Raw genomic sequence first — 230,753 nt, forward strand, 5'->3', positions numbered from 1 at the left:
AAAGAAAGAAAGAAAGAAAGAAAGAAAGAAAGAAAGAAAGAAAGAAAGAAAGAAAGAAAAAGAAAATAGGAAGGAAGGAATGAAGGAAGGAAAGAAAGAAAGTGCGCCTGGGTGGCTCAGTTGGTTAAGCAACTGCCTTCGGATCAGGTCATGATCCTGAAGTCCCAGGATAGAGTTCTGCATCGGGCTCCCTGCTTGTCAGGGAGTCTGCTTCTCCCTCTGACCTCTCCCCTCTCATGCTCTCTCTCTCTCTCTCAAATAAATAAAATCTTAAAAAAAAAAAAAGGAAGGGAAAGAAAGATCCACTAAGTATTATGAATACATTATTTTAAATGGTTACCCTTGGCTGTAAATCTAAGGAGAATTACTTATAATGATTATTTAATAATTAATGCCCATTGTCATTTTAGGCTGGCGGGGCTAAAAGAAAGCATTTCTGCTTTACCTTTTACTCGAGATTATAGTATTAGTAACCCTGAGTCTATTTACAAAAGGCCACTGGAATGGTGTAATTATTCAGATAAGAAACCAAGATAAAGACTAAGTTTTTTCTAATTCTCTTAACTGCGCCTTTTTTTTTTGGAAGACCCTGTTTCTGTTCTCAGAAAAAAAAGCAAACAGTAAGCAAGTTGAAACTAGTCTTGCCTGCCTCTCACTTGCAAGCACCGCTAAGCACTGGTCTTATTATTTCTCGCTTTAAAAGGAACTTCCAGAATGCAACCTTTACCTTTTCCTGCCCAGTTTCTGCTTTTTACAAGCCCAGCCTACTGCCTGTGCCCTTGAGGCCTTCCTTTCTCTTGCTCAATGAACTGACCTGTCTGTTTTCATCTTCTTTCTTGTCCTTCACCCATAAACATGTTAATCTTTCTCTCAATCTAAAAATAAAATAAAATAAAATTAGACCCTGCCTTTTCAGTCACACATCCTTTATACATTATCCTTCTCATGTCCTTCACAGCCAATTAAAACAAATGATTTGTTTCTCCCACTCTGAAGTCCATTATATTCTAATTTCAGCTTCAAACCCTCTGCTGAAACTATTCTTGTTAAAGATACGGGAGACATTACTATTGCCCAAGTCAGTGATTCGCCCCAATCCAAAGATAACTTGGTTTCTCTTTATGCATTCGATGCTGTTCCCTTTTCCTTAATATTTTTTAAAAGCTTTTAAAAAAAAACCCCAGAAATTGACTCTCATTTTGCAAAATTAGCAAATACAAAGAAGCAAAAAGAAACAAAAATCAGAACATTCCATTACTTAGGAGAAACTACCAGAAACAGCTGGGTGTGTATCTTTACACCACTAGGTATGCTGGCTATGAGCGTGAGCGCAGGCGCGCGCGCACACACACACACACACACACACAGACCCCAAGAATGTGCTATTTATTGTATTTGATATTCATTAATGTTTGTGTGAAATTTGTTCCATGTCAAAAGGCATTTTGTCAATGTTTAGAACTTATTTTTAACTTAACTCAACTCTGAGGAATATTTTTTTTTTTAAGATTTAATTTATTTATTTATTGAGAGAGCGAGCACGCACGAGCAGGGGGGAGGGGCAGAGGGAGAGGGAGAAGCAGACGCCCTCTGCCCAGCAGGGAGCCTGATGTGGGGCTCGATCCAGGACCCTGAGATCATGACTTGAGCAGAAGACAGCCACTTAACCAACTGAGCCACCCTAGCACCCCTCTGAGGAATATTTCTTACAAATCCTTTCTAACCAGTTGAGGACTATACAAACAACAAACAAAATAAAGCACATATAGCTATATTAACATCACAATACATAAAATTTTAAGCAGAAACATTACTAAGAGATTAAAGAACTTCATTTTATAATGATTACAATGAATTTCCTGGTTTAATTCACCAGAAAAACTTAACAATTCTTTATTTGCCTGCCAGTAAAATTATAGCCTTAAAATGGATATAAGCACTTCCAACTCCCAGGACAGAGACATTTTCATTGCTTTGGTTCCCCAAAGATGAGATATTTCCTTCCTCTTTTCCAAATGTGCTCCCCAAAGTTTCCTGGTTTCTCCTAGATATGTTTAGTTTAAATTTCCATGTATCACAATAATAATTTCTAACATCTATATTTTCTAACGATATTGAATAATATAATTAAGAATTTTCAAGTCCTTTATTAAACCAGCAGAGGTAAATTTCAAAAGGGAAGCTCTTAAATAATCTATTTGTGTGTGTGTGTGCGCGCATGTATATGATTGCTTTTATATTTGTAGAAGTATTTAGAATTTCACCTAAATATGAAATACACACACGGGCCCCCTGGGTGGCTCAGATGGTTAAGTGTCTGCCTTTGGCTTGGGTCGTTCGAGCCCCATATTGGACTCCTGGCTCAGCGGGGAGCCTGCTTTCTCCCTCTCCCTCTGCCTCTCCCCCTGCTCATGCTCTCTCTCTCTCTCTCTCTCTCTCTCAAATGAATAAATAAAATCTTAAAAAAAAAAAAAGAAATACACACACACCTCAAATAAAAGAGAAACAGACTCCTTTTAAAAACATGTGGCAAGACAGGTTTTCGTTCCTTCTTACAGCTCAAAGACCCATTGCCAACACCCAGAGCTAGAGTTCTTAGTTGCAGAAGTAGGGGGCTTTTTGTAACACAGGAAAGGAGAAAATCAAAAAGAAAAAAAGAAATAGAAAGTATCATTACTAATGTTACACAAATTCTTTCAGATACTATAATAGAGGTAATGTTTCCCAGCTAATTTTGTAAAGTCTATATACTCTTTGGAGATATTACAAAAAAAGAAAAGAAGAAAAATTACAAATTAATATTCCTTATAAATGTGCATACAGGGGCGCCTGGGTGGCTCAGTCATTAAGCGTCTGCCTTCGGCTCAGGTCATGGTCCTAGGGTCCTGGGATCGAGCCCTGCATCGGGCTCCTGCTGGGCAGGAAGCCTGATTCTCCCTTTCCCACTCCCCCTGCTTGTGTTCCCTCTCTCACTGGGTCTCTCTCTCTCTGTCAAATAAATAAATAAAATCTTTAAAAAAAATGTACATACAAAAGTCCTTAACAAGATATAAGCAAATCGAATATAACGACATAGAAAAAGCATAATACATTGTTGGTTTAACACAAAAGTTCAACAATGTGATTTAAATATTAAAGAGAAAAGTTATATGATAATTCAGTAGGTCCAGAAAATGCAGTTATCAAATTTAAGCTCAAAATCATGATCAAAAACTCTCTGCAAAATAAGAATGGAAGGAAAAATTCCTAGTCTAATGAGAGGCATCTATTAAAAATTGGAGAGTTAATATCATTCTTACTAGTGAAATACTGAATGCTCTTCTTCAAAGATAGGGAAAAGGTATAGATGTCCACATTTTTTAATAGATTTACTTTCAAGAACAGTTTTAGGGGTACAGCATCATGGAGAGGAAAGTAGATCCTACACATCCCTGGCTTTCACATACACAGCTTCCTCCTTAGCAACATAAGGTGTTACATTTGTTACAATCCGTGAACTTACATGGACGTATTATCATCACCCAAAGTCGAAAGTTGACATTAGGGCGCCTGGGTGGCTCAGATGGTTAAGCGTCTGCCTTCGGCTCAGGTCATGATCTCAGGGTCCTGGGATTGAGTCCCACATCGGGCTCCCTGCTCCTTGGGAGCCTGCTTCTCCCTCTGCCTCTCTCTCTCTCTCTCTCTCTGTCTCTCATGAATAAATAAATAAAATCTTAAAAAAAAAAAAAAGTTGACATTAGGGTTCATTCTTGGTATTGTACATTCTATGGATTGTGACAAAAGTATAATGACATGTGTCCACAATTGTAGCATTGTCCAGAATAGTTACATTGCCTAAAATCCTTCGTGTTCTACCTATTCATCCCTCTCTCCCCCCAACCTCTGGCAACCACTGGTCCTTTTATGGTTTATATAGTCTTGCTCTTTCCAGAATGTCATATAGTTGGAATCATAAAGTATGTAGCCTTTTCAGATTGGCTTCTTTCACTTAATAATATGCATTTAAGGTTTTCCCATGTCTTTTCATGGTTTGATGGCTTATTTCTTTTTTGCACTGAATAATATCCAATTGCCGGGAAGTACTAGAGTTTATTTACTTATGCAGCTACCAAAGGATATTTTGGTTGCTTCCAAGTTTTGGCAATAATGAATAAAGCTGCTATAAATATTCTTGTGCCGATTTTCCTGTGGACGTAAGTTTTCAGTTATTTTGGTAAATACCAAAGAGTGTGATTGCTGGATCATATTCATTTTTTTTTAAAGATTTTATTTATTTATTCGTAAGAGACAGAGATGGAGAGAGGCAGAGGGAGAAGCAGGCTCCCCGTGGAGCAGGGAGCCCGATGCGGGACTCGATCCCAGGACCCTGGGATCATGACCTGAGCCGAAGGCAGACGCTTAACCATCTGAGCCACCCAGGCGCCCTCATATTCATTTTTTAATAACCTCCCAAACCATCTTCCATAGTGGTTTTACCATTTTGCATTTCCACCAGCAATGAATGAGAGTTCCTCTTATTCCACATTTTCATAAATATTTGGAGTTAACAGTGTCTTGTATTTTGGTCTTTCTAATAGGTATGTAGTGATATCTCATTGTTTTAATTTGAAGTTCCCTAATGACATTTGATGTTGAACATCTTTTTATATGCTTATTTTCCATCTGTGTATCTTATTTGGTGAGATGTCTGTTTGGGTCTTTTGCCCATTTTTAAATCAGGTTGTTTATTTTCTTATTGAGTTTTAAGAGTTCTTTGCATATTTTGGATAACAGTCCTTTATCAGATACGTCTTCAGCAAATATTTTCTCCTAGTCTGTGGCTTATCTCCTCATTCTCTCCTAGGATGTCCACTTTTACAGCTTCTATTCAGAACTGTCCTGGAGGTCCTATCTAGCACAATACAGCAAGAAAAAGAAATAAAAGGGGCACCTGGGTGGCTTAGTCAGTTAAGCATCTGACTCTTGGTTTCAGCTCAGGCCATGGTCTCAGGGTCCTGAGATCTAGCCCTGCGTCCCCGGGCTCCATGCTTGCGGGTGGCAGGTGGGGGGTAGTGGTGGTTATTGAAGATTCTCTCTCTCCTTCTCCCCCCCTGCCCTTCACCCCGCTCAATCTCTCTCTCTCTAAAATATATAAATAAATCTAAAAAAAAAGACATACAGATAAAAAAGGAAACAATAATGCTGCCTTTCTTTGCAAATGATATAATTGTACTTGTAGAAGTTCCTAAGTAATTGATATAAAATCTACTAGAACTTATAGGTAAATTTAGCCATGTTATAGTATCAAAGCCAATTTGCAAAAATAAATTGTATTTTTATTTCCCCAAATTTGAATATAAGATTAAAAGTATTTATAATAACACCCAAAACATAAAATACTTAGGAATAAATTTAATAGGATTTGTGTTAAAACTCTACATTTAAAAATATCAAATATTATGAGAGAAATTAAAGAAGACCTTGAAATATGTGCAGAGACATATTTGTGAATTATAAGACTCAGCATTGTTAAATATTCAGTTGTCCCAAAATTGGGCTATTAATTCTTTGTGATCATAATCTTAGCAGACTTTTTAAGAGTAAAAGTTGACAAGATAATTGTAAAATCTGTATAGAAATTTAAAGAACCTAAAAGGAGCAAATGATTTTTTTAAATTTTATTATTATTTTTAATTATATTATGTTAATCACCATACAAGCAAATGATTTTTTTAAGTAAAATTTTTTTTCCCAATAAATGGTGCTAGAACCAGTAGACATCCATATGGAAAAATAAAAAGATCCTGATCTCTACCTCAAGTCATACACAAGTGCTAATTTGAGAGGAATAACACACCTAAATGCAAAAGCCAGAACTATAAAGTTTCTAGAAGAAAATATAGGAGACTGTATTTGCAAGTTCGTGCTGTGCAAATGTTTCTTAGAAATGAAACAGAAATAAAGGTAAACTTAAAAATATGATAAATTGAATGTTAAAATTTAAAACTGCTCATCAAGAGACATTACTAAGAAAATGAATATACAGCCACAGATGGAGAAAAACACTCACAACACATGAACTTGAGACTAGGAGTGGTATTCAGAATATAGAAACAATTGCTACATTTCAATAATAAAAAGATAACCAGCCCAATATAAAAATAGATACAAGACTTGAACAGATACTTCACAAAAAAGACGTATGCATGGCCAACAGGCATATGAAACTGTGCTCAATGTTCTTTTTTTAAAAAAATAGATTTATTTATTTGATAGAGCATGAGCTGGAGGGCCAGCAGGAGAGGGAGGGACTCTCAAGCAGACTGCCCTGAGCAGGGAGCCCGACATGAGGCTCAATCTCACAACCATGAGACCAGGACCTGAGCAGAGACCAAGAGTCGGATGCTTAACCGACTGCGCCACCCAGGCACCCCTCAATGTTCTTAATCATTAGACGAATGGAAATTAAAACTACCATGCAAAATAACCACATAACCACTAGAAAGGCTGAAATAAAAGCATAATCATATGTTGATGAAGGTGTAATGCAAAAAGAACTCTCACGCATTGTTGATGGGTGTGTAAAATGCTACATCTATTTTGGAAAACTTGTAATATTTGAAAGATTTAAATGTATTTCTACCCTCTGACCCAGCAAGTCCATTTTTAGGTTTTTATTCAAGAGCAATGAAAATATATATAAAAAATAACTTTCACAAGAACATTCACAAGCAGCTTTACTTACAAAAGACTGAATCTGGAAACAGTCTAGTTTCCATTAATGGAAGAATGAATAAAAAAATGTACAATGGAATGACATTCAACTATAAAATGGAATAAATTGTAGATGCATACAACAGCACTATACAGAGTGAAAGGATCCTGACATAAAGAAATACATACATACAGGAAGTCGTAGAACAAGAAAACCTAATTTATGGTGATGATGAAAATCAGAACAGAGCTATTTCTGGGTGGGAACAGACTGACTAGAAAGAAGCATAAGGGAATTTTCTGGGGCCATGAAAAGGAACTATATTTTAATAGGGTATAGGAATATATATGCATTTGTCAAAACTGATAATACTGTACCTTTAAGGTCTGTCTACTTCACTGCAGTAAAATAGACTTCAGTAAAATTCTTTTAAATGGCCAAAAGCAAATACTGATGGGCAATTAAAATTCACAACACAAGACACTTAATTTTCTGTAGATACTCTCTACCAGGCAGGCAGACTGCTCTAAATGCCTCCTCCTCTGGCCCCTCCCCACCCCAAACCCTTCAGGATCTTGTTTTCCTTTTGTCTCATTCAGCAGATCCCCGTAGAGCAGAAAATGACTGAGAGGCACGCTGGAGGTCGAGATATGGTCTACCTTAGTGAGTCAGTGGAAATGTGGGGACCTCCCTCTTTGTGCATGGTGTTTCTGATTCTAATAGTCTACCATTACAGGTTAACCTTGACTCTGACTCAGTACACATCTATTATATTACAAAATATGATTTCTCAATATGATCCAGGGATTGGTCACTGAGTCTGCTAAGATACATTTCTTCCTGGTCCATAGATTACCATTCTTTTCTGGGCACAGTGGTCTTTGACGTGACATTTTTTTCTCCCAGAAATCTTAAGGTCATAAGACTGATGTATAATTTGTGGTGCAGGTTTTTGCTACAATTCATCCTTGTCACTTTCTCTTTGATTCCGTGGTACACAAGGAGAAATGACTGACAAGCCTTTCATTTCTTAGGTTACAGTAAAAATTCTACTTTGTATCCTATTGTGTTTTGTAAGCTGTTGTTTACTCATGGGGTGAGCTTGACGAAATAGTACTAATCAGTAACAAGTAGAACCATAAAAACTATGCCCCAGGCTAAAGGTATATAGGAATTCTGGGATGTGCAGTCTAAAGCATTTTTTCTTTCATTTTATACAGATATGTTCCAAAAGAGAAAATAAAGAATTTGCAAATTTCTTGTAATAATTTGAGTCTACGCACTGATGAAAGAGACATTTTTTTTTCTACGAATATAGTAACAAAGTGCTGACAACAATTTCCAGAAGTCACTTCCTGTCTTGAGCGTGCTGCTTAATATTGTTTAGGTTTTGGGTATGTGCACAAATATTTGGTGACCTGAATTGTTTTTGTTACATGGTGAACAACCATAGAAGTGATGTGGGTTCTAATGCCTACTCATTCAACATCCTGTGAGAATGAAATGTTTGAGGGGGTTCTTGTCTCCTGGCAATTCTTGTACTTATGAGTCTTTGAAGAGAGAGAAAAAGACGTCATTGAATAAACTTAGGTGTAGCCAAACTGCAATCATGACCTCTGCTAGCGATCTGGCTGCGTAGATTGGATTTGCCTGAAGCTTAATCTCTTGGGATTTATGTGCCTGAGCGTTCTGGAACACATTTTCCATTCAAAACTAAATGCAATTATTATTCTTTAATATTTATGTATCTGGGCAGCCCAAGCCTGATGGAACTGACCCCCAGCGTGTTGACAGGGAAGGTTGGGTGAAAGACAAGTAATTCACAGATTTACCATCATCTCGCCTATGAAGCCTTCTTTGTTCCACTCCTTTACCCCCAGTCCGTCCCCAGCCCCCCTTACATTTTGTGCATATAACTAGATTTGCACTTATTGATACATTATATTTATTTATTTATTTTTAAAGATTTTATTTATTTATTTGAGACAGAGAGAATGAGAGACAGAGAGCATGAGAGGGAGGAGGGTCAGAGGGAGAAGCAGACCCCCCGCTGAGCAGGGAGCCCGATGTGGGACTCGATCCCGGGACTCCGGGATCATGACCTGAGCTGAAGGCAGTCGCTTAACCAACTGAACCACCCAGGCGCCCCATTATATTTATTTTTTAAACAGTTCATCGAGATACAATTCACACACCACAAAAGTCACTCCTTTAATGTGTACATATGGGTGGTTTTTAATACATCCCCAGAGATGTGCAACCCTTGTTACAGTCTAATTTTAGAACATTTTAAACAGCCCTGAAAGAAACCCCATATTCATTAGTAATTAGTCTCCATTTCCCCCCCTCACCCCAGCCTTTAGAACCACTCAGCTAATGCTGGTCTCTCGGGATTTGCCTATTTTGGAAATTTCTTATAAATGGAACCAAACAATATGTTGTCTTTTCTGGTCGGCTTCTTTCCTGTAATGGTATTTTTAAGATTCATCCATGCTATCGCACATGTCAGCACTGCATTCCTTTTTATGATCAAATAATATTCCATTGTATTGATATACTACACTTTGTTTATCCATTTATCAGTTATGGGATGTTTTTGCTTTTGACTATAATGAATAATACTGCTATGGCTATCTGTGTACCAGTGTCTTAGTGAGCATATGTTCACATATGTGTTTATTTCTCTTGGGTAGACACCTAGGAGTGAAGACGCCGAGTAACAGGATAACTACATTCAACAGTTTGAGGAACTGCCAAACTGTTCAGTTTCTCACTGCATCATTTAAGGTTTCTACCAGCAGTGTATGAGAGGTGTGGATTTCTCCACATCCTTGTCAACTCTTCTAATTGTCTGTCATTTTGATTAGAGTCATCCTATTGTGTGTGAAGTGGTCTGTCATTGTCATTTTGCTTTGCATTTCCCTAATGACTAAAGATTTTGAGCATCTTTACATGAATCTATTGTCCATTTGTCTATCTTCTCTGGAGACATGTCTATCCAAATCCTTTGCCCATTTTTAAATTGTGTTATTTGACTTCTTGTTATTGAATTGAAACATATACACTCCCACAAAACCATACCATGGAGGAAAAATAAATCCCCCCCAAAAGAGGATACCCTCTTAGGAAAGGGGAACAAATGCCAAATAGCAAAAGTAACTGTAAATATGCTCTGTGTTATTCACTTCCTATTCTCTATACCATTGCATCAAATGCCATTCTCTCAGGATCTCTCTTCCTGAGAAATGATAAAACTCTACAATAAATTGGTTTAATGACTTTAGGTAGTTGACATCTGAAGATAGTGATCTTTCAGTCATCCATCCATTCATCCATCCATCAATTCAGTCATTCACACATTCATTCATTCCACAATACATTGAGGACCCAGTACTTGCTAATCGCTGGGCTGAGTGCTTAAGAAAAGGGCCAGTGAAAACAGACATGGTCCCTGCCTCATGAAGCTCATTGTGTGGGACTTAGACAGTCATCAACTAAGTAGACAAATCAAGAATAGTGATAAGTGGGGGCGCCTGGGTGCCTCAGTCAGTTAAGCGTCCGACTCTTGATTTTGGTTCAGGTCATGATCTCAGGGTCATGAGATTGAGCCCTGTGACAAGACTTTATGCTGGGCTTTATGAAGCCTGCAGAAGGTTCCCTTTCTCTCTCTCTCCCTCTGCCCCTCCCACCCTGCTCTAAAAAAAAGGGGGGGGGGTAAGTGCCATGAAAGATGTAGGGATCTGATCCAATTTATCAAGTCAGAGTAGGATTTCCTGAGGAAGAGATATTTGGATAATTTGAAGGAAAAGCAAAAGTCATTAAGTGAAAGTGCATGTGAGAGGGGTTTCAGGCAGATGGAACAGTAAGTGGAATGGCCCTGCAGTGAGGAGGAGGGTACATTCAGAATTGGAAAGAAGCCAGGAAGCTTGAATAAAGAGTGAGGAAGAAAGCAAGCAGGCAAGGAGGCTGGGGCTGAGGTGATCTAGGGTTCAAGCAGTCAGACCACCAGAGGACATGTTAAGGAGCCTCTTCTTTATCTTAAGAGCACTGTGTTACCTTTGAATGGTTTTAAGAAGAAAGAGAACATAATGAGACTTATATTTTAGTCAGCTCACACAGTCTCCTGTGTGGGAGAATCAACTGCAGAGAGCAAGGGTTGTACAGGAAAACCAGATTAAGAGGTTACTCTGGGAGACCTTGTTATTTGAATTAGGAGCGGTGACAATGGGGAGAAAGAGAGAGATGTGCCTAGATTCAAAGATATTTTAACGGTGATATCCATCGACCTGGTGATGGGCCTCTATCCTTAGAAAGGGGTAAGATGTCAAGGATGACAATGACATGTATATGCTATTCCCAGAAAGAGGTGACACCAGGAGAGGACCAGGTATGAGACAAAGGTTACGGTTTGTTTTTTTTTTTAAAGATTTTATTTATTTATTTGAGACAGAGAGAATGAGAGAGACAGAGAGCACATGAGAGGGGGGAGGGTCAGAGGGAGAAGCAGGTTCCTGCCGAGCAGGGAGCCTGATGCGGGACTCGATCCAGGGACTCCAGGATCATGACCTGAGCCGAAGGCAGTCGCTTAACCAACTGAGCCACCCAGGCGCCCAAAGGTTATGGTTTTAAGTGGTCCTCATATTGAGTTTGAGGACTCTTTAAGACATCTAGGTGGAGATATCAGACACAGAGATGGACACATATGTCTACAGCTTGGAATTTTAGGTAACTTGGAAAGCTAATGAGGGGAAAGACTTTTAGCCTACTATATCTCATAAAGAGGAAAAAATCTTTATTGCAATGAGTAATTATCAACCTTAAATACAAGATTAACTATAATCGTTTACATATGGTGAGTTTCCTGGACTTTGCTATAAAAATGCAAGAATAACATAATATCCTGAATTAGTATCCACCTCCTTCATGAAGCCTGGTCCCTCTGTTCAGTCCTTTATGGTACCACAGCAAGCAATTCTCTTGGCTTCTGTTCTAAGCCTACTACTAATCCTTTCCTTTTCTAATCATAAAGCCTTTTTATGATGCACTTCACAGCTTTAGTTATTCACGAGTTTATACTTGCGTCTGATGTGTTTCTACATTTTTCTACACTTTTTCATTATAAGCTTTTTAATAGAGTAGCAAAGGTTATTGTTGTTTACTGAAGAAATTACATCATCACAAATAGATAACAAACCCCTGAGTAAAAAAATTAGGGTTCTTCAAAGTAAAATAAGCAAACATAATCCAATAAGTCATGTAATCTCAAAAACCTTAATAGTCCCATCACTATCAGTATGCTCGTGCTAAGTCGGCCCACTCACTAGGCTGTTTGTTTTCTGGTTTCTAAAACATCAGTAAATATTTACTTATCTTATTCATCTTTGTTAGGTTGTAAATCCCTTGGGAAGAGGAATAGTCCCCTTCAAGTGATTCTTTATCAGCCCAGAGCTCCTGTGGGAGTTTGAACAGGAAAGCATAACTCATTTTAAATAGTGATGTTTGGATTTCCAAATGGAACTCTTGACAGTGTTTGGCAGTAGGAAATTTTACAAAGTTAGTCTCAGAAGCCAAAATTTTAATTCAAGTAAGAGGTATAAGCATAGTGGTCTGGGAAACTTTGATATTTGCTGTTTTGGAAGGAACCTTTTATTTTATTACTGCATACTCTACTTTAATTTCTACGGGCTTTTTTTGTTTTTGTTGACACAGTTGAAAGAACTCACAGGTGCTATGGGAATGAAGTAAGGAATGATCTGGTCTGGATCACACAAATAAGGTGAGACAGAACTAGAAGTACATGTTGGGTGTCCTCAGTCTTAATCCAAAGCTCTTTGCACAGCACCATGCGGTTGGGTTCAATCATTAGGAAGAACATGGTATAAGGACTTGGGGCTACGTATGCATGTGGTAGTTGTGATCTCTGTGACCGGTGTATCAGGGGACCCCACTTACTTACTATCCTCTCCTCCCCTCTGCCCCTGCCTCTCCCTACTCCCAGACCCTTTTCCCAAGAGATGCTGAAATATCACCATTAGTGAATTTCACCAATAGTATTTCATTTCTTTCTATTAAAGTTTCTATTTCTTGATGCAGATACTTCTAGGAATGGTAATTAATAAAACATAATCCCTCAGATATACGTTAGTGACACTCTGTGAATCAGATAATTTCCTAATAGGCATGTTTGACCACTAGATGGTTAAAAGGGGGTTGGTTGGGGTGGTGAGGAAGCCAGATCAGAGAAGGCACCAGGGATGAAGTAAAAAGGGAAAAGTAAAAAGAGGCTCCTGGTGACTGGAGACAAGCTTTATAGCAGATATAAGCTTCATATCAAACCAGATTTCCCCTTTCTCATACAGAACACTCCTCACTGGGCGCCTAGGTGGCTCAGTCGGTTAAGCGACTGCCTTCAGCTCAGTTTGTGATCCCAAGGTCCTGGAATTGAGCCCCAACTCAGGCTCCCTGCTCAGCGGGAAGCCTGCTTCTCCCTCCCCCAGTCCCCCTGCTTGTGTTCCCTCTCTCTGTCAAATAAATAAATAAATAAATCTTAAAAAAAAAAAGAGCACTCCTCTCAAGTGTTTTCATCATTTTTTTACTTACAGATTCCAGTATTCCAGAACCTCCAATTTAAGATCAGTGTCACTGATAACTCAATTGATAAAACAAATGCAGATACACTCTGTACAAACATTTCTCAATATGACCTTGTAGATAATTCAGGGCGAAACATGTTTTCCATTGTAAAAATACAGGACATTTTGAACAGATTGTTTATTATGAGGGGAAATCATAATCAGAGAACCCAAGTTCTTACCCTTTGTTCTGTTTCCATAACTGATTTGATAATGGTGGAAATGTCTTTTAAGCTAGTGAGATTTTGTACATTTGCACTATGATTTAGCTCTGCTTCAGTGACATGACAATCACGTTCAATTGTTAGAGAAGAAGGATGAAATAGAATAGAAAGTGGAACAAATTAAAAATATTAATCTGGAGTCATTAATTATATTACTTTTAAATAACTAAAGCAATGCAAAATGATACCAGTAATTACTGAGCTGGAAAATTCAGGAGTTGCCTAATTCCTTTTAAACTCTCAAAGTTTACCTTAGCCATTGGGTAAATAATACATTTTTGTTTATTCATAGTGTTATAAGGTTAATAACACTGTCATTTATAGTATTATGAAGTTACTGCCCTTTTTAAAATGGTCCTTATTGATTGTTTCTGGATTGTTCTATTCTTCTTTTCCTTACTTATCTTCTCTTTCCCTTTCCTTCTCCTCTCTCCCTCCCACCCTCCTTTCCTGAACTGATTTACAATCACCATAGAAGTCATTTGTCTACTCATAGACTCTTGTTCAGGTTTTCTGCCCACATTTTTCCTTCCCATACTTAGAAAATACCGTATGTGAAAGATATTAAAATAAGGAAAATTTTTTTTTGTTTTTCAGCTTTTCCCTTTATAAAAAAAAATCAGAATTTATTTATTTGATGTATCTTCATGTTATGATGCAAGCAAGGATATTACCACCTAATGAGCTTATTATACTTTAGCATAACCCATACATTTATATGTATTTTATAAATAGTATGTGATTGTTGAAGAATATATATATATATTTTTAATTACAGGTCTATTGTGATTGCGGTATTATGTAATATTGCACGGTACGTAGAGCATAGCAACGTACATCATCATGCTAGACAGACCTGCCAATCTTTGTCATGAATCAAAGCATAACAAAGGCTGTTTCACTGCAATCTGCCACCATTACCAAGTCACTGCTTTGAGGACAATTAGACTGGAGGACAAGTATAAAAATGCATTGTGCATACAAGAAGCCATCGTTGTGTTGCCCTAATCCTCATTCATATCCTGTAGATCTCCTTCACCTTGGTTTTAGGATTGCAGACATCCACATTCCTAAATCACACCATTGCCTCCAAACTGATCTGTCTGAAAATGTTATCACACTTACTGTGTTCAGTTAAACCATATTTTTTAAAAAAAAGATTTTATTTATCTATTAGACACAGAGAGAGAGAGCACAAGAACAGAGGGAGCAGGGAGACCCATGCGGACTCTATCCCAGGGTCCTGGGATCGTGACCTGAGCTGAAGGCAGACACTTAACTGATTGAGCCACCCAGGCACCTCTAAACCATATTTTTTATTTTATTTATTTTTTTTAAAGATTTTATTTATTTATTTTATTTTATTTATTTATTTTTTAATTTTTTTATTCTTATGTTAATCCCCATACATTACATCATTAGTTTTAGATGTAGTGTTCCATGATTCATCGTTTGTGCATAACACCCAGTGCTCCATGCAGAATGTGCCCTCCTCAATACCCATCACCAGGCTAACCCATCCTCCCACCCCCTCTCCCCTCTAGAACCCTCAGTTTGTTTTTCACAGTCCATCGTCTCTCATGGTTCGTCTACCCCTCCGATTTCCCCCCCTTCATTCTTCCCCTCCTGCTACCTTCTTCTACACTACAAAACATTAAAATTATTATTGCAACTTATTCTTTGGTCGCCTTTCTGGAGTTTGACCAAGCCCATTGTTGAACAATGGCATACAACACAAAAGAATATAAATAAGTGAGAAAAATTTTAGTTAATTGGGGTGCCTGGGTGGCTCAGTCGTTAAGCGTCTGCCTTCGGCTCAGGTCATGATCCCAGGGTCCTGGGATCGAGCCCCACATTGGGCTCCCTGCTCAGCAGGAAGCCTGCTTCTCCCTCTCCCACTCCCCCTGCTTGTGTTTCCTCTCTCTGTGTGTCTCTCTCTATCAAATAAATAAAATCTTAAAAAAAAAGAAAAATTTTAGTTAATCATTAATTTCCAAAACTAATTAAAAACATATCAGTGATCAGTGACCAGTGAGGTTGGAACCACACTGTCAATCAATATGTTTTCTTCCTTTTACTGTGTTACTCATAGAATAAAAAATTTGGTTGGAGAAGTAGTTATTATAGGCAAAACATGGAGACACTCACAAGAAGTGCCTAAATCAAGTAACTTCATGACCTTGATTTCAAAATGCCAAAAGATACTGATGATATCTTTTCTTTTGATTCTTTATTTGGCCAAGTAGACCAAAAGAAAACCTGTGATGTGTTCTAAACTTGCTTTTTAATGCAGTATTTGGTGGAAGATCAGGAGAGACTCCCATCTCTGTATTGAAACCGAGGGAATTTATTTGCTTTTTTAAGATAACAAAATATTAAGAACATCAAGAAAAAGATATCAAGCACAAATATTTTTCACCATGGCCTCTTTTTATAATTTACTCAAGATAAAATTAAGCATAACTATCAAACATCACCCCCACTGATTCCTTAGCTCTCTGCCCATGAGGTTGCTTTCTTTGCTTGAAAGGTTCTTTCTTTTGCAACCAGTTGTCACCAGTTATCACTCCTTTCTCATTTGGGGTTTTGGCAAGCAGACTTCTGCATTTCTCACATAGAAACATTACAACAATCGGTGGCAATGTGTAATGCTCCTCTTCTTCCATATGAAGGTAGAATTGAGATAGAGCAAATGGCCAGGACCGTTGCTATTCATCTGCTAGATGGAATTTTCTAATGGTCTTCAGGAATATCTCCCAGTTGAGAAATGTGGAGATTAGACATTCCTAATTCCCAATGCTGGGGAATATCTCTTCCTTTAGGTTTTAGTCTCTGCTTACATTGCCTCAAGCTGCCCCCACTGAGAGGTTTTCCAAGTAACATTTCTATCTCTCTATACTACCTCTCTTCACCCTTAGGGAGCAGCTGCTATTCTGAGAGCCTAACATGCACTGGTTGGTTCGGGGCAACATTTTTCCGATAAGCGGGAGCCTACTGTTAAAGGCAGGTGTCCTGTATTAGCCATTTATTTGTATTGCTAACACCTGGTCCAGCTCCTAACAAGTTTTCATGTGGAAAACTGTAATATTCTGTAAATCAGCAGGTATGATTATTCAGGGATGCACAGATCAGGGATGGGAGTGTTTTGAAATGAGAGCACATTTTGGATTTCTGGAGTCTGAAGTTCTCAGTGCAGAAGATAGCAGGGGTGGATAGAGAAGAGCAATGCATTGGCTCAGACAAAACTTCTATGTAGTCTTGGGCTTCTTTCTGCCTAGGTCTTTTGTATTCTGCTTTTACTTGCCTACAATTACTTTCAAAGAATGGGCCGTCTGTATATTAAACTGGTTATTCTTAGAAGTTAAGAGGATGGTGTGACATGTCTTTATTTACTTATTTTCAGGGCTAGGTTTGAGTGGTGGGAGTAGAAAATGTGGTCCCAGTGGGCCTCAGAAGGAAGAGTGAATGCTGTTTAAAAAAAAGGGAATAGTGACGAAGGAGAGGTTGGAGATCCTTAAAACCAACATCTGAGCTTCAAATTTGACAATTTTGCTTGTTTTGCTGTTTGCTGTTATTTCCTGGAGAAAAGATCAGTTTCTGTCTGGCTTTTTTGTGACAATATGGCTTCAACCATAGCATGAACTCTGAGTAGCAGAACTCGCTGACATCTTGGTGCATTACAAAATGTACTAGAAACTAACAAGCCGTGTTTTTTTCAGAATAGTTTATAAATTGAAGTACTTATGAAAGAACACCAGAGACCCCACTCAGAACAATGAAGCTGCACGCACTGCAATTATTCCGAGTGAGCGAGGCTTTAATATTCAGTATGTGTGTCAGAGGCCTGGGTCTCCATAACAGGATATTGCAATTTGGTAATTCCCTTGGGGAAAGGGAAATAATCATATTGTTACTCTTTAACCATGGACAAGCTTTGAAATGATTGAATAGGGTATTCAGAAACCTAATGAACTATGATGTTTCGAGGCAGGACACGGTTATTACGCATTTTCTGAAGGGCATACAAGGTTATTCATACTACTGCCTCTTGATTACCTACTCCCCCTAACCCCCAAATGTTGTGGGTTTTTTTTAAGATTTTATTTATTTATTTGAGAGAGAGAGAATGAGAGAGAGCACATGAGAGGGGGGAGGGTCAGAGGGAGAAGCAGACGCCCCGCCGAGCAGGGAGCCCGATGCGGGACTCGATCCCGGGACTCCAGGATCATGACCTGAGCCGAAAGCAGTCGCTTAACCAACTGAGCCACCCAGGCGCCCCCCAAATGTTGTTTTTAACCAGTATCCACATCGAGCACACATAAAAGTGGGCATTTTTAGTGCAATATAAGTGCTTTGGAATAACTGTGTTCCAGCACTGTGGACATCAATGGCTTACTCTTGGAGCATTCTCTGACAATGTATAATGAATCAACTCATTGAAATGTCGCCAAGCACCCAATATTTAGACTTCACTGTCTTTCAGGTCTTGTTCTCAACGTTAAATAGGTAAAAAATATATATTATTTACGTAGGCCGTATGCATACAGGTGAATGATTGGGTGCAGAGTTAGGTTAAACAAACAGAAACCCCCACTTTTTTCCACATTTGGATTCCTTTCCTTGAGAAACATTGACCTTTATTCAAAAGTTTATGAACGGTCCTAATCTGTCACCTAGATCCAGATTGCCTGACCCACTTGAGGAGTAAAATCACCAAGCTGATGAAAACTACTTCCACGATCATGAATGGGTCAGACCTATGTTTTTTGTTTGTTTGTAAAGAGTTTGTTTGTTTGTTTGTTTGTTTGTTTGTCAGAGAGAGAGCACAAGCAGGGAGAGCAGCAGGCTCCCTGCTGAGCCCAGGACCCTGGGATCATGACCTGAGCCGAAGGCAGATGCTTAACCAACTGAGCCACACAGGCGTCCTGGGTCAGACTTATGTTTATCTATTAATGCAAAAGACATTATATACCTAGTTTACTTTCTACAACCTCTTAAACACAGTTTAACTTAAACCTCTTAAACCAGTTGCTAACATCAATTGAGTTGCAATCACTGGGAAGTCAGTGGTAGGTGAGAACAAGTAGCTAGTATGACAGTGTAGGATGCTAAGCCCAGCTTCCTAGTTTCCATCGGTATACAAACAGAATGAAAAGAATGTAGGCTTTCCCTCTCTTATTTTCCCTCAAAGAGGGTTTATTTGTTTGTTTTCTTCCACTGCAGTAGTCCTCCATTAATCAGTGGTTTCACTTTTCAGGTTTTAGTTACCTGAGTCAATGGTCTGGAAGCGGGTGATTCTCCTTCAGATGTATAATCAGAAGGTCAATAGTAGCCTAAGGCTCCATCACAAAACCCATTATTCCCCTCACTTCATCCCATCACCTAGGCATTTTATCATCTCATACCATCGCAAGAAGGGTGAGTACAGTACAGTAAGGTAATTTGAGAGAGACCACATTCGCATAACGTTTATTACAGTATATTGTTATAATTGTGCTATTTCATTATTATTTATGAACAATAGTTCATTTCTTACTGTGCCTAATTTATAAATTAAACTTTGTCATAGGCATGTATGTATAAGGAAAACACAGTCTCTAGAGGGTTCGGTACTAGCCACAATTTCAGGCATCCACTGGGGGTCTTGGAATGTATCCCTCATGAATAAGTGGGGACTACTATAATTTTTTCAGGTTTTAAAAAAACAAATTGCAGGGATGCCTGGGTGGCTCAATCAGTTGAACGTCTGCCTTCGGCTCAGGTCATGATCCTGGGGTCCTGGGATCGAGTCCCACATCAGGCTCCTTGCTCCGCGGGGAGTCTGCTTCTCCCTCTCCCTCTGCTGCTCCCCCTGCTTGTGCTCTCCCTGACAAATAAATAAAATCTTAAAAAAATTAAAAATAATAGAAAAGTATGAAGGGATAAAGAAGATGTGGTAGATATATACAATGGAATATTATGCAGCCATCAAAAGGAATGAAATCTTGCCATTTGCAACAACATGGATGGAACTGGGGAGTGTTATGCTGAGCGAAATAAGTCAATCAGAGAAAGACATGTATCATATGACCTCACTGATATGAGGAATTCTTAATCTCGGGAAACAAACTGAGGGTTACTGGAGTGGAGGGGTGTGGGAGGGATGGGGTGGCTGGGTGATGGACATTGGGGAGGGTGTGTGCTATGGTGAGCGCTGTGAATTGTGTAAGACTGTTGAATCACAGATCTGTACCTCTGAAACAAATAATACATTATATGTTAAAAAAAAAAAAAGAAGAAGAAAATAGCAGGAAGGGAAAAATGAAGGGGGGGAAATCGGAGGAGGAGACGAACCATGAGAGACTATGGACTCTGAGAAACAAACCAAGGGTTCTAGAGGGGAGGGGGGTGGGGGGATGGGTTAGCCTGGTGATGGGTATTAAGGAGGGCACATATTGAATGGAGCACTGGATGTTATACGCAAACAATGAATCATGGAACACTACATCAAAAACTAATGATGTAATATATGGTGATTAACATAACATAATAAAATAAAATAAAATAATAATAAAAAAATAAATTGCAAACTATTTCCTCTTATATTTACCCCAGCTAAGCATTTTATATATATATATATATATATATTTTTTTTTTTTTAAGATTGTATTTATTTATTTGAGAGAGAGAGAGAACAAGCAGGGGGAGCACCAGAGGGAGAGGGAGAAGCAGGCTCCCGCAGAGCAGGGAGCCTGATGCCGGGCTCGATCCCAGGACCCCAGGATCAGGACCTGAGCCGAAGGCAGAGGCTTAACTGACTGAGCCACCCAGGCGCCCCCCAGCTAAGCATTTTATATTTGTTCTTAATCTTGTTTTACAATTAAAATGAAAAAAATTTCCTCCAGCCTCAGTTTCCCAATCTTGCCTCACTACCCCTCTGTTGTCTCTGTGCGCCAGATTGTCTTGGTACACCCACCCTGACTGTGTGAGCCTCTTTCAATATGTCATGCCAAGATGCAACTGTATAGAGTATCAGTTGCATCTCTTAGTATGTAATTTGAATTTCACAGAGGAAAATGCTGCCTATTTGTTAGTAATATAACCACTTTTCTCAAAGATCTTATATCATTGCACTCTGCAATGCTCCTCATTACATGAGGAATTCTGTAGTTTTTCCTGAGCTGATTTTTTTGTTTATTTGTTTCTTTGGAAAAGCATGATAAACTAGATTCAATCATATTTTTAAATGAGTTGATTTTTCTGACAGTGATAAATAAGGACGTGTTTGTAAAATATAAGCTAAGAATTTTTAATATTTAAATATTAAATGTTTAAATATTTAATATATTTATTACAATATTGTGCTTTATAAGAAATATATAGGGGTGCCTGGGTGGCTCAGTTGGTTAAGTGTTTGCCTTCAGCTCATGTCATGATCTCAGGGTCCTGTGATTGAGCCCCATGTAGGGCTCCCTGCTCAGCAGGGAGTCTGCTTCTCCCTTTCCCTCTGCCCCTCCACCCCCACTCCCATGCTCTCTTTCTCTCTCTCTCAAATAAATAAATAAAATCATTAAAATATATATATATGTGTATATAGTCTGCATCAGAGCTCATAGCTCCCTAAACTTAGAATTTCCTGAGCAATAAGGGCAGTGGAAGCACCTTTTGTCATAATATTTGGTCTCTTGTCCTCAGTTGCTTCAGAGCCATAAAGGGAAAATAAGTGTCTTGTTATTCATAACAAGTCCTTTCCACAAAAACAGTGTTTATGTTAATGAAGGTGACTAAGGTTGGAGGCTAGTTGCCGAGAGAACCAACTGGAAATAGAGGTTTGGACCTTCTAGTTCTACCCTCTGATTTCTGGGAGGTGAGGGAGGCTGGAGGTTGAATCAATGGCCAATGAGTTAATTAGTCATGCCTATCATAATGAAACTTCCATTAAGAACCCAAAAGGATGAGGTTGGGGTGGGAGGTTTCCATGTTGGGGTACCAGAATACTTCGACATGCCACCATGCTGGGCCCCAAGTTCCATGAAGGCAGAGGCTCCTTTGTTCTAGACCTCAACTTATGTATCTCTTCATCTGGCTGTTGATTTGTATCCTTTAATATCCTTTGAAATAAATCAGTAATCTAGTGAGTAAATGGGTTTTCCTGAGTTCTGTGAGTAATTCTAGCAAATTAATCAAACCCCAGGGATTGTTGGAACCTTCAATTTGTAGCCTGTAGGTCAGAAGCATAAGTAATAACTTGGTGTGGGGGGTGATCTTGTGGGAGTGGGTTCTTTATGAGTAGAATCTGATTCTATCCCCAGGTAAATAGTGTCAGAATGGAGTTGAATTCTAGGACACCCTGCTAGTGTCCAAGAATTGCTTGTTGGTGTGGGGAAGCCTCCACACACACATTGGAATTGGGCCCAGGAACCTAATTTTTTTATGTGGCAATGTATTCACTTTCTACAGATGTCTAGGAAAGTAGTTCTGAAAATCAAAACAAAACATTAAATAAATGGAGGGAAATGAAGTACAAGTTGTAGCCATCGTGGATGAATTTCATTTGAATGCTTTGTTCATTGAAAGATTTCTTCTGCAACTGCAGGAGTTTACCATTAGAGCAAGAAGTCTGGTGGCCTGACACCCCCTGCTGACCTGTAAGAGAATGCTGTGTCCTTACCTTTCAACATGTACTGACAGGACACATTTCTAGGCCTTTTTCAAGCGGTCATGATGGTGACTGATGACACATTATATTCCTTTATCCCAGATTACAGGGAAAATTGGTAATTTGGGGTAATCCTAGAAGTTGGTTTGAGACCCTTTCACACTCTCATCCTCTACTTTTAGATTTTATGACACCAAACTGTCCTGTAAATTAACTAGTTCTAGCCATGAACACGCTATCTTGCAATTATACCATATTGCTAGCTCTGGATAATCCTAAATTACTAGGCCAATTTTATTAGACCAGTTTTACAGATACAAAAACTAAGTTTAGTAAACAAGACAGATAAGATGATTCAGTGCTACGTCTAGAGAAACTAGTGTCTTGGTTTGTTGGGTTTTGGGTCATTGGTTAGATCATCTAGATTAGTGTGATTGGAGCACACAGATGTCTCCATAGTGTCTAAAAGATTTTTCTATATTCCAATGCCTATATATAACTCAGTACCAAAGGCCCACTTACTAGCCACATCCACAGAGGGAGCATCTAACCTAATAGCCCTTCTAAATAACTCTTGGCTTAGAATTTGAGTCAGATCTAGGTTTTCTTTTAACGGGCACAGACCTGAGGTCATTTTGTGCACTTTAAAATTTTTCCTTTAATTTTCTAAAGCCCCCCAAAGTTAGTGGTTTATATTATGCAGTAACACCTAAAGACAATAGCAGAGCTGGAATTGGAATTTGATTCTAAGCTTGTATAAGCTTTTTGAAGATAGAAACTAGATCCTCCTAAAATTGCTATACCAGTAAGTAGGCATAATTTCTTCTAAGACTTTTGGTTAATTCCTTGACAACTGGAGGAATTAGTGTTAAGAATTGGGGAAATTGGGGCACCTGTGTGGCTCAGTCAGTTAAGCGTCTGCCTTTGGCTCCGGTCATGATCTTGGTGTCCTGGGATCAAGCCCCACATTGGGCTCCCTGCTCAGAGGGGAGTCTGCTTCTCCTTCTCCCTCTGTGCTCTCTCTTTCTCTCTCTCTCAAGCAAATAGATAAAATCTTAAAAAAAAAAAAAAAAGAATTGGGGAAATCTTATTCTAATTACAGTCCCATAAAAATGTTGACTTTTTCATAGTTTACCACTGCTATCATTTAAAATACATACAGTTGACCTTTGCACAACACAGGTTTGAACTGTGCAGGTCTACTTAATATGTGGATTTTTTTCAATAAATACAGTGCAGTACTATAAGTGTATGTTCTCTTTCCTATGATTTTCTTAGTAACATTTTTTCTCTAGCTTACTTTATTGTAAGAACACAGTATGCAATCCATATGACTTACAAAATTGGTGTTAATTGACTCTGTTATCAGTAAGGCTTCCAGTCAACAGTAGGCTATTAGAGGTTAAGTTTTGAGGGAGTCAAAAGATATACATGGCTAGAGTTAAAAAGTGCTCCATCCAACCTGCCCCACTCGGCAGGAGTCCCTCCAAAACAGTGCCTGATGTGCCTCATTCTGCAACAGTGGACAGCACCACTCCAAAGTTACACGTGCCCTGCAGAGAGGGCAGATAACCATACACACCAGTTAGACTGCAGCCCCAGCAGTGGGTTGGGATCAGACATCTAATCTGACTGCTAGTCCCACCCACCATCGAAAACCTCACAGGGGGCAGCACAGAGAGAGAGCCCTGTAGTTCAGGGTCACTGCAATCCAAAAGACAGACTGGGGACAGACATCTGGTCTGACTGCCAGCCCTGCCCATTAAAGCCTCTTAGGAGACAATGCAAAGTGAGTTTGATGTAACCATAGTTCCAGCAAACAGGTTGAATGCAAGCATCTGGTCTGACCCAACTACAAGCACAAGATGACCCCAGACTGGCCCCTTAACAGCACAGGGACCAAACCCTGCCCACAACAGGCAAAGAGGGCCATTGTAGCTGACTGCACTAAAGGCATGTGTGGCTCAGCCACAACAGTAGGGGGCACACAATACACATAGGGGACACCACTGAAGTTCCAGGTTCTAGTAAATAGGGGACATTGCACTACAAGGCACTATAGGACCTCTTCTTCATAAGGCCACTACTTTCAAGATCAAGAGACATAGCTGACTTTCCTAATACAGAGAAACAGAGAGTTAGACAAAATGAGGAGACAGAGGAATATGTCCCAAATGAAAGAGCAGGACAAAATCACAGCAAAAGAGCTAAATGAAACAGATATAAGCAATATGCCTTATAGAGAATTAAAGTAATGGTCATAAAGATACTCACTGTACTTGAGAAAAGAGTGGAGGATATCAGTAAGATCTTCAGTACAGAGATAGAAAATATAAAAAAGAAGCAATCAGAGATGAACTCAACAACTAAAATTAAAAATACACAAGAGGGAGGGGCACCTGGGTGGCTCAGTCAGTTAAGCCTCTGCCTTTAGCTCAGGTCATAATCTCAGGGTCCTGGAATCAAGCCCTGAGTCAGGCTCCCTGCTCAGTGGGGAGTCTGCTTCTCTCTCTCCCTCTGCCCCTCTTCCCCACCCTGCTCCTGCTCTCTTTATATCTCTCTCTCTCAAATAAATAAAAACTTAAAAAAAAAAAAGAAAGAAAGAAAGTGAGGGGGTAGAGAAATATTTTTCATGCAAACAGATGTCAAAAGAAAGTCGGAGTAGCAATATTTATATCAAACAAACTAGACTTTTTTTTTCTTGTATGGTTTTTGTCCTGCTTCAATATCAGGATAGTACTGGCCTCATGGAATGATTTTGAATGTGTTCCCTCTATTCTTTTATTTGTAAGATTTTGATAAAGGTGGTCATTAATTTTTATTTTTTTAATGTTTGATAGACTTCACCAGTGAAACTATATGGTCTTGGGATTTTCTGTGCTGGAAGATTTTTGATTTCTAATTTAACTTTCATTCTTGTTATTGGTCTAAGATTTCATACTTCTTGGATTCAAGATTCATGATTCAATCTTGATAAATTGTGCATTTTTAGGAATTACCTGTTTTTTTTTTCCTAAGGTATCTGATTTGTTAGTGTTTAATTGTTTATAATAATTTGTTATCACACTATGTATTTCTGTGGTTATCTGTTGTATTGTTTTCTCTCCTGTTTCTCATTTTGGTCTTTGAGTCTTCTCTCTTTTTTTTCTCAGTTAATGTAGTTAAAGCACTACCAATTTTGTTTATTTTTTTGGAAAAGCTGGTCATTACTTTCAACGTTATGTTATTATTTGTTCTGGGCTCTATTTTGTTTACTTATTATTTTTCTTTGTTGTTTCTTTCCTCTACTAAATTTCAGTTATGTTTCTTCTTTTTCTAGTTCCTTGTGGTGTAATGTTAAGTTGTTTATTTGAACTTTTTTTCTTAATATAAACATTTATAGCATAAATTTCACTCTAACATCTGCTTTTGCTACATCCCATAGGTTTTGGAATATCATCAACAGTTTTGAGATGTATTTTGATTTGCTGTTTGATTTCTTATTTGGCCCATTGCTTGTGCAGTAGTGTGTTATTTACTATTCATATATTAACTATTTAATATTTACATTGTAGATTCCTCCTGCTTTGTTTTATTGTTGATTTTTAGTTTTGTACCAATGTGGTTAGAGAATATATTTGGTATGATTTCAGTCCTCTTAAACTTGTAATATATATATATATATATATATATATATATATATATATATATATATAAAGATATAAAGATATAAAATCTTTTTATAATATATATATTATCTTTTTATGTGACTTAACCAGGGGATTCTTCTGTGTGTACTTGAAGAAAATGTGTATTCTATTTTTCTTGTATGGAATATTTTATATATATCTTTTAGAATGATGTATTCTGAAGAATGCTTCAAGTAAAAAATGTTCTTGTTGAAAAAAATAATAACTTTAACTGAGGGTACTCATTTAACATAAAACATATCAGAGGGGAGAGGGTTGGGGGACGGGTGAAATAGGTGAAGGGGATTAAGAGCACTTATCAAGATGAGCACTGAGTAATGTATAGAATTGTTGAATCACTACACTGTACACCTGAAACTAAAATAACACTGCATGTTAACTACACTGGAATTAAAATTTAAAAACTTAATAAAAAATAGAGTTAATATTTATTCTTTTCAACCTGTTCCAAAAAAATAGAAGAGGAAAGAAAGCTTCCAAATTCATTCTACAAGACCAACATTATTCTGATACCACAACCAGATGAAGACACTACAAAAACAGAGAACTAAAGGTCAATATCCCTGATGAACATAGATGCAAAAATCCTCAACAAAATATTAGCAAACCAAATCCAGCAATACATTAAAAAAATCATTCACCATGATCAAGTGGGATTTATTACAGGGATGCAAGGGTGGAACAATATTTGCTAATCAATCAATGTGATACATCACATTAAAAAAAAAAAGCTACACACAGATTTTCAACTATGTGGGGTGTCAGCACCCCAACACCTTCATTGTTTAAGGGTCAACTGTACTGTATTTATTTATTTTTTTATTTAAGATTTTATTTATTTATTTAAGAAAGAGAGAGAGAGGGAGGGAAAGGGAGAGTGAGAGGGAGAAGCAGACTCCCTGCTGAGGGAGGGATGTGGGACTTGATCCCAAGACCCTGGGATCATGACCTGAGCCAAAGGCAGATGCTTGACCAACTGAGTCATCTGGGCACCCTCAACTGTACTTTAGATCTCAAGTTACTTAGAGCATTTATTCAATGTGTTCTGTTGAAAAGTATCACAACATTATAGTCTACCTCTTCTTCCACTCTGGCACGTTTATATTTCTCATTAAAGTAAAAAAGATGTTAAATTCAGATTTTATTTTATTTATTTATTTTTTATTATGTTCAGTTAGCCACTGTATAGTACATCATTAGTTTCTGATGTAATATTCAATGATTCATTAGTTGCTTATGACACCCAGTGCTCATCACAACACATGCCCTCCTCAATACCCATCACCCAGCTACCCCATCCCCTCACCCCCCTCCCCTCTGAAACCCTCAGTTTGTTTCCCAGAGTCCATAGTCTCTCATGGTTCATCTCCCTCTTCGATTGCTCCCCCTTCAGTTTTCCCTCCCTTCCACTATGGTCCTCCTTGCTATTCCTATGTTTCACATATGAATGAAACCATATGGTAATTTTTTTTCTCTGCTTGACTTATTTCACTTAGCATAATCCCCTCCAGTTCCATCCATGTTGATGCAAATGGTGGGTATTCATCCTTTGTGATGGCTGATTAATAGTCCATTGTATATATATACCACATCTTCTTTATTCAAAATTTAACAAAACAGGAAACAACAAATGTTGGCAAGGATGTGGAGAAAGGGGAACCCTCTTACACTGTTGGTGGGAATGCAAGCTGGTACAGCCACTCTGGAAAACAGTATGGAGGTTCCTTGAGATGTTAAAAATAGAGCTACCCTATACCCAGCAATTGCACTACTGGGTATTTACCCCGAAGATACAGATATAGTGAAAAGAAGGGGCACAATCACACCAATGTTCATAGCAACAATGTCCATAATAGCCAAACTATGGAGGGAGCTGAGATGCCCTTCAACACACAAATTCAGATTTTAAATAACTCAGTGTTTAGAATAGAATCTGGCACATAGGAAGAGACTATAAACATTAGCTATTACCAGAATGCTCTAGAGGAACGGTAGCTGGAATGTTATACGTGGATACCCATGGGTCCCTAAAATCCTATCAGGAGGTCAACAAGACAAAATATAATAGTACTAAGGTATTATTTTTACATTATTTATGTAACCATTACTATAAGTCATTGTACTCTTCACTATTAGTATGGGCACTTGTGCTATTGTCATTGACTATTTTACCACCATGCAATCTCAATTAAAAAAAAAAAAAGTCAGTGTCACTTAAGAATGGCCTTTATGAAGTATTAAAAGTAATTTTATTAAATCTCAACTCTTAGGCACCTGGGTGGCTCAGTCAGTTAAGAGTCTGTCTTTGGCTTAGGTCATGATCCCATGATCCTGGGATGGAGTCCTGCATAAGGCTCCCTGTCCAGCGGGGAGTCTGCTTCTCCCTCTCCCTCTGCCCCTCCCCCCTGCTCATGCTCTCTCTCTCTCTCTCTCTCAAATAAATAAGTAAAGTCCAAATTACAGACAAATTATGGTTATTTAGACTTTAATATTTGACATTCATTTTCTCAAAATGAATGAAGTGAGCCTGTGACTTCCAGAAAAATAACCAAGTGTTTGTTGCCAATAGTAGCATTTGAAGTTTCACATGAAAATTAGAATTTTGGAAAACTTATATCCAGCACTGAGAGCTTGAGAGCTTCTAAATACTCAAAGACTTTTCTAATGAGATTGGTAGTAATAGTAACAAATGTGATGTTTTATTTTCTATAATGAAATATGTTGGCATTTTAAAGAGCTGCATAATCCCAGTGAACTTATATTTAACAAATGACAAACATTCCAAAATCCTGCATGGCTGAAAGATCTGGGTAAGACAGATCAATGGATTTATTTGAAGACAGAAGAGTAAGTTTGTTGGTTTCAGCTTTCCCATTTCAGTTCACCTTTAAGAAATTACCACTTGTTATCAATACCATGTGTGGTATCAAAGGTAATTTTTAAGAAGACTATTAAAATATCCCTCTTTTTCCAGTAGCATATCTGTGTGTGGTTGGATTTTCTTCATTGATTTTAACTGAAATGATAGATTTCAGCTACTTCTCTTCAGCCAGATATTAAAGAAATCTGCAAAAGTGTCCAATAATGTCACTCTTCTCCCTAAAATTTTTTGGTTGAGAAATGTTATTTTCATTTAAATATATATTTACATTTATTATGGTTAATCTTTTAAAAAGATTTTATCTATTTTTTTAGAGAGAGAGTGCATGAGCAGGAGGGGCAGAAGGAGAGGGAAAGAGAATCCCAAGCAGACCGCCCTGACATGAGGCTCAATCTCACAACCTTGAGGTCACCACCTGAGACAAAACCAAGAGTCAGAAGCTTAACCTACTGTGCCACCCAGGAGCCCCTATTATTGTTATTTAAAAATGAATATATAGATAATTGTTTCAAACATTTCTGTTTTGATTTCAAATGTAGTAGATATAAGCCATATAATCAAAAACTTTCTTGGGTCCTCAATAATTTTTACAAATGTTAAGGGTTCCTGAGACCAAAAAGTTTAAGAGCCACTGGTGTAGAATAAATGTCTATTGGATAGCTCTTTCACACCATATAATCCTTTCGGTCTAGGACTCTAGAAGATAGAATGAGGACTATAATTCTGTACATAAAATAAACTGGAATAAAGCAATAATGTGGTAATCAGACATGATTCTAGAAATTGCTTTGACATAAGAAGAAAGGAACACTTTGTTGTGACTAAATGTATGTGATAATTAATGAATAAAATGTTTTCAAAAAGTTATTTATGAATTAAGAGATTTATGGATTGATTTCAACTGGAATGTTGTCAAGCTGCTATTTACTCTTCTTGTCAATGCAAGGGTAGTTATAATCTTACAAAATGCCCAAGATAATATTCTTATTATCTGTTGGTTTGGAGATATCAATAGAGGGATAATGGATTTCAGTAAGTTGTTTTTTTTTTTTTTTTTTAAGATTTTATTTGTCAGAGAGAGAGAGCGTGAGAGCACAAGTAGGGGGAGTGGCAGGCAGAGGGAGAAGCAGGCTCCCTGCTGAGCAAGGAGCCCAATGCAGGACTCGAACCCAGGACCCTGGGATCATGACTGAGCTGAAGGCAAACGCTTAACCAACTGAGCCACCCAGGCGTCCCTGATTTCAGTATGTTTGAACATTTTTTTTTTAATGTACTTGAGAACATGCCCATTCCTGCTAGTTTATCATTTCTTAGATTTCTTTCTTCACTCTATAAGCTGGAGTGGCTTCACTATAGTCTTTCTGTGTTCTTATTAGAGCGTTTACCCAGGCTTGAAAGCTCAGTGAGGTCTTTGACTCTTTTTTCTATTCTATTTCTAATCAGCTGCCAAATTGTACTGTCTTTTCTTTTCATATTTGTTTCACATTTGTTCCTTTCTTCTCCATCCCCATTGCCCTCCTCTAGTCCAGATGGTCATCACCAAAACCTGGATTTTTAGAGCAGTGTCTTAGGTAATCTTTCTGCTGCTAAGTGCATGAAATATCTGACTAAAGCAGTGATTTATTTGATCTTGTCACTTTTGAGCATAAAACCCTCCAGGGGCTCATGATTGCCTATAAAATAGTTCCTCAGCCCAGCATTCAGGGACATGCAATATTACTATTTGTCACCAGACTTTGTATTAGAACATCTTTTGCTACAGCTCATCAGGTGAGGAAGATTTCCCAATGTCCTGCCTAAGACATGCCTACTATAGAAACTAGAGCTTTACTTTTGTAATCCTATAGACAGGAATGTCCCTTCCCTCTCCCAGTTACAAGTCCCATTGTCCAGAGTCCAAGTCCCAACTTTTCCTTGAAATATTCTTCCCTTTCTTATAGAATTTAGAAATAAAAATATTAATAATACAATTAGAGTGCTTCCTCTGTGCCTCAAATCCTAATACTATGTGATACGGGTGACTTGAGGCAGAGAGTAATGTACTATTTTTTCATCGTTGAGGAGCAGTGTGGAAGCAATAGTCTTTGGAGTTAGAAGACCAATTTCAAACTCCGGTTATGAAAATTTGGACAAGTCATATCAACTTTTTTTTTTTTTTAAGATTTTGTTTATTTATTTGACAGAGAGAGACACAGCGAGAGAGGGAACACAAGCAGGGGGAGTGGGAGAGGGAGAAGCAGGACTCCCGCTGAGCGGGGAGCCTGATGTGGGGCTCGATCCCAGGACCATGGGATCATGACCTAGGCCAAAGGCAGACGCTTAACGACTGAGCCACCCAGGCACCTCAAGTCATATCAACTTTTTGTACTTGGTTTTCTCATATGTAAAATGAGGATGATAATAATATCTATCTTACAGGGCCATTATAGGATCAAATAAGAGAATGTCTGTTGAAAATGGCAAAGCTCCATAAGGCTTATTATTACAATTACTGTTACTACCACTACTACTATGATTATTATTATTGCTATTATTGCTTTTTTCATGTGTGTATGTATTTTCCTTATTTTTTAAAAGATTTATTTATTTATTTGAGAGAGAGAGAGAAAGAAAGAGTGGGGAGAGGGACAGAGGAGGAGGGAGAGGGACAAGCAGACTCCAGACTGAGCACAGAACCCCGCTCGGGGCTCGATCTCATGACCCTAAGATCACGACCTGAGCCAAAACCAAGAGTCAGAGGCTTAACTGACTGAGCAATCCAGGTGTCCCTCATGTGTGCACATATTTTCATGCCCTTAATTAGGATATAAGGTTTTGAAAGGTAAGTGTTGAGTCATTCTTTACTTTTTAATTCCCCCTCCTTAACAAAAGATCTGAATATAAGAATGAATGTTTACATGGGCGCCTGGGTGGTTCAGTTGGTTAAGCGACTGCCTTCGGCTCAGGTCATGATCCTGGAGTCCCGGGATCGAGTCCCACATCGGGCTCCCTACTCGGCGGGGAGTCTGCTTCTCCCTCTGACCCTCTTCCCTCTCGTGCTCTCTGTCTCTCATTCTGTCTCAAATAAATAAATAAAATCTTTAAAAAAAAAAAAAAAAGAATGAATGTTTACAAAAAGAGAAGCTAGAAGGGTTGTGGTAACCCACAAATAAATTTTTGTTTTGCTAAGAAAAAAAATATGGAGTGGAAGATTTACAGTGCCAAACTTAATTCTGCTTTTATTGAGGGATTGTCTCATAGTGACGAGAATAGTCTTACTACTAAAAAATTTTGAACCACAAGAATTTTTAAAAGATTCCAAGATAAATAATTTATAGCTCCTCAAGGGAGAATGAGGTTAAAATTCTGTAGGAAAGGAATGAAACAAAAGAGCAGAGACTTAAGTATGAATCAACATGAAAAATAAAACTATAATAGAAAATAAGGTTGGTTAAATTCTGGGAAGGTGGCTTACCTCTTACACAAAATAACTTATTACAGAGATTAAAGCTTAAGTCATCTATACAGTTAAACTTCTAATGTTCAATCAACTGAAGGGTTGGTAGTGTATATGATAAATTATGGTGTTACAAGGAAACTAATGTAAAATTAATAAATTTTCAGTGCTTCCAAAATTATAAGAAATGCTATTAAACTTTTAATAACCACATGCTGACTTGAGTTACCCCATACTATAACTAAAATTAAATCCTGAGTGAATGAGAATGTTCAAGGTTAGGAATAGCTGGTAAGAAGAGGATTGTAGCACCATACATGTGCATGTCTGAGTGAACAGCCTCATACACAGAGGGATCAATGAGTATGATGAAATTAGGGGGCCACGTAAGGAATGTCTTGCCTGTCTTCTGCTCACTGCTTTTCTCCAACCTTTATACTTGGACCTACTTGACTTCTACGTGCAGTGCTCAGCTGTACTTCAAACTCTGGAATGAAATAAAGGGAAACATAATGAACCCTAGTGAATAGTTGGCAGGCTCAGCCTCAAATAAAAGGTGTTACTAATCCCTCTCTGACTTTGAGCCTCACCTAGTTCTCACCTTTCTGCCTCTTATATGATCAAAGAAAGTCCGTCCTTTGCTTCCTTTGTTCCTAAGCCCTGGTTAATTTGGCATCTAGTCAGTAACACACTACTTTTCACCACTTCTCTTTGTCACGAACATGAATTGCTTCTTCTAATTCTGGGGCCCCTTTTTGCCCTCTACACAATATAGGCAAATAAATGTTTTAAGATTTTATTTATTTATTTGAGAGAGAGAGAGATAGCGAGAGAGAGCACAAGCAGGGGTAGGGGTTGGGCAGAGGGAGAAGCGGGCTCCCCGCGGAGGGCTCCATCTCTGCACCCTGGGACCGTGACCTGAGCCGAAGGCAGAAACCTAACGAACTGAGCCACCCAGGCACCCTAAATTTTCAAACTATAAACCAGATACATTGAAGAAGCACCTTAAATATGATCAATTTAATTTTCTTCCCATTGAGGAAAGAATGGACTTTCCATAGTAACAAGTAAAAGAAAGTTAAGAGGAAAAGAAGTTAACAAGGCAAAGAAGGTTACGTTTTGGTACTGAAGCACAGACCCCACAGACGTGGTCATCTGCGCTCGACCCGTTGAGCAAGCACAGTCAAACTTTGTGATGATTCCACGGAAGCCAAAGCAGTAGCACCAGCATTTCAGGACCATGTTCTGAGCTGTTGGTGGAGTGAAGGATCTGAACGATGCATCACAACAACCTTTGGAAACGCGATTTCTTTATTTTGGTCGTCAGTGAAGTTTTCTTGAACTTCTATTATATGTCAAACAATGTGCTAGCTATTAGGAGTTCATAGATGAAGGGGACTGGTTTCTGCCCTCCAAGAGCTCACTGTCCTGGTAGATGGGGAGAGGGGTTCTGATGCATTAAAAAAAAAAGAGAGAGATCGAGGTGAGAAGATTTGGGATTTGGTGACATTGAGCCACTCTGAAGAGTCACCACAAGTAAAATTGTGTCATGTCAATAATAATTAGGATGCAGTTTTATTTGAAATTCCTTACTTTTTATCTCCTGAGGAGAAATCAAGAAACTGTGATGGGAGGTACAGTTTTTTAAAAAACAGAGAGCTAAATGATAACTAGTTTAAAACACTTGGAGAGGGCACCTGGGTGGCTCAGTCGGTTAAGCGACTGCCTTCGGCTCAGGTCATGATCCTGGAGTCCCGGGATCGAGTCCCGCATCGGGCTCCCTGCTTGGCAGGGAGTCTGCTTCTCCCTCTGACCCTCCTCCCTCTCATGCTCTCTGTCTCTCATTCTCTCTGTCTCAAATAAATAAATAAAATCTTAAAAAAAAAAACAAACACTTGGAGTGTAGCAAGGGAAAAACAAATATGTATGTTCAGTGATACAAAAAATTAAAATCAACACTAAAAATTACAATATGGTACAGCTTGAATAAACTAATAAAGGACATGATTACAGGGAGATCTCATTTGAAGATGATTGGAGAAGACTTTGAGAGTAGTTCTTTTTTTTTTTTTTAAAGATTTATTTATTTGTTTGAGAGAGAGAAACAGAGAGAGTGAACAGAGGGAGAGGGAGAGAATCTCAAGTAGATTCTGTGCTGAGTGCAGAACCCAACACAGGGCTCGATCCCAGGACCCTAAGATCATGACTTAAGCTAAAATCAAGAGTCAGGTGCTTAACTGACTGAGCCACCCAGGCACCCCCTTTGAGAGTAGTTTTTGACCTGAACCTGAAGGTAATGATAGAAATTCTTACACCATAATTAAGTCTAACGACTTGTCCCAAGGCCCAAAGACAAATATTAGTAAGTTTGGTTGAAGGAGGACAATGAAACGTTGTTGGCCAAAGTAGAGGATTCAAATTGCTAATTAATAAAATATGAATTAAGGGTTAGGCTGGGGAAGATAATGGGTGACCTTGAATTATGGACTCATGTGGACACATGTGGATTCATGTGGATCTATAAGATCATAAGAGTTTAGAACTAGGAAGCAGAGGAATCTAGTGGTTCTGAGAGCCTGGGGAGCAGGAATTTGATCAACTGGCAGAGCAGAGATATTCATTCATTCATTTACTCATTCATTAATCTAATGTTTATTGACAACTTAGTATGTTCCAAGAAATGTTCTGAGCACTTGGATAAGCCCTGAAACCTTATGGAACTTACATCCTCATGGAAGAAATCAGAAACAAACAGATAAACATATAAACAAATGAAAATATTGCCCGATAATAACGGCAATGCAGAAATTAAAGGGAATCATATGGACGAGAGACTGATTGTTCTTTTATATTTGGGGGTGGGGAAGGGACGGTAGTAGGGGAGGGCTCTTTGAAGATGTGGCATTTAAACAAAGACCTGAAGTCAAGGAGTCACACGCATATAACCAGGGATGTGTGGCTGGGATGAGAAGAGTCTGATGGAGCAATTCCCAGCAGACAGACTAAATCCAAAACCCTGGGAGGCCAATGTGGTCAAGAAGTAGTAGGCAAGAAACAAATGGCTTAAGTAAGCAAGCTGGGTAAGAGACGATGAGGATCCTATGAGGAAGGATCTCAGGAACTTAAACCACAATTCTGAGGTATATAGAAGTTGGGAGCTAGCTCAAAGAGGAGGGGTCCAAGACCTGCGTGTGGGCATGCGTGTGATTCAGTCATGGATAAACTGAGCAATGTTAGAATTCAGTACAGTTGGGGTGCCTGGGTGGCTCAGTCAGTTAAGTGTCTGACTCTTGATTTTGGCTCAGGTCATGATCTCAGGGTCCTGGGACAGCCTAGCATGGGGCTCTGCACTCAGCATGGAGTCTGCTTCTCCCTCTCCCTTTGCTCCTCCCCCCACTCACATTCTCTCTCTCTCTCAAATAAATAAAATCTTAAAAAAAAAAAACACACAAAGAATTCAGTACAGTTTGCTGTAAGTAAGAAACCAGAAGTTAGCTTGGATCTGAGACAGTGTTTTCTGGTATAGGACTTTACAATAATAATAACCACAGTAATTGTTCTAGTGATCTACCACCTACCTGTGACAATCTTGTTTCCTCTTTGCCTTTATAACTTTTACTCATCTTTGCTTATTGGTTGAAATCAAGTGTCCCATCCCCCTTGACCCAACTCCCAAGTCTTGTTAGAGTTTAGGAGTCCTTACTCAGGGGTCCCCGAATACACTATTGCTATTCCCATATAGTCACATTGCTTTATGTTTGTATTTTTATTTCTGCTACTATGTGAGGGTTTTTCAGGGTGAGAGATTGTATCTTATTCTTCTTTATATCCCAAGTTGCTAATATAGTGTCTTGCACCAGGATGTTTTCAATATACATTTTTTGATTGAATAAATGAATGAAAGAATGAGTAGATGATAGCTTATTCAAATACTTTGTGAAATTAGGCAGGGCAAATATATAAAATAAGAGTAAAGGGCGCCTGGGTGGCTCAGTTGGTTAAGCGACTGCCTTCGGCTCAGGTCATGATCCTGGAGTCCCGGGATCGAGTCCCGCATCGGGCTCCCTGCTCGGCGGGGAGTCTGCTTCTCCCTCTGACGTCCCCTCTCTCATGTGCTCTCTCTCATTCTCTCTCTCTCAAATAAATAAATAAAATCTTTAAAAAAATAAAAATAAAATAAAAAAATAATAAAATAAAATAAGAGTAAAGTGTATGAGTATGTTGATACATGCCAGGTTCTTCACTTAAACCATGTCTCTTAATTCTCCCAGCAACGTGGTGGAGAGTGAAATCATCTATCCTTTAGAGAGAAATAAACTGCAGTTCAGAATCCATAAAGACCAGCAACAAGGTGGTAAACCTAGTGATGGGCAAGGCTGGGAGACAATGCTGGGTTCTTTCCAGTTTGCCTAAGATCACAGCATGGATGATGTTGAACTCACAGATATGTGTGCAAGAAGGAAAATTTCCTGCCAGGGAGCACGCAACTCCTGATTGCTGTGAACTTCTTTGGCTTACTAGGGCGATGGAGAACGATTTAAGTTTCTGAGTGATAGGATAAAATATATTATGCTATGATGGACATGATCTTTGGGATAATTATTCTCACTATTCTGGCTACTCTGTACAGGCTGAATTACAGAGAGAAGCTGGGGGTTGATCACAGTCCAACAGCTGTGGAGTTGTGAAGAATACAGTTGTCTGTGTCCCTGGAACTGGGAAAGAAAGAAAAAATAATTTAGGAGATATGGAGTAGGAAAAAAAAATGGCAGAACTTAAAAAGTCTCATTCGATGTGAGATAACAAGGAGAGAGTTCATTCAATTATAACTAGGGTGTCAAGTCCACAGATCGTAAGGGCATCTGGGAGTTTGGGATGGCACCTAATTTAAGGCATGTGCTAAATGCTGCTTGAAATTCATTACATTTTTTAGACATCCTAATGGTCCACTAAAAAAAACATGGAGTGGGTGAATGCAAATCAGTGTGCAATTCATGTCTCAGTTCCTCATCTAGAAACTAGTAAGAGTTTTCTTAGATGATTTTCAGGGTCAATGTCTTGTAAATTTACAACATTCTTGAATTGGAGCAGTTTCTTTCCTTTATATGCCCCTCTTTTTCCTTCCCTCTTCTTATTTCAAAATGATAGCCCTGAAAATGATCATTATCTGGATGAACAAATATGTTTAAAACAAGTATATAGTTAGAAATCCTTCCCAGGTTTTATACACACAAAGTGCATTTTTTGGTTTGCCAGTCCTGGAAATGTTTGTGACAGCTTCTTGGCTTTTAGTAAGCATTGCTCAGCACAACCACCTGCTTTCTTTCTTTTCTTTTTTAATTGCTGGGGATGGGGCTGTTTTCTATCATGGATTTTTCCATTTGATAAAGCTTTTTTTCTGTTTACCTTACTTTGATTCATCTCACTGTAGCACAGCCCCAGACATGGCCAAGAAACCCTGCAGTCATCAATCTTCTAGTTTAAGTATGTTGCAGAGTCTTAAACATTCATTCTAGAATCTCAATATGGGCAGTAGCAACATACCAGTTTGTGTTAATCATGCCCCAAAATTCACTGTACCTTACTTACTTAGGAAAAAAAAAAAAGTTCAACCGGAATTTGAGAAGCATGATTTGGTAGCACAAAGGAGAAACATTAGAGGAAAAACACATTATTATCATATATTAAATCCAGAGCAGTGGAGCCTTGGAAATTGGAATATTGATTTGTAAACTATCTTTTGAAATAATCAAGATGTGTTATTGAAACTAATACCCAGAATAAAAAAAAAGTAATAAGAGAAAAGGACTTAGAAGACAAAGCAGAGGAAATTCATTAATTTGAAAATATTTATTGAATACCAGTTATTAAGATATGGAGGCATCCTGTTAGACATTGGTCATATAGAAGAACATAAAACAGTCCCTTGCCCTTCCAGAGCTTACAGTGTAGAGTGGGAAGCTACAGGGAATGTAGGTATTGCATAAATGATTAGAAGTTTTAAAATGGAGAACTGCAAGTGAAACAGAAGGAAACGGAACTTGACTTTGGGCAGAGGACAGAGGGATATTGTTGGCCTGGTAAGATCTTTTAGCAAAAAGTAATCGTGAAGTTGAAAACTGAAGGTTAGGTAGGTGTTAGTTAGCAAGGCAGAAATGTTGGGAAAGGAAAGGGATGGGATAAGTATGAAGGTAATTAGACAGGAGCTGAGATATTCTTGGAATTGAAAGAAGTCCATTTCTCCTTTCTTCTTCTCATCACTCACAGATGAGACTTAGTCAAGATATTTTGAGACCATATCAAAGAGAACGGGTAGCATCCCAAAGGAAGCAGGGAGCCACTGAAGGGAAGTGATGAAAGATTTGTGTACTGAAATGATCATGATCATGGTAACTGCTATTGGAAGGGAAAGAGTGAGAGTGGGAAATGTACATGTGTATACATGTAGCCTCACAGAAAATAATGTCTACTTGCCCTAAATCTAGGCGGTAAAGACGTGCTACTTGGGAGATGGCATTAACTGAAGAAAGAACAGGGAGAAGTTTAGGATAATGGTTTATCACATTATTAGGCAGCCTGGTGAAGTTTTCCTCCTTAATGATAACCCTTGTTATGAGATGACAAACATTTGTACAGCTGGAAAGGCAACAAGAGCAAGGTTCCCTAGCCTTTCTGAAAAATCATGGTTCCCAAACTTGAATATCGGGGATCAGGAAATCACTCCACTCTCTCTTTAAAACCAAAAAAAAAATAAAACCCCAACAAACCCAATAACCTGAATAAAAATTTGGAATGCCATTTTAACATCATAATTTCAGAAGAATATAATTTCACAATAAATGGTAAGCCTTCTAATTTCCCTGGAAGGATAGTAACATTTTTGTGCATATGATTTTCCTTATTTTTCTAGTTTGTCCACAAAACTATAACCTTTTGTCACATTCACAATTTCCCAGAGACTTAATTTTGTAAACCTTAGCTCCACCTATCACAGAGACAGGATAAAAACTGGTATGGCCTTTATCCTTGAACTAATTATATCCAAGGTCCTTTAAGAGTTGAAATACACTTTAATTCCACAGCTGTGCCTTTTAGGATAGACCAGAAGAAGACTTAACCTCTGACAAAGCATGATTAGTTGCTTATTCACTGAAGGAGGGCAAATGTTTCTCAGAATATTCCTTTTGCTTGATGGCTACTAGCTTTGTAAATATACCCCTGGAAGAAACAACACAATTCTGATGAGTCATCGTGCTTTCATATAAAGATGCTGAAAAGTAACCTCAGAATAGGAATAGAAACTGAAAACCTATTTTAAGACTTCCCTGATTTGAGGCAATTTTTTAAGGAACATACACATGAAATAAATTCACTGCATATATGTTAGTTCAAATTGAAAATATTTAGAAAGGGATACCTGGGTGGCTCAGTCGGTTAAGCGTCTGCCTTTGGCTCGGGTCATGATCTCAGAGTCCTGGGATGGAGCCCTGCATTGGGCTCCCTGCTCAGTGAGGAGTCTGCTTCTCTCTCTCCCTCTGGCCCTCTCCCCGCTCATGCTCTCTCTCTCTCTAATAAGTAAAATCTTTAAAAAAAGAAAAGATTTAGAAAATAAAGATCCAGTAAGCATCTCTGAAAATGTTTCATACCATAGATATTATGTTTTTAGTTTTACAATTAAGAGGGTGAAGTAATAGGGAGGTGAGAAACGCTGATGAGTAATGACTTATTTTTCCTTTTATTCTTAATTATAATAGGTCTTATGGTGGAAGAGAGCTTTGGTAAGAGGAAAATGTGATTTCCATCTCTATATAAAGCAGGCATAAGAAAGTTTGTGAGTTTAGTCTTAATCTGGAGAGGAGTAACACTAGCACACCTATTAACATACTAAGAAGAGTTTTTCCAAAATAAACAAATGGGAATACATCCGATTAAAAGCTGCACAACAAAAGAAATGATTAACGAAATGAAAAGACCACTTATGGAATGAAAAATTTATTTGCAAATCACATATCTACTAAGGGCTTAATATCCAAAATATATAAAGAATTCATGTAACTCGATAGCAAAAAAAAAAAAATCTAATTAAAAGATGGACCAAGGACCTGAATAAAAGAAGAAGGCATGCAAATGACCAATAGGTAGATGAAAAAGTGCTGAGCATTACTAATCATTAGAGAAATGCAAGTCAAAACCACAATGAGACGTCACCTCACATCTGTTAGAATGGCTATCGTCAAAAAGGCAAGCAATAAAAAATGTTGGCAAGAATGTGGAGAAAAGAGAGCCCTTGTGCGTGGTTAGTGGGATTATGAAGTGGTCCAGCCACTATGGAAACAGTACGGAAGTTCCTGAAAAGAATTAAAAATAGAACTACCATATGATCCAGTAAATTCTAATTCTGGGTATTTATCTGAAGGAAACAGAAATACCATGTCAAAGATATCTGCCTTCCATGTCTGTAGCAACATGATTCACAATAGTCAAGACAAAGAAACAACCTAAGTTGTCTATCAACAGGTGAATGGATAAATGAGTTGTGAGTCATATATATATATATATAATGGAATATGGTTCCGTTATAAAAAAAAGGAAACCCTGCCATTTGTGACAACATGAATGGAAATTGAGAGCATTATGCTAAGTGAAATTAAGTCAGAGAAAGACAAATACTGTATGTTCTCACTTACATGTGAAATCAAAAAAACCCCAAACCCTCAAATTCATAGAAAAAGAGATCAAATTTGTGGTTACTAGAGGCAGGGGATGGAGGGTAGGGGGAATTGGGTGAAAGGTGTCAAAAGGTACAAAATTCCAGCTATAAGATAAATAAGTACTGGGGATGGAATGTACAACATGATGACTCTATTTAACACTAGAAAATTTAAATAAAATCTTTAAAAAAATAAAATAAAATTAGGGACTTTTGTGCCTTCTACATAGTATGTAATACATATTACTATGTAGTAATACATAAGTAATACATGGAGATACATATTAAGCATTAAAGAATACTAAGATTTAATCTTCAAATTGCCATTTACTTCAAGAATTAATACATGAAAAAGAAAACCAGTTTTAAAGATTTTATTTATTTATTTTTGCAAGAGGGAGAGCGAGCATGAGCAGGGGGAGGGACAGAAGGAGAAACAGACTCCCTGCTGAGCAGGGAGCCCGATGCAGGACTTGATCCCACCCTGGGATCGTGACCTTAGCTTAAGGCAGACGCTTAACCGACTGAGCCCCTCAGACACCCAAAAGTCCCTAATTTTATTTTTTATTTTTTTATTTTTTTATCTTTTTAAGATTTTATTTATTTATTTGAGACAGAGAGAATGAGATACAGAGAGCATGAGAGGGAGGAGGGTCAGAGGGAGAAGCAGACTCCCCGCTAAGCAGGGAGCCCGATGCGGGACTCGATCCCGGGACTCCAGGATCATGACCTGAGCCGAAGGCAGTCGCTTAACCAACTGAGCCACCCAGGCGCCCCCAAAAGTCCCTAATTTTAAATGGAATTTCTGAATTATCAATCTTCTTTTTAATGCATTTAGCAGCTTTTTTAAAAATTGAAGTATAGTTGTCACAATGTTGCATTAGTTTCAGGTGTACAACATAGTGATATGAAACTCTATGTTATGCTGTGCTCACCACGAGTGTAGCTACCATCTGTCACATGCAACACTATTATAGTACCACTGACAACATTCCCAATGCCGTCCCTTTTATCGCATGACTTAGTCATTCCATCACTGGAAGCTAATACCTCCCATTCCTTTTCACCCATTTTGCCCATCTCCCCACCACTCTCCCCTCTGGCAACACCAGTTTGTTCTCTATATTTATGGGTCTGTTTCTGGGTTTTGTTGTCATTTATTTATTTACTTTGTTTTTTAGATTCCATATATAAGTGAAATCATACAGTGTTTGTCTTTGTGTGACTTCTTTCACTTAGCATAAGGCTCTCTAGGTCCATCCATGTTGTCACAAATGGCAAGATCCCATTCTTTTCTGTGGCTGAGTAATATTCCATTGTATGGATTTATCACATCTTCTTTATCCATTCATCAATGGATGGACACTTGGGTTGCTTCCGTATCTTATCTATTGTAAATAATGCTGCAAAAAACATAGGGATATATATACATACATCTTTTTGAGTTAGTGTTTTAATTTTCTTTGGGTAAATACCCAGTAGTGGAATTACTAGATTGTATGAATCACCAATCTTATGCAAATTGTCTTCTACCATATAGCAGGATAGCCATTCCCCAAAAGTCTTGCCACCTAGTCTTGATCTGAGGGATGGGGGTTACCAATACTCTAAGTACACAAATCAGCTGGATCCTTTCTACCTTGTCTCCATGTTTGCTTCCTCTCATAATCCCCTATAAGAATTGGGCCTTTGCAAGGGCACCTGGGTGGCTCAGTGGGTTGAGTCTCCAACTCTTGATTTTTGTCTTGGGTTGTGATCTCAGGATTGTGGGATTGAGCCCCGCATAGGCTCCGCACTCAGCGTGGAGTCTGCTTGCCCTTTGCTCTTCCCCCTAGTCTCTTTCTCTCTCTTAAATAAATCAAATCTTTAAAAAAGAAGAAGAATTTGAGCTTTGCAAACATAATTGGGCGGGGAGTTGGAGGGAAGTAAGGAGTTGAGGTTAGTAATCTCCATGATTTGTACTGACTGCTTTCGTCGTCCTGCAGCTTGAAAAATTCTTTGTCAGTGGAACAGAAAGTCATGATTTGGAACAGAGAAGGAAAAAATACCCACGGCTGGGAGAACTAAACACAATAAGATGACATGTGCATTTTCAAAATGTTTAACAATGAGCTTGTGACCCATTTAATATGAATTTTTTAAAAAACAATAATTTAGCAGGAAAGAAAACAAAGCATGTATATATAAAAACTCCAAACTTTCTCATTTCCTATTTCCTTGGGAGCTTTTTCTTTGACTTCTCAGGCTCATTTAATTTACCTGTGAATAAGCAATGGGAAATGGCTATAAAAAGACATACATATTTTGAGGTCAAAGGTTTGGTTTAAACTCTGACTCTGATGTTCAATCTTGGGTAAATCACCCACTCTCTGAGATCCACGGTGTTCTATTCTTCTATTGGGATGATAACAAGGTAGGCTGGGGCAATGCTCTCAGGATCCCAGTTCATCCCAGAGGTCACCTGCAACTCCCATACACTGGGAAGACTTTCTTCCTTAAGCACTCATATCTGCCTCTCTGAGGACTTAGAAGCAGAAGACACGTTTTGTAATCCCAAATCTCCTTGTTTCTTAAACTTCTTTTCCACAACTTTCAGGTGGCAAAACTGATTCCAACTAAGAATAAACTACTTGTTCAGATGTAAGTTCACGAGGTAAGCAGCAACTTGAAGATTAACTCTTAAATCTCAATGTGACATTATTCAATACACACAATGTGTAAAACATTTAAGTCTCTAATTTTGAACTGAGTCTCTTCCTTGTTAATTAATTCAGCCATCTTCCCCTACCATGTGGTGTGTGGTATGGTTTATTCATGCAGTTGACTTTTGTCAGATGTTTTCAACCCTCCACTTCCATCCTTTCCATCCTGACAGGCCTGCTCTTCCTCGGAGAGTACACCACATTTCTTGACACAGTAATCACTTTGGCTTCTCTCTCCCTGCATCACCATCTCTACTCTTCAATCTATCCTGTTGTCTTCCAGAATACTAGTTTAAAAGTGTCATTCCCCTGCTAAGATCCAAAAAGACCAACATCCATCTGTGACAAAGAATCAACTACCAAAATTAAAACAAAACAGGGCAACTAACCACTACCATCTTTGATGCCTGGGAAATTTCTTATTCATTGCACAAAATTGTCTAAATTTCTCTATTACTAAAGAATTTTTAAAGCCCAACCCCCAACGTACATTTCTAAGTTTACCTCCTACTGCTTTCCCTACAAACTCTCCTCATCTAGAATTGCCTTTGTACCTCCTATGAACCAGGAATGCTGGCCTTTACCTTTTCTACTTAAATTAATAACAATCCATCAAATTCCAATCCTAGTTTCACAGCCCAATTTGGATTTTCAGATTTAATATAGTGCTCCCTTGTCTCTGTTTCCTCCCTCTAGCACTTCTTGTTCAAGACATTTTTAATGGTTTTCAGTCATACGTATCTTTCATATTTCATACGTCAATACAGGTTTCTGAACTTGTACATTTCTCCTACACTCAGTTTCATGGCTGATTGGCTTATTTTCATCTTTCAAATCTCCATTGACATGTATCCTCAGAGAGGCCTTTCCTAGACATGTTGAGTTTTTTTTTTTGATGTCATTATCCTATTTATTTTGTTCTTTGTATCCCCTGTCTACTAGGATATAAGCTCCATGAAAATATGAACCTTGTCTATCCAGTTTGTTCTCTTTCTTTTTTTTTTTTAAAGATTTTATTTATTTATTTATTAGAGAGCGAGCGAGAGAGAAACAGCATGAGAGAAGAGAGGGTCAGAGGGAGAAGCAGGCTCCCTGCTGAGCCGGGAGCCCAATGTGGGACTCGATCCCAGGACCCTGGGATCATGACCTGAGCCGAAGGCAGTTGCTTAACCAACTGAGCCACCCAGGCGCCCGTGTTTGTTCTCTTTCTAGTCCCTAACAATATGCTAGGCGCATGATAAGTAGGCAAGACTGCAGGGGAATGGCTATGTAAGCCCTTGGTAAAGTTGGATTATGTTTTCAGGTCTTCCCAGGAGTCAATTTTATCACAAAAGCAACAGATAAGCTTCTTACTTTCAGGGGATGAAGTGGCTTGGCCAATGGGTTTATCAGTAGTAACCTGTGCTTACTGAATTTAGTTTTTGCCTCCCCAAGTAAATTATGGATTTTTAAAAGAATCTTCCAGTATAGATATTTAAAAATCATTGTAAATGAGTGATCAAATGAATGAATGAATCCTATTATTGGGTGAATGAATGCTATTTATTAAATATATGTTATATCCAAAAAGAATGCTGTGTAAGGGATGGTAGAACATTCCAAAACAAATGACCATATATAACTTAAACCGTGAATTTATTACAAATATCAGAATGGGTGTTAAGGAAAATAGAAATATCTAGAGAACCAAATGAAAGGGAAATTGTTTTTCTAGAACTACTATTTAGAGTAAAATAGTCATACCCTTTTCTTTCTTCCTATTTTAGTGATAAAACATTATTTGATATTGCAGTGCTTTGTAGCAAGTTATAAACAAGAATGGACATACAATTGGTTAGGATACTAGTCCTTTCTTTTCTTAATTCAGTTTTTGGACCAGTCTGCTATTTTCAGGACAGTGAAAGTATCTCAGTAGGATATTAATTAAGAAATATTTGGGGCACCTGGGTGGCTCAGCCAGTTAAGCGTCTGCCTTCAGCTCAGGTCATGATCCCAGAGTTCTGGGATTGAGTCCCCGCATCCAGCTCCTTGCTCAGCAGGGAGCCTGCTTCTCCCTCTCCCTCCGCTGCTCCCCCTGCTTGTGCACTCGCTCTCTCTCTTTCTCTCTCTGTCAAATAAATAAATAAATAAATAAATAAATAAATAAATAAATCTTTAAAAAAAAAAGAAACATTTAATTTTTTGTGTGTCCGCAATGTTTTCCTCAATGGTCCTATCTATATAAATAAAACGGTTGGGTCATTTTGCTAATTTGGAATGGATTTGATTATGATGAGTGTTTTGTTCTCTCATAGCAGTTTTTGGAATTTTGTTATAGTTGTGAATTATCCTAAATTTCACTCTACCCTAAAAAACAGATTTGGGACAAACTGAGATTAAAGGCTAGATTACATGTAATGAAACTAAATTCTAATATGTGACTATCTTTGTTAGTTGGGTGAAGATTAAGAGTTACTTGCTATTCTTTGCTGTGTTTTCTTTTTTTCTTTTTTTTTTTAAAGATTTTATTTATTTATTTGAGAGAGAGAGAGAATGAGAGAGAGAGAGCACCTGGGGGGGAGGGTCAGAGGGAGAAGCAGACCCCTTGCCGAGCAGGGAGCCCGATGCGGGACTCGATCCCGGGACTCCAGGATCATGACCTGATCTGAAGGCAGTCGCTTAACCAACTGAGCCACCCAGGTGCCCCTTTGCTGTGTTTTCAATCAGAGAACAATGACATACATATATTGGGAATGAAGGAAGACAGATTTTTCTCCAAAGAGAAATTGTTGGACCTGACAACATATTTGGACAATCATATAGTAAAAGTGCTTATGAAGATGTGTAGTCACTGCCTTTATAGACAAATACAGGAATGCTCTTACTATCTTGGTCCTCTTAAGAAAACACTACTGACATCTATAAGAGCTCGGTTACTTGAAGAACTCTGGACATTCACTGAGCAGTAGTAATTCTTCCTACTCAGGATTACCTTCAAAGCAAGGGACACAGGCTCAGATTCTATCACGGTCATCAGCACATCTAAATTCCAAGAGTACAAATATTTGAAAAATTCTGTCAGGTGCCAGCAAGTCAGTTTCTGAGCTGTGTAATTGGGCTGGTGCCCATTCTGACAGAATTGCTAAAACTAGACATGCACTTGCTTTACCAAATTTAGAGGGATCTTGGAGAGCAGAAAACAACTTGCTAAATTATTTCCAGAGTAGGTAAAATGAATTAGGACAACTCGGCTTTGTCAAAAGTTCCTCAACATGGTTTATCTACAGTCAAAATTTTCTACTATGTATTAAGTTATATTAATTGTTGACTGTAGGATCCATCCCATTTGTACAAGATAAATTTGCAATTCTTGATAAATTCTGAAGGGATCCCAATTTGATTTTCACTTCTACTTCATCTACAAAAGAAAAAGTATAAACTACTAAATAAAGATAATAATGCCTAATTTCATGATTGTAGTGATTAATGATACTGTAAACGTAGTAATAATACAAACTACCTGGCTCCTTATAGGCTCTATAAATAGAGCCTATAAAGAATAAAGAAGAATAGATAATTTATATAGAAAAAGAAGATAAAGAAGAATAAAGAAGATAAATTTTAGTGTTTTTTTTTTTTAAAGATTTTATTTATTTATTTGACAGAGAGAGAGAGCAAGAGCAGGAACACAAGCAGGGGGAGTGGGAGAGGGAGAAGCAGGCTTCCCACCGACCAGGGAGCCCGATGTGGGACTCAATCCCAGGGCCGTGGGATCATGATCTGAGCCAAAGGCAGATGCTTAACGACTGAGCCACCCAGGCGCCCAAAAAGAAATTTTTTTTAAAAGATTTTATTTATTTATTTGACAGAGAGAGACACAGTGAGAGAGGGAGCACAAGCAGGGGGGATGGGAGAGGGAGAAGCAGGCCTCCCACTGAGCAGGGAGCCCAGTGCAGGGCTTGATCCCAGGATCCTGGGATCATGACCTGAGCTGAAGGCAGATGCTTAACCGACTGAGCCACCCAGGTGCCCCGAAAAAGAAATATTTTTAAGGTATAGGAATATAAGTCGATAGGCTGTGGAGAAAACTGCATAGTATGAGTCTGACTGTAAAATGATTTGACTTGTAGTAAAGTTTTTCTGGGAATGAAGTCTAGGATGATTTTTTTTTTTAAGATTTTATTTTTTTTATTTGAGAGAGAGAGAGCATGAGTGGGGAGGAGATGGAGAAGCAGGCTCCCCATGCAGCAGGGAGCCTGGCGCAGGGCTCGATCCCAGGACCCCGGGTTCATGACCTGAGCCAAGGGCAGACCCTTCACCGACTGAGCCACCCAGGTGCCGCAACTCTAGGATGATTTTAAGAGGGGAAAGGACATGCAAGAGTCCCGTATGATAGTATATGTAAGTAATAGCAATGCAAGGGTATAAATTAACATTTTCACAGCAAAATGAAAAGGAAAATGTAGATATAAAAATTTTGAATATAGAAACCCAATGATGAATGAAGGAGTGGGGGGTGGGAAGGATAGGCAAGAGAGTAACCATGGCTGATGAGGAAGAGAATGGTGGAAGGTTCTAGCCTCGGCACTTCGAGGTTTCATTTTCTACCAATGGCTTCACCACCACCACTATCAGAGATTTGATTGGCTTGGGACAAAGCTGAAAAGATGGTCAAACAACACTTGCTATGAGATCGTATGACATACTGGAAAAATTGTGGGGTTTGGAGTTGGACAGACTTGGTTTGAAGTCCTGGCTCCACTACTAATAATCTGTGCTTATGTAATATTAGGATTTTAAATAAAGATAATAATGCCTAATTTCATGATTGTAGTGATTAATGATACTGTAAACGTAGTAATAATACAAACTACCTGGCTCCTTATAGGCTCTATAAATAGAGCCTATAAAGAATAAAGAAGAATAGATAATAATTTATATAGATAAAGAAGATAAAGAAGAATAAAGAAGATAAATAAAAATATTTATATTTTATTTATTTATTTTATATATATGAATAAATAAATAAACAATAAAGAAGAATAAAGAGTAAAAGAATAACAGTGAGGGACGCCTGAGTGGCTCAATTGGTTAATCGACTGTCTTCAGCTCAGGTCATGGTCCCAGGGTCCTGGGATCAAGTCCCGCATCGGGCTCCCTGCTCGGTGGGGAGCCTGCTTCTCCCTCTCCCCCTGCTTGTGCTCTCTCTCTACCTCTCTCTCTGCTTTTTTATTTGATAAATAAAAAAATTAAATAAATAAATAAATAAAAATAAAATAAAATAATAAAATCTTTTAAAAAAATAAAGAGTAACAGTAATATTACCAGTGCTTTATTTCTTATATTTCTCTTCCTATATCTAAAAAAAAAAAATTACAAAGAAAAACATTTTTAAGAAGTAGTAATAATCTGCCTAACATGTTCAATTAGAAAGCAGTAGTTAAGAGAAAATTACTGCTTCCACTTTTCAGGTCAAAGTATTGATGTAAATGTATGGCTGTAGTAAATGTACATGAAGAGGACAGGTGATTACTAGTAGATATTTAACTGTTAAAATATAGTTCTTATTGCTCATAAATACTCTCTAGATCTGTTCTTTCATCATAACATGTAATTTTTAAATGCATTATAAATATATCTTTTTAAAAAATAGTTTACTTATTTATTTGAAGAGAGAGAGTGTGTGTGAGTCGGGGAGAGGAGCAGAGGAAGAGAGAATCTCATGCAGATTCCTCACGGAGCACGGAGCGCTACGCCCAGCTCAGTCTTAAGACTCTGAGGTCATGACCTGAGTCTAAACCAAGAATGCAGTGTTCAACCGACTGAGGCACCCAGCTGCCCCTCATTATAAATATATCTTAATTCGAGTCCGTTCCACCCCTAATCTCGGTTTAGCTTCATATTACCAGTAATTTTACCAGTGTGGGAGAGGAGAGTAGAAAAACTAAACTTTCTCTTCTTTAATAATGATGAAAATAGCAGCCACAAGTAGAATGTTACCTGAAGGTCAGGTTTAAGGTATCTCTGAACCCACTATCATAGATAACAAATGCAAAAACATCCTGTGAACTCCTAGTGTAATGTGGATTTGGGGAGTGGGGGAAAGGGTTGATGAGAATGTAGAAGGCTTGTTTCCTGTCATCATAGAGCATAAAATATTTTTTCTTTTATAGCCAAGTAAAATACAAATTGATTAGCACTCAAATGAATGTTCTTTCTCAAGTGAAAGATTATTTATATCAGAAAGGGTAGTGGGTACAAAAATTTTCCAGACAAAGTGGTAATTGAGTTAAGACTTTCAGGATGAAGATGATTTCAGTGGAATTTAAGGGAAAGGTGTGCAAGGAGAATTAGTTTCTGTGAGAGAGAGAGCATGAGAGAGAGAGAGAAAGAAAGAGAGAGCATGAAAGGTTGAGGAGGGCAGAGGACAAGGAAGAAGCAGACTCCCCGCTGAACAGGGAGCCTGACTCAGGGCTCCATCCCAGGACCCTGGGATCATGACCTGAGCCGAAGGCAGATGCTTAACCGACTGAGCCACCCAAGCACCCCAACATCAAGTTCTTTTCCATTTTTTGAGCCATGGGTTTTGACAAGTAGGTACTTCCTTGTTAATTAATTCAGCCAGTTTTAGGACTGTTCCATTTGCTTACTTAACCGGTGCTAATTATTATTAGGGCTTACTTATTCTCAGTCTAAAATGTTAAGATGTTGATTAGTAACAAATGGTATGAAACTCATTGACTAGTAATAATGCAAAAGGACGGACTGTGTTTAAAGAGGCTGCTACCATACTCCTCAGTTTTAGAGGGGTTTCACATGCAGTCCTCCTAAATGACCTTCATTGATCACAAGCCCAGGGAAGAGGGGTCTTCAGATCTAATTGGTCATACGGACTGAGGCAGGCTATGAATGCAGTGTCTCTCTTACCTAGGGTGGAGGCAGAGGTCCCTGGAGCCAGTAGGCTAATACCGGATATCATTTTGGAGAAGATGGGACAAAGTAAAGATAGTAAATCTGAACTCATACCATTCATTTAGGGGTCTATGCGAATAGGGAAATGGGTAGGGAGCCAAACTGGAGGCCACAGAATGGGGCGATGGGAGGTGGTCTATGTCATACTAGAAAGCAGTAGTTAAGAGAAAATCACTGCTTCCACTTTTCAGGTCAAAGTATTGATGTAAATGTATGGCTATAGTAAATGTACATGAAGAGAGGGAGAGACATACTTGCAGAAGCTTTTATTCACTACAAGTGTGGAGATAGTCTCATTTAGTAAGTTTGGAAAGAGGCAAACATCTCCCCATATGTTTTAACCCTAGCCATAGCATATACTGAATTTTTCTTTAAAAGCCTTTAATCAAAACATTTTTCTATTTTTAATATATAACATATTAGAAATCCTCCCTCTCCAAATATTGAAAGCTATGATTTTTTATTATCAAACTGACTAGAACACTACAAAGCTAATGAAAAGGGAGTCTTTCTTTGCCAGAGTCTCAGGCTAAACATGCCTTGCAAAACATATTCTTTCACCAGTTGTATCTGGGGAAGGGGTGAAAAATAGCAGTGTGCTCTCTGCTTCTCTATTTCACACACACCACCTTTCAAGAATCTCGGGGTCTTCTTTGAAAACCAAAAGATCTGGATCCCATGAGACACTAAAGGGTTTTTTTTAGGAAGGAGAGAGTTATAATATGCCAGGTTGAATTTATGGGGAAAAAAAAATAAAAGGAGTTGATTCTTGGGTGGCAGAAAGCAGATAATCCAGCAGACTTAATGATGAAATCTGCAGAAGATACATTTCTTTGACAGTGTTATAAGAGAGCTAGGAAGGTGTGCTCAGTATTCGATTAAAGGCAAAACTAGAAGATCCTGTGTTTGAAAACAAGCTATCCTAAATGAATATGTCCATCTTTAAAGACACTGATCCAGTGGCATTTGGATAAATTTAGACAGTACACCTTCTTTATTACAGTGATATGGGGTATTTGAATTTGTATTGCCAATTTGTAATTCAACGTTATTTGATCTTTGCCTATCTCAAAATATGCATTACAGTCTTTGGTATGCCTTTAATCTTCAATTTACAAACACTGGGTTATCAGGTGTTTTGAGTTTGGGGAGGAAATATTTGAATAGATTTTTTGAAGTGCTCTTATATCTTTCATCTTCAAAATGTACACAGCTTATATTTTGGGTTTGTTATAAACTTCGCTTTTTTAAAGAATGCAAAAATGCTCTAGGTTATTCATCTTTTCAACTTTGTTCTTACTTGTTTGGCGGGGATTGGAGAGGAAGCAGTGACTGCTTAAGGACAAGACGTGCTCCCACACACAAACACACACACGGGCACACCCAGGAGCATCCATGTGATTTACACCAGTTAATTTACAGATTATTTTTACGCACGTTTTGTGACTTCAGACTGATCAGTAAACATTCACGTTTAAGATATCCGCTTCTTGGAGAACACTGCTTTCCCCCCTCTTCCTCTTTCATGCCACCTTAAAAACAGCTGCAAAGTCTAAAGGAAACCAGCCCACAGTTTAGCCCCGCCTACCAAGGATTAGACTTGAACTTCTCTGCAGTCCCGGCGGAAAAAAGGATCCTGACAGAAAGCCAGAGGCAAAAAGGAGCCAGAAGAATCTCATATAACTCTGGGAACAGTAAGCAATATACTTACTCTTGCCCGGCTCCACTTCCCTCCCCTCATCCTCCTGCGCTTTTTAAAGTTTGTATCTTACTTGGCAGGGAGAAAGGACGGAGGCAAACCTGGGATTCACTGCTTTACCAAGTCTGCGTCTCCTCTGCCCTTTGGAAACGAGACACAGGTCAGGGAATTTAATTTCTTCCTAACAATACCACTTGCTTTCTGGGGTCTGGAGGTGCAGGGGGGTGGGACGATCAGGTGTTTGTTTCCCTTGCTTAGAGCCCCGAAAGAAAGCGAGCGTTCCAGGGAGGTGCCTCCGGTTAGAGCTCCACGTGATGCCACCCGTGGTGACCCAGCCCAGACTGGAGCGGCGCGCTGTTTGACAGCCCCAGGGCCTTGTTAGCGATGGAGTTTGGGGGCCTCGGTGACGTTTTAATTAAAAAAAAAAAAAGTCATTACGATTACTTATGCAAAGCATTCCTGGGTTTTTCATAAGCTGCGGTGCTGGGCGAAAAGAAAGACAATGGAGAAAAGAGAATTGTACACCACCTGGTATGCTGACTCGCCCTGCCCTAAGTTATTTGACGGGCTGGGAGATCAGAGCTCCAAACTAGATGCTGCGAAAGACTTGAGCGAATAATAAAGTTAAGTTTTGAGTGTGAATGCTATTTTGGTCATTTCTTTTTAGAAAAAGAAGTTTAAAAGGGCATTTGGATTTGAAATAAGAGTGTATTAACATATCTAACGCTCCTACAACTTCTGTTCATGGTAGTGTTAAAAAGAATGATTTTCATCTCAAAAACTAGAGCAAGAAATGCTCTTCACAAGGGTTGATGATGTAAGCATTTATTCAGCTAAGGTGGTTGAAGAGTATGCTAGAGGCATCTCATTTGGATGGGTATCAATTCTCACTTAACGAACGATATTTGCATATATAACCTTTGAGTTCAAGGAGAATTTGTGTTGTGCTTTGTTTCTGTTTGTTGCAGAAATTTGGAATTGTGGCCCAAGAGATATTTGCAGGGAATAGTAGTGAAACAAACCCTGTGAAGAATTTTTAAATTTTATTCCAGAGGAGCCGGATATTGGGATAGGAAACAAGTATTTGCTTCTGTCCTCGAGCCAAGGAAGAGTTAAATTTTAAATTAAGCAATAATTGTGAAATGCACAGAGAAGTGTGTATTCTGCGTTTGTTCAAAGCAGCTTTACAAACTTCCTGAAAGGGCAGCACATTTTATGGGACAAGAAACTAAGAAACCTATTTAATAATTTTCCTTTTTCTACTTAGACATAAATGCAGAATACCCCAGTGGTGATTTACAATGTTAAAAAGATGCATACTTTGGAAGTATTTTGCATTTGCGTTTTGCATTTGTGTTTAATTAGGAAAAGGAAAATTATTAAATAGATTTCCTAGGACCTGATAAAGTTCATTCCGGAGAGATAATTTGGCTGTGTTTTTAACCCATCAGTATCTTTCCTGGTGTCACTACTTAGAAAGCAAAATCATGAAACCAAGCATTTGCGTATTAAAACATAGGTTCCAGAAATAAAAAAGAGGAAGACAGAGTTAGCTCAGGTTCCCTTTCCTCTCATAAGCCTTTTATTTACCTTCCGTTTGTTTCCCTCCTCTCACTTGCAGACTTCATAGCTTTAGTTATTCGCAACTTTTTTTTTTTCAGTCGCAGACCCTTTTACAAATCCTAGGAAAGCTGTAGACCCCTCCCCAGAATAATGCACGAATGCCGCTCCAACAGGCACAGATTTGGAAACACTGTTAGGAAGATCACAAACGCTCTGAAACAATTCATGTCACATGAACATGGAGTGTTTTTTAGAACTTCGGAGTTTTCTGCTCATATCAAATAATTAGCAAATCCTTTTGCTTATAAGAACTGTTGAATGGTGAATATTGCAGTGCCCATACTCTCATTTATTCATTAGTGTTTTGGGACTCTAAGCAGTTTGGTGTAATGGAAAAAACTACTTGCCTGAAAACCAAGTGACCTAGATTCTTGACTCAACCCTTGTAATAACTAACTGAACAATATTAAGCTTGCCTTTTTCTGTAACATCTGATATTTTTTATTGCTGAATGCAGTAAGTAAAACAAATAGGACAATAAGATACAAGTTATATTTGATTGGATTATGGGATGTCTGTATTTACTGCTTTTATTCCAAAATTCCTAACAATATTTCCCAGCAGGATTGTTTTATAATCTTTTTTTATAAAATATTTTATTTATTTATTTAGTTGACAGCGAGAGACACAGCGAGAGAGAGGGAACACAAGCAGGGGGAGTGGGAGAGGGAGAAGCAGGCTCCCCGCAGAGCAGGGAGCCCGATGTGGGACTCGATCCCAGGACCCTGGGATCATGACCTGAGCCGAAGGCAGACACTTAACGACTGAGCCACCCAGGCGCCCCTACAATATTCTTGCTTATTACAAAGATAATTCCTGCTTACTGTTTAAATTTCCTTAGATATAGAAAATTGCAAAGGAAGAAAGGAAAAAATGACTTCTAATCCCCTCAAGGGATAACTCTTTTTAAAATGTCATTCATTCATTTATTCAGTCAACAAATATTTATTAACTATTATGCATCAGTACAGAGACAAAGAGACACAAATTCATGTATATACATCTGTTTATACTTCTAGGCTTTTTTCTATCCTTACACTCACATGTAGATTTTACAAAATTGTGATTATATTTGTTAAAAGCTAAACTGAGACCTATCAAAATTTTAGAGTTTATTTGAATAAAACTCGATTGGAATGGGACAGTGCCAAAGGGAAGTGGATAGAAGTGCTTCCCGGCAGGATCTCCAGAGAGGGACTTTTGTAAAGAGTGGAGTCAACCTAACGAAATTATTGTCTATAGTTTAAAGCTTAGTTGGCTGTTTGTGATTGGCTGTCCTTATGTTTCAATTTTGTAGGTTTAGTTTTTAGACCGGTTTAGATTTTGGTTTGTTTATCTAGGCCACCAAGGCATTCAAGTCACATTGTCTAATGGCTTCCTTGTTTCATTAGTTTAACTCACTACTCTTTGCTCTTTTATAACATGCTTACTCCTCAGTCATGAAATTTTCTGTTAAAACATGATTTTCTTATACTCGTGTATAATTTTGTAATCATTCATATCTGAAACAAATATTATTGAGGCCCTACTATGTGTCAGGCACTGTGCAAGTAATGACAATCCATCCATGAGCAAGAGTGGTTCTCACCATGATGTAATTTTTAGTCTGTGGAAATGTTATATTGGCTGATTATAAATTGTTGGATATTTAGGTGGATTAGTCTTCTATTATAAATAATGTTTCAGCTAAGACCCTTTATATAAATGTTTGTATACATCTTTGTATGTCCTTTGGGTAGATTCTTAAAAGTGTATGCCCAGGTTTTAACAAAAGCTCCACTACTTACAAGTTGTGAGCTCATAAGCCAGTTGTTTATCAAACCATTCTTTGCTCAACTGTAAAATAGAAGTAATCATAATAATTGAGTATTTGGGGGATTCTCAGAAACATTTAACAAATGTCATGGAATTATTTTTGCCATTTTGCTCTTGAGAAAAATTGTATCAATTTTTTAAAAGATTTTATTTATTTATTTGAGAGAGAGAGAGATCACAGAGGCAGAGAGAGAGGGAGAAGCAGACTCGCTGCTGAGCAGAGAGCCCGATGTGGGGCTCGATCCCAGGACCCCAGGATCATGACCTGAGCCACCCAGGTGCCCTGAAAAATTGTATCAGTTTATAAGTCATATAGGAGAGTAGAATTTCTCTACACTAACACTGTGTAATCACTCAAACAGAACAAACAACAGATCCAAAAACTTAGTCAATTGTTGTATAAAATGGTATCTTGTTTAAATCTACACTTTTTTCAGAAATAAGGTTGGGCAATTTTATAATGGCCACTCAATGTGTCTATGTTTATGAATTGCCTCTTTCAATGTGATTTTTAAATATTTTATTTTTCAGTTTTAATTTCTAATATGGTATCAATAGAAATAACTCACATAATCCAAGTCCCTTTAAGGTCCTCAATAATTTTGAAGTGTTTGGGGTCTCAATATCAAAGGCTAAATGTTAAGCCAGAGGCAGAAATTCTATAAATACTGCTTTTCTCAATTTTGGAAGATTGCTCTTATTTTGCCTGAAGCCTGTTCTTTAAAGCTGGGTGAGATGCATAGAAAAATTAAAGCAAGTCATTTTTGTTCTCATAGACTGTCATAGTCTACAAAATCAGAGAAATTGAAGAGGGTTCAAAGAGGGCCAAAACCCTTATAGAATTTCCCACAGCTCTGGGAACATCCAGACTCATGACATGTAGAGAAGATGAAGATAGGACTAAGGATTACATGATTCCTTATAAAGGTTTTGTGAGAAAAATAGTGTCCGTTTTTGTCAAGAAACAACTCTGAGAGGGGATGCCTGGGTGGCTCAGTTGGTTAAGCGTCTGCCTTTGGCTCAGGTCATGATCCTGGGGTACTGGGATCGAGTCCCACATCGGGCTCCCTGCTGAGCAGGGAGCCTCCTTCTCCCTCTGCCTGCCAGTCCCCATGCTTGTGCTCTCTCTCTCTCTGACAAATAAATAAAATCTTAGAAAAAAAAAAAAGAAAGAAAAAAAAACCGACTCAGAGAAAATAAATTTAATTATCAGTATCTCTTCATCTCCTACTCCTTGATGATTAGGGCAATGACAGTTGGGGGAACCCAAAGGTTGGTTGGTTCTGGAGTCCTTTCCAAAGAACAGAAAATAGAGCAGATCCTGATCTGATCTTTTGATACCTTCACCTGCCTGAGAAAAAAAGAGATGTGCCAAAATTTTGCTACTCTTGCTCTGGGAGTCTGTGTTTTGATCCTCTTTGACCCTTACAACATTCTTGGAAAATACAGTTTATCTCCCCTTTGTACAACTATTAAATATGAAAATATGAAATAATTCAGGGCTCACCCTAAGCAGATTTGGAAGGCTGCACTACTAGTCTAATTACTTATTTAATGAATTCAAATGACTTGAGAGAAACTCAGCAAGCTGGTTAAGTGATCCTTATGCCCGTTTGACAGCCACTGGGATAGCGAGGAGAGGCTGCACCCAGTTTTCTTGTTTATTCTCTTCTCAGTGCATGCAGTAGTGAAGACCCGATCCCCCTTCCTTAATCTTCTTCCCCTTGACTTCTGGAGTGTGCAGGGAAATTTAGGCATTTTAAGTAACAGGGGGTTTTGAATTAGAAAACAAATATCCATCATATGGGTAACTTCATGATCTTATAATACATAAAACTCACGTATATATAATACTTAGCTTATCTTGCTTAGGTTTTGATTTTACTATTTAATTTACAATTTGTTTTTTGATTACTCAGTTGGAAAATATATCAGTGGGCCAAAAATACCTTTCTTTCTTTCTTTTTTTTTTTAAGATTTTATTTATTTATTTATTTATTTATTTGCGAGAGAGAGAGAGAGAGAGAGAGAGAGAGAGAGAGAGAGCACGAGCAGGGGGAGGGACAGAGGGAGAGGGAGAAGCAGAAGCAGACTCCCCACTGAGGACAGAGCCCAATATGGGGCTTGATCCCAGGATCCTGAGATCATGACCTGAGCCGAAGGCAGATGCCTAACCAACTGAGTCGCCCAGGTGCCCCCCAAAATACCTTTCATTTGCATAGTATTTTGTGGTTTATAAAGAAGTTGCTTAAGAACTTCATTCCCACAGTAACCATGTAAGTTAGCAGAGCAGGTATTTACATTTTACAGATGTGAAAAGAAAGATACAGAAAAGTGAAATTGTTTAATGTCCAAGTCTTATAATTTCCATTTTCATGCATTTTGTATGCTTCAGGTGATTAATTGATTGAGTTATATTTTCAGTTTTGATGCATGCTATTAAGGCTGTCAGCTTATTCTGATTTTTATTAACATCAGAAAAATTATAGGGAAAGAACCAGAAAATACACATCCCAATTCCATAGTAACTCAATTGTTCTGCTAACTGGGCTACTGATTAACATAATAGAGGAAGTTGCACAAACATTTAAAAAACGATTGAAAAAGTAGTGTATGATTTAGAATTTCTTGTCTTGGAACTATGTAGCATTTTATATGGATATATGTCACTTCAAGAAAATAAAGAATATGAAGTTTTAGCCAAAAATATGAAATAGACACACTATGAGTTATATAAATACTAAATTTACCAAAGGTTTTACTTCGATTTGGTAGTGGCTCATTCTCTTAGAATATTCTAAGTATAACCTACAGAGCCTATTGCTCTTTTTCATTCTTATTAATCCTGGAAGTCAGCCTAAAATGTTTGTATCAAAATGGTTACTCTGACCTTGGATTTATCATTTATAGGAAAAAAAAAATCATCATTATTTTACCTTTCCAAACAATCCAGGAGCTTATGGTAAACCAGATACTCCTTTTCAGGGGTGAAAAGCAACTTTAGTTACAAAATGGCTTATTGTGCATATGCATAATTTCATAGTAACTAATGCAGAGCTGGGGCAGGTTTGACTGTTGGATGCAGCTGTACCACTGGAAACGCGGGTCAGCAAATAGCTTCTGCATTTCAGTCAGTAAATTGACACATTTCCAATTTGCTCCACACTTGAATGCCCACAGCTTTAATAAGATGAGCGGGTTGAGTGCAGTACAGAGACAATAAACTGGGATGTTAGACCCCTTAAGGAAGGAGGTATTCTTGCTGACTGCTGGATCCGTAATTATAGAAGAGGTCATGCCTGCCTGGGGTAGGCTGAAGGCAGATAGATCAACGGTATCTTTAGTTTCCTTCGGGTTCTCATTTTTAATTTATTGAAACAAAAGAGTAATCCATTTTGTAGACTTTTTTCATGTATTTGGTTCAATATTATGAAAGTATTGAGAAAAGTAATTTAAAGCAATTTTGTAAGAATTTATAGAAAAGCAATTTGGGGAAAAGTGCCTAAAGGTGCATGTACTTATGAGGACATGCTGTATGGACACCTGCATCTGTAATTAAGATTTGTTAATATCCATCAGTCCCGGGGCGCCTGAGTGGCTCAGTCAGTTGGGCGGCTGCCTTCGGCTCAGGTCATAATCCCAGAGTCCTGGGATCGAGCCCCACGTCGGGCTCCTTCCTCAGCGGGGAGCCTGCCTCTTCCTCTCCCTCTGCCTGCCACTCCCCCTGCTTGTGCTCTCCTTCTCTCTATCTCTATCAAATAAATAAATAAAATCTTTAAAAAAAAAATATCCATCAGTCCCTTGTTATATATACCACAAACCTCAAACAGGTATTGTATTCCTTTCCATTCAACTGTCATGAGGAAAAGGCAGATGGATTTAAAATTGATTGAAGTCACGAACTTAGATCTTAAAGAGGTAACAGTAGAGTCTTTCCACAGTTCATGACACAGTCTTCTAAATCACTACTTTCAATATATAATGAGAATTCATGTTCAGGTAATGACACCAAAGTATTGTTAGATCCTTGATCCTTAGAAGAAGATGTTAGTAACTTACTTCAGGAAGATTCCACACAGCAAACATTCTAATTTAAAGAGGTTTCTGGGTTAAAAATTTAATTGCACTGTCTTAAGATGGTTACTTATAGGGGCACCTGGGTGGCTCAGTTGTTAAGCATCTGCCTTCGGCTCAGGTCATGATCCCAGGGTCCTGGGATCGAGCCCCGCATCGGGCTCCCTGCTCAGTGGGGAGTCTGCTTCTCCCTCTCCCACTCCCCCTGCTTGTGTTCCCTCTCTCGCTGTGTCTCTCTCTGTCAAATAAATAAAAATTAAAAAAAAAAAAAGATGGTTACTTATAATCTACTACTTGGTACTTTTTTTTTAAAGATTTTTATTTATTTAGGGAGAGAGTGTGTGTGTGTGAGCAGGGGGAGGGGCAGAGAGCCATCCCAAGCCAACTCTATGCAGAGCCAGACATCGGGCTCAATCCCAAGACCCTGAGATCCTGACCTAAGCTGAAATCAAGAGTCAGAGTCGATGGCTTAATTGACTGAGCCACCCAGGTGCCCCTACTTGGTACCTTTTTTTTTTTTTGAGGTGGTGACTACCAAGGATTTATATTTAAAATACATAAAATTCACAATAGCTACATGGGATTTTTTTCCTTATCCTCATCACTAATGATGCCTCTGCTGTCGATGAAAAGCAATAAAAGAATCCATTTTGTGAGACCCATTCAGTGTTTGCAAAAATTCTTACTGTTTAAATTATGTTTTAGAGTGACAGATTGCTTTGGTTGAGTAATACCTTGTGAACTATTGTCAGAGTGAAAAGAACCCTCGTATAAATTACAATTTTCCGTGAGGAAAAAATAATTTCCAGCTTTTTATTAATATGGTATATAGCGTGCCTAGGAAAAATGTATTTTTTTAATACTTAGAAAAAGAACAGGTATTATAGGAAGCAATTTAGAAAATCTGTGCTCTCTCTTTCACTTAAGAATTTTACCTGTTGGGTTTAAAAAAAAAAAAAAATCCAGATGCTAATATCAGCCAGGAATTGTTGATCACTGGGCTAGGTACATATTTATTCCTTCACCAATTCAGGAAGTTTTCATTCATACTGACTACTTGCTAGGCACTGTGCAACCTTTAGGGCATACCTGGGTGAATAAAGCAGGGATGGTTCATTCCCTCGTGGAGGAGAGAAGCAATAATTAAGCCAACAATAAACAGATAATAAAGGAAGCAACCTGGTTTCAACAGTTGGGAATAACCTGGGGAGGGGAAGGATGGAAAGGGTTCACTGAGATGAAACGTGAGCAGAGCTGGGAGGGATGAGAAGCCATGCGTGGGAAGTGAATGGAGTGAGCAGGGTGTGGCTCAAGCTGAGGGCTCCAGGCAGAGCATTTGTACCCAAGCCTGCAAAAAAGCACCAAGGGAGCTGGATGGAAAACCAGGGATTAGGGTGATGTCATGGGCACAAAGGAGGGAAAGTGGTTCCAGGCAAACAGAGGAGAGAAAAGTGACTTCATTTGAAAACTCGGAGGTCACCAGTGATCTTGATTAAGAGCAGTTTCAGTGGAGTGCGGGGGACAGAGTGTGAAGGAAGTGGAAGCAAGGTGGCAGGTGGATGGGAGGTGAGGAGTCTGGGGACCCGATACAGTGTGAGCAACAGACCCTCTAGAGAGCTCTGTTGGTAAACTCGGCAGAAACATGGAGGCATGGAGGGAAAGGAATATGGAACAGAGGGACTCTGACAGGCTCGCCAGTCAGGTCATCCAGGAGAAAGTCCTTTTGTGCAGAAAAGAAAGGCATGACTATCATGTACTTGCAGAAGAGAGAGGGATTTTGTGTCCAAAGAGCCACATGAGGGACAGGTGTCTAACAGGAGGAGGAATTCTGCCTCCTTTGTGGCAGGAGGAGAACCCAAAAGTACAGGGAGTTTGCTGATTTGGTGGTGGGAAGATAAGAAACTTCCCTCTCGGGCTGTTTTCTCAGTGAAGGGAGATAAGGTCACCCGCTCTGAGAGGGCACGGTGAGGGATGGTGAGAAATGAGCGGGAGAAGAAAGCCATTTCTAGAATGGGAATGCAAGTTCACAGAGAAACTGAGAAAGATGCTGTGTCCCGTCCAGGGCTGTTGAGAATGTGAACCGAAAATAAAACCAGTCTGCCAGGTTATGTGGGTGTTCTCCAGCTAAATGCTAGGAGGAAACTCAGAAAAGCTATAATGGCTGAGTTCTTCTAAAGTGGGAGTTTTGAAAGCAAGCAAGCAAGCAAATGCTTATGATAAACAACCAATACCCTGAGCAAAAACACAGAACAGAAGCAAAGCACCTAAGACAAAAGTGCATAGAAGTTTATGAGCTAATCAAATACAGATCCTTTTATCTAAGGTAATTATTAACTAGCAGGCATGGTTACAAGTTGGCTTGATTTCCAGCATGTAGTAGGAAGGGATTGGGTCTTCTTGCTTTCGCTCCTGTTGAATTCCTACTATACCAGTTGCTGGAACCTGCTCCAGGAGCCATCACAGCTGGGTTTGTTTTTCTTCTTGTCCTAGTTGCTAGAACTGTTGTTGTCATTTTAAATTTGGATTAACAAGGGCGCCTGGATGGCTCAGTCGTTAAGTGTTAAGCATCTGCCTTCAGCTTTGATCATGATCCCAGGGTCCTGGGATGGAGCCCCGCATCGTGCTCTCCCACTCCCCCTGCTTGTGTTCCCTCTCTAGCTGTCTCTCTCTCTCAGTCAAATAAATAAATAAAATCTTTAAAAAAAATTTAGAAAAATAAATTTGGATTAACAGTTAGTGTGCCTGCGTTTGTGGGGTGCCTAGCTAAGTCCTGTGTCTGTCTTCTATCATCCCCCGTCTGCTTTCCCTCAGTGTTTGCTTACTTCTCCAGGCTCCTGGAAACCATCAGCTCCCTCAAGAGAATGCTTGATAGAATTTGAACCATTACAGCTCTATAGTATAAAGATGGCTAAAACATGTAATAGTAGTAAATGACTATCAGAAAAGAAGGTTTTCTTCTGCAGCCTTGCTATCGGGATGTTCTTTCTTCAACCTGACATAAACTCTTCATTTTGCAACTAAAAGTCATTTCCTTTTCATTTTCAATCCTTAGAGGTTTGGAGAACAGCTGGTTACTACAATCAAAATGTTTTTTTCAGGAATGAAAATAATATTATTGAAATATTGGCTCTTAACATTTCTTCAAAGTTTCAAAGAAAATCTTGTTCTTTTTAAATTCATTATTTTTCACAAATCCTCTCTTTTTTAAAAAAATTGTTTATTTATTTATTTGAGAGAGAGAGAGCACAAGCAAAGGAGAGGAGGGGCAGAGGGAGAGGGAGAAGCAGACTCCCCACTGAGCAGGGAGCCGGATGCAAGACTCAATCCCAGGACCCCGGGATCATGGCCTGAGCCTAAGGCAGATGCTTAACCGACTGAACCACTGAGGAGGCCTTGTAAATCCTCTTAACATTAGGGGAGCCAGGCACTTCATGAATGGAAGCAATGAGTCTGTGTGGGTCAAGCTGGGCAGTACAGTGAGGCGTGGAAGCTCTTTGTGGCCAAATGCATTTATGTTTGCTTCTGGCTCCGACCTTTCCCAGATGCACCGCCTGGCACTTTTACACAGCTCTTACTCCTGCAAAAGACTGGGTTTCCAGTTTATTTCCAAAGTGAATTGCCATTCACAGTATCTGGAAGCACATTTCTAAGGCTGCTTACAACCTGAGAAGAGAACGGTGAATTTGAACTCCTATTGCATGTAACACTATCCAGGGCATGCAGAATGCTCGTCTCCACTTTAGTGGTTTAACTTCCCGGTAGTGCCTGGGATGGGTGGGTGTACAGCGCCTCTGATCTTCCACAATCCTACTATATTTATTTGTCATCTTTTTCCACTTTAAAATCATAGTCAACATCCCTATTTTAACTGCAAGGTCAACCTCACTAGCTTCCTGAAATAATTATTGTGTTAGTTGAAAAGTAAAACAAACCCAAAGTGTTGATAATTTAATTCAGTAAGAAAATAGTTCTCATGAAATATTTAAGTCAGTATGACGGTTTTCCTGGGGCTTTTCCCTGGACTGTTTCCTTTAGAAGAAAAGATATGGCTTTCCCTCCTGTGGCAATCTTGAGTACGTCATGAAAAAAGGCAGCAATTAAGGAGGGAGTGAAACCCTCAACAAAACACAAACATTCCCTAGGGGAGCATTTTTGTAGACTGTCTAGTCTGGAGAGAGAAAGCTGTAGAAGTAAATATGCTTCTCAAAACATTTTTTTTTCTAGCATTTTGTGTCACATCATTAGGTATATTTAAATAGATGGTAAGGGTGCCTGGGTGGCTTAGTCGGTTAAGCATCTGCCTCCGGCTTAGGTCATGATCCCAGAGGCCAGGGATTGAGTCCCGCCTGGGGGGGTCCCTGCTCAGCGGGGAGTCTGCTTCTCCCTCTCCCTCTACCCCTACCCGCTGCTTGTGCTCTGTCTCTCCCTCTCTCAAATAAGTGAATAAAATCTTTAAAAAAAATTAAAAAGCAGTAACACCAAGTTCATCATTGTTATCTGTTTCTTTTAAGTAAAAGATAGAACATTATTCTACATTTTCTGAAAATGAACATAATATAGTTAACACTTGTCAATGTGGTATTATTCCATAACTGCCTATGTGGGAAGAAGAATTTTTAAAACAGTGCATCTGGTATTTGCAAGTAAAGATCTTATAATTCAAACCTAGAAAAGTGTAGAAGATGAAAATGACTCTTTTAAAGTTTTATTTGACCAAATATAAATTCAGTTTTTAATTTCTTTCTAATTTATATCTTGAGTCTACTGTGCACCACGTGAGGGGCAAGGGGGAGGAAGAAGTGTGGTAGGGTATAGAGAAAGAGTACCTGGTTGAAAGTGAGGGGCTGTGTTCAGCTCTTTCTCCCATTGGGTGAACTTGACTAGTGTAGGAGAGGAAAAATTTCTTTCTGCCCTTCAAAGTTCTTCCAGCTGGTCTAAGAATTAAATTGGCATGAGGCAGATTAACAGGAGAAAAAGCCCCAAAGTTTAACTATATGTGCGTAGAAGCAACACCTAAAGAAATGACCAAGACAGGCAGTTTTTTTTCTTTTTAGACAGAGACAATAAGTCTGTGAGGAATTGACAGGACAAAGAAACTTCTGTTTAGGTGCTTCAATTAGTAAGGACTCCTAAACTAATTTGGCCTTGGGTACTAAATTAGTAAAAGTAACAAGGATTGTTCATACAACCTTTTCAGCTTTGAATTCCCTATCTTTGGTGATATCTCTTTACCTTCTGGTACAGGGAGGGTACCTTTCACCTAGGAGCTTTATTTCCTGCTTTCTGGAGACAAAGGTAGGGATGGGAGGGTGGGAGGTGGGGGTCAGAGTGTTCTTTTTGCATTGGCTGTTTCTTAAGTAATTTTTATATAAAATAATCAACATGCCAAAGTGGCGCATTTTAGAGCAGTCTGCCCTTAGCCCCTACAGGTTTGTTTGCATCTTTGGGCCTCAGCTTATGTATTTGCACAAGGAAGTTCTGTCTGCGTGGTGGTTGTGAATATTTCTTCCAATTTTGTGAACTTAAAATATGGTGAGAATGGTGGCTTGGTTTTGGCCACCAAGAGGTGGAACAATGGAAAATAATAGCAAACGAGATGGTCAAGGAAAGAAAAGTCAAAAACTGGCTCGGGGTGAGGAGACATTCTTGCTTTGTTTGTAATGCAATGTGTGAAACTGGGCCAGCCAGTTTCCTAGCACTTAAAATAGGCAGGTTCACCTGGATTAGTACTTCCCAATTGTGAAGGGGTAGAACAAACTATTATGTATTATGTTTCATTTATAGAGTGTGTGTGTATATGCACGCACATGCATGCTCTTTTTAAATAACCAGATGAGGGAGGCTGGCCCATGTAAGAGATGCTGTGGTCTTTCCTCTATCACATCCACAACTCTAGTTTAGGTGCATTTCCTATCACATCTGACCTCCAGCTGGTTATGTCCGTGCCTCCTCAACACCACATTTTTCCATTAACAATTGTATGCTTCTTTATTTAACTGCTATGTTTATATTATTGGTGTTTTTTGGTTTTTTTTAATAGATTTTATTTATTTGTCAGAGAGAGAGAGAGAGCACAAGTAGGGGGAGCAGCAGGCAGAGGGAGAGGGAGAAGCAGGCTCCCCAAACAGCAGGGATCCCAATGCGGGGCTCGATCCCAGGACCCTGGGATCATGACCTGAGCCGAAGGCAGACACTTAACCAACTGAGCCACCCAGGCGTCCCAATATTATTGGTGTGTTTTAGATGAAATTGTGCTCCCCCTCCATTGATATGTTGAAGCTCTAACCTCCATATCTCAGAATGTGTCTGCATTCAGAGATAGGGCCATTAAAGAGGTGATGAAGCTAAAATGATGCCCTTAGGATGGCTCTTAATCCAATCTGACTGGGTTCCTTATAAGAAGAAGAAATTTGGACACACATAGAGACACCAGGGATGTGTGGGCACAGAGGAAAGACTGTGTGAGGACATGGGGAGAGGTGGCGATCTATAAGACAATGAGAGAGGCATCAGAAAAAAGCAAACTTGCCAACACATCCATCTTAGACTTCCAGCCTCTAGAACTGTGAGAAAATAAGTTTCTGTTTGTTTAAGCCACCTCCTCTGTGGCATTTCATTACAGTAGCCCTAGCAAACTAATACAAAGTGTCCCCTTCTATCATGTCATCTCCCTGCTAAGATTTCTCTCATAGGCTGTTGCTTATTATATAATGTCTCCGAATGTCTATCTGTCCTTCGGGGCCTTTTATGGAGTGGCAGAATGGTATAGAAAGAAAGAATTTGATAGGAGGCCGAAGGTCAGGATTCTAGGGCCAGCTCAGCCCCTGTGAACCCAGCTGACCTGGGAAAATTTCTTAGTCTTCCTGGAAGACTGTGTTCTCTTGTAGAGCATGGTAAGGGAGACTGTCCACCTCCATTTAAGTTGTCAATTAGGCAAATCACTTAACCTTTCTAAAGGTTACTTTTTTTTTAATCTCTAAAATGATGATAATAATCCTTCTCTTATTATGAAAATGAAATGAGGTGGTGTATACAAATCACTTAGCTCGGTACCTGGCCCCTAGGAAATGTTTAATGAATGCGAACTTTTAAAATTAAGTAAGCAGGGGCACCTGGGTGGCTCAGATGGCTAAGCGTCTGCCTTCGGCTCAGGTCATGATCCCAGGGTCCTGGGATCGAGTCCCGCATCGGGCTCCCTGCTCCTTGGGAGCCTGTTTCTCCCTCTGCTTCTCTCTCTCTCTGTCTCTGTCTCTCATGAATAAATAAATAAAATCTTTAAAAAATAATAATAAAATAAAATAAAATTAAGTAAGCAAATTAGCAATTGCTAAAATATCTTGCAGTTTGTCATTCTAGGATCTATAAATAGGCTTTGCTTCCCCTTGATTATTTCTCAATACAAGACCTTGTCTGTGGTACCCGCCACCCCCCCCTACACCATACAAATTCCCAAGTTTGTTCATTCATCTCTTCAGTTCCTAGTAATTGAGTGATCATCTGGGGCCCAACAGGAATACAGGGAGAAGGAGATAGAACTCGCCTTATGTTGCGCACAGTGAGGGGATGCAAACGCCGCGTGTAATGGAAATGTAACGTGTAACAGTGTGGTGAGAGATATCAAGAAGAAATACAGGGGTCCTAACCTGGTAGATAAAGAGACAGTTTACTTCAGAGAGTGAGTTTATGGCAGAACCCTGAAGGACAGGCAGAGATGGTGAGAGGACAGGGGAGCAGCAGGAGGGGAGCCTGAGGTTGGACAGAGTGGAAGTGTTTCCATTTCCCCTTTCTATGGATCGAAGCTTGATCGTGAGTTCAAGTACCAGCTTAGTGACTTACCTTTTCTATCAAGCCTTTTTTTCTGTTTGAAACCACTTGACTCTTCCTTCTCTGAAACCCTAGTAGGTATTCCATACATACTTGTCTGCTTATTTTTTTTTTAATTTTTAAAGATTTTATTTATTTATTTGTCAGAGAATGAGAGAGAGAGAGCGTGAGCAAGCAGGGGGAGCAGCAGGTAGAGGGAGAAGCAGACTCCCCGCCGAGCAGGGAGCCCGATGCGGGGCTCGATCCCAGGACTCTGGGATCATGACCTGAGCCGAAGGCAGTCGCCCAACCAACTGAGCCACCCAGGCATCCCTAATTGTCTGTTTAAATAATGACCTTTCAGTAATAGAAATTTGAGAGAGAAAGAAGCAGTGCCAGAGACCGAGGAATAAAAACAGCAGAAAAAGTCATTTCAAAAGGAATAGCATGGACATTAGCCACAGGGACTGGGTGTCTCTCTGTGGGATCTAGAAGGCAAGTTCCATACCACTGGGTTCCTATCTTAGGAAACAGACATAGTTAATTAATCTGCGTCTTTGTATCTGGTGGCATGCTTTTAGATTTCCTTGGGAATAGGGAAGTTCTCTTAACAGGTTTTCCATACTAAACTGAGAATATGGCTTGAGAGACATTTCTAATACAAAGCAGCTCATTTACTTATCTTAATTCCTGTTGTTTATTTCTCTGTGCCTGTTGATGAGAGCAAACTCTTTGCTTAGCCCAAGTTTTAAAAAAGTTCCAGCAAAATAATCCAAAAATTAAAACTTTAGTCATGCCATTGTGACTATATATCTATACAACGATGAAGATGATGGGAACACTAGTGCGCTGCTCTTTTTGCCTTTGGAACCTCTTTCTATCTCCAGCATAATGGAGAAAGCTTTGAGTTTGGAAGCAGACAAGTAAGTGGCCCAGTATTTCAGATCAGAAACAGAAGTGTTTCTTAATCTCTGTTAAAACTCATGTTGAGGGGGCCTGGGTGGCTCAGGCAGTTAAGCGTCTGCCTTCAGCTCAAGCTATGATCTCAGGGTCTTGGGATGGAGCCCTGCATCATCAGGCTCCCCGCGGGGAGCCTGCTTCTCCCTCTCCCTCTGCCTGCTCTTCTCCTGCTTGTGTGCTCTCTTTCTCTTTCAAATAAATAAATAAAATCTTTTTTTTTTTTAAAGATCTTATTATTTATTTGACAGAAAGAGACACAGTGAGAGAGGGAACACACGCAGCGGGAGTGGGAGAGGGAGAAGCAGGCTTCCCACCAAACAGGGAGCCCGCTGTGGGGCTCGATCCCAGGGCCCAGGGATCATGACCTGAGCCGAAGGCAGACGCATAACAACTGAGCCACCCGGGCGCCCCAATAAATAAAATCTTTAAAAAAATAAATAAAAAATAAAACTCATTGTTGAGTATGAAAATGTACAGTCTTTATAAGAGGTGCTTAACAAATTTGCCTACTTGAATTTCTTAGAAATTTCCAAAGAGCCAAATAAATCTCAGGAAATTGGAGCAATTTGAGGGGAAAAGCACCAGTTTCATAAGCAACAACAATAATAACAAAATGATAATTTTGTGTAGTTATGACCTGCTGGGTACTGTGCTTGATGATTGACATACATTCTTTCATTTCATCATCCGACTGCCTCCGTGAGGTGTGGGGGCCGTTTCCCCCGCTTTACAGATAAGGAAACTGAGGATCAGGATCCTACAGTCAGAGAAACGAGGAGACAGGCTTGAACTTAGATCAGTCTGGCTCCGGCAGGGAAGCCTGCTCCCACTTTTTGTGCCGAGCCCCTTATTACCTCCTGTGTTCTGTTACACAATGAAATGACAGGAAAGAGAAGAGGATCCTTTGCTTTTCTATCCTTATTTCCAACAGATGCCACAAACCTAGTAATAGCGCCTTCTCTTCCTGTTGTCCTATCGCTCTATGCAGGAAAGAGAATTGACAAAGCACTCCAGTCTGTGTTTCTGGTTCTTGCTCACTTTTCCCAGAGAAGCCCGTCTTGTCCTGACAACATGACTAAAAGGGTTTTGGACAGACCACACACTATTAAGCATTCATGGAAAGCCAAAAGTTGCATTGCACAGGCAAGTATGTTAAAAAGCGTATCCAAATTTCCCTCTCATTAATGTTCCAGAAAGTTTCTAATGATAGGGCAGCCAAAAAAAAACAAAGTAAAGAAAGAAATTAAAGAAAACATGAGCTTTCTGTCTCTCTCTTCAGACTTAAAAGACTGTATATACTCACCAAGACTGGTCACTCCCCTTAGTTATAAAAACAAAACACAAAACCCCCCAAACTACTGTTTTATGAGCATTCATGATAATGGTTGTGCAACCTAGTTGCAATAAGATTTCCAGGACTGAGCCAGTTGTGGGGGAAAAAACATTTTCCCAGTGTTTAATGTGGCTAGCTGGACAGAATGCTTTAATTTCACAAAAAGCTAAAATATCTACTAGTACTACTACTAGGGGGGAAAAAAGGGTGAAAGGATGCCTATTTGTAACTGGAAGTGAAAATGCTGTCACTGTCTTAACAATAATGACCAGTAATTTTACCCTCAAGAAAGTAAACTTTAGTCAGTTTTCCCCTATGACTGTTTTGTTACTTCTTTGGAACTTAACTTTGGAATGAAAATTGCCCATATAAACTAGATCCATCCACATGTATTGGATTTTTAAATAACTTTTTGATTTTGAAATAATTTAAGGTAAGAAATTACAAAAATATCACAGAGTTCCCATATACCCTTTAGCTAGATTTCCCCAGTATAACATTTTACATAACTATAGTACATCATCAAAATCAAGAAACTGACATCAGTATAAAGCTATTAACTAAACTACAAATCTTATTTGAATTTCATTGTTCTTTTGCATGTATTCGGTTTTCTCCAGACTGACAATCTCTGCCTTTTGATTGGAGTGTTAAATCCACTCACATTTAATGTTGTTATAGTTATGGTTACATTTCCATCTGCCATTTTGCTTTCAGTTTTCTATATGTCTCATTTCTTTGTTGTTCCTGTATTTCCTTGTGTTAAGCAGATAGTTTCCAGTGGACCATTTCAGTTCCTTTGTTGATACGTTAACTGTATTTTTGACTGATTTTTGTAGTGCTTTCTCTCTAAGAATTATTTCTAGATGCACCTTAATTTATTATAGTCTACTTTACATAAATAATAACTTAATTCAGGTAAAATATAGAAACTTTGCTCGACTGTAGTTCCAGTCCTCCTTTGTGCAATTATTATCATATATATTAAGTCTGTATATTGTTATAAGCCCAATAATACAGTATTGTGACTGATTGCTTTATACATTCAGTGTCTTTTAAAAAAGCTTAGAGAAAAAAAGAGAAAAACTATATAGAATATTTTATATCAATTACCATCTGGTATTATACCTTTACTCCATTACAGCTGCATATCCTCCCCCATCTTTTGGACTATTATTTGCATATTTATAACATCTTTTTAAAAAATTAAAAAAAATTTTTTTTTAAGATTTATTTATTTATTTGTCAGAGAGAGAGAGAGACAGCGCAAGCAGGGAGAGCGGCAGGCAGAGGGAGAAGCAGGCTCCCCGCTGAGCAAGGAGCCCGATATGGAACTCAATCCCAGGACCCCGGGATCATGACCTGAGCTCAAGGCAGATGCTTCACTGACTGAGCCACCCAGGCGTCCCTATATATGACATCTTTAAATAAGCCCAACAATACAATTTTATAATTATTATTTTAATGCAATTGGCTTCTAAATCAGTAAGAGAAGAAAATAGAAAGCTGTATTTTTGCTATCTTGTAAAATTGTTTATATGATTTATAGGCTCTCAGTTTCTTTGTGTGGATTTGAGTTACTGTCTGGCATCACTTCTTTCCAAGCAAAGCTTTCCTTACTATTCCCGTGAATGCTTTTCTCCAGCGAAAAATCCTTCCAGGCCATTCCTGATGCAGGAATGTCTTTATTTCTCTTGATTTTGTTGGATATAATATTCTTGGTTAATAGTTTTGTTCTTTCAGCATTTCGAATATGTCCTCACACTGCCTTCAAGCCTCTGTTCTGATGAGAGGTCAGATTTTAATCTTATTGTAGTTACCTTATACACGATGAACCTTTTTTCTCTTGCGACTTCTAAGATTTTGTCTTGGATTCTCAACGGATTGACTGTGATGTGTGTAGGTTTGGATCTCTTTGTATTTCTCCAACTTGCAATTGGTTGAGCTTTTTGACATGGTTTTAATGAAATTTGGGGAATTTTCAGCCATTATTTCTTCAAATATTTTTTCTTTCCCTTTTTTTTTTTTCCTCTCTTCTCCGCTGAGATTCCATTTACAGATTAGTATGCTTGATGTTGTCCCCCAGGCTTTAAGGCTTTGTTCATTTTTCTTCATTCTTTTTATTTTTCTTTCTGTTCTTCAGATTGAATAATCTCTATTCATGCATCTTTAAATTTTCTGAAAGCTTAAACGTGCTGTTTATCCTCTGTAGTGAATTTTTCATTTCAGTTATGTTTTAACACCAGAATTTCCACTTGGTTATTTTTTCTAATGTCTACACCTCTTCATTGCTATGTTACAGTGTCATACTTTCCTTTCATTCTTTCTGGTTTCCTTTAGTTCCGTGAACATGTGTGTAACAGACGCTGTGAAGTATTTGTCCGTTAGGTTCATAATCTGGAGTCCCTCAGAGATAGTTATTATTGGTTGCTTTTCTTTCCTGTGTCTGGTTCACATTTTCCTGGGTTTGTTTGTTTTGTTTTGTTTCTATTGTTGAAAACTGAAACTTTTAGGTTAGATATTGTAGCACCTACGGAATCTCATCCTTCCTCTGGGTTAGTGCTGCTGTTTGTTCTAGCAACTTCTTCAGCTTGTTCTAGGGAGTCTAGAACCCCTCCAGGGTTCAGACTCTGATACTCTGATGTGTTAGCTCAGTTTTCACTTTTCATTTTTATTTTTAAGCCTGGTTTCCTAAGCGCTGCCCCTGGGTTAGCATAGTTTTGCTGTCAGCCAGTGATAGCCAAAGATTCACTTAGGCATCTTGAACAATTAAGTCTACCTTTTGCTGTTTAATCGTTATGTGGCCTGGGGAATACTTTCAAATACAGAGAAATTACAAGTTCTCCCTGGTTTTTGCTTTCTGCATTTTGCAAGGCCTCACTTTTGGGGAGTATTTTGCTAAGCCCTCTCAGCTTTCTTCATAGGAGGTGCAGCCTTGCATTTACACACAGCCTTCCAGACCGGGAATAAGTGTGCCTCAGCAACGTGCTCTTTGCTTATCTCCTCCTCCCAATCTTACTACATTTCTGAACGGTCTGCAGATTGGTTGCTCGCCCAACCAGTATGGCCTGATGCTAGCATTAAACGTCCTACATTGTTTGCTACTGTATCTCTATTGTTTTTGACAACATCTCTGGGCATGGAACTTTCCAAGCTTTGTTCCAAATAACAGTTACCTCCTCTCTCCCCCAAACAGAAAGACAACAGAGCTATAAATCCTCAGGACTGCCCTATCTTCCCAGCTAGAACTTCTATGCTGAGGAGCTGGAGGATGGTAGGAGCAACTTCTTGCTAAAATGTCACAGATTTCTCATTGCTCTTACTGAGATTTAATCGATTTTTTTAAAAAAATTGAAGTGTAGTTGATACACAGTGTTACATTAGTTTCAGGCGTATAACATAGTGATTCAACACGTCTGTGTGTTATGCTGTGCTCACAAGTATAGCTCCAGCTGTCACCATATAATGCTATTACAATACCATTGACTAGAGATTTAGTAGATTTTTTAAAAAATAAGTGCTTTTCATGTGTTCTATGTCCTCCAGTTAGTTTCCAGAGTTGTTTAGAACTCTGACCAGCTCAATCTGCTTTTTAGAAAGAGGATTTCCCAAGTTCTTCATTCTGCCATTTTGGAAGTTGGCACACCTATGTATTAAACTTTAAAGTGAAACTTTAGGGTGCCTGGGTGGCTCAGTTGGTTGGGCGACTGCCTTCGGCTCAGGTCATGATCCTGGAGTCCCTGGATCGAGTCCCGCATCGGGCTCCCTGCTCAGCAGGGAGTCTGCTTCTCCCTCTGACCCTCCCCCCTCTCATGTACTCGCTCGCTCTCATTCTCTCTCTCTCAAATAAATAAAATATTAAAAAAAAAAAAGTGAAACTTTAAAGTGGAAGCTTTGGTCAAGACTCTAAGATATAAGACCTAAGATATCAAAAACTAAAATAGGTTGTGATACAGCCTATCCTTTTACATTTTGGAAAAAAGCAGGTGGACGAGAACAGTATTTAACTTTAAAATAACATACTAACTTACTACCTACTTCACACAGTAGAGATGTGGGGAGGACTTGGAGAGTTTTGTGTTCTTGTTGTTTGTTTGTTTGTTTTGGAGAGAACTGCTTGGAGTAGAATCCTTCTTTTGGTGAGGAGATCTGGAAGGAATATACCTCCTAACCCCCAATCAAGACAGGGGCCCTCAAAGAGACTACTCAGAAATTTATCAGAGAGTTTACTATGTGTCTCCCCCATAGGCTGATGTCTAGTCAGACTTGAGAAACATAAAGGGGCATAGGTAGCAGAATAGAGAGTTTCATTTGGGAAGCAATTGCATTCTCAGTCTGTTGAAGAAAGAACAGTTACGAGTATTCTCTGTGGACTGAAGAGGACCGTGGGAAAGGATCTTAAATCCTATACAGGGGTTTTGCCTGGTAGAGTGAACGAACCTCAGAAGACCTGTGGACGTAGACCACAGGATGCATGGGGGCTTAGAAGAAAGTGCAAGTCTCCAGCTACAATAGAGATGCATTGCTACATGCCAGAAAATACAAGGAAGAGATCTTGAAAGTAGAGTATCTCAGAAGAATTCACAAAAGCATCTATTTATGAGATAAAGAATCGGTTTTAATATATTCCAGGCCCAGAGATCACAAAGCCTGGTTATGATAGTACAGTGAAGTAGTAAGTTTTTTGCTCCTGTATCTTTGCCAGCCTTCTCCTGCCATGAGGGGATAAAAACCAGCGTTCACGAGTTAGAAGGGTTAGACTGTAGACAGAGGTGGAGAGAAGCCAATGGCCTTATCTTTCCCTATAGGCTCTAGTTTAGGGAGGAGAAAACTTCAACTCTAAATCAAGTTTAATTTTGGATGAATACATGGGCCTAGCATTTTAATTTCTAAATATGTATATTTTGAAATTATATATATATACCTCAGTTTTTAATAGAAACATTCTGAGGCTGATCGAGGTTTCACCAAGGTTGGAGAAAACATAGCCCTGAATGGATTTAAAGTGCAAAAGCATGTTGCTCCAGGATTAACTGCCATGAGTTATGTTTGTTTACTATCTATTTACCTTTTAATGTCTAACCTAATGGACATGGACAGTTAGCGATCATAAACCTATTTCCTGCTTTTGGTTTTAATATTGGGGGTGCCTCTATCCAGATCTTGCTGCAGGATACAGGAGTAACAGTGGTGGCGAATAGTTAGGAGTTAGGTGGTGAGCACAGTGATTATGAATGGAGTTGCTGGAAATGAGAAGAGGAAAGAAAGTTGCTGACGCCAAACTTTGGGCACCAGCAACACATTTCCTCTAAACATCTTGAGTACTAGTCTCTTCTCTTCTGAAATATCAGTTCTGCTTTTTGTTAAAAAAAAAAAAAAAGAGAGAGAGAGAGAGAGAGTTCATTTCACGTTTGCCTCTCCAGACACTGGAATAGTGCTTGACATGCAGGAGTTATGCCTTAAATATTTGTTGAGTAAATGGACGGAGAAAAGTGGTAGGTTACAGCCCTGAGTGGACAAGAATATGACACCATTGAAGAAAAGAAAGAAAACAGTGTGGCCGTAGCATAGAAAGAAAAGGGGAGGGTGGGGGGATAAGACAGAGGAAGTTGATAGAAATCATCTTGAAGTCATTAGGCCACTAATTTCAAACTTCCATTAGTGGGTCATGAAATCAATTTGGTGAACTGCTATCAGATTTAAACACATGAAATAGAATAAAACTTAGGATATACTGTTCTTTGTAAAACTGTCAAATCAAATTTGCTTCCATATTTTATTTATATATGTGTGTATATACATTTGTGTATTGCGATAGCAAAAGCTGTTCCTACTTTGGTTTGCCATAAATAGGTATGAAAGCCACACAGTAGGTATGGAATAGAGAGAAAGATTTCTAACTTTAGAATAAAGGAGTAGGAAACCACTGGAAATATTTTTATAGAGGAGTGAGTTTCAAGATTCCAACTCTAGACATTAATTACAGAGAATGGTGTTACTTTTGCAACATATGAGCATGGAGTACCAGGCTAGGCTGTAGTTACTGTCACCCCTACGTTACCTTATGCTTATTGAAGGCAGAAGCCAGGCCTTATTCACCACTGCATTCTCGTGCCTGACATAGACTAGGTAGATGATCTCCTGTGGGAAGCTACTGTTTGTGAATTGAAAGGCTGTAGTGCTTTCTGAAGAGAAGAGACTCTTCTGCCATGTTACTGTCATTAATACTGCTTTTAACATGCAAATTTTGGTGAGAATAACGACGTCCTGCTGACCTTTCAAGGTTCCACGATGGAGAGTATCAAGTAAAAGTCTAGAGGACTGCAGTCTCATATTACACAAATGGTCTGGCTCACCACTTGCTTCCTAGTACAAAGTGTTTTATAGGTATATTGTAGGTATTTGTTTGTTGAATGATGAATCCATCAACATGTTCTGATTTCCCAACAATAATTACAAGCAAACAGTATATCTTTCAAAGGAAATGTATAGTTATTAGTGGTCTGTCTATGTAATCTTGATCTTAAAAAGGGAACTTGCAACACAAAAGCAGTAAAAATGAATATTTCTGTACAAAGTCAATGAACTCACAAAAAAAGATATAAAATTTAATATATCCCAGGGTTCCTGGGTGGTTCCGATGGTTAAGCATCTGCCTTCAGCTCAGGTCATGATCTCCAGGTCCTGGGATTTAGCGCCACATTAGGCTCCCAGCTCAGCAGGGAGTCTGCTTCTCCCTCTGCCCCTGCCTCTCCCTTTGCTTGTGTTCTCTCTGTCTCTCTCCCTTTCAAATGAATAAATAAAAAACTTTAAAAAAATATAATATATACCTAAAATGTGGGGAGGGATGGGGAAAAGAATGAGTTCAAACTTAAATGACCATCAACTTAATAAAGACTGCTATATGCAAAAGAGGATATATACAAACCTAATGGTAACCATATATCAAAAACCACTAATAAACATGCAAAGAATAGAGAGAAAGAAATCCAAATACATCACTGAAGAAAATCAGCAAAACATCAAAGAGAGAAAGGATCAGAGAATATCTTCAGAAACAACTGTAGCACAATAAAATGGCAGTAAATACATATCTATCAATAATAACTTTGAATGTAAATCAACTGAACACTCCAATTCAAAGACATAAGTTGACAGAATGGATTAAAAAACAGGGCCTATCTATATGCTGCCTACAAGAGATTCATTTTAGATCTAAAGACACCTGCAGATTGAAAGTAAGGGGATGGAGAAACGTCTATCATGCAAGTGGATGTCAAAAGAAAGCCAGAGTAGCAATATTTGTTTTGGACAAAATAGATTTTAAAACAAAGACTGTAACAAGAGACAAAGAAGGACACTATATAATAATAAAGGGGGCAATCCAACAAGAAGATATAATAACTGTAAATATTTATGCACCCAACATAGAAGTACCCAAACACATAAAACAGTTAATAACAAACCTAAAGAAACTAATCAATAATAATACAATAACAGTAGGGGACTTTAACACCCTACTTACATCAATGGACAGATCATCTAAACGGAATATCAATAAGGAAACGATGGCTTTGAATGACACACTGGACCCAGATGTATTTCACAGATATATTCAGGACATTCCATCCAAAAACAGCAAAATACACACTATTTTCAAGTGCACATGGAATGTTCTCCAGAATAGATCACATATTAGCCCACAAAACCAGCCTCACCAAATTCAATAAGATCGAAGTCCTACATGTATCTTTTCTAACAACACAATGAAACTAGAAAACAACCACAAGAAAAAAATCTGATGGAGGTTAAATAACATGCTACTAAACAATGAATGGATCAACCAGGAAATAAAAAGAAGAAATTTAAAAAGTACATGGAAACAAATGAAAATGAAAACACAATGGTCCAAAACCTTTGGGAGGCAGCAAAAGTGGTTGTAAGAGGGAAGTTTATAGCAATACAGGCCTACCTCAGGAAGCAAGAAAAATCTCAAACAACCCAACCTTTCACCTAAAGAAACTAGGAAAAGAATAACAAACAAAACCTAAAACCAACAGAAGGAAGGACATAATAAAGATTAGAGCAGAAATAAATGATATAGGAACTAAAAAAGCAATAGAACAGATCAATGAAACCAGGAGCTGGTTCTCTGAAAAAATCAATAAAATTGGTAAGTTGTAGCCAGACTTACCAAGGAAAAAAGAGAAAGGAGTCAAATAAATAAAATCACAAATGAAAAAGGAGAAATAGCCAACACCACAGAAATATAAACAATTTTAAGAGAATATTATGAAAAACTATATGCCAACAAATTGGACAACCTAGAGGAAATGGATAAGTTCCTAGAAACATAAAATTACCCAAACTGAAACAGAAATAGAAAATTTGAAAAGACTGATAACAAGCAGGGAAACTTAATCAGTAATCAAAAAACTCCCAACACACAAAAGTCCAGGATCAGATGGCTTCACAGGCAAATTTTACTAAAAATTTTACCAAACTTTTAAAGAAGAGTTAATACCTATTCTCCTCAAACTATTACAAAAAATAGAAGAGGAAGGAAACCTTCCAAATTCATTCTTTGAGGCCAACATTATCCTGATACCAAAACCAGATGGATACCACTTTTTTAATATCCCTGATGAGCACAGAGGCAAAAATCCTCAACAAAATACTAACAAACCAAATCCAACAATACATTAAAAAAAATCATTTACCACATTAAGTGGGATTCATTCCTGGGTTGCAAGGTGGTTCAGTATTCTCAAATCAATCAATGATTGATTATATCAATAAGAGAAAGGATAAGAACTATATGATCATTTCAATAGACAAAGAAAATGTACTTGACAAAGTACAATATCCATTCATGATAAAAACCCTCAACAAAGTAGTTTAGAGGGAGCATACCTCAACATAATAAAGGCCATATATGAAAAACCCACAACTAGCATCATCCTTAATGGGGAAAAACTGATGAGCCTTTTTTTTTTTTTAAGGTCAGGAACAACACGAGGATGTCCACTCTCACCACTTTTATTCAACATGGTACTGGAAGTCCTAGCCACACCAATCAGACTACAAAAATAAATGCATCCAAATCAGCAAGGAAGAAGTCAAATTTTCACTATTTGCAGATGACATGATGCTTTATATAGAAAATCCAAAAGACTGACTAAAAAACTGTTAGAACTGATAAATGAATTTGGTGAAGTCACAGGATACAAAATCAATGTGTAGAAATCTGTTGCATTTTTATGAAGCAGCAGAAAGAGAATTCAACAAATCAGACCCATTTACATTGCACCCAAAACCGTAAGATAGCTAGGAATAGACCTATCCAGAGTTGAAAGACTTTTTTTACTCTGAAAGCTATAAAACACTGATGAAAGACATTGAAAACAATGCAAAGAAATGGAAAGACATTCAGTGCTCATGGATTAGAAGAAAAATATTGTTAAAATGTCTATACTACCCAATCTACACATTTGATGCAATCCCTATCAAAATACCAACAGCATTTTCACGGAACTAGAACAAACAATTCTAAAATGTATGTGGAACCACAAAAGACCCCAAATAGCCAAAGCAACATTGAAAAAGAAAAAAAGAGCTGAAGGCATCATAATTCCAGACTTCAAGTTCTATTACAAAGCTGTAGTGATCAAAACAGTATGGTACTGGCACAAAAACAGACACACATACCAATAGAACAGAATAGAAAACCCACAAGAAAGACTATCCCATGGGAAAAGGACAGTCTCTTCAACAAATGGTGTTGGGAAAACTGGATAGCAACATACAAGAGAATGAAACTGGACCACCTTCTTATACCATACACAAAAATAAATTCAAAATGGTTAAGGACCTAAATGTGAGACCTGAAACCATAAAAATCCTAGAGAAGAACACAAGCAGTAACCTCTTTGACCTCAGCTATAACAACTTCTTTCTGGATATGTCTCCTGAGGCAAGGGAAACAAAAGCAAAAATAAACTATTGGGACTACATCAAAATAAAAAGCTTCTGCACAGCTAAGCCAACAATCAACAAAACTAAAAGGCAACCCACAGAATGGGAGAAGATATTTGTAAATGACATATCCTATAAAGGGTTAGTATCCAAAATATATAAAGGACTTCTCAGGGCGCCTGGATGGCTCTATCAGTTAAGCATCTGACTGTTGATTTTGGCTCAAGTCATGATCTCAGCGTCATGCGATGGAGCCCCACGTACATGGAGCCTGCTTAAGATTTTCTCTCTCTCCCTGTCCCTCTGCTCCCTCCCCTCACCCTGCTCCTGCTTCCCCTCTCTCTCTCTTAAAAAAAAAAAAAAACTTCTAAAAATCAACACCCAAAAACCAAATAATCCAATTTAAAAATGGGCAGAAGACGTTAACAGACATTTCTCCAAAGAAGACATCCAGATGGCCAACAGACACATGAAAAGATGTTCTTCATCACTTATCATCAGGGAAATGCAAATCCAAACTACAATGAGATATCACGTCACACCTGTCAAAATGGCTAAGATCAACACCACAAGAAACAACAGGTGTTGGCAAGGATGTGGAGAAAAAGCAACCCTTTTGCACTGTTCGTGGGAATGCAGACTGGTGCGGCCACTGTAGAAAACAGTATGGAGTTTCCTCAAAAAGTTAAAAATAGAACTACCGTATAATCCAGCAATGGCACTACAAGGTATTCACCCAAAAGATACAAAAACACTAATTCAGAAGGATGTATGCACCCTTATGTTTATTACAGCATTATTTACAATAGCCAAGATATGGAAGCAGCCCAAGCGTCCACTGATTGATGAATGGATAAAGAAGGTGTGGTGTGTGTGTGTGTGTGTGTGTGTGTATATATAGTATATATGTATACATATAAACCATATATGTATACACAATGAAATATTATTCAGCCATAAAAAAGGAAGGAAATCTTGCCATTTGCAACAACATGGATGGAACTAGAGGGTATAATGCTAAGTGAAATAAGTCAGTCAGAGAAAGAAAAATACCATATGATTTCACTCATATATGGAATTTAAGAAATGAAACAAATGAGTAAAGAGGAGAAAGAGAGAGAGAGAGAGAGAAACAAACCAAGAAGCAGACTCTTAACTCTAGAGAGCAAACTGATGGTCACCAGAGGGGAGGTGAGTGGGGGGATGGGTGAAATAGGTGATGGGGATTAAGGAGTGCAGTTGTCATGATGAGGACCGGGTTCTGTATGGAATCGTTGAACCACTCTGTTGTAAACCTGAAATGAATATAACACTGCATGTTAACTAAGTGAATTAAAATAAAATTAAAAAAAATTTTTTTTAAAAGAGGAAGCTTACATACATTGAGTATTTACTGTGGGGCAGGCACCTTTCATTATAATTAATTCATTAGTCCTCAATACAACATTGAAGGGAGTACTATTTCCATTTATGGTGAAATACACTGGATCTTAAAATGTGAAACTGGAATTTGAATCGAGGTCTTTCTGATCCCATATCCGGTGTTGTTTTTACCAAACATGCTACTTCAATAAAGAAAATAATCTGATTTTTCCTCAGGCATTGAGACCCTGATAGTTGTACCCTGGCATTGCTGTACACTTGTACAGACTTTGCCAGTTTCTAGAAAGGGGACATATATTTCTCAGGGATTACCCCCGCTGCAGCAACATAAAGGCTTTGTGCTCCTGGGCCCAGGAGCTTCACATGGCCTATCATGTACTTGAAAGAAGAATTTTATTAAGACATTGCTTCACTAACGGGCGCCTGGGTGCCTCCGTTGGTTAAACATCTGCCTTGGGCTCAGGTCATGATCCCAGGGTCCTGGGATTGAGTTCCGCGTCGCAGGGAGCCTGCTTCTCCCTCTCCTTCTGCCCTGCTCATGCTCTCTCTCTTTCTCTCTCTCACTCTCTCTCAAAGAAATAAATTTTTAAAAAATTTAAAAAAAAAGAAATTGCTTCAATTCTAAAGGGTAATGATAGAGAGGAAATATAGACTGTTTCATCTTGATGAAAATGTGTATGAGAAGATAGAAATCAACTTCTAGGAGCTTAGAAAGTGATTTAAATAAGTAAATCTTTTATTTTAAAAAGTTTTTTTCTCCGGTAAAAATAGTGATTCTTGATAAACCAGAACAAGGAAGAAGGGAGAATTTCATTTTATAGAATTTTTAAATAGGGGACTATGAGTGATTTTTGTCTTTCTTATAATATTGGTTCATATTTTTCATATTTCAAAATAATGAAGCCAGGCTGGTAGAAAATATTTGCAAAAGACACACCTGAAAAAGCACTGTTACCCAAAATATATAAAGAACTCCTAAAACTTAACCATAAAAAAAAACACCTAATTTTTAAAATGGGCAAAAGACCTTAACAGATATTTCACCAAAGAAGATTTACAGGTGGCAAACAAACATGTGAGGAGAAGCTCATGTCATATGTCATCAGGGAAATGCAAATTAAAACGAGATAACATTGTATAACCTATTAGAATGGCCAAAATCTAGAACACTGACAACATCCAATGCGGGTGAAGATGTGAGCAATAGAAGTGTTAAATATTGCCAGTGGGAATACAAAATGGTACAGACACTTTGGAAGATAGTTTGGTGGTTTCTTTTCTTTCTTTCTTTTTTTAAGAGTTTATTTATTTATTTGTCAGAGAGAGCGAGCTCACAAGCAGGGGGAGCGGCAGGCAGAGGGAGAAGCAGGCTTCCCGCCGAGCAGGGAGCCCGATGGGGCTCAATGCCAAGACCCTGGGATCATGTCCTGAGCAGAAGGCAGACGCTTAACTTACTGAGCCACCCAGGCGCCCGTTTGGTGGTTTCTTACAAAACTAAACATATTCTTACTATATGATCCAGCAATCATACCCCTTGATATTTACCCAAAGGAAATGAAGTTTTATATCCACACAAAAAGTTGTACATAGATGTTTATAGCAGCTTCATTCACAATTACTAAAATTTGGAAGCATCCACGATGTCCTTCAGTAGGTGAATGGATAAATAAACTGTGGTATATCCAGACCATGTATTATGTAGTTCTAAAAAGAAATGAGTTATAAAGACATGGAGAAAATTTATTAAATGCATCTCACTGAGTAAAATAAGCCAATCTGAAAATGCTACATACTGTATGATTTCCAACTATGTGACATTCTGGAAAAGGCGAAACTATAAGTGGTTGCCAGGGCTTGTGAGATAGGGAGGGATGAATAGGCAAAACAAAGAGGATTTTTAAGGTGTGAAAATACTCTATGATACCATAATAATGGGTACATGTCATTATATATTTGTCAAAACCCATAGACTGTAGAACATGAAGAGTGAAGCCTAAGGTAAACTATGGTCTCTGGGTGATGATGATGTCATTATGTATGTGTGGGGGCAGAGTACGTGGGGAAAATCTCTGTACCTTCTGAATTTTGCTATGAACTTAAAACTCCTCTAAAAAATAAAGTCTTTAAAAATAAATGAATGAAAAAAATAAATAAATAAAAAAAATAAAAATAAATGAATGAATGAATGAATAAATAAATACTATTCTTTTTGCTTAAAAAATGATGAAGTGAGTTTAAAAGTTCAAGGGCACTTTGTAAGATCCCATTTGTGTAAAAAAATTCAAATCCTTTCTTTTCCTTTTTACTCTAAATATATGAATATGCATTGGATAGTCTGGAAGGATATACATCAAAATAGCATCATGATTACACTTTATTCTTTATTCACTTTGATAGTTCATATTTGTAAAATTGAGCATGAATTATTTTTTATAATTTTTAAAATGTAATTGTTAAAAAGAAAAAAGAACACTTTAATTTTTAAATTTTCTTTATTCTGAAATAAAAACATATTTTAGACTTTACATATTAATCATAAATAATAAAGGTATTTGAAATGTTCCAAATTAGATGTGACATATAGAATACTAACCTATAATAAATATATGTTGTTTTATAGTCTCAAAGGAAAAAAAAATGTGTGATCGAGGAACAGATGTTCATTGAATAGTTTATTTGATTTTAAATAACATGGAGTAATTGTAGAAGAAAGCAAAGTATAGAAAGTATTTTTTCATATTTTTCATTCATTTTTATTTAACTGCTTCCAAATTTAACTGGTTATTTTAGAATGAATAAACTTTTTTTTTAATATCCACACTGAGTTGAAATTCAACATGAATATATCTTTAAAGTTCTTAACAAATAGCTAAGGTAAAAAATTGTTCCTTTCTTATCATGAATTTGTGTAACACTAGCCCAACTGAGAAAACAAACAATGGCGTGTGCTTTTTAATTATAAACAGTTCAAACATAATTTAAATTTTTCGTAAGTTCAGTGACCTTCCCATAAGATACTTGGCAAATGCAAAAAAAAAAAAAAAAATTCTGGAGTTTCCTAATAATTACTGACAGAATAAATTTGAACAAATAAATGTGGAAAATAAACAGTACTATCAAATAAGTTTACCCTTTCCCTAAGTTATACGTGTACACTTGGTCTTATAAACAACTGGAAACTCAATCTATCTGGTCCCCTTGGGTGGACTTTGACTTCCTCAGGTTCGTATTCATCATGATTTAAATCTTGGAACTGCATCCAAGAGGAAGCTTAACAATAGTGATTGTTTATTTTGTAGGTTTTAAAGAAGCTAGAGTGCCAGAGAAGACCTTTGAAGTGTGAAGAGATTTCCTGTAATTGAAACCAAAATGTCATTTATAGATCCGTATCAGCACATTATAGTAAGTCATACTGTTTATATATCTTTTCTGGGAGGGAGGCTGATACACTTCTGCAGGAGTCTTGCTGGCATTGGCCAATAAAGTACAACTCTAAGACAAATCCAGAACAGAGGTACTTGGAGGGAAAAAAAAGTCCAAACCATGTGTAACAGTATAGAACTTTCACGGAACAATAAAAGATGTAGTTACCACTTAGCACTTATCAGTCTGTGTAAGTTCTACCCTTCATATGCACTGAGAGAAGATAAAGGAATTCTTGAATTGAAGGCTATATTTGGGTATGTGTTGCCAGGGTAAAGTGTTCTGTAAACTTTCCCTTCGCTGTTCTTAAACCAATTCTTCTGTAGGTGGTTAGTTCATAGTAAAGAGTAATTTCAAATTTTAGTATGTATTTTTCCAAACTCAGTTTTCTGATTAAAAAAAAACAGGATTTCTTTGCTGAATTCAACGATCCAGTTAGGCTTATATGGACTAGAAATAGTTTTTATGGACATTAAGGAATAATCCAGAGCCTTATTGTTACTTCAAATGAAGCACTTGTTCTCTTACCCTTCATCCTTCTCTAGCTACCATCCTCTCTCTTTCCCTGCCTGGAGAGCAAGGATTAACATATTACAAGTGTTTTCTAGTGCCTTCTTCCCCTCTATTCACAACTTGAGTCATTAAAAACTGCACTCAGCTTTCCTACTTCACAAAGAAGCCTCATCAAGGACCTCTTTTGGTGCTGAATTCAGTGGACTCTTCAGTACCCCCATCCTCCCCCAACATCCCACCCTGACCTCCCCCAACCCCGCTGGTCATTCTCTTCTTAAAACTCTTCTTGGGCGCCTGGGTGGCTCAGTTGGTTAAGCGACTGCCTTTGGCTCAGGTCATGATCCTGGAGTCCCTGGATCAAGTCCTGCATCGGGCTCCCTGCTCAGCAGGGAGTCTGCTTCTCCCTCTCCCACTCCCCGTTTGTGTTCCCTCTCTCACTGTGTCTTTCTCTGTCAAATAAATAAATAAAATCTTTAAAAACAACAACAACAACAACAACAACAACAACAAAAAACTCTTCTTGATGGGGTGCCTGGGTGGCTCAGTTGGTTAAGCATCTGCCTTTGGCTCAAGTCATGATCTCAGGGTCCTGGGATCGAGTCCCGCCCGCATCGGGTTCCCTGCTCAGCCGGGAGTCTGCTTCTCCCTCCCCCCCAACCCCCTCGTGCTCTCTCTCTCTCAAATAAATAAAACCTTTAAAAAAAAAAACTTCTTGATTTTTCTGTGGTTCTGTTTCAGATTTCTCTGGTTTCGTTTCCTATTTTCTTGCAATTGGTTCCTTCTTAGTTTTCTTTGCAAGCTGCTGTTCCTGTTGGACTCTTTTTTTTTTTTAATCGATGTATAGCATACATAAAGTGCATAAATCTTAATTGTTCAGCTTATGGATATTAACCTATGTATTCCTCTCATGAAACCACCATCCAAATAAAAATACACAGCATTAAAAGTAATGCAGAAGAGTTGCTCATGTCCTTTCCAGTCAGTAAACTGCACAAAGGTAACCAACATTTGACTTCTATGACCATAGATAAGTGTTGCCTGTTTTTGACCTTCATAGGGATATCTGCCTTCCACATTACATCTGTGAGATTCATTCATGTTGTTGCAAAGCAGCAGAATTGCACACTTTTACATTGCCGTGTAGCATTCCCTTATCTGAATATACTATGAACTCTCTAGTCCCCTGGTAACTCATCTCCTCGCTGAATGGCCATGGCGCCGCTACTGGAAATCAAGTAGCCATATGTGAGTGGCTTGATTTCCATGCTGTTCTATTGGTCTATTAGGCTTTGTTATATAATGACAGTTGTACAACATGTCTATCTTAATTTCTTTTTTTTTTTAAGATTTTATTTATTTATTTGTCAGGGATTAAGAGAGAGAGAGAGTGAGAGAGAGAGAGCACAAGCAGGGAGAGTGGCAGGCAGAGGGAGAAGCAGACTCCGTGCCGAGCAAGGAGCCCAATGCGGGGCTTGATTCCAGGACCCTGAGGTCATGACCTGAGCCGAAGGCAGATGCTTAACCGACTGAGCCACCCAGGTGTCGCATCTTAAATTCTGTAGCTTTGAAATGTATCTTATATATGGTAGTGTAAAATCCTCCAGCTTTTTCTTCTTCAAGATTGTCTTGGTTATTTTTAGTCCTCTGCATTTCCATATAAATTTTGCAATCAGTTTGTCAGTTTGCACACACACACACATACACAAAACTGCTGGGATTTTTATTGGCCCTGTAATGATTTTATAGACCAATTAAGGGAGATATGATATGACAAAGATATTGAATCTTCCCACCCATTAATAACACATGAATCTAATCCAAAACTAATGTTATTTAGATTACCTTTAATTCTCTCAAAAGTGTATTGTAGATTTCAGTAGGATATCTTTTATAGTATTCCCCCCATTACCTGCAGTCAGACCTTATACAGAAGCAGATGATCCTCCTTCTGACGTATCATCAGGTCAGTAGTAACCTAACACTACGTCACAAAGCCTGTGTTATTCACTCACTTCATCTCATCACCTAGGCATTTTATCATCTCATATCATCGCAAGGAGAGTGATAATACAAGATTCTTTGAGAGAGAGCGCACATTCACATAACTTTTATTACCGTATGTTATTATAGTTCTATTTTATTATTAGTTATTGTTGTTAATCTCTTACTGTGTCTAATCTAGAAATTAAACTTTATCCTAGGTATATATGTACAGGAAAAAACAGCACATAGAGAGTTTGTACTACCCACGGTTTCAGGCATTTATGGTGGGGCACCTGGGAGGTTGCTTGGAATGTATTCCCTGAGGCTAAAGAGGGATTATTATATATCTTTTTTTAGATGTATTTCTTGATAGTTGATGTTTTAGCATCATTATTTGTAAATTTTATTTTCCAATTAGTTTTTGCATTTATATCAAGATACAATTGATCTTTGTAGATCTAATAAACTTACTGAATTTCTTTATTAATTTTAATAGTTTGTAGGTTCTTTTGGATTTTCAACTTACACATTCCTGTTATCTGTGAATAATGCCAATTTTACTTCTTCCTTTTAAATTTTTAAATATTTATCTTTAGAGCTTTATTAATTGTAGACCATCTACTTTAGGTATAGCACCTAGGTTTGGGAATGTCACATTTTCATAATTGCTCAATGAAAAATATTTTCTAACTTTTTCTAACTCAGTCCCTGAACTGAGCTTTGACTCAGGGGGTACTTAGACACGTGTATATTAATTTTCAAACAGTTGTCTTTGTCTTTGATTTCTAATCTAATTCCACTCTGTTCAGAGAACATACTCTTGCATGATTTTTTGTTGTTTGTAATATGTTTATACATGATTATGGCCTAGCATATTGTCTGTTTGGGTAAATGTTCCATATACAACAATATGTTTCCATTTCAACTTTTGCTTTATGAATTTTGAAGATATGTTATTAGTGCATATAACTTCTGGATGTATGTATTTCTCTAATTGATGTTTTATCATTATAAGTCCTTTTTTTATCTCTAATGATAGCTTTGTTCTAAATTTTACTTTGTCTTTTATTAATTTGACTTCTTCCAGTTTCTTTGATTGGTGTGTATGCATCCTTTTATGTTCAATTTATATTTTTCCTTTTATTTAAAGTGTGGTTTTTGTGAAAAGCATATAATCAGGGGTGCCCGGATGGCTCAGTCGGTTAAGCGTCTGCCTTCAGATTCCCGAGAGGAATTCCCTAGAGGGAGTGACATGTAAGCCTAGACCTGAAGGTTTAGCACAAGGGAAGTGAAGAAGGAGAAAATTACTTTTCTGGATTGGAAAAAAGCAAATGTGAGGTAATCTGGAGATGAGAAAGTTCATTTAAGGAAATGAAAGAAGTTCAGTATGGTTGGAGTATAATACATTTCAAAGAATATAATTATTTCAAATACCCTTCCTCTCATACCTAAACCTGACCAGGCCTTCTTACTGACCGCTGTATAGTCTCCACATGTCTCTTGTCAGATGACCTTGTGAGCTGGCCATTTAGTTTCTTCTCTTAACGTGGCAGAGTATATTTAAAAATCAAACGGCACTCTGGATATTTTAACTCATTGCTGTCACCTTTTCTCGCAAATTTTAACTATAGCTAAATATTTAGGACATAGTAATTACCGACGCGTCATCTTAATATGATGAAGCTTGAAAACCACATATCTGTATCACGGTTTTCGTTACCTTTCCCAGCATCAGAGTGGGACATTTAATTCATATTCCAATTTATAGCGCTTTTAAATGAGGATCCCTAAGAGCTTTGTAGTTTTGTTCTTCTTGTTCTTTCTGTGTATGTATGAAAAACACTGTGTGTGTTTGTCTATGTAAATTGTTTTAGTGACAAAATTCCCTGCCCTGGTTTTCACAGAAAGATACTTTTCAAAATATATAAGTGAGCATACTCAGCACAGAATAGTTTTAGTAAAAAGGAAAGATGGGGAAAACTAAGTCAGCTAACTTGTAATGAGTGGTACCAGACGGGCCAACACCGTTTTGGCACAGAAGTTTGGCCTTATATTCCCCACACCTGTGATGCAGTGACATGTTGGGGAATCCCTTGGGCTGATGCAGCAATTCACAGCCAGCAAGTTCTCTTGCTTCCCACAGTGCTGGCTTTTAAGAACCTGGTAGAAACTGGAGCGATAAACATATGGCAGAATTCAGTGTCCATATGCTCAGAGTCCTCGTGAGGTACTTTCTAACCTGAAGAATGTTTGTGTCTCCAGGATTTATTGAAATTCTTTTGGACCAATCTTACAAGGATAGGTCAAGTATAAATTATTTATAAAAATTTCCATCTTTTTACTCTGAAAATGAGTCACTTCCCTGGAGTGAAAAAGAATCCACACCTCTTCCCACCACCCTATTAGCAGTGGAGGGCCACTGTCCCACATCCACAGAACCCAAGGTTGTCTTCACATTAGACATAGTCAACCACATGGGTGTGCTAGCATGAGTGCTTGCTAAAATACAGGGACCTTTGAGAAACGTCATTGTGGGTGACTGGAAATTTTACCGGGAAAGTAGAAAGATATTATTCTAGATTATTATGGTAACATGGTGGGGGAGGGGTGCAACACAGGGTAAGGAATCAAAGAGCTAGTATTCTAGTGCTATTTCCCGTCTTCAGTTACGTGCTCCTGAGCACTGAAACTGAGTTTTAGCGGCTTCGTGTGGAAAAACAGGGTATGAATAGTACCTGCTGTGTCTGCTTCGCAAGGCTTTTATAAATAATAAATTGCCATGTGTCTAAAAGTATTCTCTAGACACAGTAAAGAAAGGTATTTCCAGCTAAGGGACATCAGAGGGTGAGACACGGCTATTGAGAAATCAGAAATATTAAAGGTGGCCAAAACCTCCTGTTGCAAAGCCTAATGCAGTGCGAAACTAACAATGAGTTTTAGGGCAAATAGCACATTTGTTGTTGTTGTTCTAGAAAAGTGAAAAAGAGGATGGTTAGTGATCAGCTTCTCACCTTTCCCTGATACCAGTCATTCTTTAGGGTGCAGTCTATGGAATTTTCAACTTAAAACGGGGTTGGTTTATGAGGGTACTAATCCTCAGAAGGCTCACACTCTCTCGAGGCTGCTCAGTCTCAGCCTCTTCCTCTCTGGATCAGCAAAAACAATGCTTACCACTCTGGTTTTTGGTGCTCTCTTTGATTTTTGATCTCTTTCCTGGTAGTTAAGACCTTTCTATCTTGTTAGTTCTTTGTTACTCTATTAGTCCATGTTCTCCAGAGAAACAGAATCAATAGGTGATAGAAAGGTAGGTAGATAGATGGAGTCTTAATTTAGCTTATAAACAACAGAAATTTGTTGCTCAGAGTTCTGGAGGCTGGGAAATCCAAGATCAAGGTACCAGCATGGTTGCATATGGTGAGGGCCCTGTTCCCTGGTTTGTAGCCATTCTGTCCTCACAAGGTAGAAGAGGCAAGGAATCTGTCTAGATTTTCTTCTATAAAGGCACAAATCTATTCATGAGGGTTCCTTACACCTCCCAAAACTCTAATCTCATAATCTTTGAGGGGTTAGGATTCCAACATATGAATTTGGGGGGGGGGCACAAACCCTCAGACCATAGCAGTTAGATCTAGATACAGAGACTTATTTTGAAGAATTGTCTCATGTGGTTATGGAGACTGGGAAGTCACACATTCTGCCATCTGCCGAATGGAGAGCCAGGAAAAACAGGGCTATAATTCAGTCCACTTCTGACAGCTTGAGAACCCAGGGGGCTAATGGTATAAATAGCAGTCCAGGGTCAGGAGAAGATGACATGAGGGGTTTCAGCTCAAGCAGTAAGACTGGAAGAAAAGAGGCAAATTCCTCCTTTTGTTCTATTCAGGCCCTCAACAGATTGGATGATGCCAGCCCACACTGGGGAAGGCAACCTACTTTCCCAAGTCCCTGATTAAATGATAATCTCATTTGGAAAGACCCTCACAGACACACCCAGGAGTAATATTTAATCTGAGCACCCCGAGGTCAGTCACAGTTACTTTTTGGAAAATCTTTACTTATTTTGTAAAACCTTATTCAGTTTTTAGTTATTTTCTGTGGGAAGTGTTTATGTCAGAAGTGTCTTATGATTGTTTAACCTACCATTATTACAAATGGAGTTCCCCCATTGTGTTTACTTTAGATCAGTGGTGCCTCTAGATAATCCCCAGAAGATAGATTAAAAAAAAGTTTCATCTTAAAAGATTTCCACAAATGGTAAAATTATCCCCCCAACTTGACGTTCAATATTGATCTCTGTGAAATTTTAATGTTGGAGGCTGGGTTGGTTTCAGGGGATTGGCGATATAATTTCATTTTACAGATGTGGAAACCAAGGCAGAAAAACTGAGTTGAAATATCAGGCAGTTTATTATAAATATCCTTGTCTTTTAGTTACGAATCTTTCACTTACTGCTTAATGGCAAAGATGAACTAAGACCAAGAGAAGGTTTTGAAGAAGGTCCTTAAAATAAATTACCCCAGGGGCGCCTGGGTGGCTCAGTTGGTTAAGCAACTGCCTTCGGCTCAGGTCATGATCCTGGAGTCCTGGGATCGAGTCCCGCATCGGGCTCCCTGCTCAGCAGGGAGCCTGCTTCTCCCTCTGACCCTCCCCCCTCTCATGTGCTCTCTGTCTCTCTCATTCGCTCTCTCTCAAATAAATAAATCTTTAGAAAAATAAATAAATAAATAAAAATTACCCCAAATGGCATCTGTAAATATATCTATATTTTCAAGTCTGTTTGATCTACTAGACTTAACATACACATCTGAAAATCATCATTGCAAAGACATCGTAGATTTGAACAAACATGGCATATCCACTAGGTCAGTAATTCCAACCTACATAAATATTTCTGTTACCCAAAGCATCTTTAAGAATGTGTGGGGGGAAATGTTCAAGCATGCATCGTGCTTCATGTGTTCTAATGAGCCCCTCCAGGACAATGAAGGTGTACTTCTCTACCTCCTGGTCTTAACTCAGCCATAATTACTGTATAGATTTCTTCAGGAGAGTATAGATTTCTTCAGGAGTATTGCAGTAGGAAAAAAGCTGATGTTAAAAAAAAAAAAATCTGTGTATGTGGTACTATGGTACTCAGTTACATTGGACCAGAGTCTATATCTCAATTAAAAGTTAGGTGCTAAAAATTTGGGTGACTTGAATTTTAGGTATCTTGAAGATGTTATAGTCACTATAAATTTATGGTAAGTATGTCATTAAGTGAGTATTTTATTTTATTTTATTTTTTAAAGATTTTATTTATTTATTTGAGAGAGAGAGAGCACATGAGAGGGGGGGAGGGTCAGAGGGAGAAGCAGACTCCCTGCTGAGCAGGGAGCCCAACGCGGGACTCGATCCCGGTGCTCCAGGATCATGACCTGAGCCGAAGGCAGTCGCTTAACCAACTGAGCCACCCAGGCGCCCATTAAGTGAGTATTTTAGATGCAAGCTGTCACCATCAAATATTTCTTTTTTGTACTGGTTTTCTGCTAGGGCAGTCTCAGTAATCCTGATTAAAATAGGACTTAAAATCTTTTAACTTCAGTGAAAATGAACTCTATATTTACTTTAATTTTTAAATATATATACATATTTATTATGATATATATTATTACTGTATTTAATATATATATTTTCGTGTAAGTGGGGAAAGCTTCTTGTTCACGAAAGAGAAGAAACTCAGATTTCTGATTATGATTTTCTTTTAATAAAGAAAAATCTGGCTCTGCTGGAGCTAACAAATTCTGTTGACAAATTAGGTGCTTGGGACATTAGGATAATTTATGCATATGGCAATCCATGACTGAGAATTCTTTTTTTTTTTTTAAGATTTTATTTATTAATTTGACAGAGAGAGAGAGAGCACAAGTAGGCAGAGGGAGAGGGAGAAGCAGGCTTTCTGCTGAGCAGGGAGCCTGATGCAGGGCTCGATCCCAGGACCTTGGGACCATGACCTGAGCTGAAGGCAGATGCTTAACGACTGAGACACCCAGGTGCCCCCATGACTGAGAATTCTTAAAGCAAGCTTAGAGAGCATTATAGATTGTAAATAGATGAGCTGGCCACTCATAAAAAATGTGAGAGAATAGTAACACAATGCCTGTGCCTCTCAAAGTATTAGAATGAAACTCCACACCAGGAAGTGAAACTAAAAATAGGTATCTTATCTAAAAAAGTATCCTAACTCCTAGATGACATCAGTGCAGAAATTCATTTGAAACATTTCTGAGGTCTGTTTGAAATTGCCTGTTGCTGATTGTGATGATCACAATCTCTGGGTTCAGTAATGAGATTCTCCAGTCTTTATCACACTAACAGTCTTTGGTTTTAGTTTGAGTTAAAATTAGGCAATGGCAGTTAAGTAGAGAAAGATACTTGCATGCAGACTCTACCTTCTCTTCCATCAGATTTTTGGTTCTTCCTTTAACAGCAGGACTTTCAGCAGATTAGAACAATCATCAAATTGATTTTGTACAAGCTGACTAGTTCTTTTTTCCAATGCCCAGTCATTTTAGTTACAGATGGTAATGTAATTCTCCAGAATGAACTTAATACAGTAACTATTTTCCTAATGACTGGGGAATTGGAATTGCGAAAAGAAAAAGTTGTGATTTTCACTATGGAAAAGATTAGGGATGAGAAAAGACACTCAAAGTCAGGTAATCCAAGACCTGAAGGCAGAGCTTAATCTTGTAGCTGAGTTAGTGTATTGAGCTTATATTTGACATCTCAATTGAAATATGGCATCTCTTTTTGCCAGCTACCAACTAGCATTGTGCTGAGTCATTACTTTCTTCCAGAGAACACTGGTTGTGGATTCAATAATATCATTTCCTCTGGAACCACCCCTGAGACATAACCAAAAGTCTCCTATCCAAGTCGGAAGCTAGCCTAGTCCATACTAATTTGAACTTATATGTGATACTGGCCCCAGGAAACAAAGAAAAGAATTATCAAAAGATGTTTGGATAGTTATTGATTGACACTAAGCATTTTTCTCTAAGAATTTGTACTTACTTTATAGATACTACAATTTTTACAGCTCTAAGAAAGAGATGGGCATGATTTTGACACTCCGGTTCTGAAAATAACTTACAGGTCATCTGAAGATTTATGATATTTCCAAAATTAACTTATAAAAACCAAGAAAATGATTGATTTGCGCCTTATTTCCTGTGAAGAGTATGCAAGTATTTCATTCATTATAGTCAAGACAGAGTTGAGGCTAATGGAAATAAAAGCAGATTAAAACAGAGCCGAATGATAGAGGAAATAACTCAGTTAAAACAGGAACTTCAGATCAATAACAGATATAATAGACTAGATGATAACTGTACCACTTTAATAAGTGGAAACAGCCTTTTTCACTATTAAGGTATTGGTATTTGGTATTATTCTCTGTGTAAGTCAAGGAAGACATTCTCTGTGTAAGTCAAGAGAGTGAAGACATTGGGGGCAGCAAGAATAGGTTCTAATTCAAATTTAACTTTTACTATCTATGAGATACTGGGAAATTATTTAACCTCTCAGACTCTCACTTTAGTCATATATAAATATAAATAATACCTATTTTATAGGGTTGTTGCAAAAATTAAATGAGGATTCACATCTAGAAGAATATGTAACATATGGTTCATACTCAATGAATCCTTATAACATTATCATCTCTCTGTATGTTTTTTTTTATAATGTTGAGCTTTTTTTTTTTTTTAATATTTTATTTTAAGTAATCTCTACACCTGGTGTGGGGCTTGAACTCCAACCCAAGAGAGTGGAGGGTATTGGTGTAATTTCTTCCTTAAGTGTTTGGTAGAATCTATCTGAGCCTGGTGCTTTCTGTTTTGGAAGGTTAAGTATTGATTCAGTTTCTTTATACTGATTGTCTGTTTCTACTTGTGTGAGTTTTGGTGGATTATGCCTTTCAAAGAATTGGTCCATTTCATCTAGATTATTAAATTGTGGGCTTAGAGTTGTTCATAGTATTCCTTTATTATTCTTTTGATGTCCACAGAATCTGGAGGGAACGTCCCTCATTTATTTATGATATTTGTAATTTGTGCTCTTTTTTTTTCTTATTTAGCTTAGCTAGAGGCTTATTGATTTTGTTGCTGTTTTCAAAGAACCAATTTTTAGTGTGAACGATTTTCTCTATTGATTTTCCATTTTCAATTTATTCATTCCTGCTCTATTTTTTACTATTTTTCTTCTGCTTACTTTGGATTTAACTTGCTTTTCTTTCTCTAGTAGACACTTAGATGATTGATTTTAGATCTTTCTTCTTTTCATATATGCATATCATGAAATAATATATGAAATATACATGTGTATGAAATAATAAATATATCAATATACATATTATTTAATTTCCTTCTAAGCAGTACTTTTACTGCATCCATCTTAATTTTGCTAAATTGTAGTTTCATTTTCATTCAGTTCCAGATATTTAAAAATTTCTCCTGAGACTTCTTCATTGACATATGTGTTATTTAAAAGTGTGTTATTTAATCTCCAAGTACTTCGTGATTTTCCAGCTATCATTCTATTTTGGTTTCCGGTTTAATTCCGTTGTGGTCTGAGAGTATACACATTGTATGATTGTCCCACATGATCTTTTTTTTTTTTAAGATTTTATTTATTTATTTATTTGACAGAGAGCCAGTGAGAGAGGGAACCCAAGCAGGGGGAGTGGGAGAGGGAGAAGCAGGCTGCAGAGCAGGGAGCCTGATGCGGGGCTCGATTCCAGGACCCTGGGATCATGACCTGAGCTGAAGGCAGACGCCTAACCGACTGAGCCACCCAGGCACCCCTGTCTCATATGATCTTAAGAAGAATCTGCATTCTGCTCTTGGACAAAGTAGTCCATACATGTCAATTATATCTAGTTGACTGTTGGTGCTGTTGTGTTCAACTGTATTCTTACTAATTTTCTGCCTGATCTTTCTTTTTTTTTTTTTTAAGACTTTATTTGTCAGAGAAAGAGAGAGAACACAAGCAGGGGGAGTGGCAGGCAGAGGGAGAAGCAGGCTCCCTGCTGAGCAAGGAGCCTGATGCAGGACTTGATTCCAGAACCCTGGGTCATGACCTGAGCCAAAGGCAGATGCTTAACCGACTGAGCCACCTAGGCGTCTGAGATCTGTCTATTTCTTATAGGGGGGTGTTGAAGTTTCCAACTATGATAGTGGATTCTTTTTTTTTTTTTTTTTTTTGGTGGGGGCTGTGTGTGTGATTTTTGGTTATATAAAGCTGAGTAAGGGACAGGTGGGGCTAGGTAGGGAGAGATAGATAGGGGGCTAGGTGCTCAGGCTCACAGAAATCCCAAAAATGTGGCAGTGTGAGGAAACCAGAGATAAGGGAACAAACCAGACCACCCTGCCCTAGGCATGTGGGGTGGGTGTCTTTTTTATGATAATCACCTGTGACCAACAAAGAATAACCAGACCCTAAAAAGGAAGTAAGCCATTGAAAGTGTTATGACTAGTCCTAGCTCAATGGTGATATCATTAGAGATGTTAAAAGGATTTAAGTTCCCTGGTTAGCTTCTATAAAAGACCAACCCTAAAGGCCCTCAGTGGCAACCCTTGTAGGGACTCCTCTCACTCTTGAAGCTTTTTCTGTATCTTCACTTAATAAACTTGTATCGCTTTACTCACTCGCCTTTGTCCACAAGAATTCATTCTTCCACTCAGTGAGACAAGAACCTAGCTCTCCCGCTTCAAAGCAACACACTTTTTTGTAAGCATTCATTTCATTTATAGTAATTTTACTTATATGGAGGAAAACTTTGGCTACTCAGAGCACCCCTAGACCTAGAAGTTATTTCTCTTCAATAATAAACTTGAATAAGAAATATCCTGAAACATTTTACATGCTTCTCTGCCTTTTTAAACAAAGTATGCTCATCATTAATGACTTCACCACTTCTTGATGCTGTGTTAAATCTGAACACAAATTATTCTATTGATTGATACCTTCAGAAACTGTTGAATGCTGTGTAACTGTTGATCCTATATCTCACTACTGCTGGTCCTTACGAATCTATGTTTTTGTAACTTTTTTCCAGCCACCTTGATTTTAGACTGTCGTTACTCATTTATCAGTATTGTCAGTATTTTAGCTTTTTAAAGTCAATTATGGGCTTCTTAATCAGTGAAACAAGTCTCTTAAAGTTAGGAAAGATAGGAGAGGCTTATAAGTGTGGGCCTCTTCTAAGATTAAACAGGCTTGAGCTTTAGATAAGGACTTCACAATTTTCAGTTGCTCAGAGAACTTTGTAAATTCCTGCTTCCTTATTCTGCTTTGGTTGATAGAGTTGTTTGGTAACTACTTTCTAGTTAGGTGAAGTATTTAATAAGGTCTTCTAGAAACTTTTAACATTGTTGCATATGGTTTATAACAAATGCATTAAAATTAATATAAGTAGTTCACTGGTTATGGCCTTAGGTCCAAAGGATTTTGAATACTGCTCTGGAAATGTCTTGCCAAAAAAAACTTTCATTGAACAGTAACAATAAAAACAAACAAATCTGAATAATGCAAACATCTGGCTCTGACTTTGCCTTTCTAAGCCCAGGCTTCCTTGTCATTCTATACAAAGCCTGATTGTCTTCCTAGAAGGCCTGCGGTCCTCATTTACATTTTCCCTCCAGCTTGGTAAACCTGACAGCCAAAAGCTTCCAGTAGTCCAGTTGTAGTGACATTTTAAAGAATGATCTAAACTTCTCAATAATTCTGTGGTGGGAGAGAGGAGAGACTCGAATAAGAAACAGCCCTGGGATCAAAGGATGTTTCTGGTATGAATGTTACTTCCCTTCAACCTGAATGTTTTTAACTAGTCTCAAGGAAACAATGAGAACAGTTTGCTTGGATTCTATGTTGGAAGCTTGCTTTTAATTTACTGCTATTTATTTCCAGGTGGAGCACCAGTATTCCCACAAATTCACAGTAGTGGTGTTACGTGCCACCAAAGTGACCAAGGGGGCCTTCGGTGACATGCGTAAGTGTCCTTATTTGCTTTTCTGTTGAAAATGAGTAATTGCGGTTCACTCTTTAGTTGCTCTAGTTCTCTGATAAGCGGGGGGCTGTCCCTCTTTCAAATGTGGTTATCTTTGTCCAGATCTTTAAATGACGACATTTTGAAAAGTTCTCTGTCTGATCTCTGTCAGAATAGTGTTTTATCTTGACTTTAGATTAATTGAGAGTACTTGGAGTCAGACAAAATGATGTCTTAGGACATACAGATTTTTGGAATTAAAATTAATTCTATTTTGGAAAGAGTGCTGAGTCAAGAAAAAGACTTCATGCAAGCTGCCTGAGGCATGGTGCCTACAGGATTTAAAAAAATGCAGTTTCTCTAGTTCTTATGCCTTTGAGTGTTTTTATTATGTGTGGCAATAGCTATAGAAACTGGTGGTAATGCAGCTGGAAACCACACAGCCTGAGGATAATGGTCAATTAGCTTGCCGGCAGGATCCCTCTCCATGCTTTGTTTCCTGGTTAATCTCCCCACTCAAATGGCTGGGGGTCACGGAGGTGGGAATCCAAAGCAAGATAAGGATTATGATGGACGAATTTGGCAAAGTTTTAGATTATTGCTAAAATATGGGAATAGGCAATTGACCCCTCAGAAGAGGTTTTGGAGAAAGAACGGAGGTTGCAGTTAATGGGTCTGGGAAACAGGGAAGTCTGCCCTGCCGGTACTCAGAGAAGAGAATCTTGGCGGTGAGAGTGCGGAGAAGTCCCAGGCTGAGCAAACAGCGTGTTCAAAAGCGAGAGAGCAGAATGCTTGTGAGGACCTAGAACAGGTCCAGTGTTGTTAGAGAACAGAGAGCAAAGGGGAAGGGGGACAAGCACTAATAGGACAAAGTCCAAGATTGCAATTTCATCAGAAATGCGATGGGGAAAATTTTGATGGCATTTGACTCACGAGTCACACGATTGGATCTTCATTTTAAAAAAAATGTTTTTTCTGGCCATATTATGTTAAATAGATTGGAAGCAAATGCGGACTATACTTTTTATTTTTAAGAATACAAATAATAGGGGAGCCTAGGTGGCTCAGTTGGTTAAGTGACTGCCTTCAGTTCAGTCATGATCCCAGGGTTCTGGGATTGAGCCCCGCATTGGGCTCTCTGCCCACTGGGGAGCCTGCTTCTCCCTTTCCCTCAGCTGCTCCCCTTGCTTGTGCTCTCTCACTCTCTCTCTGTCAAATAAATAAATAAAATCTTAAAAAAAAAAGAATACAAATAATAATACAAGAATAAAAATGAGTTTGTTGAAATGGGCCAATGGAGAAAAGTTAAATACTAAGAAAAAAAAAACGCAAGCTCGGTGCTCAAGCCTTCAGTGAATGAAAAAGCGTGTCTGGGGAGTGGGTAGAAGGTAGGAGTAAAATGGGAAACAGGACGTAGAATCTAAGGGTAAGAGTTTTGGATGAGCAGAGATTTTCATGAGAGGTGAGGGAACAAGGACAATTTCTTCAACTTTCATCTGGACCAAGGGTTTATATTCTAAATTTTATCTCCTACTTCTGTCCAACCCATTCGATCACACTCTTGTCAGTGTTCTGAAGTGATTCTTATTTTACATTTTCTAATCCTTTGCATTTTCATCATTTAAATGATAGTTCACTGGAAGAAAGAGAAGTCACATCAGAAGCCATATTTAAAAACCGGCATATCCCCCATGGCCTGGGGAAAAGGCATAGGCTTTACAACTCAAGAGCTCCACTGTTAGAAAAGCTGTTCTTAATTCACCAGAAGCCTGTGTCAGGAACTCGCCAGGCATCTAAGTTACTGACCTAATTTGACTTTTAAAAAAATATAGTTTTGTCATATACAAAGCAGCAGCAACTCCTTCCCGTAGTGCAGGGCTCTGTCGAGCAGAGACAGTGGGTATTACTGTGTTTAAGATGAGCCCCACCGGGTACCTGGGTGGCTCAGATGGTTAAGCGTCTGCCTTCAGCTCAGGTCATGATCTCAGGGTCCTGGAATCGAGTCCCTCATCGGGCTCCCTGCTCTGCGGGAAGCCTGCTTCTCCCTCTGCCTCTCTCTCTCTGTCTGTAATGAATAAATAAATAAAAAATCTTTAAAAAAAAAAAAAAAGATGAGCCCCACGGCAGTCCAAACTCTGCTCTGTGAGTTGCCTTCAGCTGGTATGTATCTGATTTCCTAGCTGCTTCCCCCATAGGCACAGGCACTTGGCCTGTGGTTATTTGAAGGAAGGCGGGGACTTACTTCTCATCGTTCTCATTGTTTCCTTGAGACGAGTTGTGGTGACATTGTAAAGCATGTCACCATTGTGTAGCAAGTGTCATTTTAAACTTAGAGGAGTGACATTGATAATAATACAAATTAACATGGGATATTAACTCGAATCATGAAATAGGAAACAGGTGCATTTTGAATCCCCCACTGTGTACCTAGCACAGGTTAGACCCATGGTGTCTAGAAGTTTCCTTTTGAAAAGGAAGGACCCATGGAAGGAATAGCCACTGGCAATTAGTCTCAGTAGGAGAAAGGGCAGTATTACGACATTCTGCTAAGATTTTTATTCAGCATTTGTAATTTGATTTTAGTTCACTTGAGTTATTACATAATTTTTTTGAAGTGAGGGAGGGAATTGTTGTCAACCTTTTATATCACTTTATTGAATTTATCGAAAGTCAGGAGGAGATAAGAAGGAAGAACAAGAGAAAGTCTTAGAGAAATGAATTCATTGAGAAGGTTAGCATGAAAAAGTAAAGGGATAATATACAGTGCCAAGCACTTTATTTTTGAGAAGTTGTAGGAGATTATTACAGTGAGAAAAGGGATTGGCATTAGCTGTCACTTTTCTAAGAGGAGTTTTGATCATATTGTTTGGTGAGCTTGATCAATACAAATTACCAAGTAAACTGAATTTGGGATCTCTGTATATAGAACTTCTTTCAATATGGACAAGGATAAAGCTATAAGAAATGTCCTAAGGTCCGTGAAGACCATGATAACAGAAACCTACACTCTTTTCTGTTGTTGATAGTGTCTGCATTTATTTAGAAAGGCAAATTTCCATAAAGTTTTACATGTTGGTAAAGAAGAATGACAGAGGGCGCCTGGGTGGCTCAGTTGGTTAAGCGACTGCCTTCGGCTCAGGTCATGATCCTGGAGTCACAGGATCGAGTCTCACATCGGGCTCCCTGCTCGGCAGGGGGTCTGCTTCTCCCTCTGCCCTCTTCCCTCTCATGCTCTCTGTCTCTCATTCTCTCTCTCTCAAATAAATAAATAAAATCTTAAAAAATAATAATAAATAAAAATTAAAAAAAATAAAAAATGTTGGGGAAGGGGAGGGTATGTGCTATGGTGAGCGCTGTGAATTGTGTAAGACTGTTGAATCACAGACCTGTACCTCTGGAACAAATAATACATTATATGTTAAAACATATATATATATATAGTAGGAAGGGAAAAATGAAGGGGGGGAATCGGAGGGGGAGACAAACCATGAGAGACTATGGACTCTGAGAAACAAACTGAGGGTTTTAGAGGGGATGAGGTTGGGGGATGGGTTAGCCCGGTGATGGGTGTTAAGGAGGGCACGTATTGCATGGAGCACTGGGTGTTATACGCAAACAATGAATCATGGAACACTACGTCAAAAACTAATGATGTAATGTATGGTGACTAACATAGCATAATAAAATAAAATTGAAAAAAAGTGTTGGGGAAAACACAAATCATATATGATAATGGAGGCTAGTCTCAGAATTCAGAACTATGGATACCGTAGTGTTTTTGTTTATCTATATTCTAAAGATTTATTTATTTATTTTAGAGAGAGAGAGCGCCAGCCTTGTGGGGGTGGTGGGCAGAGGGAGAGGAAGAGAGAAAATCTCAAGCAGACTCCCTGCTTGAGCGAAGAGCCCAACCTGGGGCTCGATCCCATGACCCCGAGATCATGACCTGAGCCAAAATCAAGAGTCGGAGGCTCAATGGACTGAGCCACTCAGGTGCCCCACCAGTGTTAGATATTTTTAATGTCCGAATTAAGAACATATACTAAGGATTCTTGTCTGGTTACTTAATGGACACTGAACTCTTTCTCTTTACTGAATTATCGTCATCAGCATTAGGGTTTTAAGGATAGTTGTAGGATGGCAGATGGATCTTCTTTAATATTCAGGAGAATGCAGAGCTTAATTCCAACATTTAAACTTTAAGAAAAAATAAATATACTTGGGAGAATTATGAGCTCATTGTATTGAAACCAATTTTTATAAGATTGTATTGCTTAATATCTTAAGGTACTCTTTTAAGGTTTTTTTTAAGAACCTCAAGCTTTTATTTTTCATCATGTCTCTCTCTGTGGGTAAATGATTTATTGCAGGTAAACTCACAGCAAGATCTAGACCAAGTTCCTAATTTTTAAACAGCTGTGCCATTTGCAGGTCCAAGGCTGACCTCATCTCCCCACTTAGAGCTTTTCAAACATTAATATCCATATGAATCACCAGGGATTCTTAGTCAAAGTGCATATTCTGATTTAGTAGGTCTAGGAAAGGTCTCCCTCTTTCCTCCAGTCTTCCTCTCCCAAGCAGCAGCCTCGATCCTCTCACCTCTAGGAACACCAAGAGGATTTAGCCTCTTCAAAGGACATGACTCTCAAACACATAGGGTTAATAATTCGCTGGGAAAGGAGCTTAGAACTCAACCTTCCTATGGTACATGTTTGCCTGAGAGGCAGGGTGTTGGGTGTGTATGTACAAAAACATTATTATTTAATTTTTTGAGAATCTTCATCAGCAGCAAAAGCAATGTGGAAATTACTTTGAGAATGTATTATCCCTCTCTGGTAGATATTCTTGAATAGCACAGTGATCAAATCTCTAGGGAGAGCATATTTATGAAAGAATGTGGTCTCCAGAGGCAAAACACTACTCACCAGTGCCGTGTCCTTGAGCAAATTTTCTCTGTCTTCTTTTTTAATCATAGAGATGTTAGGAGAATTCAAGGAGTTGACTAATGTGAAGTACTCACATGCCTGATCCACGGTACACACTCAATGTGTTACCTATTATGGCTAAAATTATTTCAGATCCCAACATCAGAAGACATTTATTTCTTAAATATAATCTCTGTGTGAGCTGAAGAATATTCTCTGGGGATAGTCTGTGCACTGGGATAATTTTCACTTTTTCATCTTGGAGACAAGAAATTTCCATGGTGAATGTGTTGAGCAAATCGCTGGATCCTTCTTTTTCAGCTTGGAAGAAAGAAATGGTGGAATGGCACTTCCGTTGTCTTTTCTGATACACTTGGGCACAGTTCACTCCTGTGTTCCTCTCACAGCAGTCCAGACTCTGTTTAACACTTGTCACCTGGGCATCTAATCAAGCATTTGTAAAACTGTGGCCTGTGTCTTACTCACTTTTTAGAAAATCGGTGCTTAGCCTTGAGTCTGGCCTAATAGTTAGATCTCAGAGAATTTTGGATTAATGAATAGAATGCACAAATGTGTGTAATTACACCTTTCTTCTTGGATATTGCTTTCTTTTTGCCTCACTAAAGAGAGAATTTTTTTTAATGTTTTTTATTTATTCATGAGAGTCAGAGAGAGAGAGAGAGAGAAGCAGAGGCAGAGGGAGAAGCAGGCTCCCCACTAGCAAGGAGCCTGATGCGGGACTCGATATCCCAGGACCCTGGGATCATGACCTGAGCCGAAGGCAGACACTCAACCATCTGAGCCACCCAGGTGCCCCACTAAAGAGAGAATTTTAAAAATAATTTTAGGGATGCCTGGGTGGCTTAGTCGGTTGAGCATCTGACTCTTGATTTTGGCTCAGGTTATGATCTCGGGGTCGTGAGATCGAGCCCCTTGTCAGGCTCCATGCTGGGTGTGGAGCCTGCTTGGGATTCTCTCTCCCTTTGCCCCTTCCCCCACTCCCCTCTCTAATAATAATTTTATACTCCATCTTTTTTTTTTTTTTTTAAGACTTTATTTATTTGTTGGAGAGAGAGAAAGAGAGCACAAGCAGGGGGAGCGGCAAGCAGAGGGAGAAGCAGGCTTCCCGCAGAGCAGGGAGCCCGATGCGGGGCTCGATCCCAGGACCCTGGGATCATGACCTGAGCCAAAGGCAGAGGATTAACTGACTGAGTCACCCAGGCATCCCTATACTCCATCTTTTTTGTAAATTATAAACACTGCTGCTATTTCTATCCATAGCTATCTAGAATTTTCCTGGGTTTCAATGTACAGAAACTTTATAACACCTTTGGATTAATATAATCAATCTTTTCTTAGATTAATTATGGTGTTTCAAATATATATATATTTTTTATAAGTGGCGCTGCTGTTAGCCTATAGCCGCCTGCTACCCTTAAGTATATTTTTCTGAAGTCAGATATTTCCCTAGCATTAGCCCTTAAGTTAATGATGAACATGAGTTTTGGTTTACTAATATTTTTGGAATGTTTTGAGTATCCACCCAAGGTTTTAAAAATTCTATGTATAATGAAACTGTTTCCCAGTGGGATTTTTATGGGAGATAATTTCGAGATGAATAAAATGTTCCAGAACATGCCTGTCTCTGATCTCTTATCTTGTATTTTCTGTAAAGTTGAGAAATAGATTGTGTTAGGAGGGCACTACTGTTCTTTTTTCATTTCGAATGTCACGTAGTTTATTAAATGGACAAATGTTTTATGAGTACAGTTAGTCCTTTTTATCTTTATTTAAATGTCATAAGATTTTGTGTGTGTGTGTTATATGTATATATTTGTGTGTCTAGGTCTGATGAGTACAGTAAATACTGTCCTATGATATTTTGGTAATATTAATCAGTCCTTGGGTAGATTTTTACCACATTTATTCAATAAGATTAACAGCTATATTGCAGTTGTATATTTGATAGCAATGCTTTTGAGACATAATAAAAGCAGGTTCCCATCAAAATGAAGAGTATGTTACCAGCACTCATAGGGACACAATCCACATGTTCCCTCTCTTTTTTTTTTATTTATTATTATTTTTTTAAAGATTTTATTTATTTATTTGAGAGAGAGAGAATGAGAGAGAGCACATGAGAGAGGGGAGGGTCAGAGGGTGAAGCAGACTCCCTGCCGAGCAGGAAGCCCGATGTGGGACTCATCCAGGGACTCCAGGATCATGACCTGAGCCGAAGGCAGTTGCTTAACCAACTGAGCCACCCAGGCGCCCCCCTCTCTTTTTTTTTAAAGACCTATCACTGATTGAGCCTCCTTATTATTTTTTTTTATCATATATGTCTTATACTTGGGCTTCTTTGTCTTAAAATACTTTTTATATTTTAGTGTGTATACATATTTTAATGTATATAAAAATTATATATTAACATGTATACTTTAACATGTTAATGTTATACCGAGTGAAGGGAAATCTTCATTCTAAAAACTTTTTAAAAACTGAGTGATATGCAAACTTCTTTTCATATGTTAAGTAAATTCTCTTTGCCAAAAATCACATACCACTTCTGTATTGAAAAGGTATGATTAATATCTCATGGAATTAAGTTTAAAAGTAGTTAAATGTTTCTTAAATTTCCTCGAAAAAGTATGCTCTTAAACTTTTTATGTCAAAGAGAATACCTCTGCTGCTCTAAAAATTTAAACATGTGAAAACATTTATCATTATATTATTTTAGTATATTTCCATATTTTAAAATTTTTCTTAAAAATTAAAAGTATATAATGTAGAGATTGAAATGACTAGTAAGTGAAATGATTAATGAAACTTAGCCAAGGGATAGTCTGGGGATTTTTGTAAATGTTACTGACTCCTTAGAAGTATTCTTCCATTGCATCAATTCCTCCCGATGCATCAATATATTTTTTATGAACTATTTTAGATAAAATTCTAGACAAAATTATTTTAAGTTGATGTACAAGGTTAATCGAAATCTGCAGATGCAAAATGAAATAACAGCTTTGAACTTTTAACTTTGCAAAAGAAATGTTACAGAAATATATAATGCGTTATAAATGTCCATTATTAACATCCTCATTGATAAATGCTGACCATCTGCTGTTTATACCTCGTACTCCCCAGTGCCTTGAGAAATACAAAAGAAATAAACATAATACGTGTGGTAGATAACTTTATTGAATGCCTGTCCCATACCCAAGAGGAAGCATGGCTTAGAGATCAGAGCAAGGACTCTGGAAGTAGCTTGCTTGGATTCAACTCTCCCTTCTATTTATTAACCACATGATTTTGGGTAAGTTACTTACTTTTTCTAGGCCCCAATTTCCTCAGTGGTTAAATGGGCGTAATAATTATACCTTCCTCATAGATTTTTTTTATGAGGATTAAATAAGATTATAGTGTTTAGAAAGGGGCTTGATGAATAGTATACACAATACATGTTAAATAAACAAAAATGCGAAGGAGAGTTCTTAGAACTTAACATCATACCTCATTTATTCAGTTTAGTAACATGAGAAGATATGTGCTGTTTTTATTTTAATTTTACAGATACAAACATTTTTAAAAAGACATTAAATAATCTAAAATCACACAGCTGTTAGGTTTTATGGCTAGAACTTGAACTTATCTCACTCTGATGCGTACTTGTGCAGCAGCTTTGCCTTTGAGCTATTTGTGGTCTCGATGAAAAGATGAAATAGATATGAATAACTCTGGAAGACTAGCCCAAGAAGGTATGCACTCAGTAATTGTGTGTTTAGGCGATACGATGTTACTGTTGAAAAGTGTTGGCAGTAAGCTTCGCAGAAGACTTCACAGCTTGAATGGAGATTGAGATAGGTTTTATAACTAAGTAGAATTTTAATATGTTATTATTAAATAATTCTGACATTTTAGTTTAGAAAAAAATCATAAAAGATTTTAAACATGGGACAGGCATAGTATGTGTACTATACATTATTAGGGAATCTGGCCATTTTTTAATGGTTTATGCTAATGAATAAATGTGAGGTAGCAGGGATAATGCCTTGTTTGAGTACAGTGGGTCTAGGCAGGGGTAGGGGGTCAGTTTTGCTACACAGGGTACACTGGGTCATAATATCTAGTGACATTCTTAATTGTCACAGTTAGGGGATCCTACTGGCATCTCATGTGTAGAGGGCAGGGAGCATCGCAGAGCAATGCTCTGACCCAAAATGTCAGTATCGTCAGGTTGAGAACTCCTTTTTTTAATGAAAAATAAGAATTGTTCTTGTGTAGAGTAGAATGCGTATCTACAGCTAAATCCATATAGCCAACATTAACCATATAAATTAATGTTTTATAATACTACATAAGAATTTTTGGAGAATTACTCTCTCTCCAACCCAAAGAGATGCCAAGAAACATTCCTAGATGCTAAACTTTTAAAAACATTCCAAACATAGATAAACTGGTAACAAAGGTATTTTTAGTTTCCTTCCAAAAAGGTATCCCAGAGATTTAAGTAAAAAGACAATGCAAGTAGTAACAAACATTTCAGTTCTATTCTAGATTGACATTTTGCTTGCTTTGGGTTGTTTTGAATTGAACTTTCTCTGTTTTCTCATGAATATCAACATTCTTTACAGTAAGTTTTGTTTTGTTTTTTACTATATGCCTGATGGGAGCCCGCTTCATTAATGTACTGAGTCAGTTGTTAGTTCAAGCTGTACACAAGTCAAGCTGACATAAGTCAGTTGTGTATAGATGTTACTGGGCTTTCTTCCTGGCATCCAGTTGGCTGATGCTACATTCTGATAGTTTCTTGTCCCTTTGCAAAAGGAAACGTGTGACCCAAGAAAGCGCTTTCATAGATCTGAGGCTGTGAGAAAAAGAAAAATGAAAAAAATAGGGAGAGTTCAAATTGGAGACTCTGCCTGATCAAGGGATTCAAAAATAGTGTTAATAAAACTGCTTTGTAATTTCCAGTGAGGGAAAGATATTGTATGATGATCTGGGTTCCCAGACGATGCTGCTGCCGTGGTAAGGGCTTTGCTTCTCTCTCTCTCCAGTGTATCCGGACTCACTGCTGAAGTTCTGTGTCACGAAACCACACTGAATTCACTAACTTTTCCAGCTTCTGCATTTCCAGCAATTTGCAGGGACTACCCTTCAGCATCTAAAGCCATCACAGTTCCAACTCTGAGCCTGTTCTGGAGGAAGCAGGGGCTACTCTCTACAAACAAGTCCCTTGACATTCTCCTCTGTTCCTTGGAATTATTAAGGGGGGCAAAATGGGATTCAAAGGTTTATTATTATATTTGCATTTAGAACTTGAAAATAAAGGTTAAATGCAAATGCACTTAGAAGAAATGACTGGCATTGACTTCTGTACAAATGAATGAGATGAGACAGAGCTCCAGGAAGGTTGAGACATACTAGGCAAGGGTAGAGAGAAGTTAGAGAGGGAAGATTGTTGGGCCTAAAGTAAAGGTCACCCCTTCTGCAGTATTGCTCAGGTTTAGTCCATCATCCATTACTTCAATAATATTTATATGTTCCTATAATGTTTCAGACTTTATGCTAGACTCTTAGACATAGTAGTGAATAGGAAGGATGTGGTTCCTGCCATCATGGAGCTTATAGTTTACTAGAGGCAAAAATAGGTAAGAGTTATTAGTGTTGGTATATTTGAAAGAGCAAGGAATTTGGCTTCAGAAAGACTAGGCTAAAATCCGGTCTCTGAACGACCTTGCTCAGCATACTAAATGCCTCTGAGTCTCTGCTTCCTCACCTACGTAATTGGGAGAATAATACCTAAATCAGCAAGTTGAAGCTTGATGTGGAATTATTTTTATTTTATGCGTATGTATATAGATGTAGCCTCCAGGGTTTATAGTGATTTATAGTGGCCAATTTTACTTGATAAGAAAACAGAACAACTAGTTGACGACGGATGTATGAACTGGATAAGGGAAAAAAGAAGAGCTCATTCCACTCATCCTTTATGTGTACAGTATTTGGACTCTTGAAAATTCTTAGGACAAGGACACAACTTAATGTTTAGTTATCAGCTAAAATGTCAAAAAGAAAGCATAAGGATATGCACAAGTAAAAGAGAAGCCATGTTTTCTTACTCAGAATGGATGCTTCTGCCATCAGTGTGACTGTATGGAATGTTCAAAATGTATGGATTCCAGGGATGCCTCGTGGCCTAAATGTTGACTCTTGAGGGTGATGCTGCTGTGCATGGTGGAGGAGGGTCACTGACTGGAAGGAGAACCTGGGGTCCAGTTGGGGGAGCTCTGCAGCCCTCTCTCACCACGCTTAGGCCTGCCCTCCCAGTCCTAGTCAGTGAAGGACAAAAGTGTGTTTCACAAAGACAATCGTGGTATTATGGTGGAGGCATTACAAAGAGTGGTTTGAATGTGGGGAAAATAAGCAACTATGAGATTATATGAAGAGTCAGGTGAGAGGTATTGCTTAATTGAACTGGGGCGGTGATATTTTGAGTGGGCTTGAGGAAGCAGAATTGATGACCACGTGAGGGGTGGAATAGGTGAGGCAGATGAGACAGAGAAGCCGTGAAGAAAAGAGAACAATTCTTGTGTTTCCTGCTCTGATGGCTGGGAGTGATGGATCCGTGAAGTAAATTAGGAAAGTTAGGAAAAATAACAAGTTTTTACTTTTAGGTTTTTGGTTTATTTTGCTTTATTTTTCTTTTGTCTTGCGGATAAGGAAAGAAAGATGGAGAGAAAATAAATTTGTTTTGTACTTGTTGAGTTTGAGGTATTTTCAAGGCATTCAAGAACAGATTCAAAATCTCAAAGGAGAGAGGGGCTCAGAGATATAGATTAGAGACAATGTCCTATTTCTGTGACAACTAGAGCTAAGAGAGGATTAAAGGACTTCCAGAATTGACAGAATGGTTAAAAAAAAGATGGAAGCCTTTAAAAATGTATCACTCTGCAGTAGGATTTATATGGACATGTGATCAAGAATCTCGTATCTGTCGAGTTTATACCATCTCCTTCTTGCAACCTTGAGGGAGTGAGTGAATGCATCATGACTGCCCTTTAAACCTTGAAGATGATCAGCTTTAAAGGATATGAGATTAATCAAACTGCAGGATTCATGTGTGCCACATGATCTGAGAGGTACATACATATTGAGTGTGTTTTTTAAGACTCTGTAAATAACAGATAATTCCTTAACAAGTTGGTTTTGACCACATGAGCATTCATTTTTTTTTAAGGGGTTCACTTCATCTTGAAGGACTCTTTTGAAGGATTTGTAAGAGATACGACATGAAAGCCCACAAGTTAGTGTGAGCTGAGGGGAAGACGGTAGAGAAAGATACACTGAGGGAACATTTACAGAACTAGGTAGGAAATCACAAGTCATGATATATTTTATTTGCACAAAGGGTATTGCACTGAGAAAAAGCTCATTGAGTTCTATACTGAAGCTATGATACGGCATGATGGTTGCCAGGAACTCGGGGAGTGGGAGGCGGGAACAGAGAGATGTCGGTCAAAGGATACAAACTTCCAGTTATAAGATGAATAAGTTCTGGGGATCTAATTACAACATGGTGATCATAGTTAACAATACTGTATTATATATTTGGAAGTTGCTAAGAAAGTAGATCTTCGATGTTTTCATCACAAAAAGAAATGGTATTTGTGTGAGATGATAGAGGTGTTAACTACCCCTACTGTGAACATTGCTTGGCAATATGTGTATCAGATTATCATGTTGTACATCTCATATCTCAATAAAGCTAAGAAAAAAGTTACAATAGGGAGAATAACTGATTATGTAATAGAACAAGGTGGAGCACAATGGGTCAGAATTTTACAAGGTGATGGGAATAGAAGCAGTAAGTATAGACTACATTTTTAAAAAAGATTTATTTATTTATTCGAGAGAGAACAAGAACATAGCAGGAGGGGTAGAGGGAGAGAGACAATCTCAAGTAGACCCCCATCTGAGTACGGAGCCTGATGTGGGACTTGATCTCAGGATCCTGAAATCATGACTCGAGCCGAAACCAAGAGTCGGATGCTTATCTGACTGTACCACCCAGATGCCCCAGTATAGACTACACTTATTTTTCTAAACTCTTTGCTGAGGATAGGAACGATCTTGAGGAATTGGCAAAATTAATGAAATCTTGTTTATTTTGTTATTGATCAACATTTGTTTATAGGTTGAGAAGATTTGGCCAGGGCAAAGCAAATAATTACAGATTAAATTTGGGCTAGGGATGAATGAGAAATAGAAGAGGTAGAGAATAGTATGAAATTGAGAGAAGAGGGTATAGAGATGTTTTCTTCTAAGACCTAAAGGAAGAACTTAAGTATGAATAAATACATTTTCTAATTATAAATTTTGCTTTATGGTTGTGATGTATGTGGAAGGGAAGTTGAATGAGTACATCTAATCCTCTTGTTTTGTTTTCCCAGTGAAGGATGAGTCTGAGTTGTGTCCTCGGATGAGGAGTAGTGGATAGGGTAGGTGACCTGAGAAATGCAGTAAATTTCTGGACAGTCATGTGAAGAGTGGAAATAAAAGGAATAGGGATTAGTATATGTTGGGTCAAGTTAATGACTCAGTGGTCATTGGACTATGCTGAAGTAACTAACAGCAGAGCATTCATTTCCCCTAAGTGCAACTTAGAAACCACAGATTAAATTAATTTTTAAAATGTCTGAAGGATTGAAAAGCCACTGGTCAACTGGGATGTTAAGGACCAATATCCCAGAGAAGTCGTTGAAGTATGCCCAGCATTCTGCAAGCCATTTCCCCCCTCAATCCATTGCTGGATCTAGGTGATTTGGGGGATAACAGGGAGACAGGGATGTGGAAAGTAGCCAAGCAGTGAAGAGGCAGAGAATCCAACAGAGCTTTGGCAATCTCGAAGGACATGGGGACACAAAAGCTGCATTTCAGAACTAAGCCAGTTAGAATTTGAGGGGCAATATCTCTGAGAGAGGGGAAGCCCATAGAAGCTGAAAGACAGTGCCTTCACTGTGTGCACTGGCCAAGTCTTAATCTGTGCAGGGCAACAGGCTGAGAAGCAAATATAAAATCCCCCGAAAACAAAGCAGAGGTATTGGCAGCCTCATGGTGCTAAGAGGGAAAAAAACTGGAGATCAGAACTGCCAAATGTAAGCCTACTTCACAGTGGGAATGAACAAGAGGTAGGCTGAACATTACAAAGCTTTGAGTCAATCTCCGATTTGAGACTTTGGGTTAAATTGAGGCGATCCATCCTATTCTCACTGCCTGCCAGAAGATAAGATGGGTCCTCTGTGGAAGTAGATCTAGCAGCCTCACAAATTTTCATAAAAAGTTCTGGCATTCAGCAGAGAATTGCCGGGTGTACCAAAAAACAAGATCAAGAAAAATAAATAGTTCTCCACATAATACCTAAAATAACTAAGATTAGGGGCGCCTGGGTGGCTCAGTCGGTTAAGCGTCTGCCTTCGGCTCAGGTCATGATCCCAGGGTCCTGGGATCAAGCCCCGCGTCAGGCTCCCTGTTCAGTGGAGAGTCTGCTTCTCCCTCTCCCTCTGCCTGCCTCTCTGCCTACTTGTGCTCTCTATCTCTGTCAAATAAATAAATAAAAATCTTTAAAAAAAAAAACCCTAAGATTAATATGCCTTTGGCTCAGGTCTTGATCCCAGGGTCCTGGGATCGAGCCCCACATCTGGCCCCCTGCTCAGCAGGGAGTCTGCTTCTCCCTCTCCCACTCCCCCTGCTTGTGTTCCTTCTCTCGCTGTGTCTCTTTCTGTCAAATAAATAAATACAGTCTTTAAAAAAATAAAAAAAAACTAAACTGCTGTTGAAATTCGTACATTTATCATGAGGCTAACAATTCCTTTCCTGGCCAGCCACTTGGCCAGCATAGTCCAGGGAAAGTGAAAAGGCTGGCTATCACAAACCCTTTAAGTTTTAAACCTTTAAGTCAAAAAGCTTTAAGTTCTCCACATAATTAGCATGATCAGGAAATCATAAACATTTCAAAGGAGGGACGACATTTGAGGACAATTCAGAGGCATTTATTTCAACAAATTATTATTTAATTTTTGGTCTTACTATGGTATTCCTATTTTGGTGGTGATGGAAGCAGAATGCTTGAATATCAGCCTGTCACCTTATATAGATTGCCATCTAACACACCACACATACTTTATTCTTGGATTTGTTTTCGTGTGGCCACTTGAAAATGTCTTTAATGGCTGGAAAGACACGGAAGTGAATTACTGGATTGTGCTTAATATAGTCTATGGCAGAATAACTCCATGACAGAAGGTCAGTAAGCCTATTGATTTCTTTTTTTTTTTTAAAGATTTTATTTATTTATTTGAGAGAGAGAGAATGAGAGACAGAGAGCACGAGAGGGAAGAGGGCAGAAGGAGAAGCAGACCCCCTGCTAAGCAGGGAGCCCGATGTGGGACTCGATCCCAGGACTCCAGGATCATGACCTGAGCCGAAGGCAGTCGCTTAACCAACTGAGTCACCCAGGCGCCCAAGCCTATTGATTTCTCAATGCCAAAATGTTTCTACTTTTCTGTGGGTGTTATTTACATCATTGTTGTTTAGTCGATTTTAATAATATATACTTTAATTTTTTTTTTTTTTTAATTTGAGACAGAGAGAATGAGAGAGAGAGAGCACATGAGAGGGGGGAGGGTCAGAGGCAGAAGCAGGCTCCCTGCCGAGCAGGGAGCCCGATGCGGGACTCGATCCAGGGACTCCAGGATCATGACCTGAGCCGAAGGCAGTCGCTTAACCAACTGAGCCACCCAGGCGCCCAATAATATATACTTTAAACCATGTTTTTCAAACTATGTACATAAGAATCACCTGGTCAAGCTGTTAAAAATGTAGATTTCTAAGCCTGTGCTCTGACCGAAGATACAAGGTGTTTGCATTTTTGATGCTCCAGATGATTCTGTGAAGATACTTTAGAGGACTGCATTTTGAGAAACCCACTTCAAGCTCACCATCAGCAGTAACAGCTCTTTGGAAAGTAATATTTTGACTGTGAATTTGGGAGAACTATTCCTTTGGGGATTTTTTAAATGCTGTTTATTACAAGAATTATAACAGGTTATAGGTCATCTTTATTTATAGTGGAGGGTTTAAGTTGTGGAGCAAAGTGGATATGAGAAACCCAATGGAGGACATTTAAAATAGAACTTAGAGAGTATAGAAGCTGCCATCAGCCCCTATCATGAATCACATAATATTTTGCTCAGACAAAGCTGAAATGACAGATGGACCTTTTATTAATTTAGGTAGGCACTCCTTAAACTACTAAAGTTTATGAGAGGTTTTACAACTCAGGAATTCTGAAGCTATTTCTGGTGCATGTAGTTTCATGTCATCTTTATGGGAGCAAAAAAAGATCTGTATTCCATACCCCCAACATTTTTGTTTGTCAAGATTTAGATAAAAGGATGAGAGGTAAGAATGTCTTTGCCCACACACTACCTCTTTGCTTTACCACCTATTTGGCTGGAATGAATCAAGGTGAAGCCGAATCAGTGATTCAACATCCAGTTACCCTATAGGCATTAATTCACAAAACTGTGAAATAAGTATACAGGAGAAAAAAACACCGAACATTTCTTTTCCTGCATTTGCCTTTTTCTACCCCCCCCCCCCCAAAGCACCGGGCTTGGTTTTGCCGTCAAAATGGGCTGCTCTCCCTTTTCAAGATTTTATTTATTTATTTGAGAGAGAGAGAATGAGAGAGAGCACATGAGAGTGGGGAGGGTCAGAGGGAGAAGCAGACTCCCTGCCGAGCAGGGAGCCTGATGCGGGACTCGATCCCGGGACTCCAGGATCATGACCTGAGCCGAAGGCAGTCGCTTAACCAACTGAGCCACCCAGGCGCCCTGCTCTCCCTTTTCAAAGCTTCCCTGCAGCTTTCCCTTTCTGAAGCCAGTGAAGATTATAGATGATGTAAAGAAAGTGAGCTATGTGATTATCGTAATCTGATTTTAAACTCGTGTCCTAAAACTCCTGTTCATCCTGCAGCGGATGCTACATCCTGCCACCGCTACGGATGGTTCTCGGCTTGCAGAGATCAGCCGTGATGCCGACTGCGGTATCAGAGCTTGCAGCTGGCTGTGCTTTTCCACTGCCCAGCACCTTTTGACAACTTAACGTTGAGGTCTCTTGCTAATGAAGCAAGGAGAGAAGCTCACACAACTAGCACTTTTGACAAGAGCTGTAGAATATTGATTGCATTTAAAAGTGAAAAGCAGAATCCAAAGTGAATTGAACAGGATTCTAATTTGCTTTTTAAAAAGGTCTGTCGATCAAGATATCCACTGATCTATTTGACAACATTGGTAATTGGGGATCTTATCTAAGGGGTGGGACCATAACCTGGGGCCTCATACTTGTTTTATGTTCATCCTTTTGCATATGCTGATGCATGTACCCGTTTGCTGCCCATCATGACCCCCTGGAGCCATACCTCGGGCCCCTGGACTGACCCCTGGATAGATTCTAACTGCCACACAGCCTGCCGCCCCATTTCAGTGGTCATCGTCCCATTCCCTAAGGGCAGTTAGGGTTACTATTCCAGGAGGAGGAATGAGTAAGGGACAGGGGGCTAGGTAGGGAGAGATAGGTAGGGGGCTAGGTGCTCAGGCTCACAGAAATCCCAAAAATGTGGCAGTGTGAGGAAACCAGAGATAAGGGAACAAACCTGCCCTAGGCATGTGGGGTGGGTATCTTTTTATGAAATCACCTGTGACCAGCAAGAATAACCAGACCCTAAAAAGGAAGTAAGCCATTGAAGGTGTTATGACTAGACCTTGCTCAATGGTGATATCATTAGAGATGTTAAAAGGATTTAAGTTCCCTGGTTAGCTTTCTATAAAAGACCAACCCTAACGGCCCTCAATGGCAACCCTGTAGGGACCCTTCTCACTCTTGAGAGCTTTTTCTGTATCTAACTTCTATCGCTTTACTCAACAAAAAAGGGGGCTGTTGGTCGATGTTTTGATACAGAAATGTAGTGTTGGCATCTTGTATTCTCTTTTCATCATCATTTTGTCAGAGTTAGAATTGGCTAAAGTATATGATCCAGACGGAGCACCCAGAATGGCTTAGAAGATGCTTATCTCCCTGACTGACTGACGCTACTCGGTTTGCTGCATCCTTTTCCCACATGGCTTCTCCCAAGGAACTTAACTTTCTGTTCTCTCCTTGTTTGGCCCAAGAAAACCTCCCCCTCCTCTCCTCAGATTCAAATGAAGACCAAGCCTCAAAGGCAATTTTGCCGCCTACGATTTGACTTTATTTGTGGGTGATAATCTGAGTGACTGAGTTACTAGTCACTGGCATAGTGTATCTGCTTGCCTCCCGTTTACTCTTGCCTCTAAAATTAGGCTGTTAGCATCTGACTCACTTCCATCGTTCAGATCTGCAGTTTTGCGTTGGGCTGCTCGGAAAGCCAAACTGCTTCTTGACAGGTAGCTCCTGGCAGAGAGCAGGCACTCAAATATTTGTTGAATGAATGAGTGATGTTTACCGTTTGCAGGCCTCCTCCTCCCAGACACTTTTTGTTTTCTAGATTGGTTTTTTTGCTTGGTTTTGGATTTTCTCATGTTTGGGGGAAACAACTAGAAAAGAGCATTAGCCCCATGAGAAAGCACCTGCCCTATGGGATGAAGAAGGGTTACATTTTTATACATTTAATGTGAAATCCCAACTGAATCTTTTCCTTTAAATCATGTGCTGACTTTTACTCAAAAGAGGAAAGATATTTTTCTTGATGATCTTCTACCACCTGCTGTTCTAAATATGTCATTTTATTTCTGACTTGACATCTTGAGCTCTGGCGCCATGGGAGAAATATGGTTGAGGAAAAGGAACGTCTCCAGGTTGAGGAGGTGCGAAGAGTCACCTGGTAGCATGCCCTTCTCTTCTTTGGCCCATTTCCCCTTGCCTTGCTTCCTGCTCAGTCTTTTTGTTTTCTAGCTTGTCTTCCATAGTCCTATTGAAAGATAGAAGCATTGAGTTAGAAATTGCAATATGTAAGTGTATCAGACCAACACATTGGATTCCTTATACTCACGCAATATATGCCAATTATAGCTCTGTAAAAATAAACAATACATAAAATTCCAATAACTGCCTATTTCCTTTTCTCTAAAGCAGGATATCGAAAGTGTGAACAGAAGATGACCTACATCAGTATCAGCTAGAATATTTGTTTAAAAATGCAGATTCCTAGGCCCTTTGCACATCTACTGATCATAGGTCTTAGGGGATGAGGGTCAAGGGTCTGCATTTTTAACCAGAACTCTAGGCATTTATATCGTACTCTTTTGAGACTCAGCTGCCCTTGACCAATGATGCATTAAGTCCAAGTGAGGAAATTAAATAAAAGACAATTCCAAATGCATATACCTCGTGTGTAGGCCTTTCCACTTTACAATAAAAATGCACACTTAATGGGCGCCTGGGTGGCTCAGTTGGTTGGGCGACTGCCTTCGGCTCAGGTCATGATCCTGGAGTCCCAGGATCGAGTCCCGCATCAGGCTCCCTTCTCCTTCTGACCCTCCCCCCTCTCATGCTCTCTCTCTCTCTCTCTCTCATTCTCTCTCTCAAATAAATAAATAAAATCTTAAAAAAAAAATGCACACTTAAAAAATGTAATCACCACATAGAACTATGAACAGTGCTTGAAAATTAAGTGAAGGGCATTGGTTAAATTGTTTGATGACCGTAACTATTGTTGAAAGACAAAGTATATTTTTTTAAAAATGTTTCTTTGAAAAGCAAGCATTTGAGAACTATTATTTTTGCTTTTCCTTTGTTTTCAATGTTTATATGTTTCTGTGTGGACCTCTGCACCACCTTCTCTCTCTCTCCCTCTCCCCTCCCACCACTGCTCATATTCCTAACTCTCTCACCCCCCTCTCTCCCTGCCCCCTACCTTCCTCCCTCTATCCTTCCCCCCTTCCCATAACTCTTAAGTCCAGCTCCTCTTTTGATAGCAAGGTCTACCTTATGATCTCATCTTTAGCACTTAAAAGAATGATTGTTGCAGCCAGATCTTCCTCTGAGACTTACTAGCTGGATGATATTAGACATATTGCTTAACATCTCTCATTTCCTGTTGCCTCAACACTGAAACAGAGCACTTAACCTTGTAGTGCCTTTGGGAGATTTAAACCAGACTAATGTGTGTAAAGCGCTTAACAGAGATCCTAGCAGTCATTACTCAACTGTAGGTTTTTATGGTTATGAATTTCAATGATTGCATGGGAAAGGATGTGTTAAAGAGAAAAGTTGAGTCCTTAAGTTAGGAGATTTTTAAGTATTGTGATAGTTGTTAGGTTCTGAAGAGATACAGATGAGTAAGAGTTGATCCCTGCCCTCAAGTTGTGGAGTCTTGTAAGGAAAAGACAGATAAATGTATAATTACATCCATAAAATACAGTGTGTACAATGTTGTAAGATGGTGAAGGACTCAATGGAACCACTAAGGAGGGAGTGATGAGTGTTTCCACTGCTTAGTGTCAGTTGCCTTGTTGCTATGTGAATATATAATGGGAAGAAACTTAAATAGCCCCTTTATTTGCCATTGCTTCTTTCTATTTAAAATGGCACCCACATCATGCCCTGACTCCAGCAGGCCTTTCTGTACAAGAGAAAAAGCTGTCACTTCCTTGAGACACCCACTTCCATCTGATTGAATACTGCTATAATAAATATGGAAATATATGTTGATCACGAATACAAATGCCAGCCCGCTAAGGGTTGTTCAGTGTACAACCTGTACAGCTATACCAGGCAACCCTATAACTACAAACAATAGTTATCTCACACCGACTTTAATTATTTTGCTTGGCAAATAAAGTAGTTAGGATAATTTTTGTACTGTAGACAAGCACCATCATCCTGAACCCATGATCTTGTCACCATCATTGTCCTGGGGTGAAGGTTATACTGTAGTTAGCTGGGTGAGATTGTTCTCATCATTTAGTAGTTCCCCTGAGGTGTTGCTGATCATGTTCTTTAAGTGAATAGAGGAATTCTGAGTAAATCATCTCATAAAAGATTCCTTCTCACGGGGCTATTACGAAGGGCAGGGACATAATACATAAGAAGTATCTAACCTGTAATGTTCTTCCGTTATAGCGTATGTTGTCTCGGACATTTTAAATATGCTACTCCAGATTCATTAAAAATAATCTGACAACACATATTAATAAAACCAAATTAGGGGGCGCCTGGGTGGCTCAGTTGGTTAAGCGACTGCCTTCGGCTCAGGTCATGATCCTGGAGTCCCAGGATCGAATCCCGCATCGGGCTCCCTGCTCGGCGGGGAGTCTGCTTCTCCCTCTGACCCTCCTCCCTCTCATGTGCTCTCTCTCTCTCTCATTCTCTCTCTCTCAAATAAATAAATAAAATCTTTAAAAAAATAAAAAAAATAAAACCGAAGTAGGAATTATGGATCATATTTTTTCATCCTCCTCACTTGTGTTTACTGTCTACAGTTGACACTCCAGATCCGTACGTGGAACTTTTCATCTCCTCCACCCCTGACAGCAGGAAGAGAACAAGACACTTCAATAATGACATAAACCCTGTGTGGAATGAGACCTTCGAGTTTATTTTGGATCCTAACCAGGAAAATGTTTTGGAGGTCAGTGAATCATTTGCGGACCGTTAGATGGTCCTCATTCATGTTGAAGTTGGTGTTTGAGCTTGTCCCTTTCATGCCATCTTTCTCCTTGGGCAGGTGTGGCTGGGGTCCAGCTGTGCAGCCTGGAACACTGGGCTCTAAGTGGTGTACATCAAGTGATGTGAGTGCCCAGTGGTAACGCAAGAGTTAGGTAGCGCTGGGAAGAATCTTTTATCCTCCTCGTGTGCTTTGGAGAAAACATATTTTCTGTTATAAAGAGGAGGGTCCAAGTACAACAGAATAACAATATCGTCAATGGATTCCTACTTTAAAATAAGTGAACTTTGTTGACGTAAAGTTTCTAACTGAAAATAATTAACCTGAAAATAAGTTAAAATAGATCTTTCCCAAAATGGTTACATGGATTTTCTACATTAATTTATTTCTCATACTCCAAAATAGCATTTCCCCTGGGGGCGGGGGGTAAGGTTCCATTTTTGAAAACATGATAATGATTAAGTCAATCAGGAAAGTGAAAAAGTTAATGACTGCCTTAGTGGCAAATGTGTCAGAAAGAAAAGACAAAGAATTATAACCAGTTGAATATTGAGGCCCTCAAATGACTATTAAATATCATTTGAGAACTTTGATTTTTTAAGTGTGGTGGAAATTTTCGATATAATATCCAAAGATCCAAGAGAAATTATATTCCTGTGTTCTACTTTTTAATCTCTACAGGTCACATTAATGGATGCCAATTATGTCATGGATGAAACTCTAGGGACAGCAACATTCCCCATATCCTCTATGAAAGTAGGAGAGAAGAAAGAGGTTCCTTTTATTTTCAACCAAGTAAGTGACACAACAGGATTATTTTTCAACGTTATGTCAGATAAAAATCTATTTATTCTGGGATCTATTTTATTTGTTTGTTGGGATGTTTCTTTTTTAAAGAGAAAATTTTGTGTCCCTTTTACTTCTTGTCCAAAGCTTTTTATTGTTCTGATATTTATAAGCTTTGATTGAAGTATTACACTAAATAATACAGAGACATTAATCTCTGTTGTTGCTCTAAGTGAGGCAATGGCTTTAGGCCCCCCACCCCCGACCCCACAGGAGGTCTAATAAAACTTTTGAGAAGATAAAGGAAGATGTAAAATCTGAGAGGAATGGCAGAGAGAAAGAGAGAGAGAGAACTCAAAAAGAAAACTGTTGGGGGGGCCAGTCATTTAAGCGTCTGACTCTTGATTTCGGGGCCCAGGTCATGATCTCAGGGTCATGGGATCGAGACCTGCATCAGGCTTCTCGCCCAGCAGAGAGTCGGCTTGGGATTCCCTCTGTCCCACTCCCTCTACCTCTCCCCCTCATTCACGTGTGCGTGTGCACGTTCTCTCTCTCAAATAAAAAAAAAGTTGTTTTTTTTTTTTTTTAAGAAAACTGTCGGAACATCCAAACTGTTCCAAAATTACATGTTTAGCAATAAATTAAGCCTCTGTGGAGGGATATTTCTGTCTCAGATAATCCTCAAATAATTAGGGCTGCAGCAATGAAAAGTCAGCAGGAATAGTCTTGGGTTTTGTTTTTTTTTACACTTCTAGGTATGCTGCGTTTCTGAAATGTCAATAATTTAGGAATCACAAAGCCCTAGAAAGATTACTAATACAGAGTAAACATTGGATTTTGAATTTTATAAGAAACTAATTTAGAAGTTTACAGTGAGAAATGTAAACAACTGATGGACCAGTATCCAGAAGGCTGGTTATTGTATTAATTTCTTGTTGGAAGAGGCTCTGTGTTTTTGCTTGTCCTTGGAATGACTTCAAATTGGCTGTCTTCCCCCAAACCTGCCTGTTCCTTAACTCTCACCTCCTTTCTGTTACTATCCCAAGTGACCTCCTCCTTCTCTGAAGCCCTAAGATAATTATCTATGGTATTCACTGGGACTGAGGCATTTAAATTGTTTGATTTCTTATCTTCCTCCCTCTCCCCGTAAACTAAAATCCTATAGATCAGGAATACTGGTTATGCATGCCTAATTACAGAGCTAATGCATAGTTTATATTTACTGGATGAATGTATACCTATTTAGAAACCAACTTAAGCCCGAAGGTCTACCTGACCGGTTCATGCGAGCGGGGCAGCCCAGGTGCCTTGAGGACAGTCTAGTCCCACGTGCCCTGTTAACTCCTTCAGCTGCTCCAGGAAGCATGTCTTCTGTATGTCTTACTCCCGTGCCAAGAGATACACTGCCCACAGTTCTGTTGACTTTTTTTTTAAAGTTCTTGCATTCATCCCTCTTGTAAATGTTTATTGAAGTCCACCGTGTACCAGCCACTGTGCTTTGTGCAAGGAATATAAAGAAGAATAAGACACAGTAGGCTCTTCCCTCAGTTACCTCCATGTGGGGTAGAGGTGAGGTAGGGGTTGGGTTAGGAAGTGGGCAGAGGAGATAGAAACATGTGAGAAATGAAACCACCGTACGGTGAGATAAGCATCAATCAGGAATGTGTGGTAGGAAGACAGAATAAAGACAGACTGTTGTCAGGGGAAGCCAGCGACCGCTGCATACAAGTAGGTGATTTTGAATAGGTTGAAGAGTGAACATAGTGGTTAATGCCTTGGCATTTGAAGCTAGGTTATTTGGTGTTTAAATGTCAGCTCTGCCCCTTACTATCTGTTTCATCCTGGTGAAATCACTTAGCTCTTCCGGGCCTTGATTTACTCATCTGTAAAATGGAGATGATATCTCATAAGAGAGTTTATGATAATGCATTTATGATTAAATGACTTAATTTTACTTATATATAATATAGCCATATGATAATATATACTGTAATTATATTACATATACATATATTTTAAATACATTTAGATGTAATTATTTGATTATACTTTTTATAGTATATTACATAAGATATAAATTATATGTTACTTAGTTTATATATTTATTAAGTATAAAATTTGAAATGTATATGAAATGTATACGGTGGGCACCTGGGTGGCTTAGTCGGTTAAGCGTCTGCCTTCATTTCAGGTCATGATCCCGGGGTCCTGGGATTGAGCCCTGCATTGGGCTCCCTGCTTAGTGGGGAGTCTGCTTCTCCCTCTGCTTCTGCCTCTGCTCGTGCTCTCCCTCTCTTTCTCTCTCTCAAATAAATATATAAAATCTTTAAAAAAAAAGAAATATATAATAATGCTTGGTTATAGAAATACATATCAATACTGTATGCACAGTCAGTCGCTGCTCAGAGTCTGCTAAGGTTTCTCTCTCCCTTTCCCTCTGCCCCTCCCCACTCTGTCTCTCTAAAATAAATAAATCTTAAAAAAATACTGTATGCACATGAATATATCTGTACATAATTATACTTTTATATGGTTTATTACATAAGATATAATGCGTTGCTTAGTTTATGTATTTATTAAGTATAGAATTTATTATACATTAAATGTATAATGATGCTTGGTTATAGAAATATATATCACTAATGTATGCACATGGATGTACCCGTACATATATATAGTGCTTAGAACATATTAAGTACTTTATAAATGCAAAGGCATGGAATCTTGAAAGAAGAAAGCAAGTCGGGGCCTGGCAAGTTACAAGGCCCTGCAGACACATGTTGATGCATGGTGGGGTAAAGTTTAGAGTTGGTCAAAGGCTAATATCCCGCAACCTTCCTAAGGCGTGTCTCTAGGACTGGGTTCTCAATAAATGTTTATTGAGAGCGTTGTAAGCATGGATTGGCCTTTCCACAGTATGTTTTCCCCCATCTTCAGTCTGATTATGGGAGAAGATATTGGAGGGAAACATGCATTTCCTCTCCTCCTGTCATTTCCTATGGTTAGCTGTGTAACCTCCGGGCTCTAAAAAAGACTTTCTACATTCCTGAATTTAAAGTAGCTTACATAATTAGTTTCTTTAGTGCGGCTGAGAAAACAGTTGGCCAAACAGCTTTTCTTCATCACTCTGTTCTTTTTTTTTTTTTTTAAGATTTTATTTATTTATTTGAGAGAGAGAATAAGAGAGAGAGCACATGAGAGGGGGGAGGGTCAGAGGGAGAAGCGGACTCCCCACCGAGCAGGGAGCCTGATGCAGGACTTGATCCAGGGACTCGATCCAGGGACTCCAGGATCATGACCTGAGCCGAAGGCAGTCGCTTAACCAACTGAGCCACCCAGGCGCCCCATCACTCTGTTCTTAAGAGACCTTTGAAGTTTGTATCTGAAGGACAATTGTTTGCGTTGGTGATCTGTGATGGTAGAGGGGAGAAAGGTAAAGACGCAGGGTTGGGTGGAGAGCCCTTGGCATTCCCCAGATCACGTGGCATGCCCTGTGCACGCTCTCCAGCCTCACCTCACCTCTGCACCCCATCTTTCAGAGGAGCATGGGCTTCTTTCCAGTGTTTAAGGAGGTGAGAGAGAACAGACTGTGAGGGAATAGTGTGGGAAAAGAAGTTTTTAAACGATTCTTGAAGATGATTATAACAGTCTGGAACAATAAAGAAAGCACTTGGATTTGACAAAGAGAGAACACAGGTTTCCAGCCAAGACATTATTAACAAAAACTTCTTCAAAATTTTGTCATCCAAAAGTTAATACTGAGTCAACATAGAGTGATTTCTGTGGCCAGCAGCCAGCTAGAGAAAGAAAGGGAGTCTCCAAATGGAGATTGCCAGATTCCCACGGGCTTGCACTACCCACTCAGGGAATCGGGAGATCCATTCTCTCATTCTGTCTTGGTCACTAATCTCCCTCTAGAATGTTTGATTTGTCACTCTTTCTGCCTTATACTCTTCATCTCTAAGATAGAAGTTTTGATTAATGTAAGATCCTTTCTAATTTATAAGGTTCTGTGATCCAGAAAGAATACCTTTTTTATATGATCATTTTTATTCAAGAATTTTTAATTCTTACCATTTTACGGATATGGAAACAAAACAATAATAAAAATCTTTCATTTTGTGTGCACCCAGGGACCACACACACAAAAATCTTCATTATGTGATTTTAAAATACTGACCTATCAGTAGATTCTTTTTTAAAGATTTTATTTATTTATTTGAGAGAGAGAACAAGAGAGAGAGCATGAGCAGGGCCAAGGGGTAGAGGGAGAGGGAGAAGCAGACTCCCCGCTGAGCAAGGAGCACAATGCAAAACTCCATCCCAGGACCCTGGGATCATGACCTGAGCCAAAGACAGATGCTTAACCGACTGAGCCACCTAGGCGCCCAGTAGACTATTTTTTAATATGAGAATTTGAGCAGCTAAAATTTTGCAGCTAATACTTTGCTAAATGTTAAGAAAGCCACAAAAAGTTCATTTTCAAGGAACTAATAATCTGTTTGGAAAGGAGTAGACATTCATGTATAAACTGGTAAGTAATACAGTAAGCAGTATCATGAGGCATCTATTCATTAATTTACTTACTTGGGCGTTATTAAACATTTATTATGTTCTAAGTAGTATTCTAGGTGATGGGCAAACAGTAGAGGACGTGCTCGATGATGTTCTGGTTCCCAGAGAGCTTGCTTTCTAATGGGGAAGGTAAATAGGATCAGAAAGCCAAGGACAATCAATACAATATCTGCTAGTACTGTGAGGAAAATAGAACAGAGGGATGTGATAGGGAATAGTTGGTGGGCAACTGAAGTTTATATAGTCAGGGAAGGCCTTTCTAAACTGTTATATTTTTCTCCAAATGTTATTATAAAAATTTTCAAACATAGAAAAAAGTTGAAAGATTGTATAACTGCCACGTAGACTCTACGATTGTTTTACTGTATTTACTTGGCCACATATCTCTCCATCTATCCATCCATCAAACCATCTTACTTCTTAAATATTCATTTATTTATTTTAGAGAAAGAGAGGGAGAAAGAGGGTGGGGTGGGAAGGGGCAGAGGAAGAGGGAGAGAGAGTCTTAAGCAGACTCTTCGCTGAGCATGGAGCCCTACGTGGGGCTCAATCTCACAACCCTGAGATCACGACGAGCTGAAACCAAGAGTTGGCTGCTTAACCGACTGTGCCACCCAGGTGCCCCAAACCATCTTATTTTTTTGATGCATTTAAAAACAAATTGGAGAGGCGCCTGAGTGGCTCAGTTGGTGGGCATCTGACTCTTGGTTTCTGCTCGGGTTGTGGTATCGAGGTCATGGGATCCAGCCCTGTGTTGGGATTCTCTCTCTCCCTCTGCCTCTGCCCCTCCCCCCACTCCTGCACTTTTTCTCTAAATAAATAAATAAATAAAATCTTATAAAAAATAAAAACAAATTGCAGACAGCACTATGTTTCACCCCTAAACACTTAAGCATATCATTAACTAGAGCTTAGTATTATATAGTATAATTTTAAGTGCCAAATAGTGTAGATAAGATATATAGTGAGCATTATAAGAAGGAATTATTCATTCATTCATTTCACAAATAACTATTAAACACCTACTGATGTGTCAGGCAAGTCTTTAGGAACTACCTATTCAGCAGTGAACAAAACAGTAAGAATCCCTCCTCTCATGGAACTCATATTCTACTTAGTAAGAGAGACAAGAAGCAAGATAAATAAGTAAAAGTTACTTGTGTTAGGTAGTGATAGCAGTAAGTGCTGAATAAACCAGGGAAGGAGGAAAGAGGTATTTGTGTATGTAAAGGGGGTTGCAAATGCAGTTCCAAAAATATGGTCAAGAGCATCTCTGATGATATCGGGGTGGGGGGAGGCAGGGGGAAGGGGGGCAGAAGTTGCCCCGAGTAGAAAAGTCCTGCAGTGGAACACACAGAGAAAGAGTGGTAGGGATTGTGGTAGGAAATGAGGACAGGAAGGTGAAGGGGCATGGGGTTTCAGTGAGTTACAGTGGATATCAATGGTTTAGGCTTGTACTTAAAGGAAGGATGTGGTTGGATCACCAACGGGGTGGAAGGCCATTCTGGTGGGGAGAATAGCCTGAGCCTTTGCTCACAGTCATGGGACTCGGAAGGACCAGTGTGTTCAGGAAACAGTGTCTAGACCAGCGTGGTGAGAGCAGAGCATTCGTGCATAAAGGAAGAATAGATACACAGAGGTCAAACTATGACAGAGCTCAAATTTGAGGTGTTAGAATTTGGATGTTTTCCTACCCACAGCAGTGAGTTATGGAAGGTTTTTGACCCGGTAATAGGGAATTTCGAGCCAACAGGATTTGGCTTCTTCCTCAGATGGATTAGTAAGCAGCAAGTTAGTAGGTAAAGAGACAGAGTCTGTTTCCTAGTGAAAACAAAAGGGTTGATGCAGCTTCAGCAGACTTCTTCTGTGGCCAGGGACAAGTATGAGGAGTGCAGGGTGACTTGAGCTAAGTGAGCATAAGCCGCAACTCTCCGGTGTCTGCAAGAGGATCGCTGGGGGCCCTGAGGACCAGCTGCAGCCACAGAGAGGGAATTTACAGCGGATCCGGCCCTTCCCAAGACTGATTTATTGCTCGATTTTTGAACTTTTTTTGTTGTTTATTATTATTTGTTGTTTTTAGGAAAAAGCCAATCTTAGGGCTGGATCCACATTTTGTTTTGTTTTGTTTTCTTGCTGGTATTTAGGGTTAGGTTGTGTTTATTGGAGTCACAAAGTGAGAGAGCATCACAGTTGTCATTTGAAAGAAACTGGCAGGACCTGCTCTTTTTGACCCCAGGCTCAGAGTCAGCCAGCCGCTGCCTGGGTTGGAATCATGATTCTGCTACTTATTGCCCATGTGATGTTGAGCATTTTTTTTTTTTTCTCTCTGCCGTGCATCCTCATCTGTGAAACAGGGTTGTATATAGTACCTACCTCTTTTTAAGGTTGTGGTTATGGTTAAATTAATTAATACATGGAAAGCTTTAGAACAGTGCCTGGTCCAGTAAGCACTAAATAAATATTCGATATTCTTATTATAACTGGCCAGATTTAACTGTCATGTGCTTCATGAAACTGACTTACCTATTAAACTTAATTGTTTGAACTTACCAAAATGAACATATATATATAAACATATATATATATAAATATGTAGAGCCTTTAAGTTTAGTGATCATTTGCTTTAGTGATCATTTCACACAGTTCAAAAATGCTCCAGTCACCCATTACTGAATATATCAATGTGAGGCTATGGGTTACAGAATCCCATTTTAAAGTGGAAAGATCTAACATCTTCAGAATTTGCTGTGTTTTTTGTAAACAAAGTAGCCCACTTCAAGAGAATCTTAAAAATCCTGAGGTTTTGAAGTACGGTAGAGAAAGATTACACTTCTTTATTCTCTAGATGAAATTAGTTTGTTTTGGCCAATACCTTGAGGAAGATAGCCTCCCAAGCTTACGTGGTATGGTGTTTTTATTTGCCATCTTTAGTGGTATTGTTTAAAAATAGCCATGTCTCATAGCTTCTGTGGCATCTGATTCTGACTGATTGCTTTCTTTGATTGTTGCTTATTCATGATTGTAAACTTGAAAATGAATGAGGTAGTTCTATAGAAGAGAGAGTGGCAAAGCTTTAAAAAGATGGTAGTTTTGATGCTGAGTTCAGAATGTGAAGTTAGTGTCAGGATGATTTCTTTGGAAAACTATGTCTTGATGTGTGAAGACTAGGACTACAGTTTAGCTGAGTGAATGACAAAGAGTTTGGAGGGGAAACAAGAGGACTATATACTTTTATGAGAAGTCTGGGGGATCTTTGGCTAAGATGTGAATGCTGTCAGATGGAGGCGGGTTAGAGTTCAAACAGAGTTTAAACAATTCCTGGCTTTAAGAGAGAACACATTTTTTGGGGGGGATGCTAGCAATGGAAACTTAAGTCTTTTTTGACACTTTCACAATTTGTAACTTTTAAATTATAGGGCCTTTTAGAATGTTCTTGTCTTCTTGGGTCCTCTACTGTACCTAAGTTCCATCAAGGAGTAGAATACATTTCAGCTTAATTATTATTGCATACCTATCCTGATACACATTAGGTGCTTGAGTCATTTTTGGATGAATGGATAAATGAATGCACTTATGAGAAATACAGAAAATCTGGGAAGTGGTCCGACAGGAATAATGAAAGTAAATTAAGTTTAAAAGGAGAAACTAGAGTGTGAGAGATTCCCATTTGGTTTGGTACTATTGCTCTAGGAAATCTGGTTTAGAATTTCCAATGTCTAAGTAAGGAAAAGGGACCTTAAATCAAGGAAAGAGAGATCATCCTCAAATGTAAGGAGGAACCCTGCATGATAGAGTGGAAGATGACTATAGGGGAAATAGTGTATTTTTTAATCTTTCAAATCTTTTAAAGACCATTTGGGGGGCCGGGGGCACAATTATCCTGAATTCTTGGGTGAATGGATTAGATGATTCCTGGTAGTAAATGTGAATTTCATTTTATTAAGAAATCATATATGGGGGCGCCTGGGTGGCTCAGTTGGTTAAGCCACTGCCTTCGGCTCAGGTCATGATCCTGGAGTCCCTGGATCGAGTCCCGCATCGGGCTCCCTGCTCGGCAGGGAGTCTGCTTCTCCCTCTCCCGCTCCCCGCTCTTGTGCTCTCTCTCTCTCTCTCTCACTCTCTCTCTCAAATAAATAAATAAAATCTTTAAAAAAAAATTTAAAAAAATAAAAAGAAATCATATATGTTAACTAGACTTACTGTGGTGATCATTTTGCAATATATAACAATGTTAAATCGTTGTGTTATACATCTTAAATTAATATAATGTTAAATGTCCCTTACATCTCAATTTAAAAAATAAACATCATATATATTTTTAAAAGTGACTTTAGCAGTACCCCATTTAATTTTAAACTTGCGAAATTTACCTAGATGAGATCTGGCTTGTATTGGTGGAATTGTGAATTTCTGCTCTACACTTGAATTCCTCTTGTGAGATCTACATCTGCTTCCTTCTTCATTGGTTAGGGTTACAGTGTATGTAAACATGATTTTTAGTAAAAGTGGCCCTTATTTTTTAAATATAATTTTATTTTATCTTGTACAGGTCAGGTATATATAGATAAAGCAGAAAATACTCTGTTATTCTCTCAAAAGATGTAAATGATTATTGAATCTGCCTGGTGATCAGTTGCTGTTTTATTTTACTCGGCGGGGGGGTGGTAGGGAAGAGTGCATTGACTCAGGAGGGATCAGAATTCAAAGTAATGTTTTATTGAAAGTAAAGGTTGTAAATGCTGGAGTATATTAATAAGCAAAGGCATAGCCTATTTGAAGAGCTCTTTATTAATAGGATAGATCCTCAAGTTTAAAAACATTTGTGTGCATCTTTTCATAATAATTTTAAACGACCTCCTTAATGCCAGGCACTATGCTTGTTGCTTTAACTTTATCATTTCAAAATGACCCTGGAAAGTTTGCAAGTGAGTTAGCAGGTTACGTACTTTAAAAAGCTATTTTTAAGGGGCACCTGGGTGGCTCAGTCAGTTAAGCGTCTGCCTCCAGCTCAGGTCATGATCTCGGGGTCTTGGGATCAAGTCCCGTGTCTGGCTCTCTGCTCAGCAGGGAGTCTGCTTCTCCCTCTCCCTCTGTGCTCTCTCTCTCTTGCTCTCTCTCTCAAATAAATAAATAAAATCTTTTAAAAAATAAATTATTTTTAAATCTAAAGTGGCTTCTTTATATAGTTTCTCTCCTCTAGGTCCTTACCTTCTCCCCCGGGTGAACATCTCCCATTGTAAGCATCTAAAATTGCTTTCCACTGTGGAAATCAAAGATGATATTGTTGTTTTCCATAAGAATGTACAATGAGTACAGTCTGCTTCTTACATTTATAATTCCTAGTAGAGGTGGAGTTATTCTCATTTGTCTGGCTTCTAGCTAGGTGTTACGGGGTTGGGGAGAGCCAGAGAGACTGGATAACCTTTCCTTCAAATTGTTTTGAGACTGCAAGCAATGTGGAAGACCGTGATGCGGTGTGTGGGAAGGAATTTCCAATTCTTGTTTAATGCCTCACAGGAAGTACATTTTGCAAAACATTTTGTGGCTATTGCATCTGAATGACATGTTTCAGGTTAAAAAGTGTGGGGAGATTGTAAATGTCAGCTTCATAGCATGTCTGAGCATAGCACATCAAGTGGGAGAGTTTAAAATTTCCTTCAGATGGTGGGTGATCCACTTGGGCCACATGTGGAAGTGAGGATCCCAATCCATGTGATAATTTCCACCACAACACATTCTGTATGACTGTACGTGGCGGGAAAATCCTGTGTCTTCCCTTCTCTCATCCTGCCTTCATTTAAGAAGTCTTATCAGTCAGTCTTCTAGGATTATCAATGTCCAAGAAGCACTGTGGGTGGCTATAGAAGGGACATTCTGTGGAGAAGACAAATATGACCATGAACATAGCACAGTTGATTTTCCTTTTATTTATTAAGTTGTCAGGACAAGTAGGCATTAGATATAGCCAGGCATTGATTATCTTAATAGCTAAATTGCTTAGGGACCTGCCAGTCGGGGAGCCATCTTTTTTCTCAAGTCTGTCATCATGTGGCACATTGGACTAAGAAGCCCATTCCAGCTTTGAATCTTTCCATTGGTTAGAATACTTCACAAAGAGTTATAATGTCGTTCTTTGAGTTTCCATTCTTCCGTAGTGTTTTTGCCCTCTGGAGATGAAAACAGTAAATCTAAGTCTTGTTTTAATACCAGCTTTCCTATATTTTTGGGGGGGAAAAAAAAAACAGACCATGTTTTACCCATGTCTTGTTTTTTCACTAAATATCCAAAGCAACCTCATTCACTATAAAGTTTTCCAAGCCCTCTTTGGGAAAGACTCCGTTTGAAATTTAGAAATAGGGAACAGACACGATGTGCTGCTGAGGTGTGGTCTGAGCAGGTCTACCACTGGTAGAACAGACAGCAGCTCCATTAATTGTTTAGAAGCCAGTCACCTTTTTGACTTATAACTGAACTCTGATTCATCGGGGCATGTGTAATTCCACTTGTACTGGGATTCTTGATTATTTTGTTAACTTCAAAGTAATTTGATATGCTGCCTTGATGAATAAAGGTCATAGGATTCCAGAGGAACTGCTATGTGTGTTAGACTAACCCATGATTTTATGTTTAGCAGCAATGAAATGTTTCTTGACACGGAAAGATTGCCTCATGTGCTCCCCTCACACTCACATGCACAGTAATTCAACAGGTATCTATTGATTATGTGTTGAATACCAAACACTGCAATGAACTGTAGTAGAGATCTATATAAGATAAAGCTTATAGTTTAGTGGGAGAGGCAAATTCTTATACAGATGATTTCAGTACCTTTTTCTTATTCATAAAATATAGTCCTGAGAATTAGCCATGAACTTATTTTAACCTTTTGGAAAGCTCCTTCTAGCTTGTTTTTTTCCATCCTCTGAAACCAAAAAGAAAACAAAGCCAATAATCTATAGCATTTTATGTTGCTTCCAAAAACATCTTCTTCACTTTTAAGAGGCATATCCGAGTTCTGTTCTATCCGAAGGTATTGGGCAGGTTCACTCTTAACTATAGTCTATGGTAACTGATATAATAAAAATAATAGCACCATTTTACAATTATGCAGCAAACTTCAAAACATTTTCTCATTTGGTTCTCATAACAATCTAAAATTACATTATTGATAACTAATGGCAGGGGTAGTACAGAGAAGGTCTTTCCATACAATAGATGTATAGTCTCTGGAAAGACACCTTTTAATATCCCTTCTTCTCTGTGGATATTAATCACTCTCTTTTCCATTAAACCACAGTTGGCCCATTGGCAGGATAGGGTCCTCCCATAAATTTGGTTGGCTCACACAGTGTTGAAAAAATGAAAACCTGAGCCCACCTCCCATCTGTAGATGTTTCCTGAGCTGACCACAGTTGGCTGGCCCTGGTCCTGCTGCCACCTTGGTTAGGTGTTCTGTCTCCAGTTTATTACAGCCCACACTTGTCACAAATGCACCTGTGTGTATTTTCACCCAGGCTTTTTTGGCCCAGGAATAGTTCCCAAATAATAGGCACATATTCATAGTTTTTAGAGCTCAGGCAATTTTTAGGTTTCACGCATAATGATTGTAGAACTCAACTACTTCATTTTAGTGAACGAGGAAAACAACTATGCAGAGGCAATTCTTATGTTTATTAAAATGACTGATTAGACTTATATTGTGAAAAATAGCAAAAAAAAAATATATATATATTTGTTGAAATACATCCATAATTTAGGGTCTTCATGAAGCTATGTTACTTTTATTTTTAGGATTCTTTTAGGTTAAAAATAATCTGGCACTCAAAAATTGTTTTGACCTTGTTTGCATTATATGTAACACACATCCATTTTATGACCTAATCTGATTAATACATCTGTCCTAGGTCACTGAAATGTTTCTGGAAATGTCTCTTGAAGTTTGGTAAGTACATTTATTTCATTGGGTAGAGTGATCCACTGACATTTTAATTGTTAAAGGGTAAACTTCTAAAATATGAAATAATTCTGACAGCTGTATAAAAGCACATTAGACTTTTCTTTAGCTCTTCCCTAATAGCTACTGCATCAAAAAATAATAAATTTAATATCTTTGCTTAATTTTCCTATAGTTTGGTCTTTGAATAATAGAGTTTAAGGCTTATAAGGTGAGTAATAAGAGCTTTTAGAGAGTCCTCCCTAAGGTTCATTTCCCATAGAAATGAACAAATATGGTTATTTAAGTCTCTTTTTCATTGTTGATTCAGATAGATATTCAAAAACATGAAAGTAAACATAAACAGGAAACTATAAAAATGAAAAACTGAAAATTGAGACTGGTTTTGTTCATGGAGATCAGCAGGACTACTTTAGTAAAGTTCCATGAAGCATGTTGCTCTTTCAAAGTGGTCTCCAAAAAAAAGGTTGGGAAATCATGTATTTATTTTCAAATGGTGCATCTTAGAGGAGTCAGGCCTACCTGGAGAATTAGCTGGATCTAACGCTGAGTTCACTACATCGCACCTCCCTCAAACTTTCTGCGTCTCCTTGAACTTCCCTGTTGAAGTGGGTTTTACCAAAGTAACTAGTACACATTTAATTTACCCAAACATCACATGTATTAGTATAATATTCTCTTATCGTGTGATTTGCCAAATGAATGAGAATGGATACATTGACATTGGGTTAGGTATTTCTTTCTCTTATTTTGGTTCCTGTAACATGTTGCTTCAACTTAGTAAATTATTACATAAATTACTACTGTCCCTCAAGATATGTCAGGAAGTATCAAAGGACAGACCAAGTAATTGAGTTGTGTTATTCTGCATTGTGTTGATTCTTGCTTAAAGTAGTATGTTTTATAGCATGAGATTAGAAAAATTTTTATTTGACAAGGAAGTCATGCTATTTATCTTAGGAAATGGTCTTCACTGCTATAATTAGGCCTATAACATGTAAAAGAAATTCACTTTAACAAAGTGTAGTTATCAAAAAATGTAGGAAAAAACTCAGCTAAATAAGGTACATGTGTCCAGAAGCAATTTACTATATGTTTATAATGAACTTTAATCAAACTCTATTTTTATATGTTCATTTGTCTTGACTCTGAAATGGAAATGTTCTTCAAAGAAAAAGTCAACTTTCCATGGCATGTCTTCCATTAGATATAAAACAAAATCATGAAAGAAATTTAGAGTTAAAAATAATATATGAGGGGAACCTGGGTGGCTCAATCCGTTAAGCATCTGCCTTCGGCTCAGGTCATGATCCCAGGGTCCTAGGATCGAGCCCTGCATCGGGCTCCCTGTTCGGCCGGGAGCCTGCTTTTCCCTCTCCCTCTGCTGCTCCCCCTACTTGTGCTCTCTCACTCTCTCTCTCTGTCAAAAAAAAAAATCTTAAAAAAAAAAAAGATAATACATGAAAGAAGAAATAAATAAATGAACCAAGCTTCTCTTTCTATATTTATAAAATTACTCAATATTTTGAATTTTCTTTTGCATTTCATGCTAATATCTTCTAAACATCTACGTTTATTGCTCTGTTCATAGATTTTTTAAAAAAACTAAGATAGTGATTAGCATAGTATATTATAAGGAACATGAGTTCCAGAATGAGAAGTCCTAGTTTTAAATCTGCCTCTTGCTAATTGTGTGAACAGTTGAAAGATTTTTAAACACATTTTTACTCATTTGTAAAATAAGAAAACAGTGCATTATAAGCATATCGTGATGATTTAATGACATGTCCTTTAGAAAAAGCAAAAATTGTTTTATATTAATATAAAATAGAAAAGTTTTCCACATGTGCACCACATGTTCATAGTAAAACTGTAATAGTTTACAGAAATTAGAAGCAACCTCAGTGTTCATGGATAAATAAATTACACTCTAATAATATAATGGAAATACCCCATAATAGTAAAAATGTTTTAATTATTTCTATTTATATATCTGTTTATGTGAATCTCAAAAACAAAATGTTCTATGGAGAAGAAATTACAGAGTACATACAGTTGATAGCATTTATAAAAAAAGTTAAAAACCCATAAAATTCTATATATCATTTAGAGATATAAATATATACTGTAAAATTATAAATTAATACATTGGAATACTGAAGAGCAAGTCTAAGGTAATGGTTACTCTAAGGAGCAGAAAAGGAAACACAATTGAGGTGGGTTCACAGAGACAACTGTGCAGGTGAGATTTTTATTTCTTAAAAATGGTTAGAAGGTACTCAACCTAATATATTACAATAAATAATAACAATAGAGAGTTTACCCTAAGCCTTGACTTAAAAAATGCTCCTTCACTCCTATCTCTTTTCCTCCTTGTTACCTAAACCTCATAATAATCAAATTTAATAACTGTGTAATCTGTGCTTTAATATACTATACTGACCATTTTTTATTATTGGATAATATGGTTAAATGATCCTTTCAAAATTCACAGTAAAATAGAATTACTCAGTCAAAGGGAATATACATTTTAATTATTTTTGGTGCTCATTCGCTTAATCACTTTCAAAAGTGTTTTGCAAATTTTTATTCCCAAAATGAACTTATGATAACAGTGTTACTTTGCCTTTTCCAGGTACTGGAAAATATCATACTTCAAATGTTTCTTAAAAACTATTAATAATAGCAGTATTTTTAAAATTTGCTAGTGAAACTAAATATTCTTGTTTTTTATTTTTAATCATACATGCTCTTTTGTGAGTTGTCCATATTTGTCTTTTGGGAAGTAGTAATTAAAATATTATTTGCAATGATTAAAGATCATTACAGAGTACACAGCCCAGAGACTATGGAGTGTCTTCTTTTGGAAGAAATACACTGAATAAGGGGCGCCTGGGTGGCTCAGTGGGTTAAGCGTCTGCCTTCAGCTCAGGTCATGATCCCAGGGTCCTGGGATGGAGTCCCGCATCAGGTTCCCTGCTCAGCGAGGAGTCTGCTTCTCCCTCTGCCCCTCCCCCTGCTTGTGCTTTCTCTCTTTCTCTCTCAAATAAATAAATAAATAAATAAAATCTTTTAAAAAAATACACTGAATTAGGAGAAATGATACTTCAACTTAATTCATTCTGAAGGGAAAGACTTACTTTTATGAATAGTAAAGAGACAGTATTTGACTAGCGAACTTCTTGCTTTCTACATTTGGATTTCTTCCCATCACGACATAGATTTCTGGGTTTTCTTGTTCTGGTTTTTTTTTTTTTGTTTTTTGGGGGAGTTTTTTGGTTTTCTTTTGTTTTTTTACCAGTAGCTGGTTTCAGAGTTCAGTATTGGACCTGTAACATTTGTGAGGCATTGTTGAGTTGTGGAAAAGACATCACATATTTGCTCTGTGATCCTAACCTCTCAGAGCTTCAGTGTTTTTGATCTGTGATACGGAGTTATAAAAATAAAATATTATATAATAATGTGTAATACTTACTCCCATTATTTCTGCAGTGGTACATACCTATATATCTAGTGTGGTTTCTGGCATAGTATAAGTATCTGAGAAGTTGCTGCTGCCATTATTAGAAAGGAAGGGTGTACAATGTAAGGGTCCTGAAATCCTCCAGCCATAGGCTTATTTGTGGTTGTCTAAACTTCTACCATTAGAAGTTCCTCTTTTGGTCACAGGGGGACATCTCTGAGACAGAGCAGTTCATTAAAGATGGTATTTCTACAGGTGTGCCTCTCGGAACACAGACTCTTTGGAATGTTAGTGTTATGTCATGGAGAAGGGGGGATGGAGGGCCAGGGGAAGGCATTCTTGATCATGTACAGTGCGGGAAATACTGTGCCAAAGAGATGTAAACAGGTTTATTCTCTGAAGCGCTTCCCGAAGTCTTGGCTATGATAAGATGAATTTATCAGGGTCTGTTTGTTTGCTTGTTTTTGTTTTTGTTTTTTTAAAAACATCTCCTACTCCTTATTTTCTGGACACATGCCTTGGAACCCGCAGCTTTAAGACATCCATCATTTTATACCCTTGTTTCGGGTTCCCTTCTAGTAAATGGCTTGAGGGGAGCAATCAGCATATATCAGCAAAGCTACCGGAGACTGGGTGATTTTTAACAAGGCTATCGGGGACACTGGCTCATGACTCTGTGTTTTTTATACAGTTCATCCCCAGACCTCCGATTCAGTATGGCTCTGTGTGATCAGGAGAAAACTTTCAGACAACAGAGAAAAGAAAACATAAAGGAAAACATGAAGAAACTCCTGGGTCCAGAGAATAGTGAAGGCTTGTATTCTACACGTGATGTGAGTTGGAAATGTTTCGAATGTTATTGTAATTTAATAGTCATGTTGTTAGTACTCTCTCCCAAATTGCACCCAAATGTGGAAATACTGAAATTGATTGAGCATTATATCTTCAGCTTTTTAAGATAAGGTAAGTGTTTTGTAAATACAAATTCTTTGAGGAAGATCATCACAGATGCTGCCCATATTTAGTAATATTGATCAGATAGAGTTTTAAAAAGATGCATAGGCATACTTGTGCACAAACGAGATGTTTATTAGTAAGAAAAGTTTAGCCTCAGATGTAAAAGGATCATTGAAATTTATTTGTATTGTTTTTTAATTGAAGTATAGTTGACATACAATGTTCCATTAGTTTCAGGTGTACAGTATAGTGATCCAACAAGTCCACTGGTTACGCTGTGTTCACAAGTGTAGCTACTATGTGTTACCATACATTATTACAATATCACTGATGCTGTTCCTCGTGCTGTACCATTCATTTCCGTGATCTATTCATTCCATAACGAGAAACCTATACCTCCCACCCCCTTCACCCCTTTTGTCCTTCCCTCCAACCCCCTCCCCATGGGATCGTTGAATTAACTTTATATTTTTTTAAGATTTTATTTATTTGAGAGAGAAAGAGCAAGCACGAGCAAGGGGAGGAACAGGCAGAGGGAGAAGCAGACTCCCTGCTGAGCAGGGAGCCTGATGCGGGGCTCGATCCCAGGACCCTGGAATCATGACCTGAGCTGAAGGCAGACGCTTAACCGACTGAGCCACCCAGGCCTCCCTGTAACTATTCTTTGGGTGTTCATTTCCTTATGAAGATTCCTATGTCACATAAAACTTACCTTAAATAAATCCGTATGCTTTTCTCCTGTTAATCTCTCTTGTCAGTTTAATTTTCAGACCCAGCCAGGGACCTTAAGAGGGTCAAGGAAAACCTTTCCCTCCCCTACAATGGCAGGTCCTCCTGGAATTGAAGACTGTTAGTTGGTCAGGCCTAGAGGAAGGAAAGAGTTTGCTAGGGGAAAAAAAAGCAGGAAATGGCTACCTCTGTTAATTTCTGGCCATCAATTTCATTTGCAAAACCCTGTCTTGCACTCTGTGTTTCCCTGCCTCGCTGCTTTCCAGTTATTTGCAATAATTATTTCTTTCACTCCCAGCTGCTGATCTACCCTCTGTTCCCCTCACAACTGATAGACTTGCCTCCTAATCAAAGAGAGGTCAGTAGGCATCAGATGACAAAACGTTCCTTTCTTGCCAGAGGATTAACATATTCCATAAGTTATGCTATTCTTTGCTGCTTCCCTCTTGAATTCCATGGAGGAAACAGCTCCTCTTTCAAATGCAGATCAACTGCAGATATGATTGCCAGCCCCAAACAGGAGCCCTATCAATTGTCTCAATTGTCCAGTCCTCCCAGGACCACTCCCCTCCCCCAACTTGTCTGCCTCTATCTCTTTATGAATTTTTACAGTAAAAATATCAACTCCGACACAAAGGGGAGAAAGGGAACAACCACAAAGTCTGCCTGGAATATACCTTCCCTTCTCCTGTCTCTCCACTTCTCTCCTTATGTTCACAGACTTCTCCAAGTTCCTACACCATCTCGTCCTCTTTACTCACTTTCTCAGGCTTCTGACCTCATGATTCTGCTGTGGTTGCTCTACCAGTCGCCCGTACTAATAAATGCAAAAGATCTGGCCCTGTCTCCCTCAACCCATTTGGTGCAAATGACACTCGTCTCCCTACTTTGTGAAACATTCTCTACCCTTCACCTCCTGCCTCCTCTTTGTTTTCATCTTGCCTCTTTGGTGCCCTGTAGAGGATCTTCCCCCCCGTGCATTCTTTAAATATAAGAGATCTTCACCCTAGGCTCTCTTTCTCCTCATTCTGTGTTCTTAAGAATTTTCTCTCCAGGGGCGCCTGGGTGGCTCAGTTGGTTAAGCGTCTGCCTTCGGCTCAGGTCATGATCCCAGGGTCCTGGGATCGAGCCCCGCATTGGGCTCCCTGCTCCGCGGGAAGCTTGCTTCTCCCTCTCCCACTCCCCCTGCTTGTGTTCCCTCTCTCGCTGTGTCTCTCTCTGTCAAATAAATAAATAAAATCTTAAAAAAAAAAAAAGAATTTTCTTTCCAGGGGCACCTGGGTGGCTCAGCTAGTTAAGCGGCTGCCTTCGGCTCAGGTTGTGATCCCGGAGTCCTGAGATCGAGTTCCGCATCGGGCTCCTTGCTCAGCGGGGAGCCTGCTTCTCCCTCTCCCTCTACTGCTCCCCCTGCTTGTGCTCTCTCTCTGTCAAATAAATAAATAAAATCTTTTTTTAAAAAAAGAATTTTCTCTCCCTTGCATGATGTCACCCAGCACCTGTGTCCGAAGAACTTCCCATGTAGATCAAGGACTTAAAACCTCCCTTCTGAGCTTCAGAGCTGAACATCTATGCATCTGCTTGATTTCTTCACTGGTATCCCTCCCATCTCAAACTCAGCACGTCTAAAGGGGAACACAATACCTCTCTTTTCTGCAGTTCCACCCAAGCCTGTTCTCCCTCTCCCTACCTTCTTGTTCGCTTTCAAACCAGAGCTGAAAATCCTTCCACTGCTCTCAGGATTGGCCTCCCAGCATCTCTCCAGCTCCCATTTTTTCCAGTTCACACCACACTCCTTCATTGGGTTAACTCCACATCTCCTCAGAACCCTTCCCCAGCTGGTGCCTTTCCAGACACTGTTCCTTCTCCCTGTAACGTGCTTTCCCTGTACCTGCCCTCTCCCCACCCCACCTGCTTTTCAGGTAACTGGCACCTTCCCTCCCGTTTTTTAAGCAGTACATATGTAGCTTCTTCTGGGACTGTCCCAGTCACCAACAGCCTCCATCCTTCCCCCCATGTCCATTAGGTCTCAGTTATATTCTCAGTGGCACAAATACGCACCTTATCTTCTCAGCATTGATGACACTCGGACTTAAAACATACATGTACAGATACTCATCTCATGTCTGTTTCCTCCAGTGGAATATAAGCTTCATGAAGATCAGGACAGTGTCTGTGTTATTTACCTTCATATTCCCAGCACCTGGCATGGCTCCTAGCACATGGTAGACACGCAGTAAATCTTGTGTTGTGTGAGTCAGGGCACAGATTTGGGCAGTGGCTTGGTGCTGCATCCAGGGGATGAGTTAACTAGGGAGAGGGATCAGGGACTCAGAACTGAAGAACACAGTATCGGGTTGTTATGGAGGAGGCACAGGTTGAGGAGAGGGTTTGGATGAAAAGATCCCAGTGTGAACTGTTCCATTAGAAATGTATGTGGGACATACTGGTGCAGATGTCCCGTCAGCCTTTGTCCTCAGGTTTTCCTTTTGCAAAGGGAAAGTTGCTGCTGCAACCCCCCTATGGATTCCTTGTTTTGTGGGAAAAGGAGTCTTCCTGGGAAAATGAAACTTGGCCTAATATTCGTACAAACTGGCTTTTCTGCAACAGATGGAGAATGAAGTAATTATGTTTCTCTCTGGAATATTCTTCAAAAAATGTTAAACTCATGTTTTTGGAAGTCATTCTTGGAATTAAAGCTGTTACTGTAGTTGTTTTTGGTTGGCCTAGAGTTTTTTTCTCTTGTCCAAAATAATTAGTTTAGATATATTCAGAACCACCCAGTCCCACAACACACATGAGAGTTTCCCGTTTTTATGTTACTCCGTGGTCAGGGGTCTCTTAAGCTCCCAATTCCCTTGCTCTCTGATGAGCCTTCACCTTCTAGTCAGTTCTGGCTAATCATCCTCCTTACAGTATGTGGAACAGGCTGTCATGTTGTCATGCTCAACAAAGAAAGAACAGTCCTACTTAATTCTCGGTGCAGGGACTGTGTTTGTCTTGTTCCCAGTGTTCAACAAACAGACAGCATCCAGCTTAGGACTTCAGTGTCAAATTAAAATGTTGAATACATTTGGGCACTATAAACTAGGACACATTCCTTCCCTTCTGTGCTTCACTTGTAAAATGGAGACTATGTCTCTTATTAGGTGAAAGGATAAGTACTACTGCTTATAAGCTTCCAGCACAATCTGTAAGGGCACATAGTAGTTGCTCAATAAAATAGTAACTATACTACTTGAGTGTTGCTGTTCTGCTGTATAACACCCGAGGGCAATCATTGTTAAATTCAATAAAATCTTAGCTTTTCTGTCTATAAGACATATTATGATGAATTAGTCAAATAATTAAGGTGCCTCATAACCCTCTTAAGTACTCAGACTTTTAAAAATATGTATTCTTGGGACACCTGTGTGGATCAGTCAGTTAAGCATCAGCCTTCAGCTCAGGTCATGATCCCAGGGTCCTGGGATCCAGTCCCGCATTGGACTCCTCGCTCAGCAGGGAGCCTGCTTCTCCCTCTGCCTCTGCCCCTTCCCCACCCACTTGTGCTTTCTCTTTCCCTCTCTCTCTCTAATAAATAAATAAAATCTTAAAAAAAAAAATGTGTTCTCAATAAAAAAAAGTTTTAAAAATTTATCAATTTGAATCATTTGGAGGGAAGTCTTTCTAAAATATGTCACTCCTTGCCCAGATTGAACTGATCTGAATGTTCTCATGTCGGTTTCATTTGCAATCAACTGCCATTTCTCCATGCTTTATGTGTTTCCTTGAAGTAATTTCTTCAAACCACTCCTTTCTCTTTCAGCTTTATTGTTGTGGAATTCAAATCTGATAAGCAAGCTTGTTGTTAAAACAGTGTCTCTGATTAGTGTAATTTCTCTATGAATAGAGGCCTGGAATCTTACCTGTGAGTAAGATCTGTAAGACTGAGTACATGGGGATTTTTGGCATAGTTGGATTGTTTAGAGGCCATTCTTATAAATTTTCTTGTCTGAAAATAGCTTTTGGTCAGATGAAGTTTCCAGATTAGAGTCTTATGTGAAGGGAAATGCTACTCTATAGTTTTTGTTCCCTAGTAACTGACCATAACAAAGCCAAGCTGGTTGGGGGACTAAAATCTAAGAATTGGAATAGTGGGGAAGCAAGAGAAGGGAATTCTACTTTAACCTTCATCAGAGAGTAAAAGAGAAAGTGTTTCAAGGCAGACTATATGAAATAACTTCATTTTAAACAGATAGATGGCGTTGGGTGAAGTATAAAGTGGACCTTAAATAATAACATTTTGTGAGTGCTATTCTGTACTTGTTTGTCATATAAATTAAGTGAAAAACTAGAGCAAAGAGAGCCCATCTGGTGATAGAGGAGGAGGCAAAGCAAAACAGTTCCTGAAGGAGGTGATAGAAGTCAGGTTTGGGTAGTCAGTGAGAATTTGTATTCCTTGTATATGTTGTTTCCATTTTCCAGAATATTCTACCTCTTGCTTCCTACCTTGGTTGTGATGACAGAACTTTGTACTATCAGTTCTTTTTTTTTTTGAAGATTTTATTTTATTTATTTGACAGAGAGAGGAGGAGCAGGAGGAGGGGCAGAAGGAGAGGGAGAAGCGCCCCCCGCCCACCCCGCACCTCACCTGAGCAGGGAACCTTATGCGGGACTCGATCCCAGGACCCTGGGATCATGTCCTGAGCCAAAGGCAGACGCTTAACCACTGAGCCACTCAGGAACCTGTACCATCAATTCTTATTCCCCTCTCAAATTGCAAATATTGCAGGGCAGACAGTGTGGAATTCCTAATAGTGGAGGACAGGGAGGTGCACTGAGCAGGTGTGGGCTTCCAAGGGTCAAGTTTCAGGACTCACGAGGTGGACTTAGGGTTTTTCTCATCTGAAGTAGTGGTAGGATGTGAATAGCCAAGGAATAAGAGAGCTGGAGTTGGTCTAGAAAGTAGATGTCCAAGAGACCCAGACTCTACTCTGTAGGGTTGTCCACTATAAGGCAGGTGACTACTGAATACTACAGAGCTCTCAGGGAAACAGGCTCAGGGGGAGGCACGCAGGAACACACGTGTCCAAGCAAGGAGGGAGGAGGCAGATGGGGACAGGTGCTGGATTTGCTACAGGTTTAAATTTGTTTTATAAATCAAATGGGCATTATGTGAGGGAGCTTACTGGGTTCAAAGGGCCGGGGGCTGGATGAAAACGAAATGCTAGTAACAATAATATATTTTAATTTCATGTAAACTCACTTTCTAAATTTTGCATGTGAAATTATGGCTATGCTGGAAAAAATTGTAAATAGGTTGAAATGAGAGAATATGTACTACTTTTTGTACATTTCTTGAAGCAAACCAAGTCAGCGAGTTCCTCCCCTTTGTGTACAAAGGTTGCCTAAGTTCCTGACCAGAAATGGACCAGACAGCACCTTCGGAGGGCCAGTACTGGGCACAGGATGATGGGGAGGCAAAGCCCACTGTGGGGATTACCATTTACCCAGTTGGGCAGACATGTCCACTCCTACTATTCCAATACTGTGGAGATGCACTGGGAAATCAGACTCAATAATTGTCATCTTTGCTTCTATCCTCTAATTAAAAAATAATGATAATCATAAATAATAATAATTATTATGAGTAAAGACCTAGGATGCACAAACAAGCAGTCTAAAGCCTAAACAGTTTTAATATTGGGATAATCACTGTGATATGCTCATTCAATCTTTTTAAAAAAATCAGTGCTACTTTTTTTGGTTCTCCTTTATACTTACAGGGTTGGTGCTCTCATTTTCAATACAGCTTCTCTGACCCATTTTATAAGTTGGTGGGGAATGATCAGTTGAGGGTTGCAAAACTAGGTCTTGGCTACTTCCTTCAATGTATGTTCAGGTGTTTCGACTTGTGCTTGGGGTCCCGGAGGCCGGGAGCTGGTTGGCACTTTAGAAAATTGACTTTCAGTAAAAACAGAGGTAGAAAGTGTTCTGATTTGACATTAGTACCATATTTTTCTCCAAACTGGCAAGAACAGAAAGATGATTTGGGGCAAATTAAAGGGCATAGAAATCAATTTCAATAATGTAGAGTTTGTGGCATCTTCATTCTTTATTTGCCTGATTTTATCCACAAGAAGAAAAAAAAGGAATTATTTGTAAGTGATAATTTCTAACAAAACCCAAACCCAAGTACATAACAATTCAAATGATTATAACCATCTATTATGATACTAACAAGGAACTGGCATAGGAAATTCTAATACTTAACTTTTTTGACTTATAGTCCTCTTTCATACTAGTCAATAAAATGATAAACTCTCTTAGAAATTAAAAAGTGTATTTAATCAACTGGACTTGGTGTTTTAAAAAGTACTGTAAGTAAAATATTTTAAGTCAGTATCTTACTAAATACTTTGTAATGAAGTGAACTTTCATATAATATCACTAGAGTTATATATTAAAAGTACTTTTTTCCCACTTAAGTGAGAAGTGTTTGTTAAATGAATAATTTACCAAGGAAAAATTTTTCTCTTTGTATTTTTCATAATTTTGAGCATCGTTTTTAAGACTTGATAGTTTTGGCACAGAGGTAGTTACATACTTTTCTCTTGCCTCTTTAAAACATGAAATGGGGTGATTTTAGGTGAGATTAACATTCAAGTCAGTAAATTGCCATCCATAATGTGGGTGGGCGCTGTCCAATCACTTGAAGGCCTGAATAGAACAGAAAGATCAGCCTCCCTGAGCAGGAGGGAGTTCTCCAGCAGACTGCCTTTCTCTTCATCTGCACCATTGGCTCTCCTGGGTCTCTGCCTGCTGGCCTTCAGACTAGAACCACATTATTGACTTTCCTGGTTCTGGAGCCTGCTGGCCCATACTGCAGATTTGGACTTGTCATTCATCCTAATTTCACGAGCCAATTCTAGATAATAAATCTCTTTCTAGATACGTAGGTAGCTAGATACATCTTGTTGATTCTGTGTCTCTGGAGAAGCCTGACTAATACAGGAGCCAAGGAGGCAAAAGTCTTTACATAATTTTCAGACCTTAAAAATCTATGAAAATGTAAAAAAAAAAAAAATCCGTAGGCACTTGAGAATTTTCTTTTGCCAGAGAGGAACTTAATAATATCCATATGCCCATGCATCAAGGTAATTTAACCAAAACCACAGGATTTTTGGTAAGTGAAAATTCATTTCCTGTTATCATATGAGAAAAGTATGAGAGATATTCATTGATATCATTTATGCACAAATACTGATGCTATTAGGTCTAAATATAAGCTAAAACCTGTCAACAACATTTCTTTGATTCTTTTAGATTTTGAGCCAGGACTAACAGCTGCTTCTTATAACTCCTCAGTTATTTCTTTGAAAGTTATTTCAGAATGACCAAGGCTATTAAAACATCCAAATTTAGCTTTCATTTATTACGTAAAATTCGGCTGATATCATCCGAAGTGACACATGAATCTGAAATATAAATTAACTAAATATCAAATGGTTTCTTTCAGCAAAGATTACTCTTTTTTTCTCAACACTGAGTAAAAGGAAAGAGTGAATTACAGTGTCGGTGACACTTTAGTTCATGTCGTGGTTCTACGACCAATTAGCTGCGTCTGTGTGTGGACGAGGTATTCGTGTGCATTGAGTACATCATCATCTGAAAAATGGAAGTGATGATCTCCTTTCAAGGGCTGGGAAAATTAGATGAAACAAATTGAATGAAAGTGCCCGTGCTCATGCCAGACATACAGTATTTTCTTGATAAGTCGAATCTCCCTTTTTTAATGTTAATAAAAATGTATACTTTTATAGTTTTATAATTCATATTCTGTATGAGTTATAGAATCTGGAGTGTTACTAGTAGCTAAAGGCCTCAAGGTTGTTAATTCTACCCCATATTTCTACATTTAAGGAAACAGAGTGCAAGGAGGATTTTCTTTGCTTTGGGTCACAAGGTTAGTTGTAGGGAAAGCTTTCGGAGATCAAGGAGCAGAGTGAATTAAAAGCTTTGGAAAAGAAAACATCCAGCTTTGAGTCCACAGGACATTACTTTCTAGCTTTGTGATATGGAAAAATTAACTTCTTTGTGTTTCAATTATTTTATCTTTAAAATGTAGGTAATAATATATACCTCATAGAGTTGTGAAAATTAAATGATACACATAAAAACAGATTAATTCATGTGTAGTAAATGCAGATGAGATTTTTAATCTCCATAGTCATTCAAGTATTTGATTATTCAATTTTTATGTACAAGTATCTGATACTTCTTTCACCTGCTAGCAGCTCAGATATCTGACTTTAAAATCTTACCTGAAAACTCTAAGAATTTACTGCAAAGCAATAATGAAAACAATGGGTTATATAAATAACGAATTCCAGTTTAGTAAGTGGCTACTTCCAGAAAATCCCTAACAACATAGACATTCATAAATATGTGTTGGGCTAGTGGCTTATGAAGAAGGACATCTGGGGAGCTGTTTTCTCAGCATTAGAGAAAGTCTTATGTTCAATTTTCCAACTTTTCTTATTAAATCTGACGCCGAACAACAGTGCAGTTCTGTGTTGTATGTTGAACAGTGTAAGCTGTTACTAAGAATTTTCTTATTCTAACGTATCTGATTTGTATTGGGTTTAATGTTATTTTCAATAATGCAATGTTACAAGTAACCAAATCAACAGGCTCAAATGCCCCTAAATGAGTTTTGAATATAAACAGTCTTCTTCCTTCTAGAATATCAGCCTTAATCATTTTTTTCCCTTAAAGCCCTTCTTAATCTTATTTTTCCAACTCCCTAGTATATTCCTGCTGCAATAGGAAAACTGATCTTTTGGTCCCCAAATCACATGCCCTTTTCTGCTTATGACTGTCTTGGCCTGACTTTAGACTCAGTACTTGGCACATGACAACAGGAAATGTTCACTGTTATTATTACATTGCCCATAAACTCAAGTCTTCTTTCAAGGCCTAATTCAGATTCCTCCTTCTCACTTCTTATCTGGCCTGCTTACAACTACTGTGACAGCTAATACTGTGTTGTGCTCCATTCACCTGCTTTATAACCCACTTCCGTTTCCTATCTTAGCTTTCTTTCCTCTCCAGACAAGTTTTTAAGAAATTAGGTATTTTACTTTATTTACAACTTAAACATTTATGTTTGAAAGCATTCTGTGCATCTAAACATACATAGGTTCAGAGCCATTTAAATTGCTCCATTGCACCAAATGCTGGAGTGTGTTTTCATGAATGAAGTCTCCAGTCTGAACCTAATTAGGATGCCTAGGCTCTTCCAGTTTGGGGCCACTCGGTATTAGAGAAGAACCCTGGATTAGGAAACGAGTTCTAGGTGTCCCACTCTTCACTTCCTACCTCCACTAAGACCTAACTTCTACAGATTTCCCTTTCTATATATAACAGTTCTATAGTCTTTTTGGTCCTTCCGGTTCTAAAATAATAATTCCATGGATAGATGTATTTGTCACATTGGTCAGTGAACACCCAAGGATCAGGATCCAAGTGCTTGCAACAGAATGCGTTCACGTCCTGTATTCTGCATTTCTGAGATTGAGTACAGTGTTCCCCTTCAGCTAGCCTGTGCCCTGGGGTTTTTCTGGGTAATGACAGTGTCATCTGCTGAGAGCAAAGCTAGAAAACCTAACAGTCTACCACCCTCCTTCCTCTTTTATGCCTAACAGCGGCTCAGTCACCAGAGTCTCCTTGTAAATGTGCCTTGATTCTATTTCTCTCCTCCTAAGCTCCGCTCTAGGGGTAGAAGAAAGGAGGAATTGTTGTCTCCCATTCATGCCTCAGAAGAAAATAAAACCATGACTATTAGAGATAAGATAGAGCTGTCAAAAGTGGGGGGCCCAGGTGGCTCAGTCGATTGATCATCTGACTCTTAATCTCAGGGTCTTGAGTTCAAGCCCCACACTGGGCATGGAGCCCACTTAAAGAAAAAAAAAAAAAAAGAACTGGCAAAAGTACTTGAGCTCTTCTCTGCACATGCACTCTGTGATTTGTACATTTATTTTCCAAATGAGACTTTGTCACAAATTCAGAAAATAAAACCTGGTAACAGTATTACAATTTTGATTTCACTCCAGTCAGAACATCATCCCCACTCACTTCAGCTTCTGCTCTTCCACCCATGGGGATTTCTTTCTTCACTTTGTTTCTTATAAAGCTTTGAATTCCTTCGTGATTTAATACATTTGCTCCCTCTTTGCTCAGTCTTCTAATTTTCTTTTGCTAATAGTTATTATTGGGAAACAACATCAAACAAAAGACACCCTTACTCCCCAGCAATCTGACTGTTCTTCCACGTCAGCCTCTGTCCGTCCAGTAAATATTTCCATCCATCTGCTCCCTATTCTCTTGTCTGTCTCCCCACCACCCTTATCCTCAACAGGCTCAGAATTTTCCGGGAAGATGTTAGATTGTACTCACCACATGCCTGGTATTCTGGAGCAGTAGTTATTCAACTTTTTGGTCTCAGAAATGCATTATACTCAAAAAATATCAAGAACTTGTAAGAGATTTTATTTGTATGGGTTACACCTATGAATATCTACCGTATGAAAAACGAAAACTGAGAAAACTTATTAAAATACATACTTTATTTTAAACAAGTCCTTGTCATGTTAATATAAACGACATTTTATGAAAATAACCATATTTTCAAGAACCAAAAAAAGTGAGAAGGGCAGCACTGTTTTACATTTTTACAAGTATCTTTGTTGTTTGACTTAACAGAAAGCAGCTGGATTCTCATATCTGCTTCTGAATTCAATCCCTTGCTATATCGCACATCCTATAATTTCTAGAAAACTCCATCATAGACTCATGAAGTAATGAGAATGAACAAAGGCAAATAACATCTTACTGTTTTCATGAAAATAGTTTTGACCTTGTGGACACCCAGACAGCTGTGTACATTTTGAGAACTGTGCCCGAGGGTAGAGAGAAACCACCAGCTCTCTTGAGCAATAATGGTCCAGGACCACAAAGAAAATGACAGTCTCTCCCTCTCCAAACAAGCACTTGTGTTTTAGTCACGTTGCAGACAGACTCTGCTTCTCTCCTGCAAAAACTCTTGGTTGACTCATGTTGCTTCCATTTCCAGAATGGCCTCCTTCCCTGCCCTCATCCCTCCCTGTTGAATAACTGTGCATCTTTAAAATTAAGCTCAGGTTTCTTTTTTATTTCTGAAGCTTTCTTCACCACTTCAATTTCTCTGACTGGAATTGACCAGACTTTCTGGACCTCATGTACTCCTAGGCTGTAGCCCTTTATTTTAGGAAGGCATATTAGCATGAGCCTGGATATAGGAGTTTGTGGTTTAACTCCTGACCGCTATTTACTGGTTGCATGACTCTGAACAAATCTTCAAGGTCTTGCTTCCAGGTGCCTTGGTTCCTCACCTATAAAATAGATGCTTCATAGAAATTTTGTGAAGATTCAATGAGACAGTTTCTGTAAGGTGCTAAGAACAGTTCCTGGGGCGCCTGGGTGGCTCAGTCATTAAGCGTCTGCCTTCGGCTCAGGTCATGATCCCAGGGTCCTGGGATCGAGCCCCGCATAGGGCTCCCTGCTCAGTGGGAAGTCTGCTTCTCCTTCTCCCTCTGCTCATGCTCTCTCTCTCTCAAATAAATAAACCTTTAAAAAAAAAAAAAAAAGAACAGTTCCTACCAGGTGGTAAGAGCGCAACAAATGTCATCTATCTCATTTTTATTGTTGTCATAATAATTATTTTTAAAAAAGATTTTATTTATTTGAGAGAAAGTGAAAGAGAGAGAGAGCACGAGTTAGAGGAGAGGGGTAGGGGGAGAGGGTGAAGCAGACTCCACGCTGAGCAGGGAGCCTGAACTAGGACTTGATCCTAGGTCTCCAGGATCATGACCTGAGCTGAAAGCAGACAGTTAACCAACTGAGCCACCCCGGCGCCCATATTGTCATAATTATTATTACATTTCTGCCTCACTTAAATAAACTCTATTCTCCGGATCTGCCTGTGATGCCTGAAAGAGAACACTCAGTCAGATTTATTTAACAGATTAAAGAATAGATTTTGTAGATCTTGTCTTTTTTAATAGTGTATATTTTGAAATGAGTCAGCATAAAGAAGCACTAAGAATTCTGGACCAAGAGGGCATGGGGCTTACTTAACTCCAGATTACCAGCAAATAGATCTTACACAAATAATATCAGCATTTTAGAACTTCCATCTACAAAATGAGCAAAGACATTTTTGCTCACTTTACAGGATTTTTGAGAGAATCAAAAAAAAAAAAAAAAGTGCACCCAAAAGCAAGCCCAAAACTGCAAAGGGTCAGGCAAATACAGAGTTATGGTTGTTGTTATTTCTAAATAGAGTTACTTGGTATTTGAGTAACATCTGCCTTCTAATAGACATTAATTCTTAATTTTCTTATATGAAACATTTTCTTTTTTAAAAAAATTAGATATTATCAAAGTAGGAGTGAACTTACAATTCTTTATTACCAAATGTGGAACATATAACGTGAAAAGTGAAACTAAAAGGGAATATATTTTATGACTTTAGAAATGATCTCTGTGTTTCATCACTCCAGGTGCCTGTGGTGGCCATATTGGGCTCAGGCGGAGGGTTCCGAGCCATGGTCGGCTTCTCAGGTGTGATCAAGGCACTGTATGAAGCGGGAATTTTAGATTGTTCTACCTACATTGCTGGCCTTTCTGGCTCCACATGGTTAGTATACATCTTAAATCTTAGTTATATCATGCAAAATGTTTAGCATTTATCTACCTGAAACCTTAGAAAAGAAAGGATTTAGAAAATTGAAACTTAACTTCAAATTGCTGAAATGTTCCAGCTTGATGCAATAATTTGTTTCTTAAAAATGTTTTTTAAGGCAAATTCATACCTAATGATGACTCATCATAAATTTACTCCCTTTAAGCCTATTTGTAACTTAAAATGTAGTTAAACATAAAATTAAAAAATAGATCAATTGAAATTCTATGTAAATATCACAGAGGTGAAATAACATGCTCCACCCATAATTAATTTAATCTTCTATAATTTGCTGATTTGTAATCTTTCAGCAATCGTGTCTAAGTCTACATGATTCACTAGGTATTCATTTTCTTCTCTAGGGCAAATAGAATGAAATGCAAGATACCTTAGTATATGGAAGAAGAAAAACAACTTTTGAATGTAGAAACGGAATGTTTCACTGATTCACATCTAATTATGAAATTAATCCTTTATATGCATTTAAGCTCAGCTAAATTTGGATAGAGATGTAAGACATCTGTACATAAAATATTTGTACACTGTAGATTTGCCTTTTCACAAACATTTATGAAACATGTTCAAAGAATCTACTATGTACTTTTTGGTTTGCCTAACCCACGGGAGCACACTGAAAATCAAATATTAGTTCTTCCTCAGGTGTCTCAACTATGAGTGTCACCTTATTACAAAATGTCTGACTTTGACTTACAAGTCTTTTTAATCATTCAGCCATAGTAAAGTTCATCTATCATAATACTATATTATGTATGTCTAGCATTTGAAGATTTCTGTACTTTCTCATCCTGTGAGATGGATCTGAGGTTTTTCATTTTTCAACTAAAGAAAATTTGACTCAGAAGCCAAGGGATTTGTCCAAGATCACTAGCAGAACCAGCATGTAAAGTCAGGCTTTTGATTCCCTAGTCTAGGATTCTTGGAACTAAACCATAACCTTCTCTTGGACAGCTATATGTTCTTACATAGAGATTCACGTATAAAGAATCTATAGTTTCTTAAATATTTGGAATCAGATTCTTTAACTAAGAAACAAAAACTTAGAATGATGGTTGCCACCTTCTTTGTGTGTACCCTCAAAACGATTTATCTCTTTTGAAAGAAGGGTGTAACCCATCATTGTTCTTTCCCTTGAAGTAAAGAGCAGGCACCTGCCTGTTTAATGAGTAATATGACAGAAAAACTTGGACCCTTAGATTAATTTGCCTCCTCAAGCATTTTGTTATTACTCTTCAAGTGGTTTTCTTTCTCTGAATTCACTATTTGTTAGATTCCTGTGGTCCATCACAGACTAATACATTGCAAGGAGCTTACTTACTTTCTTAAACTCATCTAATAAAGACAGTAGGTATGATTTGGGGTGCTGATTTGAGGGTATAATAGTGTGTGTTTAGGCTTAATTAGAGCTGCAGTCATTGCTTTAGTTATGGATTTAGGGCAACATCTTCTGTTCTCCTGTCAGGTTCTAAAAACAAGTCCTGCAAAATGTAATTAAGAGAATTGTAAATGTTACAGGCCAATCATTTAAATATCACAGGCCACACATTTATATGTACATAAACTTCTCCTCTATCCTTCATTGTCTAATTTCTCCAAGATTAGCCTTCTCTTATTCCATTTCCTTCAAGGCCACTCACTCCTAAAATCCTTACAATTGACTTTCACCGAGCAACCACCTAATTTCCAAATATAATGGTGTCTTTTGAAGTTCTTTTCCTCCTTGACTCTCTGGTGGAGTCCGGGAGGATGAGGTTGGGTGTTGGGACATTTCACACAATAACTGTCCCTGTTTCAAATCCCTCCTCCTCTGCCTTTTGGTTTTTATTTCATCCTCTCTGACTGCTCTGTCCTCCATACTATCTTCACTATTTTCCCTGCTTTACTCCTAATGTGAGCTTTCCTCCAGGACTTCCCTTTTGTTCTGTTATATCTACACACCGCACCCTTGGCAATTTCACCAACTTTTACCACTTCCGTTATTACCACCAATAATTTAGTTCATGGAACTCTAGAACATCCCAAAAGTTAATGGACCAAAAAAGGAAAGGCTGGACAATACAAAGTAGCCGTTGGAGAAGAGAATCAAGTAAAAGATGACCCAGACGTCAAGGGTGGAGAGTACTTCAAAAAGTAGTGGGTTTTTTAATAGAACGAAGCATCTGTGAACAGCTTAGCTTAGAGCTGGGTTTGGAAATCTTTAGTGGTTTTTTTTTTTTTTTTTTAAGATTTTATTTATTTATTTGACAGAGAGAGACACAGCGAGAGAGGGAACACAAGCAGGGGGAGTGGGAGAGGGAGAAGCAGGCTCCCCGCCGAGCAGGGAGCCCGATGTGGGGCTCGATCCCAGGACCCTGGGATCATGACCTGAGCCGAAGGCAGACGCTTAACGACTGAGCCACCCAGGTGCCCCTCTTTAGTGGTTTTAGCAAGAATCACTGAAGTAGATAAAAAGGACTTTTGACCATGAAATTGCAAATAAGAAGTGAATAGAAGATGAAAGGAAGAAAGATGGGTGGGTAAACCTACTAGGAGCTGTTTATTCTTTCAAGAAAGGGAATATAGGAATCAGGGAAGCGTCTTGGTTTTGTTTTGCTTTCAGAATTTAAGAAACTTGGACATTTATGTAGAAGTCTGAGGTAAAGGAAACAGTGTAGAAGGATAGATGGAAGATAAAGAAATAGATGGTTCATGGATAGAAAAAGATTCAGACCGAGACAGGACAGGACAAGATAAAAAACACAAGTGAAAGCTGCTCATCAGGGAGAGAAGAGATACTTCCTGAGACAGAAGAAAAGGTGGTCAGGATGATTCATGTTAATTTTCTCTTGAAAAGTATAGGTGAGAAGGTAAAGTTCAAAGGAAGGAATTCGGAAAGACTTGGATAAACAAATTACACTCTTGTGTTGTGTAAGTTTTTATATTCTGCTGACACATGACCATTACTTGACACAAATGAGGTAATACGGAAATATTTGGAGAAGCCCTAGACCTCCCAAAAAGTTTTCTGTGATCACAAAAGAGAATTTTATGTAGGACAAAGGCTTCCCTTGTAACTGCTACTACCTTTAGGGTGATTATTTCCGAAATTATTTTTGGATGATACTTGTTATTCATTGCATGTAAGTATTAGCCAACCAGTCAGCACAACTCTCTTCCCCAGTACAGCTTCATTTGTAGAATCCTGAGGGGTTATGGGCTCTTGACTGCCATGTTTGTATGGAAATACCATCTAAAGAGAAACGAGAGCAGCTCTACATCTGTAACAATAGGGCTCAGTTCATTAAACTGACTAAAATGGAATTCAAGAATGAGAACTTTCAGTTCGACAGTCTGAAGAATTCTTGCTGCACTGCAAAATGAAACAATATTAGGAGATGTTGCCACATAAGAGGTGATAGACTAAAAGATCAAGATGTAAGTTAGAGAAAATATGTTGTTTGGGGCAGGGGCGGGGCACTGTGCTTGTCGTGTTCACTAGTGGGTCTCTCCAACTTACCACATATTTAATGACTAAATGAAGATTTGCATAAGTAACTGCATTTTGAGGGGGAAATGAATCTAGAGATTTCTTTACAGTTTTAGGCTATTCACTTTACAAATGTCAAGAGTCTTCTCAAGTCATTCCAAATTTTAGTTACTTTTGAGACTTGATTTTGACACTTATTTAGGCATAGAAATTCTATATGTTTACCCCTGAGGATGCTGATTTGGCAAGTCCTTGGAAGCCTGGCACGGATATTTTAAAACATTGGCTATGTGATTTGGAAGAAGGGATTGTACTGAGAATTCCTTGTGGAATTTTTTTTTTTTTTAAGATTTTATTTATTTCAGAGAGTGCATGCATGTGAGTGAGCACACGCATGGGCAGGTCGGGGGAGGGGAAAGGGAGGTGGAGAGGGACAAACAGACTCTGAGCATGGAGCCCAAAAGGGCTCAATCTCATGACCCTGAGATCATGACCCGAGGCGAAATCAAGAGTGGGACAGTTGCTCAACCGCCTGAGTCACCCAGGCACCCCTCCTTGTGGACTTTTGACATGATTTAGCTGTTAACATTTCACACTTAGCCTAAAATGCATTCATATGAAGAGAATGATGTGTCCCATCATATAAATATGTTGAAAAATTAGAGGCAGATATTTTCAGATTTATAGAGAAATAAATTGAGGATCCTTTCATTCATTACATAACTATTTATAGAGGCCCTGCTATGTCTAAGACACTTAGTTTTAGAAACTTGGATAGACCCTGTATCTCTCAAACAATCTAAGCTGTATTTTTTATAGATATTTGGTGATTATACCAGGCTCGAGTTCAGAGTAAATCTTTTTGATTTATCTTTATCACAAGTTTTTGGGAAATATTACAAATCCAATTTATGTAATAAAGATCTTTTAAGAATTTTTATTGTTAAAAAAATTTTTTTTCAGAGCATGTGTTCCATTTTAGGTCTCTCATCAGTCTCCCTTTGTTGACGTATAATTATTGTTCATTTGTCTCCAAAGAACTCTGAATCCAATAACAAATTATAATTTAATGTAAAGTGGAAGTAGTTTGATCTCTAAGAACTGAAATCTTATTTAAGACATTAAGAAAAAAACAATAAAACCTATCAGGGGAGAGGACACATTTTAAAATTCTAGTTCTGGTATTAATTGGGGGAACTGTGAACATTTATTTAAATGCATCAATCCTCTCTTAGAAGTATTGGAAGCTATTGTGTTTCTTCAAGGTAACAGCTTATGCAGTTAACCAGCCCAGGCCTAGAGCATGGCAGGGACCCATTAAAAGTTAGTTTTTTCCTCTCCCTAAAGGAAAGATAAGTCATTATAATAGGCGTTTTGATTTGAATGTCAAGGAAACAGGAGATTAAACTATGTGCTATTTTATGTACTCTTTGGTTGGATGACATGGTGGATATTTATTGCTTTCATTATTTTGTTCTCTTGGTTCAGTAGTTCAAAAAACCATGCTTTCCACATTCCAGGCATTTGCTAGTCATTGAGGCTAGAGAAGATGAATAAGCAAAGTTTTCCCTGGAGGAGGTCATAATTCAGTAAGGGAGACAGATACGTAAAGTCATACTTCATGTTCAGTATGGAGAGCTGTAATACTAGAGATATTGGTGCACAGGAAGGAGGGTGGTAACTGAATGTTTATTGTCTAAATATCAAACACCAAGGTAGTATCTACTGATTTCCGGTTTCATTAGAAGTGGTCAAATGGCTGGTGGCCAAGAATCTCCACAAGAAGGCATTTACCTTAAAGACTTCTTTCTCTCCAGAATTTCACCATCAGATTTAGATGCGCAGAAATTGAGACCTACAATTGGCAAGACTTAGGATTCTGCCCAGTTTGCAATGAACAAAACAAACCAAAAAACCCACATTTGTCAGGAAAATTAGGCATTCAGAATAGGTTAGTTAAGACAGTGCATTTCCTACCTATAGATTATCATTATGGAAAGTCAAATTATCAGATTACTTGACTAGTATTACCTCCAGACAAGTCAGTTTATTTACATGGCTCAAATATGTTGTATTCATTGGTCTCTGATAGTCTAATAGGAATTACCCATTCCCAGAGGCTAGACAGTGCACCATAAGCCTGGTAGGACATCCTCCTCTCTGGATTGGGCATGGGAAATCCACTGTTTCCCCTGAGACCTCTCTTTTACTTTGCTTCCATTGTAGACCAGCTCCTTTCTGATTGATACATTCTTTCCTTAAATGGATTAATATCTTCAGTCAGATAATTAAGTAAACCAACTATTTGTAACATTCTTTTTTTTTTTTTTTTTAATTTTTTATGACAAAGAGTACCTGCCTTCTTTGGAGACTACCATGTAATGCCCTTTCTCTTCACTAATCATCTTTTGTTTTCTTTATAGGTACATGTCAACCCTATATTCTCACCCTGATTTTCCAGAGAAAGGGCCAGAGGAGATTAATGAAGAGCTAATGAAAAATGTTAGCCACAGCCCCCTTTTACTTCTCACACCACAGAAAGTTAAAAGATATGTCGAGTCTCTATGGAAGAAGAAGAGCTCTGGACAACCTGTCACCTTTACTGATATCTTTGGGATGTTAATAGGAGAAACACTAATTCACAATGTAAGCCCTGACTCAACCTACAGTCCTTTTAATACAAGTAGACCTTGTATATCATAATGTTTTAATAAAACAAAATGATATATTTTGTAAAAGTCACTTGATTCAGTGGATCCTATCAACAATGTTTACTGAGCACATACCTCCCTGCCAGATATAACACTACATTTCCAGCTAGTGCTCACTCATTCTGTGTAACAGTTTTGATGTATAGCGAAGTACTTTGTATTCTTTTTCTTTGGAAAAATACACATTTTAAACCTTAGCCCTCCACCCCCCCACCGCAATGGCTGTCTTTTTAAATCAGGAAATGAATACAAGTAATATTTTAATGGCAGAGGAAAAATGGAGGTTGCCTAAAAGAGAGTCAGAAAAGGGAATCACTTGGAAAAAGCCCATTTGACACATGACTACAGTGTGACTTTTCATCGGAAGATAAAGCAGGGGAGATAGAGTCTGTGCCAGGAGATCCGGGGTCCAAATTCTTTCTTCATAGTTTCATAGCTGCCACGTTGTTCTTCAGCTCAAATGTAGATGTAGCCTTTAAGGTTGTGGTTGTTTTTAGAATGAAGATAATTACCTCCCTAGAGCTTACTCTTGTTGTTTATTTGGACTCAGAGATTTCTAGAAAAAGTAAGACTTATTTTTATTATAAACATTTTAAATGTCTTGATAGGAAGTCCTATTTTAAATAGCTTTCTATCTGTGTTTGTTTCTATATTTAAAACCATGTCTTTATTTCTTTTGTGGACAGAGAATGAACATTACCTTGAGTAGTTTGAAGGAAAAAGTCAATTCTGGTCAATGCCCTTTACCTCTCTTCACCTGTCTCCATGTTAAACCCGATGTTTCAGAGCTAATGTTTGCAGGTATGTAATTTCCTCTTTCAAAACATTTCCTCGAACCCTTGAGCTGCGGTTTCTCATGAGTTTCATTAGCGGAAGATCATAAGCAATTTTAGTTGTCTGTTTCCATATATTTTCTGTAACATGAACACATTCAAAGATACAAGAAAATATTAAGCTAGGTGATTTTCTGGTTGTGGAGAATATTCCATGAAGTTAATTACTAATATATCTTCATTTAAATTAGTGAAATAGGAAATATAAAAAAGTCATGACTGTAATCTCCTCAATTTTAGTTACTCATTTCTCAAGGGCTTTTAACAAAATAGTGTGCCTAGTGCTTCCAGACAATGCATATTCTTTTGCTTACTGCTTATATTTTCATTAAATTGGACAACATGATATATGTTTATCATTCAAAGCACTGTTGTAATTTTTATAGTGCAGTACTTAAAAAGTACTAGTCCGTACTTGTGGCATCTGGTGAACAAAATGCCTCATTTTGTTAAATCTCAAATGTAAATATTTGTTTCTTCTGTAGCTTTGCTTCTCGTTGGATGCTCTCAGAGCATGTGATCTCATGCTTCTGGGGGCCTTTGGCAGTCCTAATCTGCAGGGTGGAAACATTTCTCACTATAGCTGGTAGGGCTCATTGTAATTTTAGGAAAAGGACCTCAGGGAAATCAGTCACACCATGAGCTTAAAAAAAATCACTGTGAATGGCATGTAATTAACAGATTTATATCCAGAATCCTTTTGCAATTTTACAAAGTCTCACTTTTTTTCAACTGACCACTCTCAGGCAAGAAGAATTTTGAATTATTTGTAAAAAGCAGTGCACCTGGAATTCATCCATTCAGATGTTTACCAGTTAGATTGTCTAAAATGTTCATCACGCTTACGGTTCAGAAATCACTTATCATATTTATTATTTTATTGAACTTTTGCTACAACTCAGGAAGTGAGGTATTTTTATCTCTGTTTCATAGAAGAAAAAAAAAAAACCTCAGAAAGATTAAATGACTTGCACATTGCCACACAGAAAGTAAGTAGCAGAGCTGAGATTTATTCTCGAAAATCCTTTGTTTTATAAAAATATTGGTTTCTCTGGTTACTGACTGTGTAGAACGTAGTAAGCCAGGTGCTAAGCATGAACTTCCCTCCCCACCACAGTATATTGCCCCCATTCTATCAGGCCTTATAATCTGGGAAATTTACAATAATTATCAAAGAAGTTAAGGCACAAGAAAGAAGTTACTATGCATTGTTCCTTGACCAAGTTACATGACGTCTTTTAGTCTGCTTCCACATCTGTTAAATAAGGATGAGCCTATCATATGTTTCTCTAAAAAAATGATATAAAGTATTCAAAGTACATAAAACAGTGGCACGCCCAACTTAAGTTTAAGTAAATCTTAAAAATTTAGTGCTCTATGAAAGCTGTATGAGAAATCAGAGGTCTGGATCTTAACTATAAATAGGTTTTATATATGAAAGGCAAATTTATTTATTGAATGGGGGTAAAGCATACATTCAGAGTCTGGGGTAACCATGGCATGCCCAGAAGTAATAAGGTGCAAGATCTTGATTGTAATGAAGTTCATAAAGAGAACTGAAGTTTATTCATATAGGAAAAGTAAGTGCCATGCTGAAATCGGTTTTGTTTTGTTTTTGCATTCCTACAGCTATTGTTTTGTGAGGTCTTGGAATGTTTGCAGATAGGTTGATAAATTCTACTAGTATGCTGGTCAAGTCTGTGCACAGCCAAATAAGCCATTTTACCCCAAAAGCACTATGATATAGTCAAACAAGCACTAGACTAATTTGGAAGCCTTGTCTTATTTCTAGGCTGAAATACCTTAGGTGGGTCATTTATCTCTCTGATTCTTATTTTCCTCATTATTAAAAAAAAAGGATATTAATAAACATCAGATTTATCTTACAGAGCTATTAAGACAATCACACGAGGTAGGCAGAAGATGGAACATCATAAAGAGACATAAAATACAGTGTCATTACTATTGTTATGATTGTTATGACATTTTCATAGTCACCTTTTTTTATTCTGATCTTTAAGGCAGTAGCCACTGTCAGTGGAAAATCTGACCACAATCGTTAAAGAACAAGTGAATGTTTTGGATTCATCTAGAGTGGGACAGGCTGTTTTATGTACCTTTTGACCTTGATGTGTCTGATTTGGGCCATCTGCCTGACTGCGATATTGTTACTGAGATGAGAGATACACCATTAACCTTCATTGTTAAGCTTTTACAATAAGGAGGTTCAAAGCTATTTCTTCCAACAGAGTTGGACAAAGCCATCAAGCATTAGTTATGTGGATCTTGTACCCAGATAAGAGATTCAAAGGTGTTATGTTATGAGCTTCAAGTAGCTTGGGTTATGGGGCGGGGGGGAGGGGGGGCAGGGAGGGGAGAGAGATGTCTGTATTACTTTAAAGTTTGCTTAGATTAAAAAATGGATATTCAGGGGGAAAAATTTTGAAATATTATCTGAATAATATTTTTAAAAGTCAAAGAACCAAATTATCTTAGCTTACAGAAGTTTTTATCAACTTTATTTCCACAATATCAGAGAATGTTTTTCTTCCCTTTAGAATAATTTTAAACATTTTCCTCTTTTGAAGATTTTAAACAAATAAACACTAGTTGTTTAAACTGTTAAATATTTTTTGATTCCTTCACTTCACTACGGTGCTTTCATTTTTACATTTCCATTGGTAATAAATTGCATTTATTGAGCACAACTTACGAACTCAACATCGTGTTAAATTCTTTGACAGATACTATAAGAGTAAAAACATAGTATTATTCCTCAGGAAAGTTACAATCCCATTAACAAGACAAAAATAAAACATGGAAAATGAATGAGCCGTACACATAGAATCTTACGATCTCTTAAAGTGTGTAGAACTGACCTAAGAGTAAGATATCATAGAGCTTTAGTGCAATCATAAGAAAGACTTCATGTGGGTGATGGAACTCAGTTTTCAGTTGAACATGAAAAGGTCTATCAAGGGAGGTGAATGGTCCTCTTTGTGTGAAATAGCATGAGAAAATGCTCAGAAGGGAAGCCAAAGGTAGGTCTTGGAAAGCAGTAAAAAGAAACTAGCCTTAGTATGAATTGGTGAAGGTAGGTGGTACATTTGGGAAAACTATTAGTGCCAAGTTATAGAAAGATTTGAATTCCAGACAGAAATCTTTTTATTCAACGATGATGATAATGGGAAATTCGGGGCAGGGCAATAAAATTGTTTAAGTAGTGTTTCTGGAAAAAAAAAAAGTATTTTGGTGATTCATATGGGTAGATTAGCAAGGAAAGAAATGGGAAGCAACACTATCACTGTGCGTTTGTAATAAGGGCCTGGAATCAGGGAGATCCTGATAGGAAGAGATGAAGATGGATGTGAAAAGCCCAAAGGTTACCAGTGAGAGGTGGTAATGAATGGGTTTGATTGTGAGTGAGTAGAAGTTTCAGTTTAAAAAACTTCCTTTTTGGGGCTATAATAGCGTGGTTTACGGAAACAGGTAAGCTAGACTGGGAGGAAGGATGATGAGTTCCTTTCCAGGTAAGCATAGTGCAATGTGATGACAGTGTGTCTAAGTATAAATGCGCAGCAGGAAGTTGCAAACAAGTAGATGGAGGTACAAGAGAGACGTTCAAGTTTGAAATGTGCGAGTCAACAGCAAAAAGAATAATAGTCACATACTACTACAGTGGGTCCTTCAGTAAGGGCTAGAGAGCAAGCTTACCTTGAGAACGTCTGTAATTACTGTGTGCGCACACCACAGCATTAATAAAGAAGACATTAGTCGAGAAATTATTGTGTTTCAGTACCCAAGGTAAGGAGATGAAATTCAGAGATGGGAAATTACTTGTAGTGATACAGAATTTTCCTAGCAACCTCTGGTTCATTGCTAGTCATGTCTCACTTAACTCCATGTGCATCATTGTAAAGCACACCACTTTCTGATGAAAGGTATATGTGCCACTTGGCTTTGATTTGAAATGAATTATAATGTGTTCTCATCCCAACTGTGATTTCATAACTTCCTTGACAAAAGTAGAATGTAATGATCTGCCACAGAGTAAACAATAAATATACGTCCACAATCCCTTTTCTAAAACTTTGGGGATAGATGTTTTGGAATTCAGAATATTTTAGATTTTAAAGTTAAAAAAAATACTTACATTGTATATTACATAATACCGCCCTGAGATCTCATAGTCAAATAGAGTGATTTCTCTAATAGGATATGTCAATATTCATATTTAGTGAGATAGATTAAAAAATCAGCCTCGCATCATTTCAAGACTTTTTCTCTGCTGAATGAATTCAGGCCAGATTTTACCACCAAATGAATAGCAGAAAAATTTGTGGATGTTTGAGTTACTTGGGTTTTGGATTGTTTGGATAGTCATGTAATGATTTCAGAAGGGGGGGGATAAAGGAGAGCAGAGGCTTTTGGGTTAGGCAAGGGTGGATGGTTGTGGGACTTTACAGAGGGTGGCCAATGAAATTGGACCTTGAACTAAAGGTTAAGAAGGAGCAAGCCTTGTAATTGCATAAGGTAATAGCAAGCATAACGGCAATGAGATGTCATCGAGCTTTCTCTTTGAGGAACAGTAGGAAGATTTGTGTGGCTGAAGTGGAAAGAGCAAGACCAACATAATGGGAGGTTGGTTAGGACATGAGGTCAGGGAGCACCAACAAGACCATCATGAAGCCTTGTTGACCACATTTTTGTGTTTGGTGGAATGGGAAGCCATTGGAAAGCTTTCAACTGGCATTAGTGTGCTGTGATTTCTATTTTTAAAAATTCAGTCTTGCTACAAGTATCAAAAAGATAGCAGGGGAATAGAGAAGAGATGTTTTAGAAGACTATTGTGGAGATCCAGGGAAGAGAGTATGGCAGCTTGTACCGGTAAGGGTACAAACGGATGGTGGTCCACAGTGGACAAATGGTAAGTAGCCTGTTAGTAACCATATCTGGTAAGAGAGCCTACGGAACTTGAGTTTTTGTATATAAGATATAAAGGGAAAAGAACGGTCAAGGATAAAATATGAATAGTGGCATGAATATCTGAAAAGTAGTACCATTTACCAGGAAGGGGAGGACTGAGAGTAGCAAGTGAGGGAAGTAGAAATTAGACACCAGGAATTCTTTTTGGATGCATAATTAGACACAGTGATAGCCATGGATAGACATGAAATCTAATAGTGGCTACCATTTATAGAGTGATTAAAATGCGCTATGCCCTCTTCTAAGTTCTTTACATTTCTTTTTTTTTTTTTTTAAGATTTTATTTATTTATTTGACAGAGAGACACAGCGAGAGAGGGAACATAAGCAGGGGGAGTGGGAGAGGGAGAAGCAGGCTTCCCGAGGACCAGAGAGCCCGATGCGGGGCTCGATCCCAGGACCCCGGGATCATGACCTGAGCCGAAGGCAGACGCTCAACAACTGAGCCACCCAGGCGCCCCAGTTCTTTACATTTCTATACACGTTAGATTTTCACAACAATTTTACGATCTCCTTATTTTATCCACATTCTATAGATTAGGGAACTAAAACACAAAGAACACAAATAATCTACCGAAGCTGGCGTAGTTGGTAAGCAGCAAAACGGATTTGAACCACGGGCTCTGGCTCCATAGTCTCTGCTCCTCGAAAGTATGCTTTTTTGACCGTAGTACCATGTGTTTGAGACACTCAGCATAAAAACTTTGTATTATAATCTTGAGTCAGAAGAATGATTAATAAGCAAAATTAAAGAAACATGAAGGAAAGGCAAATGTTAGAAAATACCTTCTTCCATTTCATAGTCTGCTTGCGTTATCAGAGTTTAATTTCTTCTATCTCCTTCGTAGATTTTACATCTGAGTTAGCAGTTTTCTGTTTTCCATTCTTTAGAATTAAGGTGAACTTCATAAAAGATGTCTGAGCTTTTAAATGCAAAAGATATTCAGTTTGTACAAATTAGGAGAGATCCGTTTGTGTTTTCATCTCAATAAGCTCTTTTCCCCCAACTTCTATATGGTGCTATAAACATAATAGGCATTTGGTTAATTTTTAAAAATATTTTAAATAAATGAAAATAATCAAGACATTGTTGGAGCGATCTTCAACTGTGCACATTTCTGTAGTATTTTCCTATTAACAGATTACACTCTTTTTAAATGCTTTCAGATTGGGTTGAATTTAGCCCGTATGAGATTGGCATGGCTAAATATGGTACTTTTATGGCTCCTGACTTATTTGGAAGCAAATTTTTTATGGGAACAGTTGTGAAGAAATATGAAGAAAATCCCTTGCATTTCTTAATGGGTAAGTGATCAAAATCTACCATTTGTTTGCTTGACTATTTTAAATCTTGGAGCATTCTAAGTTACTCTCCATTTTTGCTTTATTTCAGGTGTCTGGGGCAGTGCCTTTTCTATACTGTTTAACAGAGTCTTGGGAGTTTCTGGCTCACAGAATAAAGGTTCCACAATGGAGGAAGAATTAGGTATTGTTAAAACATGTTTCTGCTGATCATATTGTGCTAAATTGATAAATTTTAACATGCATATATGGAAAATTAAATCACCATTAAGATTGTAATTGTTCTAAAGTTACCAATAACTTGATTAAATCAACTTAAGTATTTCCTAAGAATCATCTGTATATTACTTCTTAAATATTATTCTGACACTGAGGTTTTGAAATTCGTAAGAACTATTGATTCCTAAGAATAATCTTTAACCGGAGCATCTTCATTCCTCTTTGTCATCATATATCTAAACATACTACTTGCGTTAGAGAATATTCCTTTTATCAAATAGCAAATATTCCTTTTATCAAATCGCTTTTAAAAGATTAGATGCATCAGCAGTTGAACACAGTATGATACCTAAATTCATGCTTGCCAGCTCATTTACCTCTTAAATACTAATGCACTAGAATTCTGTTAGCTTCATATAGCTGAGTCTTATCAAAAAGGAGGAAAAAATATTTCAAATTACATCTAGTAAATTAACACTAATGATTTTCTTTAAATCTAACTCATTGGCCCATAATAAATTAAAAAATAATATTTACAAAACTTGAAAAAGTAGACAGACTCAACTGTGGACCAGTGGTTTTCATTCGTTATAAGATTAATGACAGGAACATTGGTTTTCATTGATGAGTAAATCTGACTCAAAACAAACAAAATGAAACATCCATTCAGTGTCTCCCAGATGCCTTTCTAGCTGTTCTTTATGGCTATTTTGACTGGCTGTGGGAAGGAGCCATGAATGCTAAATCTGAATTATGGGGCCAGCCCAGCAGGGGCTGGGAGGAGGGTCCTGTAGATTACCAGCATACTAACTACCTACTACCTCTTCTCTGTCCCTGAAGTATCACACAGCTATGTGAGGATAGAGTTCACAGAATAACGTAAATGACTTTTTCAACAGTCCATTCATTTTCAAGAATACTTGCATGTAAAAAACTTAATGTAGGATTTTTTATTTATTTATTTTTGATATTACTTTTTCCAGGCAGTGACAGTTGATTTAATTAAGCTTTATATGCAAAAAAAGAACACAATTGTAACATTAATTAATACGCTACCAATTGGCTTCTAAGTAGTGTTATCATCCCTCCTGTAAAATTGATTTTAGCTGTTTGATATTGATATTAAGTGCACAGCAATTTTCCACAGTCCTTAATATTTTCTTTAGTAGTATCATTTGTATTTTGGGGTAGTTGTTCATACGTAGTGGAGAAGTGATCTTATGATTGCGCTAGCACCAACAATTTAAAATAAAAACAGTAAAGAAAGCGCTTTGTGCTTGAACTTGCTCCTGTCCTCTGAGCAGCACTGTTAACAAGAGGCCAAGGTATGTGGAACCTTTGAGCCTGCTTCAGCCTTAACTACAGAGCCCCATTCTCTCAAGAGTAACTGGGAGGCCAGGTGTCTCTTGCTCAAATGCTCTGACTTGACTTTTTTTAAGATTTTATTTATTTATTTGAGAGAGAGAGAATGAGAGAGAGCACATGAGAGGGGGAAGGGTCAGAGGGAGAAGCAGACTCCCTGCCGAGCAGGGAGCCCAATGCGGGACTCAATCCCGGGACTCCAGGGTCATGACCTGAGCCGAAGGCAGTCACTTAAACAACTGAGCCACCCAAGTGCCCGTGACTTGACTTTTTTTAATGAACATTATACCCCACATGGATAAGTAGCCTGTTGGTGACTCTAATTTTATGGAAATAACTCTTCTCAAAATTTTGTGAAGATTTCAGAAGAAAAGAGAAAAAGAACAGATGGAGCACATGTCATGAGGCTTGCTTCTCTTGCTCCTTCTCTGTTGAATAATCTAGATAAACCTAGGGCTTGTTATTTTTTCTTCCTATGGCAGGAAGAGAATAGGGCTGAAATAACAGATCTGGGTGAGACAATGGCTGAAGGCCAAGGAAAAGGAGAGTGTTTATACTAAATAGTCTTCAGAATATTCTTTGTTGTGAGATGTTTCCTTTGGAGCCAGTGGTTTGGCAGCCTATTTACTTGTCCTGTGTGTCAGACTGAGGGGGAATATTGTGTACTCGAGATCCACTTGCCAGCAGGATGCGTGCTACCTCAGATTAGGTAAGGGTTTCCAGAAATGAGACCAGAGAGGTGACTGAGGGGAATCTGAAGACACCTGGTAACTCTTTCATCCATCAGTTGACTGAAGTCTACCTCTTAAAGGGGTGCTCAGAGATGGTTTCTGTGTTTTCTTCCTCCCCTCTGAAGAAAGACATTATGGTAAATTGGACCATAACCTGATAACTCTAAGTGAAATTCTTTACAGTCTCAAGGAATTTTGAATGTGAGCAATCTGTGCTTTTGGACAGATGGAGCTATATGTTCTACTATAATGATGGAAAAAAGATACACTCAAATATTTAGCTTTTCATCTCTTGAAAATATCTTTACAAAAAGACGATGTTTTAGTGAATCTTTTTTTTTGTGAACCATTTTCTCAAATGAGAGTATCAAATAAGACAAAGAAAAAAAATGCTTACAGGAAGAAAATTTAGTTCTGCTAAAATACATATACGACTAGAAACATACCTAATGTACAGGACACCTAGAGCGGAGCATTTCTTAATACCACCCCTCTTCTATACAACCAAACTACTCTCTGTAATAGTCATGAAATGAAATAAATAATATTAGCTCATGAACATTATCTTTTATTGAATTTCATATGTGTAATCATGCCAGTAAAATTAAATAAAATCTAAAAATTAAAGTCAGCTTACTATCTCAAGCATTTAAAACCCTGCCATTATACACCCTCAATCATTCATGTATATGACATTTATGTAAGTATAGTAAACATATGCAGAGTAATATGGGGAAACTAAATGTTATACATAGATTTCTCCAAGTTTAAAGCCCCCCAAATGATTCTATCACTGAAAATTATAAATTTAGAGTCATATTTTTTAAAATGAAATAATTCTACTGACTCATAGAAGAAAAAAGTCACTATACAGAAAGTGGTTTTATGTAAGTGTCCAAAGAAAGTTTGATTTTTCTACAAATACCGATGATAAGAATGGTCTGTGTACTCCATAGTTTAGTAAACTTTTATTTGAAAAAAAAAAAAGCCTAGTTATTATGTGGATTTTACTCCTGTCTTTGTTTTAAGTGTTAAGGATTTATGGTTTCTGTTTTAGTTTTTATAACTGCCCTCTTAATATGTTCTGAGGAAGCACAAATTCTTCACACCAAAAGGCACATTTCAACAAACAATTTTCAGTATTATTGAAAGTCAAAAGATACCTTATATTAGTAGCTTTTATTCATTTTGAAGGAATTGTTCTGTGGTCCCCCTGTGGATTTTGGTTTTACCCTGCATTTACCCTCATAAACACCACTTAACATAAACTTAAGTGAAGAAAAATATACCTTTTTGGTATAACAAGGAGCTTCCTATAACCAGGTTCTTCTTTCTGTCAGGATTAAGACAAACAAATAAACATTCTTTCCTTTAAATCATGAATGAGAGTTTTAAACTAATTTTTCCTGTTCTCGGAAATTTTGTTGTCCAATGAGAAATTTGAAAATACTAGTAAAAACTAATAAATTTAGGTATTAAATTGATCCAAATTTACACTAGTAAACTTGGTAAATCTCACTTGGTGGTTTTCCTGAGATTACTTCCTTACAGTAGATTTAATTGTGAGTCTTGACACCTGAGATCATTCAACTGTTGGTTTTTTCCCCTGCAGCAAATATAACAGCAGAGCATATTGTGAGTAATGACAGCTCAGATAGCGATGATGAATCACAAGAACCCAAAGGTAAGAGAATCTTCTCTGGCAGAAGTCCATTAGGAAAGGAACTACATGATGTGTCTGATTCTCTCACTCAAGATGCTAATGGTAGTTTCTGCTTAAGCCACTGAGTGATAGAGAATTGTCGCTTTTGGTTCACAGAGAGAATGGATGCTGTGTGTATAATAAAATATGCCAACATAAATATCCCTTATGCTTTTCTTTTTAATACCTCAAAATATTATCTATTGAACAAATGGAGAATAAACTGGGGTGGTAGAAATACCGAATTCTACACCAGGCTTCTTGGCATGAAAATTGTGATATGGGAACGTTTTCCCATGGCTTTAAAAATTAAAATTTCATCTGTAAAAATTTTATTATTAATAAAGTATCATGTGAACAATTTTTCTCAGCCCATTCCTGAGCCTTATCCCATTGTCAACAATCCATCTCTTGGGGAAGGATTATCAAGAAATTCTTTTCGTAGACGTTATTTTTAAGTGTAAATGAGTTCTTTCACATGTTGACAAGGCAATTTTCAGCTTGGTGTGGGTCACAGGATCAGGGAGGAGGTCAGGGCAGGGATAAGGGGAGGACCAGGGATATTTGTTGCAAATGTTACATGGTAAAATGGAGTGATTTTACAATAACTGGGTAAACATCCTATGACCCTGTGAATGTGCTCACCTAGATTTTAGAAGATGTTAAATGCTTTCTTGCTCTAAATTCATGAATTCCTCCTGCCACGGTATAGACATTGGAAGAGTCTGTTTTATCCTTGTTGAATCAACATTAAAATTAAAATGAGTTTGTATAAACTAGAGGAAAGGTACCTTCTCTGGGAAATGCAGGTCCACAAGCCCACAACTCAGCTAGCCTATAGTTTCTTATAAAATTTAAAAAATTAACCCTTCCGTGGGCAGACAGAACTTTTGACCAGGCACAAGGTTTGGCCTCTGCTCCCAGTCTCCTCTTCAGTCCTATTTGCCCACTCTCCTGCTGCTTCATGCAGCCAGTGATTGGCCTAATTCCATATTTTAGGCAGGAACCCTGCAGGAACCCTGCCCTGGAAAGAACTCAGTCCTCATTCTGGCTCCTTCATAATTTTAACTTTAATTTTTTTAGTTGTTTAGGTCTTATTTATTTATTTATTTACTTACTTATTTGACAGAGAGAGGGAACACAAGCAGGGGGAATAGGAGAGGGAGAAACAGGCTCTCCGCAGAACAGGGTGCCCGATGCAGGGCTCAATTCCCAGGACCCCGGGATCATGACCTGAGCCAAAAGCAGACACTTAACGACTGAGCCACCCAGGCGCCCCTAGGTCTTTTTTTTTTTTTTTTTTTTTTGAATTTTGAATTTCCTTTTAATGAAGGGTGCTAGCCAGTACAAAGGGGATAGACAGTATATGCCTAACATTTCTAGAATTAATGTGTATCGATAAAGGGACTGTTAGGTAGGTATAATAATGGCTTGTTAATTATCAAGGAAATTGCTGTAGATGGTCAGTACATTTGATCACCTCCGGTTATCTTAAGGTGGAGAAGTTCAAAGGCCCTTTGAACATGCCTACTTTGGTTTTAGTACCAACCTAGATTGGAAAATGAGTTTCAGGATGTTCTTAGGGATTTCTTATTAGTTCTTAATATTCATTTTTTTCCCTTTTAAATAAAACTCTTTTTAGAGTAGCTTTAGATTCACAACAAAATTGAGCAAAAAGAACAGAGAGTTCCCATATATTTCCTGCACCCACACACACACAGAGCCCCCCCCCCACTATCAACATCCTATATCAAAGTGGTACATTTGTTACAATCCATGGAACTACATTGACACATCCTTATCACCCAAAGTCCAAACTTTAGGGTTTACTCTTGGTATCATATATTCTATAGGTTTTCACAAAAGTAGGATGACATATATCTACCATCATAGCCTCATATGGAGTAGTTTCACTGCCCGAAGCGTCCCTCTCTGTTGTTTATTTATTCCTCTATCCCCCCCATCCCAATGTCAGGCAACCACTGATCTTTTTACTGTCTCCACAGTTTTGCCTTTTCCAGAACTCAGGTTTTGGAATCACACAATACATAGCCTTTTCACATCGGCTTCTTTCACTTAGTAATATGTATTTGAGTTTCCTCCATGTCTTTTCATGGCTTGATAGCTCCTTTTTTTTTTTTTTTTTAAGCACCAAATAACATTCCATGATCTGAATGTACCAGTTTACTTATCCATTCACCTATTGAAGAACATCTTATTTGCTTCCAAGTCTTGGCAGTTATAAAGCTGCTATAAATATCCATGTTCAGATTTTTGTGTGGATATGTTTTCATCTCCTTTGGGTAAAAACCAAGAAACATGATTGCTGGATAAAGTGGCCATACTGTTTTGCATTCCCACGAGCATGTGTGAGTGTTCCTGTTGCTTCACATCCTCACCAGCCATTCAGTGATGTCGATGTTTAGGATTTTGGTGTTTCTAACAGGTGTGTAGTGTTATCTCATTGATGTTCTAATTTGTATTTCCCTGGTGACATATGATGTGGCGCATCTTTTCATATGCTTACTTGCCATTTCTGTGTCCTCTTTGGTGGGCTGTCTGTTACCCATTTTTTAACTGGGATGTTTGTTTTCTTATTGTTGAATTCTAAGGGTTCTTTGTATATTTTGGATAACAGTCCTTTATCAGATGTGTCTTTTGCAAATATTTTCTCCCAGTCTGTGGCTTGTTTCCTCATTCTCTTGAGGCTTCTTCATTTTTCATCATATGATTTTGAGCAAGGTCTTTAGGAATTTTCAACTTTAGTTTCTTCAGATCTATACCGGCATCATTTTACCTGCTCTCACAGAATTGTTATAATTATCAAATTGCAAATGCATACAGAGGGCTTTAAGTAAAAGGCTATGCAAATAAAAATTTACTTAGTATTATAACTAAAAAGCAGCCAGTTATCATTTATCTGTTGACTGCTGGGTTTGTCCCACAAATGATGCCATTTCCAAATATCTCATAAGGAAAGTAGATCTTCTTCTGGTACAGAAGTGGGGTTTATTTAATAATAATAATAATGATGATGATGATAATTATGATGGTGAAGAAGAAGAAGGAGGAGGAACAAGAAGAAGGAAAAAAGGAGAAGAAGAGAGGGAGGTGGAGGAGTAGAGAGGAAGCTCCAAATATTTGGAAAATAATTGGTATCTTCTTCGTATCCTATGTAACTGGAAAATATAAATCATTCACTTTATTTTAAAAAAGATTTATTTATTTGAGAGAGAGGGTGCGTGTGTGCTCAGAGGGAGAGGGAGAAAGAGTCCCAAGCAGACTCTGAGTTAAGCATGGAACCTGACGCGGGACTCAATCTCATGACCCTGAGATCACAACCTGAGCTGAAACCAAGAGTCAGTCACTTAACTGACTGAGCCACCCAGGCACCCCTAAATCATTCACTTTAAAGCCCAATTTGTTCTTGTGGAAGATTTTCTTTGTCATATTTGGCTTTAGAGAAGTGTGGGAGTAGAAAAATGTACCTATTTTTTGTGAGTATGTATTCATCTTAATTAGCTACTGAAAGATCCGTTCATTTACTCAGCTCAGCTAACCCAATCTTTATGTAGACTTAAGAAAAATCAGTATTTCTTATGATTTTATGATTTTATGTATGTCTAGTTAGCATTTGTTAGAAATTATGAAGTTTGAACATAGACTTTCCTTTTTCTCAAATACACACACGTACAGTTTTGTAGATGCATGTCTATTTATATAGAGTTCCCAGAAATCTGAACAGAGGGATGCAGGCAGGTGGAATTATACTCTACCACACAGTGTTCTTCGACTTGGATTATGAGTGAGTAATATTGATGATAATGATGATGCAGCTGTCACTGCCACCACCGTCTCTACTATGAACTAGTGTTTGTAATGAATTTCTGATAGGCCAGGCATTTTTCTAAGAGATGTACATGAATGGACTCTCTCAGTTAATCTTCACACCGGTCCTGCGAGGTGTCCTGATGAGGAGAGGAAGACTGAGAAGAGTTAACTAACTAGTAAGCAGAGGAGAGAGGGTTGAAATCCAGACAGTCTGATTCTGAAGCCAGTGTTCTAAACAACTACACGATGTGGCTTCCCAGCAGTGGTGATTTGTGCACGGGTTTGAAGGAAAAAGTCATTTAAAACTGCTTCTTTTGGAAGATTGCTGCATTTTAAGACATGTTAAAGCATGTGTTTAAATTACACGGTTCTAAATTCCCAACTTTATAAGCAAGGATGAAATGAGTGTCCGTAGAGTGTTTACTGAGCAGCAAATATGTGTGTTGAATCCTTCAGTTGTCTCTCTTAGTTTGCGTGATTTCTGGATGTTTACTAAGCAGGATAGGGAAGGAAACTTAGTAATGGAGAGGAGAGGATTAGCTACTGTGGAATTTCCCTGTGTGTGTGTGTGTGTGTGTGTAGTCCGAGAAAAGGAAGAAAAGGACTAGAGAAGGACAGAAAGGTGAAAGTAGAAGTTTGCCTGGAAATGTAAGAATAGACCAAGTAACACATCAAGAACACAACCTGTAGACTGACTATAGATTTAGAGTAAATTAAGAACAACTTAAGAACAAAAATGATTGAAATATTCACTATATTAATTTAGACAAATAAATGTTTGTTGAACCAAAACAATAGAGCTTCACTATTAATCTTAACATTCAATTGCCAAAGATTTTTTTTAAATGTTTATTTGAATTCAATTTAGTTAACATATAGTGTATTATTAGTTTCAGGGGTAGAATTTAGTGATTCATCAGTTGCATATAACACCCAGTGCTCATTACATCACGTGCCCTTCCTTAATGCCCATCACCCAGTTACCCCAACTCCTCCCCACCTCCCCTCCAGCAACCCTTAGTTTGTTTCCTATAGTTAAGAGTCTCTTATGGTTTGCCTCCCTCTCTGTTCTTATCTTATTTTTCCTTCCCTTCCCCTATGTTTATCTTTTTGTTTCTAAAATTCCACATATGAGTGAAATCATATGGTATTTGTCTTTCTCTGACTGACTTATTTCACTTAGCATAATACGCTCTAGTTCCATCCATGCCGTCACAACTGGCAAGATTTCTTTTTGATGGCTGAGTAATATTCCATTCCATATATATACCACATCTTCTTAATCCATTCATCTGTCAGTGGACATCTGGGCTTTTTCCATAGTTTGGCTATTGTGGACATTGCTGCTATAAACATTGGGGTGCAGGTGCCCCTTCGAATGGCTAAGAGACGCATGAAAAAAATGCTCAACATCACTCAGCATCAGGGAAATCCAAATCAAAACCACAATGAGATACCACATCACACCAGTCAGAATGGCTAAAATTAACAAGTCAGGAAATGATAGATGTTGGCGAGGATGCAGAGAAAGGGGAACCCTCCTACACTGTTGGTGGGAATGCAAGCTGGTGCAACCACTCTGGGAAACAGTATGGAGGTTCCTCAAAAAGTTGAAAATAGAGCTACCCTACAATCCAGCAATTGCACTACTAGGTATTTATCCAAAGTTTTGTTTTTTTAATGGACTTGCGAATCTATATAATGTTCTAGTTCTTTTTCCTTAGGCACTGAAAATGAAGATGCTCAAAGCGAATATCACAATGATAATCAAGCAAGTTGGGTCCATCGTATGATAATGGCTTTGATGAGTGATTCAACTTTATTCAATACCAGAGAAGGACGTGCTGGGAAGGTGCACAACTTCATGTTGGGCTTGAATCTCAATACATCCTATCCAATGTCTCCTCTGAAGGACTTTATGACACAGGAATCATTGGATGAAGATGAACTGGATACAGCTGTAGCAGGTACGCACACAAAACATAATCCATGGATGCTAATTCAGGAGATCTTTATCCCTTTCTAGGGAGAAGCCTTTTGATCATTGTCAATACCTATCCCTTTATATTCAATTACGGCAACATCCATTTAATTCAAAATTACTTCAAATTACTGATTTTTTGGAAGAAAAACATTCGTTGGACAGGAAATGGCATAGTTATGTCAGCATAGAAAATTTTCACTGAAACACTGAGGAGGAACCTTAGATCCTCTCTGTATTGGACAAGGTTCACTCAGAAAACAAGAAATGTCTCCCTTGTTTAACTGAGAGGGTTTTAAGGTAGAGAATTAGGTGTTTACAAAGTCATTCCAAGGCTTAGAAGAGCACGCTCCAGGCTGAGCTACCAGGAATGATTCCAAAAACACTTCAGAATCACCCCCACAGACGCCCCCACAACCGTGCTTGGCAGTGGAAATGGCAGAAATGTAGCCTGTGTCTCATTTCCTCCTTTGAATCTCGTGTGGGTGTTTTTCCTTGGCAAAGGGCAGGTCTCAGCAGAACAGGCACGAATGGGATTCTGGTCAATGGGGTGTTTAGCCCAACTGTGTGCCGTTGAATGGGAGTCCCTACAACCTAAGGTTCTGAGGGGGGTTGACTTCACCGGGCTCAGTGTCCATGAGGTTCCTGGGCCTGTCCCTCCGGTTCTCAGAAAGGTTAGGTAACTTTCTTAAGGCCAGCTGGTAAGAACCCACTCACTGTAGTTTTTGTTACTTTGTCAAATACTGAGGAGTAATTCCCTCTATTTTTCAGTTCCATGCATGTTTTAAATTAAAAGTTAAATTTGCCTTCGTGACTAATCAATACATAATAATCTTTCTTACAATGATCCTGTCATCTAAAATCTTTCTACTTCATCATACCATCATTTTTCTGTTAACTGCCCAGATGTCATTTCTCAATTATTTCTGCTGAAGGGTATCAACAGGATATTTAGAAACGTAAGTGGGACTTTTCCAAACCCTTTCTTCTGCTCTTTGGTTAAGCATCATGCCTATAAAATATTTGTGAAAATTAGGACATAGCTTTAGGTTTGGTGGTATTTCTGCTAGTGCTGTTTCCATTTGTTGTTTGAGCTGAAAGGAAATTGCAAAAGCAAAGTTTTCCCCTGTTGTTTAAACAAGAGGTATAGAAACTCACTATACTTTGCATTATGTTTATGGCATCAAAGTCTAGGATGTAAGGTATGGTATGATTATATACCTGCAATCTATACCCTTTCATATTAACAATGATAAAAGTCTGTTTGTGATAGAGTCAGTATCTATTTTAAAATTCACCCAAAATTTAAAAAAAAAAAACACCTTGGCCATTAATCAGTGACCTCATTTGTCTTGTGGCACTTGATTATACTGATTGCCATTATAATACCCATTAAATGTGTCATCCTTAGAAACTTAGATTTTATGGATGAATGATGACGGCTGCTAAAAAAAAACTTAGTCTCAAAGGTCATTTAGAACGAGAAAGAATCTTCATAGTTATTTTACTCTAAAGAAAAGAGAGATCAAAGAAAGTCATTCTCATTGCCTACAGTTTCTCACTAGAATGGGGTCACAGACCTCAGTGTTGCTCAGAAGCTTTTCCTTTCTGCAAGACTCCCTTCCCCACAGCCCTTGTTTTTGTTAGTCATTGTTTTGCTGATGTCAAATGGAAGTTTCCTTTCTGTGTACTATATTACATCTGTTTAATGTTAGGACTTTGATAGAATTACCCAGAATAGCTCCTGTGGTTTGCACAGCATGCATCCTGCACTCCTCATTTTAACAACTCCTTGGTGGTTTTGCAATATTTTATGTAGATTCAGAGGTGTTCCGGTTGCTAGATCAAATACAGCAGGCCTACTTAAATTTGAATTCCAAACCATATATATGTGGGTATATATGTAGTGTAAGTGTGGCCCTTGCAACATTTGGGACCTACTTGTACTAAAACATTATTTGTTGTGTGTCTGAGATTCAAATTTAACAGCATCTTGTATTTTTAGTAGATAAATTTGGCAACCTTAAGAAATGTGTCTTTCATTATTTTCACCTGTTTTCAAATTGTTCTCCATTTTCATTTTCCTTCTTTCGTTTACTCGTGCATTCACAGTATTTACGGAGCACTTGCAATGCGTTTGGTATGAGGGATCCAGTCGTCCACAAGACACATGTGATCCTTGCCCTCATAAAAATTGAAATCAGTTTTTGACTTTTCCTTGAAGTTTTGATTCATGGAAGGATTTATATAGTTCAGTTAAGAACAATAGAAAAGTAGAGTAAAACTGACACCCAGCAACCCCGATTCTGATAGAACTGTGGATCAGTTAGGACACAGTCCTCAGTTGTGATGCTTGGAGAATATAGTTGTATGTCACCTGATCTGACTCCTTTCTCTATTGGGTGCCATTTGAAAGAAGACTCATGGACAGTTCTCATAAAGTCCAAGGAGGAAGTAGAAAATTTAATCGTCTCAAAATATGGTATTACAGTGACTAAACATTCTTTTTTTTTTTTTTTAAAGATTTTATTTATTTGCGAGAGAGAGAATGAGAGACAGAGAGCATGAGAGGGAGGAGGGTCAGAGGGAGAAGCAGACTCCCCGCCGAGCAGGGAGCCCGATGCGGGACTCGATCCAGGGACTCCAGGATCATGACCTGAGCCGAAGGCAGTCACTTAACCAACTGAGCCACCCAGGCGCCCATGACTAAACATTCTTTTGTTGACCTATTTTGGAATGTGTTAACCTAAAATTGTTTTCAATTAATGCTCTTTGTGAAGAACCTTAAATTTTATTTCTTAATGTTCTATCTCCTAAAAATTCTGTTTCACTTGCTCTGTATTTACCCAGTTGAAAAAAAATGTGTATGGCATATAGATTTTAGTCAAGAATCTACTCAGGTCAGTGATGAGTTCATTCACATTATAATTTACAGGCTAACATTGTTAAAAATGACTGGATTTACTAAATCCATAGTGCTCTCTCAGACAGGTCCTTACTAAGGTAGACCCTGTCTATCTCCTGATTATTTCCAAGTTTGAGACTAACCACGTGTGTGGAGCTAAAAGTTAAAAGATTTATCATAAAATGTAATCATCTTGGTTCATAAAGTCTTCTTAAAACTTCTGTTTATTATACAGGGGCACCCGGGTGGTTCAGTCGCTTGAGCCAGGTCATAATCTAAGGGTCGTGGGGTCGAGCCCCACATCAGGTTCCGCGATCAGGGGGGAATCTGCTTCTGTCCCTCTCCTTCTGCCCCATCCCCCCGCTCGTACTCTCTCTCTCTCTCTCTCTCTCTCTCTCAAATAAATAAATAGGCCGCCCCCCACGGGCGTCAGAGGGAGGCGGGCGCCCCGCGCGGTGACGGCAACCTCCGGACTCTCCACTCACCGCTGCCGGAGAGGCCGGGGACCTCTTGGCCGCTCCGCCTTGGAGGCTCAGATGGCTTAAGGCGAAGATCAACGCGAAAGCCAACGAGGGGTGCTTCTGCCCCTCCTCCTCCACGGCCCACCGCTCCAGCCACCTGCTGGAGAGCCTGGACCAGCTGGAGCTCAGGGTGGAAGCTTTGAGAGAAGCAGCAACTGCCGTTGAGCAAGAGAAAGAAAGCCTCCTGGAAATGATCCACGGCATCCAAAATAGCCAGGACATGGGGCAGATCAGCGACGGAGAAAGAGAAGAATTAAATCTGACGGCAAACCGCTTGATGGGACGAACCCTCACCCTTGAAGTTTCAGTAGAAACAATTAGAAACCCCCAGCATCAAGAATCCCTAAAGCATGCCACCAGGATTATTGATGAGGTGCTCAGTAAGTTTCTGGATGATTTGGGAAATGCCGAGTGTCACCTGATGTCACTGTACGGTGCATGTTCATCCGAGGTGCCATCTGGCCTGGTGACCAGAAGTTTCAGTCCATAGTAATTGGCTGTGCTCTTGAAGATCAGAAGAAAATTAAGAGAAGATTAGAGACTCTGCTTAGAAATACTGAAAACTTTGACAGGGCCGTCAAGCTGTTAGAGCATTCTAAAGGAGCTGGTTCCAAAACTCTGCTACAAAATGCTGAAGGCAAATTTAATTAGTTTTGAAACATAGGAGCACTTACAAATAATGATATAAAAATGATTAAACATTAGTTCTTCGTGTTAGGCATAACATTTGATACTGAGTGTTGTTTCACATGAGGAAAATACTCCAGTGTCATCAGTTTTGTGAATAACACAATTAAAACTAGAACTATTTTAATTATCTTTCTAGTTTTTAGATTGAATTCTTGTCTTGTATAGGCTCTAGCACCTAATATATATAATATATATTTTTTACTATTCTGTGGATGACTACTTAGTATATAGGAGAGAGTAACTGCTCAGCCTGGGCCAAAAGCATTATTGTTCTTTCCTGGGCTTTGTCTGGCATGGAGATACTTGGGCACATGCGGCATTTGGTTGACTAGAAATTCTTGACAAACTTAACCACCCATCTATTGTTAACTAAGTAGTGTGCTTAAAAGGACAAAAGGAATCACAGAATAAGAAACTTTCCCAACATCTTCTTTTTCGTAAAGCACTTTTTTTGGACATCTGTCTCAAATTATTTTAATTTAAGATTTATGCATCTGATAATATGAATGTATTTGTTGATATATATGAAAACATGACATAAAGTGTGAGAGAATTCACATCTAATGTTATTACTGTGAACAACTCTATGTCCACTTCATCTTTTTCCAAATGCATCATTTCTCTAAATTTTTAATCATTGCAGAAATAGTGTTGTAACTTGCCTTTTTTTAAAAATGCCGCTATAAAGTCTAATTGTCAACTTTAAAACCTCTATTCTGTATTTTGTATAATTTACTTCCCCATTCCCCTTATTGGATATTTAGTTTGTTTCCAATTTGTTGCTTATTCCTGCAACATATTTATATACAGAGACTTTTTTCCTTCTTTCTTTTGTTTTTGATTTTCTTTGTATAAATGCCCAGTAGTGGGATTTACTGGGTCAAAAGGTATATACATGGCCTGACATATTTCCAAATTTTTTTGTATGAGAGTTACATCAATTTGTACCGTCTTCAGTAATTAAAATGTAGCTCTTTCACTAGAAAATAAATAATCTTTTTTAAAAAAACCCTACTTACTATACAGTCAAAAATACCATAATTTAATTAAAACATTAAGGTTATTTTGCTCATTTTTTTACTCCCCCCACGCAAAAAGGAAATAGAGATTTTTACCTTATCTAAATATTGTATTAGGAAAATCTTACATTTTAGTAGGAAAATCTTACATTTTAGTTTACCCTATGATTTTGTTTGTACAGATTAAAATTGAGTATCTTAGACTAATCTCTCAACCTAAGATGAGAAAAATATTTTGTACCTATTACTTCACCTTGTAGACAATCTTCTGAAAATAAGAGAAATAATAAGATGAGGGAATTCCTCTCACTTGCTTACTTCAAAATAGTTGTATACCTGTAGAAACTAATTTCAGAGAAGCTGTCCATTATTTATGTGACTTCTTTCCTGTTTACTTTTGTGTTTGTTACTTACTGTGACACATACCATCTGGAATAAAAAATCGAGGCACGCGTTAATTTAGGCCAGAGTTCAATACACAAACACCCAAACATTTTTGTACATCATAAATTGAATCTGTGTAAGGTATTTATAAAATGACCATTGCAGGGGTGCCTGGCTGGCTCAGTCGGTTAAGTGTCTGCCTTTGGCTCAGGTTGTGATCCCAGGGTCCTGGGATCGAGCCCCTCATTGGGCTCCTTGCTCAGCGGGAGCCTGTTCTCCCTCTGCCTCTGCCCCTGCTTGTGCTCGCTCGCTCACTCTCTTGCTCTTTCTCTCTGTCAAATAAATAAATAAAATCTTTAAAAAAAAATGACCATTGCAAATATTCATAGCTGAACTGCTTTAAGGAGATGGTACATAATTATTAAACACAGCATGTTTCCATACCTAACAAAGAACCTGATTAATTCATTTACAGGTTGAGAAACCATGTATGCTTTAAACTGTGGGAGGATATTCTCCCATAGTGGGATTTATCAAACTCTCTCGGACATTCTAGTAGATGTTATACAATAAATCGGGTTCAAGGTCAAGTAAATTTGGAAAAACTAACTCCATCCCCCTCTTCATAATGACTTGGGATACTCTAATGAATTTAAGCAGCCCTATTCAAGGTGCCTCAAGATAGTACTTGAAAAAGCAGTCTGGCTTACGTTTGAATCCTGGCTGGGCCATTTATTAGCAGGACAGTCTTGAGCAGTTACTTAGCATAAACGTCAGTTAGCAATGATAGAAAAATGGAGCCAAACTAAAAACCAACACCCCTGATCCCGATGGAACCTGGAACCGTAGGACAGCAAGGTTGCAACAATCCTCACTATTTACTCCAAGTTTACTTACAAAATAGAAATAATAGTGGTACCTATCTTACAGACTTCCTGTGAAGATTAAGTAGCATTTTTTTTTTTTTAAAGATTGTATTTATTTATTTGACAGAGAAAGACACAGCGAGAGAGGGAACACAAACGGGGAGTGGGAGAGGGAGAAGCAGACTCCCTGCCGAGCAGGGAGCCCGATGCGGGACTCGATCCAGGGACTCCAGGATCATGACCTGAGCCGAAGGCAGTCGCTTAACCAACTGAGCCACCCAGGCGCCCCGCATTTTTTTTTTTTTTTAAGTAGCATCCTCATTAAAAAGGGCAGTTAGCCCAAGGCATAGTAAGGAGAATAGGAAATACACAATATAACTGGCCATTACTTTAAGCTGTTGATCTTCTATTTCTCAAACCTATTTGATCATGAAACTCTTATTTTGTGTATAGAACATCTGTTAATATCTTGCAAAACTATGTTGTTTGCAACACAATTAAGAAACACTACTTCCTGTCAGTTTATTTGGAAGGGTGGAACCATGGTGTTTAGCTACATGCCAGAGCTGGGAATTGGTCATGTCATGATTTGTCTCTCAGATGTTATCTTGGATATAAAAGAGGAAAAAAGGAGACTACCAGTTTCATGACGAGAAGGAGCATATCAAACAATGTGAGAGAAATGGTCTGCTTCGGTGAATCTTTTAGCTAAAATTCAAAAAAAAGTACTAAGTGTAGGAAGCCAAAGAAAACCATTTGTGAACTGTCATTATACTTTATAATATGAGGAGAAATCACTGCATTGTAAAAAATATTGCCACTAATGTGTTTTTAAGACGTTTGTGTTGACTTGTGATTAAAGACACATACTAATGTGCTTTTGATGATTGACAGCTGCATGCGTAGTTAGCCTCTCTCTGTTGTAATTGCGATTTTTAAGTTAGCCATTTTTAAACCTTTCAGTTCTATGGCCCCACCACTTACTGAAGCAACCATGGGACACAGGATGCAGTTGGCTTAGACCTGGGCCAGGCTTGGAATCCTGACTGTCACTGTGTGAAACTGGACCTCTTGGGTCTTAGCGTCCTTATCTTTCATATGACACTAATCATACCTCTTTTGTAAGAGTCTTAGAAGAATGATAAATCTCATATATAAAATTTCTAATACATGAGAGACACTCAAAATACATGAAGCTGCTTTTAGGAGAAATAAAAGTACCCAAGTAATGAACGTCCAGCTTCTTAGTCAAATATTTAAAAACTAATAGAAGACAAAGACCCACAATTGTTCACCTTTAGAAAATTTACATATGTAGTCTTTTATTTTTTTAATTTTTTTACATATGTAGTTTTTAAACAAACATTTCAGAGGAAAATATTAAAATCGTGTTTGAGAATATATATATTTTTCAATGTTATAATTCTGAGGTTTAAGTTTCTGTGATAGAAATTTAGAATCTTGGCTGGTAGCAAAGTACTTTGTCACTACAATCCACACATACTTGATAAAAAAAGAAAGGAGAATTAACCTGGAGATAATTATTTGCCGAATGATTTTTCTGTCCTTGTTGGCCTACGCATTCACCTCAGATATAGCAAGACTTTTTTTTTTAACTTGGCCTACCTTTTCGTTCAGTCATATATTCAATCACACGACCTTATTCTTGTCTAAACCATTCCCCCATACCTTTTTTTTTTTTTTTAGCATATTTGTTTTTTTGTTTAAGACCATTCATTCACACCTTTTCTCATTCACCAGTTCTGGACAATACAAATCACCTCAACTGTAAACTTTTCCTCTTCATTCCTAAACACACCAGTATATGTTTGTAGCATTCACTTGTTATTCAGTATTCTAGGGATGAGAAATTTTAATGAACAGGAGAGAAAAAAACCACATGATTCCCTGTTAACTGTAGAAACGTAAAAGATAATAACATTTTCTTAAGTAATTAAGCCCAAATCTAATTTAGAACTGTTTTCGATTCACATTGAATAAACGTCAAGCCTAATTGTTTCATTGCTACTTTTCAGATTTTAATGATGAGGAGAATTGTGGGATTAATGGGACAGGAAGAATTTAAAAGATTTGCCTTTCTTTGGGATCCCTTGCTCTTAAAACATAATGATAAAATTCACTATGAGAGGATTATAGTCAGTATCATTCTTATTTAGAAATATATGGAGGAAATGAACATGCAGTGGATTCCCACCATGTGCTGAGCCTTTTCCTGGATAATACATATTAACCACCTTGTATGGGGGAGGGGGGTTCTATAAACACAGGTTAGTCTGACCCTCTAGTTTTTATTACTGCCTCTATGAAAAGACTTACCAAATGGAAGTTACTAGCTTTCTCAGAGATCATAATGCATGTCTAGTATGAACACCTTCACTCTGTTCTTGAACTTTCCAGCCTTCTTCTTAACGGAACACATGTGAGGACAAGGAGACAGACCAAAACAATTGCATGTCATTTCATTCAGCTCAAATCAGTTCAATTCTGATCACACCTCTTTTTCGTGGGAAGTGAATGAGGAGCACCACACATAAACGTGAAGAGAAGCATGTTACCATTTTCTATTAAAACAAATGACTTCTAGACCCTGCTTTCTTTCAGATCCCCTTGTCACCTCATTCTACTCTCCTCCAATACTGTAGCCACACTGGGCTTCTTGCTGTTCCTAAGACATACCAAGTCTGATTCTGCCTCAGGGCCTTTGCTCTGGCTCTTGCCCTGGAAAAAATATCCCCCCAAATCTTTGGTTGGCCCGTTCTATATTATTAATCTGGTCTCAGCTTAAGGTCGTCTTCTCAGAGGTCTCTCCAGATTATCCAACTGAAGTTACTCCCTATTATGGGATATGACCCTCTATCATTTTCTACAGTGCATTTAATACTGCCTGAACTATCTATTTGTTTACTGATTTGTCAGTCATGCACTCTGTTAGAGCAGAGTTTGCATCTTGTTCAGTACATGGAATAGAGCCCAAATAGTAGCAGACAATACATGTCTGCTGAATGTGTTGACTGGGTGATTTCCCTGAACTCCAATCACCTTGGGAGATGCAGTGTGGGATCCATTCAGACTCCGCCACTCCCCAGTTCTGTCACTGTAGAGATGAATTTATTTCATCCTTCACTTACAGAGATCGTCTACCTCACATGTCTGTCATGACTTAAAACAAGATAATGTCTGAGGACATGCTTTTAAGCCAGTAAAGACCTAGGTAAAGTGAGGTAATACTGTTAAAGGAATCATGATCGCAGCTTAGAGTTAATGCCAGGGCCTGAGCTAAGTACTTTCCATGCATTGTCCCACTTAGTCCTCACAGCACCCTTATTTGACCTTTAACCCTGAAAGTGGAAACTCTGAGTTAAAGAAAATAATTCATTTACAGTTGCTAAAGCAGGACTCGTGTCCAGTTCTGTTTGACTCCCCTGAGGGCCTAACCATATGAAATTGTATTCACAAATTGACATTAAAAATATTTTTATGTTCTAAATAATGTTAAGTGGTCACTTAATTCATTCTTTTGTTTCTTTCCTTTTTAAAGATCCTGATGAATTTGAGCAAATATATGAGCCTCTGGATGTCAAAAGTAAAAAGATTCACGTCGTGGACAGTGGCCTCACGTTTAACCTGCCATACCCCTTGATCCTGAGACCTCAGAGGGGAGTTGATCTCATTATCTCCTTTGACTTTTCTGCAAGACCATGTGACTCCAGTCCTCCGTTCAAGGTAAGGAGAATTTATATAGCATCCCATGATCTAGCATGTTCTTTTGCATGCCTTGTAGATATCTTAGTCCTCTTCCCTCCAATTTCTTATCCCTTGAGCCTATTTTTCTACCTTACTATGAGTCATATTTTAAAAACACAGATGCCGGGCGCCTGGGTGGCTCAGTTGATTAAGCGACTGCCTTCGGCTCAGGTCATGATCCTGGAGTCCCTGGATCGAGTCCCGCATCGGGCTCCCTGCTCGGTGAGGAGCCTGCTTCTCCCTCTAGCCCTCCCCTGTCTCATGCTCTCTCTCTCTATCTCATTCTCTCTCTCAAATAAATAAATAAAATCTTTAAAAAAAAAAATAAATAAAAACACAGATGTGATTCAATCACTCCCCTTCTTAAAGAAACTTATAAAAAGAAAAGGAGAAAAAAAGAAAAAGAGGAAACTTGTAAATGATTCCCCATGGACCCCATTAAAGTTTACAATCTTAAGCAGAACAAGAATTATGTGACCTATCTGAAGTTCAAGGAAATTATGCTGAGATTTGGATGTTAGCAAGTAAAAGATAATTAAAACCATGCATGGGGAGTTATACTTGGAGAGAGGACATGAAATACTATTTTGAAGGTACAACAGCAATTATCAGGGGAAAATAATGAAAATCAAGGAAGTATACAGTGTTGTGAAAATCAGTTGAAGATATTTAACAAGTAAGTCTTAGGTGAACTGGACAAAGGCAGTTTCTTTTTTCTTTTTTTTTTTTTTTTAAAGATTTTATTTATTTGAGAGAGAGAGAATGAAAGAGACAGACAGCATGAGAGGGGGAAGGGTCAGAAGGAGAAGCAGGAGCAGACTCCCGCTGAGCAGGGAGCCTGATGTGGGGACTCGATCCTGGGACTCCAGGATCATGACCTGAGCCGAAGGCAGTCGCTTAACCAACTGAGCCACCCAGGCGCCCCAAAGGCAGTTTCAATAACATCATGAGGGCAGAAATCATACTGCAGTGATTTGAAGGAAGGGTGGAAGATAAGAAAATGGAGATAATCCTGTAGATCGTCCAGGGAAGAAGGAGATGCACTGTATCTGCAAGAGGTGGGGAACAGGAAAACTGTGTATAGGAGAGGTGGGTTGTTAACAGAAGAGACTCGAATGTGTTTAAATGCTGATGGCTGGGAGTCATTAATGATTATGTTATTGGAGAATGGAGAGATGGCATATATGATGGGGTCACAGCCCTTGGAAGGCTACAGGGGTGAAGAGTGCAAAGGAGATACAAAAATATAGGTAGAGAGTAATTTATAAATGTTGATATTGGGGCAAGAGGGCAGGGGGAATCTGATGGCTGTGATGGAAGGTCACTGTTAGGCACAGAGAGGGAAGTTAAGAAAGTATTCACCTGATGACTTCTTACTTTTGTAGAAATTATAATTCAGTGTTATCTTTTGAGAGCGAGAGGGTAGAGGTGGTGGAGCCAGGAACCTGGCGAGAATAAAAGCCTGCCTCTGAAGAAATGAGAAGAAATTCTAACAGGCAGCATACATTGCTTAGCAGCACTGTGGCCTCACCCAAGTGAGACCATGAATGTTACTGTTCCCTCCACCTGGAGACCTCAAACTTTCTTTAGACACATCTCAAATGTTATCTTTCTTGACCTCCACAGATTGAGTGTCAGTACAAAGGACTTAGTAGATTCTTCTAAATATGGCAATTTTCATGGTCTATTGTCTGTATGTATATATATCTTCCACTGTCTGTGAACTCCTTGGGAACTAGAACACTATTTTGAATGTATGTTTTGTTTTAATCATTTGGTTCTAATTGTATTATAAGTGTTGGCCAAAGTGTGAGTAGGTCATTTTTTGTGAGTGAATGAATGAAATGCTATGAGAGCGATGGAGTTATTATACCCATTTCATCAATTAAGACACGGAAATTCATAGAAGCTAAGTGACACAGTCCATGATCTCCCAACCATGAAGGGCCAGTGATAAGTCAGGTCAAGGAGGAAGAGTCAGTGATAACCAGGTCAACCAGGAAGTCAGTGATAACCCAGGTTCTCTGACATCTGCTTTCCTTCCCCTTATACTATGATTAAGCTGCTCTCAGGACTGATAGTGGCTATTGTAACAGCTCTTTAATATATATAAAGTCTCATTTTTAAAAATTGCTTTCACGTTTGATTTTTTTTTTTTTTTTGAGGCAGTTACTGGTATTCTAACAAGGAAACAAGGGTTGGTGAGATGAGCAATTTCATCATATCAACAAATTAAATAAGATAATGGGTGAACAGAACATAGCCCCAGGACCTGGCTGGAAAAGTGCTGGTTAAGAAGTGGTCACGCTGGACCAGATTTCAAGGCTCCAGAGTGACAATCTAATGATCTTTCCCCTTTACTAGCTGCCTCCTTTGAACATGTTTTACATGTATTTTTTTCTGTGCTGTGTGCTGTGTGCAGCAGTTAATGATAAACCATGGTTCTTGATCTCCAAAACATTTTAGCTTTCTTGGGGGAAAGACTTTTATACACAAGAGTCAACCTGGAAGGAAAATGAGCAACTTATTGTTAAATAGTAATTTGACTTTATATAAGCATGTGTGTTATGGGAGATCCATATAAGAATAGATAGGTGTGTCCTGGAGTAGATGAGCAGGGAAATAAATAGAACAGGATGAAAATGGCACAGGGATGGCTGTGAGCACTTCTGAGGAGATGGAGCGATCTGACTAGAAGTGATAAATATTAAGCTCCCAGTAGGAGGGCTTTAGGGCTGCATGATGGGAAATAGAGAATCAGTGAAGAGTTTGCAGCTGACAAACGACTTCATGCAATTGGAATTTTAGGATGATTAATCCCACAGTGGAAAGTAGGATGACTTGGAGAATGAAGAGCAAAAGATTAAAATTAAGAGAGATTTACTACAGGACACCTGGGTGGCTGAGTCAGTTAAGCGTCTGACTCTTGATCTCAGCTCAGGTTCTGATCTCGGGTTGTGAGTTCAAGCCCCGCATTTAAAAAAAAATTATTTTTTTTTAAAAAAGAGGGGTTTACTATAATCGAAGCATAGGATAATGAAGTACTGTACAGGACGGGTGACTGAGAAAGCCAAGAGCTGGATTTGATGACCATGAGCAGCAGTGGGGAGGTGAGTTCCAATGGCTGACTCTAAGATGATAGCTTCGAAGCTAGTTCTGGAGGTGGGAGAAACTGTGTTATTCATTTCACCAATGGGAGTGTAAAATGTCAAAGCCATCATTCTATATATGAATAACAGCTCTACTACCTCATGAGTTAATATTGGGAAGGTTTGAGGATATCACTTTGTACCTCTAAAAAGAACCATTGTACTTTGTTGTAGTTTTTAAATGGACTTTGATTCATTATTTCTAGTCAAGAAGAATATATACTTATTGTAAAAAAAAATTTAGAAATTTGGAATATATATCATTTCTGTTATTCATAAACAATTGCTGATATTTTACTGTTTTCCTATAGTCTTTGTGTGTGTGTTTGTACACCAGGATCGTATTGCTTTGCATTCTGCTTCTTTCTACTTAAAATTATACTGTGAGCATTTTCCCATGTTGTTAAATATTTTTTAAACATAATTATGAACACAGCATGGTATCTCTGTATGCGAATATGCAAGAACTTTTTAACAATGCTCTATTTTCAACTTTCAGATTATTGCTATCTTGTCACTTTCTCTCTTAACTTAACCGACTTTCTCAGTCACTTAACTGACTGAGCCACCCAGGCGCCCCCTGCATATAATATAGTAAGGTTTAAAAATTGATAAGGAATCTACGTGAAGTTTTTTGAGAGGAGGGGAAAAGCTCCCGTGTAATAACAGGATTTTTTTTTTTTTTTAAGATTTTATTTATTTGCGAGAGAGAGAATGAGAGACAGAGAGCATGAGAGGGAGGAGGGTCAGAGGGAGAAGCAGACTCCCCGCCAAGCAGGGAGCCCGATGCGGGGCTCGATCCCGGGACTCCAGGATCATGACCTGAGCCGAAGGCAGTGGCTTAACCGACTGAGCCACCCAGGCACCCCTCATTCTTTTTTTTTTTTAAGATTTTATTTATTTATTTGACAGAGAGAGATAGTGAGAGCAGGAACACAAGCAGGGGGAGTGGGAGAGGGAGAAGCAGGCTTCCCGCTGAGCAGGGAGCCCGATGGGGGACTCGATCCCAGGACTCCAGGATCATGACCTGAGCTGAAGGCAGTTGCTTAACCAACTAAGCCACCCAGGCACCCCTAATAACAGGATTTTATTAAGTCGATTAAGTAGTGAATAATTTTCTGTTTTTGAGACTGAAATATGAATGCCATTTGTAATAAAAGAGCAGAGCAAAAATGCTGAGCCAAAAATTAAAACCATAAACTTTATTTCACAGTTATTGATATAAACATTTCTTTTTTTTTTTTAAGATTTTATTTATTTATTTGAGAGAGAGAATGAGAGAGAGAGAGAGCATGAGAGGGGGAGGGTCAGAGGGAGAAGCAGACTCCCTGCCGAGCAGGGAGCCCGATGTGGGACTCGATCCAGGGACTCCAGGATCATGACCTGAGCCGAAGGCAGTCGCTTAACCAACTGAGCCACCCAGGCGCCCTAAACATTTCATAAGAATAGTTAAGTCTCAGATTTTTGTCAGGGAGATATGAATGATAGATATCACGGCTTTTAATAGCCGCAAACTGGCCTTGGAAACTGATGATGTCACTGTGAGTAATACTGGAGGGTTTTTTTTGTTTGTTTTTTGAGATTTGTAGGCACGTACCCTAATAGTAGTCCAGATATAAAGAGCCTCATGATTCTAAATAATATTCATAATTGATTTAAGAAAAGCAGCTCTATGCTTCATTTTGTCAAGTTTCTTTTTGTTAACCCTTTAGTAGCTTAGATATATGCCATGCAAATTTATTTCACCATTAGGGTCCATCCAAGGAGAATTCTAATAGCATGTGTCTTTAATGTTGGTCATGAAAATAAGCCAGGGTCTTCCTATTCAAGTCTGCAAAAGAAACAGACTGTGATTTTAGGAAAAAAAAAAAAATTTTTAAGAAAGCTTTGGCTCTGGTGAGGAGCAAGCAAGGAGTATAGGAGAATTCAGAGTTTACCACTAGAGATTTTTTTTTTTGGCCTTACTAAATTTTATGGAGAGTACTGAATTAGAGTTATTATGCCCTAAATAATGTTATTTTGTATTATGTTGCCATATATTGGACATAAAATCTAACTCAGTTTTTCAGTGCCCTTTTAAATGCTTAATGAGCAGAAACCAGAACAGTGGGTTCATTTTCTTAAAAATAAAAGGAAAGAAGGAAGGAGAAAAGGAGAGAAGGAGGTAATGAAGGAAGGCAAAGAGGAGGAGGGAAGGAAGGAAAATTGGAGATTAGCCAGTTTTCACAAATGACGGAAGTAATGTATCTAAACTGACTCATCTTTCTGTTTTTCACTCAAGGCCAAAATCCATCAAATTCTCTCTCTCTCTCTCTCTCACATACACACACACACACACACACACACACACACACACACCAGAAAAATAATTGTATTTTCCCACACCAACCTGATTTATTTGTTAACGTTATGGCATGATCCTTGTGTTAGAGCCTCTTCAATATGGTTTACTTCTGACTTGTATTTGGGGTTGACACACCATCGTGGCCGAACGGTCCAAGTGTTAGCTTTCCGGGCATTGATCCACTACGGCTGATAAAGAGAACTGCCTGTTGCTAAATGTAGCATTTACAGATTTACCTCAAACATTAGTTTCCAAGGGCTGCCATCACAAATTACCACAAATGGAGTGGATTAAAACAAACAGAAATGTATTCTCTCACAGTTCTGGAGGCCAGAAATTGAAATCAAGGTTTCCTCTGGGCCACACTCCCTGCAAAGGCTCTACAGAAGAATTTGTCCTTGCCTTTTCCAGCTTCTGGCAGCTCCAGGCTTTCCTTGGCTTATGGCTACATAACTCCAGTGTCAGCCTCCAGCTCCATATGGCCTCTCTACTGTGTGTGTGTCTTCTTATGAGGATATTTGTCATTGGATTTATGGCCCACTCAGATAACCCATGACAACCTCATTTTTAGATGCTTAGCTTAATTACATTTGCAAAAACCCCTCTTCCAAAGAAGGTCACATTCATATGTCCTGGAGCTGGGTGGGGGGGTAAGAGCATGGACTTATCTTTTGGAGGGTCCCCATTGAACCCACTATACCTGTATTGGTCATTAAGGATCAGATGCCTTGTGATGAGTAGATATACCCAACATTAAGTTCTCTACATATTTTTGTGAAGGCATAGTAACATCTTAGTGAAGAACTAACAAGAACTATAAAGTGCTATGTAAATTCTACACATTATTAAATATGCAAAATTATTTTCACACCTGTTGCATTATAAAGCTCATGGAACCTAATACCAGCATGCTTTTTATTGGAAGTGATGATGACCATACCCACAAAATACTGAATTCTAAATTATAGTTTCTATCCATTGTATCCTCTATTACTTGCTTCAATAATTTTTTTAAGATTCAATTTATTTACATATTTACATGCATATTTATACTTATACCACCTCCTTTTCCAAAAATAGATGGTAAATATTGAGAAACATCATAGAAAGCCTGTATCCTAGGTGTGTGCAGAGAAAAAGCTCATTTCCTCTTGAGAAAAGCTAATTTATTATATATAAATATATATTTATTTAAAAATACATATAACTATATTTATCCATATATAAAAATAAATAAAATGGCATATATATGCCACTCACACTATAGTTTGAGTATATTTCTGTGTTATTTAGACTGTTTTTCTTATCCTTCACAGTGTCTTAGTACTCAAAAATGTGTACATCTTACAAAGAAGCGTACTGGCAATTTACCATGAGTCAGTCTATGGAAATCTGAAGTATATGAGGTGTCCAACAACCAAAATGGATACTTACGATAGGCATATTGCCATATTTATGAAGCAGCAATGTTCTTGCTCGTGGCATTCTTCTAAAATACCCCTTTCAGACTTGTCTGCTCTAGTCATAGTCTGGGTCATTGTTTCTCAGTCTTTACAGAGAAACGAGACATCAGAAAGGAGGTAGTTTTTCCATCCTGTAATCACTGTCTCTATAGTCATCAGTTTTTAACCTTTTCCACAGAAGGATCATATCAGGAAAGGGAAAGTTTCAATTGCTTCCTGATTCCAACATGAAATATCTATGTAAAAATAGCTTGGTCTTTTACCTCACGAAGTTCTCTTTTCCTCTTTCCCCATACATCCACACATCGTTAGTCATCCTGAGTCATGTTTGTAAACACTAGAAAGCTCTTTTTTTTTGCCTCATTCTCACGCAATTGATCCACAGTATGAACTTTTTGGTTTTATTTTGGTGTTGAATAATCTTGAATGAATAATTGTGAAAGTGCCAGACAAGAAATAAACTGAATAATTCAACTGAACAGGAGGTAAAAAAGGAGCTAGTGATAAAAGTTTCCTTAAATTTCCTCAAATTTCAAACTAGAATATATATATAAGTATAATAATATTATATAATAAAATATTTTTTTCAGTAAAATATCATATTTTGCCTATTAGTTTATGCAACAACTGCTTTAATATACATTAAATCCTTTGTTCTCCCAGATTTTTATTGTAAATGGCATTGAGAGTTGATCAACGTAAAATTCACAACATTCCAGAAGCATCAAGAACAGTGAAAGTTGAATGTATATTTTTCTATAAATTTAAGGTGCTGTTTTAAATATAAATATTTAAAATATAAATTATATTGTTAAATACAAATTACTGAGTTTTTAAAAATACATTATCTCATTTAATCCTCATATCAGTCCTGAGGAAGATAATGGTATTAACTTTACATACAGTGATAGAAAATGAGTTGCTGAGAAATAAGAAACAGGTGGAATGTAGGTGAAATGGGGTTGGGAGCCTACCATTTCAGGGATAGTGAACAGCCTGGTCCCTGTTTGGTTAGTTGGTTGGTTGGTTCTTATGATTCCCATGGTGCCATTAGGGGAATATCACTAAATACACACCACAAAATAATTTCTTCCCTGTTGACTTGTGGTGGCTACGCAGTGTGTCTCAGACCACCCAGCTAGCAAATCTAGGTGTCTGTGTTTGAGGTGGGCCTTTCAGACTGCACAGCCCAGGCATGGAGACATCCATCACATCCTCTGCCTCTATCATACTGTACTATCATATCTATTATTTATCTTTCCCATTGATTTATGATCTTCAAGGATTCAAAGACAGCCAAGTTATGACTAGAACATAGCAGGTATTCAATAATAATTGTTGAATGAATTAATGTACACTCTGAAGAAATAGTCCACATATACTGCAGATCTCATGGTGAATACTTTTTTCATAGCATTTACTATGGTTTTAAGCCTAAGGAGTAATTTGATTATTATCTTTCAGTCACCAGGCTATAAATCCCATAATGACAAGAGTTTCACTTACTGTGATATCCCTACCTCTTAGCATGGAGCTTTGATTTGCAACTAATGGTTATCATTGAATAAATCGATGTGATGACAAAGAGTACGTTAAAATAACTTGAGATTGTAATGATCATTTCCCTAAAACCTCTGGAAATTTCTCTGTACCTGTCTCTCTTTCTTTTTCCTTTTCTTTCCTTATTTTCCCCTTCCACCTCTCTTCCTCTCTTTTTTTTTTTAAGATTTTATTTATTTATTTGAGAGAGAAAGAATGAGAGAGAGAGAGCACATGAGAGGGGGGAGGGTCAGAGGGAGAAGCAGACTCCCCGCCGAGCAGGGAGCCCGATGCGGGACTCGATCCAGGGACTCCAGGATCATGACCTGAGCCGAAGGCAGTGGCTTAACCAACTGAGCCACCCAGGCGCCCTCTCTTCCTTTCTTTATTGACATTTATTTATCAAACTTCTGTATAGCAATTGATAGGTGTCCAGGACCACTCTGAATACTGTACAGACATTATTTTATTCTACTGCAATCATAAGATATATATTATTATTATCATACTCATTTTATATTTGAGGCTATTGAGTGTGGAGACATTAGGAAACGTGCCCGTGGTCCCACAGCTTGCATTTGAACTCAGGCAATCAGGCCCCGGAGTCTGCCCTTTTACCACTGAGAGTCTGCTTCTTATTTTTCTCACTACCCCTTAAGCTGTATATAAACATAAATAAGCTGTATTTATGGCATCTCTCCATATTGATTTATGCTTTCTTGTTTCAACCTAATACTATGTGTGTGTGTGCTTACCCACTGCATTAGTCAGCCTTGATGCAGAAACAAACCTAAAATCTCAGTGGCCAACAACAAACATGTTTTTCTTGGTCACGTTTCATGTCAGCAGCTACAAATCAACTGCTGTCGTTGTGTTTAGGTGTCCTCTCATTCTGGTGGGGATGTATAATTCTCTTACTGGGAAGGGAGCTAATATGTGGAAACCATCACACAATCTGCCACGCCCATTAGCTGAACTCTTGGTTTCCCTGTCTGGCCCATTCTTGGCCACTACACATATAGCATTCTGAGTCCAGAAGTTAAATTCTTTTTATAAACAGATGCAAAAGAAAAGCTGATTCAGAGTAACTCAAATATGTTTGTATACATAAAATTTACTAATTTTAATTGGTTGTGTTGAGAAGGTACAAGTAAAAATTCAGTACCAGAGTGTTCCTCATTTTGCTTCATCATTCTTTGACTCTGAAGGGTTAAAAAATGTTCACAGGGCTTATAAATAACCAGAGCCCTAATTTTTTTTTTTCCTATAACAATTACATCACTATAATTTCATTCAGTTCAGTTCATCAGTAAATTTTCACATGCCTCCTATGGAGCTAGCCCTATGCCAGAAATTAACAAGTGTACTTATAGAGTGCTTTTGTAATTTTTTTTTTAATTAATGAGCTTCTGGAGAACAGGGCCATTATTCTTCTTAGCAAGGAGCACATTGCTAGCACAGTTAACACTTGATGAACACTGAATGATGGCCAGACCAACTTAATAAATAAAAACTGAAAATTCCCAAATGCATCTTTACCTCTCCTCCATAGGAACTTCTACTTGCAGAAAAGTGGGCCAAAATGAACAAGCTCCCCTTTCCAAAGATTGATCCTCAAGTGTTTGATCGAGAAGGACTGAAGGAGTGCTATGTCTTTAAACCCAAGAATCCTGATATGGAGAAAGACTGCCCAACTATCATCCACTTTGTTCTGGCCAACATCAACTTCAGAAAGTACAAGGCTCCAGGTACATGGGGAATAAATTCTATAAAGTAGAAATCCGGTAAAAGACTGATATTAAGTGGGTTTATAACAGCACTTGCTGTACTAGCTACTACAATTTTGAATGCTCCCCTTACCTTAATAAATAACTACTATCCTGAGACCTCAAGTACTGCCCTCTTTCTCACTCCAAGATTCCCTGAGTTCTTCATAATTCAGAAACTGATACATCAACAACTGGCTCAATAAAAATCTCTGGGGCTTTATTCCAAAACCTGGGCTTATGTTTGTTCTGAGTGATTGGCACCCTTGCCATAGGGATTATTAAATATTTTGAAAATTACCCTTGCAAGGGAGCCCTTGTTTCAGAACAAATCATACAAAAACTCTGGGAATGTTAAGTGACCCAGGATTAATATAATCTGGCAGTACAACATAAATAATAATTTCAGGTTGCTTCGTTATGTTTTATAGAAAAAGAGAATCAAGTTCAAGGCACAGTTGTCCTGTTTTACTACATCCAGAGTCTGTAGATTCTTCTATATCCTGGAAAATATTGATTAACAAAAGGAGATCTAGAGATTGACAGGCAGAATACTTAAGGCCTAAAAATCATATTATCCTTGGACCAGAAAGTGCAGTTATGAGACGAAAAGATATAAAAGATAGTCATGGCAGATTTGACATGGGATGATGGAGAAGAAAGTGATCTTCCAGATGGTGGAGGAAGACAGAGAAAGGATCAGGAAGGGAGGTTATTACGAGTCATTCTTCAAAACAAGAGAAGGAAGAATTGGTGGGCATTTTTAGTTATTGAACAGTAGAGTACTTGAAACCCATTTCTGTGGCATGAACACAGTTAGATAATGTTTTGGTTTGGATTCCCCAGAAGCAGATTCCAGGAAAGGAATTCAAGTGCAGACCGTTTATTTGGGTGGACTAGGGAATTTTACTAAGGATGTAGGGAAGTGATAAAGGAAGGTAGACAACAAAAGATGTGTTAGTAAGCCAACTACCATGAGGAAGATTTGATCCTTTTGGGAAAGCCTAGGAAATGGAATAGAACCTATGCTCCAGAATCATCCTTCCCATTCATACCACAAGAGTCAAGGGAACTGGGGTATTTATATCCTAACTTCCTAGAGTCTTTGGTTGACTGCTGCCTGGGGCAGAGTGTTATTTACCAGAATTTACATCCTGCTGCTAGAGAGCAAAACAGCCTGTTGCAGGATGGAGTAGAAAGATGAAGATGCGGGCAATTGGAAGTTTCCCAGGCAGAACACCTGGATATCTCAACCCAGGGAATATGGGTGGGAGCATAACAGTGCATACTACAGATCCCATGACCCCAGTGGGGGCTCCCTATGTTATGTTTACAGCTATCTGTATGTTTTCTTTCTTGGGTTTTAGAGATATTTTGCTGTTTTCAAAATCACACCATTTGAGACTCTTCTAATATTTAGGTGTTCCGAGAGAAACTAAAGAAGAGAACGAGATAGCTGATTTTGATATTTTTGATGACCCCGAATCACCATTTTCGACCTTCAACTTTCAATATCCAAATCAAGCATTCAAAAGGCTGCATGATCTCATGCACTTCAATACCCTGAACAACATTGATGTAAGTATCTCCTGTGATCCTTGACAATGTCACATACTTCCATATCACATGAACATAGCAATACCTTTTTAATTCATTAAAAATAAAAATAAGGTTTATGAATGATACCATCCAAATTGTACCATTTTATTTTTTGTATGTTATTTTATTACTCTCCAGAAGAACCCTATAAAAATCACAAATAAAAAGTAATCGCTCTAAATTGGCAGAGCCCATATTTTATATGATAATTTGATTGAAGGATTGGTTAATACTCAGCTTCTTTCCCAAAGTATCTAATGTATTCATCATCTGATAAAAATAAATTATGAGGAGGAAGAAAAGTGATAAGAAGGAAATATAAGGGTAGGAAAGTGAATGTAACCAGAAGTGTAGTTATCTGCTAAAATATCACGAATTTTCATAGATACACTCATGCTTTTAAATGCCCTTATTTTTGTAGATCTTGGGAATGTTGCCAAAAGTAGCAGCCTTCCCATTTTTAGCTCATGAGATATCAAGTACGCTTTGCGTTAGGAACTTCAGAAACAAGTCATTCTCTTCACTTAGGTCATCCCTAACCCCCATATATCTGCTGCTAAGATTCCGTGACCATGTGAAATTCTGTAATCTCTAACTCACCATTTAAGAACACTGTTGTAGAACTGGAATCATGTTGGCTTGTAGTTCCAAATCACAGTGTCTGACAAATTATTATCCATTGTGAAAGCCCAAGTTCATTATCCTAGCTGGATTTTGCACATTAAAAAGAAAAGAGTAAAAGAAAAAGAAAGAAATTAATTGGGGAGGGAAAGTGTTGTATCTGATTTGCCAATCTTTTTGATACCTTGCAAATGGTGCAAAAGAAAGCACAGTATATGGATGAGGGTTCTGTGTATATGGGATTAGTTTTCTAAATATATTTTTTCTTTTTTCTTTTATCTTACAATCAGTAGTCATTAAGAGAAAATCCGTATTTTAAGCCATGATTTAAACAGACATTCTCAAGATAGAGTTGTGTTTAATAAAACCCCATGCTGTCAAAAGAGAACCAAGGGGTAACAGCCGAAGAATCCTATTTCTAGTGTGTAACTAACAAACTCAAAACAATGTATTCCTTAGGATGAAATGTATTAAACTTGATCAGTTGTCCTCAAATGGAAAAAAAAAATAGACTGTAGGAATATATAAATACCCTCTTGGACTTGGAAAAATAAAAGGATACACATACATACACAGATATATTTATATCTGTGTATGTACATATCTGTATATATTGTAGATGAGTGTGAGTGGATAGATATCTGTATCTGTAACTTAAACAACTACATTTTTCTCATTGTTTTTCAGTTCTGGTTTATATAAAACCTGCTAAGCTGTTTGCTGTAAAGAATGATATAGTTTTATTTATATATTCTTCAAAGTAGTTTGACACATAGATGAAAAAGTAAAAGCCTAAGCAAAAACAGACTGAATTTCAGAATAACTTTCCTGACAAACCGCTCATCAAACATTAATTAATAAAGCAGGATTTAATTGCTTCCAAAAACTTCTCTGGCATAGTGTGTAGAAGCAAGGTCGTGGGCTTTATATCTCATTTAGATCTCAGATGGGCCACCTGTGTGACTTTGAATAAGCTACTTAAACTTTTTGGGCCTCAGTTGCCTCATCTCTAAAACGGGTATAACAGCACCTATCATAGTAGCAACAGTGAATCATCAGGGGACGTATGAACAGTCAGAAGCTGCTCGGTAAGTGGGAAGCTTACTTATGTGTGTCTATATCCTATACCAGGACAGATAAACCCCAAGACCTTTGCAAGTGCCCAGAATTAATAATATAGACAAGTCTATACAGGTAATAGCAGCCTGGGCAGTAAATTTTGGGGGTTGGAGGTGGCATGAATGAATGTAAGCTTTCTCTTAAATTATATGACCATGGAGACTTGTGTTCAAGTGATTTGTGTGTGTGTGTGTGTCTGTCTGTCTGTGTGTACATTTCATACCGAGGTAGGAATTCCAGTGTTCACTGACATTTTGTCTCTTTTTTGATTACCGTCCTGACCCCTCACTTTTAACCAAGAAAATGTATTTTATCAGAATCAAAGCTTCTTGATAAACGATGATAAATGAAGACCAACAAAACTGCCAGGGTAGAATGCTGGAGAGCTCATTAGGCTCAGTCATTAGCTAAATCACTCATTCCCACACCATTTGAATAGAGTAGCTGACTAATTCACACTTCAGCAATGCAGCACATCATTACTTGCCACAGGCTGCCAGAGCTGCTTGCAGATTGTGGACCCTGGGAATATAAACTCGTCTAATGCAGACCCCTGACTGTCAGCTCCAGAGAAGGTGGTTTTCACGTTTGTGGCCACGACTGCCGTGGCTGAAGGCTGATTTTCATCTTCAGTTACCATTCTGGCTTAACTTTTTATTCTGAAAAGGCCACCCTGTCTCCGACAGCTGTATGCTTCTGTTGGTTTATTTTCTCCAGAGATCCTAGCTGGCCTGCTTGGCTGAACCTAAATTCTCATTCATCTTTAGAGAACTTTTGCTCTGTTTCTGCTCCCGTCATGACAGCGGCCTGGGTTTCTCATTAGCATCAGGTTTCGGCACTTACTCAGTCCTCCCAAATTCCTTCTCACTGAACATTGCCTCAGTCATTTTACAATGGTGGTATTTCATGGGGGCGGGGGGGGGGGGAGTTGCTGGTGGTTTTTTTTTTTTTTAAGAAACTTAACATAGAAACATAGAGTGACTTATACCAGTAGACATGTGGTATGCGGGAAACGCAGAAGCTTTGGAGTCAGACCAAATTGAATGTTTAAACCCTCTTGAATGAGTGACCTTGGACACGTTGCCTAACTTCCAAATTTTCCTTTCCTGGTTTGTAAGGGGAGACAGTGATGCATATCTTGTAGGACCAGGGTGTTGATTAAGTAAAATAATATAATTTAAGGGCTTGGCTTATAAGAGACACTTAATAAATTGAAGCAACTAATATGATAATAATAATTATGATCAGTGTTCATATTGTCTTCTGCTTTTACTTATAAATTTTAAACCCTTTAAAAACAATAACTTGCCTTATTTACCTTTTGTATCCTCCAGAGACATTCATCACAATGCCTGGGACCTAAAATAAATATGTAATAAAATTTTAGTGAATGATTTTTAAAATGCTATTGACTTATTGGCTGAAATTGTTGAAGAGTTTGATGTGATAGGAAGAAGGGATAGCAAGTGTCAGGATGCAAGTCTGTTGGTTGGAGGCAGAATTTCTGACCATGTAGAATGGGCATGGAATGTGGCTACGTGCTCTCCTCATAAATCACCAGTTTAATCTGGAGAGAATGTGGCTCTGAGAGTTCCTTTCCCAGGACCTTGTTGATTCAGTGTTCACAGGAAAATGTACTGTTACACAGTCTCACTCATTCAACTTATTAAATTAGTAGGCATATTCTAAGAACAGGTTATGTGTCAATTTATTCAATATATGCCAGTGGTGCATAATAATGAGCTTCTAAAATTCTCAAACGGTTCTATACAGTGTTAAATACTCGATGCTAATTAAAATGAGGAAAAGTGGGGCCCCGGGGTGCTTCAGTTGGTTAAGCATCCGACTCTTGATTTCAGCTCACGTTGTGATCTCAGGGTAGTAAGATGGAGCCCCACAATGGGCTCCACGCTGGGTGTAAAGCCTGCTTAAGATTCTCTCTCTTCCTCCCCCTCTACCCTTCCCCCACCCCTGCTTGTGCTCTCTTTCCCTCTAAAAAATAATTAATTAAATGAGGGAAAGTATATATCCAGAAGTACTGGTACTTAATTCTTAATTTATTGCTATTTCATCATCATAGTAGCATTTAGGTAGAGTTAAATTTTTTATCTTTTAAAAGTAATTTAGAAGCTTATTATATATCATGGCCTAATATGTAAGGCCCAAATTCATCTACCTTTAATGCTGCCTATAATCTCCTTCCATCTTTTATTCATTAATTCAACACATATTTATTGAGTATCTACTGTGTCAGTCACTGTTTTAGTAACTAAGGATACAACCATGTACAAAAGAAAACGAAAAAAGTTTTGAATGTTTAACATAAGCTAGATATTTTCCCCTCAACTATTTAACACACAGAACTAGCCTCTGAGGTAGGTATCTTTATTTACATGTGAAGAAACTGAGTCAAGGGTAATGGAGACAGATTGCTAGAGGTCACACAGTCATGTGGGGAGCCAAGATGGGGTCGCATGTTTTTTCCTTACTCTTTCCCACCTTTGAACCATCTGTTTCTCAAGCAGCCTTATTTCCTACTATTTCCCAAACACAATCTTCATTCCAGCCAGGCCAGTTCCCAGATGCTTCCTACACATGCCATGATCTCCCACCTTCAGCCTTTTTACAGGATCGTCTTTCTTTGAGAATGCCCTGTCCATCCACTGCACTTACAGTCTGCCTGTCCTTCCATGCATCTCATTGTCTCCATGAGTTACACTGAGTTGAACTCAACCTTCTGTGCATTCATTACTTTTACAAATATTTATGGTTCCCCTTCTCTGTTCTAAGTGCTGTGATCAAAACTGACAAGACTAATAAGGCCCCTGCTTTCATGACACTTCAGTTTTTATTGGAAAGGCAGACATTTGCTGGCAGATTCGTAGCAATTTTAAGACCAGAATATCTTCTTATATTCTTCTATATCTGTAATTTTTATTTCTCTTTCAAAATAGATGGTAACTTCCTCGTTGGGGTCATTTTTAATTTTCTATTGCGGGAATTCAGTATTTGCTTGTGGGTTCCTTGGGAGAAGTTCACATTTTATGTGTTTCCTTTTCTTATTCTCTGCCTTTCTTTTTTTTTTTTTTAAGATTTTTATTTATTTGACAGAAAGAGACACAGCGAGAGAGGAAACACAAGCAAGGGGAGTGGGAGAGGGAGAAGCAGGCTTCCCGCCAAGCAGGGAGCCCGATGTGGCGCTCCATCCCAGGACCCTGGGATCATGACCTGAGCCGAAGGCAGACGCTTAACCCTTAACGACTGAGCCACCCAGGCACCCTATTCTCTGCCTTTCTTGCTGTAGATTTAAAGAGTCTGGATCAACAATTAGGAGGCTATTGAAGGGCACCCGTGAAGGATGATGTGGGTCAGTCATACTTAGGGAGGGGCAGGGGTGTGGAGAGGTTTGAGAGAGGAGGGCTGTTGTAGGATACCACAGAAGGGAAAGATTTAGAATCCCAATGAATTTCAGGGGGGATGAAAGAGGAAATTAGATATAAACGCTGATGAAGATTACACCTAATATCATTTAAAAACTAGGAAGATTCAAAGATGGCATATTTCTTCTTTGGACATGGAACTGTACCATGTGTCATGACAGGAGGTTTGGATTTAGCACTGATGTAGGATTGAGTTTAGCCTCCTCTGTTTATATCATAGAATTAGAAATCACAACGAATGGCTGTGTTCTGCAGCAATCTGAAAAATCGGGGCAATGGTTTCATAATGTTAATATGCCACCTAGTGGTTCAACTTGCACATTCTAATTGCATATGATTTGGGTTTTTCAGAGTTAATAAATGTAAATATTTCTTTTCCTTCATAAGAATGGCCTGTTTACTAGAAACACCACCAAGGCCCACTTATGAGAAATCCGCTAGTTCATGGTATTGATATTGCTGATTTTTTTGTGCTTATGAATTCATTATAAAGGAATTGACAGCAGTCATTATTAATATAATTTCCCTGTGGTTTTTTTTTTTTAAAGCTTTTAAGGTATTTGGAAAATAAAGAGTTGATTTTTATTTGACTTGGGTATTTCTCTGCAGTGAGGGGTCCTGTGTCTTGTGCTGGTATGGTGAAGGAGACACCAACTGAAAACTTGCTGTCATACTATCTAAAAAGCTGGGAGATTTTTTTTTTTTTTTAAGATTTTTATTTATTTGACAGAGGGAGAGACAGTGAGAGAGGGAACACAAGCAGGGGGAGTGGGAGAGGGAGAAGCAGGCTTCCCACGGAGCAGGGAGCCTGATGCGGGACTCGATCCCAGGACCCTGGGATCATGACCTGAGCCGAAGGCAGACGCCTAAGGACTGAGCCACCCAGGCCCCCCAAAAGCAGGGAGATTATTAAAAGAATATGTAGTAGGGTGGACCTGGGTAGCTCAGTTGGTTAAGCTTCTACCTTCGGCTCAGGCCATGATCCCAGGGTCCTGGGATTGAGCCCTGCTCACTTGCTTGTTTGCTCTCTCTCTCAAATAAATAAATAAAATCTTAAAAAAAAAAAAAAAAAAGATGTAGTAGGACATATTTGATAGCAGAATTGATTTGCTGACTTTTACCATATAATAAGCCCATAATTGGATATACATTGTGTGTTTATTTCTATTAAACTTGATAGCCTCGCATCCAAATTAAAGCTCCTGCATTTTCACACATATGATCAGTTTAAAAATAACAACAATAAATAGATGCTAGTTATGGAACGTTTCCGAGGTGCTGGGTATTGTACAAAATACTTTATATAAATCCCCACAAAAACCAAGATTAGTATTATTATTCCCACTTTAAAGAAGACGAAACAGGTTCAAGGATTCTCCTTGATCTCACACAGCCAAGAAGTGATTGTGCCTAGAGGTCCTGGGTCAGGGTCTCCTTCATAGGCCTGAAGCCTCTTCTGTCACCATAGAATTCATTATGTTTCCCTTACTCCTGGGAAAAATGGGCTCAGCAAATACCTGCTTTTCTTAAAAGACTCGGTAATGTTTGAGCCCATAAGACAATATATATACATACAGGTATGATACTATGTTTTATTATACATATTCTCTATATATAATTTAAAAATCGTAAAGCAAATAAAGATGTCACATTTCTGTGATAAATCCCTCTTTCCAGAATACAGCTGTTTGTTGTTTAAAGTTACTGTTAGAGAATTAAATGGGTCTGCCCCTCAGGTCCAACATAAAGTCACAGAATATTAGTTGCTTGTTAGCACCCCCCAGGTCACGTATCTCTCTCCTCTAGACATTGAACCTGGCTTGCCCAGTGACACTGGATGTGGACAGGGGAAAACCCCTCTACATATCTCCAAGGCCAAGTGGGCCACTCTAGCTCTGAGTGGGAGGGGGCCTTGGGTCCTAAGCTGCTCGGACTTGCCAGGTAGGGCAGAGGGCTGAAACACATGCACATAATACCTTAATGTTGTTTAACAATCCCTGGGGTAGAGAATGAAGGGAATTGTAAAATAGTCCCTGTGATTTTCTTCTGTGCCCTCAAACTTGTAGCTCATTGGTTAAGATGAAATCCTATAGTCCTGTCCTAGGGAGTGGAGTCTTTCTGATTTTGAAAGGGTTCCAAATTAGCAACAGAGAAAAGATTAATATACAGGCCTCTCTTCCAAAGCCCATTCCCATTGCCCTGCAACAACTGCTTTAACCAAATTCCAAATCTTGTCTTCTTTCCAGAAGTTCTTAACTAGGTTAACTTTATACCAGAAGAAAATATAATTGGAATAGCAATCTTAGAAGTTGTAGTCACCATTAATTTGAGTATATATGAAAATTATTCTGAATAAAAAAGTCATCATCAATAAAATCACAAAGTATGGTATTTTCTAGATAGAGGACATTCATGTTTTATAACTGTATTTGTTTAGCTGAGAAAGCGGGGCAATTCTTCGGCAATGCCTTCTTTTCTCATTAGGCTTAAAGAAAGTCTGCTACTCCGTTGTGGTCCCTCTTTCCTGCTTGTCCACTAACTGTAAAGAACATAAATTCTACGTTTAGTAGTTACTTATTTCTTCCCTCTTATCACCTCCCCATTGAAAACCAGAATAAAGATAAATTAAGCTCTGGACATGAGCTTAACAAGAGTATAATAGTGGGATGTTGGATTTAAATATACACATGCATGACTCCGAGGTTTCTCTCTCTATTTCAAAAAGAAAACTATAATAAAAAGATCAACTAGATTTTTGTTTTGACCAAACGAATGTTTACATGAGTTTAGAGCAATACTAATTATACATCTTTTCCCTCTATTTGCAGGTGATAAAGAATGCCATAGTTGAGAGCATTGAATACAGAAGACAGAATCCATCTCGCTGCTCTGTTTCCCTTAGTAATGTTGAAGCAAGACGATTCTTCAACAAAGAGTTTCTAAGCAAACCCGCAGCATAGTTTGTGTAGTGGAAAGGGCAGCAATTTCTGATGCTGAGGCAGTTTGAAATTCCATTACAACTGGATTTAAAAGCATAGTACAGATATTAGTACTGATCACAAGAGACTGGCTGATACTCAAAGTTGCAGTTATTTAGCTGCATGAGAATAATACCATTATAAATTTGTTAGGTTGATAGATGATGTGATTATGTAAAAATATACTCAGCTACATTTTCTGTCAGTATAGATTTCCTGATGCAAATGTAAGAACATATATTGTAATTTTAGACATTCCTCACCAGCTATCTTATGTGTCCTCTTTTTTAAAAAAATGTTTTCTTTTTAGAATATTTAACAGTTCAGTCTCAATAAGTATGACTTTGCATTGTGTGTAAATGTTATTCACTGACTGGATTTATTCATACCATGAGACAACACTATTTTTTATTTATATACACATGTATACATATATGAAATAAATATATCAATATGCAATTAGCATGAGATAACTGAATCTTTGCCTAATTTTAATGGAGTATTGCAATGTAGCTATGAAAGAGTCTCAGATTCATAGCTTTCAAACACAAAAATTGTTAATCCTAAATGGTAATGTGAAATTTATCATTTTAAATCATGGTTATTTTTCTTAAAGGAGAAAGCATGTGTCATTTCTTGAACAAACACTATATCTTTATTCAGCAAATAGAAAAAAAAAATGTTACCTCTTCTAGTTTAACATTTTACTTTGAGATTATGTTGGACTGTTTGTCCACAAGAGAGCAGTTGACCTCAGAAAAATCCAGAAGAGTAGCAAGGGCTGTATCTGCAAGATGAGTCTTAGGGACAGTCTGTATTGTATGACTGTGGTTTCAGTTTCCATTGAACTACTAAGGTTCAATGGTGTAAACATAAGGAGAAACTAACATAGTAAGGAAACTTATTCATCCTGTTTATTGTTGGTCACCTGCACTGGAATATAAGGTCCTTGAGGGCAGGTCTTTTTGTCACTTTTGTCCACTGCTGCATCCTCAGATCCTGCAGCATGTCTGATGGCCTGTAATGGGCACTAATTTGTTGTATGCATAAATCAACCGAGGAAAGAATGAACTTTCAAATGCTCCCTTTTTTATTATTGTTTGTTGTCTTTCCTCATAGGTATAAAGGTGAATAAAAGGTGAGAGGAAAAAAGACAAATGAATAGAGGTTAAAGACAGGTAATTCAAAGAAAGAAGAATGAATATCCAATTATCTTAGCACCATTTACTGAAGAGACTGTCTTTTGTCCTTTGAGTATTCTTGGCCTTGTCAAATATTAGTTGACAGTATATGCTTGGGTTTATTTTGGGTTTATTTCTAAACAGTAGTAGAAACACTACTGATTTTTGTATATTAATTTTGTATTCTGAAACTTTATTTTGTATACTGCAATGGAATTCATTGATTAGAGCTTTTTTTTTTTTTTTTTTGGTTGAGTCTTTAGGCTTTTCTTTTTTTTTCTTTTTTAAAGATTTTATTCATTCACTTGAGAGAGAGAGAGACTGAGGGAGAGACAGCACAAGCAGCGGGAGATGCAGGCACAGGGAGAGGGAGAAGTAGCTTTCCCACGGAGCAAGGAGCCTGATGTGGGACTCAATCCCAGGACCCTGGGATCATGACCTGAGCCAAAGGCAGACGCTTAACCGACTGAGTCACCCAGGCACTCCTCTTTGGGATTTTCTATATATAAAATCATGTCATCTGCAAAGAGAGACAGTTTTACTTTTTCCTTTCCAACTCTGATACCTTTTATTTCTTTTTCTTGCCTGATTGCTCTAGCTAAAACTTCTAGTAGTATGTTGAGTAGCAATGGCGAGAGTAGACACATTTGTCTTGTTCCTGATCTTAGAGGAAAAGCTTTCAACCTTTTACCATTGAGTATGTTAACTGTGACTTTGTCATATATGGCCTTTATTATATTGATATATGTTCCTTCTGTGCCTAATTTGTTAGGAGTGTTTATCATGAATGAATGTTCAGTTTGTCAAATGCTTTCTGCATCTATTAAAATGATCATATGATTCTTTTCTTTCCTTCTATTAATGTGATGTATCACATTGATTGATTTGCATATGTTCAACCATCCTTGCATCCCAGGGATAAATTCTACTTGATCATGGTGAATGATCCTTTGCATGTGATGCTAAGTGCAGCTTGCTAGTATTTTATTGAGAATTTTTGCATTTATATTCATCAGGATATTGGCCTACAGTTTTCTTTTCTAGTAGTGTTCTTTTCTGGTTTGGTATCAAGATAGTGCTGGCCTCAGAAAATGAGTTTGGGAGTGTTCCCTCCTCTTTGATTTTTTTGGAAGAGTTTGAGAAAAATTGGTATTAACCCTTCTTTGATGTTTGGTAAAATTCACTAGTGATGCCATCTGGTCCAGGGCTTGTCTTCACTGGGAGATTTTGGATCACTGATTCAATCTCCTTACTAGTAATTGGTCTATTTAAATTTTCTCTTTCTTCCTGAGTCAGTATTGGTATGTTGTATGTTTCTAAGAATTTTTCCACTTTTTCTCAGATGTCCAGTATGTTAGCCTCTTATGATCATTTGAATTTCTGTGTTATCATTTGTAATGTCTCCTTTTTCATTTATAATTTTGTTGATTTGAGCCCTTTCTCTTTTTTCCTTGGTTAGTCTAGCTAAATTTTGTTTATCTTTTCAAAGAACTAACTCCTAGTTTGGTTAAATCTTTTCAATTGTTATCTCTTCTGTATTTCATTTATGTCTGCTCTAATCTTTATTATTTCCTTTCTTCTGCTAACTTTGGGTTCAGTTTGTTGTTCTTTTTCTAGTTCCTTGGGGAGTAGAGTTAGGATGTTTGAGATATTTTTTGTTTCTTACTATGTTTATTGCTGTAAACTTCCCTTTTAGAACTGCTTTTGCTGCATCACACTAGTTCCAGTATGTTGTTTCCATTTTTGTTTGTTTCAGTCTTTTCTTTTTATTTCCCCCTTTCATTACATCTTTGATCCATTGGTTGTCAGTAGAATGTTGTTTAATTTCCACGTTTATGAATTTCTAGTTTTCTTCTTGTTGATTTCTAGTTTCATGCCATTGTAGTCAGAGAAGATATTTGGTATGATTTCAATCTTCTTGAATTTGCAAAGACTTGTTTTATGGCCTAACATATGGTATATCCTAGAAAATGTTCCATATGCCATTGAGAAGAATGTGTATTCTGCTGCTGTTGGATAGAATGTCCTGTATATGTCTGTTAGGTCCATTTGGCCCATAGTGTTATTCAAATCTGCTGTTTCTTTATTGATTCTCTGTCTGGGTGATCTATCCATTATTGAAAGGAAGGTATTAAAATCTCTAACGATTGTTTTATTACTGCGTATTTCTCCTTATAGCTCTGTTAGTTTTTGCTTTATGTATTTAAGTGCTCCAATGTTGGGTGCATAAATGTTTATAATTGTTATGTCTCTTTGATATATTGACCCCTTTATCATTATATAATCACCTTCTTTGTCTTTTTACCATTTTTAGTTTAAAGTCTATTTTGTCTGACATAAATATAGCTACCCCTGATTTGTTATTGTTACCATCCCTTCACTCTCAGTTTATGTGTGTCTTTAAGGCTAATGTGAGTCTCTAGTAGTAAGCATATTGGGGATATTGTTTTTTTTTTTTAATACATTCAGCCACTCTGTGTCTTTAGATTGGAGAATTTAATCAGTTTATGTTTAAAGTCATTATTGATAGTTAAGGACTTACTATTGCCATTTTATTGTTTTCTGGTTGTTTTGTAGATACATTGTTCCTTGTTTCTTGTCCTGTCATCTTTTTTTGTGTTTTGATGTCTTTTGGTATTGGTGTGCTTTGATTTGTTAATTGTGGGTTTTGGATGTGTAATTACCATAGGATTTTCCTTTGTGGTTATCATGAGGCTTACAGAAAATATTGTAAACTGATAACACCCTATTTCAACTGAACTTCAAAAGAATTCATAAACTTTATACTTTTACTTATCCTCCCCCTCACATTTTAGGTTATTTCTGTTACAATTTACATGTGTTTTTTTGTTTTTTGTTTGTTTGTTTGTTTTATTGTGTAACAGATTGTTGTAGTTATGGTTATTTTTACTACTATGGTTATTTATTTTTCTTTTTTTTTTTTAACTTCTAAACTAGAGTCTTAAGTGAATTATGCACCACTATTACCCTATTGCAGAATCTAACTATGACTATATATTTACCATTACCAGTGAGATTTACACTACCTTTTTATGATTTTATGATGTTAATTATAGCATTCTTTTCCTTCCACTCAAAGAACTCTCTTCAGCATTTCTTCTAAGACAGGTCTGGTGGTAATAAATTCCCTTAGCTTTTTTTGGTTGGGAAAGTGTTTATCCCTCTTTTGTTTCTGAAGGACAGCTTCACTGGGTATAGAATTCTTGGTTGACAGCTATTCTCTTTCAATATTTGAATATGTCATCCTATTCTCTCTTGGCTCCACAGATTCCCCTGTAATCCCTATGGTGTGAAGTCAGAGGCGGGGCTCCTGCAAAGCAACTCACAATGCTTGGGGGTAGGGAGCTGTGGGGCTGATTGTCTCCAGGCTCTCTTTTCCTACCAAAGGAACCAGAAGCTAAGGAAAGACTTTCTGCAGAGTGCTGCACTGGTCTGGGGAAGAGGCAATTCAATCCATATGTAGCTGCTACTCTTACCCTTCTAATGTGATCTCTCTTGGTCTCTGTGGTGCATGGGTGAGGGGGGTGGTACTTTAGCACTACCCCTATATTCTAGGATTCTCAGCGGTGTCTTGTTCTTAAATAGTTGCTAGTTGTCCTTGTGAGGAGGAGCAAAATCAGGAGCAACCTATGTTGCCATCTTGGTGATATCACTTAATCTTGGCCTTTAAATCCTATTATTTACAAAAACAAACCTAGGCTTTTTGGAGAAGCGGCTGATTTCGGAGCTGAGACAAGAAAAGTATAAAATTAATCTTGGACCATTTTATTTTGCCAGAAAGCAAGGAAGTACTCAAGGAATAATAAGGACTTGTCAAAAAAGACACAGAATCCAGCTTGAAGGGATACCCACTGGCTCTATTTGGGAAAATTGAGCATTACAATAAATAATAATAGTAACAGATTATAATCTGTGGGCTATGCAATAATCCCATTGAATAATATAGAAAACCATTATCTTGATGAATAAATATGTTGATAGTTATATAAGAAATCATCTCAAAGTATGCCCTTTTATAAAATGCTTATTAATTTCAAAGGGGGGCTAAAAGTAACTCTACCATGGAAAAACCTTACAGAATAATCAAAATTATCATCAGTAATCAGACAAATTGAAATCTTGCATACCTAATAGGATGCAACGGGAAAGGTACAGCATTGCTTATGTGATAGTTTCACAAAGACACATCATTTGAATCTGTTCATGAGTAAATATCAGGAAAGCCCAAATTGAGAGAAATTGCAAGCATAATTGTCTCTAATAGTCCAAAATTATTAAGATCAGGAAAATCAAGGAAAGATTAAGGAACTGTTCTGGACTGAAGAAGGCTAAAGAGACATGACAGCTGAAGACAATCTGTGATTCTGACCTGAATTCTTATCGTTACGAAGGATGTCATCAGGATAATTATTGGAACTTGAATGGGTTCTGAGAATTTGATCATAGTAATGTATCAATATTAATATCATGGTTTTGATTGTTGTACTGTGATTATATAGCAGATTATCCTTATTTCTAGTAAATACACATTAAAATTTTCAGGGTGATAAGCCATTATGTTGGCAACATACTTTCAAATGGCTCACAAAAGAAAAAAAATCTCTTCAAATTCTACCTGCAACTTTTCTGTAATCTTAACACTATTTCAGACAGTTAAAATTACCTAAAGGTCTGGCAGTAGGTTCTCAAATAATTAAATATGATTATTTCTCAAATAATTATTCTCAAATAATTAAAGATTCTCGAATAATTAAAGAGGTTTACATGTTGGGGTGCCTGGGTGGCTGAGTAGGTTAAGCATCTGCCTTTGGCTCAGGTCATGATCCCAGGGTCCTGGGATCGAGCGCCGTGTCCAGCTCCCTGCTCAGCAGAGAGTCTGCTTCTCCCTCTGCCCCTACCCCCACCCCAGCTCATGCTCTCTCACTCACTTTCTCTCAAATAAATAAATAAAATCTTTTTTTAAAAAAGAGGTTTACATGAGTGGCTCCCTTATCATATCCACATTTTCTTCTTTTAACTCTTCTTATAGCTGATGAATGCAAATTCTACTCATCTATATTGAATAAAAGCCAAAGAAGTAAATCATAGGCTAAAAATTCTATAAAATTGTTTTCAGTGAATATTTTAAGGAATAGAGTTTTATGACATCCTAATGATTTTTTTATTCTTTCCATTACTTTAATACCAAATGACAAATCCAATTAATGCCACCATTGGCTGCATAAACAGAAAAGCAAAATTAGCAGTAGCGAATAAGAAAAGTTTTGTTGAATAGAAGAGTTGTTCTTTTGGTTGAACACTTTAAAAGTGCAGATCAGTAGACATTTATTGTGTCCCAGTATGTGGAAGATGCCATGCTTGGTTCTGAAGAGAAACTGTAACAGGCACTGTTGGTGGTGGCCCAGATCCCCTTTGCCTGCTCGGGGCACCCATTCCCCAGTGGCTGTGAGTATTGGCTTCTAAAAACCCATAGCTTGCAGCCTTCTAAGAATTGCCTTCAGCTGAGGGGATGTGCTTGCACTGTTAGGACTTCCTCCTGGAGGAAGGCTGCAACCAGTGACTAACTGATGTAGGGCTACGAAAGCCTGCCTTACCTCAAGATGGGCTGATTCTCTGACGCTTTTCCTGCACAAAGTTCTTCCCGAGATCAAGCTGAGGTAAGACAACAGTTAAACCCATTTTTTTGTTTAGCTTCTCTTCTTTATTGTTCATCTAGGAGTACTCCTTCAACATATTACTTACACAAGAACCTTCATCTCAGTCTCTTTTTCTAGAGACCCTGACCTAGATAGATACCAAAATGCATAAGACTGGATTGTTCCAGAGTTTACAAACTAGTAAGAAAGAAATAAAATAACACCTGTAAAATGCCAAAAATTATGTATATACAAATTGCTGTGAGGATGATTCATTAGAAGTGGGATAATGGGATAATTAGGGAAATTTTCAAGAATTGGCATTTAGATGAATCCTTAAAAGATAAGTAGAATTTCAAATAGGATTTAGGAGACAAGTGATTTCTCTACAATAAGCTAAACACCTCCTGTGGATTCTGTATCCCTCAATACTTTTTTTTTTAAGATTTGTTTGTTTATGGGGCACCTGGGTGGCTTAGTCGGTTAAGCGGCTGCCTTCGGCTCAGGTTGTGATCCTGGGGTCCTGGGATCAAGCCCTGAGTCCGGCTCAGCAGGGAGCCTGCCTCTCCCTCTCCCACTACCCCTGCTTGTCTCTCTCACTTTCTCTCTCTCAAATAAAATCTGGGGGGGAAAAAAGATTGATTGATTTATATAAGAGAGAGAGAAAGAGAGTGCAGGGTTGGGGGCAGAGGAAGAGGGGAGAGAGAATCCCAAGCAGGCTCCCTGCTAAGTGCAGAGCCTGAGGGGGTGGGGTCTCAATCCCAGGACCCTGAGGTCATGACCTGAGCTGAAACCAACAGTTGGCCGCTTAGCCAACTACACTACCCAGGTGCTCCTCCCTCAATAGATTTTAATACCACTTTAGGATTTGTTTTGATATCAATCCACTGATTTGTATTAAGTTTATGAAGCCCTAAATCCTTAGACTATTTTGACAAGTAAATTTTTTATATGTTTTTATATGTTTTATATGTTGCAACAAGTTAAGTCTAATCAGATGAAATTTAATGGAAATAAATGGAGAACCCTGTACTGAAATCCAATAAACCAATAGTGCAGTGGAAAAGGAGAAATACGACATCCGAGGAAGAATGACTTGAGAGCGAGGGGGTGGTGGGGGTGATTAGAAACCATGTCTTGAATCCACTGATAGGACATTTATTCAGATTCTTCTATATACTAGGTGTTTACTTGGGAACCACTTAACACATAGGCGGTAGAGCTGTTTAAAGCTATTGACTTCCAATAATCTCAGTTTGGAATGAAAATATAAATCCTGTAAGTTGCCACTCTCCCTTCCAGAATACTTAACAGACATAGCCATTGAACCATCCTTCTTCCTGATGAATCTGGAGGAAGTTTGAAATTCCTGCTGGGTACTGCCCCAGATCAGTCATATCAGTTGATTAGAATTGGCGAAGGAGTGGAAAACCACTACTAGGTTTCTTGTGTAAGAGGAATTAGATACTGTGCAGCTGCAAAGAGGGAAAGAGTTTCTACCAGTTATATTGTTCAAAAAAATGGAATAAAATTCCTGATGTGAATAAATTCCTTGTCACTGGAGTTATTCACCTATTCACAGAACATGAATTGCTAGGGTGTGTAGTGGGGGATAGTCTAGATGGTGCTTTCCAACTCAGAGTATATAATTCTGTAGCCCTGTTTGCATTTTAATTAGGATGCTTATTCATCTCTGAAAACGAATCTAGATGCTGAAATTTTAGGCCAGGTAACTGGCTGGAGAGAGAAATTTTAGGCCAAGTTCTAACTACTACCATGTGCTGAAACCCATCATGTACATTTTTGTCTATACCTCCTAACATAGCAACCTTTTTTTTTTTTTTAAAGATTTTATTTATTTATTTGACAGAGAGAGAGATAGCAAGAGCAGGAACACAAGTAGGGGGAGTGGGAGAGGGAGAAGCAGGCTTCCCGCCGAGCAGGGAGCCCGATGCGGGGCTCGATCCCAGGACCCTGGGATCATGACCTGAGCCGAAGGCAGACGATTAATGACTGAGCCACCCAGGCGCCCTCAATATAGGAACCTTAATAACAATCCCTTTCTCTAATGTGTTAGCCTGAGCTTATTTCCTCTATTCCTCCACACTATGCTGAGTGAAGATACAAAGTAGATGGTAAATATAATGACTCGATATTTAAAATAATATTGAAAAAAGAAGCTAAATGTAGCATGGCTTATGAGGCTCTTCCCATCCATTGCCACACAAACTTTTAGCCTGATTTCCCACCACTCTTTCCCCTTGCCCCCACCATTCCAGCTGAACTTCAGAGGTGCTTTCTCATGCTCTGATCATTAATTGCATTTTTCTCATTAACAGTTCCTTTGTACAACTTTTTTTCTTCTGGATGTTTCTTCTAGATCCAGTGGAAATATCCTTCTCAGTGAAGCCTCAAACTCCCCTTCACAGAGTTAAGCACGATCCTCTCTGCTCCCACCACTGTGCCTCTAGAACAGCATTATATTCTATGTTTCCACCAAAGAAACAGCAAACCCATCCCAGGCCAAGTTTCTGATTGTCATCAGCTAAGCTCTTGTTTAATTAATTTGTGGCTTAGGTATTAGTATTTATGTTACACTTACTAGAGGCAAAGTGCTATACTAAAATTGTAAAGCATCAAGGAAAATAGTGGTTACATTAATCAGTCTAGGAAACCATAATGGAATAAGGTTAATAGAACAATCCTATACTTATATCAAACAAAAACACCCCTAGAAAAAAAGGAAAAGTCTCTGAGAGAAGCCACATTAGGATACTCTCGGTTGACTAGAGCACAGGAGGCCAGAGGCTCAGTGTCCTTACAAGTCTCACTAAAGCAAGTTTCATCATCCCCCAATCCAGCCTTCATACTGATATCAGAGCCTCCTTTAAAAAGGCAAACGCAAATGTGATTGTCATTCTCCCATTGAAAATTGTTCAGCGCTTCCTCATTCAACCCAGGAATGTAGTCAAAACACTGAAGAGACACCTAGATCTTGGGACTGTCTGATTTCTACCTACATATTTAGCCTTACTCCATCACACTCCTATCCTTCCTGCAATCTACATTCAGCTCCCCAGTCTGCATTAGTCCATCTCACAACTCCTTGCCTTTAGATTTACTGATCACTCCATCAGCCAGTCCCTCCTCATAATTTTTTTTGAGAAGAGTTGAGTGTTTTAAGTTAGTGACATGACTTGGGCAGGAGAATAGGAGATTCTAGCTTCCATCTGTTCCCCTGGTATCATCGAAGTATGTGGAGGGTATGAATGAGTAAGCCTAATAGTCTTTGTCACTATAATGGACTCTTGTGAGGGAAAATACGCATCTCTCAGCGTCCGAGCCTGCACCTACACAAAGGACCTTCTCACTCTGAACACACACATATTGGCACTTAAAACCTCATTTGGTGGCACACGGGGAGAGACTGCAGTGAGAGACACCTTGGGAGCCCTGGTTCCTGGAAGAAACTGGGTACCCATAAGGCAGCAAGTCCAAATGGGACCTACTGTCACCAAATTTGAGATGCTGCCTCAGAATAATCTTCCAGGTGTGAGCTCCCTCAACACTAGATGCAATGTAGGTGGTTGGGTCTGGGCCCCAGGTACACAGGCCAGGAGGGGCCATGCTGCCCAAGGCATCTAAAGAAGTATAGACTGCACTTAAGTGTAGATAGAGATCTGGAACAGGGCCTAAGTCTGCAAAGACCAGTTCAGAGGAGCAGCTCTTAGGGGACAAGACCTATACCTAACTGCAAGTCCTAACCTACTAAATAGGGAATATTCCCCCTGAAGACAGAGCTCCAGGTGACTCTGTCTTGCAAGGGAGAGGCTGGGAATACTCTAATAAGAGATACCTGGGAGTGCTGGTTCTTGGTGAATCCTGGGACCACCTCAGGCAGCAACTCAATATGAGGACTATCTGTCCCCAGTATGCAGCTGCATCCTCATAGAGCTACTTGGGGAGGGGGGATCCCTCCACCCTCCAGGCTCTGCAGGAAGTGGAGACCTGGCACAGGACACCCAAGACCTGGGAAAGGGATGTGTGCTGCACATGCGCATGCAGAGGAGTTCAGAGTAGCCGGGGACTTGGATCAGGGAGGCCAGAGCAGGGAACAGGAAGGGCCAGGTTACAGGAGCAGGAACATATGCCCAATTCCAAGCCCTAACCTATACAAATACCCATGTTCCATGATGGCAGAGCTCGGGAATACCAAATTGCTTGGCGAGGGGGTGGCCAGGCAGACTGGGTGGGACAGCCTTTAATAAAGGCTATCTGGACGCCATGCAGCTGCAAAGCCAGGACCCTGCCAGGCAAGTCCACATGGGGGCTCACTGGTACTCCCCTGTAGCTGCTACCTTGGGGTGATTTGGGGTGTGGGTCCCCTCAGCACTGGAGTTTATGCAGGTTGTTAGGCACGGGTCCTAGCTGCCCCAGGCTGGCTGACTGGGTGTGAACCACACATGTGCTTGCAACGCACTTCAGGGAAACCAGGGCACTGATCTTTAGAAGCTGGCTCACAGGACGAGGATCTTGGGGACACGAGGCATCTGCCCCTTTTCCAGCACTAATCTACACAAACGCACATATTGCCCCCGAAGGCAGAAGCGGAGGTTACTAGCCAGCCTTGTCAGTCAGAGCCAGACTGGCCAGGGGATCTATCACCTAAGCCCGGGAGTCTTGGGTGCTGGAAAATCCCAGAACCTCCTTAGGCAGCTAGTCTGAACAGGGAGCGACCGTCGCCAGTGTGCTGTGGTCTCACAGTGATTCTTCAGGGGTGGTGGGATCCCTCCGTACTGGACCTGCAGCCGGTCACATGGGACTGGCTCCGGCTACACAGCCTGGCTGGAGAGGCTGAACGGCCCGTGAGCGCGCAGGGCAGTTCAGGTAGCAAGGGACCTCCAGCGGCACGAGGATTCTGAGAGGCGGGGTCTGTGACGGGGTTCTTGGAGACAAGGCATAGATACATTTGCAAGCACTAACTGAATGACCTATCCAGCCCCCTTGGCTGGCCGAGGGGGTCTGTACTTTGCATCTCCAGCCACGTAGCTCAGTGTCACCAGGGACCTAAAATAGGACAAGCGTCTAAAGAGAGTGGGTCCTGGGAGCAAGCTGTTGGGAGTACAAGGTACCTGCCCAATTCCAAGCCCCAACCTACACAAATGTGTGTATTCTTCCCAAGATAAATCTGCAGGAGTCTGCACTGCCTGGCCGGGACAGGGCTTGGTGCGCTGACAAGGTATCCTTCACTGAGACACTTGGGAGACTTGATTGCTGGTAAGCCCAGAACCCATCAGGCAGGCAGTCTGGATGGAGACTGACAGTCTTGTTTCAAATGGAGGCTCAGATTTTACCCGTGTGGAGTCCCTCCTCCTTGATTACTTTCAGGTGGTTGCGTGTCCACCCCAGCTACGCGAGCCTGGAGCGCCCCCTGCAGGCCAAAGCCGGCTGACAAGGTGAGGAATGCGCATGTGCAGGCTGCGCAGGTGAGGGTAGCCAGGGATCTGGAAGAAGCCGGCGGTAGGGAGAGACCTGATCGCAGGAGCAAGCTGTTTGGGGTGAGTGGCGTCTACCTCATTCTTAGCCTCACCCTACAAAAAGGCATATTCCCTCTGAAGGTAGAGCTAGAGGAAATCACACTGCCTTGCCATCGTCTGGCCCAGCAGACTGGCTGGGATATCCCCCAATAAAACATTCGTAGGACCCTTATCTCTGTAGAAGCCAGGGGCCCCATCATTAAGCCAGTCCAAATTTGGACTATCACTGTTTCATTTTATTTTACTTTTTTAGATTTTATTTATTTATTTGACAGAGAATGAGCACACAAGTTGGGGGGCTGGGAGCAGCAGAGGAAGAGGGAGAAGCAGGCTCTCTACTGAGCAAGGAGCCCGATGGGGGGCTTGATCCCAGGAGCCTGGGATTAGGGCCTGAGCCGAAGGCAGACGCTTAACCAACTGAGCCACCCCGGGGCCATCACCATTTTAAAGCTACTTTCATGGGGCGGAGGGGGCCTCTATATACCCAAAAGCCTGTGCAGGGATTTGGGGACAGGAAAGAACTCCACAGTCCTGAAAGATCCCATCCGCTCAAGGCTGGCTGACGGGTGCCTACTTACGCATGCGTGTGCTGCACAGGTCGGGTGAGCTAGGGACCTGTCGCAGGTGAAGTGTCCGGAGAAGCCTGGTCCTAGGAGCAGGCTGACGGGGTGTAAGGCACCTGCCTAACTCCAAGCCCTAATCCACGCAAATGCATCTGTTCTCCCTGAAGGTAACGCTGGAGGTGTATGGACTGCCTGGCCAAGACAGGACTACCAGGCTGCTGCGATATCCCACACCGAGACAACTGGGAGCCTAGATTACTGGTAAATCCGGGACCCCCTTGTGCAGCTGGTCCAGACAGGGACTGGACTGTAGCCAGTTTAAAGCAGCCACCTCACAAAGATTGGGGGTGGGGGGAGACTCTGTTGTGCTGGAGGCTCTGTAGGTGACTCCGGACAGACCCCAGCTCCACAGACCCAGACGGCCCTGGCTGCCCTTGGAGGGCGGAAGGGGTACAACCCGGGCATGCGCAAGCTGCGTGGGTCAGGGGAGCCAGGGGCTGGAAGAGGGCAGCTGTTGGTAGAGGCCGGGTCACAGAAGCAAGCCAGCTGGGGTCCCTGGCATCTGCCTTCTCCTACACAGACGTTCGTATTCCCCCCTGAAGGCAGAGCTGGAGGAAGCAGACTGGCCAGGGTACCCGAGATAAGACCCACCTGAGGGCCTTCGTGGCTGTAGAAGCCAGGGACCCCATCATGCAGCCCGTGTGGAATATAGGCGATCGCCTATTTAAAGCTGCCTCCTCAGAAACATTTTCGGAAGGGGGCTCCACCCGCCCAGAAAGCTATGCAGGTGACTGGGGACAGGCCCAAGCTCCTGAGGCCTGGAGGGCTCTGGCTGCCCAAGGCCGGCTGACAGGTGCCTCTTGCGCACGCGTGTGCCGCACAAGTCGGGGGAGCCGGGGACCTGTAACAGGGAGTGTCAGGAGAAGCCTGGTCACAACAGTGAGCTGTTGGGGGTGCAAGGCATCTGCCTTATCCTAACCCTAACCCTTGCAAAAGCTCATACTCCCCCTGAAGGCAGAGCTGGGGCAATCTGGACGGCCGTCCCGGGGGGGGGGGGGGGGGAGGGAGCGGAGAGGGGGGCTACAGGGGATACCCTCCAGTAGGAGACACCTGGAAGCCTTGACTGCTGGAGGAGCCCGGGATACCATCGGACAGCCTATCCAACTGGAGACCAAAAATCCCAGTTTAAAATTGAAGCTCCAGAATATTTTCAGGGTGTGGGCTCTCTGAACCCTGGGTTGGGGTCCTGCCAGAGCTTCACAGGCCTTGGGTGCCCCTTGCAGCCCAAGGCCTGTTAACAGGGTAGGGACTGCAGGTGCGTGGATGGAGTAGAGCAGGGGAACCCGGGTCCTACAACAGGTCAATATCAGACAAGCCTGGTTCACAGGAGAGGGCTATTTGGCCTAATTCCAAACTTTCACCTACACAAAGAAACCTATTCCCCCTGAAGACAGAGCTGTAAGAGACACCTGGGGGACTTGATGGCTAGAAAACCGCATCAGGCAGCCCGTCAAATGGGGACTGGCTGTCATCAGTTTAAATCTGACTCGGAAAGATTTTCCAGGTGTGGGCCCCCCTCTATCCTGAGGCCTTTCCTGTGGTTGGGGTCCTTCTCAGAACTCCAAAGGCCTGGAGTACCGTGCAGGCCAGGCCTGGCTGACAAGATGGGGAATGTGTAGATCCAGGTTAGGGCAGGTCAGGGTAGTCGGGGGCCTGGAAGAAGGCAGCTAGAGGAAAAGGCCAGGTCACAGGACAGGCAATTTGGGATACCTGGCATCTGCCTCTGCCTCCAAGTCTTAGCCTGAAGGCAGAGCTGGAGGGCACTGTACTGCCTTGCTGGCATCCCGCCCTGCAGACTGGCCGGGGTGTCTTAATAAACACACCTGGAAGCCTCGATTGCCCAGGAACCCCATCACTGAGCCAGTTCAAATGGGGACTGATTGTCACCCGTTCAAGCTGCCACGTCAAAGATTTTCAGGAGTGGGATCCCCCCACTCAGGAGGCCATGCGGGTGGTTGGACACAGGCGAGAACTCCAGGCTGCCTTCAGAGGGCTGACCGGGTGCAACTCTGCACTTGCAAGCAGCACAGATCAGAATAGCAGGGACCTGGAACCGGGCAAGTGTCTGGAGACGCCCGTCCTGGGAGCAAGCCATTAGGGATACAAAAGCATCTGCCTGATTTCAAGCCCGAAGCTACACAAATGCACATATTCTTTCTGAAGCTTCGCTGGAAGAGTCTAGACTGCCCTGCCAGGACTGGGCCTGGTGGGCTGCTGGAGTATCCTTCACTTAAGAGACACCCGGGAGCCTTGTTTACTAGAATGCCCAGAACCTCATCTGGTGGCCATTCCAAATGGGGATTGGCCGCGCCTTGTTTAAAGCTGCTGCCTCAGAAAGATTTTTAATAGGTGGGCTCCCTCTGCAGGTGGTTTGGGAATGGCCCCATCTCCACAGGCCTGGAGGCTCCAACTGCACTTGGTGGGCAGAGGATGCATACTGCCCATGTGGGAGCCGTGCAGGACAGGGTAGCAGGGCAGGTGTCTGGAGAAGCCAGGTCCTGGAGCAGGCTGTTGGCGATACACGGTCTATGGCTAATTCCAATGCTAACCTACATAAATGTGCATATCCCCCCTGAGCGCAGAGCTAGAGGAATCTGGACCACCTAGCCAGGGTGGGGCCACGTGAAATCGTTGGAGTACCCTCCAGTAAGAGACACTTGGGAGCCTTGATTGCTGGAGAAGCCCAGGATACCGTTAGGCAGCCAGTCCAAATGGGGACTCACAGTCTCCAGTTTCAGATGGAGCCTCAAAAATATTTTCAGCGTGTGTGTGTTCTCTGTACCCTGTGGCCATTACAGTGGTTGGTGTCCTGCAGGAGCTCAGCGGGTCTGGAGCGCCCCCTGAAGGCCAAGTCCTGCTAACAGGGTTTGCACTGCACGTGTACAAACGGTGCAAGTCAGGGTAGCAGGATTCTGGAACAGGATCATGTAGGTCCAGGTTGGTTCGGAGAAGTGGGCTCTTGCGGGTCGCTGGCATTTGCCTAATTCCAAGCCTTAACCTGCACAAATGCACCTATTCCCCTGAAGGCAGAGCTGGAGGAATCCGGACTGCCTTGCCAGGGCAGGGCAACTTGGAATAGTTAGGGGACTGTCCCATAGAGACACCTATGAGCCTTGATTGTTGGAAAATTGAAAAAGCCCATCAGGTAACCAGCCCAAAGGAGACCGACAGTTTTCCGTTTAAGGTGGATCCATAGACAGATTTTTGAAGGGTGGGTTCTCTCCACCCTGGAGGCTAGCAGGTGATTTGGGAATGGCCTGAGCTCGACAGACCTGGAGGGCCCCGGCAGTCCAGGGGTGAGCTGTGAGCTGTCAGGGAGCTGACAAGGAGTCGAACAAGTCAGGATAGTAAGGGACGTGGAATAGGACAATGCCAGGTGAGGCTCTGTCACAGGAGGGGGCTACAGGGATACAAGGTGTCAGCGTAATGGACGATACTACTACTCATTGTGGAATATGTCCCACCAAGGGCAGAGCTGGAGTTGGTTTTTGGTTTTTGGTTTTTTTTTTAATTGACAGAGACACAGCGAGAGCGTGAACACAAGCAGGGGGAGTGGGAGAGGGAGAAGCAGGCTCCCCGCTGAGCAGGGAGCCCGATGCGGGGCTCGATCCCACGACCCTGAGATCATGACCCGAGCCGAAGGCAGACACTTAACGACTGAGCCACCCAGGCGCCCCAGAGCTGGAGTTTTTTTAAGTTGCCGTCCAGGGAGGGGCCAGTTTTGTAGGACAGGATATCCTTCATTTGGAGGCACCTGGGAGTTCCAGTTCCTAGAAAATCCCAGTACCCTGTTAAGGCAGCAAGTCCACATAAAGACTGACATCACCCATTTGCAGCTGTTGGCTCAGAACTGTATTCTAAAGGTGTGATCCCTCCACACCTGAGGCTATGCAGGCGTTCGGAGCCTGGCCAGAGTTTCATAGGGAGCCTTGATCATTGCTGAAGTCTGGGACCCCAGAAGACGGGGACTGTCGCCAACTTCAGATGATGCCTCAGCAATTTTTTTGGGGGGGTGGGCACATTCTACCCTTGAGGCAAGGTGGTACTGTTTTGGCCCCAGCTGCACAGGCCTGTAGGGCCCTGGCTGCCAAGGGCAACTGACAGGGTACGTATGGCTTATGCAGACTGCCCGGGTCAGGCCAGCCAGGTCCTGAAACAGGGCAAGTGTCACCAGAGGCAGGTTCTCAGGAGTGGACTCTTGGGGGGTACACAGTACCAGCCAGGTTGCAAGGCCAAACTACCCATTGTGGAATATCCTCCCTAAAGAGAGAGCTGGAGGTTTTTCACTTGCCTTGCCAGGGAGGGGCCAGGTGGGCAGGAAAGGGTATCCTCCGTGAGGAGACACCTGGGAGTCCTGGTTCTGAGGGAAGCCCCAAACCCAACAAACAGCAAGTCCACATGGGGAGTGTTGCCCATTTGCAGCTGCTGCCTCAGAGGGAGTTTTAGAAGGTGGGCTTCCTCCACGCTGGAGGTTATGCAGGTGGTTGGGGCCCATGGTCAGAGCCTCTAAGGCTTGGAGGGCCCATTTTCTTAAGGATGGTGTACAGGTTCTCACTGCACATGTGTGAGCCTCATAAATCCTGGAAGCCAGGCACCTGTGGCAGGACAGTGATGGTCAAGGATGGGTAACAGGAAGGGGCTCTTGGGGGTACCTGGCATCTGCCTAATTCCAAACATGAGTCTCCACAAATGTGCATATTCCCCCTGAAGGCAGAACTAAGAGGAGTCTGGACTGTCTTGCTAGGGCCGGATCTAGTGAGCTGGTCCAGGTATTCGTTACTAATAGACACCTGGGAGCCTTGATTATTGGTAAACTCAGGACCCCAGTGAGCAGCCCATCCAAATGGGAACTGATTGTTGCAAGTTTAAAGCTGTTATTTCAGAATGATTTGGGGTGGGGGGGTGGGATTGGGCTCTCCCTCTCTGCGCTAGAGGCTGTGCATTTGGTTGGGGACTCATCTGACTCCATAGCACTGGAGTATCCAGGCAACCAAGGATGGATGATGCCTACTGCTCATGTGTGAGCTGTCACAGGTCTCGGAAATTAGGGACCTGAACTGGGTCATGTCCAGAGAATCTAGGTCTCCTGAGTCATTTCTTGGGGGACCACGGCATCTGCTTTTTTCCAAGCCCTAACGTACACAAACGTGCATGTGGGGACCAAGAGTAGGCTGCCCCAAATTATGCCACTTTGACATACTTATTATTTTGAATTAAGGTTACTTAAGGAACAGCCAGTGCAAGAAGGACACCCAGATTTCCCTTTGCCTCCTGAAAGCAGGAAATAAATCACCCAGGTCAGTGGTACCCTCCTTGTAACCAGGAAGTAAAGAGACATCCTTATCCTCAGAGACAGTGTTGGTTTAGAGCCCTCCTGAGAGCATCCCAGGTACGATTTTGAAACCAGCCCCCATACACAGAGGATAGGGAGGGACCAAAAAAAAGAGGCAGGCCACTTTCAGGTAGGTAGGTGGCAATTTTAATAAGCAAAGAACACTTACATATGAGGCTTATCTTGGGTAGCAGTAAGAGGAAAGGATCCTCAAACTTGCCACCCAAATCTTAAAAGTTTTCGGGCCTTAATTGGGTTCAGTCACATATACAGTACAGGCGTTCTCAACACCACATCACTATCTCAAGGCTCTGTTCTTGGAGCAGCCTCTGGGAGTAGGAAAGGCAAGTGGAAGCCACATTCCAAGGACAGAAGAGGGGGTGAGGAGCCTCCGAGAGCCCAGTTCAGCTCACAGGTCAATCAGCGGTCATGTCTTTTTGATGACATTCCTCGGCAGACATGTAATCCAAGGCTGAAGAAGTTTATATATATTTAAACAAAAACAAAAACAAAAATCCTTGTTACTTTTTTTTTTTTAAGATTTATTTGAGAAAGAGAGTGGGGGGAGGGCAGAGGGAGAGAGAGAATCTTAAGCAGACTCCTCGATGAGTGCCCACCCGATGCAAGGTTTGACCCCAGGACCCTGAGATCATGACCTGAGATGAAATCAAGAGTTGGATGCTTAACTGAGCCACCCAGCCACCCCCCAAAAACCCTGTTACTTTTGCTAATTTATTACTCCAGCCCAATTCTGTTTGGAATTCCTTACTGATTAAAGCTCCCAAACTAAGTTTTCTTACTGTCTTTCTACTGTCAATTCTACTTTCTTTCTACAATCAATTCCTCACAAATTTATTATGTCCTTGTCTAAAAAGTATAAAGGCTGCCTATCTTTGTCATTTATTTAGGTCTCAATTTTAATACTGGGCCTTTGCCCACAGTTAATTAAACTTTGTTTTTTCTTCTGTTAATCTGTGTCATGTCAATTTAATTCTTAGGCCAACTGGAAGAACCTTGAAATGTAGGGAAATATTTTTCCTCTCCAAAAGTTGCTGTAGATGGCAAGATAAACTTCCCTGGCTAGACACTGCTGCAGCTGAGCAACCCTGGGACATCTGACAAAAGCCAGCAGAAGGTAGGAATCCTTATTACGTCAGCAACCCCCCCCCGCCCCCACCTCTGCCAGCTCTCTGCCTGTAGAACCTAATGGAGCAAGAGTGGGGAGAGTCCTTTTTCCCTCTCTAAATTTAGATCATCAGGAGAAAAATATCTGTGGAACTAGTTCCTTGTGCTTGGCAACTTTTGTAAATTTGGTAAAGTACTCTTGCTTTGAATGATTCATTTCTTCCCAGAGATGGTCACTGTTTGTCTTTTGTGTCATTTGTTATAAAAAGGAATTACCATGGGGAAAGAACACAGACATAGGCCTCATTAACCTGCTGTTCCAGCCAGCCTCACAGACTGATGAGTTCAAGATTCTCATCAGACTAGCGTCTGTTTAAACAAACTTTGCTGGGGGTCCTCTATGTAAAATCTGGATGAGGTTTTCCTTTAATTTTGTTCTATGTCCTAAGAGCTTGGCTTTATTACCAGGGAGAATAAGTAGTCTCTGGTCTTCACCATCCACAGGGTACACTTACCTAGGTACAACTTGGTCAGGTAGACCGGGGTTACAAGATGTGCACTTACTAGTTGCACTCTCTTTGTCCAGACATGCCAGCTCTCAGGTGGGTTTGTTATAAGAGGTCCCAGCCCATAAGGGACCTTTGTCATCTTAACCTTCCTTGCTTATTAGCGTTGGAAAAGTCCCATTGCAGGAGCGCCTGCCTGGTGTCACGGATTAGCAGGTCTGTGACTAGAGGCATCTCGTATTTTCATGGGAAACTAAAGATACTGTTTTCACCACACCCTCCTTACCACCTGTGTCATGAAGGCCTTAATAAGATTCCATTTGTCAATGGCTAAATGATGGATCCTTTAAATTGGCCAAATTTGAAAGAAAAAAAGAAATTCTCCATTGAGGGGACTCAATTGTCTTACTAATGGAAAGGCTACTAATGAGGAAAGTAAAATTTTATTCCAGTTTTTACAGAGGAGACCCACGGCAAAGTTTGTCTAAACAGACACCAATTTGACAAGAATCATGTCACAGTCACCAGTCTGTGAGGCTGGCTTGAACCTCAGGCTCATAGGGCCTCTGCCTGTACTCCTTCCCCATAACAATTCCTTTACTAATATAAATGCTGCACTTAGGGACTCCTGTGACAGCATGAAAGAGCAGAAATTAGACATAAGACAAAAATTAATGTAAAAAAAAAAAAGACAAAAATTAACGTCCACCTCCAATGTAAAAATCCCCTTCTCACAATCTGGGACCATTTGCTTATTTTAACTTCCCTTTCTCTACATGATTTACACAGAGCAAACTTGAATTCTTTCTCTTTCCCTTAATGTTATAAATCTTATCATGTCTTTGAACTATAAACACAGCCCACCGTCAACCTGAGACTGAAGAAAAAAAAGGAAAGAGACCTTTTAGAAAACCAAACAGCTAAAAGGCCTCTTGTGCCTAAACTCTAACACAGCCTCCTTAAGATTACTTCCAGGGACAGACACAAATCTTAGAAGCCTTCTCCACAAGTAGTAAAAGACTTTAGCCATCTGAGCAAGTAAACTTAATTTATTCTAACTGTTATTTATAAACTAGTGAGTTTTATATTGTTTTAAAACAGAAGCTATTAAGATCTCTGTTTGTCTATATGTATTTGCATGGATGTGTCTTAGAGATAGGGTATTTTTCTACCTCCAGATGGTATTGCCGTAATTAATTTGCAAAAGAGCTCTATTTAATTGGCTTAAAGAAAATTAAGTGCTTATATAAATCTGGTATTCATAAAAATTCTCCATAATAAAATAGAAACTTAATCCAAATGAATTTCAGATTTATATGATCTAGAAAATAATTGGTTTTAAAGCTAATTTAAGGTTATTTGTTTAATTGAAATAAACACATCTTTAGAGTTATCAGCCTTAAATATAATACTTTTATCCTACCCGGGTATACTAATCAAATAATTTCATGTTATCCCTGTTACAAAATGTGTCGGCAAAAACAACAGAGTAATAACTGACTTTGTTTAATGTCTTCTGAAGTTTTCACAGGTGATCTAAACATAATTGTTGGGAGCAGATGTTTTATTTATTAATTTTAACATCATTGAAATATTCATTTATTTTTACCATCATTGAAATATTTATTTTTATTTTATTTAAATTCAGTTAGTTAACATATAGCATTTATTAGTTTCAGAAGTAGAGTTCAGAGATTCATCAGTCTTATATAACACCCAGTACTTGTTTCATCCCCGGCCCTCCATAATGTCCATCACCCACTTACCCCATTCCCTGACCCCCTCCTCTCCAGCAACCCTCAGTTTGTTTCTGATGATTAAGAGTCTCTTAGGGTTTGTCTCCCTCTCTGATTTCCTCTTGTTTTATTTATTTATCTTTTTTATTATGTTACGTTAATCACCATACATCGTTAGTTTTTGATGTAGTGTTCCATGATTCATTGTTTGCGTATAACACCCAGTGCTCCATGCAGAACATGCCCTCTTTAATACCCATCACCAGGCTAACCCACCCCCCCACCCCCCTCCCCTCTAGAACCCTCAGTTTGTTTTTCAGAGTCCATAGACTCTCATGGTTTGTCTCCCCCTCAGATTTACCCCTCTTCATTCTTCCCCTCCTGCTATCTTCTTTTTATCTTTTTTTTTTTTTTAACATATAATGTATTATCTTTTTCAGAGGTACAGGTCTGTGATTCAACAGTCTTACACATTCACAGCGCTCACCATAGCACATACTCTACCCAATGTCTATCACCCAACCGCCCCATCCCTCCCAAGTCCCACCACTCCAGCAACCCTCAGTTTATTTCCTGAGATTAAGAATTCTTCATATCAGTGAGGTCATATGATACATGTCTTTCTCGGATTGACTTATTTCGCTCAGTATAACACCCTCCAGTTCCATCCATGTCGTTGCAAATGGCAAAATTTCATTCCTTTTGATGGCTGCATAATATTCCATTGTATGTATACATACCACATCTTCTTTATCCATTCATCTGTTGATGGACATCTTGGCTCTTTCCACAGTTTGGCTATTGTGGACATTGCTGCTATAAACATTGGGGTTCATGTACCCCTTCCGATCCCTACATTTGTATCTTTGGCGTAAATACCCAGTAGTGCAATTGCTGGATCATATGGTAGCTCCATTTTCAAATTTTTGAGGAACCTCCACACTGTTTTCCAGAGTGGCTACACCAGCTTGCACTCCCACCAACAGTGTAGGAGGGTTACCCTTTCTCTGCATCCCTGCCAACATCTGTTGTTTCCTGACTTGTTAATTTTAGCCATTCTGACTGGTGTGAGGTGGTACCTCATGGAGGATTTGATTTGAACTTCCCTGATGCCGAGCGATATTAAGCACTTTTTCATGTGTCTGTTGGCCATTTGGATGTCTTCTTTGGACAAATGTCTGTTCGTGTCTTCTGCCCATTTCTTGATTGGATCATTTGTTCTTTGAGTGTTGAGTTTAAGAAGTTCTTTATAGATTTTGGATACTAGCCCTTTATCTGATATGTCATTTGCAAATATCTTCTCCCATTCTGTCGGTTGTCTTTTGGTTTTGTGGACTGTTTCTTTTGCTGTGCAAGAGCTTTTTATCTTGATGAAGTCCCAATAGTTCATTTTTGCCCTTGCTTCCCTTGCCTTTGGCGATGTTTCTAGGAAGAAGTTGCTTCGGCTGAGGTCAAAGAGGTTGCTGCCTGTGTTCTCCTTTAGGATTTTGATGGACTCCTGTCTCACATTGAGGTCTTTCAACCATTTTGAGTCTATTTTTGTGTGTGGTGTAAGGAAATGGTCCAGGTTCATTCTTCTGCATGTGGCTGTGCAATTTTCCCAACACCATTTGTTGAAGAGACTGTCTTTTTCCCATTGGACCTTCTTTCCTGCTTTGTCGAAGATTAGTTGACCATAGAGTTGAGGGTCCATTTCTGGGCTCTCTATTCTGTTCCATTGATCTATGTGTCTGTTTTTATGCCAGTACCATACTGTCTTGATGATGACAGTTTTGTAATAGAGCTGGAAGTCTGGAATTGTGATGCCACCAGCTTTGCTTTTCTTTTTCAATAGTCCCTTGGCTATTCAGGGTTTTTTCTGGTTCCATACAAATTTTAGGATGATTTGTTCCATTTCTTTGGAAAAAGTGGATGGTATTTTGGTGGGGATTGCATTGAATGTGTAGATTGCTCTAGGTAGCATTGATGTCTTCACAATATTTGTTCTTCCAATCCATGAGCATGGAACGTTTTTCCATTTCTTTGTGTCTTCCTCAATTTCTTTCATGAGTATTTTATACTTTTCTGTGTACAGATTCATTGCCTCTTTGGTTAGATTTATTCCTAGGTATCTTATGGTTTTGGGTGCAATTGTAAATGGGATTGACTCCTTAATTTCTCTTTCTTCTGTCTTGTTGTTGGTGTATAGGAATGCCACTGATTTCTGTGCATTGATTTTATATCCTGCCACTTGACTGAATTCCTGTATGAGTTCTAGCAGTTTTGGGGTGGAGTCTTTTGGGTTTTCCACATAAAGTTTCATATCATCTGCAAAGAGTGAGAGTTTGACTTCTTCTTTGCCAATTTGGATGCCTTTGATTTCTTTTTGTTGTCTGATTGCTGTGGCTAGGACTTCTAATACTATGTTGAATAGCAGTGGTGACAGTGGACATCCCTGCTGCATTCCTGACCTTAGGGGGAAAGCTCTCAGTTTTTCCCCACTGAGAATGATATTCGCTGTGGGTTTTTCATAGACGGCTTTTATGATATTGAGGTATGTACCCTCTATCCCTATACTCTGAAGAGTTTGATCAAGAAAGAATGCTGTACTTTGTCAAAAGCTTTTTCTGCATATATTGAGAGGATCATATGGTTCTTGTTCTTTCTTTTATTAATGTATTGTATCACACTGATTTATGGATGTTGAATCAACCTTGCAGCCCAGGGATAAATCCCACTTTGTCATGGTGAATAATTCTTTTAATGTACTGTTGGGTCCTCTTGGCTTGGTAGAATTTTTGCATCCATGTTCATCAAGGATATTGGTCTATAATTCTCCTTTTTGTTTTTGTTTTTTTTTCTTTCTTTTTCTTTTATTCATTTGGGACAGAGAGAGAGAGAGAGAGAGCATGAGCAGGGGGAGGGGCAGAAGGAGAAGCAGATTCCCCGCTGGGCAGGGAGCCCGATATGGGACTCGATCCCACGACCCTGGGACCATGACCTGAGCCAAAGGCAGAGGCTTAACCATCTGAGCCACCCAGGCGCCCTATAATTCTCCTTTTTGATGGGGTCTTTGGTTTGGGGATTAAGGTAATGGTGGCCTCATAAAACGAGTTTGGAAGTCTCCCTTCCATTTCTATTTTTGGAACAGTTTCAGAAAAATAGATATTAATTCTTCTTTAAATGTTTGGTTGAATTCCCCGGGAAGCCATCTGGCCCTGGGCTCTTGTTTGTTGGGAGATTTATTATTACTGTTTCCATTTACTTAGTGGTTATAGGTCTGTTCAGGTTTTCTATTTCCTCCTGGTTCAGTTTTGGTAGTTGATATATCTCTAGGAATGCATCCCTTTCTTCCAGATTATCTAATTTGCTGCCACATAGTTGCTCATAATATGTTCTTATAATTGTTTGTATTTCTTTGGTGTTGGTTGTGATCTCTCTTCTTTCATTCATGATTTTATTTATTTGGGTCATTTTTCTTTTTGATAAGTCTGGCCAGGGGTTTATCAATCTTGTTAATTCTTTCAAAGAACCAACTCCTCGTTTCGTTGATCTGTTCTACTGTTCTTTTGGTTTCTATTTCATTGATTTCTGCTCTGATCTTTAAGATTTCTCTTCTCCTGCTGGGTTTAGGCTTGATTTGCTATTCTGTCTCCAGCTCCTTTAGGTGTGGGGTTAGGTTGTGTATTTGAGACCTTTCTTGTTTCTTGAGAAAGCCTTGTATTGCTATATACTTTCCTCTTAGAACTGCCTTTGCCATATCTGAAAGATTTTGAATAGTTGTGTTTTCATTTTCATTGGTTTCCATGAATTTTTTAAATTCTTCTTTAATTTCTTGGTTGACTCAATCATTCTTTAGTAGGATGCTCTTTAGCCTCCATGTATGAGTTCTTTCCAACTTTCCTCTTGTGGTTGAGTTCTGGTTTCAAAGCACTGTGGTCTGAAAATACGCAGGGAGTGATCCCAATCTTTTGGTACCAGTTGAGACCTGATTTGTGACCTAGGATGTGATCTATTCTGGAGAATGTTCCATGGGCACTACAGAAGAATGTGTATTCTGTTACTTTGGGATGGAATGTTCTGAATATATCCTTGAAGTCCATTTGGTCCAGTGTGTCATTTAAAGCCTTTATTTCCTTGTTGATCTTTTGCTTAGGTGATCTGTCCATTTCGGTGAGGGAGGTGTTAAAGTCCCCCACTCTTATTGTACTGTTGTCAATGTGTTTCTTTGCTTTTGTTTTTGATTGCCTTATATAATTGGCTGCTCCCATGTTAGGGCCATAGATTTTTACAATTGTTAAATCTTCTTGTTGGATAGACCCTTGAAGTAGGATATAGTGTCCTTCCTTATCTCTTATTACAGTCTTTGGTTTAAAATCTAATTTGTCTGAAAAAAGGATTGCTACACCAGCTTTCTTTTGGTGTCCGTTAGCATGATAAATGGTTTTCCATCCCCTCACTTTCAATCTGGGGGTGTCTTTGGTTCTAAAATGAGTCTCTTGCAGACAGCATATTGATGGGTCTTGTTTTTTATCTAATCTGATACCCTGTGTCTTTTGATTGGCGCATTTAGCCCATTTACATTCAGGGTAACTATTGAAAGATATGAATTTAGTGCCATGTATTGCCTGTAAGGTAATGTTTGGTTGAATTCCCCTGGGAAGCCATCTGGCCCTGGGCTCTTGTTTGTTGGGAGATTCCTTTAGTTTTTGTTTGTCCTGGAAGCTTTTTATCTCTCCTTCT

At 38.9% G+C, this 230,753-nt stretch overlaps 1 protein-coding gene, 1 long non-coding RNA gene and 1 pseudogene across 2 annotated transcripts; all 3 read left to right on the forward strand.

Moving 5' to 3' along the window:
• Positions 1 to 52,145: 52,145 nt before the first annotated feature.
• PLA2G4A (phospholipase A2 group IVA) lies at positions 52,146 to 204,793 on the forward strand. The gene is made up of 19 exons (XM_035010687.1): positions 52,146 to 52,251; positions 52,337 to 52,416; positions 84,522 to 84,624; positions 98,093 to 98,174; positions 119,614 to 119,762; positions 120,480 to 120,593; positions 133,064 to 133,101; positions 137,268 to 137,409; positions 150,844 to 150,980; positions 156,933 to 157,155; positions 157,907 to 158,021; positions 164,206 to 164,343; positions 164,432 to 164,524; positions 168,265 to 168,336; positions 173,910 to 174,152; positions 184,111 to 184,295; positions 194,364 to 194,559; positions 195,998 to 196,155; positions 204,185 to 204,793. Exons 3-19 carry the CDS (start codon positions 84,592 to 84,594, stop codon positions 204,314 to 204,316), a joined length of 2,250 nt encoding a protein of 749 aa, XP_034866578.1. The 5' UTR covers positions 52,146 to 52,251; positions 52,337 to 52,416; positions 84,522 to 84,591; the 3' UTR covers positions 204,317 to 204,793.
• Positions 177,531 to 178,275, forward strand: LOC118013749 (annotated as a pseudogene).
• Positions 204,794 to 222,234: 17,441 nt separating the features above from the next.
• On the forward strand, positions 222,235 to 224,042 carry LOC118014409. The gene is made up of 2 exons (XR_004680280.1): positions 222,235 to 222,629; positions 223,663 to 224,042. It is a non-coding gene; the product is annotated as an uncharacterized LOC118014409 (long non-coding RNA).
• The last annotated feature ends 6,711 nt before the right edge of the window (positions 224,043 to 230,753 follow it).

Source organism: Mirounga leonina, unplaced genomic scaffold (genome assembly GCF_011800145.1).
Source record: "Mirounga leonina isolate KUSES-001 unplaced genomic scaffold, KU_Mleo_1.0 Mir_154, whole genome shotgun sequence".
Taxonomy (NCBI): Eukaryota; Metazoa; Chordata; class Mammalia; order Carnivora; family Phocidae; genus Mirounga; species Mirounga leonina.

Excerpts from the sequence above, each read along its gene's own strand:
- PLA2G4A (XM_035010687.1), top strand. The coding sequence starts at position 84,592 with ATGTCATTTATAGATCCGTATCAGCACATTATA. Across the intron at positions 158,022-164,205 it reads TTCAGAGCTAATGTTTGCAG|ATTGGGTTGAATTTAGCCCG; the intron begins GTATGTAATTTC and ends AAATGCTTTCAG. Across the intron at positions 164,344-164,431 it reads TCCCTTGCATTTCTTAATGG|GTGTCTGGGGCAGTGCCTTT; the intron begins GTAAGTGATCAA and ends GCTTTATTTCAG.